Source organism: Chiloscyllium punctatum, unplaced genomic scaffold (genome assembly GCF_047496795.1).
Source record: "Chiloscyllium punctatum isolate Juve2018m unplaced genomic scaffold, sChiPun1.3 scaffold_239, whole genome shotgun sequence".
In the NCBI taxonomy this organism is placed as follows: domain Eukaryota; kingdom Metazoa; phylum Chordata; class Chondrichthyes; order Orectolobiformes; family Hemiscylliidae; genus Chiloscyllium; species Chiloscyllium punctatum.
Genome location: NW_027309973.1, coordinates 139,866 through 384,404, shown reverse-complemented (window position 1 = coordinate 384,404; position 244,539 = coordinate 139,866). Strand labels below are relative to the sequence as shown.

The following is a 244,539-nucleotide window of genomic DNA, read 5'->3' as shown; positions in this document are numbered from 1 at the left end:
TCACACAAGCATTCTCTCACACACTCATTCTCTCTCTCACACACTCATTCTCTCACACTCTCGCATTCGCGCTCTCTCTCTCCCATACTCATTCTCTCTCTCACGCTGCCATTCTCTCTCACAGACACATTCTCTTTCACACTCATTCTCTCTCTCACAGGCACGCATTCTCTCTCACGCACTTATTCTCTCTCTCATACACGCATTATCTCTCTCTCTCACACACACATTTTCTCTCTCACTCACGCATTCGCTCTCTCTCTCTCCCACACTCATTCTCTCTCTCACACACTCATTCTCTCTCTCACTCACGCATTCGCTCTCTCTCTCTCATACTCATTCTCTCTCTCACGCACACATTCTCTCTCAAACACTCATTCTCTCTCTCACACACGCATTCTCTCTCTCAAACACTCAGTCTCTCTCTCACGCACCCATTCTCTCTCTTGCACACTCATTCTCTCTCTCACACACTCATTCTCTCTCTCACTCATGCATTCGCTCTCTCTCTCCCACACTCATTCTCTCTCTCACACGTGCATTCTCTCTCTCTCTCACAGACGCATTCTCTCTCACACTCATTCTCTCTCTCTCGCACACGCATTCTTTCTCACACACGCATTCTCTCTCTTGCAAACTCGTTCTCTCTCACATACGTGCACTCTCTCTCTCGCACACACGCATTCTCTCTCTCACATGCGTGCATTCTCTCTCTCGCACATACGCTTCTCTCTCTCACATACGTGCATTCTCTCATGCACACTCATTCCCTCTCGCATACATGCATTTTCTCTCTCGCACACATGCATTCTCGCTCTCTCTTGTACACGCATTCTCTCTCACGCACACACGCATTCTCTCTCTCGCACACACACATTCTCTCTCACACATACGTGCATTCTCTCTCTTTCTCGCACACACGCATTCTCTCTCTCGCACACACGCATTCTCTCTCTCACATACGTGCATTCTCTCTCTCTCGCACACACGCATTCTCTCTCTTGCACACACGCATTCTCTCTCTCACATACGTGCATTCTCTCTCTCGCACACACGCATTCTCTCTCTCGCACACACGCATTCTCTCTCTCACATACGTGCATTCTCTCTCTCTCACACACACGCATTCTCTCTCTCACATACGCGCATTCTCTCTCTCTCGCACACACGCATTCTCTCTCTCGCACACACGCATTCTCTCTCTCACATACGTGCATTTTCTCTCTCTCGCACACACGCATTCTCTCTCTCGCACACATGCATTCTCTCTCTCACATACGTGCATTCTCTCTCTTGCACACATGCGTCTCTCTCTCACATACGTGCATTCTCTCTCTCGCACACACGCATTCTCTCTCTCACATACGTGCATTTTCTCTCTCTCGCACACACGCATTCTCTCTCTCGCACACACGCATTCTCTCTCTCACATACGTGCATTCTCTCTCTCGCACACACGCTTCTCTCTCTCACATACGTGCATTCTCTCATGCACACTCATTCTCTCTCGCATACATGCATTTTCTCTCTCGCCCACATTCATTCCCGCTCTCTCTTGTACACGCATTCTCTCTCACGCACACACTCATTCTCTCTCTCTCACACACACACACATTCTTTCTCTCGCACACGCATTCTTTCTCACACATGCATTCTCTCTCTCACACACACATTTTCTCTCTCGCACATGCATTCTCTCTCTCACACACGCACGCATTCTCTCTCACACACACATTTTCTCTCTCACACACACTCATTCTCTCTCTCACACACACACATTCTTTCTCTCGCACACGCATTCTTTCTCACACATGCACTCTCTCTCACACACACATTTTCTCTCTCACACATGCATTCTCTCTCTCACACACACATTTTCTCTCTCGCACATGCATTCTCTCTCTCACACATGCACGCATTCTCTCTCACACACACATTTTCTCTCTCACACACACTCATTCTCTCTCTCACACACTCATTCTCTCTCTCACGCGTGCATTCTCTCTCTCTCTCACAGACGCATTCTCTCTCACACTCATTCTCTCTCTCACACACGCATTCTCGCTCTCTCTCGCACATGCATTCTTTCTCACACACGCATTCTCTCTCTTGCAAACTCGTTCTCTCTCACACATGCATTCTCTCTCTCACACATTTTCTCTCTCACACGCATGCATTCTCTCTCTCACACACACGCATTCTCTCTCACACACACATTCTCTCTCTCTCACACACGCATTCTCTCTCTCACACACACGCATTGTCTCTCACACACACATTCTCTCTCTCTCACACACGCATTCTCTCACTCTCACACACGCATTCTCTCTCTCACACACACGCATTGTCTCTCACACACACATTCTCTCTCTCTCACACACGCATTCTCTCACTCTCACACACGCATTCTCTCTCTCACACACACGCATTCACTCTCTCTCTCACACACATTTTCTCTCTCGCACACACGCATTCTCTCTCTCACACACATTTTCTCTCTCACACACACGCATTTTCTCTCTCGCACACATGCATTCTCTCACACACATGCATTCTCTCTCACACATTCTCTCTCTCGCACACACGCATTCTCTCTCACACACACATTTTCTCTCTCACACACATTTTCTCTCTCACACACGCATTCTCTCACACACGCATTCTCACTCACACACATTCTCTCTCTCGCACACACGCATTCTCTCTCTCTGTGTCCCCCACTCTCTCTCTCCCCCACTCTCTCTGTGTCCCTCTCTCTCTCTGTGTCCCTCTCTCTCTCTCTCTCTGTGAGTCCCTCTCTTTCTCTGTGTCTCTCTCTCTCTCTCTCTCTCTCTCTCTCTCTGTCCCTCTCTCTGTATCCCTCACTCTCTATTTCTCTGTCTGTCCCTCGGTCTCTCTGTCACACTCTCTCCCTGTGTCCCACTCTCTCTACCTGTGTCCCATTCTCTCTCCCTGTGTCCCTCACTCTCTCTCTGTGTCCCTCTCTATCTTTCTCTCTCTGTCACTCTCTCTGTGTTCCTCTCTCTCTCTCTATGTATCCCTCTCTTTCTCTCAATCTCTCTCTGTTCCTGTCCCTCTCTCTCTGTCTCTGTCCCACTCTCACTGTCCCACTCTCACTGTGGCACTCTCACTGTCCCTCTCTCACTGTCCCACTCTCACTGTCCGTCTCTCATTGTCTCTCTCTCTCTGTGTACCTCACTCTATCTCTGTCCCTCACTCTATCTCTGTCCCTCTCTCTCTGCGTCCCTCACTCTATCTCTGTCCCTCACTCTATCTCTGTCCCTCTCTCTCTGCGTCCCTCACTCTATGTCTGTCCCTCTCTCTCTGCGTCCCTCACTATCTCTGTCCCTCTCTCTCTGCGTCCCTCTCTCTCTCCCCCACTCTCTCTCTCCCTGTCCCTCTCTCTCTCCCTGTCCCTCACTCACTCTCCCTCTTTCTCACTCTCTCCCTGTCCATCTCTCTCTCTCGCTGTCCCTCTCTTGCTCTCCCTGTCTCTCTCTCTCTCCCTGTCCCTCTCTCTCTCTCACTGTCTCTCTCTCTCTCTCTCTCCCTATCTCACTCTCTCTCTCTCCCTGTCCCTCTCTATCCCTGTCCCTCTCTCTAACCCTGTCCCTCTCTCTCTCTCTCTGAGTCTCTCTCTCTCTCTCTCTCAGATAGCCCGGAGTGAGTTACAGCCTGGAAGCTAATCGCGGAGTTCACAGTGGTTTATATCCAGAATAACAGATCGCCTGGAGTGAGTTGCAGTCTGGAATCTAATCGCAGAGTTCAGAGTGGTTTATATACAGAATAACAGATCGCCCAGAGTGAGTTACAGCCTGGAATCTAATCGCGGAGTTCAGAGTGGTTTATATACAGAATAACAGATCGCCCGGAGTGAGTTACAGATTGCATTCAAATCGAGGGGTTCTGGGTGGTTTAAATACAGAATAACAGGTAGCCCGGGGAGAGTTACAGCCTGGAATCTAATTGAGGGGTTCAGGGTGGTTTATATACAGAATAACAGATAGCCCAGGGTTAGTTACAGCCTGGAATCTAATTGAGAGGTTCAGATTGGTTTGTATTCAGAAGAACAGATAGCCCAGGGTGAGTTACAGCCTGGAATCTAATTGAGGGGTTCAGAGTGGTTTATATACAGAATAACAGATAGCCCAGGCTGAGTTACAGCCTGGAACCGAATTGAGGGGTTTAGAGTGGTTTATATACAGAATAACAGATAGCCCGGGGTGAGTTACAGCCTGGAATCTAATCAAGGGGTTCAGGCTGGTTTATGTGACAGAATAATAGATAACCAGAAGTCAGTTAAAGCCTGGAATGTAATCGAGGGGTTCGGGGTGGTTTATATACAGAAAACAGAAACCCTGGTGTGAGTTAAGGCATGGAATCTAATTGAGGGGTTCAGGCTTATTTATATACATAATATATATTCAGAATATATATTTCATATTCAGAATAACAGATGGCTCGGAGTGAGTTACAGCCTGGAATCGAATCGCGGGCTTCAGGGTGGTTTATATACAGAATAACAGATAGCCCAGGGTGAGTTACAGCCTGGAATCTAATCGCAGGGTTCAGGGTAGTTTATATACAGAATAACAGACAGCCTGGAGTGAGTTACAGCTTGGAATCTAATTGAGGGGTTCAGAGTGGTTTACATACAGAATAACAGATAGCCCAGGGTGAGTTACAGCCTGGAATCTAATCAAGGTGTTCAGGGTAGTTTTTATACAGAATAACAGATAGCCTGGAGTGAGTTACAGCTTGTAATCGAATCGATGTGTTCAGGGTGGGTTCCATACAGAATAACAGATAGCCTGGAGTGAGTTACAGCTTGGAATTGAATTGAGGTGTTCAGGTTGGGTTATATACAGAATAACAGCTAGCCCAGGGTGAGTTACAGCCTGGAATCTAATCGTAGGGTTCAGGGTAGTATATATACAGAATAACAGATATCCTGGAGTGAGTTACAGCTTGGAATTGATTTGAGGTGTTCAGGTTGGGTTGCATACAAAATAACAGATAGACTGCAATGAGTTGCAGCTTGGAATCGAATCGAGGTGTTCAGGGTGGGTTATATACAGAATAACAGATAGACTGGAGTGGGTTGCAGCTTGGAATCAAATCGAGGTGTTTAGGGTGGGTTATATACAGAATAACAGATAGACTGGAGTGAGTTTCAAATTGCATTCAAATTGAGGGTATTGGGCGATTTATCGACAGAGCAACGGGATACGAGAGGAGAGAAAGCAGAGGAGAAATTACCCACCATGGACCAACTCAACAATGAGCTGAGCCAGACAGGATTCAACTGCTTTATGTGGAGGTTTCCATGTGTTCTGAAAGATGGGAGAGAAACAGGCAGATACCCACAGTTTCTATGATGTTGCAGTCAAATATCTGAAAGACAGGGAATCCCTAAGCAGAGACGCAGAGTTAAACTCAGTTTAAACTCTCTCCATCACACACACACACACCCACACATAGAAACTGTATATAATGTGGAGAAATGTCCATGTGCAGCACAGATTTCCAAACTAACTCAGTGACAGACGAAAACCCCGGTCTCTGCCCAGTCCCCACTTCCAGACCCAGGGAGGTTTTGTCCCTGACCCAGGGCATGTTTCTGACTGGATACTATTACATTGCAACATGAAGGTACTGAGTGTAACAGTTTGCTACATCCTATCATGTCATCTATTTTGCTGTCAGTGTTTTGTGAATTATATTGAAAACATTGGCATGTTCAAGAGATTATTCTGGAAGGTGATTTGCAGTAAGAATAGAAAAAGCTGAATGTTTCTGTGTAAAATGATGAGAAATTCTGAAGCAGTATTGTTCAAATGAAACAGATGATCATGTACGTAAACATCAGTAAGTTAACATGATGGTAGTGCCAGCAGATTGGAGGACCAGTGATACATTGATTATTATTGAGATTAGATTGTGTTGGGAACATGAACTTAACATGACAGGAAGTGGAATCAAATCAATGGGTTCAGGGTGGTTAATATACAGAATACCAGATAGCCCAGAGTGAGTTACAGCATGGAATCGAATTGAGGGGTTCAGGGTGGTTTATATACAGAATACCAGATAGCCCAGAGTGAGTTACAGCCTGGAATCTCATTGAGGGGTTCAGGGTGGTTTATATACAGAATAACAGATAGCCTGGAGTGAGTTACAGTCTGGATTCAAATCGAGGTGTTCAGGGTGGGCTATATACAAAATAACAGATAGCCCCAGAATGAGTTACAGCCTGGAATCTAATAGCAGAGTTCAGAGTGGTTTATATACAGAATAACAGATAGCCTGGAGTGAGTTACAGCCTGGAATCTAATCGAGGGGTTCTGGGTGGTTTACACACAGAATAACGGGTATCATGTAGTGAGTCACAAAATTCGCGGAGTCATACACTCCTAGGGATGTACAGTATGGAAACAGACCCTTTGGTCCAACCCGTCTATGCCGACCAGATATCCTAACGTACTCTAGTCTCTTTTTCAAGCACTTGGCCCATCTCCCTCCAAAACTTTCCCATTCACATACCCATCGAGCTGAATTATAAATGTTGCAATTGTACTACCCTCCACCACTTCCTCTGACAGTTCATTCCATTCATGGACCACCCTCTGAGTGAACAAGTTGCCCCTTAGGTCTCTTCCATATCTTTCCCCTCTCACACTAAACCTCTGCCCTCTAGTTCTGGACTCCCCTAAAGCAAGGAAAAGACTTTGTCAATTTCTCCTATCCATGCCCGTCTTGATTTTATAAACCTCGATAAAGTCACCCCTCAGCCTCTGATGCTCCAGGGAAAACAGCCTCAGCTTATTCAGCCTCTCCCCGTGGCTCAAATCCTTTGGTTTATGTTACAGAATAACAGATATCCCGGAGTGAGTTACAGCCTGGAATCTAATTGAGGGGTTCAGAGCGGTTTATATACAGAATAACAGATATCCCGGAGTGAGTTACAGCCTGGAATCAAATTGACGGGTTCAGGGTGGTTTACATACGGAAAAACAAATATCCCGAAGTGGGTTACAGCCGGGAATCTAATTGAAGGGTTCAGGGTGGATAACATACAGAATAACAGATATCCCGGAGTGGGTTTCACCCTGGAATCTAATTGAGGGGTTCAGAGTGGTTTATATACAGAATAACAGATAGCCCAGAGTGTGTAACTGCCTGGAATCTAATTGAGGGGTTCAGTGTGGTTTATATACAGAATAACAGATTCCCCGGAGTGAGTTACAGCCTGGAATCTAATTGAGGGGTTCAGAGTGGTTTATATACAGAATAACAGATAACCCAGAGTGAGTTACAGCCTGTAATCTAATTGAGGGGTTCTGAATCGTTAATATACAGAATAACTGATAGCCCACAGTGAGTAACTGCCTGGAATCTATTGAGGAGTTCAGAGTGGTTTATGCACAGAATAACAGATAGCCCACAGTGAGTAACTGCCTGGAATCTATTGAGGAGTTCAGAGTGGTTTATATACAGAATAACAGATAGCCCAGTGTGAGTTACAGCCTGGAATCTAATTGAGGGTTTCAGAGTGGATTATATACAGAATAACAGATAGTCCAGATGAGTTACAGCCTGGAATCTAACCAAGGGGTTCAGTGTGGTTTATGGACAGAATAAAAAGATAGCCCGGAGTGGTTTACAGCCTTGAATCTAGTCAATGGGTTCCCAATTTGAACCCACAGAAGGTCAGTGTGGGATTGGAGAAACCCTTCAATTTGGGATAACGCCTCTCCAGGCATTATTCTGATCCAATGCTCCAAATCTACAATTCAGTGGCTGAGCTCTTTCAGGTTTTGTATATTATGTTTCTCTCATATATTAGGAGCTTGGAAAGTAAGGCAGACCTTACTGGAATGTCACATTGTCTCTCCGCATTCACTGTAAAAAGGTTCTGGGATTTACATTTTAACCACCTTCAAAGAGCTGTCTCCATTTTTTATTTCTGCTGGCATCAATGAATGGAAATGGCTTTTGACACATTGCCCCCTCTCCCTTGCTGAAGGTATTCCTGACACAAATCAGTCAGGCAGACATTTTAGATTTGTCCACAGCCACCATTTTATATCAGCAAAATGATCACATTGAGTTTATAAATAAGGAAAAGCAAGAGAGACTGGCAACATCAATACAGTTTGAAAATATATATAACATTGAACATGCACACAGAATCACAGACACACATAATCACACACACAGGGATACAGACACCTTCCAGAAGCTGTCTCCATTTCCTATCTTGCAACAGAATTCATGTTATGATGATGCATTCATGCAGGACAGTAAACAGCTTTTGAGACTTTCCCCATTGTGACAGAAATTCAGCCCCAATCTGAAACTTGGAGATATGTAACAGGTCAGAAATGAACCAGCAGATTTCTGTGTTCCTGCCCCCAATGTAACATTTGACCATTTAGTTTATCTTGTCTTCGGTCTAACATCCAACAAGGATCACTACACAGATCCAATAACAGATCCCCAGGAGTGATTTCCAGACTGGAATCTAATTGAGGGGTTTCGGGTTTACATACAGCATATGAGGTACCCAGGAGTGAGGGACAGACTGGAATCTAATCGAGGGATTCGGGGTGGTTTATATACAGAATAACAGAAAGGCCGGAAAGAGTTACAGCCTGGAATCTAATTGCTGATTTCGGGGTGGATTATGTACAAAATAACAGGTAACCCGGAGTGATTTATATCCTGGAATCTAATTGAGCGGTTCAGGGTGGTTTATATACAGAATAACAGGTATCCCAGAGTGAATTACAGCCTGGAATCTAATTGAGGGGTTTATGGTTTATTATATACAGAATAACAGGTAGCCCGGGGTGAGTTACAGCCTGGAACCTAATTGAGGGGTTCAGGGTGGTTTATATACAGAATATCAGACAGCCCAGAGTGAGTTACAGCCTGGAATCTAATTGAGGGGTTCAGAGTGGTTTATATACAGAATAACAGATATCCCGGAGTGAGTTAAAGCCTGGAATGTAATCGAGGGGTTCAGAGTCGTTAATATACAAAACACAGATACCCTGGAGTGAGTTAAGGCATGGAATCTAATTGAGGGGTTCAGGCTTTTTTATATACAGATTAACAGATAGCCCTGACTGAGCTAATGCCCGGAACCTAATCGAGGAGTTCAGAGTGATTTATATACAGAATAACAGATGCCACACAATGAGATACAGACAGGAATCCAATCGAGGGGTTCAGGGTGGGTTACATACAGAATAACAGATAGTCTGGAGTGAGTTACAGCCTGGATTCAAATCGAGGTGTTCAGGGTGGGTTATATACAAAATATCAGATAGCCCAGCGTGAGTTACAGCCAGGAATCTAATCGCGGGGTTCAGGGGGTTAAAATACAAAATAACAGATAGCCTGGAGTGAGATACAGATTTGAATCAAATCGAGGCGTTCAGGGTGGGTTACATACAGAATAACAGATAGCCCAGCGTGAGTTACAGCCAGGAATCTAATCGCGGGGTTCAGGGGGTTAAAATACAGAATAACAGATAGCCTGGAGTGAGTTACAGATTGGAATCAAATCGAGGTGTTCATGTTGGGTTACATACAGAATAACAGATAACAAGTAGTGAGTCACAAAATTCGCGGAGTCATACAGTCTTAGAGATGTACAGTATGGAAACAGACCCTTTGGTCCAACCCGTCTATGCCGACCAGATATCCTAACCTACTCTAGTATCTTTTTCAAGCACTTGGCCCATCTCCCTCCAAAACGTTCCCATTCACATACCCATCGAGCTGAATTTTAAATGTTGCAATTGTACTACCCTCCACCACTTCCTCTGACAGTTCAATACATTCATGTACCACCCTCTGAGTGAACAAGTTGCCCCATCGGTCTCTTCCATATCTTTCCCCTCTCACACTAAACCTCTGCCCTCTAGTTCTGAGCTCCCCTACAGCGAGGAAAAGACTTTGTCTATTTTTCCTATCCATGCCGGTCATGATTTTATAAACCTCGATAAAGTCACCCCTCAGCCTCTGATGCTCCAAGGAAAACAGCCTCAGCCTATTCAGCCTCTCCCCGTGGCTCAAATCCTCTGGTTTATGTCACAGAATAACAGATATCCCGGAGTGAGTTCCAGCCTGGAATCGAATTGAGGGGTTCAGAGTGCTTTATATACAGAATAACAGATATCCCGGATGAGTTACAGCCTGGAATCTAATTGAGGGGTTCAGAGTGGTTCATATACAGAATAACAGATAACCTGGAGTGAGTTACAGTCTGGATCCAATTGAGGCCTTCAGAGTGGTTAATATACAGAATAACAGATAGTCCAGAGCGAGTTACAGCCTGCAATCTCATTGAGGGGTTCAGAGTGGTTTATATACAGAATAACACATAGCCCAGACTGAGCTACGGCCTGGAATCTAATAGAGGGGTTTAGAGTGGTTTATATACAGAATAACAGATAGCCCAGGGTGAGTTCCAGCCTGAAATCTAATTGAGGGGTTCAGAGTGGTTAATATACAAAATACCAGAAATCCCAGGGTGAGTTACAGCCTGGAATCTAATTGAGGGGTTCAGAGTGGTTTATATACAGAATAACAGATATCCCGGAGTGAGTTACAGTCTGGAATCTAATTGAGGGGTCCAGGGTGGTTTATACACAGAATAACAAATATCCCGAAGTGGGGTACAGTCTGGAATCTAATTGAGGGGTTCAGAGTGGTTTATATACAGAATAACAGATCGTCCAGAGTGAGTTACAGCCTGGAATCTAATTGAGGGGTTCAGGCTGGTTTATGTTACAGAATAACCGATATCCTGGAGTCAGTTAAAGCCTGGAAAGTAATCGAGCGGTTCGGGGTGTGTTATGTACAGAAAACAGATACCCTGGAGTGAGTTGAGGCACACTACCACACAAGCTCAGGAATTGGAATCAAATCCAGAGCTCTGGCTCAGAGACAGGGATAGTACCCAATACAACTACCATACTCAGAATTTGGGTCATATTTTAGTGCCCATTTTCAGTTCGGTGTGGATGATTATAATCAGGTTGCCATTACTGAATTACAAAAAATCACTTTGTATTATTAAACAAATGCAAGATATTTGTCTCAACTGTAGGATATTGAGTCCATATGCTATGCTATCGAAATTAACTATGACCATCTTTAATTGCTATTATCTGAAGTCTGCAATATTAAGGAAAGAAATCCTGCAGCCACACTCTGCCCAATGAAGGGTCTCAAATAGATATTTATTACTGAACACCAGAGACGAAGGAAGAGCTTAATTTCTGGTCCCAAAACACCGATCACTCTTACCCACCTCTAACGTGCGACTGCCCTCTTCCTAAAACCATGAAGTGACACCAGGCCGCTGATTACTGTCCAGCCTCTCCTCCCCACTGACTGTGTCTGCAATCTGTCCCTCCTCCCCCTAACCACACAAGGCAAACCAAGCTCAGGGTCTTTGTGAAACTCAAGGCCGGAGTGTGCAGGCCGTCTGGAGAGGGATGGGCATTTTAAAATTGAAGGGGAGGGGGAGGTGACAGTAATATCACACACTGGGCTGAGGGGTGGCTGATGGAGTTTAGTTTGGATTAATGCGATGCATTGGATTTGGTAAATCAAACAACAGCAGGACCTATACAATTAAAAGCAGGGCCTTTGGCAATGTTGTAGAACAGAAACCTAGGCCGTCAGATTTAATTCTTTAAAATTTGCACCTCATATAGATAGCGTGGTTAAGAAGGTGTTTAACACACTTGTCTTCATTGATCAGACCTTTGAGTATCGGAATGGGGATGTCATGTTGTGGTTGTACAGGTTATTGGTGAGACCTCTTCTGGAATACTGTGTCCAGTCTGGTCATCCTGCCCGCTCATTCCATAGGCACACCACCCTCTGGGTGAAAAAGCTGCCCTTTAGGTCACTTTTAAATGTTTCCCCTCTCACCTTAAGCTGATGTCCGCTAGTTTTGGTCTCCCCGTACCCTAAGAAAATACCTTGACTATTCACTTTGATATTACTGACGTTGATATTATTAAGCTGGAGAGGATTCAGAAGAGATTAACCTGGATGTTGCTGGGAAAGGAGGGATTGAGCTATAAGGAGAGGCTGGATCGGCTGGGACTTTTTTCACTGAAGAATATGAGATTAAGCAGTAACTTGACAGAGGTTTTTAAAATAATGGGGGGTACAGAGAAGCTGAAGGGAGGGCTGATGTCTTTTCCCTAGAGTTGGGGATTCAAAACTGAGGGATATTTTAAGTTGTGAGGAAAAATGATTCACAAATGTCACGAGAGGTAATTATTTTAGACCAAATCTGGCTTGTGTGTGGAATGAACTTCCAGAGGAAGTGGTGAAAGCAAGGACAGTTACAACATTTTAAGGACATTTAGATCAGTCCATGGATAAGACATCAGTTTGGATGGTGCCGTGAGTAGCTGTCCTCTCCCTCCCCTTCTCTGAATGAATCCCTGTTGGTTTTCACCCTCTGCCAATGCCTGTGCAGTGGCGTGTGGAGGCCAGCAGAGGGTGGCATTGTATCACTTTAAGCACCACAGAGACTGCCAGACCTGCCCCACACTGAGACACACAGATACACACAGCAATTGTTAGGACACAACATTGAGCTCATCTGGTAATATAAACTAAACATAAAGAAATGCTCAATTGGCCTTGTAAATTGTTAAACTATGAGTGACAGAGGACTCCCAAATTCCACTGTTTAAATAAAAACATCAATTTATTTTTTTAACTCTGAAACTGAATATTTTACATCAACTATTCACAACTCTACCCCTTTCCTGAACTGCTTATTATCCTACTCCAACCCTACAGTAATGTACTGTTTCAAAAAGACACTTATTAAAATTACACAAACGTAATTTCAAACCCACACAGCAGCTGTTGTTTCATCTGACCTCACACCAAGATCCTTTTTTCCCAAATTTCCTGGGAAGACTGGCTCATGTTACAGGATGCTATCGAAGTGTCTACATTTCAGCATTCTGCAACCTGGGAACACATCCTTCCATGACACTGTCTCTCAGTTTCCCCCTCTCTGTCTATTTCCTAAACCCCTCCCATGTCATGATATTTAAACTGATTCCCCCGCCATCTCTCTCTGGAAGTGACGTTCACACCCACAGCACCCCCTTGTCATGGCAACAATGGAGATATGGAGCTGTAAATGGATGGGAGCTGCACATCCTGTCACTTCCAGCCCGGGCTGCTAGTTTCCCCACACAGGGCAGGGATCGAACACAGTGTTACTGAGCAATGCACTGGGGTGGTGTACAGAGCTCTACATGCTGGGAGGGTAACTGCCCCTGGGTTACAGATCAATGTACTGGGGTGGGGTACACAGTCCTACATGCTGGGAGGGTAACTGCTCCTGGGTTACAGATTAATTCACGGGTGATCACTGCACATCCTGCTGAGTTGGTCAGACTATCTGTGGTTTATAGATAATGCAATGATGTGGTCAGTGCAGCTCCCCACGCTGGATGGATATGTGGCCTTTGCTCAGTACATCATGTTGGTGGGGTGGATAGTGGGGGAAGGTCATGGACAGGTCAAGGAATTCCTCAGAACGTCCTGTCCCCAACATTCTATAACTGACATTCCCCGGAACGTTCTGTCCCTGACATTGTTTGTGAACGGCCGGACGTCAGTGAATTGAACAAACGATAAGATCCCGAGGGAAGAGATCCCGTTCCAGGGAGAAGGAGACACTGTTCCGAAGGCCCCTCAGGCAGTTAAAGGGGTGAATACGTTTTCCCTGCGTTTACATTTCTCCTCGACACAGGATCGACCACAATTTAGACCAAAATACAGGAATTCCCAAACTCCGTTTGTCTTCAGGAAACTGGGAGAGAATCCTTCAGGACAGCAACGTTCCCACCCTCCGTATTAGGAACTGGGAAGGAGTGACCTGTGTCTGCTCTCGAGCGATCGAGAGTGTGGGAATGTTCTAGAAACCATCTGTCCTGATGGATGTGTCTCTGTGTGTTTGGGGAGGGAGGGTTTCTTGTGGTTTATGTCACATTTTTGTCAGTAATTCCGACCTTCCCATTTGTTATTCCAGCTCCAATTATTTTAATAAATCCCTGAATACAGGGACACATTTGAAAATCTCACTGGGTCCCCGATCAAACGGGTCCCTTTGCCTCCAGGCTGATGGATAATGGGTTTGTTTTCCTTCCTCACAGTTAACGTAGTGACCATCTACGTCCTGCTTTATAAAGATTGTGGATTGTCTCCATGTGTCAGACGTTACCTGGGGGCCATGGCAGCGGCGGATCTCCTGGTCATTATCCTCGACCTGATCCTGAGACACATTCCCATTGTTTATTGGGAACAGTTTTATTTCCTGGAGTACTCCGTCCCTGTGTGTAATATCCACGCCGTCCTGCTTTATGCAGCCACTGACTGCTCTGTCTGGTTCACCGTCACTTTCACCTTTGATCGGTTTGTGGCCATTTGTTGCCAGAAGCTGAAAAGTAAATATTGCAGTGAGAAAACGGCGGCTGTGGTTCTGGGAGCAGTGACTGTGCTGAGCTGTTTAAAGAACATTTCCTGGTATTTTATGCTCGAGGCTCGGTATCGGCTGGGGAACGACCCCTGGTTTTGTGATGTAACACGCGCTGTTCTATCCTCCAGTGTCTGGGTCACAATCGAGTCCCTCCACCACATTCTAACCCCGTGTGTCCCATTTCTCCTGATTCTGCTGCTCAATGTTCTCACCGTCAGACACATTTTAGTGACCAGCAGAGCCCGCAGGAGACTCCGCGCTCACACCAATGGGGACGCTCAGTCTGACACTGAAATGAGAAACCGAAAAAAATCCATCATTTTACTGTTTGTGATCTCGGCCAATTTCATCCTGTTATGGTCAATGTTAATGCTGTATTTTATATGGAACCGGATGTGGTGGATTGGGTATTACTCTGTGTATCTCCATCCCTTTGTGCTGGAATTGGGCTTCATGCTGCAGCTCCTCAGTTGCTGCACAAACACCGCGATTTATGCCGTGACCCAGACTAAGTTCAGGCAGCAGCTGAAGGATGTGCTGAAATATCCCTTCACCCAAATCCATCCATCTACCAAATTCCCTCATTAATCACACCATCCGGGATTTTCTCATTTCAGTTCAGTGTTTCAGCGATGGAGCAGCCTGTCGCTATGGTAACAGACTGAGGGTAGAGCTGGTTTGTCCATCCTTATCCCACAGGGGGGTTACAGGGAAACATTTCAATGTTTCTCACAACTCAGGGGCCAGTGAGAAAAGGCACCATCCCACTGACTGTATCCATCACTTCCATTTATAAACAATAAAAATGTTGATTAAAGCGTGCCGAGCAGCAGAGTGACTGATGTTGTTGTGTGTCTTTGTGTTGGAGAAGCTGGGCTGGAGAGAGACAGACTCAGCCCCAAGTCCTGGTCCTCAGGGAAGGGGAGGACACCGCGCCCTGAGCTCAGGAGCTGGATTTAACTCCATCTGTCCCCCCCCCCCCCACTCCAACCTGGACTCCCCATTTCCTGTCGTGAGTGGGACAGGATTTCAGTTGTTTCATGGGGACTACCCCCTCCCCAATATCTGGATCAGAGGGAGACAGACGCGTCAGGGAGACAGATTGCATCAGAGAGGGAGGGGGGCAGGAGCAAAAGAGATTTAGTCAGAGAGAAACAGAGGGAGGTGGGGAGAAAGAGAGACTGAGGTAGGGGGATCGAGAGTGAGAGAAGTGGAGAGAGAGTGAAGGAGCGGGGTGAGACAGAGAGAGCGAGAGTCAAGGGAGAGCTAGGTTGAAGAAGAGAGAGAGAAATAGGGGAGGACATAATGAGAGAGGGGTCAGAGAGTGGGGGACAGAGAGAGAGGGACAGAGAGAGAGGGGGAACAGAGAGAGGGGCTGAGAGTGGGGGACAGAGAGAGGGGGACAGAGACTGGGGGACGGAGAGAGTGGGGGACAGTGAGTGGGCGATGGAGAGACTGGGGGAAAGAGGTGGGTCAGACTGGGGGATAGAGAGAGTGGGGACGGGGGGCGGACGGGGGTCAGAGAGGGAGGTGACAAAGAGAGGAGTGAGTGAGTGGGGGACACAGAGAGAGGGGAAAGAGAGATGAGGACAGAGAGAGGGGACAGAGAGAGGAGGACAGAGAGAGGGGGACAAAGAGAGGAGGACAGAGAGAAAGGGGGGACAAAGAGAACGGGAAAGAGAGGGGGACAGAGAGAGGCAACAGAGAGAGGGGGACAGAGAGAGGCGGATAGAGAGAGGGGGACAGAGAGAGGGGGACAGGGAGGGGGGACAGAGAGCAGGGGGGATAGCGAGAGGGAGACAGAGAATGGGGAACAGAGAGAGGGGGACAGAGAGTGGGCAACAGAGAGTGGGGAATGGAGAGAGTGGGGGACTGGGGGACGGGGGACAGAAAGAGGGACAGAGTGAGAGAGGGATATAGAGGGGGGGACAGAGAGACTGGGGAGACAGAAAGAGGGGGGTACATAGAGAGGGCGGGGAACGAGAAGGCGGGACGGGTGTGGGGAACAGAGAGGGAGGTCAGAGAGGGGGGGACAGAGAGGAGAGGGGCGGAGAGGGGAGGGCCAGAGCTGGGAGGGACAGAGATGGGGGCAGAGAGAGGGGGAAACAGAGAGAGTGGGGACAGGGAGAAGGGGGACAGAGAGTGAAGGGGACAGAGAAACCGGGGTACAGAGAGAGGGGGCCACATAGAGGGGGGCAGAGAGAGGGGTAAAGAGAGACGGGGAGAGAGGGGGCGGACTGAGAGTGGGGGGACAGAGAGAAGGGGGACAGAGAGAAGGGGGACAGAAAGAGAGGGGGACCGAGAGAGGGGGACAGATAGCGGGAGATACAGAGAGGGGGAGGACAGAGATAGAGAGGGGGACTGAGAGTGGGACAGAGAGGGGGGAACAGAGAGAGGGCTGGGACCGAGAAGGGGGGGACAGAGAGGGGGGCTGAGAGAGGGGGACAGAGAGAAGGGAGGATAGAGAGAGGGGGACAGAGAGAGAGGAGGACAGTGAAAGAGGGAGGACAGCGAGAGGTGGTACAGAGAGAGGGGGACAGAGAGAGGGGGAACAGAGGGGGGTACAGGGAGAAGGGGAGACAGAGAGGGGAGCAGAGAGAGTGGGGACAGAAAGAGAGGGGAGACAGAGCGACGGGGGTGCAGTAGAGGGGGGACAGGGGAACGGAGAGAGGTGGGACAGAGAGAGGGGAAAATAGAGAAGGGGACAGAGGCCGCGGACTGAGAGCGGAGGGACAGAGAGAAGGAGGGGCAGAGAGAGAGGGGACCGAGAGAGGGGGACAGAGAGGGGGCGGTCAGAGTGAGAGAGGGAGTCAGAGAGAGAGGGGGACAGGGAGAGAGGGGGGGGCAAGAGAGTGGGGACAAGAGAGTGGGTGGAGAGAGAGGGTTGAGTGATAGGGGAGAGAGAGGAGGTAGTGAGAGGGGGAAGAGAGAGAGGGGGACAGAGAAAGGGGTACAGAGAGAGGGTGGACAGAGAGATGGGGACAGAGGGAGAGGGAGGGACAGAGTGAGAGGGTGACAGAGAGATTGGGGACAGAGTGAAGGGTGACAGAGCGGGGGGACAGAGAGAGAGTGGGGACAGAGAGAGGGGGGATATTGAGAGAGGGGGACAGGGAGATGGGGGCGAAGAGAGAGGGGGACAGAAAGAGGGGGGCAGAGATAGCGGGGGAAAGAAATAGTAGGTAAGAGAGACGGGGACAGAGGGGACGGACAGAGAGAGTGGGGACAGAGTGAGGTGGGACAGAGAGAGGGGGGACAGAGAGGGAGGGAACAGAGAGAGAGGGGGACAAGAGAGTGGGGGGAGCGAGGTAGGGGGCAGATGGGGAGAGAGAGGGGTGTATTGAGAGGGGTCAGACAGTGGGAGACAGAGAGAGGGGGACAGAGAGAGGGGGGACAGAGAGAGTGGGACACAGAGAGGGGGAACAGAGAGAGGGGGACAGAGGGTGGGGGACAGAGTGTGGGTCACAGAGAGAGGGGGACAGAGAGATGGGTCAGAGAGGGGGGGACAGAGAGAGGGGGACAAAGAGACGGGGAACAGAGAGAGGGGCCAGAGAGTGGGGGACAGAGAGAGGGGGACAGAGAGTGAGGGCAGAGAGAGGGGGGACATAGAGTGGGGGACAGAGAGAGGGGGACAGAGAGTGGGGGATGGAGAGAGTGGGGGACAGAGGGGGGACGAGGGAGAGAGTGGGGGACAGAGGGGGCAACGGGTAGACAGAGAGGGAGGTGACAGAGAGAGGAGGGAGTGAGAGGGGGACACAGAGACGGTGGGACAGAGAGAGCGTGGGGACAGAGAGGGGGACAGAGAGAAAGGTGGACAGAGATAGAGGGACAGAGAGAGGGGGTACAGAGAGAGGGGGACAGAGAGAGGTGGACAGAGATAGGGGGACAGAGAGAGAGGGGGTACAGAGAGAGGGGGACAAAGAGCGGGGGACAGAGAGAGAGGGGACAGAGAGAACGGGTGAGAGAGGGGAGACAGAGAGCAGGGGGATAGAGAGAGGGAGACAGAGAGTGGGGGACAGAGAGTAGGGGATGAAGAGAGTGGGGGACAGAGGGGGCACGGGGTACAGAGAGAGTTGTGATAGAGAGAGGACGGAGGGAGAGGGGGACACAGAGACAGGGGGACAGAGAGAGGTGGGACAGAGAAAGGGGCACAGAGAGGGAGACAGAGAGAGAGGGGGACAGAGAGAGAGGGATAGAGGGGGGGGACAGAGAGAGTGAGGGGACAGAGAGAGGGGGTACATAGAGAGGGCTGCGACCGAGAAAGCGGGAAGGGGTATCCAGAGAGGGGGGTCAGAGAGAGGGGTGACAGAGAGAGTGTGACAGAGAGGGGAGAGACGGAGATGGGGGACAGATATAGGGGCAGAGGGAGGGGGAACAGAGAGAATGGGGACAGGGAGAAGGGGGGCAGAGAGAGAGGGGTGGACGGAGAGATAGGGACAGAGGGAGAGGAGGATACAGAGTGAGAGGGTTGGACAGAGAGAATGGGAACAGAGAGGAGTGTGACAGAGGGAGGGGGGACAGAGAGGGGGGACAGAGAAGGGAGGGATGGAGAGGGGCACAGAGAGAAGGCGAACAGAGAGAGGGGGACAGAGAGAGAGGAGGACAGAGACAGAGGGGACGGAGGGGGGAGCAGAGAGAGAGGTGACGGAGGGGGGAGCAGAGAGAGAGGGGACGGAGGGGGGAGCAGAGAGAGAGGGACATAGAAGGGGGACAGAGAGGGGGGATAGAGAGAGGGGGGACAGAGAGAGGGGGCAGAGAAGGGAGAGACGGAGAGGGGGACAGAGAGAGGTGGGTCAGAGAGGGGAGGGATGGAGAGGGGGACAGAGAGAGAGGGTGAACAGAGAGAGAATTCAAAAGTTCAGAAAGTTCTCCCTCAGTACCTCAGATGGTGCTAAATCAGCACCTCAGACAGTGCCTCCTCAACACCTCAGAAAGTGCTCCCTCAATTCGTCAGAAAGTGCTCCCTCAGTACGTCTGAAACTGCTCCCTCAATACCTCAGAAATTACTCGCTCAATACCTCAGAAAGTGCCCCATCAATACATCAGCTCGTGCACACTCAGTACCTCATACAGTGCTTCCTCAATAGCTCAGATAGTGCTTCCTCAACACCTCAAATAGTGCTCCCTCAGTACCTCAGAACGCGCTCCCTCAGTACCTCAAATAGTGGGCTCCCTCAGTACTCACATGGTGCTTCCTCGTTACCTCAGATAGTACTCCCTCAATACCTCAGAAAGTGCTCCCTCAATACCTCAGATAGTGCACGCTCAGTACCTCAGACAGTGCTTCCTCAGTACCTCAGACAGTGGTCCCTCAATACCTCAGAAATTACTCGCTCAATACCTCAGAAAGTGCCCCATCAATACATCAATACCAAGGGGACATAAATTTAAGGTGAAGGGTAGAAGGTATAGGGGAGATGTCAGGGGTGGGTTCTTTACCCAGAGAGTGGTGGGGGCATGGAATGCGCTCCCCGTGGGAGTGGTAGAGTCAGAATCATTGGCGACCTTTAAGCAGCATTTGGATAGGTACATGGATGGCTGCTTAATCTAGGTTAGAGGTTCGGCACAACATCGTGGGCCGAAGGGCCCATTCTGTGCTGTATTGTTCAATGTTCTATGTTATATGTAGGAGGGAGGGTGGGTCTCTATATTTTGCCTCCACAGTGCTTCCTCAATACCGCAGAAACTACTCGCTCAATTCCTCAGATAATGCACACTCAGGACCACAGAAAGTGCTCTCTCAAACCTCAGAAAGTGCTCCCTCAGTACCTCAGGTAGTGCTTCCTTAATACCTCAGAAAGTGCTCCCTCAGTACCTCAGAGAGTTCTTCCTCAGTACATCAGATAGTGCTTCCTCAAATCCTCAGAAATTGCTCCATCAATACCTCAATAGTGCTTCCTCAATACCTCAGAAAGTGCACCCTTAATATCTCAGAAAGTGCTCCATCAGTAGCTCAGAAAGTGCTCCCTCAGTACCTCAGAATGTGCCCCCTCATTACCTCAGATAGTGCTTCTGTGAAGGGAGGGGGAGAAAGAGACAGAGAGAAAGTTCACTTTTCAATCCAGTGATTTCTGCGCGAAAGTTCCTTCAGAACAGACCGTTTTGAGGAAGAGTCACTTGAAATGGGAATTGTTCCTCTCTCTCTTCACCGTTGCTACCTGCTGAATTGTGCTGAATTTCCCCACCATCTGTTTACTTGAGAACTTGATCTTATTCAAGTGTCACTGAGTAATTCAGTCTGTGTTCAATGCCCTGAGGCTGCTACTGTTGCAAGTTGACAAACAGGTTTAAGGCTGTGGTAAAATCAATGACTGCAGATGCTGGAAACCAGATTCTGGATTAGTGGTGCTGGAAGAGCACAGCAGGTGTGCAGGTTTAAGGCTGTGTAAGGTATTGTATTCGGAGTGCTTGATACATGGGAGAACAGATACAGAACAAAGGCACACTGAAATGTTAGGTCTGAGCTGTTCCTTCTGAACTAACACCACAAAATTACATTGATCAGGATCTTTGTGAAGTGCCTTTGTCAAGTGACCCTTCCTCAAAACGGTCTGTTCTGAAGGAACTTTCCTGCAGAAATCACTGGATTAAAAGGTAAACTTTCTCTCTGTCTCTTTCTCCCTCTCCCCTCAGAGATGCTGCCGGACATGCTTAGCTTCTTCAGCAATCTCTGTATTGATGTTTCAGGTGTCCAGCGCGTCCGTACATATTGATTTTAGTGTTGAATTCTCAAGCTTGCTCTGTTCAAGGGATTGAATCCCTCTGCTACAAGTGGGGTTCAGCTACCACAGCTAACAGGTTCATGATGCCAACATTGTTGGTTCAATCTCTATCATGTCTGAAATTACCATGAAGTCCCCAGCTTCTCATCCTCGCCCCTTACCTGAGGTGTGTGAACCACCAGGCCTCTCCCTCTGACAAGACAGCAGCTCTCGGGTCCTCCTAGTCTATATTATCTTCCCAACGTTAAAAAGGCACTCCAGTAAGAGAGCTCTTCACATGGTTCAGGTCAAACTCCTGGAGTTCCCTCCCTAACATCACTGTGGGACACCCAAGGACTGCAGCAGGAGAGTACACCCCACCCCGACCTTCCAGGCAACTATTAGAGGGTGTGGGAATTACAAGCAAGCCACATTTGAAAATAGGTTTTATAACAGGGTCACGGTGGATGGTCACTAACTCTGTTTCTTTACCTCTGTTGAAATCAGAGTAATGAAGAAGCTAAGGGTTGGTTGAAAAGGACAATGATAGCCTTTCATAGGTTGGTGTTTATTAGAGTTTGTATCGACAGTATGAATGTTTGAGCACTTATTCAAGGGCATGCAGGTAGCTGCCAGAGGAAGTGATGGGGGCTGGGATAATTGCGACATTTCAAAGGCATCACGATGAGTATGTGAATAGGAAGGGTTTAGAGGGATATCAGCCAAGTGCTAGCAAATGGAATGAAATAAGATGAGAATATCTGGTTGGTATGGACGAGTTGGACAGGAGGGACTGGTTCCATGCTCTGCATCTCTGTGACTCTGTGCCTCTGAATCATCTATTGCAGAGAGTTTCAGACAGGCCTTAGTTCGTGTTTGTCTCTCATGCTTCCTCAGAATCTGCAAACCCTATGTCTCTATATTTCCCAAGAAATAAAGAGGGTCAGTACCGAGGGAGTGCTGCACTGGCAGAGGGTCAGGACTGAGGGAGTGCCGCACTGTCAGTGGGTCAGCACTGAGGGAGTGCTGCACTGTCAGAGGATCAGTACTGAGGGAGTGCTGCACTGTCAGAGGGTCAGCACTGAGGGAGCGCTGCACTGTCCGAGGGTCATTATTGAGGGAGTGCTGCACTGTTAGAGGGACATTACTGAGGGAGTTCTGCACTGTCAGAGGGTCATTACTGAGGGAGTGCTGCATTGTCAGAGGGTCAGTACTGAGAGAGTGCTGCAATGTCAGAGTGTCAGTACTGAGGGAGTGCCACACTGTCAGAGGGTCAGCACTGAGGGAGTGCTGCACTGTCAGAGGATCAGTACTGAGGGAGTGCTGCACTGTCAGAGGGTCAGCACTGAGGGAGCGCTGCACTGTCCGAGGGTCATTATTGAGGGAGTGCTGCACTGTTAGAGGGTCATCACTGAGGGAGTTCTGCACTGTCAGAGGGTCATTACTGAGGGAGTGCTGCATTGTCAGAGGGTCAGTACTGAGAGAGTGCTGCAATGTCAGAGTGTCAGTACTGAGGGAGTGCCACACTGTCAGAGGGTCAGTACTGAGGGAGTGCTGCAATGTCAGAGTGTCAGTACTGAGGGAGTGCCACTCTGTCAGAGGGTCATTACAGAGGTAGTGCTGCACCGTCCGAGGGTCACGACTGAGGGAGCGCTGCACTATCCGAGGGTCATTACTGAGGGAGTGTTGCACTGTCAGAGTGTCATTACTGAGGGAGTGCCACACTGTCAGAGGGTCAGTACTGAGGGAGTGCTGCACTGTCAGAGTGTCAGTCCTGAGGGAGTGCCACACTGTCAGAGTGTCAGTCCTGAGGGAGTGCCACACTGTCAGAGGGTCATTACAGAGGGAGGGCCGCACTGTCAGAGGGTCATTACAGAGGGAGTGCTGCACTGTTTGAGGGTCAGTACTGAGGGTTCACCACACTGTCAGAGTGTCAGTACTGAGGGAGGGCCACACTGTCAGAGGGTCAGTACTGAGGGAGTGCTGCACTGTCAGAGGATCAAATTGAGGGAGTGCCACACTGTCAGAGGGTCAGTACTAAGGGAGTACCACACTGTCAGAGGGTCAGTACTGAGGGTGTGCCACACTGTCAGAGTGTCAGTACTGAGGGAGTGCCACACTGTCAGAGTGTCAGGACTGAGGGAATGATTCACTGTCAGAGGGTCAGTACTGAGGGAATGCAACACTGTGAGAGGGTCACTACTGAGGGTGTGCCTCACTGTCAGATGGTCAGTACTGAGGGAGTGCTGTACCGACAGAGGGTCAGTACTGAGGGAGTGCTCCACTGTCAGAGGGGTCAGTACTGAGGGAGTGCCACACTGTCAGAGGGTCAGTACTGAGGGAGTGCCACACTGTCAGAGGGGCATTACTGAGGGAGTGCTGCGCAGTCAGAGGGTCAGTACTGAGGGAGTGCTGCACTGTCAGAGGGGTCAGTACTGAGGGAGTGCCACACTGTCAGAGGGGCATTACTGAGGGAGTGCTGCACCGTCACAGGGTCAGTAACGAGGGAGTGTCACACTGTCAGACGGTCAGCACTGAGGGAATGCCACACTGTCAGAGTTTCAGTACTGAGGGAGTGCTTCACTGTCAGAGGGTCAGTACTGAGGGAGTGCCACACTGTCAGATGGTCAGTACTGAGGGAGTGCCACACTGACAGAGGGTCAGTACTGAGGGAGTGCCGCACTGTCAGAATGTCAGGACTGAGGGAGTGCTTTACTGTCAGAGTGTCAGTACTGAGGGAGTGATGCACTGTCAGAGGGTCTGTAATGAGGGAGTGCTGCAATGTCAGAGGGTCAGTACAGAGTAAGTGCTGCACTGTCAGAGTGTCAGTACTGAGGGAGTGCCACACTGTCAGAGGGTCAGTATTGAGGGAGTGCTGCACTGTCAGAGGGTCAGCACTGAGGGAGCGCTGCACTGTCAGATGGTCAGTACTGAGGGAGTGCTGTACCGACAGAGGGTCAGTACTGAGGGAGTGCTCCACTGTCAGAGGGTCTGTAATGAGGGAGTGCTGCAATGTCAGAGGGTCAGTACAGAGTAAGTGCTGCACTGTCAGAGTGTCAGGACTGAGGGAATGATTCACTGTCAGAGGGTCAGTACTGAGGGAATGCAACACTGTGAGAGGGTCACTACTGAGGGTGTGCCTCACTGTCAGATGGTCAGTACTGAGGGAGTGCTGTACCGACAGAGGGTCAGTACTGAGGGAGTGCTCCACTGTCAGAGGGGTCAGTACTGAGGGAGTGCCACACTGTCAGAGGGTCAGTACTGAGGGAGTGCCACACTGTCAGAGGGGCATTACTGAGGGAGTGCTGCGCAGTCAGAGGGTCAGTACTGAGGGAGTGCTGCACTGTCAGAGGGGTCAGTACTGAGGGAGTGCCACACTGTCAGAGGGGCATTACTGAGGGAGTGCTGCACCGTCAGAGGGTCAGTAACGAGGGAGTGTCACACTGTCAGACGGTCAGCACTGAGGGAATGCCACACTGTCAGAGTTTCAGTACTGAGGGAGTGCTTCACTGTCAGAGGGTCAGTACTGAGGGAGTGCCACACTGTCAGATGGTCAGTACTGAGGGAGTGCCACACTGACAGAGGGTCAGTACTGAGGGAGTGCCGCACTGTCAGAGTGTCAGGACTGAGGGAGTGCTTTACTGTCAGAGTGTCAGTACTGAGGGAGTGATGCACTGTCAGAGGGTCAGCACTGAGGGAGCGCTGCACTGTCCGAGGGTCATTATTGAGGGAGTGCTGCACTGTTAGAGGGTCATCACTGAGGGAGTTCTGCACTGTCAGAGGGTCATTACTGAGGGAGTGCTGCATTGTCAGAGGGTCAGTACTGAGAGAGTGCTGCAATGTCAGAGTGTCAGTACTGAGGGAGTGCTTCACTGTCAGAGGGTCAGTACTGAGGGAGTGCCACACTGTCAGATGGTCAGTACTGAGGGAGTGCCACACTGACAGAGGGTCAGTACTGAGGGAGTGCCGCACTGTCAGAGTGTCAGGACTGAGGGAGTGCTTTACTGTCAGAGTGTCAGTACTGAGGGAGTGATGCACTGTCAGAGGGTCTGTAATGAGGGAGTGCTGCAATGTCAGAGGGTCAGTACAGAGTAAGTGCTGCACTGTCAGAGTGTCAGTACTGAGGGAGTGCCACACTGTCAGAGGGTCAGTATTGAGGGAGTGCTGCACTGTCAGAGGGTCAGCACTGAGGGAGCGCTGCACTGTCAGATGGTCAGTACTGAGGGAGTGCTGTACCGACAGAGGGTCAGTACTGAGGGAGTGCTCCACTGTCAGAGGGTCTGTAATGAGGGAGTGCTGCAATGTCAGAGGGTCAGTACAGAGTAAGTGCTGCACTGTCAGAGTGTCAGGACTGAGGGAATGATTCACTGTCAGAGGGTCAGTACTGAGGGAATGCAACACTGTGAGAGGGTCACTACTGAGGGTGTGCCTCACTGTCAGATGGTCAGTACTGAGGGAGTGCTGTACCGACAGAGGGTCAGTACTGAGGGAGTGCTCCACTGTCAGAGGGGTCAGTACTGAGGGAGTGCCACACTGTCAGAGGGTCAGTACTGAGGGAGTGCCACACTGTCAGAGGGGCATTACTGAGGGAGTGCTGCGCAGTCAGAGGGTCAGTACTGAGGGAGTGCTGCACTGTCAGAGGGGTCAGTACTGAGGGAGTGCCACACTGTCAGAGGGGCATTACTGAGGGAGTGCTGCACCGTCAGAGGGTCAGTAACGAGGGAGTGTCACACTGTCAGACGGTCAGCACTGAGGGAATGCCACACTGTCAGAGTTTCAGTACTGAGGGAGTGCTTCACTGTCAGAGGGTCAGTACTGAGGGAGTGCCACACTGTCAGATGGTCAGTACTGAGGGAGTGCCACACTGACAGAGGGTCAGTACTGAGGGAGTGCCGCACTGTCAGAGTGTCAGGACTGAGGGAGTGCTTTACTGTCAGAGTGTCAGTACTGAGGGAGTGATGCACTGTCAGAGGGTCTGTAATGAGGGAGTGCTGCAATGTCAGAGGGTCAGTACAGAGTAAGTGCTGCACTGTCAGAGTGTCAGTACTGAGGGAGTGCCACACTGTCAGAGGGTCAGTATTGAGGGAGTGCTGCACTGTCAGAGAGTCAGTGCAGAGGGAGTGCTGCACTGTCAGAGGGGTCAGTACTGAGGGAGAGCTGCACTGTCAGAGGGTCAGTGCAGAGGGAGTGCTGCACTGTCAGAGGGGTAAGTACAGAGGGAGTGCTGCACTGTCAGAGGGGTCAGTATTGAGGGAGTGCTGCACTGTCAGAGGGTCAGTGCAGAGGGAGTGCTGCACTGTCAGAGGGGTCAGTACTGAGGGAGTGCTGCACTGTCAGAGGGTCAGTGCAGCGGAAGTGCTGCACTGTCAGAGGGGTCAGTACTGAGGGAGTGCTGCACTGTCAGAGGGTCAGTACTGAGCGAGTGCTGCACTGTCAGAGGGTCAGTACTGATGGAGAGCCGCACTGTCAGAGGGTCTGTACTGAGGGAGTGCTGCGCTGTCAGTTGGTCAGTACTGCGGGAGTGCTGCACTGTCAGAATGTCAGTACTGAGGGATTGCTGCACAGTCAGAGGGTCAGTACTGATGGAGTGCCACACTGTCAGAGGGGTCAGCACTGCGGGAGTGCTGCACTGTCAGAATGTCAGTACTGAGGGAGTGCTGCACTGTCAGAGGGTCAGTACTGAGGGAGCGCTGCACTGTCAGAGGGTCAGTACTGAGGGAGTGCTGCACTGTCAGAGGGGTCAGTACTGAGGGAGTGCCACACTGTCAGAGGGTCAGTACTGAGATAGTGTTGCTCTGTCAGAGGGGTCATTACTGAGCGAGTGCCACACTGTCAGAGCATCAGTACTAAGGGATTGTCACACTGTCAGAGGGTCAGTACTGAGGGAGCGCTACACTTCCAAACAGTTAGTGCTGAGAGAGTGCTACAGTGGAAAAGGGTCAGTAGAGAGAGAGTGCTGCACTCTCAGCGGTTCAGTACTGAGGGAGAGTCACACTGTCAGGGGGTCAACACTGAGGGAGTGTCACACTGTCGGAGGTTCAGTGCTGAGGGAGTGCTGCATTGCCAGAGGGTCAGTACTGAGGGAGTGCCACACTGTCAGAGGGGTCAGCGCTGAGGGAGTGCTGCAATGTCAGAGTATCAGCACTGGGGGAGTGTCACAGTGTCAGATGGTCAGTACAGACGGAGTGCTACACTCCCAAAGGGTCAGTACAGAGGGAGTGCAACACTGTCAGAGGGTCAGTGCTGAGGGAGTGCAACACTGTCAGAGGGTCAGTACTGAGGGAGTGCTGCACTGTCAGAGGGTCAGCACTGAGGGAGTGCTGCACTGTCAGAGGGTCAGTACTGAGGGAGTGCTGCAATGTCAGAGGGTCAGCACTGAGGATGTGCCGCAATGTTAGAGGGTCAGTACTGAGGGGGTGCTGCACTGTAAGAGGGGTCAGTGCTGAGAGAGTGCTGGACTGTCAGAGGGTCAGTACTGACTGAGTGTGGCACTGTCAGAGGGTCAGTACTGAGAGAGTGCTACAATAAAAAAGGATAAGTACTGAAGGAATGCTGCACTGCTCAACGGTCTATCCTGAGGTAGTGCTGCAATGTAACAGGGTCAGCACTGAGGGAGTGCCACACTGTCAGAGGGTCAGTACTGAGATAGTGTTGCTCTTTCAGAGGGGTCATTACTGTGTGAGTGCCACACTGTCGGAGCATCAGTACTAAGGGATTGTCAAACTGTCAGAGGGTCAGTACTGAGGGAGCGCTACACTTCCAAACAGTCAGTGCTGAGTGAGTGCAACACTGCAAAAGGGTCAGTACAGAGAGAGTGCTGCACTGTCAGGGGGTCAACACTGAGGGAATGCCACACTGTCAGAGGTTCAGTGCTGAGGGAGTGCTGCACTGCCAGAGTGTCAGTACTGAGGGAGTGCCACACTATCAGAGGGGTCAGCGCTCAGGGAGTGCTGCACTGTCAGATGGTCAGTACAGACGGAGTGCTGCACTGCCAGAGTGTCAGTACTGAGGGAGTGCCACACTATCAGAGGGGTCAGCGCTCAGGGAGTGCTGCACTGTCAGATGGTCAGTACAGACGGAGTGCTGCAATGTCAGAGGGTCAATACTTAGGGAGTGTCACACTATCAGAGGGTCAGCACTGAGGGAGTGTCCCACTGTCAGTGGGTCAGTGCTGAGGGAGTGCTATCGTGCCAAAGGGTCAGTACAGAGGGAGTGCAACACTGTTAGAGGGTCAGCACTGAGGGAGTGCTGCAATGTCAGAGGGTCAGCACTGAGGGAGTGCTGCATTGTCAGAGGGTCAGTACTGAGCGAGTGCTACACTGCCAGAAGGCCAGTAATGAGGGAGTGCTACACTGCTGGAGGTTCAGTAATGAGGGAGTGCTACACTGTCAGAGGGTCAGTACTGAGGGAGTGCTGCACTGTCAGAGGGTCAGTACTGAGGGCGTGCTGCACTGTCCGAGGTTTAGAACAGACGGAGTGCTGCAATGTCCGAGGGTCAGTACTTAGGAAGTTTCACACTATCAGAGGGTCAGCACTGAGGGAGTGTCACACTGTCAGTGGGTCAGTGCTGAGGGAGTGCTACACTGCCAAAGGGTCAGTACAGAGGGAGTGCAACACTGTCAGAGGATCAGTGCTGAGGGAGTGCTGCACTGTCAGAGGGTCAGTACTGAGGGAGTGCTGCACTGTTAGAGTGTCAGCACTGCGGGAGTGCCTCAGTGTCAGAGTGACAGTATTGAGGGAGTGCTGCACTGTCAGAGGGTCAGTACTGAGGGAGTGCTGCAATGTCCGAGGGTCAGTACTTAGGAAGTTTCACACTATCAGAGGGTCAGCACTGAGGGAGTGTCACACTGTCAGTGGGTCAGTGCTGAGGGAGTGCTACACTGCCAAAGGGTCAGTACTGAGGGAGTGCTGCACTGTTAGAGTGTCAGCACTGTGGGAGTGCCTCAGTGTCAGAGGGTCAGTACTGAGGGCGTGCTGCACTGTCCGAGGGTCAGAACAGACGGAGTGCTGCAATGTCCGAGGGTCAGTACTTAGGAAGTTTCACACTATTGAGGGAGTGCTGCACTGTCAGAGTGATAGTATTGAGGGAGTGCCACACTGTGAGAGAGTCAGTACTGAGGCAGTGCTGCACTGTGAGAGTGTCAGTACTGATGGAGTGCTTCCCTGTCAGAGGGTCAGTGCTTCGGGATTGTCACACTGCCAGAGGGTGAATACTGAGCGACTGCTGCACTGTCATAGGGTCAGCACTGAGGGAGTGCTGCAATGTCAGAGGGTCAGTACTGAGGGAATGCTACACTGATAGAGGGTGAGTAATGAGGGAGTGCTACACTGCTGGAGATTCAGTAATGAGGTAGTGCTACACTGTCAGAGGGTCAGTATTGAGGGAGTGCTGCACTGTCAGAGGGGTCATTACTGAGCGAGTGCCACACTGTCAGAGCATCAGTACTAAGGGATTGTCACACTGTCAGAGGGTCAGTACTGAGGGAGCGCTACACTTCCAAACAGTTAGTGCTGAGTGAGTGCTACAGTGGAAAAGGGTCAGTAGAGAGAGAGTGCTGCACTGTCAGCGGTTCAGTACTGAGGGAGTGTCACATTGTCAGGGGGTCAACACTGAGGGAGTGTAACACTGTCGGAGGTTCAGTGCTGAGGGAGTGCTGCATTGCAAAGTGTCAGTACTGAGGGAGTGCCACACTGTCAGAGGGGTCAGCGCTGAGGGAGTGCTGCAATGTCAGAGGGTTAGTACTGAGGGAGTGCTACACTGCCAGAGGGCCAGTAATGAGTGAGTGCAACACTGTCAGAGGGTCAGTGCTGAGGGAGTGCTGCACTATCAGAGGGTCAGTACTGAGGGAGTGCTGCACTGTTAGAGTGTCAGCACTGTGGGAGTGCCTCAGTGTCAGAGGGTCAGTGCTGAGGGAGTGCTGCACTGTCAGAGGGTCAGTACTGAGGGAGTGCTGCACTGTCAGAGGGTCAGCACTGAGGGAGTGCTGCAATGTCAGAGGGTTAGTACTGAGGGAGTGCTACACTGCCAGAGGGCCAGTAATGAGGGAGTGCAACACTGTCAGAGGGTCAGTGCTGAGGGAGTGCTGCACTGTCAGGGGGTCAGTACTGAGGGAGTGCTGCAATGTCAGAGGGTCAGCACTGAGGGAGTGCTGCAATGTCAGAGGGTTAGTACTGAGGGAGTGCTACACTGCCAGAGGGCCAGTAATGAGGGAGTGCAACACTGTCAGAGGGTCAGTGCTGAGGGATTGTTGCACTGTCAGAGGGTCAGTACTGAGGGAGTGCTGCAATGTCAGAGGGTCAGCACTGAGGGAGTGCTGCAATGTCAGAGGGTTAGTACTGAGGGAGTGCTACACTGTCAGAGGGCCAGTAATGAGGGAGTGCAACACTGTCAGAGGGTCAGTGCTGAGGGAGTGCTGCACTGTCAGAGGGTCAGTACTGAGGGAGTGCTGCACTGTTAGAGTGTCAGCACTGTGGGAGTGCCTCAGTGTCAGAGTGACAGTATTGAGGGAGTGCTGCACTGTCAGAGGGTCAGTACTGAGGGAGTCCTGCACTGTCAGAGTGACAGTATTGAGGAAGTGCTGCACTGTCAGAGTGATAGTTTTGAGGGAGTGACACACTGTGTGAGAGTCAGTACTGAGGCAGTGCTGCACTGTGAGAGTGTCAGTACTGATGGAGTGCTGCCCTGTCAGAGGGTCAGTGCTTCGGGATTGTCACACTGCCAGAGGGTCAATACTGAGCGAGTGCTGCACTGTGAGAGGGTCAGCACTGAGGGAGTGCTGCAATGTCAGAGGGTCAGTACTGAGGGAGTGCTGCAATGTCAGAGGGTCAGTACTGAGGGAGTGCTACACTGCCAGAGGGTCAGTAATGAGGGAGTGCTACACTGCTGGAGATTCAGTAATCAGGGAGTGCTACACTGTCAGAGGGTCAGTATTGAGGGAGTGCTGCACAGTCAGAGGGTCAGTACTAAGAGAGTGTTGCAATGTCAGAGGGTCAGCACTGAGGGAGTGCTGCAATGTCAGAGGGTCAGTACTGAGGGAGTGCTACACTGCCAGAGGGCCAGTAATGAGGGAGTGCTACACTGCTGGAGATTCAGTAATGAGGGATTGCTGCACTGTCTGAGGGTCAGTACTGAGAGAGTGCTGCAATATAAAAGGGTAAGTTCTGAAGGAATGCTGCACTGCTAAACGGTCTGTACTGAGGGAGTGCTGCAATGTCACAGGGTCAGCACTGTGGGAGTGCCACACTGTCAGAGGGTCAGTACTGAGATAGTGTTGCTCTGTCAGAGGGGTCATTACTGAGCGAGTGCCAAACTGTCAGAGTATCAGCACTGAGGGAGTGTCACACTGTGAGAGGGTCAGCACTGAGGGAGTGCTGCACTGTCGGAGGGTCACATTGAGGGAGTGCTGCACTGTCAGAGGTTCAGTACTGAGGGAGTGCTGCAATGTCACAGGGTCAGTACTGAAGGAGTGCCACACTGTCAGAGTGACAGTATTGAGGGAGTGTTGCACTGTGAGAGAGTCAGTACTGAGGGAATGCTGCACTGTCAGAAGGTCAGTACTGAGGGAGTGTTGTAATGTCAGAGGGTCAGCACTGAGGGAGTGCTGCAATGTCAGAGGGTTAGTACTGAGGGAGTGCTACACTGCCAGAGGGCCAGTAATGAGGGAGTGCAACACTGTCAGAGGGTCAGTGCTGAGGGAGTGCTGCACTGTCAGAGGGTCAGTACTGAGGGAGTGCTGCACTGTTAGAGTGTCAGCACTGTGGGAGTGCCTCAGTGTCAGAGTGACAGTATTGAGGGAGTGCTGCACTGTCAGAGGGTCAGTACTGAGGGAGTCCTGCACTGTCAGAGTGACAGTATTGAGGAAGTGCTGCACTGTCAGAGTGATAGTTTTGAGGGAGTGACACACTGTGAGAGAGTCAGTACAGAGGCAGTGCTGCACTGTGAGAGTGTCAGTACTGATGGAGTGCTGCCCTGTCAGAGGGTCAGTGCTTCGGGATTGTCACACTGCCAGAGGGTCAATACTGAGCGAGTGCTGCACTGTGAGAGGGTCAGCACTGAGGGAGTGCTGCTATGTCAGAGGGTCAGTACTGAGGGAGTGCTGCAATGTCAGAGGGTCAGTACTGAGGGAGTGCTACACTGCCAGAGGGACAGTAATGTGGGAGTGCTACACTGCTGGAGATTCAGTAATCAGGGAGTGCTACACTGTCAGAGGGTTAGTATTGAGGGAGTGCTGCACAGTCAGAGGGTCAGTACTGAGAGAGTGTTGCAATGTCAGAGGGTCAGCACTGAGGGAGTGCTGCAATGTCAGAGGGTCAGTACTGAGGGAGTGCTACACTGCCAGAGGGCCAGTAATGAGGGAGTGCTACACTGCTGGAGATTCAGTAATGAGGGATTGCTGCACTGTCTGAGGGTCAGTACTGAGAGAGTGCTGCAATATAAAAGGGTAAGTACTGAAGGAATGCTGCACTGCTAAACGGTCTGTACTGAGGGAGTGCTGCAATGTCACAGTGTCAGCACTGTGGGAGTGCCACACTGTCAGAGGGTCAGTACTGAGATAGTGTTGCTCTGTCAGAGGGGTCATTACTGAGCGAGTGCCAAACTGTCAGAGTATCAGCACTGAGGGAGTGTCACACTGTGAGAGGGTCAGCACTGAGGGAGTGCTGCACTGTCGGAGGGTCACATTGAGGGAGTGCTGCACTGTCAGAGGTTCAGTACTGAGGGAGTGCTGCAATGTCAGAGGGTCAGTACTGAGGGAGTGTTGTAATGTCAGAGAGTCAGTACTGAGGGAGTCCCACACTGTCAGAGGAGTCAGTACTGAGGGAGTGGCACACTGTCAGAGGGTCAGTACTGAGGGAGCGCTGCAATGTCAGAGGGTCAGTACTTAGGGAGTGCAGCACTGTCAGAGGGTCATTACTGAGGGAGTGCTGGACTGTCAGGGTGTCACTTCTGAGGGAGTGCTGCCCTGTCAGGCGGTCAGTCTGAGGGAGGGATGCACTGTCAAAGGGTCATTACTGAGGAGTGCTGCACTGTCAAATGGTCAATACTGAGGGAGGGCTGCACTGTCAGGGGGTCACTACTGAAGGAGTGCTGCGCTGTCAGGGGGTCAGTACTGAGGGAGTGCTGCACTGTCAGAGGGTCATTACTGAGGGAGGCTGCACTGTCAGGGGGTCAGTACTGAAGGAGTGCTGCGCTGTCAGGGGCTCACTACTAAAGGAGTGCTGGTCTGTCAGGGGGTCAGTCTGAGGGAGTGCTGCGCTGTCAGGGGGTCAGTCTGAGGGAGTGCTGCACTGTCAGGGGGTCAGTAATGAAGGATTCCTGCAATGTCAGAAGGTCCATATGGGTGCAGCGTTGTACTGTCAGAGGGTCATTACTGAGGGAGCGCTACACTGTCAGCGCATCAGTCTGGGGGATACCTGCATTGTAAGAAGGTCAGTACTGAGTGAGTGCCACACTATCAGATGGGCTGAAAGACCTAGATTCTTCTCCGATGTCTTGTGGTCTAAGAGGAATATCCGAAATTGTTCAGTATATTTCTGCCTCTGCATCCTACATACCCTGCTCAGCAATGATTCCCACGTCCAGATTCCAGAGACTATGTTCAAACAGACCATATTTAATTGGATATTGAACCTGAAGAGGTACCACCCTCTTTTCCCAGGGATCGAGTTTTTGTTTTATGCCTCAGCTTCCGTGTGCTCATCCCAAATGAATCCCACTGCTCCACACTCAGCACAATCGTGTGTTCCTTATTTATGAGCTTCCCAATGCTAATCCACATCCAGAATGACATCCCACACTCCTCTCAATCGTATCGCAGGCTAATTGCCTGGGAGAGAGGAATGCTAAGAGGGGAAATAAAACTCTGAATGTACCTTACAGTGACATTAAGGGTGAATTGCTAATGAGAGAAACACAGTGAGATTTTGTGCATGGACCCAGAGGCTAACGTGAATGAATGCATTTTGTCAGTGCTCATTGGGACAGGGTTGATATGAAATCGTGGAGATGCTCTGTGATACAATTAAATGAATGAGCATATAGAGAGAGAGATGGTTTTGAGTGGTCTGGCCTTCTTCCAACCCAATAAATCTCCAAAGACAGTGGAAATGTATCTCACTTTACCGAATGAGGTGATGGAGGAAGTAGCAGGTACACTTGCAAACATTTTCAAATCCCGTCTGGCCACCGGAGAGGTGTCGTCGGACTGACCATGTGGTACTGTTATTCAAGAAGGAGCATGGGATATACCAGGCAGCTACAGGCCAGTCAGGCTAATATCGTGGGTGGGACGTCTGTTGGAAGCAATTTTGGGAGAGAGAATTAATCAGCATTTAAAGAGACTGGAGTTCATGAAGAACAGTCAGAATGGTTGTGTTAAGGAGGGGTCAGGTCTGACCAATGGGATTGCACTTTTTAAGGAGGTGGTCAGGTGTGTAAATAAGGGCAATACTTTCCTGTCATCTGCTTGGAGGTCAGTAAGGCTTTTATCAGGATCCATACTGGAAACTGATAGTGAACATACAAACTCAAGATCCAAGGAATTTGGCGCAGAATGCTGAGTGGCAGGAAGCAGACAGTGATGGCCCAGTTAGAAATCTCTGTCAGTTCATGTCTCACTATTGGGGTCTTACTGATGTGGTTGATAGAAAAGATTTAGATTTGAATGGTGGAGGGTTAATCATTGGGTTCATGAATGATATGAAGATTGGTTGGATGATAAATACTGAGGATGATAGCCTTAGATTACAGAAGGATGGAGATGGCCTTGTCAGATGGACCGATCAGTGGCAACGGGTGAGGTGCCTGAGGCTGGAGGGTGATTAATGATGGGCCATTATTGAAGTAAGGCTACAAGGAACAGCCATTGAACTATGGAGCTGTGAGCCTGATGGCAGTGGTGGGTAAGCTGTTGGAGGGCATTCTGAGAGACAATTCACATGCATTTGGAAAAGCAAGGATTGATTAGGGATGGTCAGCTTGGCTTTGTTTATGGAAATGATGTGTCCAACTTGATAGAGCTTTTGAAGGGATGACCAAGGAGACAGATGAGAAGGTTTCACATGGGAGACTGCTTAGTAACAGGTTAGATGACATGGCATCCAAGGAGAGAGGACAGCACAGTGTCTCAGTGGATTGATTCTAACTCCCGGTGACTGTCTGTGTGGAGTTTTCACATTCTCTCTGTATCTGTGCGGGTTCCCTCCAGGTGATTCCGTTTCATCCCACCGCCCAAAGATGCCATGGGAAATGCAGCATTACAGGGATAGAGTAGAGGATGTGAGTCTGGGTGGGATGCTGTTCAGACAGTCAGTGTGGAGCCATTGGACCGAATGGCTTGCTTCTATACTGTAGGAATTCTAAAATTAATCCAGAGAGACAAGTAATGTTCTGGGGACCTGGGCTCCAATCTTGGACAGGGGTGGATGTGGGTCCTTCCAGTCTGAAGGGGTTTAAACACAATCTGAGGGGGGAGCTGGGCTGCACCCTGAAATGTTGAGGATGTGAATGTTTTGTGGAGCTACTGTCTAAGGGGCTTTGGGGGTTAAATACAATAAAGTAACGCTTTCTTCGGTATTGAGGGAGAACATTCTGAGGTATTGAGGGAGAACTATCTGAGCTATTGAGGGAGCAATTTCTTAGGTATTTAGGGAGTACTATCTGAGGTACTGGGGGAGCACTATCTGAGGTATAGAGGGTGAACTATCTGCAATATTGAGGGAGAACTATCTGAGGTATTGAGAAAGCACTTTCTGAGGTATTGAGGGAGAATTATCTGAGGTATTGAGCGAGCACAATCTGAGGTACTGAGGGAGCGCTTTCTGAGGTACTGAGGGAGAACTATCTGGGGTATTAGAGACCACTATCTGAGGTACTGGGGGAGCACTATCCGACGTATTGAGGGAGAGCTATCTGGGGTATTCAGGGAGAACTATCTGAGGTACTGAGGGAGCACTATCTGAGGTATTGAGGGAGAACTATCTGGGGTATTAGGGACCACTATCTGAGGTACTGGGGGAGCACTATCTGACGTATTGAGGGAGAACTATCTGGGGTATTCAAGGAGAACTATCTGAGGTATTGAGGGAGCACTTTCTGAGGTATTGAGGGAGCAATATCTGAGGTACTGAGGGAAATATATCTGAGGTATTGAGGGAGCACTTCCTGAAGTATTGAGGGAGAACTATCTGAGGTAATGAGGGAGCACTATCTGAGGTAATGAGGGAGCACTGTCTGAGGTACTGAGCGAGCACTATCTGAGGCATTGAGGGAGCACTATCTGACGTATTGAGGTAAGACTATCTGGGTTATTCAGGGAGCACTATCTGAGGTACTGAGGGAGCACTATCTCGTGGTACAGAATGCAGAGGATAGAAAGGTACAGATGTAATTCCCTGATCATTTCCTCAGGGTCCCCGAGACACTCTGGTGTTGTAATTTGAAATGGAAGCCACTCCCCATTTCAGAAGATTCAGATCATTTTAAACAATCCGTGAAAGATAACAGCAGCATGTGTCTGAAACATGGTTTGGGGGAAAACGTTCCTCAATCTATTGTTACTTGTTGCTTGGAGACGTTTTAGAAAAGCAGGCACCCAAACAGACTAACGCTGTCGATGCAAGAGGTGGTGTACAGGAAGATCCAACAAGTCCATCTGTAGCTGCTGTTTGTCTCCCTGGAGCAGTCATCATGTCAGATCAGGGTTCAGTCCTCAGAGAAATCATTTCTCCAGCAATACCTCAACCATGCCTTTACAGCCGTGTGTGTATGTGTGTGTGAGAGAGAGAGAGAGACAGAGAGAGAGAGAGAGAGAGACAGACTGCCCGTGTTTGTGTGTGTGAAAGAGTGGATGCATGTGCATCTCTGTGTGTCTGTATATGTGTGTGCGAGAGAGAAAGTGCATGTTCATGTGAGAGTGTGTGTGTGTATGTGTGTGTGTTTGAGGGAGTGTGTGTGTGTGTGTTTGAGGGAGTGTGCGTGTGTGTGTGTGTGTGTGTGCAATCTTATGAATATAAAATCCAGCTGCTGTTTCAGGTGAATTGGTCCTCGTGTCTCCAAAGACACAAAGGCTGCAAGAGTGAATTAACTGGGGGAAAGAGAGTGCTGTTCATTCCAGTGGGGATTCATCCAGTAAACCTTCCCCACACACTAACATCCCTCTGGCAATGCAGTGACTAGTCCTGCACACAGTGCCCCAGGTACAAACCAATGTAATGTCACCGTAGTCTTACCAGAGCATGGGACAGCTCCTCATTACAGAGTGGGGTCTGGTGGGGATTTAATCAGAGGGTCACCATGGCCCAACTGAGGGGAGAGGTTGGGAAGGAGAGTCCTTCAGGGTAACCCCAGCTGGTGTGGGAATTGAACACACGCTATTGGTTTTACTCTGCATTATAAACCAACTGTCCAGCTAACTGAGCTATCTGACTTCACTCCAGGGGCATGTCCTGTATAACCCAATCATTGCCAGCCTGCACCTCAATTAGAGCCAGGAGCAAGGCCATTCGGCCCCCACCCTTACCCAGAAGGGAGAGCACGGGAAGCTGATGAAGGAAACAAGCCCCTCCCATGTGGCCTTCTGAAGTGGAGCAAGAGGACAGGGTAGACCTGGCCTGCTGTTTACTTCCCCGAGACTGTCCTGCTCCACCTTACAGTGAGAGACTGAGGGGAATCTCGAGGAGATTTCACTTCTCACTGAGAGGCTGCAACTCCAATCCAAATCAGGCTGGTTCCCTCCGAGACTCACGGAAGGGTGCAACACTCTACAGATCAGGGCCTTGTGGAGTCATAACCTCCAGTGTGGGGGCCAAGAGCTGGGAGATAGTGTTAAGGACATAAGACCATCCGAAATAGGAACAGGAGGATACCATTCAGACCCTCGAGCCTGCTCTACTATTCAATAGGATCGTGGATCGTGAATGATTTAGCATTTGATTTGGGAGCTGAAACCCGGAGAGTACAGAGACAGAGAATCAAATTATTCTGCTATACGGAATCATCAGACAGGAGCTGGAACCAGAGAGAGTGAACACACACACACAGACACACACACACACACATTGTGGGATTCAGGCTGTCTGTGGGAATTTTACCACAAGGTGTGAGCTGTACACTGAGGAAAGACAAAGGCGCAAAATGCTAGAGAGGGGACAGCTGCACAGTCTAATCCCACCGATCTCACTGCTTCCCACTCCCATGAGAGCTCTAATGTATATTTCTATGTTCCCAGCTGTCTCTCCCACATTTTTCCTTCAATCCCTATCTCACAACATCCTTCATATCTCTGCCCTGTTGACATTTCCCTGCAGATTCCCTTCCTACAACACTCTGCCCCTTTGACACCCCATCATGTTTTTCAGGAATGCTTAATCATTCAATCTTCCACAAAACCAACACCTTGCTCATCTCTCTCTGCATCTTTCTCTCAGCTCTATGGGATCTTGCTATTCTTGTCTGTAAATCATTCTCGTTGCATCACAGCAGCCCCCCTCACCACTCCATTCTCTCAGCTCTATCTCTCTGCTGCTGCAACTCCTTTCTCTCTCTCTGTCCTATATCTCTCCCTGGGTTTTCTCTCTTGCTGTCTATCTGACCTTCACTCCCTGTCTTTGCCTCCCCTTTTTCCCCTTGTATCTTTCTGACATTGTATGTCTCTTCCTGGCGTTTTCCTCTTTCTCTCTCACTTTCTGTCCCTCCCTCTGCCTGCCCGTCTTTCTCTTGTTCTCTCCCTCCCTCTCACTGTCTGTCTACCCAGCTCTCTATCTCTCTTGTAGTTTCTCTCCCTCTGTCTCCCTAGACCCCTGTCCCAGTGACTGGGGAAGGGACATTGGGAAGAGTTGGTCTCTGTGGCGCTGGATGCTGTATAGTTAATGCGGGGGGACCAAACTTTTCCTGGTCTCTCCCGAATGTTACCCCGACTATGGGGAGGGGGTTAGTGTAAGGGACATAAAAGTACTTTTCTCATTGAGTCTGAAATGAAGAAAAAGAGAAGGGGAGGGTGACAAAAAGAGAAAGAGAGACATGGAGAGAGTGGGGATGGAGAAAGTGGGGAAAGAGAGAGAGATGGGCAGTGAGAAACAGGGAGAGGAAGAAGGAAACATATGGAGGGAGAAGGACAGTGTGTGTGGCTGGGGAATGGTTGCAGAGTGGGATCTTTCTGTGCATGACAGCAGTCAGTCAAAAGGTCTGCACCATGTCCTCCAGCCCAGGAGCTGTGGGTCTACATGGGAAGGGGGAGATTGGGAGACAAGGGGGGAGTGGGACACCCAGAGATGGTGGACTGTTTGATGGGGTTTTGGAGATGGTAGAGAAAGGAGGGGCTGCTGTGAGAGACAGAGAGATTGAGGGAGGGATAGCATGAGACGCAAAGTCTGAGACAGGATGGAGAAGAGGTGTTCAAAGTTTGTGAGAAGATTTGTAGCTCGGGTGCTCATTGTTGTGGTTCTGTTCGCCGAGCTGGGAATTTGTGTTGCAGACGTTTCGTCCCCTGTCTCGGTGACATCCTCATTGCTTGGGAGCCTCCTGTGTAGCGCTTCTGTGTTGGTTCCTCCGGCATTTGTAGTGGTTTGTCTCTACCGCTTCCGGTTGTTAGTTCCAGCTGTCCGCTGCAATGGCTGGTGTATTGAGTCCAGGTTGGTGTGTTTAACAAACACATCGGCCTGGACCCAACATATCAGCCACTGCAGCAGACAGCTGGAACTAACAACCGGAAGCGGTAGAGACAGGCCACTATAAATGCCGGAGGAAACATCACAGAAGCGCTTCACAGGAGGATCCCAAGCACTGAGGATATCACCGAGACAAGGGACGAAACGTCTGTAACACAATTCCCAGCACGGCGAACAGAACCACAACACGGAGAAGGGGTCTCCACAAAAAGGATAGTCAGTGAGGCCATTCAGGGGACAATCCTGAGGATCCTGAACAGGACGAGGATCATTTAATGGGGGAGGGGGGGAATGGGCAGAAAGGACTCCATCTGTGATACAAACCTTTTATAATTCTGGGACTGGGATCTTGCTGTGCATTAAAACAGCCACAGGCCAGTCAGCCAACCCAGACTCATTTACCTGTGTGAGAAAGTGAGGACTGCAGATGCTGGAAAGTCAGAGTTACAAAGTGTGGAGCTGGGGAAGCACAGCGGGTCAGCCAGGAGAGTCGATGGTTCAGGCCTGACCTGCTGGGCTTTTCCAGCTCCACACTATTCCACTCATTTCCCTCTGCCCCAGGGAGTGGGGCTCACAGCAATGTTGGGGGGGGGGGCAGCAAAATATTTCAGGGGGGCACAGTTGGGAAGGTAGGTATTTGGGAGGGAAGATATTTGGGAAAGGGGATAAATTTAAGAGGACAGTGAAAATGAAGGGCATAGTATTTTTGAGGGGGGACAAAATTGGGTGAGATCTTTCAGGGCTGAAATAGCGAAAAACAAAGGGAGGGTGAGAAAAAGAGAGAGAGATGGAGAGTGGGGGTGGGGAAGGGGGATGGGAGAAAGATGGGCAGAGAGAGACAGGGAGAGGGAGAGAGTGAGAGAAAGAGTGTGTATGTGAGAGAGAGACAGACAGAAGGATAGAGAGAGAGGGGACAGAGAGAGGGAGAGAAGGGGAAGTCAGACTAAGACTGAGGAGTTAAACATGGACAGACTGAAGGGGTGACACTCGTTATTCCAGTTGGTTCCAACTCTCTCTCTCAATGGATTTTCACATTCCCTCTCTCCCATGCCCCTGGGTTTTGCTTCAGCCTGTCTCTCTCTCTCTCTCCCTCTCTCACTGGTTCTGCCTCTGGGTCTGCAAAACTGTTTTCTCTCGCCCTCTCTCTCTCTGGATGGTCAGATGGTCTCTGTCTCTTGCCATGCTGGTCTCCTCAGAAGGCCTCCACAGATTCAGGCAATCAGTCTGCAGATAAACTCTGTTTTTGTTCATTTCTGGATGGTTTTCAGGAACTTTCTATCGTTTTGGCCAATTAGGAGAATCCGTTAATAGTTTGAAGCATTGCCAACCATTTGGATGGTTTGTTGCTGTTAGTTCCAATTGGGAAGAGCCCAAGCCAGTGAAAGGAGGGTCTCTGGGGATGGGGAGGCAGCCTCAGGTTACATTGACAATCTGGAAGGACAGTGTATGAGCTCCAAGCAGCTGCATGGGTCCTGTACACCTACAACACGGAACAACACACATCAGGCCCTAGTAGGGGGTGAGAGGAGCTGAATTCTTGGATACCAGGCTATGGGAATGTCATGGTATGACCGGTTCCTTCCCATTTAGGTAAGTATGGTCCCTGTCAATGTTCCCTCTATCTCCACAGTAAGTGGGAGGTAATCATGGTAGCCCATCCAAATACCTTTTTTATACAACTCCGATAATTTGGACTTCATCCCACCTTTGGTCACTTGGGTTAAGTGGAATCCCTCATACCAAGCCCAGGTGTCCCACCGAGAGTGTCCTTACAGCTGTTATTAACCCAGCCCTTGGTGAGCTGCTGTCACTGACAGTGAGAGACGTTGGTGTGGGGGTTCTCCTGGAACAAATATTGAAACTGTTTGTCACGAACCCGGGATGGGACTTTCCAATGTCTGGCCTGCCTGAGCTCCTCCCTCAGCTGTTCCATCATCGCGTTACTGCACAGGGTGTGGTTTTACTGCTCACCATAATCTCTGATTGGGCCGTGGATGATCTGATTAATCGTGTTGGCGTGACCCTCCAGTCTGGTCACTAAGTGATGGTTAGCCTAATTCTCCACGAGTTGTCCCATGGTCTCCTCTGGGTTTTCTGTATTAAGTCTTTCTCAGGCTCATTAGAGAGTTGTTGGGTCAGGATCCTGATTTATTCTCCAAATTAGCCAAGTCAGCGTTCTGACCTGTAACACTCCTGCCCTGGGAGTGGACTCGTATACTGGGCTAAATCATTAAGGAGTTCCCTTCTCTTTTGTCTGTTAATTACTTTTCTGGGTTTTGTGTTTTCCCTCAAATTTCCCTGTCCATTGTCCCAATATCCTGTGGGTCAGTTGGGAACATGATTATTTTAATGGGGAAGGACACCACTCTGATTACTGTATCCCTTACACATTCATAATGATTATTATCAGTTTGTGATAAATGTTCGTGAACAAGGAATTCCCTGTGAGTTTAATGCCTAGTCCATTGTGAGAGCCTGGTATGTGTGGGACAAGCTGGGGGAGGAGCCTTCCCTCCTGGTCACAGCCCGTTTTTAATTTTGTTTCTGCGGAATTCTCCCTGGTGGGCTTCCTGGGATATTACTGTCCGAAAATGACCCCTAGTTCAGGCAGGGTGCTTGGTATCCTACTACCATTCTCGGGGAAACCCTACCAATCGCTTCTGACCCCTGAGCTCCTGTAACACAATGTGGAAATCCCTAAAGTCTATTTTGTATTCAGTGATTAATGAGCAGAGAGCCCAAGCCTCATTACGGGTGCGATTGAGGGGTCGAATCCCAGGTGTCCCTCCTCCTTTCTGAGACATGGGAGACAAAGGGTCGGGCCCAGTTTCTCATCGCTAAGAGAGGTGCAGGTCATATCCCCAAAAATCCAGACAAATTGGACCCAGAGTCTCCAGGTGAAGCTGACAGGGGGAGGGGAGGGGCATTCCCCTGGTTGTTGTTCTGCAGTTATGTAGCGCCTCTCAGGATATGCCTTATCCTGCCCTCGAGCAGTGAGCATCGCTGCCTTCATCTCATCATGGATGCCCCTCCCTAGCTGTTGGCCCTCAGGGAGGGCTGAATGGCCTGCTGGACTAAGGCACATGGCGATTCATTTGGTTTGCTCCTCAGCGTCCACTCTGTGTATGACAGACTGTCAGTCAGTATCTGTGACAGAGAGGGGATCTTTTTGGTGCTGCCCACCAGCTGGGTGCCTGGAATGGCTGTTGTGTCCGGAGTGAGACCAGAAGCTGCTTTACACTGGGTAACCACAGGATTCATGGAATCTGAGTTCGGCTGTGGGTCAGGGCTGGGGGCAAAAGGTGCAGTTACCTGGGAGACAGGCAGTGGGAGACCCCATCTGTGAGCGGGTGTGGATGTGTCAGTGTGGGGCCTGTCATTATCTCCCTGGGGAGGTAGAACCCCAAAGGCACACATTATCCCATTCTGGGAGGGGTCCTAGTTCCCTAGCGATTGTATTTGTTCCTGGCACCCCCTACTAGTGTGTCTCAGAGAGTCTGCGAGAGTCACAGTCTGTCTTTGAGAGTGTCACAGTGTGCCACAGAGAGAGTCAGTGTCACAGTGTGTTTAAGAGAGTGTCAGAGAGAGTCACAGTGTGTCTAAGAGAGAGTCTCAGCGTGTCTCAGAGAGAGTCACAGTGTGTCTCAGAGAGTCAGAGAGAGTCAGAACATGTCACAGTCTGTCTCATAGAGTGTCACAGTGTGTCACAGTCTGGCAGAAAAGGTTACATGTATTTCAGAGTGTGTCAGGGGGAGTCAGAGAGTGTCACAGTGAGTCCTACTGTGTCTCACAGAGTGTCAGAGTTGGTCAGTGTTTGTCTCTGAGAGGGTCACAGTCTGTGAGAGAGTGTTATAGTGGGTCTCAGAGAGTGACAGAATGACTCAGAAAGTGTCACAGTCGGTCTCAGAGAGAGTCAGAGAGTGTCACAGTCGGTCTCAGAGAGGGTCAGAGAATGTCACAGTGTGTCAGAGTCTGTCAGAGCGTGTCACAGTGTGCTGCAGAGTATGTCAGAGAGTTTCACAGTCTGTGAGAGAGTGTCACAGTGTGTTTCAGAGAGTGTCTCAGTCTGCCTCAGAGAGTGTCAGAGAGAGTCAGAGAGTGTCACAGTGTGTTTCAGAGAGAGTCAGAGAGTGTCACAGTGTGTTTAAGAGAGTGTCAGAGAGAGTCACAGTGTGTCTAAGAGAGAGTCTCTGCGTGTCTCAGAGAGTCAGAGAGACGGAACGTGTCACAGTCTGTCTCTGACAGTGTCACAGTGTGTCACAGTCTGTCAGAAAAGGTTACAGTATATTTTGGAGTGAGTCAGAGAGGGTCAGAAGTGTTACAGTCTGTCTGAGAGTGTTACAGTGTGCCTAAGAGAGTGCCAGAGAGAGTCAGAGAGTGTCACAGTGTGTCATAATGTGCCTCACAGAGTGTCAGAGTGAGTCAATGAGTGTCACAGTGTGTCTCAGAAAGAGTCAGAGAGTCAGAGCAGATCAGAGAGTGTCACAGTGTGTCTCAAAGAGTGTTACAGTGTGTCTAAGAGAGTGTCAGAGAGAGTCAGAGAGTGTCACAGTCTGTCAGAGAGTGTCACAGTGTGCCTCAGAGAGAGTCACAGTGTGTCTCAGAGAGAGAGACAGAGAGTGTCACAGTGTGTCTCAAATAGTGTTACAGTGTGTCTAAGAGATTGTCAGAGAGAGACAGAGAGTGTCACAGTATGCCACAGCGTGTCACAGTCTATCAGAGACTGTCAGAGTGTGCCTCAGAAAGAGACACAGTGTGTCTCAGAGAGAGTCAGAAAGTGTCAGAGCGGGTCAGACAGTGTCACAGTGTGTCTCAGCGAGTCAGAGAGAGACGGAAAGTGTCACAGTGTGTCTCAGAGAGTGTCGCAGTGTCGCAGAAAATGTCACCGTGTGTCAGAGAGTGTCACAGTAGGTCAGAGAGTGTCATCGTGTGCTTCAGAAATTGTCAAAGTCTGTCAGAGTCTGTCAGAGAGTGTCACAGTGTTTCTCAGAGAGTGTCAGAGAGCATCACAGTGTATCTCAATGTGTCAGAGAGAGTCACATTGTGTCTCAGAGAGTGTCAGAGTGAGTCAGTGAGTGTCACAGTGTGTCTCAGAGAGAGTCAGAGATTATCACAGTCTATCTCAGAGAGTGTCTCAGTGAGTCTCAGAAAGTCTGAGAGAGACGGAAAGTGTCACAGTGTGTCTCAGAGAGTGTCGCAGTGTCTCAGAAAATGTCACCGTGTGTCAGAGAGTGTCACAGTAGGTCAGAGAGTGTCATTGTGTTTCTCAGAGAGTGTCAGAGAGCATCACAGTGTATCTCAGTGTGTCAGAGAGAGTCACATTGCGTCTCAGAGAGAGTCAGAGAGTGACACAGTGTGTCTCAGAGAGTGTGAGAGAGAGTCAAAAAATGTTACAGTGTGTCTCAGAGAGTGACCGAGTGTTTCAGAGTCAGAAAGAGACAGCAAGTCTCACAGTGTGTCTCAGAGAGTGTCACAGTGTCTCAGAAAATGTCACCGTGTGTCAGAGAGTGTCACAGTAGGTCAGAGAGTGTCATCATGTGTCTCAGAAATTGTCACAGTCTGTCAGAGTCTGTCAGAGAGTGTCACAGTGTTTCTCAGAGAGTGTCAGAGAGCATCACAGTGTACCTCAGAGAGAATCAGAGAGTGTCACAGTGTGTCTCAAAGAGTGTCGCAGTGTCGCAGAAAATGTCACCGTGTGTCAGAGAGTGTCACAGTAGGTCAGTGAGTGTCATTGTATGTCTCAGAAATTGTCACAGTCTGTCAGAGTCTGTCAGAGAGTGTCACAGTGTTTCTCAGAGAGTGTCAGAGAGCATCACAGTGTACCTCAGAGAGAATCAGAGAGTGTCACAGTGTGTCTCAAAGAGTGTCGCAGTGTCGCAGAAAATGTCACTGTGTGTCAGAGAGTGTCACAGTAGGTAAGTGAGTGTCATTGTGTTTCTCAGAGAATGTCACAGTCTGTCAGAGTCTGTCAGAGAGCATTACCGTGTTTCTCAGAGAGTGTGAGAGAGCGTCACAGGGTATCTCAGAGTGTCAGAGAGTCACAGTATGTCTCAGAGAGAGTCAGTGAGTGTCACAGTGTGTCTCAAAGAGTGTGAGAGAGGGACAGAGAGTGTCACAGTGTTTTCCAGTGTATCAGAGAGAGTCACAGAGGGTCAGAGTGCATCTCAGAGAGTCAGAGAGAGTCAGAAAGTGTCACAGTCTGTCAGAGAGTGTCACAGTGTGTCTCAGAGAGTGTCAGAGATGGTCAGAGTTTGTCTCAGAGAGGTTCACAGTCTGTGAGAGAGTGTCAGAGCTTGTCTCAGAGAGTGTCAGAGTGAGTCAGAGAGTGTCGTAGTGTGTCATACAGTGCCTCATAGGGTGTCACAGAGAGTCAGACTGTATCACAGTGTGTCTCAGAGAGTCAGAGTGTGTCACGGTGTGTCTCAGAGAGTGTCAGAGAGAGTCGAAGTGTGTCACAGTGTGTCTCTGAGAATGTCAGATAGGATCATAGAATGTCACAGTGTGTCACAGAGAGTCAGAGAGAGTCAGAAAGTGTCACAGTCTGTCTCAGAGAGTGTCACAGTGTGTCACATTCTGTCAGAGAAGGTTATAGTATATTTCAGAGAGAGTCAGAGTGAGTCAGAAAGTGTCACAGTCTGTCTTTGAGAGTGTCTCAGTGTGTCACAGTCTGTCAGAGAGTATCACAGTGTGCCTTAGAGAGAGTCAGAGAGAGTCAGGGAATGTCACAGTGTGGTTAAGAGAGTGTCAGAGAGGGTCACAGTGTGTCTAAGAGAGTGTCACAGTGTGTCTCAGAGAGTCAGAAAGAGTCAGAAAGTGTCACAGTATTTCTCAGAGAGTTTCACTGTGAGACACAATCTGTCAGACAATCTTGCAGTGTATTGCAGAGTGTGTCAGAGAGAGTCAGAAAGTGTCACAGTGTGTCATACTGTGTCTCAGAGAGTGTCAGAGAGTGTCAGCATTTGGCTCAGAGAGGGTCACAGTCTGTCAGAGAATGTTACATTGTATTTCAGAGTGTGTCAGAGAGAGACTGTAAGTGTCACAGTGCATCATACTGTGTCTGAGAGAGTGTCATATAAAGTCAGACGGTTTCACAGTGTGTCTCAGAGAGTGTCAGAGTGAGTCAGAGAGTGTCAGAGTCAGTGAGTGTCACAGTGTGTCCCATAAAAGTCAGGGTGTGTCACAGTGTGTCTCAGAGAGTGTCAGAGAGAGCGAGAAAGTGTCACAAACTTGCTAAGAGATGTCACAGTGTGTCTCCAAGAGTCAGAAAGTGTCACAGTGTGCCTAAGAAAGTGTCAGAGAGTGTCACAGTCTGTCACAGTCTGTCAGAGTGTCACAGTGTGTCTCAGAGAGTGTCAGATAAGATCAGAGAGTATCACAGTGTGTCTCAGAGAGTGTCTCAGTGTATCAGTCTGTCAGAGTGTGTTCATTGTATCTCAGAGAGTGTCAGACAGTATCACAGTGTGTGTCAGAGTTTCAGAGAGAGTCAGAATGTGTCACTATCTGTCAGAGAGTGTCACAGTGTGTCACAGTCTGTCAGAGAGTGTCACAGTGTGTCTCAGAGAGTGTCAGATAAGATCAGAGAGTGTCACAGTGCATCTCAGAGAGTGTCTCAGTGTGTCAGTCTGTCAGAGTGTGTTCATTGTATCTCAGAGAGTGTCAGACAGTATCACAGTGTGTGTCAGAGTTTCAGAGAGAGTCTGAATGTGTCGCTATCTGTCAGAGAGTGTCACAGTGTGTCACAGTCTGTCAGAGAGTGTCACAGTGCTTTTCAGAGAGTGTCAGTGAGTGTCACAGTGTGTCTCAGAGTGTGTTGGATAGGATCAGAGAGTGTCCCAGTGCATGTCAAATTGTCAGAGAGGATCCCGCTGTGTCGCAGAGTGTGTCAGAGTGTGTCACAGTCTCTCAGAGATTGTCACAGTGTGTTTCAAAGAATGTCAGAGAGTGTCACAGTGTGTCTTATAGAGTGTCAGAGTGTGTCACAGTTCATCTCAAAGTCTCAGAGAGGGTCCCAGTGGGTCTCAGAGAGTGTCACAGTTTGTCACAGTTTCTCAGAGAGTGTCACAGTGTATTTCAGATAGAGTCAGACTGTATCCCAGTGTGTCTCCGAGAGTGTCAGATAGGATTAGAGAGCATCACAGTGTGTCTCAAATTGTCAGAGAGTGTCAGAGAATGTCGCAGTGTGTCACAGTCTGTCAGAGAGTGTCACAGTGTGTCTCAGAGAGTGTCAGATAAGATCAGAGAGTGTCACAGTGTGTCTCAGTGAGTGTCACAGTGTGTCTCAGAGAGTCAGAGAGAGTCCGATAGTGTTTCAGTGAGTCAGAGTCTGTCAGAGAGTGTCACAGTGTGCCTCAGAGAGAGTCAGAGAGTGTCCCAGTGTGTCTCAGAGAGTGTCACAGTGTGACTCAGAGAGTCAGAGAAAGAGTCAGAAAGTGTCACAATCTGTCTTGAGAGTGTCTCAGTGTGACACGGTCTGTCAGAGAGTGTCACAATGTGTCTCAGAGAGTGTCAGATAGGATCAGAGAGTGTCACAGTCTGTTTGAGAAAGTGCCAGAGTGTCACACTGTGTCTCAGCGTATGTCAGAGTGTGTCAGAGAGTTTAAGAGAGATTCAGAGAGTGTCACAGTGTGTCTCAGCGTGTGTCAGAGAGTGCCACAGAGAGTTTCAGAGAGAGTCAGAGCGTGTCACAGTGTGTCTCAGAGATTCAGGGAGAGTCAGAAAGTGTCATAGTCTGTCAGCGAGTGTCACAGTGTTTTTCAGAGAGAGTCAGAGAGTGTCACAGTGTGTCTAAGAGAGTGTCAGATAGGATCAGAGAGTGTCACAGTGCGTCTCAGAGAGCGTTAGGAGGAACAGTGCGTGTCACAGTGTGCCTAAGGAAGTGTCAGAGAGTGTCACAGTGTGTCACAGTCTGTCACAGAGTGTCACAGTGTGTCTCAGAGAGTGTCCGATAGGATCAGAGATTTTCACAGTGTGTGTCAGAGTCAGAAAATGTCACAGTCTGTCTCTGAGAGTGTCACAATGTGTCACAGTCTGTCAGAGAGTGTCACAATGTGTCACAGTCTGTCAGAGAGTGTCACATTCTGTCAGAGAGTGTCACAGTGTGTCTCAGAGAGTCAGACAGAACCAGAAAGTGTCACAGTCTGTCTCAGAGAGTGTCACAGTGTGCCAGAGACTGTGACAGAGTGTCAGGCAGTGCCACAGTGTGTCTCAGAGAAAGTGAGAGAGAGTCAGAAAGTGTCACAGACTGTCTCAGAATGTGTCACAGTGTGTCTCAGAGAGTCAAAGGAGTCAGAAAGTGTCACTGTGTGCCTCAGAGAGTGTCACAGTGTGTCTCAGAATGTGTCAGAGAGTGTCCCAGTGTGACTCAGCGAGTGTCACAGTGTGTCTCAGAGAGTCAGAGAGAGTTAGAATGTGTCACAGTTTGTCTCAGAGGGTGTCACAGTGTGTCACAGTCTGTCAGAGAGTGTCACACTGTGCCTCAAAGAGTGTCAGAGAGAGTCAGAAAATGTCACAGTCTGTCTTTGAGAGTGCCTCAGTGTGTCACAGTCGTTCAGAGAGTGTCATAGTGTGCCTTAGAGAGTGTCACAGAGAGTCAGAGAATGTCGATATGTGTTTAAGAGAGAGTCAGAGAGGGTCACAGTGTACCTAATAGAGTGTCACAGTGTGTCTCAGAGAGCCAGAGAGAGTCAGAAAGTGTCACAGTATTTCTCACAGAGTGTCACTGTGAGATACACTGTAAGATTTTCTGACAGATTGTATTGCAGAGTGTCTCAGAGAGAGTCAGAAAGTGTCACCGTGTGTCTCAGAGATTCAGAGAGTCAGAAAGTGTCACGGTCTGTCTCAGAGAGTGTCACAGTGTGTAAGAGAGTGTCATAGTGTGTCTGAGAGATTATCAGAAAGTGTCACAGTGTGTCACCGACTGTAAGAGCGTGTCACAGTGTGTCTCAGAGATTCAGAGGGAGTCAGAGAGTGTCACAGTCTGTCTTTGAGAGTGTCACAGTGTGCGACAGTCTGTCAGAGATTGTCACAGTGTGTCTCAAAGTGTCAGAGAGAGTCAGAGAGTGTCACAGTGCCTCTCCGTGATTGTCAGATAGGATCAGAGAGTGACACAGACGTCTCAAAGTGCCAGAGAGTGTCACAGTGTGTCACAGTCTGTCAGAGAGTGTCACAGTGTGTCTCAGAGAGTGTTAGATAAGATCAGAGAGTGTCACAGTCTGTCTGAGAGTGTCACAGTGTGTCTCAGAGAGTGTTAGATAAGATCAGAGAGTGTCACAGTCTGTCTGAGAGTGTCACAGTGTCTCACAGTCTGTCAGAGAGTGTCACAGTGCTTTTCAGAGAGTGTCAGAGAGTGTCACAGCGTGTCTCAAATTGTCAGAGAGGGTCCCAGTGTGTCGCAGACAGTGTCAGAGTGTGTCACAGTCTGTCAGAGAGGGTCCCAGTATGTCGCAGACAGTGTCAGAGTGTGTCACAGTCTGTCAGAGAGGGTCCCAGTATGTCGCAGACAGTGTCAGAGTGTGTCACAGTCTGTCAGAGAGTGTCACAGTGTGTTTCAAAGAATGTCAGAGAGTGTCACAGTTTGTCTTAGTGTCAGAGAGAGTCAGAAAGTGTCACAGTCTGTCTTTGAGACTGTCTCAGTGTGTCACAGTCTTTCAGAGAGTGTCACAGAGTGTCACAGTGTGTCTCAGAGTGGCAGAGAGAGTCAGAAAGTGTCAGTTTTTCTCAGATAGCGTCACTCTGAGACACAATCTGTCAGAGAATCTTACAGTGTATTGCAGGGTGTCTCAGAGAGAGTCAGAAAGTGTCACAGTGTGTCATACTGTGTCTCAGAGAGTGTCAGCATTTGTTTCAGAGATGGTCACAGTCTGTGAGAGAGTGTTACAGTGTGTCTCAGAGTGCCAGCATTTGGCTCAGAGAGTGTCATAGTCTGTGAGAGAGTGTCACAGTGTGTCTCAGAGATGTCAAAATGAGTCCAAGAGTGTCACAGTATGTCATACTGTGCCTCAGAGAGTGTCAGTTAGAGTCAGACTGTATCACAGTGTGTCTCAGAGATGTCAGAGTGAGTCAGAGAGTGTCACAGTATGTCATACTGTGCCTCAGAGAGTGGATGATAGAGCAGACTGTATCACAGTGTGTCTCAGAGAAAGTCAGAAAGTGTATCAGTGTGTGTCAGAGCAGGTCAGAGAGTGTCACAGTGAGTCTCAGGGAATCAGAGAGAGACAGAAAGTGACACAGTATGTCTCAGAGAGAGTCACAGTGTCTAAGAAAATGTCACCGTATTTCAGCGCGTGACACAGTGTGCCTCAGAGAGTGACAGAGTCAGAGAGTTTCACTGTGTGTCTCAGAGAGTGACAGAGAATGTCACAGTTTGTCACAACCTGTCACAGTGTCACAGTGTGTCGTGCTGTGCCTCAGAGGGTATCAGAGAGAGTCCGAGAGTGTCACAGTCTATCAGAGAGTGTCACACTGTGCCTCAAAGAGTGTCAGAGAGAGTCAGAAAATGTCACAGTCTGTCTTTGAGAGTGCCTCAGTGTGTCACAGTAATTCAGAGAGTGTCATAGAGTGCCTTAGAGAGTGTCAGAGACAGTCAGAGAATGTCAATATGTGTTTAAGAGAGTGTCAGAGAGGGTCACAGTGTATCTAATAGAGTGTCACGGTGTGTCTCAGAGAGTCAGAGAGAGTCAGAAACTGTCACAGTATTTCTCACAGAGTGTCACTGTGAGATACAATCTGTCAGAGAATTTTACAGTGTATTGCAGAGTGTCTCAGAGAGAGTCAGAAAGTGTCACAGTGTGTCTCAGAGATTCAGAGAGTCAGAAAGTGTCACAGTCTGTCTCAGAGAGTGTCACAGTGTGTCAGTGTGTCAGAGAGTGTCTCAGAGAATATCAGAAAGTGTGGCAGTGTGTCACCGACTGTAAGAGCGTGTCACATTGTGTCTCAGAGATTCAGAGGGAGTCAGAAAGTGTCACAGTCAGTCTTTGAGAGTGTCACGGTGTGTCACAGTCTGTCACAGAGTGTCACAGTGTGCCTCAGCGAGTGTCCGATAGGATCAGAGAGTGTCACAGTGTGTCTAAGAGAGTGTCAGATAGGATCAGAGAGTGTCACAGTGCGTCTCAGAGAGCGTTAGGAGGAACAGTGCGTGTCACAGTGTGCCTAAGGAAGTGTCAGAGAGTGTCACAGTGTGTCACAGTCTGTCACAGAGTTTCACAGTGTGTCTCGGAGAGTGTCCAATAGGATCAGAGATTTTCACAGTGTGTGTCAGAATCAGAGTCAGAAAATGTCACAGTCTGTCTCTGAGAGTGTCACAATGTGTCACAGTCTGTCAGAGAGTGTCGCAGTGTGTCTCAGAGAGAGTAAGAGAGTGTCACAGTGTGTCACAGTCTGTCAGAGAGTGTCACAGTGTGTCTCAGAGAGTGTCACGCAGTGTCACAGTGTGTCTCAGAGATTCAAAGAGAGTCAGAAAGTGTTACAGTCTGTCTCAGAGAGTCGCACAGTGTGTCAGCAAGTGTCATAGTGTGTCTCAGAGAATATCAGAAAGTGTCACAGTGTGTCACCGACTGTAAGAGCATGTCACAGTGTGTCTCAGAGATTCAGAGGGAGTCAGAAAGTGTCACAGTATGTCTCAGAGAGTGTCACAGTGTGTCTCAGAGAGGATCAGATAGGATCAGAGAGTGTCACAGTGCGTCATAAAGTGTCACAGTCTGTCAGAGAGTGTGCCAGTGTGTCTCAGAGCATGTCAGATAAGATCAGACAGTGTCACAGTGTGTCTCAGAGAGTGTCTCAGTGTGTCTAAGAGAGTCTCAGAGAGACTCAGAGTGTCACAGTCTGTCAGAGAGTATCACATTGTGTCTCAGAGAATGTCACAGTGTACACAGTCTGTCAGAGAGTGTCACAGTGCTTTTCAGAGAGTGTCAGAATGTCACATTGTGTCTCAGAGTGAGGCGGGTAGGATCAGAGAGCGTTTCAGTGTGTCACAGATTGTAAGAGAGTGTCACAGTGTGCCTCAGAGACAGTCAGAGAGTGTCACAGTGTGCCTCAGAGAGAGTCAGAGTGTGTCACAGTCTGTCTCAGAGAGTGTCACAGTGTGCACAGTCTGTCAGAGAAGGCTACAGTATATTTCAGAGCGAGTCAGAGAGAGTCAGAAAGTGTCACAGTCTGTCTTTGAGAGTGTCTCAGTGTGTCACAGTCTGTCAGAGACTGTCACAGTGTGCGTCAGAGAGTGTCAGAGAGAGTGAGAAAGTGTCACAAACTCTCTAAGAGATGTCACAGTGTGTCCCCGATAGTCAGAAAGTGCCACAGTGTGTCTAAGAAAGTGTCAGAGAGTGTCACAGTGTGTCACAGTCTGTCAGAGTGTCACAGAGTGTTTCAGACAGAGTCAGCGAGTGTCACAGTGTGTCTCAGAGAGTGTCACAGTGCCATTCAGAGAGAGTCAGAGAGTGTCACAGTGTGTCTCAGAGAGTGTCAGAAAGGATCTGAGAGTGTCACAGTGCGTCTCAAGGTGTCACAGTGTGTCACAGTCTGTTAGAGAGTGTCCAGCATGTCTCAGAGAGTCTCAGAGAGTGTCACAGTTTGTCACATTTTCTCAGAGACTGTCACAGTGTGTTTCAGAGAGAGTCAGAGAGTGTCACAGTGTGTCTAAGAGAGTGTTAGAGAGAGTCAGAGCGTGTTTCAGTGTGTCACACTCTGTCAGAGAGTGTCTAGTGCGCCTCAGGGAGAGTCAGAGAGTGTCACAGTGTGTCATACTGTGTCTCAGAGAGTGGCAGAGAATGTCAGCATTTGGCTCAGAGATGGCTACTGTCTGAGAGAGTGTCACAGTGTGTCTCAGAGATGTCAGAGTGAGTCAGAGAGTGTCAAAGTACATCATACTGTGCCTCAGAGAGTGACAGATAGAGTCAGACTGTATCCCAGTGTGTCTCCGAAAGCGTCAGATAGGATCAGAGAGTGTCACAGTGCGTCTCAAAGTGCCAGAGAGTGTCAGATAGCGTCACAGTGTGTCACAGTCTGTCAGAGAGTGTCACAGTGTGTGTCAGAGAGTGTCACAGTGTGTCACAGTCTGTCTGAGAGTGTCACAGTGCTTTTCAGAGAGTGTCAGATAAGATCAGAGTGTCACAGTGCTTCTCAAAGAGTGTCTCAGAGTGTCACAGTCTGTCAGAGAGTGTCACATTGTGTCTCAGAGTGACAGAAAGTATTACAGCATGTGTCAGAGATTCTGAGAGAATCTGAAAGTGTCACTATCTGTGAGAGAGTGTCACAGTGTGTCACAGTCTGTCAGAGAGTGTCACAGTGTGTCTTAGAGAGTGTCGGATAGGATCAGAGAGTGTTACAGTGCGTCTGAAATTGTCAGAGAGGGTCCCAGTGTGTCTCAGAGACTCTCAGAGAGTGTCACAGTGTGTCTCAGACAGTGCCAGATAGGACCAGAGAGTGTCACAGTGCGTCTCAAAGTGTCAGTGAGAGGCAGAGAGTGTCAAAGTGTGTCTCAGAGTGTGTTGGATAGGATCAGAGAGTGTCTCAGTGCGTGTCAAATTGTCAGAAAGGGTCCCGCTGTGTCACAGAGTGTGTCAGAGTGTGTCACAGTCTGTCAGAGATTGTCACAGTGTGTTTCAAAGATTGTCAGAGAGTGTCACAGTGTGTGTAAGACTCTGTCAGAGAGTGTCACAGTGTGTGTCAGAGTGTGTCACAGTGTGTCACAGTCTATCAGAGAGTGTCACAGAGCATCTCAAGTTGTCAGAGAGGGTCCCAGTGTGTCGCAGATAGTGTCAGAGTGTGTCACAGTCTGTCAGCGATTGTCACAGTGTGTTTCAAAGAATGTCAGAGAGTGTCACAGTGTGTGTCAGAGTGTGTGTCAGAGTGTGTCAGAGTGTGTCACAGTCTGTCAGAGAGTGTCACAGTGTGTTTCAAAGAATGTCAGAGAGTGTCACAGTGTGTATCAGAGAGTGTCACAGTGCGTGTCAAATTGTCAGAGAGGGTCCCAGCGTGTCACAGAGTGTGTCGGAGTGTGTCAGTCAGTCAGAGAGTATCACAGTTTGTCTCAAAGAATGTCAGAGAGTGTCACAGTATGTCTTATAGAGTGTCAGAGAGTGTCACAGTGTGACTTATAGAGTGTCAGAGTGTGTCACAGTGTGTCACTTTCTGTCAGAGAGTGTCACAGTGCATCTCAAAATCTCAGAGAGTGTCACAGCGTGTCTCAGAGAGTGTCAGAGAGTGTCACAGTTTGTCACAGTTTCTCAGAGACTGTCACAGTGTGTTTCACCCTCTCTCTCTCAGCCTGTCTCTCTCTCACCCCCCTCTCTTTCTCACCCGCTCACTCTTCCTCTCCGATCTCTCTCACACCCTCTCTCTCTCTCACCCCTCTCTCTCTCACCCTTCTCTCTTTCTAACACTCTCTCTCACACCTCTCTCTCACCCCTTCTCTCACACAGTCTGTCAGAGAGTGTCACAGTGTGTCTCAGATAGGATAAGAGAGTGTCACAGTGCATCTCAAATTGTCAGAGCGAGTCAGAGAGTGTCCCAGTGTGTCTCAGAGAGTGTCAGAGTGTGTCGCAGTGTGTCACAGTCTGAGAGGGCGTGTCTCAGTGTGTTTGAGAGAGTGTCACAGTGCTTTCGGAGAGAGTCACAGAGTGTCACAGTGTGTCTCAGAGAGTGTCACAGTGTGTTTCAGAGAGTGTCACAGTTTGTCACAGTCTGTCAGAAATGGTTACATGTATTTCAGAGTGTGTCAGAGGGAGTCAGAGAGTGTCACAGTGAGTCCTACTGTGTCTCAGAGAGTGTCTGAGTGGGTCAGTGTTTGTCTCTGTGAGGATCACAGTCTGTGAGAGAGTGTTATAGTGTGTCTCAGAGAGTGACAGAATGACTCAGAAAGTGTCACAGAGTGTCTCAGAGAGAGTCAGAGAGTGTCACAGTCTGTCTTTGAGAGTGTCACAGTGTGCCACAGAGGGTGTCAGAGATAGAGAGTGTCTAAGAGAGAGTCACAGTGTGTCTCAGAGAGAGTCACAGTGTGTCTCAGAGAGTCAGAACGTGTCACAGTCTGTCTCATAGAGAGTCACAGTGTGTCACAGTCTGTCAGAAAAGGTTACATGTATTTCATAGTGTCTCAGAGATCATCACAGTGAGTCCTACTGTGTCTCAGAGAGTGTCAGAGTTGGTCAGTGTTTGTCTCTGAGAGGATCGCAGTCTGTGAGAGAGTGTTATAGTGTGTCTCAGAGAGTGACAGAATGACTCAGAAAGTGTCACAGAGTGTCTCAGAGAAAGTCAGAGAGTGTCACAGTTTGTCACAGTCTGTCAGAGAAGGTTACAGTATATTTCGGAGTGAGTCAGAGAGAGTCCGAGAGTGTCACAGTTTGTCACAATCTGTCAGAGAGGGTCACAGATGTCGTGCTGTGCCTCAGAGAGTGTCAGGGAAAGTCAGAGAGTGTCACAGTCGGTCTCAGAGAGGGTCAGAGAGTGTCAGAGAGTTTCACAGTCTGTGAGAGAGTGTCAGAGTGTGTTTCAGAGAGTGTCTCGGTCTGCCTCAGAGAGTGTCAGAGAGTGTCACAGTATGTCTATGAGGGTGTCACAGTGTATCTCAGAGAGTCAGAGAGAGTCGAAACGTGTCACAGTCTGTGTCTGAGAGTGTCACAGTGTGTTTCAGAGAGAGTCAGAGAGTGTCACAGTGTGTTTAAGAGAGTGTCAGAGAGAGTCACAGTGTGTCTAAGGGAGAGTCTCTGCGTGTCTCAGAGAGTCAGAGAGAGTCGGAACGTGTCACAGTCTGTCTCTGAGAGTGTCACAGTGTGTCACAGTCTGTCAGAAAAGGTTACAGTATATTTCGGAGTGAGTCAGAGAGGGTCAGAAGTGTTACAGTCTGTCTGATAGTGTCACAGTGTGCCTAAGAGAGTGCCAGAGAGAGTCAGAGAGTGTCGCAGTATGTCATACTGTGCCTCACTGAGTCTCAGAGTGAGTCAACGTGTGTCACAGTGCGTCTCAGAAAGAGTCAGAGAGTCAGAGCAGATCAGAGAGTGTCACAATGTGTCTCAGGGAGTCAGAGAGAGAATGAAAGTGTGACAGTCTGTCTCAGAGAGTGTCAGAGTGGGTCAGAGAGTGTCACAGTCGTTCAGAGAGTGTCATAGTGTGTCACAGAAATTGTCACAGTCTGTCACAGCGTGACAAGTGTGTCTCAGAGAGTGAAAGAGAGAGTCAGAGAGTGTCACAGTGTGTCTGAGAGAGTGTCAGAGAAAGTCAGAGAATGTCACTGTTTGTCACACCCTGTCAGTGAGTGTCACAGTGTGTCGTGCTGTGCCTCAGAGAGTATCAGAGAGTGTCACATTCTGTCTCAGAGAGTGTCAGAGAGAATCAGCATGTGTCTCAGAGAGTCCGAGTGTCACAGTGTGTCACAGTCTGTCAGAGAGTGTCACAGTATGTCTCAGAGAGTGTCAGAGAGTGTCACAGTGTGTCTCAGAGAGTCAGAGAATGTCCCAGCGTGTCTCAGCGAGTGTAAGAGTGTGTCGCAGTGTGTCACAGTCTGACAGAGCATGTCACAGTGTGTTTGAGAGAGTGTCAGAGAGTGTCAAATTGTCAGAGCGAGTCAGAGAGTGTCCCACTGTGTCTCAGCGAGTGTCAGAGTGTGTCGCAGTGTGTCACAGTCTGCCAGAGCGTGTCGCAGTGTGTTTGAGAGAGTGTCAGACAGTGTCACAGTGTGTGTCAGAGAGTGTCACAGTGCCTTTCATAGAGAGTCAGAGAGTGTCACAGTGTGTCTTTGAGAGTGTCACAGTGTGTCACAGCCTGTCAGAGAGTGTCAAAGTGTATTTCAGAGAGTGTCAGAGAGTGTCACGCAGTGTCACAGTGTGTCTCAGAGATCGTCAGATAGGATCAGAAAGTGTCTCAGTGCATCTCAAAGTGTCAGAGAGAGTCAGACATTGTGACAGTGTGTCTCAGAGAGTGTCAGTTGGATCAGAGAGTGTCACAGTGCGTCATAAAGGGTCACAGTCTATCAGAGAGTGTGCCAGTGTGCCTCAGAGCATGTCAGCTAAGATCAGACAGTGTCACAGTGCGTCTCAGAGAGTGTCTCAGTGTGTCTAAGAGAGTCTCAGAGAGACTCAAGGTGTCAGATTCTGTCAGAGAGTATCACATTGTGTCTCAGAGAATGTCACAGTGTACACAGTCTGTCAGACAGTGCCACAGTGCTTTTCAGAGAGTGTCAGAGTGTCACATTGTGTCTCAGAGTGAGGCGGGTAGGATCAGAGAGCATTTCAGTGTGTCACAGATTGTAAGAGAGTGTCACAGTGTGCCTCAGAGACAGTCAGAGAGTGTCACATTGTGTGTAAGAGTCTCAGAGAGAGTCAGAGTGTGTCACAGTCTGTCAGAGAGTGTCACAGTGTGTCTCAGAGTGTCAGAAAGAGTCAGAGAGTGTTTCAATGTGTTACAGTGTGTCAGAGAATGTCACAGTGTGCCTCAGAGAGAGTCAGAGAGTGTCACAGTGTGTCTAAGAGAGGATGATAGTGTGTCTCGGAGAGTCAGAGAGAGTCAGAACGTGTCACAGTTTGTCTCAGAGTGTCAGAGAGTGTCACAGTGTGCCTCAGAGAGTGTCACAGTGTGTCTCAGCGTGTGTCAGAGAGTGTCACAGTGTGCCTCAGAGAGTGTCAGAAAGGGTCACAGTGTGTCTCAGAAATTCAGAGTGAGTCAGAATGTGTCACAATCTGTCAGCGAGTGCCACAGTGTGTTTCAGAGAGAGTCAGAGAGTGTCCCAGTGTGTCTCAGAGAGTGTCACAGTGTGTCACAGTCTGGCAGAGAGTGTCACAATTTATCTCAGAGAGTGTCGCAGTGTGTTTGAGAGAGTGTCAGAGAGTGTCATAGTGTATCTCAGAGAGTCGGAGAGTGTCACAGTGCGTTTGAGAGAGTGTCAGAGAGTGTCACATTGTGTCTCAGAGAGAGTCAGAGAGTGTCATAGTGTGTATGAGAGAGTGTCAGAGGGTGTCACAGTGTGCCTCAGCGTGTGTCAGAGAGGGTCACAGTGTGTCTCAGAAATTCAGGTAGAGTCAGAATGTGTCACAATCTGTCAGCGAGTGCCACAGTGTGTTTCAGAGAGAGTCAGAAAGTGTCCCAGTGTGTCTCAGAGAGTGCCAGATAGGATCAAAGAGTGTCACAGTGCAGCTCAAAGTATCAGACAGAGTCAGAGAGTGTCACAGTGTGTCTCAGAGAGGATGACAGTGTGTCTCGGAGAGTCAGAGAGAGTCAGAACATGTCACAGCTTGACTCAGAGAGTGTCAGAGAGTGTCACAGTGTGTCTCAGCGTGTGTCAGAGTGAGTCAGCGAGTGTCACAGTATGTCGTACTGTACCTCAGAGAGAGCCAGAGAGAGTCAGACTGTATCACAGAGTGTCTCAGAGAGTGTCAGAGATTGTCACAGTGTGTAACAGAGAGAGTTAGAGAATGTCAGTGAGTCTCACAGTCTGTCTCAGAGAGTGTCAGAACGGGTCAGAGAGTGTCAGTGTGTCTCAGAGAGAGTCAGAGAGAGACGGAAAGTGTCACAGTGTCTCTCAGAGAGTGTCACAGTTTGTCACAGTCTGTCAGAGAATGTCACAGTGTGTCTCTGTGAGTGTCACAGTGTGTCTCAGAGAGTCAGAAAGTGACACAGTCTGTCTTTGAGGGTGTCACAGTCTGTCACAGTCTGTCAGAGAGTGTCACTGTGTGTCTCAGAGAGTCTCAGAGAGTGTCACAGTGTGTTTCAGAGAGTGTCACAGTGTGTTTCAGAGAGAGTCAGAGAGTGTCACAATGCGTCTCAAATAGTCACAGAGTCAGAGACTGTCCCAGTGTCTCAGCGACTGTCAGAGAGTGTCACAGTGTGTCACAGTCCCTCAGAGAGTGTCAGAAAGTGTCACAGAGAGTGACGCAGTGTGTTTGAGAGAATGTCAGAGAGTGTCATACTGTATCTCAGAGAGTCAGAGAGTATCACAGTGCGTTTGAGAGAGTGTCATAGTGTGTCGCAGAGCGTGTCACGGTGTGTCTGAGAGTGTCAGAGAGAGCCAGAGAGTGTCACAGTGTGTCTAAGAGTTTTGGAGAGTCAGAGAGTGTCAGATTGTGCCTCAGTGAGTGTCACAGTGTGTCTCAGAGAGTCAGAGAGAGAGAGACAGAAAGGGTCACAATCTGTCTTGAGAGTGTCTCAGTGTGACACAGTCTGTCAGAGAGTGTCACAGTGTGTCTAAGAGTTTTGGAGAGTCAGAGAGTGTCAGATTGTGCCTCAGTGAGTGTCACAGTGTGTCTCAGAGAGTCAGAGAGAGAGAGACAGAAAGGGTCACAATCTGTCTTGAGAGTGTCTCAGTGTGACACAGTCTGTCAGAGAGTGTCACAGTGTGTCTGAGAGTTTCAGAGAGAGTCAGAGAGTGTCAGATTGTGCCTCAGTGAGTGTCACATTGTGTCTCAGAGAGTCAGAGAGAGAGAGACAGAAAGGGTCACAATCTGTCTTGAGAGTGTCTCAGTGTGACACAGTCTGTCAGAGAGTGTCACAGTGTGTCTGAGAGTTTCAGAGAGAGTCAGAGAGTGTCAGATTGTGCCTCAGTGAGTGTCACATTGTGTCTCAGAGAGTCAGAGAGAGAGAGACAGAAAGGGTCACAATCTGTCTTGAGAGTGTCTCAGTGTGACACAGTCTGTCAGAGAGTGTCACAGTGTGTCTGAGAGTTTCAGAGAGAGTCAGAGAGTGTCAGATTGTGCCTCAGTGAGTGTCACATTGTGTCTCAGAGAGTCAGAGAGAGAGAGACAGAAAGGGTCACAATCTGTCTTGAGAGTGTCTCAGTGTGACACAGTCTGTCAGAGAGTGTCACAGTGCATCTAAGAGAGTGTCACAGTGCATCTAAGAGAGGATGACAGTGTGTTTCAGATAGTCAGAGAGAGTCAGAAAGTGTCACAGTTTGCCTCAGAGAGTGTCAAATAGGATCAGAGAGTGTCACAGTGTGTTTGAGAAAGTGCCAGAGTGTCACAGTGTGAGTCAGCGTGTGTCAGAGAGTGTCACAGAGAGTTTCAGAGAGAGTCAGATGGTGTCACAGTGTGTCTCAGAGATTCAGGGAGAGTCAGAAAGTGTCACAGTCTGTCAGCGAGTGTCACATTGTGTTTCAGAGAGAGTCAGAGAGTGTCACAGTGTGTCTCAGAGAGTGTAAGATAGGATCAGAGAGTGTCAAATTGTGTCTCAAAGTGTTAGAGAAAGTCAGAGAGTGTCACGGTGTGTCTGAGAGTGTCACAGTGAGTCAGAGAGTGTCTCAGTGTGTCTGAGAGTTTCGGAGAGAGTCAGAGAGTGTCAGATTGTGTCTCAGTGAGTGTCACAGTGTGTCTCACAGAGTCAGAGAGAGAGAGACAGAAAGGGTCACAATCTGTCTTGAGAGTGTCTCAGTGTGACACGGTCTGTCAGAGTGTGTCACAGTGTGTCTCAGAGAGTGTCACAGTGCATCTAAGAGAGGATGAGAGTGTGTTTCAGAGAGTCAGAGAGAGTCAGAAAGTGTCACAGTTTGTCTCAGAGAGTGTCACATTGTGACAGTCTGTCAGAGAATGTTACATTGTATTTCAGAGTGTGTCAGAACGTGTCACAGTGTGTCATACTGTGTCTCAGAGAGTGCCAGAGAGTGTCAGCATTTGGCTCAGAGAGAGTCACAGTCTATGAGAGAGTGTCACAGTGTGTCTCAGAGAGTGTCACAGTGTCGCGGAAAATGTCACCGTGTGTCAGAGAGTGTCACAGTAGGTCAGTGAGTGTCATCGTGTGTCTCATAAATTGTCACAGTCTGTCACAGTCTGTCAGAGAGTGTCACAGTGTTTCTCAGAGAGAGTCAGAAAGTGACACAGTGTGTCTCAGAGAGTGTGAGAGAGAGTCAAAAATTGTCACAGAGAGAGACAAAGAGGGTCTCAGTGTCTCTCAGAGAGTGTCACAGTGTGTCTTAGAGAGTGTCACAGTGTCACAGAGAATTTCACCATGTGTCAGAGAGTGTTTTTGTGTGTCAGGGAGTGTCACAGTGTGTCACAGTCGGTCAGAGAGTGCCACATTGTGTTTCAGAAAGTGACCGAGAGAGTCACAGAGTGTCACAGTGCATCTCAAAGAGTGTCAGAGAGAGGCACAGAGTGTCACAGTGTGTCTCAGAGTGTCACAGTGTCACAGAGAATTTCACCATGTGTCAGAGTGTGTCAGAGCCAGTCAGAGAGTGTTACAGTGTGTCAGGGAGTCACAGTCTGTCCCTGTCTGTCAGAGAGTGCCACATTGTATTTTGGAGAGTGTCAGAGAGAGAGTCACAGTGTATCACAGTGTGTCTCAGAGTGTCAGAGAGAGACAGAGAGTGTCACAGTGTGTCCCAGAGAGTCAGAGAGAGTCAGAGAGTGTCACATTGTGTTTCAGAGAGTGTCACAATGTCTCAGAGAATGTCATAGTGTGTCCGGGAGTGTCACAGTCAGTCAGTGTCACAATGTGTCAGAGAGTGTCGAAGTGTGTCTCAGGGAATCAGAGAGAGATGGAACGTGTCACAGTGTCACAGAGAGCATCACAGTATCTCAGAATATGTCACCATGTGTCAGAGAGTGTCACAGTGTGTCTCAGAGAGTGTCAGGGAGAGTCAGAGCGTGTCACCGTGTGTCTAAGAGAGTGTCAGAGAGTGTCACAGTGTATTACAGTCTGTCAGAGTTTCACAGTGTGTTTCAGAGAGAGTTAGAGAGTGTGACAGTGTGTCTAAGAGAGTGTCAGAGAGTGTCACAGTGTGTCTAAGAGAGTGTCATAGTGTGTCACAGTGTGTCACAGAGAGTCTCACACTGTGTATCAGAGAGCGTCAGAGTGTGTCATTGTGTGTCACAGTCTGTCAGAGAGTGCCACAGTGTGTCATAGTCTGTTAGAGAGAATTATAGGGTGACTCAGAGATAGTCAGAGAGTGTCACAGTGTGTCTTAAAGAGTGTCACAGCGAATTTCACCATGTGTCAGAGTGTGTCACAGTCAGTCAGAGAGTGTTATAGTGTGTCAGGGAGTGCCACAGTCTGTCACAGTCTGTCAGAGAATGTCATATTGTGTTTCGGGGAGTGTCAGAGAGAGTCAGAGAGTGTCGCAATGTGTATCAGAGAGTGTCAGATAGAATCAGAGAGTGTCATAGTGTGTCTATGAGAGTGTCACAGTGTGTCACAGTCTGGCAGAGAGTGTCACAATTTGTCTCAGAGAGTGTCGCAGTGTGTTTGAGAGAGTGTCAGAGAGTGTCATAGTGTATCTCAGAGAGTCGGAGAGTGTCACAGTGCGTTTGAGAGAGTGTCAGAGAGTGTCACATTGTGTCTCAGAGAGAGTCAGAGAGTGTCATAGTGTGTATGAGAGAGTGTCAGAGGGTGTCACAGTGTGCCTCAGCGTGTGTCAGAGAGGGTCACAGTGTGTCTCAGAAATTCAGGTAGAGTCAGAATGTGTCACAATCTGTCAGCGAGTGCCACAGTGTGTTTCAGAGAGAGTCAGAAAGTGTCCCAGTGTGTCTCAGAGAGTGCCAGATAGGATCAAAGAGTGTCACAGTGCAGCTCAAAGTATCAGACAGAGTCAGAGAGTGTCACAGTGTGTCTCAGAGAGGATGACAGTGTGTCTCGGAGAGTCAGAGAGAGTCAGAACATGTCACAGCTTGACTCAGAGAGTGTCAGAGAGTGTCACAGTGTGTCTCAGCGTGTGTCAGAGTGAGTCAGCGAGTGTCACAGTATGTCGTACTGTACCTCAGAGAGAGCCAGAGAGAGTCAGACTGTATCACAGAGTGTCTCAGAGAGTGTCAGAGATTGTCACAGTGTGTAACAGAGAGAGTTAGAGAATGTCAGTGAGTCTCACAGTCTGTCTCAGAGAGTGTCAGAACGGGTCAGAGAGTGTCAGTGTGTCTCAGAGAGAGTCAGAGAGAGACGGAAAGTGTCACAGTGTCTCTCAGAGAGTGTCACAGTTTGTCACAGTCTGTCAGAGAATGTCACAGTGTGTCTCTGTGAGTGTCACAGTGTGTCTCAGAGAGTCAGAAAGTGACACAGTCTGTCTTTGAGGGTGTCACAGTCTGTCACAGTCTGTCAGAGAGTGTCACTGTGTGTCTCAGAGAGTGTCACAGTGTGTTTCAGAGAGTGTCAGAGAGTGTCACAATGCGTCTCAAATAGTCACAGAGTCAGAGACTGTCCCAGTGTCTCAGCGACTGTCAGAGAGTGTCACAGTGTGTCACAGTCCCTCAGAGAGTGTCAGAAAGTGTCACAGAGAGTGACGCAGTGTGTTTGAGAGAATGTCAGAGAGTGTCATACTGTATCTCAGAGAGTCAGAGAGTATCACAGTGCGTTTGAGAGAGTGTCATAGTGTGTCACAGAGCGTGTCACGGTGTGTCTGAGAGTGTCAGAGAGAGCCAGAGAGTGTCACAGTGTGTCTAAGAGTTTTGGAGAGTCAGAGAGTGTCAGATTGTGCCTCAGTGAGTGTCACAGTGTGTCTCAGAGAGTCAGAGAGAGAGAGACAGAAAGGGTCACAATCTGTCTTGAGAGTGTCTCAGTGTGACACAGTCTGTCAGAGAGTGTCACAGTCTGTGAGAGAGTGCCACAGTGTGTTTCAGAGAGTGTCTCAGTCTGCCTCAGAGAGTGTCAGGGAGAGTCAGAGAGTGTCACAGTCGGTCTCAGAGAGGGTCAGAGAATGTCACAGTGTGTCACAGTCTGTCAGAGAGTGTCACAGTGTGCCGCAGAGAGTGTCAGAGAGAGTCACAGTGTGTTTAAGAGAGACTCACAGCGTGTCTCAGAGTCAGAGAGAGTCGGAACGTGTCACAGTCTGTCTCTGAGAGTGTCACAGTGTGTCACAGTCTGTCAGAGAAGGTTACAGTATATTTCAGAGTGAGTCAGAGAGGTTCAGAAGTGTTACAGTCTGTCAGAGAGTGTCACAGTGTGCCTCAGAGACTGCCAGAGAGAGTCAGAGAGTGTCACAGTATGTCATACTGTGCCTCACAGAGTGTCAGAGTGAGTCGACGAGTGTCAAAGTGCGTCTCAGAAAGAGTCAGAGAGTCAGAGCAGATCAGAGAGTGTCACAGTGTGTCTCAAAGAGTGTTACAGTGTGTCTAAGAGAGTGTCAGAGAGAGTCAGAGAGTGTCACAGTCTGTCACAGTCTGTCAGAGAGTGTCACAGTGTACCTCAGAGAGGGTCACAGTGTGTCTCAGAGAGAGAGACAGAGAGTGTCACAGTGTGTCTCAAATAGTGTTACAGTGTGTCTAAGAGAGTGTCAGAGAGAGTCAGAGAGTGTCACAGTCTGTCACAGTCTGTCAGAGAGTGTCACAGTGTGTCTCAGAGAGAGTCAGAGCGGGTCAGAGCGATTCAGAGAGTCTCACAGTATGTCTCAGGGAGTCAGAGAGAGACAGAAAGTGTCACAGTGTGTCTCAAGGAGTGTCACAGTGTCTCAGAAAATGTCACCCCAGTGTCAGAGAGTGTCACCGTCCGTGAGAGAGTGTTATTGTGTGTCACAGAAAGTGTCACAGTCTGTCAGAGTCTGTCAGAGAGCATTACCGTGTTTCTCAGAGAGTGTGAGTGCGCGTCACAGGGTATCACAGAGAGAGTCAGAGAGTGTCACAGTGTGTCTCAGAGAGAGTCAGAGAGTGTCACAGTGTGTCTCAGAGAGAGTCAGAGAGTGTCACAGTGTGTCTCAAAGAGTGTGAGAGCGGGTCAAAAATGTCACAGTGTGTCTCAGAGAGTGTCAGAGAGTGTCACAGTGTGTCTCAGAGAGAGTCAGTGAGTGTCACAGTGTGTCTCAAAGAGTGTGAGAGCGGGTCAAAAATGTCACAGTGTGTCTCAGAGAGTGTCAGAGAGGGACAGAGAGTGTCACAGAGTTTTCCAGAGTATCAGAGAGAGTCACAGAGTGTCACAGTGTGTCTCAGAGAGTCAGAGAGTGTCACAGTGTGTCTACAAAAGTATAAGAGACAGTCATAGAGTGTCACAGTCTGTGAGAGAGTGTCACAGTTTGTCTCAGAGAGTGTCAGAGTGAGTCAGAGAGTGTCGTAATGTGTTATACTGTGCCTCATAGAGTGTCACAGAGAGTCAGACTGTATCACAGTGTATCTCAGGGAGTCAGAGTGTGTCACAGTCTGTCTCAGAGAGTGGCACCGGGGGTCATGCTCTGTCAGAGAAGGCTACAGTATATTTTAGAGTGAGTCAGAGGGAGTCAGAAAGTATCACAGTCTGTCTTTGAGAGTGACACAGTGTGTCACAGTCTGTCAGAGAGTGTCACAGTGTGTCACAGATAGGATCAGAGAGTGTCACAGTGCATCTCAAATTGTCAGAGAGAGTCAGAGAGTGTCCCAGTGTGTCTCAGCGAGTGTCAGAGTGTGTCGCAGTGTGTCACAGTCTGAGAGGGCGTGTCACAGTGTATTTGAGAGAGTGTCACAGTGTGTCTCAAAGTGTCAGAGAGTGTCACAGTGTGTCACAGCCAGTCAGAGAGTGTCACGGTGTGTCTCAGCGAGTGTCAGAGAGAGTCGAAGTGTGTCACAGTGTGTCTCTGGGAATGTCAGATAGGATCAGAGAGTGTCACAGTGTGTCACAGAGAGTCAGAGAGAGTCAGAAAATGTCACAGTCTGTCTCAGAGAGTGTCACAGTGTGTCTCAAAGAGTATCACAGTGTGTCTCAGAGAGTCAGAGGAAGTCAGAAAGTGTCACAGTTTGCCTCAGAGAGAGTCAGAGAGTGTCACAGTGTGTCACAGAGAGTGTCTTTGAGAATCAGAGAGTGCACAGTCTGTCTTAGAGAGTGTCAGTGTGTCAGAGAGTGTCACAGTGTGCCTCAGAGAGTGTCACAGTGTGTCTCAGAGAGAGTCAGAGAGTATCACAGTGTGTCTCAGAGAGTCAGAAAGTATCACAGTCTGTCTTTGAGAGTGTCTAAGTGTGTCACAGTCTATCAGAGAGTATCACAGTGTTCCTTAGAGAGAGTCAGAGAATGTCACAATGTGTTTAAGAGAGTGTCAGAGAGGGTCACAGTGTGTCTAAGAGAGTGACACAGTGTGTCTCAGAGACTCAGAAAGAGTCCGAAAGTGTCACAGTATTTCTCAGAGAGTGTCACTGTGAGACACAATCTGTCAGAGAATCTTAAAGTGTATTGCAGAGTTTCTCAGAGAGAGTCAGAAAGTGTCACAGTGTGTCATACTGTGTCTCAGAGAGTGTCAGAGAGTGTCAGCATTTGGTTCAAAGTGTGTCACAGTCTGTGAGAGAATGTCACAGTGTGTCTCAGAGAGTGTCAGATAGGATCAGAGAGTGTTGCAGTGCGTCTCAGAAAGTGTTAGATAAGAACAGTACGTGTCAGTGTGTCTAAGAGAGTGTCACAGTGTGTTACAGGCTGTCAGAGAGTGTCACAGTGCACCTCAGAGAGTGTCCGATAGGATCAGAGATTTTCACAATGTGTGTCAGAGACACAGGGAGAGTCAGAAAGTGTCACAGTCTGTCTCTGAGAGTGTCACAGTGTGTCACAGTGTGTTAGAGAGTGTAACAGTTAGTTTCAGAGAGAGTCAGAGAGTGTCACAGTCTGTCACAGAATGTCACACTGTGTCTCAGAGAGTGTCAGGCAGTGCCACAGTGGGTCTCAGAGATTCAGAGAGTCAGAAATTGTCACAGTCTGTCCCAGAGAGTGTCACACTCTGTCACAGTGTGTCAGAGAGTGTCATAGTGTGTCTCAGAGAGTGTCACACTCTGTCACAGTGTGTCACCGTCTGTAAGAGCATGGCACAGTGTGCCTCAGAGAGTGTCACAGTGTGTCTAAGATAGTATCAGAGAGAGTCAGAGAGTGTCACAGTGTGCCTCAGAGAATGTCACAGTGTGTCTCAGAGAGTGTCACAGTGTCTCAGAAAATGTCACCCAGAGTCAGAGAGTGTCACCATCCATCAGAGAGTGTCATTGTGAGACACAGAAAGTGTTACAGTCTGTCACAGTCTGTCAGAGAGTGTTAAAGTGTTTCTCAGAGAGTGTGGGAGAGTGCCACAGACTATCTCAGAGTGTCAGAGAGTTTCACAGTGTGTCTGAGAGAGTGTGACAGAGAGAGTCATAAATGTCACAGTGTGTCTCAGAGCGTGTCAGAGTGGGACAGAGAGTGTCACAGAGTTTTCCAGAGTATCAGAGAGAGTCACAGAGTGTCACAGTGTGTCTCAGAGAGTCAGAGAGTGTCACAGTGTGTCACAGTCTGTCACAGAGTGTCACAGTGTGTCTCAGAGAGTCACAGAGTGTCACAGTGTGTCTCAGAGAGTCAGAGAGTGTCACAGTGTGTCACAGTCTGTCACAGAGTGTCACAGTGTGTCTCAGAGAGTCAGAGAGTGTCACAGTGTGTCACAGTCTGTCACAGAGTGTCACTGTGTGTCTCAGAGAGTCAGAGAGTGTCACAGTGTTTCTCAGAGAATGTCAAAACGTGTCACAGTATGTCTCAGAGAGTCAGAAAGTGTCACAGTCTGTCTCAGAGAGTGTCAGAGCGTGTCACAGTGAGTCACAGTCTGTCAGAGTGTGTCACAGTGTGTTTCAGAGAGAGTCAGAGCGTGTCGCAGTTTGACTAAGTAAATGTCAGAGAGAGTCGGAGTGTGTCACAGTCTCTCAGAGAGTGTCACAGTGTGTCTTAGAGAGTGTCAGAGTGAGTCAGAGAGTGTCTTAGTGTGTCATACTGTGCCTCATAGAGTGTCAGAGAGAGTCAGACTGTATCACAGTGTATCTCAGAGTGTGTCAAAGTCTGTCTCAGGGAGTGTCATAGTGGGTCACAGTCTGTCAGGGAAGGTTACAGTATATTTCAGAGTGAGTCAGAGGGAGTCAGAAAGTGTCACAGCCTGTTTTTGAGAGTGACACAGTGTGTCACAGTCTGTCAGAGAGTGTTACAGTGTGTCTCAGAGAGTGTCAGATAGGATCAGAGAGTGTCACAGTGTGTCTCAAATTGTCAAAGGGAGTCAGAGAGTGTCCCAGTGTGTCTCAGCGAGTGTCAGAGTGTGTCACAGTCTGTCAGAGTGTGTCACAGTGTGTTTCAGAGAGAGTCAGAGAGTGTCACAGTATGTCTCAGAGAGTGTCAGATAGGCTCAGAGAGTGTCCCAGTGCGTCTCAAAGTGTCAGAGAGAGTCAGAGAGAGTCACAGTGTGTCTCAGAGAGTGTCAGATAGAATCAGAGACTGTCACAGTGTGTCTCAGTGAGTGTCACAGCCTGTCTCAGAAAGTGTCATAATGTGTCTCAGAGAGTGTCACAGTGTGTCTCAGAGGGAGTCAGAGAGTGTCACAGTGTGTCTCAGAGAGAGTCAGAGAGTGTCACAGTGTGTCTCAGAGAGTGTCAGATAGGATCAGAGACTGTCACAGTGTGTCTCAGAGAGTGTCATAGTCTGTCTCAGAGAGTGTCACAGTGTGTCAGAGTGTGTCACAGTCTGTCTCAGAGAGTGTCACAGTGTGTCTCAGAGAGCATCAGAGAGTGTCACAGTGTGTCTCAGAGAGTCAGAGAAGGTTACAGTACATTTCAGCGAGAGTCAGAGAGAGTTAGAACATGTCACAGTCTGTCTTTGAGAGTGCCTCAGTGTGTCACAGTCTGTCAGAGAGTGTCACAGGGTGTTTCAGAGAGTGTCACAGTGTGTCACAGTCTGTCTCAGAGAGAGTTAGAACGTGTCACAGCCTGTCTCAGAGAGTGTCACAGTGTTTAGATTACATTACAGATTAGATTACATTACAATGTGGAAACAGGCCCTTCGGCCCAACAAGCCCACACCGACCCGCCGAAGCGCAACCCACCCATACCCCTACATTTACCCCTTAGCTAACACTACGGGCAATTTAGCATGGCCAATTCACCTAACCTGCACATCTTTGGACTGTGGGAGGAAAGCAGAGCACCCGGAGGTAACCCACGCAGACACGGGGAGAATGTGCAAACTCCACACAGTCAGTCGCCTGAGGCGGGAATTGAACCCTGGTCTCAGGCGCTGTGAGGCAGCAGTGCTAACCACTGTGCCACCGTGCCGACCACAGTGAGTCACGGTCTGTCAGAGAAGGCTACAGTATATTTCAGAGTGAGTCAGAGAGAGTCAGAAAGTGTCACAGTCTGTCTTTGAGAGTGTCTCAGTGTGTCACAGTCTGTCAGAGAGAGTCACAGTGTGTCACAGAGAGTGTCAGAGAGAGTCAGAAAGTGTCACAGTCTGTCAGAGAGTGTCACAGTGTAACACAGAGAGTGTCAGAGAGTGTCACAGTGTGACACAGAGAGTGTCACAGTGTGTCACAGAAATTCTCACAGTCTGTCAGAGCGTGACACAGTGTGTCTCAGAGAGTGTCACAGTGTGTCTCAGAGAGTGTCAGAGAGAGTCACAGTGTGTCACAGTCTGTCAGAGAGTGTCACAGTGTGACACAGAGAGTGTCAGAGAGTGTCACAGTATGTCACAGAAATTCTCACAGTCTGTCAGAGAGTGACACAGTGTGTCTCAGAGAGTGTCACAGTGTGTCTCAGAGAGTCAGACAGAATCAAAAAGTGTCACAGTCTGTCTCAGAGAGTGTCACAGTGTGTCTCAGAGAGTCAGACAAAATCAGAAAGTGTCTCAGTCGGTCTCAGAGAGTGTCACAGTGTGCCAGAGAGTGTGACAGAGTGTCAGGCAGTGCCACAGTGTGTCTCAGAGAGTCAAAGTGGAGTCAGAAAGTGTCACTGTGTGCCTCAGAGAGTCCGAGAGTGTCACAGTGTGTCTTAGAGAGTGTCAGATAGAATCAGAGAGTGTCACAGTGTGTCTATGAGGGTGTCAGAGAGTGTCACAGTCTGTCAGAGAGTGTCACAGTGTGTCTCAGTGAGTGTCACAGCGTGTCTCAGAGAGTCAGAGAGAGTCAGAAAGTGTCACAGTCTGTCTCAGAGAGTGTCACAGTGTGTCACAGTCTGTCAGAGAAGGCTACAGTCTATTTCAGAGTGAGTCAGATAGAGTCAGAAAGTGTCACAGTCTGTCTTTGAGAGTGTCTCAGTGTGTCACAGTCTGTCAGAGAGTGTCACAAAGAGTCACATTGAGTCTAAGAGAGTTTCACTGTGTGTCCCAGAGTGTCAGAGAGAGTCAGAAAGTGTCATGGTTTTTCTCAGAGATTGTCACAGTGTGACACAATCTGTCAGAGAATCTTACAGTGTATTGCAGAGTGTCTCAGAGAGAGTCAGAAAGTGTCACAGTGTGTGATACTGTGTCTCAGAGAGTGTCAGCATTTGGCTCAGAGACAGTCACAGTCTGTGAGAGAGTGTTACAGTGTGTCTCAGAGAGTGTCAGAGAGTGTCACAGTGTGTCATACTGTGTCTCAGAGAGTGTCAGAGTGTCAGCATTTGGCTCAGAGATGGTCACAGTCTGTGAGAGAGTGTCACAGTGTGTCTCAGAAATGTCAGAGTGAGTCAGAGAGTGTCACAGTATGTCAAACTGTGCCTCAGAGAGTGTCATAGAGAGTCAAACTGTATTCCATTATGTCTGCGAGAGCATCAGATAAAATCAGAGAGTGTCACAGTCCATCTCAGAGAGTGTCACAGTGTGTCACAGTCTGTCAGAGAGTGTCACAGTGCTTCTCAGAGAGTGTCAGAGAGTGTCACAGTGTGTCTGAAATTGTCAGAGAGGGTCCCAGTGTGTCGCAGACAGTGTCAGAGTGTGTCACAGTGTGTCACAGTCTGTCAGAGAGTGTCACAGTGTGTCTCAAATTGTCAGAGAGGGTCCCAGTGTGTCTCAGACAGTGTCACAGTGTGTCACAGTGTGTCACAATCTCTCAGAGAGTGTCACAGTGTCTTTCAGAGAGAGTCAGAAAGTGTCACAGTCTTTCAGAGAGTGTCTCAGTGTGCCTCAGAGAGTCCCAGAGAGTCAGAAAGTGTCACAGTCTGTCTTTGAGAGTGTCTCAGTGTGTCACAATCTTTCAGAGAGTGTCACAGAGTGTCACAGTGTGCCTCAGAGAGTGTCAGAGAGAGTCAGAAAATGTCAGTGTGTCTTTGAGAGTGTCTCAGTGTGTCACAGTCTTTCAGAAAGTGTCACAGAGGGTCACAGTGAGTCTAAAAGAGTTTCAAAGTGTGTCTCAGAGTGTTAGAGAGAGTCAGAAAGTGTCACAGTTTTTCTCCGAGAGTGTCACTGTGGGACACAATCTGTTAGAGAATCTTACAGTGTATTGCAGAGTGTCTTAGAGAGAGTCAGAAAGTGTCACAGTGTGTCATACTGTGTCTCAGAGAGTGTCAGAGAGTGTCAGCATTTGCTCAGAGCATGTCACAGTCAGTGAGACAGAGTCACAGTGTGTCTCAGAGAGTGTCAGAGTGAGTCAGATAGTGTCACAGTATGTCATACTGTGCCTCAGAGAGTGTCAGATAGAGTCAGAGTGTATCACAGTGTGTCTCAGAGAAAGTCAGAAAGTGTCACAGTGTGTCTCAGAGAGTGTCAGAGCGGGTCAGAGAGTGTCACAGTCGTTCAGAGAGTGTCATAGTGTGTCACAGAAATTGTCACAGTTTGTCAAGCGTGACACAGTGTTTCTCAGAGAGTGACAGAGAGCGTCAGAGTGTGTCACAGTGTGATGTGCTGTGCCTCAGAGGGTACCAGAGAGAGTCAGAGCATGTCACAGTCTGTCTTAGAGAGTGTCAGAGAGAGTCAGCGTGTGTCTCAGAGAGTCAGAAAGTGTCACAATGTGTCACAGTCTGTCACAGAGTGTCACAGTGTGTCTCAGAGAGTGACAGAGAGCATCACAGTGTGTCTCAGAGAGTGACAGAGAGCAGCACAGTGTGTCTCAGAGAGTGTCAGGTAGGATCAGAGGGTGTCAGACTGGATAAGAGAGTGTCACAGTGTGTCTCAGAGAGTGTCAGGTAGGATCACAGTGTGTCTCAGAAAGTGTCAGGTAGGATCAGAGAGTGTTACAATGCATCTCAAAGTATCAGACAGGATAAGAGAGTGTCACAGTGTGTCTAAGAGAGTTCAGAGAGTGTCACAGTGTGTCTCAGAGATTGTCAGGTAGGATAAGAGAGTGTCACAGTGTGTCTAAGAGAGTTCAGAGAGTGTCACAGTGAGTCACAGTCTTTGAGAGAGTGTCACAGTGTATTTCAGAGAGAGTCAGAGTGTCACAATGTGTCTATGAGATTGTTAGAGAGTGTCACAGTCTGTCAGAGAATGTCACAATTTGTCTCAGTGAGTTTCACCGTGTGTCTCAGAGAGTCAGAGAGAGTCATAAGGTGTCACAGTCTGTCTCAGAGAGTATCACAGTGTGTCACAGTCTGTCAGAAAGTGTTATAGTGTGTCTCAGTGAGTTTCACTGTGTGTCTCAGAGCGACAGAGAGAGTCAGAAAACGTCACAGTCTGTCTCAGAGAGTGTCACAGTGTGTCAGAGGGTGGCACAGTGTGCCTCAGAGAGTGTCAGAGAGTGTCACAGTGTGTCAGAGAGTGTCTCAGAGAATCAGAGAGTGGTCAGCGTGTGTCTCAGAGAGTCAGAAAGTGTCACAATGTGTCACAGTCTGTCACAGAGTGTCACAGTGTGTCTCAGAGAGTGTCAGGTAGGATCAGAGAGTGTCACAATGCATCTCAAAGTATCAGACAGGATAAGAGAGTGTCACAGTGTGTCTAAGAGAGTTCAGAGAGTGTCACAGTGAGTCACAGTCTTTCAGAGAGTGTCACAGTGTATTTCAGAGAGAGTCAGCGTGTGTCTCAGAGAGTCAGAAAGTGTCACAATGTGTCACAGTCTGTCACAGAGTGTCACAGTGTGTCTCAGAGAGTGTCAGGTGGGATCAGAGAGTGTCACAATGAATCTCAAAGTGTCAGACAGGATAAGAGAGTGTCACAGTGTGTCTAAGAGAGTTCAGAGAGTGTCACAGTGAGTCACAGTCTTTCAGAGAGTGTCAAAGTGTATTTCAGAGAGAGTCAGAGACTGTCACAGTGTGTCAGAGAATGTCACATTGTGTCTCAGTGAGTTTCACCGTGTGTCTCAGAGTCAGAGAGAGTCATAAGGTGTCACAGTCTGTCTCAGAGAATATCACAGTGTGTCTCAGAGAGTATCACAGTGTGTCACAGTCTGTCAGAGAGTGTCATAGTGTGTCTCAGTGAGTTTCACCGTGTGTCTCAGAGCGACAGAGAGAGTCAGAAAATGTCACAGTCTGTCTCAGAGAGTGTCACAGTGTGTCAGAGCGTGGCACAGTGTGCCTCAGAGAGTGTCACAGTGTGTCACAGTCTGCCAGAGACGTTTACAGTATATGTAAGAGTGAGTCAGAGAGAGTCAGAAAGCGTCACAGTCTGTCTCAGAGAGTGTCTCAGTGTGTCACATTCTGTCAGAGAGCGTCACAGTGTGTGTCAGAGAGTGTCAGAGAGAGTGGGAAAGTGTCACAAACTCTCTAAGAGATGTCACAGTGTGTCTCCGAGAGTCAGAAAGTGTCACAGTGTGTCTATGAAAGTGTCAGAGAGTGTCACAGTGTGTCACAGACTGTCAGAGTGTCACAGTGTGTCTCAGAGATAGTCCGATAGGATCAGAGAGCTTCACAGTGTGTGTCAGAGAGACAGGGAGTGTCAAAAAGTGTCACAGTCTGTCTCTGAGAGTGTCACAGTGTGTCGCAGTCTGTCAGAGAGTGTCACAGTGTGTTTCAGAGAGAGTCAGCGAGTGTCACAGTGTGTGTCAGAGAGTGGCACAGTGCCATTCAGAGGGAGTCAGAGAGTGTCACAGTGTGTCTCAGAGAGTGTCACAGTGTGTCTCAGAGAGTGTCAGATAGGATCAGAGAGTGTCACAGTGCGTCTCAAGGTGCCACAGTGTGTCACAGTCTGTTAGAGAGTGTGACAGTGTGTCTCAAGTGTGTCTCAGTGTGTCTAAGAGAGTGTCAGAGACTCTCACACTCTCACAGTCTGTCAGAGAATGTCACATTGTGTCTCAGAGAGTGTCGCAGTGTGTCACAGTCCGTCAGAGAGTGTCACAGTGTCTTTCAGAGAGTGTCAGAGAGTGTCACAGTCTGTCAGCGAGTATCACAGTGTTTCTCAAAGAGTGTCAGAGAGAGTCAGAAAATGTCACAGTCTGTCTTTGAGAGTGTCACAGTGTGTCACAGTCTGTCAGAGAGTGTCACAGTGCTTTTCAGAGAGTGTCAGTGAGTGTCACAGTGTGTCTCAGAGAGTGTTGGATAGGATCAGAGAGTGTCCCAGTGCATGTCAAATTGTCAGAGAGGGTCCCAGTGTGTCGCAGAGTGTGTCAGAGTGTGTCACAGTCTGTCAGAGATTGTCACAGTGTGTTTCAAAGAATGTCAGAGAGTGTCACAGTGTGTCTTATGGAGTGTCAGAGTGTGTCACAGTTCATCTCAAAATCTCAGAGAGTGTCCCAGCATGTCTCAGAGAGTCTCAGAAAGTGTTACAGTGTGTCACAGACTTTCAGAGAGTGTAAGTGTGTTTCAGAGAGTGTCAGAAAGCATCACAGTGTGTCTCAGAGCGTGTCATAGTGCATCTCAAAGTGTCAGTGAGAGTCAGAGAGTGTCACAGTGCGTCTAAGAGAGTGTCAGAGAGAGTCAGAGAGTGTTACAGTGTGTCTAAGAGAGTGTCAGAGGGTGTCATAGTGTGTTTCAGTGTGTCACAGTCTGACAGAGAAGTTTACAGTATATTTTAGAGTGAGTCAGAGAGAGTGTGTCACAGTCTGTCTTTGAGACTGTCTCAGTGTGTCACAGTCGGTCATAGAGTGTCATAGTGTGTCTCAGAGAGTGTCACAGTGTGTCTCAGAGAGTGTCACAGTGTGTCTCAGAGAGTGTCAGATAGGATCAGAGAGTGTCACAGTGCGTCTCAAGGTGCCACAGTGTGTCACAGTCTGTTAGAGAGTGTGACAGTGTGTCTCAGAGTGTGTCTCAGTGTGTCTAAGAGAGTGTCAGAGACTCTCACACTCTCACAGTCTGTCAGAGAGTGTCACATTGTGTCTCAGAGAGTGTCACAGTCTGTCAGAGAGTGTCACAGTGCTTTTCAGAGAGTGTTAGAGAGTGTCATAGTGTGTCTCAGAGAGTGTTGGATAGGATCAGAGAGTGTCCCAGTGCATGTCAAATTGTCAGAGAATGTCCCGCTGTGTCACAGAGTTTATCAGAGTGTGTCACAGTCTGTCAGAGATTGTCACAGTGTGTGTCACTTTCTGTCAGAGTGTCACAGTGCATCTCAAAATCTCAGAGTGTCCCAGCATGTCTCAGAGAGTCTCAGAGAGTGTTACAGTGTGTCACAGACTTTCAGAGAGTGTAACAGTGTGTTTCAGAGAGAGTCAGAGAGTGTCACAGTGTGTCTCAGAGAGTGTCAGATTGGAGTAGAGAGTACCACAGTGTGTCTCAGAGCGTGTCATAGTGCATCTCAAAGTGTCAGCGAGAGTCAGAGAGTGTCACAGTGCGTCTAAGAGAGTGTCAGAGAGAGTCAGAGTGTGTCACAGTGTGTCTAAGAGAGTGTCAGAGAGAGTCACAGTGTGTTTCAGTGTGTCACAGTCTGACAGAGAAGTTTACAGTATATTTTAGAGTGAGTCAGAGAGAGTGTGTCACAGTCTGTCTTTGAGACTGTCTCAGTGTGTCACAGTCGGTCATAGAGTGTCATAGTGTGCCTCAGAGAGTGTCAGAGAGAGTCAGAGAGTGTCACAGTGCGTCTAAGAGAGTGTCAGAGAGAGTCAGAGTGTGTCACAGTGTGTCTAAGAGAGTGTCAGAGAGAGTCACAGTGTGTTTCAGTGTGTCACAGTCTGACAGAGAAGTTTACAGTATATTTTAGAGTGCGTCAGAGAAAGTGTGTCACTGTCTGTCTTTGAGACTGTCTCAGTGTGTCACACTCGGTCATAGAGTGTCACAGTGTGCCTCAGAGAGTGTCAGAGAGAGTCAAAAAGTGTCACAAACCGTCTAAGAAAGTATCACAGTGTGTCTCAGAGAGTCAGAGAGAGTCCAAAAGTGTCGCAGTGTGTCTACAAAAGTGTCAGAGAGTGTCACAGTGTGTCACAGTCTGTCAGAGAGTGTCACAGTGTGCCTCAGAGAGTGTGCGATAGGATCAGAGAGTTTCACAAGAGAGACAGGGAGTGTCAGAAAGTGCCACAGTCTGTCTCTGAGAGTGTCACAGTGTGTCACAGTCTGTCAGAGAGTGTAACAGTGTGTCACAGTCTGTCAGAGAGGGTAGCATTGTGTTTTAGAGAAAGTCAGCGAGTGTCACAGTGTGTCTCAGAGACTGTCACAGTGTGTTTCAGAGAGAGTCAGAGAGTGTTACAGTCTGTTTCAGAGAGTGTCACAGTGTGTTTCAGAGAGAGTCAGCAAGTGTCACAGTGAGTCTCAGAGATTGTCAGATAAGATCAGAGAGTGTCATAGTTCGTCTCAGTGAGTGTAACAGAGTCTTAGAGAGAGTCAGAGTGTCACAGTCTGTCACAGAGTATCACATTGTGTCTCAGAGCGTGGCACAATGTGTCACAGTCTGTCAGAGAGTGTCACAGTGTGTTTCAGAGAGTCTCAGAGAGTGTCATAGTGTGTCACAGTCTGTCAGACAGTGTCACAGTGTGTTTCAGAGAGTGTCAAAGAGTGTCATAGTGTGTCTCAGAGAGAGTCAGAGAGTGTCACAGTGTGTCTCAGAGAGTGTCAGAGAGAGTCATAGAGTGTCACAGTGTGCCTCAGAGAGTGTCAGAGAGAGTCAAAAAGTGTCACAAACTGTCTAAGAAAGTATCACAGTGTGTCTCAGAGAGTCAGAGAGAGTCCAAAAGTGTCGCAGTGTGTCTACAAAAGTGTCAGAGAGTGTCACAGTGTGTCACAGTCTGTCAGAGAGTGTCACAGTGTGTCTCAGAGAGTGTCAGATTGGATTAGAGAGTACCACAGTGTGTCTCAGAGCGTGTCATAGTGCATCTCAAAGTGTCAGCGAGAGTCAGAGAGTGTCACAGTGCGTCTAAGAGAGTGTCAGAGAGAGTCACAGTGTGTTTCAGTGTGTCACAGTCTGACAGAGAAGTTTAAAGTATATTTTAGAGTGAGTCAGAGAGAGTGTGTCACAGTCTGTCTTTGAGACTGTCTCAGTGTGTCACAGTCGGTCATAGAGTGTCATAGTGTGCCTCAGAGAGTGTCATAGAGAGTCAGAGAGTGTCACAGTGCGTCTCAGTGAGTGTAACAGAGTCTTAGAGAGAGTCAGAGTGTCACAGTCTCTCACAGAGTATCACATTGTGTCTCAGAGCGTGTCACAGTGTGTCACAGTCTGTCAGAGAGTGTCACAGTGTGTTTCAGAGAGAGTCTGTCTCAGAGAGTGTCACAGTGTGTCACAGTCTGTCAGAGAGTGTCACAGTGCTTTTCAGAGTGTGTCAGAGAGTGTCACAGTGTGTCTCAGAGTGTGTTGGATAGGATCAGAGAGTGTCCTAGTGCGTGTCAAATTGTCAGAGAGAGTCCCGCTGTGTCGCAGAGTGTGTCAGAATGTGTGACAGTCTGTCAGAGAGTGTCACAGTGTGTATCAAAGAAGGTCAGAGAGTGTCACAGTGTGTCTTATACAGTGTCAGAGTGTGTCTCAGTGTGTCACTTTCTGTCAGAGAGTGTCACAGTGCATCTCAAAATCTCCGAGAGTGTCCAGCATGTCTCAGAGAGTCTCAGAGAGTGTCACAGTTTGTCACATTTTCTCAGAGACTGTCACAGTGTGTTTCAGAGAGAGCCAGAGAGTGTCACAGTGTGTCTAAGAGAGTGTCAGAGAGAGTCAGAGCGTGTTTCAGTGTGTCACAGTCTGTCAGAGAGTGTCTAGTGCGCCTCAGGGAGAGTCAGAGAGTGTCACAGTGTGTCATACTGTGTCTCAGAGAGTGGCAGAGAGTGTCAGCATTTGGCTCAGAGATGGCTACTGTCTGAGAGAGTGTCACAGTGTGTCTCAGAGATGTCAGAGTGAGTCAGAGAGTGTCAAAGTACGTCATATTGTGCCTCAGAGAGTGACAGATAGAGTCAGACTGTATCCCAGTGTGTCTCCGAAAGCGTCAGATAGGATCAGAGAGTGTCACAGTGCATCTCAAAGTGCCAGAGAGTGTCAGATAGCGTCACAGTGTGTCACAGTCTGTCAGCGAGTGTCACAGTGTGTGTAAGAGAGTGTCACAGTGTGTCACAGTCTGTCTGAGAGTGTCACAGTGCTTTTCAGAGAGTGTCAGATAAGATCAGAGAGTGTCACAGTGCTTCTCAAAGAGTGTCTCAGAGTGTCACAGTCTGTCAGAGAGTGTCACATTGTGTCTCAGAGAGTGACAGACAGTTTCACAGCATGTGTCAGAGATTCTGAGAGAATCTGAAAGTGTTACTATCTGTGAGAGAGTCACAGTGTGTCACAGTCTGTCAGAGAGTGTCACAGTGCTTTTCAGAGAGTTTTAGAGAGTGTCACAGTGTGTCTCAGAGAGTGTCGGATAGGATCAGAGAGTGTCCCAGTGCGTCTGAAACTGTCAGAGAGGGTCCCAGTGTGTCTTAGAGAGTGTCAGAGTGTATCACAGTCTGTCAGAGAGTGTCACAGTGCTTCTCAAATTGTCAGAGAGGGTCCCAGTGTGTCTCTGAGACTCTCACAGAATTTCACAGTGTGTCTCAGACAGTGTCAGTTAGGACCAGAGAGTGTCACAGTGCGTCTCAAAGTGTCAGTGAGAGGCAGAGAGTGTCAAAGTGTGTCTCAGAGTGTGTTGGATAGGATCAGAGAGTATCCCAGTGCGTGTCAAATTGTCAGAGAGGGTCCCGCTGTGTCACACAGTATGTCAGAGTGTGTCACAGTCTGTCAGAGATTGTCACAGTGTGTTTCAGAGATTTTCAGAGAGTGTCACAGTGTGTTTCAAAGATTGTCAGAGAGTGTCACAGTGTGTGTCAGAGATTTTCAGAGAGTGTCACAGTGTGTTTCAAAGATTGTCAGAGAGTGTCACAGTGTGTTTCAAAGATTGTCAGAGAGTGTCACAGTGTGTGTCAGACTCTGTCAGAGAGTGTCACAGTGTGTGTCAGAGTGTGTCACAGTGTGTCACAGTCTATCAGAGAGTGTCACAGAGCATCTCAAGTTGTCAGAGAGGGTCCCAGTGTGTCGCAGATAGTGTCAGAGTGTGTCACAGTCTGTCAGCGATTGTCACAGTGTGTTTCAAAGAATGTCAGAGAGTGTCACAGTGTGTGTCAGAGAGTGTCACAGTGCGTGTCAAATTGTCAGAGAGGGTCCCGCTGTGTCACACAGTATGTCAGAGTGTGTCACAGTCTGTCAGAGATTGTCACAGTGTGTTTCAGAGATTTTCAGAGAGTGTCACAGTGTGTTTCAAAGATTGTCAGAGAGTGTCACAGTGTGTGTCAGAGATTTTCAGAGAGTGTCACAGTGTGTTTCAAAGATTGTCAGAGAGTGTCACAGTGTGTTTCAAAGATTGTCAGAGAGTGTCACAGTGTGTGTCAGACTCTGTCAGAGAGTGTCACAGTGTGTGTCAGAGTGTGTCACAGTGTGTCACAGTCTATCAGAGAGTGTCACAGAGCATCTCAAGTTGTCAGAGAGGGTCCCAGTGTGTCGCAGATAGTGTCAGAGTGTGTCACAGTCTGTCAGCGATTGTCACAGTGTGTTTCAAAGAATGTCAGAGAGTGTCACAGTGTGTGTCAGAGAGTGTCACAGTGCGTGTCAAATTGTCAGAGAGGGTCCCAGCGTGTCACAGAGTGTGTCGGAGTGTGTCACAGTCAGTCAGAGAGCATGACAGTTTGTTTCAAAGAATGTCAGAGAGTGTCACAGTATGTCTTATAGAGTGTCAGAGTGTGTCACAGTGTGTCACTTTCTGTCAGAGAGTGTCACAGTGCATCTCAAAATCTCAGAGAGTGTCACAGCGTGTCTCAGAGAGTCTCAGAGAGTGTTACAGTTTGACACAGTTTCTCAGAGACTGTCACAGTGTGTTTCACCCTCTCTCTCTCAGCCTGTCTCTCTCTCACCCCCCTCTCTTTCTCACCCGCTCACTCTTCCACTCCGATCTCTCTCACACCCTCTCTCTCTCTCACCCCTCTCTCTCTCACCCTTCTCTCTTTCTAACACTCTCTCTCACACCTCTCTCTCACCCCTTCTCTCACACAGTCTGTCAGAGAGTGTCACAGTGTGTCTCAGATAGGATAAGAGAGTGTCACAGTGCATCTCAAATTGTCAGAGGGAGTCAGAGAGTGTCCCAGTGTGTCTCAGCGAGTGTCAGAGTGTGTCGCAGTGTGTCACAGTCTGAGAGGGCGTGTCTCAGTGTGTTTGAGAGAGTGTCACAGTGCCTTTCGGAGAGAGCCACAGAGTGTCACAGTGTGTCTCAGAGAGTCAGAGAGTGTCACAGTGTGTCTCAGAGAGTCAGAGAGTATCACAGTGTGTTTCAGATAGGATAAGAGAGTGTCACAGTGCATCTCAAATTGTCAGAGGGAGTCAGAGAGTGTCCCAGTCTGTCTCAGCGAGTGTCACAGTGTGTCACAGTGTGTCACAGTCTGAGAGGGCATGTCACAGTGTGTTTGAGAGAGTGTCAGAGAGTGTCACAGAGTGCCTCAGCATGTGTCAGAGAGTGTCACAGTGTATTTTAGAGAGTGTCACAGTGCCTTTCGGAGAGAGTCAGAGAGTGTCACAGCCTGTCAGAGAGTGTCACGGTGTGTCTCAGCGAGTGTCAGAGAGAGTCGAAGTGTGTCACAGTGTGTCTCTGAGAATGTCAGATAGGATCAGAGAGTGTCACAGTGTGTCACAGAGAGTCAGAGAGAGTCAGAAAGTGTCACAGTCTGTCTTTGAGAGTGTCTCAGTGTGTCACAGTCTGTCAGAGAGTATCACAGTGTGTTTCAGAGAGTGTCAGAGAATGTCACAGTGTATTTAAGAGAGTGTCAGAGAGGGTCACAGTGTGTCTAAGAGAGTGTCACAGTGTGTCTCAGAGAGTCAGAAAGAGTCAAAAAGTGTCACAGGATTTCTCAGAGAGTGTCACTGTGAGACACAATCTGTCAGACAATCTTACAGTGTATTGCACAGTGTCTCAGAGAGAGTCAGAAAGTGTCACAGTGTGTCATTCTGTGTCTCAGAGAGTGTCAGAGAGTGTCAACATTTGGCTCAGAGAGTGTCATAGTCTGTGAGAGAATGTCACAGTGTGTCTCAGAGAGTGTCAGTGTGAGTCAGAGAGTGTTGCAGTGCGTCTCAGAGAGTGTTAGATAAGAACAGTGCGTGTCAGTGTGTCTAAGAGAGTGTCAGAGAGTGTCACAGTGTGTAACAGTCTGTCAGAGAGTGTCACAGTGTGCCTCAGAGAGTGCCTCAGCATGTGTCAGAGAGTGTCACAGTGTGTTTTAGAGAGTGTCACAGAGTGTCACAGTGTGTTCCAGAGAGTGTCACAGTCTCTCAGAGAGTGTTTCAGTGTATCACAGTCTGTATGAGAGTTTCACAGTGTGTCTCAACATGTCTCAGTGAGTGTTACAGTGTGTTTCAGAGAGTGTCACAGTGCCTTTCAGTGAGAGTCAGAGAGTGTCACAGTGTGTTACAGTCTGTCAGAGAGTGTCACAGTGTGCCTCAGAGAGTGTCCGATAGGATCAGAGATTTTCACAGTGTGTGTCAGAGACACAGGGAGAGTCAGAAAGTGTCACAGTCTGTCTCTGAGAGTGTCACAGTGTGTCACAGTCGGTCAGAGAGTGCAACAGTTAGTTTCAGAGAGAGTCAGAGAGTGTCACAGCATGCCACAGTCTGTCACAGAATGTCACACTGTGTCTCAGAGAGTGTCAGGCTGTGCCAAAGTGTGTCTCAGAGATTCAGAGAGTCAGAAATTGTCACAGTCTGTCCCAGAGAGTGTCACACTCTGTCACAGTGTGTCAGAGAGTGTCATAGTGTGTCTCAGAGTGTCAGAAAGTGTCACAGTGTCTCACCGTCTGTAAGAGCAGGGCACAGTGTGCCTCAGAGAGTGTCACAGTGTGTCTCAGAGATTCAGAGAGTCAGAAATTGTCACAGTCTGTCTCAGAGAGTGTCACACTCTGTCACAGTGTGTCAGAGAGTGTCATAGTGTGTCTCAGAGTGTCAGAAAGTGTCACAGTGTCTCACCGTCTGTAAGAGCAGGGCACAGTGTGCCTCAGAGAGTGTCACAGTGTGTCTCAGAGATTCAGAGAGTCAGAAATTGTCACAGTCTGTCTCAGAGAGTGTCACACTCTGTCACAGTGTGTCAGAGAGTGTCATAGTGTGTCTCAGAGTGTCAGAAAGTGTCACAGTGTCTCACCGTCTGTAAGAGCAGGGCACAGTGTGCCTCAGAGAGTGTCACAGTGTGTCTCAGAGATTCAGAGAGTCAGAAATTGTCACAGTCTGTCTCAGAGAGTGTCACACTCTGTCACAGTGTGTCAGAGAGTGTCATAGTGTGTCTCAGAGTGTCAGAAAGTGTCACAGTGTCTCACCGTCTGTAAGAGCAGGGCACAGTGTGCCTCAGAGAGTGTCACAGTGTGTCTCAGAGATTCAGAGAGTCAGAAATTGTCACAGTCTGTCTCAGAGAGTGTCACACTCTGTCACAGTGTGTCAGAGAGTGTCATAGTGTGTCTCAGAGAGTGTCAGAAAGTGTCACAGTGTCTCACCGTCTGTAAGAGCGTGGCACAGTGTGCCTCAGAGAATGTCACAGTGTGTCTCAGAGAGTGTCACAGTGTCTCAGAAAATGTCACCCAGAGTCAGAGAGTGTCACCATCCATCAGAGAGTGTCATTGTGAGACACAGAAAGTGTTACAGTCTGTCACAGTCTGTCAGAGAGTGTTAAAGTGTTTCTCAGAGAGTGTGGGAGAGTGCCACAGACTATCTCAGAGTGTCAGAGAGTTTCACAGTGTGTCTGAGAGAGTGTGACAGAGAGAGTCATAAATGTCACAGTGTGTCTCAGAGCGTGTCAGAGAGGGACAGAGAGTGTCACAAAGTTTTCCAGAGTATCAGAGAGAGTCACAGAGTGTCACAATGTGTCTCAGAGAGTCAGAGAGTGTCACAGTGTGTCACAGTCTGTCACAGAGTGTCACAGTGTGTCTCAGAGAGTGTCCAATAGGATCAGAGATTTCCACAGCGTGTGTCAGAGTCAGAGTCAGAAAATGCCACAGTCTGTCTCTGAGAGTGTCACAATGTGTCACAGTCTGTCAGAGAGTGTAACAGGGTGTTTCAGAGAGAGTACGAGAGTGTCACAGTGTGTCACAGTCTGTCAGAGAGTGTCACAGAGAGTTTCAGATAGTGTCAGAGAGTGTCATATTGTGTCACAGAAATTGTCTCAGTCTGTCAGAGCGTGACACAGTGTGTCTCAGAGAGTGACCAGAGAGAGTCAGAGAGTGTCACAGTGTGTCTGAGAGATTGTCAGAGAATGTCACTGTTTGTCACAACCTGTCAGAGAGTGTCACAGCGTGTCGTGCTGTGCCTCAGAGAGTATCAGAGAGTGTCACATTCTGTCTCAGAGAGTGTCAGAGAGAATCAGCATGTGTCTCAGAGAGTCAGTGATTGTCGCAGTGTGTCACAGTGCCCCACTGTGTCTCAGCGAGTGTCAGAGTGTGTCCGATAGGATCAGAGATTTTCACAGCGTGTGTCAGAGTCAGAGGCAGAAAATGTCACAGTCTGTCTCTGAGAGTGTCACAATGTGTCACAGTCTGTCAGAGAGTGTCGCAGTGTGTTTCAGAGAGAGTAAGAGAGTGTCACTGTGTGTCACAGTCTGTCAGAGAGTGTCACACTGTGTCTCAGAGAGTGTCACGCAGTGTCACAGTGTGTCTCAGAGATTCAGAGAGAGTCAGAAAGTGTTACAGTCTGTCTCAGAGAGTCGCACAGTGTGTCAGAAAGCGTCATAGTGTGTCTCAGAGAATATCAGAAAGTGTCACAGTGTGTCACCGACTGTAAGAGCGTGTCACAGTGTGTCTCAGAGATTTAGAGGGAGTCAGAAAGTGTCACAGTCTGTCTTTGAGAGTGTCACAGCGTGTCACAGCCTGTCAGAGAGTGTCACAGTGTATTTCAGAGAGAGTCAGAGAGAGTCGAAGTGTGTCACAGTGTGTCTCAAAGTGTCAGAGAGTGTCACAGTGTGTCACAGCCTTCTCAGAGAGTGTCACGGTGTGTCTCAGAGAGTGTCAGAGAGAGTCGAAGTGTGTCACAGTGTGTCTCTGAGAATGTCAGATAGGATCAGAGAGTGTCACAGTGTGTCTATGAGGGTATCAAAGTGTGTCACAGAGAGGCAGAGAGAGTCAGAACGTGTCACAGACTGTCTCAGAGAGTGTCACAGTGTGTCACAATCTGTCAGAGAAGGTTACAGTATATTTCAGAGAGAGTTAGAGAGAGTCAGAGAGTGTCAAGTCTGTCTCAGAGGGTGTCACATTGTGTCAGAGAGTGTCACAGTGTGTCTCTGAGAGTTTCACAGTGTGTCTCAGAGAGTCAGAGTGAGTCTGAAAGTGTCACAGTATGCCGCAGAGAGAGTCAGAGAGAGTTATAACGTGTCACAGTCAGTCTCAGAGAGTGTCACGGTGTGTCACAGTCTGTCTGAGAGTGTCACATTGTGCGTCAGAGAGTATCAGAGAGTGTCACAGTGTGTCACAGTCTGTCAGAGAGTGTCACAGTGCTTTTCAGAGAGTGTCAGAGAGTGTCATAGTGTGTCTCAGAGAGTGTTCGATAGGATCAGAGAGTGTCCCAGTGCATGTCAAATTGTCAGAGAGGGTCCCGCTGTGTCACAGAGTGTGTCAGAGTGTGTCACAGTGTGTTTCAAAGAATGTCAGAGAGTGTCACAGTGTGTCTTATAGAGTGTCAGAGTGTGTCACAGTTCATCTCAAAGTCTCAGAGAGGGTCCCAGTGTGTCTCAGAGAGTGTCACAGTTTGTCACAGTTTCTCAGAGAGTGTCACAGTGTATTTCAGATAGAGTCAGACTGTATCCCAGTGTGTCTCCGAGAGTGTCAGATAGGATTAGAGAGCATCACAGTGTGTCTCAAATTGTCAGAGAGTGTCAGAGAATGTCGCAGTGTGTCATAGTCTGTCAGAGAGTGTCACAGTGTGTCTCAGAGAGTGTCAGATAAGATCAGAGAGTGTCACAGTGTGTCTCAGAGAGTGTCTCAGTGCGTCACAGTCTGTCAGAGAGTGTCACAGTGTGTCACAGTCTGTCAGAGAGTGTCACAGTGCTTTTCAGAGAGTTTCAGACACTGGCACAGTGCATCTCAAATTGTCAGAGAGGGTCCTGGTGTGCCGCAGATAGTGTCAGAGTGTGTCACAGTGTGTTTCAATGAATGTCAGTGAGTGTCACAGTGTGTGTCAGAGTGAATGTCAGAGTGTGTCACAGTGTGTCACAGTCTGTCAGAGAGGGTCACAGTGCATCTAAAAGTGTCATATAGGGTCCCAGTGTGTCTCAGAGAGTCTCAGAGTGTGTCACAATGTATCACAGTCTCTCAGAGAGTGTCGCAGTGGGTTTCAGACAGAGTCACAGAGTCTCACAGTGTGTCTCAGAGAGTGTCACAGTATGTCATACTGTGCCTCAGTGTGTCTCAGAGAGAGTGAGAGAGTGGCACAGTGTGTCTCAGAGAGAGGCACAGTGTGTCCCATTCTCTTAGAGAGTGTAACAGTGTGTTTCAGAGACAGTCAGAGAGTGTCACAGTGCGCCTCAGAGAGTCAGAGAGTGTCACAGTGTGTCTCAGAGAGTGTCATAGTTTGTCTCAGAGAGTCAGAGAGAGTCAGATAGTGTTTCAGTGAGTCAGAGTCTGTCAGAGAGTGTCACAGTGTGCCTCAGAGAGTCAGAGAGTGTCACAGTGAGTGTCACAGTGTGTCTCAGAGAGTCAGGGCGAGTCAGAAAGTGTCACAGTGTGTCTAAGAAAGGATGACAGTGTGTCTCAGAGAGTCAGAGAGAGTCAGAACTTGTCACAGTTTGTCTCAGAGTGTGTCACATTGTGACAATCTGTCAGAGAATGTTACATTGTATTTCAGAGTGTGTCAGAGAGAGTCAGAAAGTGTCACAGTGTGTCATACTGTGTCTCAGAGAGTGTCAGAGAGTGTCGGCATTTGGCTCAGAGAGGGTCACAGTCAGTGAGAGAGTGTCACAGTGTGTCTCAGAGAGTGTCAGAGTGAGTCAGAGAGTGTCACAATATGTCATACTGTGCCTCAGAGAGTGCCATATGGAGTCAGACTGTATCACAGTGTGTCTCAGAGAGTGTCAGAGATTTTCACAGTGTGTCTCAGAGTGTCAGAGTTAGTCAGTGAGTGTCACAGTGTGTCTCAGAGAGTCAGAGAGAGACGGAAAGTGTCACATTGTGTCTCATTGAGTGTTGCAGTGTCGCAGAAAGTGTCACCGTGTGTCAGAGAGTGTCACAGTAGGTCAGAGAGTGTCATCGTGTGTCTCAGAAATTGTCACAGTCTGTCAGAGAGTGTCACAGTGTTTCTCAGAGAGTGTCAGAGAGCATCGCAGTGTATCTCAGTGTGTCAGAGAGAGTCACATTGTGTCTCAGAGAGAGTCAGAGAGTGACACAGTGTGTCTCAGAGCGTGTGAGAGAGAGTCAAAAAATGTTACAGTGTGTTTCAGAGAGTGACCGAGTGTCTCAGAGTCAGAAAGAGACAGCAAGTCTCACAGTGTGTCTCAGAGAGTGTCTCAGTGTCTCAGAAGATGTCACCATCTGTCAGAGAGTGTCACAGTGTGTCAGAGAGTGTCTCAGTGTGTCCCAGAGAGTGTCGCAGTCTGTCAGAGTGTGTCACAGTGTGTCTCAGAGAGGGACAGAGAGTGTCATAGTGTGTTCCAGTGTGGCAGATAGAGACACAGAGTGTCACTATGTGTCACAGTCTGTCTCAGAGAGAGTCAGAGAGTGTCACAGTGTGTCTCAGACAGTGTCAGAGAGTGTCACAGTGTGTCTAAGAAAGGATGAGAGTGTGTCTCAGAGAGTGAGAGAGAGTCAGAGAGTGTCACAGTGTTTCTCAGAGAGTACAGAGAGCATCACAGTGTATCTCAGTGTGTCAGAGAGAGTCACATTGTGTCTCAGAGAGAGTCAGAGAGTGACACAGTGTGTCTCAGAGAGTGTGAGAGAGAGTCAAAAAATGTTACAGTGTGTTTCAGAGCGTGACCGAGTGTCTCAGAGTCAGAAAGAGACAGCAAGTCTCAGTGTGTCTCAGAGCGGGACAGAGAGTGCCATAGTGTGTTCCAGTGTGGCAGATAGAGTCACAGAGTGTCACTATGTGTCACAGTCTGTCTCAGAGAGAGTCAGAGAGTGTCACAGTGTGTCTCAGACAGTGTCAGAGAGAGTCAGAGAGTGTCACAGTGTGTCATACTGTGTCTCAGAGAGGGTCAGAGAGTGTCAGCATTTGGCTCAGAGAGGGACCCAGTCTGTCAGAGAATGTTACATTGTATTTCAGAGTGTGTCAGAGAGACACAGTAAGTGTCACAGTGCATCATACTGTGTCTCAGAGAGTGTCAGAGAGTGTCAGAGTCATTGAGTGTCACAGTGTGTCTCAGAGAGAGTCAGGGAGTGTCACAGTGTGTTTCAGAGAATGTCAGAGATTGTCACAGTGTGTCTCAGAGAGAGTCAGGGAGTGTCACAGTGTGTTTCAGAGAATGTCAGAGAGTGTCACAGTGTGTCTCACAGAGTGTCACAGTCTCTCAGAGAGTGCTTCAGTGTATCACAGTCTGTCAGAGAGTGTCACAGTGCGCCTCAGAGAGAGTCAGAGTGTGTCACCGTGTGTCTCAGTGAGTGTCGCAGTGTGTCTCAGAGAGTCAGAGAAAGAGTCAGAAAGTGTCACAATCTGTCTTGAGAGTGTCTCAGTGTGACACGGTCTGTCAGAGAGTGTCACAGTGTGTCTCAGAGAGTCAGAGAGAGTCAGAAAGTGTCACAGTTTATCTCAGAGAGTGCAATATTGTGATAGTCTGTTAGAGAATGTTACATTGTATTTCAGAGTGTGTCAGAGAGAGTCAGAAAGTGTCACAGTGTGTCATACTGTGTCTCAGAGAGTGTCAGAGAGTGTCAGCATTTGGCTCAGAGAGAGTCACAGTCAGTGAGAGAGTGCCACAGTGTGTCTCAGAGTGTGTCAGAGTGAGTCAGAAATGTGTCACAGTATGTCATACTGTGCCTCAGAGAGTGCCATAGAGAGTCAGACTATATCACAGTGTGTCTCAGAGCGTGTCAGAGAGTGTCACAGTGTGTCTCAGAGAGTGTCAGAGTGAGTCAGTGAGTGTCACAGTGTGTCTCAGAGAGAGTCAGAGATTATCACAGTCTATCTCAGAGAGTGTCTCAGTGTGTCTCAGAGGGTCAGAGAGAGACGGAAAGTGTCACAGTGTGTCTCAGAGTGTGTCGCAATGTCGTAGAAAATGTCACCGTATGTCAGAGAGTGTCACAGTAGGTCAGAGAGTGTCATCGTGTGTCTCATAAATTGTCACAGTCTGTCAGAGTCTGTCAGAGAGTGTCACAGTGTTTCTCAGAGAGTGTCAGAGAGCATAACAGTGTATCTCAGTGTGTCAGAGAGAGTGACATTGTGTCTCAGAGAGAGTCAGAGAGTGACACAGTGTGTCTCAGAGAGTGTGAGAGAGAGTCAAAAAATGTTACAGTGTGTCCCTGAGAGTGACAGAGTGTCTCAGAGTCAGAATGAGACAGCAAGTGTCACAGTGTGTCTCAGAGAGTGTCACAGTTTTTCAGAAAATGTCACCATCTTTCAGAGAGTGTCAGAGAGTGTCACATTGTGTCCCAGAGAGTCAGAGAGTGTCATAGAGTGTCTCAGAGAGTGTCACAGTGTGTGTGAGATTTTCAGAGAGAGTCAGAGAGTGTCACATTGTGTCTCAGTGAGTGTCGCAGTGTGTCTCAGAGGGTCAGAGAGAGAGACAGAAAGTGTCACAATCTGTCTTTGAGAGTGTCTTAGTGTGACACAGTCTGTCAGAGAGTGTCACAGTGTGTCTAAGAGATTCAGGGAGAGTCAGAAAGTGTCACAGTCTGTCAGAGAGTGTCACAGTGTGTCTCAGATAGGATCAGAGAGTATCAACGTGCGTCTCAAAGTATCAGAGAAAGTCAGAGAGCGTCACGGTGTGTCTGAGAGTGTCAGAGAGAGTCAGAGAGTGTCACAGTGTGTCTGAGAGTTTCAGAGAGAGTCAGAGAGAGGCAGAGAGTCAGAGAGTGTCAGATTGTGTCTCAGTGAGTGTCACAGTGTGTCTCAGAGAGTCAGAGAGAGAGACAGAAAGGGTCACAATCTGTCTTGAGAGTGTCTCAGTGTGTCACAGTCTGTCAGAGAGTGACAAAATGTGCCTCAGAGAGTGCCACAGTGCGTCTAAGAGAGGATGATTTTGTGTTTCAGAGAGTCAGAAAGTGTCACAGTTTGTCACAGAGAGTGTCACATTGTGACAGTCTGTCAGACAATGTTACATTGTATTTCAGAGTGTGTCAGAGAGAGTCAGCATTTGTCTCAGAGAGGGTCACAGTCTGTGAGAGAGTGTCACAGTGTGTCTCAGAAAGTGTCAGCGTGAGTCTGAGAATGTCACAGTATGTCATACTGTACCTCAGCGAGAGCCAGAGAGAGTCAGACTGTATCACAGTGTGTCTCAGAGAGTGTCAGAGATTGTCACAGTGTGTAACAGAGAGAGTTAGAGAATGTCAGTGAGTCTCACAGTCTGTCTCAGAGAGTGTCAGAACGGGTCAGAGTGTCACAGTGTTTCTCAGAGAGAGTCAGAGAGAGACAGAAAGTGTCACAGTGTCGTTCAGAGAGTGTCAAATTTTGTCACAGTCTGTCAGAGTGTGTCACAGTGTGTTTCTGTGAGTGTCACAGTGTGTCTCAGAGAGTCAGAAAGTGTCACAGTCTGTCTTTGAGGGTGTCACAGTCTGTCAGAGAGTGTCACATTGTGTCTCAGAGAGTGTCGCAGTATGTTTGAGAGAGTGTCAGAGAGTGTCATAATGTGTCTCAGAGAGTGTCGCAGTGTGTTTGAGAGAGTGTCAGAGAGTGTCACAGTGTGTTTGAGACAGTGTCAGAAAGTGTCACACTGTGTCTCAGCGTGTGTCAGAGAGTGTCGCAGTGTGATTCAGAGAGTATCAGAGAGTGTCACAGCCTATCATGAGAGTGTCACGGTGTGTTTCAGAGAGTGTCACAGCGTGTCTCAGAGTGTCAGAGAGAGTCAGAGAGTGTTTCACTGTGTTACAGTCTGTCAGAGAATATCACAGTGTGCCTCAGAGAGAGTTAGAGAGTGTCACAGTGTGTCTAAGAGAGTGTCACAGTGTGTCTCAGAGAGTGTCGCAGTGTGTTTGAGAGAGTGTCAGAGAGTGTCACAATGTGTCACAGAGAGTGTCACAGTGTGTGTGAGAGTTTCAGAGAGAGTCAGAGAGTGTCACAGTGTGTCTCTGTGAGTGTCACAGTGTGTCTCAGAGAGTCAGAAAGTGACACAGTCTGTCTTTGAGGGTGTCACAGTCTGTCACAGTCTGTCAGAGAGTGTCACTGTGTGTCTCAAGGAGTGTCACAGTGTGTTTGAGAGAATGTCAGAGAGTGTCACATTGTGTCTCAGAGAGTGTCAGAGAGTGTCATAGTGTGTCTCAGAGAGTGTCACAGTGTGTTTGAGAGAGTGTCAGAAAGTGTCACAGTGTGTCTCAGCATGTGTCAGAGAGTGTCGCAGTGTGATTCAGAGAGTATCAGAGAGTGTCACAGCCTATCATGAGAGTGTCACAGTGTGTCTCAGAGAATCAGAGAGAGTCAGAGAGTGTTTCACTGTGTTACAGTGTGTCAGAGAATGTCACAGTGTGCCTCAGAGAGAGTCAGAGACTGTCACAGTGTGTCTAAGAGAGGATGACAGTGTGTCTCGGAGAGTCAGAGAGAGTCAGAACGTGTCACAGTTTGTCTCAGAGAGTGTCAGATAGGATCAGAGAGTGTCACAGTGTGTTTGAGAAAGTGGTGTCTCGAATGTATGTGGGGAGTTCCTGGACTAGGGGGGATAGGACAGTGTCAAGGTAGGTAGAGATGAGTTCAGTGGGGCAGGAGCATGCTGAGACAATGGGTCGGCCAGGGTGGTCAGGCTTGTGGATCTTGCGAAGGAGGTAGAACCGGGCAGTGCGGGGTTCCCGGACTATGAGGTTGGAAGCTGTGGGTGGGAGATCTTCTGAGGTGATGAGGTTCTGTATGGTCTGGGAGATGATGGTTTGGTGATGGGGGGTGGGGTCATGGTCGAGGGAGCAGTAGGAAGAGGTGTCCTCGAGTTGGTGTTTGGCTTCAGCGGTGTAGAGGTCAGTGCGCCAGACTACCACTGCGCCCCCTTTATCCGCTGGCTTGACGGTGAGGTTGGGATTGGAGCAGAGGGATTGGAGGGCTGCGCGTTGTGAGGGTGAGAGGTTGGAGTGGGGGAGGGGGGACGACAGGTTGAGGCGGTTAATGTCCCGGCGGCAGTTGGAAATGAAGAGGTCGAGGGCAGGTTATAGGCCAGTGCGGGGTGTCCAGTGGATACAGTGTTTTGGAGGTGGGCGAAGGGGTCCTCGGAAGGTGGGCGGGAGTCCTGATTCTGAAAGTAAGCTCGGAGGCGGAGGCGACGGAAGAATTGTTCGATGTCATGTCGTGTATTAAATTCATTGATGCGTGGACGGAGGGGGATGAAGGTGAGTCCTTTGCTGAGGACTGATCGTTCGTCCTCAGTGAGTGGGAGGTCTGGAGGGATGGTGAAAACTCGGCAGAGCCGGGGGCTGGGATCTGGTGTGGGTGTGGAGCTGGGAGTGGGGTCGGAGCCAGTACCTGCTCCCGCGAGGAGGTTGAGCAATTCATCAACTTCACCAACACATTCCACCCTGACCTTAAATTTACCTGGACTATCTCTGACACCTCGCTCCCCTTCCTGGACCTCTCCATCTCCATTAATGACGACCGACTTGACACGGACATTTTTTACAAACCCACTGACTCCCATAGCTACCTGGATTACACCTCTTCCCACCCTATCTCTTGCAAAAATGCCATCCCGTATTCCCAATTTCTCCGCCTCCGCCGTATCTGCTCCCAGGAGGACCAGTTCCACCATAGGACACACCAGATGGCCTCCTTCTTTAGAGACCGCAATTTCCCTTCCCATGTGGTTAAAGATGCCCTCCAACGCATCTCATCCACATTCCGCACCTCCGCCCTCAGACCCCACCCCTCCAACCGTAAAAAGGACAGAACGCCCCTGGTGCTCACCTTCCACCCTACAAACCTTCGCATCAACCAAATCATCCACCGACATTTCCGCCACCTCCAAACAGACCCCACCACCAGGGATATATTTCCCTCCCCACCCCTTTCCGCCTTCCGCAAAGACCGTTCCCTTCGTGACTACCTGGTCAGGTCCACACCCCCCTACGACCCACCCTCCCATTCTGGCACTTTCCCCTGCCACCGCAGGAACTGTAAAACCTGTGCCCACACCTCCTCCCTCACCTCTATCCAAGGCCTTAAAGGAGCCTTCCACATCCATCAAAGTTTCACCTGCACATCCACCAATATCATTTATTGTATCCGTTGCTCCCGATGTGGTCTCCTCTACATTGGGGAGACTGGACGCCTCCTAGCAGAGCGCTTTAGGGAACATCTCCGAGACACCCGCACCAATCAACCAAACCGCCCCGTGGCCCAACATTTCAACTCCCCCTCCCACTCTGCCGAGGACATGGAGGTCCTGGGCCTCCTTCACCGCCGCTCCCTCACCACCAGACGCCTGGAGGAAGAACGCCTCATCTTCCCCCTCGGAACACTTCAACCCCCGGGCATCAATGTGGACTTCAACAGCTTCCTCATTTCCCCTTCCCCCACCTCATCCTAGTTTCAAACTTTCAGCTCAGTTACTGCCTCCTTGACTTGTCCGACCTGCGTATCTTCTTTTCCACCTATCCACTCCACCCTCTCCTCCTTGACCTATCACCTTCATCTCCTCCCCCACTCACCCATTGTACTCTATGCTACTCTCTCCCCACCCCCACCCTCCTCTAGCTTATCTCTCCATGCTGCAGGCTCACTGCCTTTATTCTTGATGAAGGGCTTTTGCCCGAAACGTTGATTTCGCTGCTCGTTGGATGCTGCCTGAACTGCTATGATACTCTCTGACAGACTGTGACACACTGTGACATTCTGACTTTCTCTGACACTCTCTGAGGTACACTGTGACACTCTTTGACAGACTGTGATAAACTGTGACACTCTCTGACTTTCTCTGACACTCTCTTAGACACACTGTGACACTCTCTGACCCTTTCTCTCACTCTCTGAGACAGACTTTAACACTCTCTCACAGACGGTGACCCTCTTGGAGACAAATGCTGACTGTCTCTGACACTCTCTGAGACACTGTGACAATGTCTGACTCTCTCTGACCCACTCGGAAATACACTGTAGCCTTCTCTTACAGATTGTGACACACGGAGACACTCTCTGAGACACACTGTGACACTCTCTGACTCATTCTGTCACTCTCTGTGACACACTCTGACCCTCTCTGCGACAGACTGTAGCACTCTCTCACAGACTGTGACATTCTCTGAGACAAATGCTGACCCTGTCTGACACTCTCTGAGACACAGTATGACTCACTGTGACACTCTCAGACTCTCTCTGACACAATTGGAAATACACTATAACCTTCTCTGACAGACTGTGACACACTGTGACACTCTCTGAGACACACTGTGACACTTTCTGACTCTCACTGACTCTGACTCTCTGAAACACACTGTGACACTCTCTGAGACACACTGTGACACTCTCTGAGACTCAGAGTTACACTCTCTGACTCTCTCTGACACTCTCTGAGACACACTATGACACTCTCTGACAGACTATGACACATTGTGACATTCTCTGACTTTAACTGACAATCTCTGAGGAACACTGTGACACACTCTGACAGACTGTGACACACTCTGACCCGCTCTGAGACAGACTGTGACACTCGCTGATGCTCTGTGACACTCTCTTAGACATGCCGTGACACTCTGTGACTCTTTCTGACACACTGAGACACACTGTGACACTCTCTGACAGACTTTTACACACTGTGAGACTCTCTGACTCTATCTGACTCATTCTGAGACACACTGTGACACTTGTTGACACAATGTGATGCTCTCCGAGACACACTGTGGACTCTCTGACACTCTCTAAGACAGACTGTGACACTCTCTGACTCTCTCTGACAATCTCTGAAACACACTATGACACACTATGAAACTCTCTGACACACTATGACACACTCCAACACACTGTGACACTCTCAGACACACGGTGACATTCTCTGAGACACTGTGACACTCTTGGAGACATACTGCGACACTTTTGACTCTCTCTGAGACACACAGTAACACCCTCTGACAGACTGTGACCCTCTTTGAGACAAATGCTGACGCTCTCTGACAATGTCTGATACACTCTGAAATAAACTGTAACCTTCTCGGACAAACTGTGACACTTTCTAGCACTCTCTGACCCTCTGAGACACACTATGAAACACTCTGACCCTCGCTGACCCTCTCTGAGACACAGTGTAACAGTCTCCGACTCTCTCTGACACTCTCTGAGACACACTGTGACACTCTCTGACCCTCTCTGTCACGCTCTGAGACACAGTGTAATACTCTCAGACTCTCTCTCTGACACTCTCTGAAGCACAATGTGACTCTGAGACACACGGTGATAGTCTCTGACTGGTTCTTAGACACACTGTGACACACTATGACGCTCTCTTAGACATGCTGTGACACTCTCTGACAGACTGTGACAATTTCTGAGACACACGATGACACTCTCTGACCTACTGAGACACTCTCTGACACACGGTGACATTCTCTGAGACACTGTGACACTCTCTGCGACACACTGTGACACTTTCTGTCTCTCTCTGACACTCTCTGAGACAGACTGTGACACTCTCTGACATGAGGCACAATGTGACACTCTCTGACTTTTTCTGTCAATCTCTGAGACATACTGTGAGACTCTCTCATGGACTGTGACACTCTCTGAGACAAACACTGACACTCTGACACTCTCTGAGACACAGTAGGACACACTTTGACACTTTCTGACTCTCTCTGACTCACTCTGAAATACACTGCAACCTTCTCTGACAGACTGTGACATACTGTGACACTCTCGGAGACACACTGCGACACTTTCTGACTCTCTCTGACGCTCTGAGACAAACTGTGACATTTTTTGACAGTCTATGACACACTGTGACATTCGCTGACTTTCTCTGACACTCTCTGAGGCACACTGTGACAATCCCTGACAGACTGTGACACACTGTAAAACTCTCTGACCCTCTCTGCGACACACTATAACACTCTATGACACTCTCTGACAGACTGTGAAACACTGTGACACATTCTGACCATCTCTGAGACACACGGTGACACTCTGTGACTCTCTCTGACGCTCTCTGAGACACACTGTGATACTCACTGACTCTCTCTGACACTCTCTGAGACATACTGTGAAACTCTCTGACAGACTATGACAATCTCTGTGACACTTTCTGTCTCTCTCTGACTCTGAGACACACTGTGACACTCTCTGCCTCTCTCTGAGACACTCGGTCACTCTCTCAGACACACTGTGACACACTATGACATCTTTTGACTCTCTCTCACACTGTCTGAGACACATTGTAACACTCTCAGACAATCTCTGAGACACACTGTGACACTCTCTGAGGCACACTGTGACACTCTCTGACAGATTGTGACAAACTGTCACACTCTCTGACTCTCTCCGACACTCTCTTAGACAAACTGTGAGATGCTCGGTCTCTCTCTGACATTCTCTGAAACTCAGTGTGACAGTTGCTGACTCTCTCTGACTCTCCCTGACACCCTATGAGACACACTGTGACACTTTCTGACTCTTTCTGTCACTCCCTGAGACACACTGTAACACTCTCTTACAGACTGCAACTCTCTCTGGGACAAAAGCTGACCCACTCTGACAGTCTCTGAGACACAGTACGACTCAATGTGACACTCACTGACTTTCTCTGACACACTTTGAAATACACTGTAACCTTCTCTGACAGACTGTGACACTCCCTGAGACACACTGTGACACTTTCTGACTCACTCTGCCACTATGAGGCACAACCTAACGCTCTCAGAGACACACTGTGAAACTCACTGCCCTCTCTGACTCTGTCTGAGACACACTATGAGACTCTCTGACTCTCTCTGACACTCTGAGACACACTGTGTCACTCTGTGACTCTCTCTGACACTCTGAGACACACTATAATACTGTTTGACTTGCTTCGACACTCTCTGAGACACACTGTGACACCCTCTGAGACACACTGTGACACTCTCTGACACACGGTGATGTTCTCTGAGACACTGTGACACTCTCTGAGACACACTGTGACACTCTCTGAGACACACTGTGACACTCTCCGACACACGGTGATGTTCTCTGAGACACTGTGACACTCTCTGAGACACACTGTGACACTCTCTGAGACACACTGTGACACTCTCTGACACACGGTGATGTTCTCTGAGACACTGTGACACTCTCTGAGACACACTGTGACACTCTCTGAGACACACTGTGACACTCTCCGACACACGGTGATGTTCTCTGAGACACTGTGACACTCTCTGAGACACTGTGACACTCTCTGAGACACACTGTGACACTCTCTGAGACACACTGTGACACTCTCCGACACACGGTGATGTTCTCTGAGACACTGTGACACTCTCTGAGACACACTGTGACACTCTCTGAGACACACTGTGACACTCTCTGACACACGGTGATGTTCTCTGAGACACTGTGACACTCTCTGAGACACTGTGACACTCTCTGAGACACACTGTGACACTCTCCGACACACGGTGATGTTCTCTGAGACACTGTGACACTCTCTGAGACACACTGTGACACTCTCTGAGACACACTGTGACACTCTCCGACACACGGTGATGTTCTCTGAGGCACTGTGACACTCTCTGAGACACTGTGACACTCTCTGAGACACACTGTGACACTCTCCGACACACGGTGATGTTCTCTGAGACACTGTGACACTCTCTGAGACACTGTGACACTCTCTGAGACACACTGTGACACTCTCTGAGACACACTGTGACACTCTCCGACACACGGTGATGTTCTCTGAGGCACTGTGACACTCTCTGAGACGCACTGAGACACATTCTGTCTCTCTCGCTGACCCTCAGAGACACACTGTGACACTCTCTGAGACACACTGTGACACTCCCTGCCTCTCTCTGAGACACTCAGTCACTCTCTGAGACACAGTGTGACACACTGTCACATTTTCTGACTCTCTCTCACACTCTCTGAGATGCACTGTAACTCTCTCTGACAGATTGTGACACACTGTGACACTTTCTGACTCTCTCTGACACTCTCATACATAGTGAGACACTCTCTGACTCTCTCTAACACTCTCTGAGATATAGTATGACACACTATGACATTCTCAGACTCTCTCTGACACACTCTGAAACACATGTGACACACTACAACACTCTCTGACACACGGTGACATTTTCAGAGACACTATGTCACTCTCTGTCCCTCTCTGACACTCTCTGAGTCACACTATGACACTCTCTGAATCTCTCTGTCATTCTCTGAGACGCACTGCAACACTCTGTGACAAACGGTGACCCTCTCTTAGACAAATGCTGACCCTCTCTGCCACTCTCTGAGACACACTGTAACACTCTCTGACAGACTGTGACATTCTCTGAGACAAGCACTGACACTCTCTGAGACTCTCTGAGACACTCTGAAATACACTGTAACCTTCTCTGAAAGACTGTGACACACTGTGAAACTCTCTGAGACACACTGTAACACTTTCTGACTCTCTCTGATTCGCTGAAATACACTGTGTCACTCTCTGAGACACACTGTAACACTCTCTGACTCTCTCTGAGACATACTATGACACCCTTTGACAGGTTGTGACACACTGTGACACACTCTGACCCGCTTTGAGATAGACTGACACTCTCTGACACTCTCTGATGCACTCTGTAACAAAATGTGACACTCTCTGACAGACTGTGACAAACTGTGACACTCTCTGTCTTTCTCTGACACTCTCTGAGGCAGACTGTGACACTCTTTGACAGGCTGTGACACACTGTGACACTCTCTGACCCTCTATGAGACCGACTGTGACACTCTCTGACACTCTCTGAAACACACTGTGACACTCTCTGACAGACTGTGACACACTGTGACACTCTCTGAGACACACGGTGACACTCTCTGACTCTATCTGACACTCTCTGAGACACACTGACTCTCTCTGACAGACTGTGACACACTGAGACACTCTCTGAAATTCTCCGAGACACACTGTGACACTCTCTGGCAGACTGTGACACTATCTGACTCTCACTGACACTGTCTGAGACACACTGTGACACTCTCTGACTCTCTCTGACACTCTCTGACTGACTGTAAGACACTATGACAATCTCTGATACACTGTGGCTTTCTCTGAAACACACTGTGGTTCTCTCTGACACTCTCTGAAACATACGGTGACACTCTCGGACAGGCTGTGACACACTGTGACACGTTTTGACTCTCTCTGACACTCTCTGACTATCTCTGACATTCTCTGAAACGTACCGTGTCACTCTCTGACAGGCTGTGACACACTGTGACACGTTTTGACTCTCTCTGACACTCTCTGAAACACACTGTGCCACTCTCCAACTCTCTCTGTCACTCTCTGAGAAACACTGTGACATTCTCTGACAGACTGTGACACACTGTGATACTGTTTGACTCTGTATGAAGCACTCTCTGACTCTCTCTGAGACACACTATGACACTCTGACACACTGTGACACTCTCTGACTCTCTCTGAGACACACTATGACACCCGCTGACACACTGTGACACTCTCTGACTCTCTCTCTCTGACACACTGTGACAATCCCTGACACACAGTGACACCCACTGAGACGCTGTGGCACTCTCTGACACACTGTGACACTCTCTGAATCTATCTGACACACTATGACAATCTCTGACACACTGTGACACTCTCTAAAACACTGTGACACTTTCTGACACTCTCAGAGACATACTGTATCCCTCTCTAAGGCACTGTGATAATCTCTGACGGTCTCTGAGACATACTGCGACACTCTCTAACAGACTGTGACACACTGTGACACTCCCTGACTCTCTCTGACACTCCCTGAGACACACTGTGACACTCTCTGGGACACACTGCTACACTGTCTGACCCTCTTTGACACTCTCTGGGACACACTGTGACACTCTCTGACACACGGTGAAGTTCTCCGAGACACTGTGACACTCTCTGAGACGCACTGTGACACATTCTTATCTCTCTGTCTGACCCTCAGAAACACACTGTGACACTCTCTGAGACACACTGTGACACTCCCTGCCTCTCTCTCTGAGACACTCGATCACTTTCTGAGACAGAGTGTGAAACACTATGGCATCTTCTGACTCTCTCTCACACTCTCTGAGACACACTGTGACTCTCTCTGACAGATTGTGACACACTGTGACACTCTCTGACTCACTCTGAGACACACTGTGACACTTTCTGACACACTGTGACATTCTCTGAGACACTGTGACACTCTCTGAGACACACTGTAACACTCTCTGACTCTCTCTGACACACTCTGAGACCTACTATGACACTCTTTGACATGTTGTGACACACTGTGACACATTCTGACCTGCATTGAGATAGACTGTGACACTCTCTGACACTCTCTGATGCACTCTGTAACACACTGTGACACTCTCTGACAGACTGTGACAAACTGTGACACTCTCTGTCTTTCTCTGACACTCTCTGAGGCAGACTGTGACACTCTCTGAAACACACTGTGACATTCTCTGACAGACTGTGACACTGTGACACTCTCTAAGACATACTATGACTCTCTTTGAATAACTGTGACACACTGTGACACACTCTGACCCTCTCTGAGACGACTGCGACACTCTGACACTTTCTGAAACAGACTGTGACACTGTGACTCTCTCTGAGACACATAGTGACACTATCTGACTCTATCTGAGACAGACTGTGACACTCTCTGACTCTCTCTGACCCTCTCTGAGGAACAACACAACACACTGTGACACTCTCTGACAGATTGTGACAAACTGTGACACTTTCTGACACTCTCTGATGCACGCTGTAACACTACCTAACAGACTGGTACACACTGTGACACTCTCTGACTCGCTCTGACACTCTCAGAGACATACTATGCCACTCTCTGACTCTCTCTGACACTCTCTGAGATACACTGACTCTCGCTGACAGACTGTGACACACTGAGACACTCCCTGAAAATCTCCGAGACACACTGTGACACTCTCTGGCAGACTGTGACACTATCTGACTCTCACTGACACTCTCTGAGACACACTGGGATACTCTCTGACTCTCTCTGACACTCTCTGACCGACTGTGAGACACTGTGACAATCTCTGATGCACTGTGACACTCTCTGAAACACACTGTGGCTCTCTCTGACTGACTGAGACACACTGTGACAAGTTTTGACTGTCTCTGACTCTCTCTGACACTCTCTGAAACGTACGGTGACACTCTCGGACAGGCTGTGACACACTGTGACACGTTTTGACTCTCTCTGACACTCTCTGAAACACACTGTGCCACTCTCCAACTCTCTCTGTCACTCTCTGAGAAACACTGTGACATTCTCTGACAGACTGTGACACACTGTGATACTGTTTGACTCTGTATGAAGCACTCTCTGACTCTCTCTGAGACACACTATGACACTCTGACACACTGTGACACTCTCTGACTCTCTCTGAGACACACTATGACACCCGCTGACACACTGTGACACTCTCTGACTCTCTCTCTCTGACACACTGTGACAATCCCTGACACACAGTGACACCCACTGAGACGCTGTGGCACTCTCTGACACACTGTGACACTCTCTGAATCTATCTGACACACTATGACAATCTCTGACACACTGTGACACTCTCTAAGACACTGTGACACTTTCTGACACTCTCAGAGACATCCTGTATCCCTCTCTAAGACACTGTGATAATCTCTGACGGTCTCTGAGACATACTGCGACACTCTCTAACAGACTGTGACACACTGTGACACTCCCTGACTCTCTCTGACACTCCCTGAGACACACTGTGACACTCTCTGGGACACACTGTTACACTCTCTGACCCTCTTTGACACTCTCTATAGCACACTGTGACACTCTCTGGGACACACTGTGGCTCTCTCTGACACACGATGAAGTTCTCTGAGATGCTCTGACACTCTCTGATACACACTGTGACACATTCTGTCTCTCTGTCTGACCCTCAGAAACACACTGTGACACTCTCTGACACACGGTGACGTTCTCTGAGACACTGTGACACTCTCTGAGACACACTGTGACACTCTCTGAAACACACTGTGGCACTCTCTGACTCTCTCTGACACTCTCTGAGACATACTGTGACACTCTCTAACAGACTGTGACACACTGTGACACTCCCTGACTCTCTCTGACACTCCCTAAGACACTCTCTGAGACACACTGTTACACTGTCTGACCCTCTTTGACACTCTCTGTAACGAACTGTGACACTCTCTGACTCTCTCTGACAATCTCTGAGTCCCACTGTGACACTCTCTGGCATTGTCTGGGACATACTGTGCCTCTCTCTGATATACTTTGACACTCTCTGACTGTCTTTGAGACACGCTGTGCCTCTCCCTGATACACTGTGACACTCTCTGAGACACAATGGGACACACTGAGACCCTCTCTAAGACACACCCTGAGACACACTATGACACTCTGACTCACTGTGACTCTCTCTGAGACACATTGTCACACCCTCTGACTCTTTGAACACACTGTGACTATAATAGAAAACTCCATTTACTGTGAAATTAATTATCCATTTACTGTAAAGTTTAAAGAGAATGCTTTGTTTAAATCAATGCTGTGTTGAGCTTTGTAAACGATGCTTTGATGATGGGTTGCAGTTAGCTTATCTCTGTTTGATTTCTGTAAGCATTCAACTCGACCTTGCGATAGTCGAACTCAGCGAAAGCTGAATAACTGTTATGTCTAGCACCAGGGGATGAGAGGATAACAACTTGAGTTTCCCCAGTCTCTGCCCTTGAGAGTGTGGTAAGGAACTCTATAAGGCAGGTGTCTGTGTAAATGTTTGGGTACTTATTGCATTGAGGCATCTGACTTAGTGTAATGGGTCAATCTTGCAAAATTTTTAATAAAGACCTTTGCTTTGCTCTTGCTAATTATTGAGACAAGTCGATTTAATTTCCATGACAGTAAACTTGGGGGCTCGTCCTGGGACTCCGCGACTGGATGAGATTCTGAAGCTTCCCAGGAAGCGCAGGTGCCAGCGCCTTGAAGGTCTCTCACTTCATCTCGAGCGCTGAATTGGCCCTTTTGAGTGAGAGGACTGGGAATCTGTGGATTGCCCTAGCGCCGGGGTTTCAAATCAATTAAGGTTGGGTAATAGTCGTGGTTTAAGTAATCCTACATAGAGAGTCATTCTTAGAGAATAAATACAGCAGGAAAAGGGTTCAGTGAACTCTCACGTGGTATTAGAGTAAAACTCCAGGGGAAGGGGATTGCTGTCTGAAGAGTGTTTAGGAGACAGCGAGGTTAAGGCTGGTTTTAGACTTGGAACCACCACTGGCTGAGTTGGACTCGCCGAAGGCGTACCAGGTACGTGGTTTCTTGGTTTACGAAAACCAAGGCCTTGAGGCGGACGTGCTCAATGTGAGAGGGGACCTCCGGAGGGAAAAGAAAGTATAAAGGGAAAAGATAACTGTACCACGAGAGCGAGAGACAGAGAGAGAGAGAGAGAGAGAGAGAGAGAGCTGAACACTTTTGATGTTACACTAAAAATGGGTTCTGGCAAGAGCGAACAAAGGGGGAGTCCACACAAAATTTGGAATGGCCAACCAAAAATACAATACATGCTAAATAAGTACGGCCCAGAATGTGTAAAGCAATTAGAATTGTGGATTAAGGAATGTGGTTTTCCGAAGGGAGGAAGTTTTAGTAAAAAACAGCTGGAAATATGAAGGTTGAGATAGGAGGAGAGAGAGAAGGAGAAAAGGAACGGAAAGATCGAAGCTATGAATTGGAGTGCTTCTTGTATGTGGAAGGCTGAGGCTGATATCAGAGAAAGGAGTTCTCAAGTAAAGGATCGATCAAATACACGTACAGCCACCAGTGCCCATGTGGGAAACAACCTAACGAAGCTGTACAGGGTCTTAAATGTGTTTCAGACCCTGACCTTGATGACTGCCCTCCGAGACCTGCAGCCCCCCTACGGGATCTGCCTGGTGAAAGTTCCACGTCAGCGACCACCACCTCAGGGCCTGCTGGATCACCAATAGCACACCATACCCACAACAGACCGAAGCAAGAAGGCCAAAAGAAGGACGACCACTCCAAGATGGAAAGGCATCCAAGGCCTGTCCGTGATCACCCCCTGATGGATGATGAGTCCGTGAGCGTACTGGTGTACGATCATCTAACCAGGTCGTTCTGCAAGCCCCAATGGTTGAAGTTGCAGGTCCAGAAGGGCGCCCAGTGTTGGCCCACCAGCCATGGACCATGAAGGATCTGGAAAGTGCCTTTGGGCAGTTGCCTGACCCACGCGAGGTTGGAGCTAATAAGAAGTGACAAAGTTCTGTACTGAGTTCCGTCCCACGTCACAAGAGATGAGATGTCTCCTGGGATGAAAACTAGGTGCCAATGTCACCAAACACAAGGATACCTGGCCAGCTGCAAACGTCCATGCCAGAGCAGCCAACCCACAAGTGGAAGAGAAGGGAGACTTTAATGCTTTTGTTACAGTGCTGGGAACCGCCTGTAGGGAGGCATTCCCAGTGTGAATGGACATGACCAAAACAGCAATGTGAAAACAATGGGAATGTGAGAGAGTGTCCCAGTACCTCACTGAAGTCCATAACACCCATAGTGCACTGAGACGGCATGAGGACATAACGACGGCAGAAATCACACTGTATGAGGCACACCTGAGGAACAGCTTCATCAATGGAAAGAAGGCAGAAATAGTGAAAAAGGTAAAAGACCTGGGACACGGGAAAGCTGAATGTGATAGAACAACATGCAATACATGCTGAAATATTGCTTACCCAAGAGAAGGATAATCAGAAACTAAAGATGGAACAGCAAACACATAAAGCTCAGCTTACTCTGATGTAAATGGTCACCCAGCTGTTGGAGGGAGGTGCTGCAGGAAGAGAGAGAGGCAGAGGAGGAGGTCACGGAAGAGGAAGACGTCACAAAAGAGGCACTGATAGAGGGAGATCTGGTGGGTGATTTGTTTGCAGAGCAATGGACCACTGGGTGAGACGGTGCCCCACACAGAAAGCCTCACTCGGCCCTCGAGGTGGGACATGAGGGTGACTAACAGGGGAAGGCTGAGGTGGAGGTGGGCAGCCCACAAGGTACAGGGAAGACTCTTTCCTTTATGCTTGGCAACGAAGACTCGCTTTTGCTAATCTCTTCTACTAACCTTTCACACACTGAGACATATCACACCTCAATGTTCAGCACTGAGATTGCAAAGTGTGGATGGTATGTCCTATATCACAATGATGTGTATAAGTCGATGCCCACCTCTATATTATATGTGAAAGTACATCAGTTCCCTTTTTGGTAGACACAGGGCCACATACTCAATCCTTACATTAGGCCCGTTTAGACAATCGACACAAATAAAGATTAGTGAAAGGTTCCTGAACACAATGGGTGCATCAGGAGTCATGGTGCGGGAGAGATTTTCTGCACCTCTACTAAAAGGGAAACATTCCAATTCTCCTTCTTGTTATCGGAATTTTGTCCTTTAAATTTGATGGGCCGGGATCTCATACGGAGACTGGGATTGGATTTGATCAGTACTCCGACGGGCTTGTAGATAATTCAAAGAAACGATTTACCCAGTGGAGGCTGGAAAATATGACCTACGACCCCTGATGTATGTCTATGAGTGGCTATTAATCCAGAGAGAGATAAGTTCAGTCAGCAATTCCCTCGCCCTGGAAGCAAGTAATTATATTAATCCTATTTAACACCAATTTTCTTGCTGGAGACATGCTGCACTGCACAGCACACATACATCACGTTGGCCCTGACGAACCATATGAGAAGGATTGGTTCAGGAGATTGGTGAAACCAGATCAGTTGTTATTGTGGGAATTTTATTGGAACTTATCTAAAGTATCTGTGACGGCAAGTCGACCCTATCTTGTTGATGTGGAAGGTTCTGGTCTCACGTGTCACTGGCGAAGGTGTCTAGTGACAGGTGGTAGGATTTAGGAGCATGGGTGCTAAAGGCACAAAGAATGAAAGGTTGGGTCTTCAGGGATGATGTGGGTATCTAGTTAAATGCAGATATGCGGACATATAAGAATAAATTAAACTGGCAAAATCAGGCAGATAGGACAGTCCAGGTAAGGCCCGCTAGCCCTGAGAAGCCTAGGGAGATAGCCTGGCATTTCCCTAAGATTGAAGTCTCAAACCCAAGATTAAAAATGGTCCCTACTGAGTTGTGGACAAAGGGCAAACATGATATGGGACTCATATGGGACTGTGAGCCCATAAGGATAACCCCAAAGTCTGAGTATCGTCCTTGTAGAGCACAATACCTGTTAAAACCCGAAGGCAAAGAAGGAATTACTCCAGTCTTTGAATCCCTCCTAAAAGCTGGAGTGATAATCCTTTGTGTAAACTCACCGGTGAGGACCCCCATTTATCCGTTCAAAAAGACAAACAGTCCCGGTGAACCGGAGGAATGGAGATTTGTTCAAGACCTGCTGTCAATGACGCTGTTGTTCCACATGCCCCAAACATTCACAATCCCTATACTATATTGGCTCAAATTCCACCGGACAGGAAATGGTTCCCTGTTGTGGATTTAACAAATGCCTCCTTTAGTGTACCGGTGCACCCAGATAGTCAATTCTGGTTCGCTTTTTCATTCAAAGGGAAATCATATACCTTCACGCGAGGTTACTGTGAGTCTCCCACCATATATAATGGGGCTCTACACAGGAGTCTGGAGACTCTTGTTCCAACCCCTGGGTCAGTGCTGCTGCAGGATGTAGATGATTGCTTGACTGCGACACCAACAAAGGAACAATGTGAGAAGTAGACCCTTCCGTTGCTCTGCCATCTAACGCGGGAAGGGCACAAAGGCAGTCTCACAAAGCTACAATTTATGCAACAACAGGTGAAGTTCTTAGGTCACCTAATATCTGAACAAGGGAAGGCTATTGGTCAAGACAGAGGTCAAGCAATCCAGCAAATTCCAAAGCCTCATACGAAGAGACAATTGCTCTCCTTTTTGGGTATATGCTCCTACTGTAGGATGTTTATCGCACATTACACAACCCTTGAGGCTCCCTAAGTGACATAGCCCATGGAAAAGGGTTGCAGAACCGGAGTCCATTACAGTGGACCCCAGAGGCCGAGAGTGCCTTTGCTGAATTAAAAAGGGTCTCTCCAAACTACACCTACACTGGGATTCTGAACCCAAACCAGCCTTTTGTACAAACTGTAGATGATTAGCGTGGCTGCATGACATCTGTGCTGTTCCAGGATCATTGGGGAAGATTGAGGCCGGGAGCATATTTTTCAGCTAAACTTGACCCTGTAGCAGCAGGATTGTCTCAATGCCTGTGAGCTGTGGCCGCAGCTGAAAAGGCTGTTGGAGCATCCAGGGATATAGTCGGCTGTGGTGAATTAACCCTTCTGGTCCCACATGCAGGATCCTGACTGCTTTCCGAGCAAACGACCGCACACATTTCAGCAGCACGTTGGCTCCGATACAATACTGTGTTATTGGAGACGCCTAACATTATAATAAAGCGATGTAACGCCCTTAACCCTGCTAGCCTTCTCCCCACAGAAGGAGACAGACCCACATGATTCTGTTGCTGTAACTAATGAAATTTGCAGCCCTAGATCAGATTTGCAGGATTGACCATGTCAGAATTCAGATATGGAGATTTTTGTGGATGGGTCAGCATTCAGGAGCAAGGGGACAGGCCAGAATTGTGTTGGGTATGATGCAGTGACTATGTACGAGGTAGCCAAAGTGGGATCACTCCCTTCTCATCTGTCAGTGCCAGCAGCGGAGCTGATTGCCTTGGCTGAGGCCTGTAAGTTGCCTGAGGGAAGGACAGTGAATATTTACACCGATAGCAGATATGCCTTTAGGGTTGTACATGATTTTGGAACCCTGTGGAAACACAGGGGATTCTTGGCCTCCACCGGAAAGCCCATCACACACTGCGACCTGATTTCCGACCTCCTGGAAGCAGTCCTGTTGCCTAAATCAATCGCTGTGTATAAGTGTGAAGCTCACACAAATAATAATGATCTTATTTCCCAAGGCAATGCGAGGGCAGACTCAGCAGCAAGAACGGCAGCCCAGCAGCTGCCAACTGAGCAGATTGACATGTGTATGGCGAAGAGGTGGCTTGGACCATTTCAAGTGCTCCTCACAACACAGACAGCAGTTAAGATCGCAGAAAACCAAGTGGATACACACCAGCCATTATAGGCGTGTAGCTGGGCCCGAGGAGATATCGGACAGCACCAGAACCAATTAAGTGCAAGTAGTGATTAGAAGCCTCATACGGTTATGGAGCTGCCGCAGCTCACACATGGGCTGTGTACAGGGCACACCAGAGCAAGGGAAGATACCACCACAAAGCTGTGTTTCGGGTAGGTGGTATCTGAGGAAAGGCCTGGTGTTTCCTAAACTTTTTTTGATGTATAACTATTACGGCTCTGTATTTCTTTGTAGTTGTTGCTGTAGTTGGGCTTGATGTCATAAAATGACAAAAAGGGGGAAAATGAAATAGGAAATTATCCATTTACTGTGAAATTAATTATCCATTTGCTGCGAAATTTAAAGAGAATGCTTTTCTTTAATTCAATGCTGTACTGATCTTTGTAAACGATGCTTTGATGAAGGGTTGCAGTCAGCTTAACTCTGTGTGAATTCTGTAAACATTCTACTTGACCTTGCGATAGTCGAACTCAGTGAAGGCTGAAGAACCATTATGTCTGAAAGACCAGGGAGTTGCCCTTGAGAGTGTGATAAGGAACACTATATGGCAAGCATCTGTACAATGTTTCAGTGCTCTTTGTATTAAGGCATCTGGCGTAGCGTAGTGAGTCAATCCTGCAGGATTCAAAATAAAGACCTTTCTTTGCTCCTGCTAATAGTTGAGTAGATTTAATTTCCACGACAATGACCCTTGATTGTGTTTTAGTTGAGAAAATCTACAGCACCATCTTCATTGATCTGCTCTGATACTAGCTTAATAAACTGACCTTTCTTGTCGATACATGTGTTTTCCATTTGCGTCTCTATTCTAGTTGTTTTGTGTAAATCCAATGTTTCTGAGGAACAGATTATTCTCCCCAAATGGTGGACTCTAGAAGTCTCCTCAATATTTTAATTATATTATATTGGTTGTTCTTTATTACAGGGTTTGTCTCTTCTTTTATGAAAAGAGATGATAATTGAAAACTCTTCAGTCCTCTGACAACATTTCCATATCTATGGAGCATTAAATAGTTAAGATCAATCACTTTGCTGTTGTGTCTATTCCTCAGAAACACTCAGACATCCCATCCAGACTGATCAAATGTATTAATTTACCATGGTATAAAACAAATTGGTTTGAATGGGGTTAAGTGAACCTGCTCGTTCAGTGATTGTAGTTAATGTCATTCTCCATGCATCAAATTATTTCACTAAAAGGTTTACTTCCTATGAATAAGGGGGTCTTACAATATTATCACATAGTATCCGTAGGAACTTCACTTGCAGCACTACCCAGGATCAACAGTTCAAGAATGAGGGAGAGAAGAGATCAGAGTCTGAGAACAATGCACTGGAGTGTTCCAACAATGGACCAGAATATGGGAACAATAGACTGGAATGTTCCAAAACTGACCAGGGGTTTACATTTGGGTCTTCACAATCTTCCTCAAGATTGGGTGGACCTTAAGTGTGCTTTGGCTGATTCAAGCTGATTTCTATCCTCTCCTCACTATTATTCCTGGTAAGTCTTTCTATCTGACTATGAATTCATCAATCTTTGTTGAACTAACTTACTGTCCTCATAATTTAAATACTGAGAAATAGGAAGCTGTTGCCATGACTTCTGTCCACAAACTCCATTCCTAACCAAGCAATTTTAAAGCCAATATCTGAAGTGGAATCAAACTGCGTATAACTCCAACATGTACTTCGGCTCTAAGCTGATATCTATTTCCATATTCTCTCCAGCATCAATCCTGTTCACTATCAACTCCGCAATATCTCAGGTCTACCATTTTGTCTCAGTCTACCTGCTGAATAAACCATCATCTGCACCTTTGTTATATCCAGATTCAACTGTTCCTATTCTCTTCCTGCCACAAATAATTATACCAGAAATGGTTCTGTTCGTCGAGTTGGGAATTTGTGTTACAGACGTTTCGTCCCCTGTCTAGGTGACATCCTCAGTGCTTGGGAGCCTCCTGTGAAACACTTCTGTGATCTTTCCTCCGGCATTTGTAGTGGTTTGAATTTGCTGCTTCCGGTTGTCAGATCCAGCTGTCCGTTGCAGTGGCCGGTAAATTGGGTCCAGGTCGATGTGCTTAGTGATTGAATCTGTGGATGAGTGCCATGCCTCTAGGAATTCCTTGTCTGTTCTCTTTTTGGCTTGTCCTATAACAGTAGTTATACTGACAACCGCAAGCGGCAGATTCAAACCACTACAAATGCCGGAGGAAACATCACAGAAGCGCATCATAGGAGGCTCCCAAGCACTGAGGATGTCACCTAGACAGGGGACGAAACGTCTGCAACACAAATTCACAGCTCGGCGAACAGAACCACAACAACGATCATCCGAGCTACAAATCTTCTCACAAACTTTGACCAGAAATGTTGTGTGTTCTCCCTGAAAGGTGCTGACTTCAGGAGAGTCAGTGGGATTGTGATAATATCACTACACTTGCAATCAGAGCCCCAGGCTATTACTGTGGATAGTCAGAGCCTTTTTTCCCAGGATACTCATCTCAATAACAAGGGGACATAGTTTTAAGGTAAGAAGGGAAAATTTAAAGGAGATGTGAGACAGCTTTTTTACACCGATGGTGATAAGTACCTGAAATGTGCTTCTGAAAGGTAATGGTGGAGGTGGATACAATAGCAATTTCTTGAATAGGTAGGGAATCAAGGGATATGGACCATGAAAAGATAAATGGTTTTTCATTTGGAAAGGCATCAAGTGTGAGCACAGTCTTGGTGGGCTGAAGGGCCTGTTCCTGTGCTGTACTGTTCGTTATTCATTACTCTCTGTTTCCTCTATAGTTTAGATTAGATGAGATTAGTTACAGTGTGGAAACAGGCCCTTCGGCCCAACAAGTCCACACCGACCCATTCCCCTACATTTACCCCTTCACCTGTTTGAGGTTTGGGAGTTCTTTAAAGACGAGCAACAACTGCCAATTTCCGAGCACCGTCCGACAACTCATCCGCTTTATCCTCAATTACAATGTCTTCACCTTTGACAACAGGTTCTTCATCCAGACACATGGTTCAACCACGGGGACCAAATTTGCACCCCAATATGCCAACATCTTTAGGCACATGTCTGAACAAGATTTCTTCTCTACGCAGGACCTCCAACCAACACTATACACCAGGTACATCAACGACATTTTCTTCCTCTGGACCCATGGCGAGGAGTCACTGATAAAACTACACAGTGATATCAACAAATTTCATCCCATCATCACACTCACAATGGACTACTCTCTACTGTCTCATTTTGGACACATGTATCTCCATCAAGGATGGGCACCTTACTCTACTGCAAACCCGCAGATAACCTCACAATGCTACACTTCTCCAGCTTCCACCCAAAACATATTAAAACAGCCAGACCCTATGGACAAACCCTACACATACACAGAATCTGGTCAGATGAGGAGGAGTTGTTTAAAAGAGTTAAATCATCTCCTTGGTACACTGTGCAGTACGTTCTAAGTGTTGAATACAAGATTCTCTGCAACTCTTTAGAGGGGCTGAATGGTTTATTCCTGTGCCTCAGTAATAGCCATGAGGAATTCTGTCAGAGACGTGTTGTGTGACATTACATGGGAGCTATGAGCTCCAGTTGGCCATTCGGTCTCTGATACACCATTCAGACAGATCAGAGCTCATCTGACTGTGGCTGAACTCCCTGTCCATCTCTGTTCCCAATAAACATGGGCTTCCTCGACCATCAAGGAGCTACTGAGCTCAGCCTTGAATATCTTCACTGCTCCATGCAGATGAGAATGCCACAGTTATCACATCCCTCAGGACAAAGGAGCATCCTCACCTCAATCTGAAATGGGAGCACCCTTACATTTAAAGCGATTGTCCTTGGACCAAATCACCTCCTATTTGTGACATGATGCACAACAAATCAGAACAGATGTAGACCATTCAACCACAACAAACCTGACCCACATAAGCACTGGCTGTCTAGTTGATCAAATATCTATCAAATTCAGCCTTCACTGCTCTCTGGGCAACACATTATCAGATCCATCCTTATCTTAGTCTGAAATGGAAGAGGCCACATTTTCAAACATTCTCCAGTTCCCCTAGTTCGACACACCCACACGTGGGGATCCATCCTCTCAGCATCCAGCCTGTGAAGTCCTCTCAGGGTCAGTTATGTCTCAATATGATCATGCCTATTTCTGCTGAACTTCAAAGGGTATACATCCAAACAGCGCAACATTTCCACGTGGGATGAACTGGTCATCCCAGGAATCAACTGAGTGAGCTATGTCCATACACCTTCTCGTGTAATTAAATTCATTCTGAGGTAAAGAGATTTTAAAAAGCCCGATACAGTCCTCCAGCTGTGATCTCAGTAAAACTGGGAACAGCTGCAGCAACGCTTCCTTCATGGGTGACTCCATTGTAAGAAACATTAAAATTGAGACAAGAGCCGGAAGACACTTGATTTCTTAAGTCTTAAAGAAGGCAACTTTGTTTGGTTAAGATTCGGAGATGCCGGTGTTGGACTGGGGTGTACCAAGTTAAAAATCACACAATACCACGTTATAGTCTAACAGGTTTAATTGGAAGCTCACTAGCTTTCGGAGCGACGCTCCTTCATCAGGTGATAGTGGAGGGCTCGATCGTAACACAGAATTTATAGCAAAAATTTACAGTGTGATCTAACTGAAATTATACATTTAAAAATTGATTGTCTGTTCAGCCTAACATCTGTTAGAATACAGTGATAGTTTCACTTCTGTCATGTGTAAATCACAAAACCCTTTTGTTTAAAGTTGCATTCTCGGGTTAGCTGTTAACAATGGTGATAGCTAGACAATATGCTGAAGGTGTTAGCCCCCTGTGTTCTCTGTCTATGACCTGATGTTTAGATTGATTCTAATCTAAAAAGTGAGATAACAGAGTTTTCCATAAATTCATACATTTTTGAGCTCAGAGTTCTACATGAATGTATGCAGCTTTTGAACAAACTACATGTAGTATATGTGTGCATGTGGGTCTTTGTGTGTGTGTCTGTCTGGGGTGGGGGTTGTGAGTGTGAGAAAGTGTGTGTGTGTGTGTGTGTAGTGAGTGCAGAGCGTCTTAAGTCTGTGAGGGGGTGCATGTTTGGGAGTATGTGTGTCTATAAGGGTGTGTGTGGGTGTCTGTGTGTGCGTCTGTGTGTACGTGTGTCCGTGTGCATGTGAGGGTGTGTGTGTAGGAATATCTGTGTGTGGGTGTAGTGCACTGGTGATCACCTGTAATGTGACATGAACCACAGGTCCCGGTTGAGGCCCTCCCTATGGGTATTGAACTTAGCTATCAGCCTCTGCTCGGCCACTTTCCTCTGCTGCCTGTCCCGAAGTCCACCTTGGAGGATGGTCACCCGAAGGTCAGAGGCTGAATGTCCTGGACCGCTGAAGTGTTCCCGAACTGGGAGGGAACCCTCCTGTCTGTTGATTGTTGTGTGGTCCCCATTCTTCCGTGACCAAAATTTGATTAATTTTAAAGTAGCAATGGTTTTTTTCTGTGGGAAATCATGTCACACGAACTTGACTGATTTTTTTGAAGAAGTAACAAAGAGGATTGATGAGGGCAGAGCGGTGAACGGGATCCGTATGGACTTCTGTAAGGTGCTTGACAAGGTTCCCCATGGAATACTGGTTAGCAAGGTTACATCATATGGAATACAGGGAGAATTAGCCATTTGAATTGACTCAAAGGCAAGAGGTAGTGGTGTAAGGTTGCTTTTCAGACTGGAGGCCTATGCCCAGTGGTGTGCTCCAAGGATCGGTGCTGAGTCCACTGCTTTTCATCATTTATATACATGATTTGGATGCAAACATAGGAGGTATAGTTAGTAAGTTTGCAGGTGGCAACAAAATTGGGGGTGCAGTGGACAGTGAAGAAAGTTTCCTCAGAGTACAATGGGATCTTGATCAAATGGGCCAATGGGCCGAGCAGTGGCTGTTGGAGTTTAGTTTAGATAAATACGAGGTACTGCATTTTGGAAAAGCAAGTCAGAGCACGTCATTTCCAATTAAAGGTAAGGGTGTGTTGCTGAACAAAGAGACATTGGAGTGCAAGTTCATAGTTCTTTGTAAGTAGAGTTGCAGGCAGATAGGATAATGAAGAAGACATTTGGCATGCTTTCCTTCATTGGTCAGATGATTGAGTATCGGAATGAGGAGGTCATGTTGTGGCTGTACAGGACATTGGTTAGGCCACGTGCAATTCTGGTCTCCTTCCAAACGAAGAATGTTGTGAACCTTGAAAGGGTTCAGAAAATATTTACAAAAATATTGCCAGGGTGGAGGATTTGAGCTATAGGGAGAGGCTGAAATAGTCTGGGGCTGTTTTCCCTGGAGTGTTGGAGACTGCTCAAGTTTCATAAAATCACGAGGGGCATGGATCGGACGAAGTCTTTTCCCTGGGGTGAGAGAGTCCCAAATTGGAGGGCATAGGCTTAGAGTAAGAGGGAAAGATATAAAATGGACCAAAGGAGACAACTTTTTCACATAGAGGATGGTGTGTGTATGGAATGAGCTACCAGAGGAAGTAGTGGAGATTGGTACAATTACAGCATTTAAAAGGCATCTGGACGGGTATATGAATAGTAAAGTTTAGAGGGATACAGGCCAGGTGTTGGCAATAGAGACTAGATTAGGTTAGGATATCTGGTTGGCATGAATGAGGTGGACCGAAGGGCTTGTTTCCATACTGTACATCTCTATGACTAAGTGTAGTATATCAGAGCATTTAGGGCTCCCTTAGTGACAACAAGGGTGTGTTTGCACTGTGGTGATATTTACACTCTAAATCTACACATCTGTACATGACAAACACCTCAACGTACAGAGACCAGGAGGGCAATCTGTCAAGACTTGAATTCTCTAATCAGAGACTGTGAGAACGAGAACATTTCTGGGTGGCATGGTAGATGGATGTAGCTTCACAAATCAAAATACGTGTATCCTTCAGTTCCTTTGTTAAAAAAACTTCCTCATTTAAACTGACTAACAGTTCCAGTATCCACTGTCGTTTGTGGAAGAGAGTTCCAAACCTCTCCCACCCTTTGTGTGTAGATGTGCATCCGAACATTCCTCCTGAACGCTCTGGCTCTCATTCTCAGACTGTGCCTCCTCGGTAGAGAATTGCCAGCCAATGGAAATCATTTATCTTTTTCTGTTAATGTCTTGGAGGATTTCACTCAGATCAGCCCTTAACCTTCAAGATCCTTGTGAACACAGGCTTCGTTTGTATATCAAAAAACAGAAATTGTTCAGCAGGTCTGGCAAGCATCTGTGAGAGAGTAAGTAGAGTAAATGTTTCATGTCCGGAGACCCTTCTTCAGAACTAAGTTACATGATTTCTCTTCATACCTTCAGAATATACGAAACCAGAACAGAGGAGAGAATACTTAAGTCAGGACATTCTGCAGCAGCAGTGACTTTGAGAGTCTCCGTCAATGGAAAATTGTACCATGAACGCTGCTCACTGGATTGTTATCACTGTTCTGGGGTCTGGATATGGCTGACCAGTCAATGAGATGGTGACGTTGTTGTTCAAAAGGTAAAACCAGAGAGCAGATCAGCAGCAGATTAAAGTAAGTCCAAAATGTCTTTATGCCACACCAAGAACACCAATAATAACAAGGATGGTGTAGGACACCTTCTCCACCTGCTGAGTTGGTCAATGCATGTTTCCATGTGAGGTGATCTGTCCCTTCAGGCAGCTGACAAGCTCCTTGTTTGAAACTCTGGGCTGATGTATTCCCAGAGATGCTGCCTTATACTGTCTGAAAGCTCCTTTGGGAGATTGACACGACAGCATTGCTCAGCTTTGTGTCAAAACTCTGACAATGAACAAACTCATTACAATAACAAGTTTAATCCCAATTATGAAGGAGCGTTGTTGTTTAGTATATCATAATGAAATAGCAAAAAACAGAACCTGGAATCTCCCAGCAATAATGCTGCCCACACAAATACCGCGAGCCCCATCACGAGATCACAAATAATTTCAACCAATGCTGCATCGAGCCAGTTTATTCCATGTGTGAAAATATATCTCAGAGCTGTTATTCTGTTCTCTAGAGTAGGAGCTGCCCTCTTCAAACAAGAGCATTTCACTCACTGATTGAAATGTGATTCTTCATACACACTGAATGTGTGCCTTACTGCCGAGGTCAGCATTTATTCCTCATCCCTAATGGCCCAGGTTCCAGGGGTACATGAAGGGCTTTCCTGGAGGAAGGGGATTGAGTGAACAAGATGGGCTTCCAACAATGGAGGTATCACTGATGTCACTCTTATTGTCATTCTCCATCCTTCCCAAAGGGCAACTAGGGATGAGTAATAAACACTGGCCCAGCCAGTGATGCCCACATCCCATTAATGGATACGAATAAAGTGATAATAACACTGGGAGTTCGATCTACCTTATAGGCCCGTGTCTGTATTCATCAGGATCATACCCATGTGTGGGGATAGGTGCCTTTTCCAAACTACAATCATAACCACCACTATCCCGAGATATTTCATGGGGAGTGTAGTTAGGATCACAGCTGGATGTGAGAGGAGCCGAATTCATGGATGACAGGCTATGGGCATGTGATGGCATGGCCTGTTCCCTCACATTTACTTAAGGGTGGTCCCTGTCAATGTCCCCTCTATCTCCACATTATCTGGGAGGACGATATGATAAGCCATCTAAATACATTTTTAAAAATATAATTCCGTTAATTGGGACATCATCCTAACTCCGTCACTTGGGATAATTGGAGCCCCTATCACTGAGAGTGCCCTTGCAGTTGCCATTAAACCAGACCTTGGTGAGCTGCTGTAATTGGGGTGGATGGTGGCTCAGTGGTCAGCATTGCTGCCTCACAGCACCAGGGACATGGGTTCATTTCCAGTCTTGGGCGACTGTCTGTGTGGGGTTTGCACATTCTCCCCGTGTCTGCATGGGTTTCCACCCACAGGCCAAGGATATGCAGGTTCGGTGAATTGGCCATGCTAAATTGTTCATAGTGTTAGGTGCTTTGTCAGGGGTAAATATAGGGTAGGGAAATGGGTCTGGGTGGGTTCCTTTTCAGAGGGCCAGTATGGGCTTGTTGGGCTGAAGAGCCTGTTTCCATATTATAGGGAATGTAATTTAAACTGACAGTGAGAGATATTGGGGTGGGTCTTCTCCTGGAACAAATGTTTACACTATTTGTCACAAATTTGCTGTGGTGCTTTCCCTTGGCTGGCCTGTCTGAACTCCTCCCTCATCCTGTTCCTGCAGATACTGCACAGGGTGTCCCAGCAATAATGACTGTGGGCAACAAAACTGCATTCTGTGGAGTATCTACAGCTCAGAGACCCAGAGATGGAGAGCAGGAGGAAGTCTGTGATTTTGCTCCTCACCATGTCTTGGAGCTTCATCCTCCTGTTGTTCATCTATGTTTTAAGTTTCTTACATTATGTTATTCAAGGAGTCCATCCTGAAGATGACTCACTTTTCCTGCATAACTTCACAAAACTTGGTTATATGCTGCAGACCCTAAGTTGGTGCACAAACAAGTTTATTTTTGCAGCAACATTATCTCGGTTCAGAGTGAAGATCACTAACACAGCAGAGGAACGACTTACACAAATTCCTTGCATAATGAATATATAAAACTCCTTAGTGAAGCCACAGGAGGGTCCTGTTGTTCCCGACATGAAACAATTTTTCAAATTCATTCATGGGATGTTGGCATCACTGCCAGGCCCAGTATTTATTACCCATCCCTAGTTGCCCCTTGAGAAGTTGGTGGTGAACTGCCTTCTTGAACCGCTATTGTCCATGTAGTTCAACCCATAACGTTGTTAGGGAAGGAATTCTAGGAATTTGACACAGGGATATATTTCCTCTTCAAGATGGTGAGAAGCTTGCAAGGCAATTTACACTAGGTGGTGTTCCCATGTATTTGTTGCCATTGTCCTAAATGGAAATGGCTGTGGGTTTGTAAGGTGCTGTCTGAGAATCTTTGGTGAATATCTGCACTGCATTTGTAGGTGGTACACACTGCTGCTACTGAGTATCTTTGGTGGAGGGAGTGGATATTTGTGGGTGGGGTGCCAATCAAGCAGGTTGCTTTGTCCTGGATGGTGTCAAATTTCTTGAGTGTTTATTGGAGCTGCATTCATACAGGAAAGTGGAGCATATTCCATCACATCCTACAGAGAATCTTTATCCCAGTGTAGAGGCAGGTTTGAGCTGGGAACCAGCAGATTCCCCATCTTAGCATAATCCAAAGGAATTGTCCAGGAAAGTGAAATTTCCTACTGGGTAAGTCCTATCAGCTTGGAACCCTCTAAGTGTCCATCAAAAATCAAATTCTTCAATGGGTACTGAGCCAGTTAAACAGACGAGTTAATCTGTCAATATTCCATGTCAACCAACCCTATACTAATGTCCCAAATAGCGACCTATGAGCTGTTGTGAAGTGAGAAATCGTGGCAGGTGATTACATAATATTATTAGAACCCACTCACCAAAGAAATGGCTGGCCTCGATTTTTCAGCATCAAGCTTTCAGTTTCTTTGGGCTGCTTATCCATTGCAGTCTCATCAGAAATTTCCTGCCATTGGTTACGATGCAGAGGTCGAACGTCTCTGTTAATTAAACCAAACACCCAGAGAGTCTTGGTTCACTCTGTAATCTGTTAAAGTAAAAGGGACAGAGAACTCTAAAATTCCAATACATTAAGAAAATTATAATCATTTTCTTAGCTCTAATACTAAACACTAAACAACAACTGTTCACAAATCCAAGTCGTCTTCTTTTACCTACTTAGTATCTGACTCCAACACCACAAAAGTACACTGTTCCAATTATTAAACTCGACACTTATTAAGCATTGCTTTAACTTAATCTCAAGACCAAACAGGTTCCTCTGAATTCAATCCTCTGGCTGCTGATCTCGCTGGGCAATCTTGTTTCGTTTTTTTCACTGTTTGAAGGTTTTACATGAAAAGGTACTTTGGTTAAAATTGTTTTCTAATTTCTTTGAGAGGAAGATGCGAGATGGCCATTTCGCTCTCGGGCTCGGCAGCAGTTGCTCGCTATTCGATGGCAGTTGCTCTGCCTCATACTTTCAAAATACCGGGTTTATATAACACCCACGACTAAATAAACTCTTAGAATCAGTATCAAGGTGTCAAAACAATCAAACCAAATGCCAGTGGTTGCTGGTATCCTGGGCACAACTTAAACTAATTGGGTAAATTGGAATTGTGGTCAAAACAGCAGCCAAACCTCAAGAACATATATCTATTTTGGAACAGCTCATCTCTCAGATGGCAGGTGAGGCTGTGCTTAAATTCAAAAAGCACTTTCTATCTTGCAGCCAACATACACTCTATTGGCTTTGGAACAATGTGGATTCGTTGGTTACAGTTCCAGATACAGACCGTACATCCATCTGTACTGTCACCAAAAAACCAGTTTCACCGAAACTGCAGTCACCCCTCCCCCAGACTGATCCCTACTCAACACTGCAATATCCCCCTCACTGACTGATCCCTACCCGACACTGCAATCACCCCCTCCCTGAATGATCCCAACCCAACACTGCAATCACCCCCTCCCTGAATGATCCCAACCCAACACTGCAATCTCCCCCTCCCTGACTGATCCCTACCCAACACTGCACTATCCCCCTCCCTGACTGATCCCTCCCCAACACTGCAATCTCCCCCTCCCTGACTGATCCCAACACAACACTGCAATCCCCCCTCCCTGACTGATCCCAACACAACACTGCAATCTCCCCTCCCTGAATGATCCCTACACAACACTGCACTCACCCCCTCCCTGACTGATCCCTACCCAACACTGCAAGCTCCCCCTCCCTGACTGATCCCTACCCAACACTGCCATTCTCCCCTCCCTGACTGATCCCTACCCAACACTGCAATCACCCCCTCCCTGACTGATCCCTACCCAACACTGCAATCACCCCCTCCCTGACTGATCCCTACCCAACACTGCAATCACCCCCTCCCTGACTGATCCCTACCCAACAATGCAATCACCCCTCCCTGACTGATCCCTACACAACACTGCAATCACCCCCTCCCTGACTGATCCCTACACAACACTGCAATCTCCCCCTCCCTGACTGATCCCTACACAACACTGCATTCTCCCCCAACCTGACTGATCCCTAAACACTGCAATCTCCTCCTCCCTGACTGATCCCTACCCAACACTGCAATCACCCCCTCCCTGACTGATCCCAACCCAACCCTGCAGTCTCCCCCTCCCTGACTGATCCCTACCCAACACTGCAATCTCCCCCTCACTGACTGATCCCTCCCCAACACTGAAATCACCCCCTCCCTGACTGATCCCTACCCAACACTGCAATCTCCCCCTCCCTGACTGATCCCTACCCAACACTGCAATCTCCCCCTCCCTGACTGATCCCTACCCAACACTGCAATCACCACCTCCCTGACAGATCCCTACCCAACACTGCAATCACCCCTTCCCTTACTGATCCCTACCCAACACTGCAATCTCCCCCTCCCTGACTGATCCCTACCCAACACTGCACTCACCCCCTCCCTGACTGATCCCTACCCAACACTGCAATCTCCCCCTGCCAAGGTAAAAAGAATACCTAGAGAGAAAATAGGACCCTTCAAGGACCAAAGTGGACATGTGTGTGCAGAATCACAGGAGTTATTTCTCCTCTGTGTTGACTGTGGAGAAGGACATGAAGGCCTGGGAACTTGGGAAAGTTAGTGATGATCTCTTGGGGTCAGACCATATCACAGGAGAGGATGTGTTGAATGCATTAGAATGTATGAAGGTGGATAAATCTCCTGGACCTGACCAAACATATCCAACAGCACCTCAAGAGATGAGGGAAGTACTTGTGGGGTCCCTGCTGATCTTTTTGCCTCACTGTTAGCCACTGGCCCTCTGAAGATTATTTCACTCAAACCCATTTCCCTACTTTATTACTCTACATTTACCCCTGAGTAATGCAACTTACTTACACATCCATTAACATTCTTGGCAATTGAGAATGGCCAATTTACATGACCTGCACATCTTTGGATTGTGGGAGGAAACCGGTGCACCCAGAGGAATTCCACGCAAACATGGGGAGAATGTACAAACTCAGTTGGTGTGGCATGGTGGCTCAGTGGTTGACACTGAAGTCTCACAGCGCCAGGTACCCAGGTTCGACCCCAGCCTCGGGTGACTGTGTGGCGTTTGCACATTCTCCCTGTGTCTGCGTGGGTTTCCTTTGGGTGCTCTGGTTTCCTCTCCATTCCAAAAATGTGCAGGTCAGATGAATTGGCCAGGCTAAATTTCCCACAGTGCTCGGTGCATTTGTCAAGTGTAAACATTGGTGGGGAGAATGATTCTGGGGGGGTTACTCTTCAGCAGGTCGGTGTGGCTTGTTGGGCCAAGTGGACTGTTTCCATACTGTAGGCAATCTAACCCTAACAGGATCTAACCCACACAGACCATCCTGTGAGGTTGGAATTGAACCCAGATCGACAGTGCTATAAGGCAGCAGTGCTAACCACTGATCCATTGTGCCACTGAGTTGGTCAGTGCTAGGCCCATTGCTGTTTGTTATCTATATCAATGATTTGGACGAGGATGTTTAAGGCATGATTAGTAAGTTTTTAGATTACACTAAAATAAGTGAGGAAGGTTCTCAACAATTGCAACAGGGACTTGATCAGCTGGGGAATTGGGCTGAGAAATGGCAAATGGAGTTTAATACAGACAAGGGCGAGATCTTGCATTTTGGAAAGTCACATCAAGACAGGGGTTTCATGGTGAACGGTAGGGCATGAACGAGTGTCGTGGAAAAGAGGGACCTTGGATACCAAGAGCACGGCTCTCTGAACTCAGGGAGACAGGGCAGTGAAGAAGGCTTTTGGCACACTGGGCCCTTCACCAGTCAGGGCATGGAATATCGAAGTTGAGAAGGTCTGTTGTCGTTGTGCAGGATTTTGGTGAGGCCGCACTTGGAGTATTGTGTTCAGTTTTACCCACCTTGCTATAGGAAGGATGTTATTAAACTGGAAAGAGTGCTGAAGAAACTTACACGGATGTTGCCAGAACTCAACTAGACAGATATAGAGAGAGGTTGAACAAGCAAGGAAATTTTCTTTAGTGTGTAGGATACTGAAGGGTGTCCTTATAGAGGTATATAAGATCATGGGAGGCATGGATAGGGTGAATGCACTCAGTTTTTATCCAAGACTTGGGAAATCAAGGATGAAAGGGCATCAGTTTAAGGTGAAAGGGGAAGATTAAAAGGGAACCTGAGGGACAACACTTTTACCCAGAGGGTGGTACACATACGGAATGAACTACCAGTGCATGTGGTCGAGGAGGATACATTTAAGAACACTTAAAATGCACTTGGACAAATACATGGAGAGGAAAGTATTGGAAGGATATGGGCCAAGTGCAGGGAAACGGGGTTAGTGTGGATGGACCAGTTTGGGCCAAAGAGCCTGTCTCCATGCTGTAGAATTCTATGAACATACCTAAGTGTCCCATCATCCAGAAGCGGCCAAAGCAACATGAACACGAGCTGGTACAAATGTGAAACAGTCCTGTAGAATTTGGCAGGAAGCCAGCCTGGCCTTGCAGTGAAGGATTCCTGGTACAGGAGTTGTGGTGAGATGCCCATAGAGAAGCTGGGGAAGGAAGCTGTAAAGCTCACTCCATTGCCGATAGCCTAGAGGACCCCCGGCTGGGATAAGACATCTGGGATCCGGTCACCCCAGGGAAACCTACAGGCTGTGACAGAGCTAGGTCTCTGACACATTGAGCAGGACAGAACGTTGCAGGAAAATCTCACCCACATGGGACTACTCCAGTTCCAATTGGGAAGAGCCCAATCCAGTGAAAGGAGGATCTCTGGGGTTGGGGAGGCAGCCTCAGGTTACATTGACAATCTGGAAGGACAGTGTAGGGAGTTCCAAGCAGCTGCATGGATCCTGTACACCTGCAACATGGAACAACACACATCAGGCCCTAGTAGGGGGTGTCAGGAGCAAATACAATCCCTAGGGAACTAGGACTCCTTCCAGAATGGGATAATGTGTGCCTTTGGGGTTCTACCTCCCCAGGGAGATACTGACAGGCTCCACACTGACACATCCACTCCCACTCACAGATGGGGACTCCCACTGCCTGTCTCCCAGGTAACTGCACCTTTTGCCCCCAGCCCTGACCCACAGCCGAACTCAGATTCCATGAATCATGTGATTACCCAGTGTAAAGCAGCTTATGGTCTCACTCCGTACACAACAGCCATTCCAGGCACCCAGCTGGTGGGCAGCACCAAAAAGGTCCCGTCTCTGTCACAGATACTGACTGACAGTCTGTCATACACAGAGTGGACGCTGAGGAGCAAACCAAATGAATCGCCATGTGCCTTAGTCCAGCAGGCCATTCAGCCCTCCCTGAGGGCCAACAGCTAGGGAGGGGTATCCATGATGAGATGAAGACAGTGATCCTCACTGCTCGAGGGCAGGATAAGGCATAACCTGCAGAGGCGCTACATAACTGCAGAACAACAACCAGGGGAATGCTCCCCCCTCCCCCCTGTCAACTTCACCCAGAGACTCTAGTTCCAATTTGTCTGGATTTTTGGGGATATGACCTGCACCTCTCTTAGCGATGAGAAACTGGGCCCGACCCTTTGTCTCCCATGTCTCAGAAAGGAGGAGGGACACCTGGGATTCGACCCAAAATCGTGCCCGTAATGAGGCTTGGGTTCTCTGCTAATTAATTGCTGAATATGAAATAGACTTTAGGGATTTCCACATTGTGTTACAGGAGCTCAGGGATCAGAAGCGATTGTTAGGGTTTCCCCGAGAATGGGTGCATGGTAGTAGGAGACCAAGATCCCTGGCTGGACTAGGGGTCATTTTCGGACAGTAATATCCCAGGAAGTCCACCAGGGAGGATTCCTCAGAAACAAAATTAAAAACGGGCTGTGACCAGGAGGGAAGGCTCCTCCTCCAGCTTGTCCCACACATACGAGGCTCTCGCAATGGACTGGGCATTAAACTCACAGGGAATTCCTTGTTCACGAACATTTATCACAACCTGACACTAATCATAATGAATGTATCAGGGATACAGTAATCACAGTGGTGTCCTTCCCCATTAAAATAATCATGTTCCCAACTGACCACATGATAATGGGACAAAGGACAGGGAAAATTGAGGGAAAACACAGAACGCAGAAAAGTAATTAACAGACAAAAGAAAAGGGAACTCCTTAATGATTTAGCCACAGTATACGAGTCCATCCCCAGGGCAGGAGTGTTACAGGTCAGTACACCTGACTTGGCTAATTTGGAGAATAAACTCAGGATCCTGACCCAACAACTCTCTAATGAGCCTGAGAAAGACTGAATACAGAAAACCCAGAGGAGACCATGGGACAATTCGTGGAAAATCAGGCTAACCATCACTTAGTGACCAAACTGGAGGGTCAGGCCAACACGATTAACCAGATCATCCACGGCCCAATCAGAGATTATGGTGAGCAGTAAAACCACACCCTGTGCAGTAACGGGATGTTGGAACAGCTGAGAGAGGAGCTCAGGCAGGCCAGCCAAGGGAAAGTCCCATCCCGGGTTAGTGACAAACAGCATCAATATTTGTTCCAGGAGAACCCCCACACCAACGTCTCTCACTGTCAGTGACAGCAGCTCACCAAGGGCTGGGTTAATAACAGCTGTAAGGACACTCTCGGTGGGACACCTGGGCTTGGTATGAGAGATTCTATTTAACCCAATTGACCAAAGGTAGGATGAAGTCCAAATTATCGGAGTTGTATAAAAAAGATATTTGGATGGGCTATCATGATTACCTCCCACTTACTGTAGAGATAGAGGGAACATTGACAGGGACCATACTTACGTAAATGGGAAGGAACAGGTCATACCATGACATTCCCATAGCCTGTTATCCAAGCATTCGGCTCCTCTCACATTGGCTGTGGTCCTAACCGCACTCACCTTGATATATCTCGGGATACCGGTGGTTAGGATTGCAGGCTGTAACAGATGGGTACGATCATGGTGAATAATGCTTGGATACACCCCCAGGGACTGGAAGGTAGATGGAACTCCCCGGGTGATCACCTTAGTTTCATTCATTTGCAGTGTTTGAGTGTTCCTGGCTGGGCCCAGTATTGATTGCCTGTCTGAAGTTGCCATTACGACAGATTGGCCATATTAAATTGCCCATTTTGTCAAGGGATATTCGGGCTAGCTGGAATAGCCATAGGAAATGCAGGGTTTCAGGGATATTTTGGGGGGAGTGGGTCTGAGTTGGATTCGCTTCAGAGGGTCATTGTGGACTCAATGGGCCGAACGGTCTGATTCTGTTCTCTCAAGATTTTATGATATCACTTATCAGCTCTAAGACTTAGGGTGTAGGTTTGCTCGGTGATAGATTTGATATCCAGACGTTTCGTTACCTGGCTGGGTAGCATCATCAGTGGCAACCTCCAAGTGAAGCGATAAGACCATCGGTTTGGAAAACGTACATAATGGCTTTTGCACAGACAGCTGGCTACTCTGACAACAAGCATAACCAGCTTTTAAAATTAGGTTTGTAATTTATTGCATAAGCTTCTTTTCTTTCCTTTCAAGTGGATGAGTTGGGGGAGATGTCACAAACTCCTGGTTAAAACACAGAGAGACAGCCAAGGTGTATTGGCCAAGGAAATCTCCCAAATCACAAAACCCGCACACCAGGCACAGCGCAAACACTGCATAATGTAAAAGGTAACAGTTATTCTGGACAGACGTATCTACCAAACAAATGAGGGCCCAGACAGGAAGGCACCGGCTCCTGCTACACAAAGAAACTAACAGCAACAAGCCATCCCAATGATTGGCAATGCTTCAAACTATTAACAGATTCTCCTAATTGGCCGGAACGATAGAAAGTTCCGGAAAACCATCTAGAAATGAACAAAAACAGGGTTTATCTGCAGACTGATTGCCTGAATCTCTGAAGACCTTCTGAGGAGACCAGCATGGCAAGAGACAGAGACCATCTGACCATCCAGAGAGAGAGAGGGCAAGAGAAAACAGTTTCACAGACCCAGAGGCAGAACCAGAGAGAGAGGGAGAGAGAGAGAGACAGGCTGAAGCAAACCCCAGGGGCATGGGAGAGAGGGAATGTGAAAATCAATTGAGAGAGAGAGTTGGAACCAACTGGAATAACAAGTGTCACCCCTTCAGTCTGTCCATGGTTTAACTCCTTAGTCTTAGTCTGACTTCCCCTTCTCTCCCTCTCTCTGTCCCCTCTCTCTCTGTCCTTCTGTCTGTCTCTCTCTCTCTCTCACATACACACTCTTTCTCTCACTCTCTCCCTCTCCTTGTCTCTCTCTGCCTATCTTTCTCCGATCCCCTTCTCCATCCCCACTCTCTCCATCTCTATATCTCTTTTTCTCACTCTCCCTTTCTGTTTTTCGCTATTTCAGATCTAAAAGATCTCATCCAATTTTGTACCCCCTCAAAAATACTATGCCCCTCATTTTCACTGTCCTCCCAAATTTATCCCCTTTCCCAAATGCCTTCCCTCCCAAATAATTGCCTCACCAACTGTGCCCCCCCCCCTCAAATATTTTGCTGTCCCCCCAACATTGCTGTGAGCCCCACTCCCTGGGGCAGAGGGGGTTGAGTGGAAAAGTGCGGAGCTGGAAAAGCCAAGCAGGTCAGGCCAGAACCATCGACTCTCCTGGCTGACCCGCTGGGCTTCCCCAGCTCCTCACTTTGTAACTCTGACTTTCCAGCATCTGCAGTCCTCACTTTCTCACACAGGTAAATGAGTTTGGGTTGACTGACTGGCCTGTGGCTGTTTTAATGCACAGCAAGATCCCAGTCCCAGAATTATAGAAGGCTTGTATCACAGATGGAGTCCTTTCTGCCCATTCCCCCCTCCCCCATTAAATGATCTTGGTCCTGTTCAGGATCCTCAGGATTGTCCCCTGAATGGCCTCACTGACTATCCTTTCTGTGGAAACCTCTTCTCCGTGTTATGGTTCTGTTCACCGAGTTGGGAATTTGTGTTACAGACGTTTCGTCCCCTGTCTAGGTGACATCCTCAGTGTTTGGGAGCCTCCTGTGAAGCGCTTCTGTGATGTTTCCTCTGACATGTATAGTGGCCTGTCTCTGCTGCTTCCGGTTGTCAGTTCCAGCTGTCCGCTGCAGTAGCCGGTATATTGGGTCCAGGTCGATGTGACAGGGGACGAAACGTCTGTAACACAAATTCCTAGCTCGGCGAACAGAACCACAACAACGAGCACCCGAGCTACAAATCTTCTCCCAAACTTTGAACACCTCTTCTCCATCCTGTCTCAGACTTTGTGTCTCATGCTGTCCCTCCCTCAATCTCTCTCTCTCTCACAGCAGCCCCTCCTTTCTCCACCAACCCCAAAACCCCATCAAACAGTCCCCCATCTCTGGCTGTCCCACTCCCCCCTTGTCTCCCAATCTCCCCCTTCCCATGTAGACCCACAGCTCCTGGGCTGGAGGACATGGTGCAGAGACTAACACACCTTTTGACTGACTGCTGTCATGCACAGAAAGATCCCACTCTGCAACCATTCCCCAGCCACACACACTGCCCTTCTCCCTCCATATGTGTCCTTCTTCCTCTCCCTGTTTCTCACTCCCCATCTCTCTCTCTCCTCAATTTCTCCATCACCACTCTCTCCATCTCTCTCTTTCTCTTTTTGTCACCCTTCCCTTCTCTTTTTCTTCATTTCAGACTCAATGAGAAAAGTCCTTTTATGTCCCTTACACTAACCCCCTCCCCACAGTCGAGGTAACATTCGGGAGAGACCAGGAAAAGGTTGATCCCCTGCATTAACTGTACAGCATCCAGCGACACAGAGACCAACTCTTCCCAATGTCCCTTTCCCAGTTACTGGGACAGGGGTCTAGGGAGACAGAGGGAGAGAAACGACAAGAGAGAAAGAGAGATGGGTAGACAGACAGTGAGAGGGAGGGAGAGAACACGAGAAAGACAGGCAGGCAGAGGGTGGGAGAGAAAGTGAGAAGAACTGAAAAAGAGCAGGAGAGAGGCAGAGAGAGAAAAGGAGAGAGAGATAGTAAAACCCTAGGAAGAGAAATACAATGTCAGACAGATTTAAGGGGGAAAAGGGGAGGCAAAGACAGGGAGTGAAGTTCAAATAGACAGCAAGAGAGAAATCTCAGGGAGAGATATAGGACAGAGAGAGAGAGAGAGAGAGAGGGGGGGGAGTTGCAGCAGCAGCATAGAGCTGAGAGAGTTGAGGGGTGGGGGTGGGGGGGGGGGCTGCTGTGATGCAATGAGAATGATTTAGAGACAAGAAAGGCAAGATCCCCCAGAGCTGAGAGAAAGATGCAGAGAGAGATGAGCAAGGTGTTGGTTTTGGGGAAGATTGAATGATTAAACATTCCTGAAAAACATGATGGGGTGACAATGGGGCAGAGTGTTGGAGGAAGGGAATCTGCAGGGAAATGTCAACAGGGCAGAGATATGAAGGATGTTGTGAGATAGGGAGTGAAGGAAAAATGTGGGAGAGACAGCTGGGTACACAGAAATATACATAAGAGCTCTCATGGGAGTGGGAAGCAGTGAGATCGGTGGGATCAGACTTTGCAGCTGCCCCCTCTCTAGGATTTTGCACCTTTGTGTCTCCTTTGTGTCACAGACACACACAGACACACACACAGACACACACAGACACACACACAGACACACACACACACACACACACACACACACTCTCACAGACACTCACTCTCCCAAACACACACTCTCAAACATATACACACACATTCCTCTCTCTCACACACACACATTCCTCTCACACACATACATACAAACACACACTCTCTTTCAAACACACACTCTGACTCCTCAAACACACACACACATTCCTCTCTCACACACACACACGCACACAAACACACACTCAGACAGACACATACATAAACACATAATCCCTCTCTCACACACACAGACACACAGAGATACACACACATGCACTCTCTCTCTCACACACAGACAGACACTCGCTCTCTGTCTCTCTCTCACACACAGAGATACACACACACAACCACGATTACTGTACAAACATGGAGGAAGGTTCGATGGAGAGATTACTTCTCCTAGGACTAAACCCTGATCTCGCATGATGACTGCTGTAGGGAGACAGACAGCAACTGCAAATGACTTGTTGGATCTTCCTGTGCACCACGTCTTGCATCGACAGCGTTGGTCTGTTTGGGTGCCTGCTTTTCTAGAGAGTCTCCAAGCGACAAGTGACCATACATTGACAACAGTTTTCCTCCAATCCATGTTTAAGACACATGGTGATGTTATCTTTCAATGTTTGTTCAAAAAGATCTGAATCTTCTAAAATGGACGTGGCCTCCATCCCAAATTGCGACACCAGTGTGCCTTGCGGACCCTGAGGGAATGATCAGGGAAGTGTATCTGTACCTTCCTACATTCTGCACCTTGTACCACCAGACAGTGCTCCCTCATACCTCAGAAAGCACCACTCTATTGTGTATACCCACAATGCCCCTCATACAGTACCTCCACAAAATATTCACACCCTTAACACCTCAGAACACAGCCCAGCCCAACTCTCAGACTGCATTTATCCACAAACCCCTTCAGATTGTAAGGACCGACATCCACCGCAGTCCAAGATTGGAGCCCTGATCCTCAGAACATTATTGGGTCTCTTGATTAATCATTGAATTCCTACAGTGTAAAATCAGGCCATTCGGCCCATCAGGTCCACATCGGCCGTCTGAAAAGCATCCCACCTACACTCACACTCTCTATTCTATCCCTGTAATGTTGCATTTCCCATGGCCACCCCACCTAACCAGCACATATTTGGATTGTGGGTAGAAACCGGAACACCCAGAGGAAACCCACAGATTCAGGGAGAATGTGTAAACTCCACACAGACAGTGGCTGGGAGCTAGAATCAAAGTTGCATCCTTGGTGCTGTGAGGAAGCAGTGCTAACCACTGCGGCACCGTGCTGTTCTCTCTCCCTGGATGTCATGTCATCTAACCTTTTACTAACCAGTCTCCCATGTGAAACTTTCTCATCTATCTTCTCAGTCAACCCTTCAAAACCTCTATCAAGTTGGATAAACCATTTCCACAAGCCATGCTGACCATCCCTAATCAATTCTTACTTTTCCAAATCCATGTAAATTGTCACTCAGAATGCCCTCCAACAGCTTACCCCCCACTGCCATCAGGCTCACAGCTCCATAGTTCAATGGCTGTTCCTTGCAGCCTTACTTCAATAATGGCCCATCATTAATCACCCTCCAGACTTCAGGCACCTCACCCGTTGCCACTGATCGGTCCATCTGACAAGGCCATCTCCATCCTTCTGTAATCTAAGGCTATCCTCCTCAGTATTTATCACCCAACCAATCTTCATATCATTCATGAACCCAATGATTAACCCTCCACCATTCAAATCTAAACCTTTTCTATCAACCACATCAGTAAGACCCCAACAGTGAGACATGAACAGACAGAGATTTCTAATTGGGCCATCACTGTCTGCTTCCTGCCACTCAGCATTCTGCGCCAAATTCCTTGGATCTTGAGTTTTTATGTTCACTATCAGTTTCCAGTATGGATCCTGATAAAAAGCCTTACTGACCTCCAAGCAGGCGACAGGAAAGTGTTGCCCCTTTTTACACACCTGGTCACCTCCTTAAAAAATGCAATCCCATTGGTAAGACCTGACCTCCACTTAACACAACCATTCTGACTGGTCTTCATGATCTCCAGTCTCTTTAAATGCTGATTAATTCTATCTCCCAAAATTGCTTCCAACAGACGTCCCACCCACGGTATTAGCCTGACTGGCCTGTAGCTGCCTGGTATATCCCATGCTCCTTCTTGAATAACAGTACCACATGGTCAGTCCGACGACACCTCTCTTGTGGCCAGAGGGGATTTGAAAATGTTTGCAAGTGTACCTGCTACTTCCTCCATCACCTCATTCGGTAAACTGAGATACATTTCCACCGTCTTTGGAGATTTATTGGGTTGTAAGAAGACCAGACCACTCAGAACCATCTCTCTCTATATATATGCTCATTCATTTAATTGTATCACAGAGCATCTTCACGATTTCATACCAACCCTGTCCCAATGAGCATTGACAAAATGAATCCATTCACTGTAGACTCTGGGTCCATGCACAAATTCTCACTGTGTTTCTGTCATTATCAATTCACCCTTAATGTCACTGTAAGGTCCATTCAGAATTCTATTTCCCCTCTTAGCATTCCTTTCTCCCAGGCAATTAGCCTGTGATAAAATTTGGAGGAGTGTGGGATGTCAGTCTGGATGTGGATTAGCATTGGGAAACTCAGAAATAAGGAACACACGACTGTGATGAGTGTGGGACAGTGGGATTCATTTGGGATGAGCACACAGAAGCTGAGGAATAAACCTCAGCCCTGCAGCATGAAAATATCCCTTTGAGCTGGCAGGTCAGTCACACGAAACAGAAACCCCAACACTGGGAAAAGAGGGTGGTAACCAAATGAAGACGGTCTGTTTGAACACAGTCTCTGGAATCTGAACGTGGGAATCATTGCTGAGCAGGGTATGTAGGAAGCAGAGGCAGAAATATACTGAACAATTTCAGATATTCCTCTTAGGCCACAAGCTATGGGAGCAGAAATTAGGCCATTCAGCCCATCTGATAGTGTGGCACTCAATCAGTCCTGACTCTCTTACAATGCAGGTATCCCCCAGACTGATGCGCTGACAGTGTAGCACTCCCTCAGTAATGATCCTCTGTCAGTGCAGCGCTCCCTCAGTCATGATCCTCTGTCAGTGCAGCACTCCCTCAGTACTGACCTTCTCACAGTGCAGCACTGCCCCCAGATTGACCCTCTGACATTGCAGCTATTCCCCATTACTGACCCCCTGATAGCGCAGCACTCCTGCAGTAGTATCCTCTGACAGTGCAGCACTCCCTCAGTACTGACCCTCTGACAGTGCAGCACTCCCTCAGTACTGACCCTCTGACAGTGCAGCACTCCCTTGGTATTGGCCCTCTGACAGTGAGACTCCCCTCAGTACTGTTCCTATGACACTGCGGCACTCCCTCTGTACTGACCCTCTGTACTGACAGTGAAGCATTGCACGTACACTGACCCTCCCACAGTGTGGCGCACCTTCATACTGACTTTAAGACAGGCGCATCCTCTGATCATTCAATACTCCCTCAGAACTGACCCTCTGACACTGCAACAGCCCCTTGGCCCCTGACGGTGCTGCAATCCCTCAGTACTGACACTCTGACAGTGCTGCAATCCCTCAGCACTGGTCCTTTGACACTGCAGCACACCCTCAGAAATGAAATTCTGACACAATAGCATTCCCTCAGCACTGACATTTCTACAGTGCAGCACTCCCTCGGTACTGACCCTCCGATAACGTGGCATTTTATCAGTACTGACCCTCCGACAGAGCAGAACTCCCTCAGTACTGACATTCTGATAGTGCGGCACTGCCTCAGTCCTGCACTTCTGATAGTCCAGCACTCCCTCAGTCCTGACCCTCTGTAACAACACTCCCACAGAACTGACACACTGACTGTGTAGCGCTCCCTCAGTAATGACCCTTTGAGTGTGCATCACTCTCTCAGTACTGACCCTCTGGCAATGCAGCAATCACTCAGTACTGACTGTCCGACACATAGTGTGGTGCTCCCTCAGTACTGACCCCCTCACAGCGCGGTGATCCCTCAGTACTGACCCCCTCACAGCGCGGTGATCCCTCAGTACTGACCCCCTCACAGCGCGGTGATCCCTCAGTACTGACCCCCTCACAGCGTGGTGATCCCTCAGTACTGACCCCCTCACATCGCTGTGGTCCCTCAGTACTGACCCATTGACAGTGTAGCACTCCCTCAGTACTAACCCTCTGGCTCGGTCCTGCACCTCTGACAGTCCAGCAGTGCCTCAATACTGACCATCTGACAGTGTAGCACTCTCTCTGTACAGACCATCTGACAGTGTAGCACTCTCTCTGTACTGACCCTCTGACAGTGTGGCACTCCCTCTGTGCTGACCCTCTGACAGTGTGGCACTCCCTCTGTACTGACCCTCTGACAGTGTGGCACTCTCTCTGTACTGACCTCTGACAGTGTGGCACTCCCTCTGTGCTGACCCTCTGACAGTGTGGCACTCCCTCTGTGCTGACCCTCTGACAGTGTAGCACTCTCTCTGTACTGACCCTCTGACAGTGTGGCACTCCCTCTGTGCTGACCCTCTGACAGTGTAGCACTCTCTCTGTACTGACCCTCTGACAGTGTGGCACTCCCTCTGTGCTGACCCTCTGACAGTGTGGCACTCCCTCTGTACTGACCCTCTGACAGTGTAGCACTCTCTCTGTACTGACCCTCTGACAGTGTAGCACTCTCTCTGTACTGACCCTCTGACAGTGTGGCACTCCCTCTGTACTGACCCTCTGACAGTGTGGCACTCTCTCTGTACTGACCCTCTGACAGTGTGGCACTCTCTCTGTACTGACCCTCTGACAGTGTGGCACTCCCTCTGTGCTGACCCTCTGACAGTGTGGCACTCCCTCTGTGCTGACCCTCTGACAGTATGGTGCTCCCTCTGTACTGACCCTGTGACAGTGTGGCACTCCCTCTGTGCTGACCCTCTGACAGTATGGTGCTCCCTCTGTGCTGACCCTCTGACAGTGTGGCACTCCCTCTGTGCTGACCCTCTGACAGTATGGTGCTCCCTCTGTGCTGACCCTCTGACAGTGTGGCACTCCCTCTGTGCTGACCCTCTGACAGTATGGCGCTCCCTCTGTGCTGACCCTCTGACAGTATGGTGCTCCCTCAGTACTGACCCTCTGTCATTTTCAACTGACCCTGAGCTTCTTCATTACGCTGATTTGAACAGAGGTAAAGAAACAGAGTTAGTGACCATCCACCGTCACCCTGTTATAAAACTTATTTTCAAATGTGGCTTGTATGTGATTCCCACCCCCTCTAATAGTTGCCTGGAAGGTGGGGGTGGGGTGTACTCTCCTGCTGCAGTCCTTGGGTGTCCCACAGTGATGTTAGGGAGGGAGCTCCAGGAGTTTGACCTGAACCATGTAAAGAGCTCTCTTACTGGAGTGTCCTTTTTAAAGTTGGGAAGTTATTATAGACCAGGAGGACCCGAGAGCTGCTGTCTTGTCAGAGAGAGAGGACTGGTGGGTCACACACCTCAGGTGAGAGGAGAGGTTGAGAAGCTGGGGTCTTCATGGTCATTTCAGACATGATAGAGATTGAACCAACAATATTGGCATCACGAACCTGTTAGCTATGGTAACTGACCCCCCTTTGTAGCTGAGGGATTCAATCCCTTTAATAGAGTAAGCTTGAGAATTCAACACTAAAATCAATATGTACGGACGCACTAGAGACCTGAAACATCAATACAGAGATTGCTGAAGAAGCTAAACATGTCCGGCAGCATCGCTGAAGGGAGAGGGAGAAAGAGACAGAGAGAGAGTTCACCTTTCAATCCAGTGATTTCTGCGGGAAAGTTCCTTCAGAACAGACAGTTTTGAGGAAGAGTCACTTGGAATGCGAATTGTTCCTCTCTCTCTTCACCGTTGCTACCTGCTGAATTGTGCTGAATTTCCCCACCATCTGTTTACTTGAGAACTTCACCTGATCCAAGTGTCACTGAGTAATTCAGTCTCTGTTCAATGCCCTGAGGCTGCTTCTGCTGAAAGTTGACAAACAGGTTTAAGGCTGTGTAAGGTATTGTATTCGGAGGGCGGGCTACATGGGAGAACAGATACAGAACAAAGGCACACGGAAATGATAGGTCTGAGCTGTTCCTTCTGAACTAACATCACAAAGTTACATTGATCAGGATCTTTGTGAAGTGCCTTTGTCAAGTGACCCTTCCTCAAAACGGTCTGTTCTGAAGGAACTTTCCCGCAGAAATCACTGGATTAAAAGGTGATCGCTCTGTCTCTTTCTCCCTCTCCCCTCAGAGATGCTGCCGGACATGCTGAGCTTCTTCAGCAATCTCTGTATTGATGTTTCAGGTCTCCAGCGCGTCCGTACAGATTGATTTTAGTGTTGAATTCTCAAGCTTGCTCTGTTCAAGGGATTGAATCCCTCTGCTACAAAGGGCGGTCAGTTACCACAGCTAACAGGTTCGTGATGCCAACATTGTTAGTTCAATCTCTAACATGTCTGAAATTACCATGAAGGCCCCAGCTTCTCAACCTCTCCCCTCACCTGAGGTGTGTGACCCACCAGTCCTCTCTCTCTGACAAGACAGCAGCTCTCGGGTCCTCCTGGTCTATATTATCTTCCCAACGTTAAAAAGGCACTCCAGTAAGAGAGCTCTTTACATGGTTCAGGTCAAACTCCTGGAGTTCCCTCCCTAACATCACTGTGGGACACCCAAGGACTGCAGCAGGAGAGTACACCCCACCCCCACCTTCCAGGCAACTATTAGAGGGGGTGGGAATCACACACAAGCCACATTTGGAAATAAGTTTTATAACAGGGTGACGGTGGATGGTCACTAACTCTGTTTCTTTACCTCTGTTGAAATCAGCGTAATGAAGAAGCTAAGGGTCGGTTGAAAATGACAATGATATCCTTTCGTAGGTTGGTGTTTATTAGAGTTTGTATCGACAGTATGAATGTTTGAGCACTTATTCAAGGGCATGCAGGTAGCTGCCAGAGGAAGTGATGGGGGCTGGGATAATTGCGACATTTAAAAGGTATCAGGATGAGTATGTGAATAGGAAGGGTTTAGAGGGATATCAGCCAAGTGCTAGCAAATGGAATGAAATGAGATGAGAATATCTCGTTGGTATGGACAACTTGGACAGGAGCGTCCATTTCCAAGCTGTGCATCTCTGTGACTCTGTGCCTCTGAATAGTCTATTGCAGAGAGTTTCAGACAGGGTTTGGTTTGTGTGTCTCTCTCATGCTTCCTCAGAATCTGCAAACCCTATGTCTCCAAATTTCCACAAGACTCTGTGAAAAAGAAAAAAAGTAGGTCAGTGCTGAGGGAGTGCTGCACTGTCGGAAGGTCAACACTGAGGGAGTGCTGCACTGAGAGAGGGTCAGTACTGAGGGAGTGCTGCACTGTCAGACGGTCAGTACTGAGGGAGTGCTGCACTGTCAGATGGTCAGTACTGAGGGAGTGCTGCACTGTCAGAGGGTCAGTACTGAGGGAGTGCTGCACTGTCGGAGGGTCAGTACTGAGGGAGTGCTGCACTGTCAGAGGGTCAGTACTGAGGGAGTGCTGCACTGTCAGAGGGTTAGTACTGAGTGAGTGCATCACTATCAGAGGATCAGTATGGAGGGAGTGCAGCATTATCAGAGGATCAGTATGGAGGGGGTGCAGCATTGACAGAGGATCAGTATGGAGGGAGTGTAGCATTGTCAGAGGATCAGTGTGGAGGGAGTGCAGCATTGTCAGAGGATCAGTGTGGAGGGAGTGCAGAATTGTCAGAGGGTCAGTGCGGAGGGAGTGCAGCATTGTCAGAGGATCAGTATGGAGGGAGTGCAGCATTGTCAGAGGATCAGTGTGGAGGGGGTGCAGCATTGTCAGAGGATCAGTGTGGAGGGAGTGCAGCATTGTCAGAGGGTCAGTGTTGGGGGAGTGCTGCATTGTCAGTGAGTCAGATGGAGGGATTGCTGTGCAGTGAGAGGGTCAGTAATGATGAAGTGCGCACTCTCTGACGGTTAGTTCTAATGGATGGCCATGCTGTCAGAGTGTCGCACTGTGAGAGGGTTACTACTGAGGGAGCACTGCACTGTGAAAGGGTTAGAAATGAGGGAGCACCGCAGTCTGAAGGGATTAGTACTGAGGGACCACCGCGATGTGAGGGTGTCAGTACTGAGGGATCATCGCACTCTGAGGGGATTAGTACTGAGGGATCACCGTGCTGTGAGGGGGTCAGTACTGAGGGAGCACCGCACTCTGAGGGGATTAGTACTGAGGGATCACCGCGCTGTGAGGGGGTCAGTACTGAGGGAGCACCACACTCTGAGGGGATTAGTACTGAGCGATCACCGTGCTGTGAGGGGGTCAGTACTGAGGGACCACCACACTCTGAGGGGATTAGTACTGAGGGATCACCGCGCTGTTAGGGGGTCAGTACTGAGGGAGCACTACACTCTGAGGGGATTAGTACTGAGCGATCACCGCGCTGTGAGGGGGTCAGTACTGAGGGAGCACCACACTCTGAGGGTATTAGTACAGAGGGACCACAGCGCTGTGAGGGGGTCAGTACTGAGGGAGCACCACACTCTGAGGGGATTACTTCTGAGGGATCACCGCGCTGTGAGGGGATCAGTACTGAGGAAGCACCACACTCTGAGGGGATTAGTACTGAGCGATCACCGCGCTGTGAGGGGGGTCAGTACTGAGGGAGCACCACACTCTGAGGGGATTACTTCTGAAGGATCACCGCGATGTGAGGGGGTCAGTACTGAGGGATCACCGCGCTATGAGGGGGTCAGTACTGAGCGATCACCGCGCTGTGAGGGGGTTCGTACTGAGGAAGCACCACACTCTGAGGGTATTAGTACTGAGGGATCACCGCGCTGTGAGGGGATCAGTACTGAGGAAGCACCACACTCTGAGGGGATTAGTACTGAGGGATCACCGCGCTGTGAGGGGGTCAGTACTGAGGGAGCACCACACTCTGAGGGGATTAGTTCTGAGGGATCACCGCGCTGTGAGGGGATCAGTACTGAGGAAGCACCACACTCTGAGGGTATTAGTACTGAGGGATCACCGCGCTGTGAGGGGATCAGTACTGAGGAAGCACCACACTCTGAGGGGATTAGTACTGAGGGATCACCGCGCTGTGAGGGGGTCAGTACTGAGGGAGCACCACACTCTGAGGGGATTAGTTCTGAGGGATCACCGTGCTGTGAGGGGATCAGTACTGAGGGATCACCGCGATGTGAGGGGGTCAGTACTGAGGGATCACTGCACTGTGAGGGGTTCAGTACTGAGGGAGCTCCACACTATGTGTCGGACAGTCAGTACTGAGTGATTGCTGCATTGCCAGAGGGTCAGTACTGAGAGAGTGATGCACACTCAAAGGGTCATTACTGAGGGAGCCCTACACGGTCAGGGTGTAAGTTCTGAGTGAGTCTTGTTACAGAGGGTCAGTACTGAGGGAGAGCTGCACTGCCAAAGGGTCAGTACTGAGGGAGGGCTGCACTGCCAATGGGTCAATACTGAGGGGGTGCTGGACTATCAGAAGTGCAGGACTGAGGCAGTGCTGCACTGTCAGAGTGTCAGTACTGAGGGAGTTCTGCTCTGTCGGAGAGTCAGTACTGAGAAAATGCCACGTTATCGGAGGGTCAGTACCGAAGGAGTGCTGCACTGGAAGCGCATCTGTATTGAGGGAGGGCTACATTGTCGGATGGTCAGTACTGAGGGAATGCCACACTGTATGAGTATCAGTACAGAGGGAATGCTGCACTGTAGAAATGTCAGTGCAAAGAGAGTGCTGCAGAGTCAGTGTCAGTACTGAGGGAATGCTGTTGTGTCAGAGCGTCATTTCTGAGGGTGTGCTGCAGTGTCAAAGGAGCAGTGCTGAGGGAGTGCTGCACTGTCAGAGGGTCAGCACTGAGGGAGTGCTGCACTGTCAGAGGGTCAGTACTGAGGGAGTGCTGCACTGTCAGAGGGTCAGTACTGATGGAGTGCTGCACTGTCAGAGGGTCAGTACTGAGGGAGTGCTGCACTGTCAGAGGGACAGTACTGAGGGATTGCAGCGCCGTCAGGGGCGCAGGGCCAAGGAGCTGTTGCAGTGTCAGAGGGTCAGTTCTGAGGGAGTACTGCAGTGTCATAGGAAGCGTACTGAGGGAGTGCTGCACTGTCAGAGGGTCAGTACTGAGGGAGTGCTGCACTGTCAGAGGGTCTGTACTGAGGGAGTGCTGCACTGTCAGAAGGTCAGTACTAAGGGAGGGCTGCACTGTCAGAGGGTCAGTACTAAGGGAGGGCTGCACTGTCAGAGGGTCTGTACTGAGGGAGTGCTGCACTGTCAGAGGGTCAGTACTGAGGGAGTGCTGCACTGTGAGAGGGTCAGCACTGAGGGAGTGCTGCACTGTGAGAGGGTCAGCACTGAGGGAGTGCTGCACTGTCAGAGGGTCAGTTTGAGGGAGGGCTGCACTGTCAGAGAGTCAGTACTGAGAAAATGCCACGTTATCGGAGGGTCAGTACCGAGGGAGTGCTGCACTGGGAGCGCATCTATATTGAGGGAGGGCTACATTGTCGGATGGTCAGTACTGAGGGAATGCCACACTGTATGAGTATCAGTACAGAGGGAATGCTGCACTGTAGAAATGTCAGTGCAAAGAGAGTGCTGCAGAGTCAGAGTGTCAGTACTGAGGGAATGCTGTTGTGTCAGAGCGTCATTTCTGAGGGTGTGCTGCAGTGTCAAAGGAGCAGTGCTGAGGGAGTGCTGCACTGTCAGAGGGTCAGTACTGAGGGAGGGCTGCACTGTCAGAGGGTCAGTACTGAGGAAATGCTGCACTGTCAGAGGGTCATTACTGAGGGAGTGCCACACTGTCAGAGGGTCAGTACTGAGGGACTGCTGCACTGTTAGAGGGTCAGTTTGAGGGAGGGCTGCACTGTCAGAGAGTCAGCACTGCGGGAGAGCCGTACTGTCGGAGGGTCAGTACTGTGGAAATGCTGCACTGTCAGAGGGTCATTCCTGAGGGAGTGCTGCGCTATCAGGGGGTCAGTAATGGGGGATTGCCGCAATGTCAGAGGGTCAATCTGGGGGCAGTGCTGCACTGTGAGAATGTCAGTACTGAGGGAGTGCTGCACTGTCAGAGAGTCAGTACTGAGTGAGTGCTGCACTGTCAGAGGATCATTACTGAGGCAGTGCTGCACTGTCAGCGCATCAGTTTGGGGGATACCTGCATTGTGAGAGAGTCAGCACTGAGTGAGTTCCACACTATCAGATGGGCTGAATGGCCTAATTTCTGCTCCCATAGCTTGTGGCCTAAGAGGAATATCTGAAATTGTTCAGTACATTTCTGCATCTGCTTCCTACATACCCTGCTCAGCAATGATTCCCACGTCCAGATTCCAGAGACTGTGTTCAAACAGACCGTCTTCATTTGGTTACCACCCTCTTTTCCCAGTGTTGGAGTTTTCGTTTCGTGTGACTGACCTGCCAGCTCAAAGGGATATTTTCATGCTGCAGGACTGAGGTTTATTCCTCAGCTTCCATGTGCTTATCCCAAATGAATCCCACTGCCCCACACTCAGCACAGTCGGGTATTCCTTATTTCTGAGCTTCCCACTGCAAATCCACACTCCTCCAAATCGTATCGCAGGCTAATTGCCTGGGAGAGAGGAGTGCGAAGAGAGGAAATAAATATCTGAAAGGACTTTACAGTGACATTAAGGGTGAATTGATAATGACAGAAAGAGTAGGTTGTGGAACACAGTGAGAATTTGTGCATGGACCCAGAGGCTACAGTGAATGGATTCATTTTGTCAATGCTCATTGGGACAGTGTTGATATGAAATTGTGAAGATGCTCTGTGATACAATTAAATGAATTAGCATATATATAGAGAGAGATGGTTCTGAGTGGTGTGGCCTTCGTACAACCCAATAAATCTCCAAAGACGGTGGAAATGTATCTCAGTTTACCGAATGAGATTATGGAGGAAGGAGCAGGTACACTTGCAAACATTTTCAAATCCCCTCTGGCCACAGGAGAGGTGTCGTCGGACTGACCATGTGGTACTGTTATTCAAGAAGGAGCATGGGATATACCAGGCAGCTACAGGCCAGTCAGGCTAATATCGTGGGTGGGACGTCTGTTGGAAGCAATTTTGGGAGATAGAATTAATCAGCATTTAAAGAGACTGGAGTTCATGAAGACCAGTCAGAATTGTTATGTTAAGGAGAGGTCAGGTCTGACCAATGGGATTGCACTTTTTAAGGATGTGACCCCGTGTGTAAACAAGGGCAATATTTTCCTGTCGCCTGCTTGGAGGTCAGTAAGGCTTTTATCAGGATCCATACTGGAAACTGATAGTGAACATAAAAACTCAAGATCCAAGGAATTTGGCGCAGAATGCTGAGTGGCAGGAAGTAGACAGTGATGGCCCAATTAGAAATCTCTGTCTATTCATGTCTCACTGTTGGGGTCTTACTGATGTGGTTGATAGAAAAGATTTAGGTTTGAATGGTGGATGGTTAATCATTGGGTTCATGAATGATATGAAGATTGGTTGCGTGATAAATACTGAGGAGGATAGCCTTAGATTACAGAACGATGGAGATGACCTTGTCAGATGGACCGATCAGTAACAACGGGTGAGGTGCCTGAAGACTGGAGGGTGATTAATGATGGGCCATTATTGAAGTAAGGCTGCAAGGAACAGCCATTGAACTATGGAGCTGTGAGCCTGATGGCAGTGGGGGGTAAGCTGTTGGAGGGCATTCTGAGTGAAAATTTACATGCATTTCGAAAAGCAAGGATTGATTAGGGATGGTCAGCATGGCTTGTGGAAATGGTTTGGGATGGAGGCCACGTCCATTTTAGAAGATTCAGATCTTTTTAAACAATCAGTGAAAAATCACATCACCATGTGTCTTAAACATGGATTGGAGAAAAACTGTTGTCAATGTATGGTCACTTGATGCTTGGAGACTCTCTAGAAAAGCAGGCACCCAAACAAACCAATGCTGTCGATGCAAGATGCGGTGCACAGGAAGATCCAACAAGTCATTTACAGTTGCTGTCTGTCTCCCTAGAGCAGTCATCATGCGAGATCAGGGTTCAGTCCTAGGAAAGTGATCTCTCCATTGAACCTTCCTCCACGTTTGTACCCTCCACGTTTGTACAGTAACCGTGGTTTTGTGTGTTTATCTCTGTGAGAGAGAGACACAGAAAGCGAGTGTCTGTCCGTGTGTGTGAGAGTCCATGTGTGTGTATCTCTGTGTGTCTGTGTGTGTGAGAGAGGGATTATGTGTTTTTGTACGTGTCTGTCTGAGTGTGTGTTTGTGAGAGAGTGTGTGTGTATGTGTTTGAGGGAGTGAGAGTGTGTGTATGTTTGAGAGAGTGAGTGTCTGTGAGAGAGAGAGAGAGTGTGTGTGTGTGTGTGTGTGTGTAAACTAGCCAATCTATCAGGTGCCCATGAATATAAAATCCAGCTGCTGGTTCAGGTGAATTGGTCCTTGTGTCTCCAAAGACACAAAACCTGTCAGGGTGGCTTAACTGGGGGAGAGTGCTGTTCATTCCAGTGGGGATTCATCCAGTAAACCTTCCCCACACACTAACATCCCTCTGGTAATGCAGTGACTAGTCCTGCACACAGAGCTCCAGGTACAAACCAATGTAATGTCACCATAGTCTTACCAGAGCATGGGACAGCTCCTCATTACAGAGCGGGGTCTGGTGGGGATTTAATCAGAGGGTCACTATGGCCCAGCTGAGGGGAGAGGTTGGGAAGGAGAGTCCTTCAGAGTAACTTTAGCTAGTGTGGTAAGCTAACTGTCCAGCCAACTCAGGTAACCAACCTCACTCCACGGGCATGTCCTGTATAACCCAATCATAGCCAGCCTGCACCGCAAGAAGAGCCAGGAGCAAGGCCATTCGGCCCCCACCCTAACCCAGAAGGGAGAGCACGGGAAGCTGATGAAGGAACCAAGCCCCTCCCATGTGGCCTTCTGAAATGGAGCTGGAGGACAGGGCAGACCTGGCCTGCTGTTTGCTTCCCCGAGACTGTCCTGCTCCACCTTACAGTGAGAGACTGAGGGGAATCTCGAGGAGATTTCACTTCTCACTGAGAGGCTGCAACTCCAATCCAAATCAGACTGGTTCCCTCCGAGACTCACGGAAGAGTGCAGCACTCTACAGATCAGGGTCTCGTGGAGTCATAACCTCCAGGGTGGGGACCAAGAGCTGGGAGGTAGTGTTAAGGACATAAGACCATCTGAAATAGGAACAGGAGGAGACCATTCTGCCCCTCGAGCCTGCTCTACTATTCAATAGAATCGTGAATGATTTAGTATTGATTTGGGAGCTGAAACCTGGACAGTACAGAGACAGAGAATCAAATTATTCTGCAATACGGAATTATCAGACGAGAGCACACACACACACACACACACACACACATACACACACACACACACACACACACACACACAAATTGTGGGATTCAGGCCGTCTGTGGGAACGGGGAGAGACAAAGGAGCATAATGCTGGAGAGGGATCTGATCCCACAGATTTCACTCCTTCCCTCTCTCTCTGCAGCTCTCATGTCTGTTTTTGTTTTTCCCAGTTCTCTCTCCCACATCTTTCCTTCAATCCCTATCTCTCACCATCCTTCACATCTCTGTCCTGTTTACATTTCCCAGTAGATTCCCTTCCCCCTTTGTCACCTCACCTGGTTTTTCAGGAATGCTTAATCATTCAGTCTTTCACAAAACTCATCTCTCTCTGCATCTGTCTCTCAGCTCTGTGGGATCTTGCTATTCCTGTCTGTACATCACTCTAGCAACATCATAGCCCCCACTACCACCCCACTCTCTCAGCTCTATCTCTCTGCTGTTGTTACTCCTCTCTCTCTCTGTCCTATATCTCTCCCTGGGATTTCTGTCTTGCTGTCTGCCTGAACTCTCCCTGTCTTTCTCATCCCATTTTCTCCTTGTATCTGTCTGACATTGTATTTCTCTTCCTGGAGTTTCACTCTCTCTCTCTCTCTGTCTGTCTCTGTCTGCTCTCTCTCAGTTCTTCTCACTTCCTCTACCCCCCTCTGCCTGCCTGTCTTTCTCTTGTTCTCTCCCTCCCTCTCACTGTCTGTCCATCCATCTCTCTTTCTCTCGTGTAGTTGCTCTCCCTCTTTCTCCCTGGACCCCTCTGCTCTGTCCTAGCGACTGGGGGAAGGGGCATTGGGAAGAGCTTGCCTCAGTGCCTGGTCTCTCCTAGGTTTTACCCCCACTGTAGGGGAGGGGGTGAGTGGAAGGAACATGAAGTACTTTTCTGAGTGTGTCTGAAATAGAGAAAAAGAGAAAGAGAAAGGGAGAGTGATAAAAAGAGAGAGAGACATGGAGAGAGTGGAGATGGAGAAAGTGGAGAGAGAGAAATGGGCAGTAAGAGTCAAGGAGGTGGAGTGAGAAAAGGACAGAGTGAGAGAGACAGGGAGAGAGAGAGAGAGTGAGAAGGGCATATATTTAGGGAGATGGACAGTGTGTGTACTTGGCGATGGTTTCAGAGTGGGATCTTGTTGTGCATTACTGCAGTCAGTCAAAAGGTGAGTTAGTCTCTGCACTATGTCCTCCAGCCCAGGGACTGTGAGTCTGCATGGGAAGGGGGAGAGTGGGAGACAAGGAGAGAGTGGGACAGCCAGAGACAGGGGGAGGGTTTGATGGAGTTTTGGGGTTGGTGGAGAAAGGAGGGGCTGTTGTCAGAGAGAGATGGAGGGAGGGATAACATGTGATGCAAAATCTGAGACAGGGTTGTGAAGAGGTCTCCACAGGAAGGATAGTCAATGAGGCCATTCAGGGGCCAATCCTGAGGATCCTGAACCGGTCCAGGATCATTTAATGGGTGAGGGGGGATGATGGGCAGAAAGGACTCCATCTGTGATGCAAACCTTCTGTAATTCTCGGACTGGGATCATGCTGTACATTAAAATCCTCTCAGGCGAGTCAGTCAACCCAGATTCGCTTACTGGTGTGAGAAAGTGAGGACTGCAGATGCTGGAAAGTCAGAGTTACAAAGTGTGGAGCTGGGGAATCACAGCAGGTCAGCCAGGAGAGTCGATGGTTCAGGCCTGACCTGCTGGGCTTTTCCAGCTCCACACTTTTCCACTCAAATCCCTCTGCCTCAGGGAGTGGGGCTCACAGCAATGTTGGGGGGGCAGCGAAATATTTGAGGGGGGCACAGTTGGTAAGGTAGGTATTTGGGAGGGAAGGTATTTGGGGAAGGGAATAAATTTGGGAGGAGAGTTAAAATGAGGGGCAAATGTTTTTAGTGGGGTCAAAATTGGGTGAGCACTTTCAGGTCTGAAATAAAGAAAAAGAGAAAGGGAGGATGAGAAAAAGAGAGAGAGGTAGAGAGAGTGGGGATGGAGAAGGGGGATGAGAGAAAGATGGGGCAGAGACAGACAGTGAGGGGGACGGTGTGAGAGAAATCAGATTGAGAGAAAGAGACAGACAGGGAGAGAGAAGGACAAAGAGAGAAGGGGAAGTCAGACTGAGACAAACAGGCGTTAAAGCATGGACAGACTGAAGGGGTGACACTCAGTATTCCAGTTGGTTCCAGCTCTCTCTCTCTCAATGGTTTTTCACACTCCCTCTCTCCCATGCTCCTGGGGTTTCCTTCAGCTTGTCTCTCTCTCCCTCTCTCTCTCCCTCTCTCTGGATGGTGAGCTGGTCTCTGTCCCTTGCCATGTTGGTCACCTCAGAAAGCCTCCAGAAAATTCAAGAGATCAGTCTGCAGGTGATCCCTGGTTTTGTTCATTTCTGGATGGTTTCCCAGAACTTTCGATACTTCTGGCCAATTCGGAGAATCAGTTAATAGTTTGAAGCGTTGCTAATCATTTGGATGGCTTGTTCCTGTCAGTTTCTTTGTGTAGCAGGACCCGGTACCTTCCTGTCTGGGCCCTCCTTTGTTTGGTGGTGACGTTATTAGGGACGTGTCTGCCCAGGGGAACTGTTGCCTTTTACATTATGCTGATGGGATAACCATCTGGCTGCTGTCTGGCTTTTGTGATTTGGGAGTATAACTTGTCCAATATACCCAGCATCTCTTAGCTGTCTATCTGTGTTTTAGCAAGGAGGCAGCAACATTTCACCCATTCCCCCTCCCCCACCCAGTCTTTTGAATAGAAAGAAGCTTATACAATGAATTACAAACCTAATTTTAAAAGCTGGTTATGTTTGTTGTCAGAGTAGCCTGCTGTTTGAGCGAAAACCATTTTGCACATTGGTCAAACCGATTGTCATATGGCTGATAAGTGATATCATAGAATCCCTACAGAGCAGAAACAGGCCCTTCAGCCCATCGAGACCACAATGACCCTCTGAAGAGAATCCAACTCAGATCTATCCCCTGATGATATCTCTGAAACCCTGCATTTCCCATGGCTATTCCAGCTAACCTGAATATCCCTCGGCACTACCGGCAATCTGTCAAAAATGCCCACCATTGAACAGTGGGAGAAAACCCATACAGATGTAGGGAGAATGTACAAACTCCACACAGACAGTCGCTCAGGAGTGGAATCAAACCCAGGTCTCTGGCGCTGTGAGGTAACAGTGCTAACCACTGAGTGACTGTGGCTCTCCAAACTGTTTCAACAAAACACATTCCGTTCTGAGAATCCATACAGAATAGTGATGCAGAGCCAACATCCAGTGAGCAGAATAAATGCAAGTGAATGAGACCTCCTGGCTCAAACTCCAGGAATTCCCTTCCTAAGGACATTGTGGGTCTATCACCTGCAACAGTTCAATGTGCAGCTCACCACCAAAACCAGCTCCCGAGCAGCTACGGACAGGCAATCAATACTGGGCCCAGACAGGAACACTCAAACACTGCAAATGAATGAAACTAAGGTGATCACCCGGGGAGTTCCATCTACCCTCCAGTCCCTGGGGGTGTATCCGGGCATTATTCACCATGATCGTACCCATCTGTTACAGCCTGCAATCCTAACCACCGGTATCCCGAGATATATCAAGGTGAGTGCGGTTAGGACCACAGCTTGATGTGAGAGGAGCCGAATTCGTTCATGACAGGCGATGGGAATGCCATGGTATGGCCTGATCCTTCACATTTACGTAAGTGTGGTCCTTGTCAATGTCCCCTCTATCTCCACAGCATGTGGGAGGGAATCATGATAACCCATCCAAATACCTTCTTTAATGTAATTCCAATACTTTCGACTTCAAAGATCCCCATCCTAACATTGTCACTTGGGATAACTGGAATCCCTCGCACCAAGCCCAGTGCCCCACCGAAAGTGTCCTTACAGCTGTCATTAACCCAGCCCTTGGTGAGCTGCTGTAACTGACAGTAAGACATGTTAGTGTGGGTGTTCTCCTGGAACAAATATTTCCGCTGTTTGTCACTAATCCGGGATGGGACTTCTCTCGAGCAGTGAGGACCGCTGCCTTCATTTCATAATGGATGCCCCCCCCTCACTGTTGTCCCTCAGGGAGGGCTGAATGGCCTGGTGGACAAAGTCACATGGTGATTAATTTAATTTGTTTGTCAGCATCCAGTCCGTATATGACAGACTGTCGGCCTATCTCATCCAAAAATGTATCTGGGTTTGTGACAGGATCAAAGAGAGTGGCCTTTTTGGTGCTGCCCACCAGCTGGGTGGCTGGAACGGCTGTTGTGTAATGAGTGAGACCATAATCTGCTTTACACTGGGAAACCACAGGATTCATGGAATCTGGGTCCGTCTGTGGGTCAGGGCTGGGGGCAAAAGGTGCAGTTACCTGGGAGACAGGCAGTGGGAGTCCCCATCTGTGAGAGGGTGTGGATGTGTCAGTGTGGAGCCTGTCATTATCTCCCTGGGGAGGTAGAACCCCAAAGGCACACATTATCCCATTCTGGGAGGGGTCCTAGTTCCCTAGGGATTGTATTTGCTCCTGACACCCCCTACTAGGGCCTGATGTGTGTTGTTCCATGTTGCAGGTGTACAGGATCCATGCAGCTGTTTGGAACTCATACACTGTCATTCCAGATTGTCAATGTAACCTGAGGCTGCCTCCCCATCCCCAGAGACCCTCCTTTCACTGGATTGGGCTCTTCCCAATTGGAACTGGAGTAGTCCCATTTGGGTGAGATTTTCCGACAACGTTCTGTCCTGCTCATTGTATCGGAGACCTAGCTCTGTCACAGCCTGTAGTTTTCCCTGGGGTGACCGGATCCCAGCTGCCTTATCCCAGCTGGGGGTCCTCCAGGCTATCGGCAATGGAGTGAGCTTTCCAGCTTCCTTCCCCAGTTCTCTATGGGCATCTCACCATAGCTCCTGTACCAGGAATCCTTCGCTGCAAGGCCAGGCTGGCTTCCTGCCAAATTCTGCAGGACTGTTCCACATTTGTCCCTGCTCATGTTCCTATTGCTTTGGTCGCTTCTATATTATGGGACACCTGGGTATACTCATAGAGTCATAGAGTTCTACAGCATGGAGACAGGCTCTTTGGCCCAAACTGGTCCATCCACACTAACCCCGTTTCCCTGCACTTGGCCCATATCCTTCCAATACGTTCCTCTCCATGTATTTGTCCAAGTGCATTTTAAATGTTATTAAATGTATCCTCCTTGACCACTTGCACTGGTAGTTCATTCCGTATGTGTAACACCCTCTGGGTAAAAGCATTGTCCCTCAGGTTCCCTTTAATCATTCAACTTTCACCTTAAACTGATGCCCTTTCGTCCTTGATTCCCCAAGCCTTGGATAAAGACTGAGTGCATTCACCCTATCCATGTCTCCCATGATCTTATACACCTCTATAAGGATACCCCTCAGTCTCCTACACACGAAAGAAAATGTCCTTTCTTGTCCAACCTCTCTCTATATCTGTCTAGTTGAGTTCTGGCAACATCCTTCTGTACTCTTCCCAGTTTAATAACATCCGTCCTATAGCAAGGTGGGTAAAACTGAACACAATACTCCAAGTGCGGCCTCACTAACATCCTGCACAACTACAACAGAACTTCCTAACTTCGATATTCCATGCCCTGACTGGTGAAGGGCTCATTGTGCCAAAACCCTTCTTCACTGCCCTGTCTCCCTGAGTTCAGAGAGCCGTGCTCCTGGAATCCAAGGTCCCTCTGTTCCACTACACTCCTTCAGGCCCTACCATTCACCATGAAACCCCTCTCTTGATGTGACTTTCCAAAATGCTAGATCTCGCCCTTGTCTGTATTAAACTCCATTTGCCGTTTCTCAGCCCAATTCCCCAGCTGATCAAGGCCCTGTTGCAATTGCTGAGAACCTTCCTCACTTATTTTAGTGTAATCTGCAAACTTTCTAATCATCCCTTAAACACCCGCATCCAAATTATTGATATAGATAACAAACAGCAATGGGCCGAGCACTGACCAGCTCAGCGGCACAATGGCCCAGTGGTTAGCACTGCTGCCTTATAGCACTGTCGATCTGGGTTCAATTCCAACCTCACAGGATGGTCTGTGTGGGTTAGATCCTGTTAGGGTTAGATTTCCTACAGTATGGAATCAGGCCATTTGGCCCAACAAACCACACCGACCTGCTGAAGAGTAACCCACCCAGATCCATTCTCCCAACCCAACATTTACCCTTAACGAATGCACCTAGCATTATGGGCAATTTAGCCTGGTCAATTCATCTGACCTGCACATTTTTGGAATAGGGAGGAAACCAGAGCACCCAAAGGAAACCCGCGCAGACACAGGGAGAATGTGCAAACTCCACACAGTCACCCGAGGCTGTGGTCAAACCCGGGTCCCTGGCGCTGTGAGGCAGCAGTGCCAACCGCTGAGCCACCATGCCACCCCAACTGAGTTTGTACGTTCTCCCGATGTCTGCGTGGGTTTTGTCTGGGTGCACCGGTTTCCTCCTACAATCCAAAGATGTGCAGGTCAAGTAAATTGGCCATGCTCAATTGCCGAAAATGTTCATGGATATGTAAGTAAGTTGCATTACTCAGGGGTAAATGTAGAGTAATAAAGTAGGGGAATGGGTTTAGGTGGAATAATCATCAGAGGACCAGTAGACTTGTTGGGCCGAAGGGCCTGTTTCCACAGAGGAGGGATTCTATGATTCTATGACCGCTGACGCACACCATTAGTCACAGGCCTGCAGTCAGACTGTTACCCTCTGCTTCCTACCATCAAGCCAATTGTGTACTCAGTTTGCCAACGCCCCCTGGATTCCATGCGATCTAACCTTCCAGACCAAGGTACCATGTGGAACCTTATCAAAGGCCTTCCTGAAATCTGTAGAGTCTACATGTACCGGCCTGCCCTCGTCAAACTTCCTGATCACTTCAATGAAGAACGCTGACAAATTTGTGAGGCATGGTCTCCCATGCACAAGGCTTTGCTGACTACTCCCAATCAAATGTATTTCCAAATGCATGTCTATCTAATCTCTCAGCATCTTCTCAAGTAACTTACTTACCACGGATGTTAGGTTTACTGATCTATAGTTCCCAGGTTTATCTTTGCAGCCATTCTTGAATAAGGGCGCAACATATGCTGTCCTCCAGTCTTCCGGGACCTCACCCGTGGCTAAAGGTGAGGCAAAAAGATCAGCAGGGACACCACAAGTACTTCCCTCGCCTCTTGAGGTGCTGTTGGATATGTTTGGTCAGGTCCAGGAGATTTATCCACCTTCATACATTCTAATGCATTCAACACATCCTCTCCTGTGATATGGTCTGACCCCAAGAGATCATCACTAACTTTCCCAAGTTCCCAGGCCTTCATGTCCTTCTCCACAGTCAACACAGAGGGGAAATAACTCCTGCGATTCTGCAACACATGTCCACTTTGGTCCTTGAAGGGTCCTATTTTCTCTCTAGTTATTATTTTTTTCCTTGGGAGGGGGAGCTTGCAGTGTTGTGTAGGGATCAGTCAGGGAGGGAGAGATTGCAGTGTTGGGTAGGGATCAGTCAGGGAGGGGGTGAGTGCAGTGTTGGGTAGGGATCAGTCAGGGAGGGGGTGATTGCAGAGTTGGGTTGGGATCAGTCAGGGAGGGGGGAGATTGCAGTATTGGGTAGGGATCAGTCAGGGAGGGGGTGATTGCAGAGTTGGGTTGGGATCAGTCAGGGAGGGGGGAGATTGCAGTATTGGGTAGGGATCAGTCAGGGAGGGGGTGATTGCTGTGTTGGGTAGGGATCAGTCAGGGAGGGGATTAGTGTAGTGTTGTGTAGGGATAGAGGGAAATCAGGAGGGCAAAAAGGGGACATGAGATTGCTTTGGCAAAGAGATTTAAGGCGAATCCAAAATGTTTTTATAAATCCATAAAGGACAAAAGGGTCACTGGGGAGAGAATAAGGCCCCTCAAAGATCATGGCAGCCTGCACGTGGAGCTGCAGGAGATGGGGGAGAAACTGAACAAACATTTCCTGCAGAGAAGGACCAGGAATATATCGAATAGAATGATGGTTTGGGAAATAGCATTGGGAAATAGATGGTGTCATCTTGCAAAATGTCTATATTACAGAGGAGAAGGTGCTGGATGTCTTGAAATGGTTAAAGGTGGATAAATCCCCAGGACCTTATCAGGTGTACTCTCGATCTCTGTGGGAAGCTAGAGAAGTGATTGCTGGGCCTCTTACTGAGATATTTGTATCATCGATATTCACAGGTGAGGTGCCAGTAGACTGGAGGTTGGGCTAACATGGTGCCACTGTTTAAGAAAGGCGGTAAGGACAAGTCAGGGAACTACAGACTGGTTCACCTGACATCAGTCGTGGACACGTTGAGAGACGGATACATGAGGGACAGGAATTACATGTGTTTACAAAGGCAATGTCAAATTGGGGATAGTCAGCATTGCTTTGTACGTGGGAAGTCATGGCTCAAGATATTGAGTTTTTTGAAGAAGTAACAAAAGGATTGATGAGGGCAGCGCGGTGGATGTGAGTGGTATAGACTTCAGTAAGGTATTCAAAATGTTTCCACATGGGAGAGTGGAGAGCAAGGATAGATCTCATGGAATACAGGGAAAACCAGCCATTTGGATACAGAACTGGCACGAAGGTAGAAGACAGAGGGTGGTTGTGGAGGGTGGTTTTTTCAGACTGGAGACCTGTGACCAGTGGAGTGCCACAAGGATCAGTGCTGTGTCCACTACTTTCCATTGATTGTATAAATGATTTCAATGTGAACACAGCAGATATAGTTAGTAAGTTTGCAGATGACACCAAAATTGGAGGTGTAGTGGACAGTGAAGAATGTTACTTCACATTACAATGGGATAGTGAACTGATGGGCCAATGGGCTGAGGGGTGGGAGATGGAGTTTAATTTAGATAAATGGGAGGGGCTGCATTTTGGGAAAGCAACTCTTCGCAGGACTGATACACTTCATGTTAAGGTCCCAGGGAGTGTTTCTGAACAAAGAGACCTTGGAGTGCAGGTTCATTGTTCCTTGAAAGGAGAATTGTAGGTTGATAGGATAGTGAAGAAGGTGTTTGTTATGCTTGTGTTTCATAATCAGTGCATTGGGTAGAGGAGTTGGGAGGTCATGTTGTGGCTGTACAGGACATTGGATAAGCCAGTTTTGGAATATTGCGTGCAATTCTTGTCTCCTCCCTATCGGAATGATGTTGTGTAAATTGAAAGGGTTCAGAAAAGATTTGCAAAGACGCTGACAGGATTGCAGGATTTGAGCAAAAGGGAGAGGTTCAATGGGCTGGGGATGTTTTCCCTGGAATGTCTGAGGCAGAGGGATAACCCATATGGAGGTTTATAAAGCCATGAGAGGCATGGTTAGGTTTAACAGACAAGGTCTTTTCCCTGGGGTGGGGTAGTCCAGAACTGGAGGGCCTAGGTTCAGGATGAGAGGGGAAAGATATAAAAGGAGCGTAAAGGACGTTTTGATGTGGAGGGTGTTGCGTGTATGGAATGACCTGCCAGATGAAGTGGTGGAGACTGGTACAATTACTGCATTTAAAAGGCATCTGGATGGGTATACGAACAGGAAGGGTTGAGAGGGATTTGGGCCAAGTGCTGGCAATGTGATGAGATTATGTTAGGATGTGGGTGGCGTGGATGAGTTGGACACCGAAGGCCCTGTTTCTGTGCCGGACATCTCTCTGACTCTAAATGTTTTGTACTGTCCATTTCCAGCCAAACACTTCACTGTTTCCCCTGTTTACCTTGGTCAGTTCTCCTCTCAAACACATGTCAATGGCTTTGGTTGTGATTGTAGGGTGTGCTTTATGGTCACTTTAAAAATCCATCATCTCGCTGAATTCCACGACACTACAATTTCCCAGAGGATATCTCAGTGTGACATTACTCCTTCCCTCAGCGTCATCACCCAATGGTCGATCTGAGATAGTCACCTCCCTGGCCGTTTCCACAATGTGTTATTCAAAGAAACACTGACACAAACATTCAAAGAGGAGTTCGGAGAACATCACTTTTGCCGATGTGACTGTCCCAGATTACACAAAGACTGAAGTCTCCCAGAATTATCACAGTGCCTTTGCATTACACAGGAATACATTGGAATGTGTAACAGGGTTGAGCAATGAAATGCTGTTAGGCAGCCTCTAAAATGTTCTCCTGCTTGTGTTTTTGACACACGTTACCCAGAATCTGCATTCAGACTGATTCAGCTTCATCATCTGAGGCCAAATGCTTTCTCTGTAATGACTTTGTTACCCATTACTGTCAGGGTTACCCATCCTGCTCTCCCTGAGATCCCTCAAGGAGGTGAACAATAAAATATTCATGTTCCACCTTTTGTTCACCCTGTCACCACTAAATCTCATTTATCTCTGTGCCACAGTCCATCCACCTTATTGCAGAGACTTTGTCCATTCCAAAAAAGAACATTACGACTGGCTCTTTCCACAATTTCTTGTCACAGTCCAATTCACTGATGTACAGTTTCAGTTAAACTCTGTCTCTTCCTGTTCCTTTCTGCTTGTCTTCAGCTACATTGCCATTTCTCTTTGGATTTGGAAAGCTCCTTTCACCTGAACCCTGGCCCTGCATCCTCTCTGTCAGTTTAAAGTCCTGCCCATGAGCTTACCGACATGGTTGACTAGGACACTGCTCCCAGCAGTGTTGTGTTTAATTCACTCACGGGATGTCGCTGTCTCTGGATGGCCAGCACCGCATGCCCACCCCGAGCTGCCCTTGAGCTGAGTGCCTTGCTGGATGATTACAGAGAGCTGTTTAGAGTCAACCCCATCGCTCTGGGTCTGGATCATGTGTAGGCCAGACCCGCTGTCTACAATAGATTTCCTTCCTAAAAGGATATTAAGCAGTTAGATGGGTTATACTGGACACCGGCATTAACATCTGGATGAACAGTCGGGTGAGAATAGCACGAGGCCATCAGCTGTCCCACTCGTAGCTCACCTGTCACTGAGTACTGATCCCCGTGCACCATGAATCCCAACCCTTTCATCATGACCATTGTGTGATCCTGATACCTTCCTGCACTCTGGTGATATCACTCAGTCTCTCTCCATGTGGTATCCCTCACTGTGTGGGTCTAATTGCTGTCTCTGTCAGTGTCTCTCACACTTGCAGCTTCTCTAGATCCTGAGCTAATGGAATTCCCCATTCCAGAGAGACGCAGCAGCACAGGCCAGGGATGGAGACTGGGATTTTCCAGATCTCTGTGGGATTCTGTGTAACCCTCACTGCATCAGTCTAATTTCCCATTCTGTCTGTTTCTCTGTCTCCTGTAGGTCATCAGGATGTTCTTGTCTCAGCCGAATTCCTAACTCCTGTCTCGGCCATAACCACATCAAAGACGCTTAGTCAGTCAGAGAGACATGGAGAGGGAGATCTGGAGCCTTCAGTAAATCCTGCAGCCGGTAAGATCACTCACAGTAAACAGCACAGGGAGGGGTTTGTGACCTTCTGTATTTAGACCTGGAAGACAGGACATAGACACAGAGCTGGGTAAGGTACAGCTACATTCTAGGCTTCATTCACATCATCTTGTGAGGGACCTGCTTTCACCTCTGCTGGACTGGTCCTCCCTGAGACATATCTCTCTGACTTTCTGTCTCTTTTTCTCTATCCCTTCTCTCACCCACCCACTCTCATTCTCTCTCTCACCCCCTCTCACCCTCTCTCTCCAAATCTCTTCCCCTCACTCATTCTGTCTCTCTCACCCTCTCACTCACTCTTGCTCCAACCCCCTCACTCACTCTCCACCTCATCCCTGTCTCTCACCGAACTCTCTCTCTCTCCCTCGCGTGCCTCTCCCTCACATCCCTCTCTCTCTGGCTCACCCTGTATCTCTCCCTAGCTCGCTCTCCCCCTTTTTCTATCTTACTCTCTTTCTCTTTCTCTCTCTTGTCCCCTCTTCATGCTCTCTCTCGATCTCTCAGTCTGTCTCTCATTTTCGTCCCCTCGCTCACTCACACTTGCACCTCTCTCTCTCTCCCTCGCGTGCCTCTCCCTCATGTCCCTCTCTCACTGGCTCGCCCTGTATCTCTCCCTATTTCGCTCTCCCCTCTTTCTATCTTACTCTCTTTCTCTTTCTCTCTCTCAATCCCTTATCGTTCTCGCTCTCTCGATCTCCCAGACTCTCTCTCGCATTCTGTCCACTCACTCACTCTCTCTTTTTCTCGCTCGCCCCATCTCTCGCCCGTCTCTCTTGCTCACACCTCGCTCTCTCCCTCTTTCTCCCTTCACTCTCTCTCCCTTCTCCATCACTTTCTCCCCCTCTCTCTGCCCACTCTCTCTCTGCCCTCTCTCCCCATTTTCTCCCCTTTCTCTCCCCGCCTTACCCATTCTCTCACCCCTCTCTCACACCTCTCTCTCACCCCTCTCTCACCCCTCTCTCACCCCCTCTGTGACACCCTCTGTCACACCCTCTCTCGACCCCCTTTCTCGACCTCCCTCTCTCGACCCCTTCTCTCGTCCCCCCTCTCTTTCCTCTCTCTCTCCCCACCTCACCCCTCTCTCTCACCCCTCTCTCCCTCTCTCTCCCCCACTTTCTCGATCCACTCTCTCGACCCCCTCACTTGACCCCTTCACTCGAGCCCCTCTCTCGACCCCGCGCTCTCAACCCTTCTCTCTCTACCCACCTTTCTCCACCCCCTCTCTCCCCACTCTCTCTCTCACCCCTCCCCATCTCTCCCCCTCTCAAACCCCTCACTCTACCCCTCTCTCAACTCCCTCTCTCGACACCCTCTCTCGACTCCCTCTCACTCTCCCAACCCCTCTATCCCCCCTCCACCCCCTTTCCCCCTCCTCCCTCTCTCCCCCTCTCTCAACCCCCTCACTCTACCCCCTCTCTCGACTCCCTCTCTCTCATCCCTCTCTCCCCATCTCTCCCCCTCCCCCCTCTCTCAACCCCCTCACTCGACCCCCTCACTCGATCCCCTCACTCCACCCCCTCTCTCGACTCCCCCTCTCTCGACTCCACCTCTCTCGACTCCCTCTCTCATCCCTCTCTCCCCTTCTCTCTTCCACCTCTCAGAAAGCACTCTCTCTCCGCACTCACCCACTTTCTGTTCCCCTCTCTCCATACTCCCCCTCCCCTTCCTCACCCTCCCCCTCTCACTAATCCTGTCTCTCCCTCTCTCACCCCCGTCGCTCTCCCCGTCTCTCTCCTCCCCTCTCTCCCCCTTTCTCTCCCCCTCCCTCTTTCCCCCTCTCTCCCTCTCACTTGACATCCCTCTCTCTTGATACCCCTCTCTCGACCTCCCCTCTTTCAAACCCCCTCACTTTACACCATCTCTCGACACCCTCTCACGACCCGCCTCTTTCGACCCCACCTCACGACCCCTTCACTCGAACCGCCTCACTTGAAACCCCTCTCTCTCCCCTGCCCTCCACCTCTCTCTCACATGATCCCCTCTCTCCCCCTCTCTTTCCCCCTCTCTTAATCCCCTCTCTCCACCTCTTTCCCCCTCTCTCAAACCCCCTCCCTTGACCCCACTCTCAGTTCCCTCACTCGACCCCCCTCACTCTACCCCACTCACTCGAGCCCTTCACTCGAACCCCTCACTCAACCGCGTCTCACTTGCCCCCCCCCACTCGACCCACTCTCTCGATATCCCATTGTCTATACACTCTCTCTCCCGCGTCTCTCCCGCCTCTCTCCCCACTCTCCCCTCTCTCCCATTCTCTCCCTCCTCTACCCTACTCTCTCCCCCAATCTACCCTACTCTGCCCCTCTCTCTCCCCATTCTCTCCCCCTCTGTCCCCCTCCCCCTCTCTCACTCCTCTCTCCCCCTCTCTCCCCGTCTCTCTCCTCCTCTCGCTCCTCCTCTTTCTCCTCCTCTCTCTCCCCCTCTTGAACCCTCTCATTCAAACCCACTCAATCTAACCCCCTCACTGGACCCTCTCACTTGACCCCCCGCTCTCCCTCTCTCTCTTCCCGCTCTCTTTCCCTCACCCCCTTTCTTTCCCCCTCTCTCCCCACACCGTCTCCCCCTTCCTCACCCTCTCCTGTCACTCCCCCGTCTCCCCCCTCTCTCCCCTCTATCTCTCCCCCTCTCTCTCTCCCACTCTATCTCCCCCTCTCTCATTCCCCCTCTCTCTCTCCCCCTCTCTCTCCCCCTCTCTCTCTCCCCTCTCTCTCTCCCCTCTCTCTCCCACTCTCTCTGCCCCCCTCTCTTTCCCCCTCTCTTTCTCCCCCTCTCGCCTCTCTCTCTCCCTCACTCTCTCCCCTCTCTGTCTCCCCCTTACTCTCTCCCCCCTCTCCCCCCTCTCTCTCCCCTCACTCTCTTTCCCCCCTCACTCTCTACCCCTCTTTCTCGCCCCGTTCTCTGCCCCCTCCCACTCTATCTCCCCCCTCCCCCTCTTTCTCCCAGTCTGTCTCCCCCTCTCTCCCCACTCTCTCCCTCTCTCTCTCTCTCAGCCCCCCTCACTCTCCCCCTCACTCTCCCCCAAACTTTCCACCTCTCTCTCCCCCTCTTTCTCCCCCGCTCTCTGCCCCCTCTCTCCTGCACACTCTCCCCCTCTCTCCCCACTCTCTTTCACCCCTCTGTCTCCCCCCTCCCTCTCTCTCCACCTCTCTCTTCCCTCACTCCCCTTCTCTCTTGCCTCCTCTCCCTCCTCCCTTTCGCCTCTCTCTCTGACCCTCTCTCTGCCCCTCCCTCTCACCTCACTCTGTCACCTCACTTTCCTTCCCTCTCTCACTCCCTCCCTCTCTCCCTTCCTCCCTCTCTCACCCTGTCATTCACTATCATTCCTCTCCCCCACTCACTGCCCCCTCTCTCTCCCCTTTCTCAAACACACACTCCCCCGTCTCTTTACTTCTCTCCCTCTACCCTCTCTCGCTCTTCTCTCTCCCCTTCAATCTCCCCATCGCTCTCCCCCTCTGTCCCCCTCTCTACCCTTTTCTCCCTCTCTCCTTCTCTCACCGCCTCTTTCCCCATCTCTCTATACTGTCTCTCTCACCCCGTCTCTCTACCCCTCACTCTCTCTCCCCTCTCTTTCTCTTCACTAACTCTCTCCCACACCCTGTCACCTAACTGTCTCCCCCCTCTCTGTCTCACTCCCTCCGTGCCTAACCCTCTCCCTCCCCACTCTCTCCCTCCCACTCTCACCAGCCACACTCTCCCCCACTCTCTCTCCACAATCTCTATCCCCCCACTTTCTCCCCCTACTTTCTCCCCCTACTTTCTCTCCCCACTTTCTCTCCCCACTCTCTCTCCCCATTCTCTTTCCCCACTCTCTCCCCACTCTCTCCCCACTCTCCCCATCTCTCTCCCCATCTCTCTCCCCGTCTCTCTCCCCGTCTATCTCCCCCTCTATCTCCCCATCTCACTCCCCACCTCTCTCCCCACCCCTCTCTCCCCTTCCCTCTCTCCCCATCCCTCTCTCCCCATCCCTCTCTCCCCATCCCTCTCTACCCCTCACTCTCTTCCCCTCACTCTCTTCCTCTCTTTCTCATCCAGTTCTCTGCCCCCTCTCCCACTCTATCTCCCCCATCTCCCCCTATTTCTCCCAGTCTTTCTCCCCCCCTTTCTCCCCACTCTCTCCCCCTCTCTCTCTCACCCCCTCACTCTCCCCTTCTCTCTCATCCCCTCACTCTCCCCTGCTCTCTCATCTCCGCTCTCTCACACCCCTCACTCTCCCCCTCACTCTCCCCATTTCTCTTCCCCCTCTTTCTCGCCCGCTCTCTGCCCGCCTCTCCCCCTCTCACTCTCTACTGCCTCTCTATCTCCCCATCTCTCTCTTCCCCCTCCCCTCTCCCCTCTCTCTCCCCCTCCCTTGCCCCCTCTCTGTCGCCTGTCTCTCTCCCCCTCTCTCTTTGACTCTCTTTCCCCTCTCCCTTGCGCCTTCTCCCTTGCCTCATCTCCATCCCTTTTTTCACCCTTCCTCTCTCGCCCCTCTCTCTGCACCTCTCTCTGTCTTCTCTCTCTCCCCTCACTCTGTCACCTCACTCTGCCCCCCTTTCTCACTCCCTCCCTCTCTTCCTCCCTCTCTCTCTCACCCTGTCACTCACGATCCTCTATTTCCTCCACTCACTCCCCTCTCTCTCCCCCTCTCTCACACCCACACTCCCCCTCTCCATTTCCTTCCCTCCACCCCCTCTCTTTCTCCCCTCTCTCCCCCTCTCTCTTCACCCTCTCTCCTCCTCTCTCTCCCCCCTCTCCCCTCTCCCTATCTCTCTTCCCCAGTATCTATCTCGCTCTACCACCTCTCTCTTCCCCCTCTCTCTACGACTCTCTCTCTCACTCCCCGCTCTCTCCTTACCCCTCTCTCGCCCCCTCTCTCACCATCTTTCCCCTCCTCTCTCCCACTCTCTCTCCCTACCGTCTCTTTCTCAACCCCTCTCTCTACACCTCTCTCTCTCTCACCCCCTCTCTACCTCTCACTCTCTCACTCCCCTCGCTCACACCCACACTCACCCTCTACACTTCCCTCCTTCCACCCCCTCTCTTTCTCCCCCTCTCTCCCCTTCTCTCCCCTTCTCTCTCCCCCTCACTCTCCCCCCTCCCCTCTCCCCATCTCTATTCCCCTGTCTCTATCTCGGTCTACCTCCTCTCTCTTCCCCCTCTCTCCATGACTCGTTCTCGCTCCACCCTCTCTCCACATCCCTCTCTCGCCCTCTCTCTCCCCCTCTCTCCCTCTCTCTCTACCGTCTCTCTCAACCCCTCTCTGCACCTTTCTCTCACCCCCCTCTCTACGCTATCTCTCTCTCTCTCCCCTCTCTCTTCACTAACTCCCTCCCCCACTCTGTCACCTAATTTGCTCCCTCTTTCTCCCTCCCTCCCTAACACTCTCCCTCCCCCACTCTCTCCCCCCACTCTCCCCCCACTCTCTCCCCACTCTGTCCCCCCACTCTGTCTCCCTACTCTGTCTCCCCACTCTCCCCACACTCTCTCTCTCCCCCAGTCTCACCCCCACTTTCCCCCCCACTCTCTCTGCCCCCACTCTCTCTGCACTCACTCTCTCTCACCCTCTCTCTCCCCCTCTCCCCTCCTCTCTGTCCCCAAACTCTCTCTCCTTCTTTCTGTCCCCCTTTCTCACCCCTTCTCTCCCCTTTCTCTCCACCCTCTAGCCTCCTCTCTCTCGCCTCTCTCTCTCACCCTCTCTCTCCTCCCACATTCTCCCCCTCTCTCCCCTCTCTCTGCCACCTCTCCCCACTCTCAACCCCCTTCTCTCCCCCCTCTACCCAACTCTCTCCCCCTCCCCCTCTCTATCCCCACACTCTCCCCTCTTTCTCCCCTCTCTCTCCCTCCTCTCTCTCCCCCCTCACCTCCTCTCTCCCTCTCTCCCCCTCTCTACCCAATCTCTCTTGCCCCCCCTCTCTAGCCCCCCTTTCTTGCCCCCTCTGATCTCCGTCTCCCCTCTATCTTGCCCCACTCTAACTCCCCTCTCCCGCCCCCTCCTTCGCTCACCCCCTCTCTCTACCCCCTCTCTCCCCATCTCTCTCTCTTCACTACATCTCTCCCCTTATCTGTCACATCTTCTCCCTCCCTCTCTCACACCCCCCTCTCTCTCCCTTCCTCCCTCTCACTCTCCCCCACTCACTCACCTCTCTCCCCCACTCTCTCTCCCCTCTCTCGCTCTCTCCCCCTCTCTCTCCCCCTCTCTCGACCCCTCTCTTGCCCTCTCTTGCCTCATCTCTGTTGCCCATCACTCTCATCCCCTACCTCTCGCCTCCTCTCCCTCACCCTCTCTCTCCACATCACTCTCCATCCATCTCTCTCCCCCTCTCTCCCCCTTCTCTCACCCCCTCCCCTCTCTCTCTCCCCATCCCACGCCCACTACCTTCCCCTCTGTCTCCGCCAATTCTCTCCCCTCCTCTCGCCCCCTCTCTCCCCCTCTCTCCCCCTCCCCGTCTCTCTTCCGTCTCTCTCTCCCCACCTCTCTCTCCCTGCCTTTCTCCCCAACTCTCTTCCCGTCTCTTCCCGACTCTCTCCCCATCTCTCTCCCCATAATTTCTTCCCTCGCCCCCTTTCTAGCTCCATACTCTCTTGCCACTCTCTCCCCACTCACTCTCCTCTCTTTCCCTTCCTCTCTCTCCCCACTCACTCTCCTCTCTCTCTCCCCCGTCTCTCTCCCCTCTCTCCCCATCTCTCCCCCCTCTCTCCCCCTCTCTCTCCCCCTCTCCACCCCTCTCTCCCCCCTCCCCCATCTTTCACCCCCTCTCTCCCTTTTTTCTTCCCTCTCTCCCCCCTCTCTCCCCGCTCTCTACTCCCTCTCCCCCTCTTCCCCTCGCTCCCCCTCTCTTTCCCTCCCCCTCTCCCTCTCTCTTCCCGCTCTTTCTCCCCCGCCCTCACCCCCATTCTGTCCTCCTCTGTCTCCCTCTCTCTCTCTCCCACTCTTCCCCCCACTCTCCTGTCTCTCTCCCCCTCTCCTGTCTCTCTACCATCTCTCTCTCCCACCTCTCTCTCCCCCTCTCTCCCACCCTCTCTCTCCCCTCCTCTCTGCCCCCTCTCTCCACCCCACTCTCTCCACCCCACTGTCTCCACCCTCTCTCCCCCTCTCCCCCTCTCTCTCTCCCCTCACTATCTATCCCCGCTCCCTCACCCCCACTTTCTCACCCCGCTCTCTCACCCCACTTTATCAACCCCCTTCTCTCCCTCTCTCTACCTCTGTTTATCATGCCCTCACTCTCCCCTCACTCTCCCCCCTCACTATCCCCCTCACTCTCCCCCCTCACTCTCCCCCTCTTTATCCCTCCGCTCTCTGCCCCCTCTCTCTACTCCCTCTCTCTCTATTGCCTCTCTCTCTCTACCCCCTCTCTCCCCACGATTCTCTATCTCCACCCACTCTCCCCACACCCCCTCTCTCCCCCTCCCTCTCTCTCTCCCTTGCCTCCTCTCCCTCCCCTCTTTCACCCTCCCTCTCTAGCCCCTCTCTCTCTACCCCTCACGCTGCCCTCTCTCTCTTTTCACTCTGTCACCTTACTCTCCCTCCCTCTCTCACTCCCTCCCACTCTCCCTCCTTCCGTCTCTCACCCTATCACTCACTATCGTCTCTGTCCCCCACTCTCCCCTCTCTCTTCCCCCACTCTCCCCCCTCTCTCTCCCCGTTCTCTCCACAGCCCTCTCTCACCCCTCTCTCTATCCCGCTCACCCCCTCTCTGTACCCCTCAATCTCTCTCCCCCCTCTCTGTTCACTAACTCTCTCCCCACTCTGTCACCTAAATCTCTCATCTCCATCTCTCACTTCCTCCCTCTCTCCCCGTCTCACTCTCTCCTCTCTCCAACACTGTCTTTTCCCACTCTCTCCCACACTCTCTTCCCCCACTCTCATCCCCAGCTTTCTCCCCTCTCTCTCTTTCCCCTTTCTCTCCTCCTCCGTCTCTCACCCACTCACTGTCCCCCTCTCTCCCTCCCACTCTCTCCCCACTCTATCCCCCAATCACACTCACCATTTTTCTCTCCCCCTTTCTCTCCCCCCTTTTTCTGTCCCCTCTCTCCCCCAACCCCCACATTTCCCCCGACCCCTCTCTCTCACCCCCTCTCTCTCACCCCTTTCTCTCACCCCCTCGCTCTCACCCTCTCTCTCCCCTTCTCTCTCACCCCTCTCCCTCGCCCCACTCTCGCGTGCTCTCTCTCTCTCAACCCCACTCTCTCCCCCCTCTCACTCCCTCTCTTACACCCTCTCTCTCACACCCTCTGTCTCACCCATCTCCCTCCCCACTCTCTCTCCCGTTACACCAACCTCTCTCTCTCCCACTCTCCCAAACACTCTCTCCCCCTCTCTACCCCCTCTCCCCCTCTCTCTCGCCTCTCTCTCTTGTCCCCCTCTTTCACACCCTCTGTCTCGCCTACTCTGTCCTCCGTCTCACCCTCTCTCTCACCGTTTTCTATCTCTCCCCTTTCCCTCCCCTCTCTTTCTCACCTCCTCTCTCTACCCCTTTCTCTCCATCTCTCTCGCTTCACTAGCTCCCTCCCCTTACTCTGTCACCTCACTCTCCCTCCGTCTCTCACTCCCTCCCTTTCTCCCTCCCTCCCTCTCACTCTCCCCTCTCTCACCCCCTCTCACTCCCCTGTCTCACCCCCACTCACTCCCCTCTCTCTCACTCGCTCCCCTCTCTCTCTCCCCCTCTCTCCCCCTCTCTCTCCCCCTCTCTCTAAACGCCTCCATCACTCCCTCTTTATACCCTCTCTCTCCACCCCGCTCACTCCCTCTCTCTACACCTCAATCTCTTTCTCCCCTCTCACTCTTCACTAACTCTCTCCCCCACTCTGTCACCTAAATCTCTCCCCTCTCTTACCCTCCCTCTCTCACTCCCTCCCTCTCTCCCCCTCTTACTCTCCCCTCTCTCCCCGCTGTCTTTCCCCAATCTCTCCCCAATATCTTCCCCCACTCTCACTGCCATCTCACTCCCCTCTCTCCCGCTCCCTCTTTCTCTCTCCCCCTCTTTTCCCCCTCTCTCCACCCTCTTTCTCCCCCTCCCTCTCTCACCCTCTCACTCTCCCTCTCTCTCTCTCAATTGCTCCCACTCTCTCCCCCAATCTCACTCCCCCACTTTCTATTCCTTATCTCTGCCACTTTCTGTCCCCTTTCTCAGCCCCATCTCTCTCCCCACACCCCACTTTTCCCTCCCTCTCTGTCACCCACTATTTCTTTCCCCCCTCTCTGCCCCGTCTCACTCTGTCCCCCCTCGCTCTGTCCCCCTGCCCTCTGCTCCCCTCCTCTCTGTCCCCCTTCCTCTCTCTTCCCCCCTCTATCTGTCCCCCTCTCTCTCCCCTTCTCTCTGTCCCCCTGTCTCTCTGTCTCCCTCTCTTTGGCCCCCTCTTTCTGTCTCCCTCTGTCCCCCCAGTCTGCCTCTCTCTGATCCTCTCTCTCTGACCCCCCTCTTTGCCACCTCACTCTTATTCCCCACCCCCCTCTGTCCCCCTCTCTCTGTCCCGAATCTTTGACTCCCCCTCTCTCTGTCACTCTCTCCCTGTACCCTCGTCCCCCTCTCTCTTCCCCCCTTCTGTCCCCCCCTCTCTCTCCTGCCCCTCTCTCTCTCCCCCTCTCTGTCCACCCGCTCTCTGTCCCCCCCTCTCTGCCCCCCTCTCTGTCCCCTCTCTCTCCTGCCCCTATCTCTGTCCCCCCTCTCTGTCCCCCCTCTCTCTGTCCCCCCTCTCCCTGTCCCCCTCTCTCTGTCCCCTCTCTCTCTGTCCCCCTCTCTCTCCGTCCCCCACTCTCTGTCCCCCTCTCTCTGTTCCCGCTCTCTGTGCCCCTCGCTCTGTCCCCCCTCTCTCTGCCCCCCTCTCTGCACCTCTCTCTGTCCCACCCTCCCTGTCCCCTGACTCTCAGTCTCCCCCTCACTCTGTCCCCCCCTCGCTCTGTCACCTCCTCGCTCTGTCGCCCCCTTGGTCTGTCCCTCTTCTCTCTGCCCCCCTCCTCTCTGTCCCACAATTCCTCTCTGTTCCCCCCTCTCTGTGTCCTCCCTCTTCCTCAACCCCTATGACCCACTGTCTCTGTCCCCGTCTTTCTGTCCCCATCTCTGTCCCTTTATCTCTGTCCCCCTCTTTCTGACCTCCCTCTCTCTGTCCACAGTCTCTCTGTCACCCACTCTCTATCCCTGTCTCTCTCTGTCCCCCCTCTCTTTACCACTCTCCCTACCCCCCTCTGACCTCCACACACTGTCACCCCCACTCTGTGCCCCGCTCTCTGTCCCCCCTCTGTCCCACCTTTCTATTCCCCTCTTTCTGCCCCCCACTCTGTCCGCACTCTCTCTCTCCGCCCTCTTTCTCCGCCCTCTCTCTCTGTCCCCATATCTCTGTCCCCATCTCTCTGTCACCCTCTCTCTGTCCCGCCTGTCCCGCTTCTTTCTGTTCCTCTCTTTCTGCCCCCATCTCTGTCCGCCCTCTCTCTCTCTGTCCGCGCTCTCTCTCTGTCCCCCTCTCACTGTACCCCTCTCTCTGCCCGCCTCTCTCTTTCCCCCTCTCGGTGTCCCCCCTTGCTCTGTGCCCCCCTCTCTGCACCCCTTGCCCACTTCTCTCTGTCCCCCTTCTCTCTGTCCCCCTTCTCTCTGCGCACCCCCTATCTCTGCCCGCCTTTCGGTGTCCCCCCACTCTGTGTCCTCCCTTGCTCTGTGCCCCCCTCACTGCACACCTTGCCCACTTCTCTCTGTCCCCATCTCTCTGTCCCCCTTCTCACTGTCCCCCATCTCTCTGTCCCCTGTCTCTCTGTCCCCGTCTCTCTGTCCCCATCTCTGTCTCCCTCTCTGACCCCCTCTCTGTACACACCCTCTGTCCCCCACTCTGTCACCCCATCCCTTCTCTTTCTGTTCCCGTCTCTCTATCCCCCTCTCTCTGTTCCCCCCCTCTCTGACCCCTCTCTTTCCTCCTCTCCGTGTCCCACTCTCTTTGTCCCCTCTCTCTATCCCCCTGTCTTTGTCCCCCTCTCTCTGTCACCCCTCTCTCTGCCCCTCTCTCTGCGTCTCCCTCTCTGTCCCCTCTCTTTGTTCCCGCTCTATCTGTACCCCACTCTCTGTCCCTCCTCTGTCTGCCCCCTCTGTCCCCTTCTCTCTGCCCCAGTCATCCTCTTTCTGTCCCCCTCTCACTCTGTTCCCTCTGTCTCTGTCCCCCCTCTCTTTCTGTCCCCCTCTCTCTCTGTCCCCCCTCTCTCTCTCTGTCCCCCCTCTCTCTGTCCCCCCTCTCTCTCTGTCCCCCCTCTCTCTGTCCCCCCTCTCTCTCTGTCCCCCCTCTCTCTGTCCCCCCTCTCTCTCTCTGTCCCCCCTCTCTCTGTCCCTCCTCTCTCCCTGTCGCCCCTCTCTCTCTGTCCCCCCTCTCTCTGACCCCCCTCTCTCTCTGTCCCCCCTCTCTCTCTGTCCCCCCTCTCTGTCCCCAGCCTCTGTTACCCCCTCCTCTTTCTGTTCCCCGCTTTCTGTCCCCCTCTCTGCCCGCCCTCTCTTTGTCCGCGCTCTTTCTCTATCCCTCTCTCTCTTTACCCCTCTCTCAGCCCCCTCTCTGGGTCCCGACTCTCTCTGTCCGCCCTCTCTCACTGTGCCCCCTCTCTGACCCCCTCTCTCTTTCCTCCTTTCCGTGTCCCACTTTCCTTATCCCCTCTCTCTATCTCCCTGTCTCTGTCCCCCTCTCTCTGTCACCCCTCTCTCTGTCCCTCTCTCTGTCCCTTTCTCTCTGTTCCCGCTCTCTCTGTACCCCACTCTCTGTCACCCCTCTGTCTCTCCCCCCTCTGTCCCCTGCTCTCTGCCCCGTCCCCCTCTTTCTGTCCCCCCTCTCTCTGACCCCTCTCTCTCTGACCCCCTTTCTCTGTCCCCACTCTCTCCGCTCCCCACTCTCTGTCCCTGTCTCTCTGGTCCCCCTTCTGTCCACCTTTCAATTTCCCCCCTCTCTCTGCCCCCTATCTCTGCCCCCCCCCCGCCCCCCCCCTCTCTCTGCCCCCCTCCCACAGTCCACCTGTCTGTACCCCCTCTCTCTGTACCCCCTCTCTCTGTCTCCCCTCTCTCTGCCCCCCTCCCACAGTCCACATCTCTGTACCCTCTCTCTCGATCCCCCTCTCTCTGTCCCCACGGTTCTCTGTTCCCCTCGGTCTGTCCCCCCTCTCTCTGTCCCCTTCTCTCTGTTCCCTTCTCTCTGTCCACTTCTTTCTGTCACCTTCTCTCTGTCCCCTGCTCTCTGTCCCCTGCTCTCTGTCCCTACTCTCTCTGTCCCTCACTCTTTGTCCCTGTCTCCCTCTGCCCCCCTCTCTCTTACCTCACTCTCTCTGTCCACCTCTCTCTCTGTCCACCTCACTCTCTGTCCACCCCTCACTCTGACCCACCTCTCTCTGTCCCCACTCTCTCTGTCCACCTCTCTCTCTGTCCACCTCACTCTCCGTCCACCTCTCTCTCTGTCCCCCCTCTCTCTGTCCACCCCTCATTCTGTCCACCTCTCTCTGCACCCCCTCTCTGCCCCCTCTCTCTTCCCCCTCTCTCTGCCTCCCTCTCTCTGGCCCCCCTCTCTCTGCCCCTCTCTCTATGACCCTCTCTCTCCCCCCTCCCTGAAACCCTCTCTCTGCCCCCCGATGACCTCCGCTCTTTGTCTCTCATCTCTCTTTTCCCCCCTCTCTCTGTCCCACTCTCTCTGTCCCCCTCTTTCTGTCCCCCCTCTCTCTGACCCCTCTCTCTCTGACCCCCTTTCTCTGTCCCCACTCTCTCCGCTCCCCACTCTCTGTCCCTGTCTCTCTGGTTCCCCTTCTGTCCACCTTTCAATTTCCCCCCTCTCTCTGCCCCCTATCTCTGCCCCCCCCGCCCCCCCCTCTCTCTGCCCCCCTCCCACAGTCCACCTGTCTGTACCCCCTCTCTCTGTACCCCCTCTCTCTGTCTCCCCTCTCTCTGCCCCCCTCCCACAGTCCACATCTCTGTACCCTCTCTCTCGATCCCCCTCTCTCTGTCCCCACGGTTCTCTGTTCCCCTCGGTCTGTCCCCCCTCTCTCTGTCCCCTTCTCTCTGTTCCCTTCTCTCTGTCCACTTCTTTCTGTCACCTTCTCTCTGTCCCCTGCTCTCTGTCCCCTGCTCTCTGTCCCTACTCTCTCTGTCCCTCACTCTTTGTCCCTGTCTCCCTCTGCCCCCCTCTCTCTTACCTCACTCTCTCTGTCCACCTCTCTCTCTGTCCACCTCACTCTCTGTCCACCCCTCACTCTGACCCACCTCTCTCTGTCCCCACTCTCTCTGTCCACCTCTCTCTCTGTCCACCTCACTCTCCGTCCACCTCTCTCTCTGTCCCCCCTCTCTCTGTCCACCCCTCATTCTGTCCACCTCTCTCTGCACCCCCTCTCTGCCCCCTCTCTCTTCCCCCTCTCTCTGCCTCCCTCTCTCTGGCCCCCTCTCTCTGCCCCTCTCTCTATGACCCTCTCTCTCCCCCCTCCCTGAAACCCTCTCTCTGCCCCCCGATGACCTCCGCTCTTTGTCTCTCATCTCTCTTTTCCCCCCTCTCTCTGTCCCACTCTCTCTGTCCCCCTCTTTCTGTCCCCCCTCTCTCTGTCCCCCCTCTCTCTGTCCCCCCTCTCTCTGTCCCCCCTCTCTCTGTTCGCCCTCTCTCTGTCCCCCGTCTCTCTGTCCCCGTCACTCTGACCCCCGTCTCTCTGTCTTCCCACTCTCTGTCCCCACTGTCCCTGTCTCTGCGCTCTCTATCTCCCCTCTCTCTATCCATCTCTCTCTGTCCGCTCTCTCCCTGTCCCCCTCTGTCTCCCACTCTCTGTCCCCCCTCTCTGCCCCCCGTCCTCATGTCTCTCAGTCCCCCTAAGTCTGTCCCCTCTCTCTCTGTCATCCCTCTCTGTTCCACCCGATCTCTGCCCCATCGCTCTGTCCACCCATCCTGTCCCACTGGCTCTCTGTCGCCTCTCTCTGTCCCCCTCTGTTCCCCTCTCTCTGTCCCTCTCTCACTGTCCCCCTTTCTCTCTGACCCCCCGCCCCATCTATCTGTCTCCCCCTCCCTGTCTCTGTCCTCCCCTCCCTGTCCCCTGACTTTCTGTCACCCCCCTCTCTGCCCCGTATCTCTCGCACCCCCCTCTGCACCCTCACTCTGTCCCCCCCTCTCGATCCCTCTCTCTCTGTCCCCACGCTTCTCTGTTCCCCTCGGTCTGTCCCCCCTCTCTCTGTCCCCTTCTCCCTGTTCCCTTCTCTCTCTCCCCTTCTCTCTGTCCCCTTCTCTCTGTTCCCTTCTCTCTGTCCCCTGCTCTCTGTCCTCTGCTCTCTGTCCCCACTCTCTCTGTCCACCTCTCTCTCTGTCCACCTCTCTCTGTCCCCACTCTCTCTGTCCCCCTCTCACTGTCCCCACTCTCTCTGTCCCCACTCTCTCTGTCCCCACTCTCTCTGTCCCCCTCTCACTGTACCCCTCTCTCTGTCCCTTCTCTCTCTGTCACCACTCTCTCTGCCCCCCTCTCTCTGTACCTGTCTCACTCTGTCCCCCCTTTCTCTGACCCCCCTCTCTTTGTCCACTTCTCACTCTGTCCACCTCTCTCTGTACCCCCTCTCTGCCCCCTCTCTCTGCTCACCCTCTATCTGCCCGCCCTCTCTCTGCCCCCTCTCTCTGCCACCCCCTCTCTGCCTCCCTCTCTCTGCACCCCTCTCTCTGCCCCCCTCCCTCTGCCCTCCCTCTCTTTGCCCCCTCTCTCTGCCCCCCTCTCTCTTTCCCCCCTCTCTCTGCCCCTCTCTCTGTGACCCTCTCTCTGCCCCCTCCCTGAAACACTCCATCATCCCCCCATGACCTCCTCTCTTTGTCACTCATCTCTCTGTTCCCCCCTTTCTGCCGCCTTCTCTCTTCCCCGCTCCTCTGTCCCCCCTCTCTCTGTCCCCCTCTTTCTGTCCCCCTGTCTCTGCCCCCCCTCTCTCTGTCCGCCCTCTCTCTGTCCCCCGTCTCTCTGTCCCCAAATCTCTGACCCCCGTCTCTCTGTCTTCCCACTCTCTGTCCCCACTGTCTCTGTTCCTACGCTCTCTTTCTCCCCTCTCTCTATCCCCCTCTCTCTGTCCGCTCTCTCCCTGTCCCCCTCTGTCTCCCATTCTCTCTGTCCCCACTTCTCTGTCTCCCCTCTCTGCCCCCCGTCCTCATGTCTCTCTGTCCCCCTAAGTCTGTCCCCTCTCTCTCTGTCATCCCTCTCTGTCCCACCCGATCTCTGCCCCCTCCCTCTGTCCACCCATCCTCTCCCACTGTCTCTCTGTCGCCTCTCTCTGTCCCCCTCTGTTCCCCTCTCTCTGTCCCTCTCTCACTGTCCCCCTTCTCTCAGACCCCCCGCCCCATCTATCTGTCCCCCCCTCCCTGTCCCCCTGTCTCTGTCCTCCCCTCCCTGACCCCTGACTCTTTGTCACCCCCCCTCTCTGCCCCCTATCTCTCGCCCCTCCCGCCCTCTCGCTCTGTCCACCCTCCCTGTCCCCCTGTCTTTCTGTCCCCTCTCGCTCGATCACCCCTCTCTGTCCCCACTCTCTCTGTCCCCCCTTTCTCTGTCCCCCCCTTTCTGTCCCCCGTCTCTGTCCCCCTTCCCCCTGTCCCCACTCTCTCTGTCCCCCCTCTCTCTGTCCCCCCCTTTCTGTCCCCCGTCTCTGTCCCCCTGTCCCCACTCTCTCTGTCCCCCCTCTCCCTGTCCCCACTCTCTCTGTCCCCACTCTCTCTGTCGCCCATCTCTCTGTCCCCACTCTCTGACCCCCCTCTCTCTGTCCCCCTCCTTCTGTCCCCCTCTCTGTCCCCCTTCTCTCTCTCTACCCCCTCTCTCTGTGCTCACTCTCTCTGTCCACTCTCTCTCTGTCCCCCTCTCTCAGTCCATCTCTCACTGCCCCACTCTCTGTTTGGCCCTGTCCCTCTGTCCCTGTATCTCTGTATCATGTCACTCTGTCCCCCCTCTCTCTGTCCCCCCTCTCTCTGTCCCCCCTCACTCTGCCCCCCTCTTTCTGTCCACCTTTTTCTGTCCCACTAAGTATGTCCCCCTACTCTCTGTCACTCTCTCTCTGTCCTCCCAAATCTCTCTGCCACCTCTCTCTGATCACTCTCCACGTCCCACTGTTTCTCTGTCCTCCCCTCTCTCTGTCCCCCTCTCTCTCTGTCCCCCTCTCTCTCTATCCCCCACTCTCTCTGTTCCCATCTCTCTGCCCCCATCTCTCTGTTCTCCTCTCGCTGTGCCCCCTCTCTCTGTCTCCTATCTCTCTGTCCCCAATCTCTCTGCCACCCCTCTCTTTCCCCCCTCTCTGTCCCCCCGTCCCACTTCACTGTCCCCCTCTCTCTCCCCCTCTCTCTGTTCTCCTCTCTCCGCCCCCTCTCTCTCTCCCCCTCTCTCTCACCCCCTCTCTCATTCCCTCCCTCTCTCTCTCCCCTCTCTCTGTACCCCTCTCTCTGTCCCCACTCTGTCTGTCCCACTCTCTCTGTCCCTCCTCTCTCTGTTGCTCTCTGTCCCTTTCTCTCTGTACCCCTCTCTCTGTCCCCACTCTGTCTGTCCCACTCTCTCTGTTTCTCCTCTCCATGTTGCTCTCTGTCCCTTTCTGTCTGTCCCGCCTCTCTGTCCCCCACTCTCTCTTACCACACCTCTCTGTCCCCTTCTCTCTGTCCCCCTCTCTCTGTCCCCCGCTCTCTATCCGCCTCTCTCTGACCGTCTCTCTCTGACCCCTCACTCTGTCCCGCCTACTCTGTCTCCCTCTCGCTGTCCCCCCTCGCTGTCTCCCACTCTCTGACCCCCTCTCTCTGACGCCCTCACTCTGACCCCCATCTCTCTGTCCCTCATCTCTGCTCCTCCTCTGTCTCTGACCCCCTTTCATTCTCCCCCCATCCCCCCTCTCTCTGTCCCACTCTCTTTGTCCCCCTCTCTCTGTCCCCCAGTTTCTGACCATTCCTCCCACTGTCCGCCCGTCCACCCCTCTGTGTCCACCCCTCACTCTGCCCCCCTCTCTCTGTCCCCCTCTCTCTACCCCCCCTCTCTGTCTCCCCTCTTTATGTTGCCCCTCTCTTTGTCCGTCTCTCTATTCCTACTCTCTCCTCCTCTCTCTGTCCCTGCTCTCTCTGTCCCCCTCTCTCTGTTCCCCGGTCTCTGACCCCGCTCTCTGTCCCCCCTCTCTGTCGCCCCTCTTTCTGTCGCCCCTCTCTCTGTCCCTCTCTCTGACCCTCTCTCTCTGTCCCTTCTCTCTGTCCCCCTCTCTGTTCCCCGTCTCTCTGTCCCCCTCTCTATTTCCTCCTCTCTATTTCTCCTTCCCTATTTCCCCCTCTCTCTTTCCCTCTCTCTGCCCCCCTCTCTCTGCCCCCCTCCTCTCTGTCACCCTGCTCTCTATCCCCCGCTCTCTGTCCCCCGCTCTCCGTCCCAACTCTCTGTACCCCCCGTCCCTCTCTCTCCTTCCCCTCTTCTCTGCCCCCCTCCTCTGACCCCCTCTCTGCCCCCCTCTCTATTTCACCCTCTCTATTTCCCCTCTCTCTGCCCCCTCTCTCTCCCCCTCTCACTCTGTCCGCCTCTATCTGTCCAGCTCATCTCAGTCCCCCTCCTCTCTGTCCCCGCTCTCTGTCCCCCCCTCTGTCCCCTCCTCATGGCCCCCTCCTCTGACCCCGTCTCTGTCCCCCTCTCTATTTCCCCCTCTCTATTTCCCCCTCTCTCTGCTCCCCTTTCTCTGCCCCCTCACTCTGTTCCCCTCTATCTGTCCAGCTCATCTCTGTCCCCCTCCTCTCTGTCCGCCCTCCACCCTTCTCTGTCCACCCCTCACTCTGCCTCCCTCTCTCTGTCCCCCTCTCTCTGTCTCCCCTCTTTATGTTGCCCCTCTCTTTGTCCGTCTCTCTATTCCTGCTCTCTCTCTCCTCCTCTCTCTCTCCCTCCTCTCTCTGTTCCCCTCTCTCTGTCCCCCACACTCTGTCCCCCGCTCTCTGCCCCCGCTCTCTGTCCCCCTTCTCTGTCGCCCCTCTTTCTGTCGCCCCTCTCTCTGTCCCTCTCTCTGTCCCTCCTCTCTCTGTCCCCCTCTCTCTGTCCCTCGCTCTCTGTCCCCCCTCTCTGTCCACCCTCCCTGTCCCCATGTCTTTCTGTCCCCTCTCGCTCGATCACCCTTGTCCGTCCCCCCTCACTCTGTCCACTCTCTCTCAATCCACCTCTCTCTGTCCCCACGGTTCTCTGTTCCCCTAGGTCTGTCCCCCCTCTCTCTGTCCCCTTCTCTCTGTTCCCTTCTCTCTGTCCACTTCTTTCTGTCCCCTTCTCCCTGTCCGCTGCTCTTTGTCCGCTGCTCTCTGTCCCCACTCTCTCTCTGTCCCTCACTCTTTGTCCCTGTCTCCCTCTGCCCCCCTCTCTCTGTCCCCACTCTCTTTGTCCCCACTCTCTCTGTCCACCTCTCTCTCTGTCCACCTCACTCGCCGTCCACCTCTCTCTCTGTCCCCACTCTCTCTGCCCTTCTCTCTCTGTCCCTGTCTCACTCTGTCCCCCCTCTCTCTGACCCACCTCTCTCTGTCCACCTCTCATTCTGTCCACCTCTCTCTGCACCCCCTCTCTGCCCCCACTCTCTGCCCACCCTGCCTCTGTCCGCCCTCTCTCTTGCCCCTCTCTCTGCCACCCCTCTGTCTGCCTACCTCTCTCTGCCCCCTCTCTCTGCCCCCCTCTCTCTGCCCCCCCTCTCTCTGCCCGCCTCTCTCTGCCCCCCTCTCTCTGTTCCCCCCTCTCTCTGTCCCCCCTCTCTCTGTCCCCCTCTTTCTGCCCCCCTCTCTCTGTCCCCCCTCTCTCTTTCCCCCTCTCTCTGTCCCCCTGTCTCTGTCACCCCTCTCTCTGTCCGCCCTCTCTCTGTCCTCCGTCTCTCTGCCCCCGTCTCTCTGACCCCCGTCTCTCTGTCTTCCCACTCTCTGTCCCCACTCTCCCTGTCTCTGCGCTCTCTATCTCCCCTCTCTCTATCCCCCTCTCTCTGTCCGCTCTCTCCCTGTCCCCCTCTGTCCCCCACTCTCTCTGTCCCCACCTCTCTGTCTCCCCTCTCTGTCCCACCCGATCTCTGCGCCCTCCCTCTGTCCACCCATCCTGTCCCACTGTCTCTCTGTCGCCTCTCTCTGTCCCCCTCTGTTCCCCTCTCTCTGTCCCTCTCTCACTGTCCCCCTCTCTCTCGGACCCCCCGCCCCCTCTATCTGTCCACCCCTCCCTGTCCCCCTGTCTCTGTCCTCCTCTCCCTGTCCCCTGATTCTCTGTCACCCCCCTCTCTGCCCCCCATCTCTGCCCACCCCCCTTTGTCCCCTCGCTCTGTCCACCCTCCCTGTCCCCCTGTCTCTCTGTCCCCTCTCGCTCGATCACCCCTGTCCGTCCCCCCTCACTCTGTCTCCCCTCTCTCGATCCCCCATTCTCTATCCGCACGGTTCTCTGTTCCCCTAGGTCTGTCCCCTCTCTCTCTGTCCCCTGCTCTCTGTCCCCTGCTCTCTGTCCCCACTCTCTCTGTCACTCACTCTTTGTCCCTGTCTGCCTCTGCCCCCCTCTCTCTGTCCCCACTCTCTCTGTCCACCTCTCTCTCTGTCCACCTCACTCTCTGCCCCCTCTCTCTGTCCCCACTCTCTCTGTCCCCACTCTCTCTGTCCCCCTCTCTCTGTCCACCTCACTCTCTGCCCCCATCTCTCTGTCCCGACTCTCTCTGTCCCCCCTCTCTCTGTCCCTTCTCTCTCTGCCCCCCTCTCTCTGTCCCTGTCTCACTCTTTCCCCCCTCTCTCTGACTCCCCTCTCTCTGTCCACCTCTCACTCTGTCCACCTCTCTCTGCCCCCTCTCTCTGCCAACCCTCTCTCTGCCTCCCTCTCTCTGCCCCCCTCTCTCTGCCCCCCTCTCTCTGCCCCCCCCCTCTCTGCCCTCCCTCTCTCTGCCCCCTCTCTCTGTCCCACTCTCTCTGCCCCTCTCTCCATGGCCCTCTCACTGCCCCCTCCCTGAAACCCTATCTCTGCCCCTATGACCCCCTCTCTTTGTCACTCAACTCTGTGTTCCCCGCTCTCTCTGTTCCCCCCCCTCTCTGTCCCCCCTCTCTCTATCCCCCTCTTTCTGTCCCCCTGTCTCTGTCCCCCTCTCTCTGTCCACCCTCTCTCTGTCCACCCTCTCTGTCCCCCCTCTCTCTGTCCCCCATCTCTGTGCCCCCCCTCTCTGTACCCCCTCTCTCTGTCCCGCTCCATCTGTCCCCCTCTGTGTCCCCCTTCTCTCTCTCTACCCCCTCTCTCTGTGCTCACTCTCTCTGTCCCCTCTCTCTCTGTCCCTCTCTCTCTGTGCCATGTCACTCTGTCCCCCCTCTCTCTGTCCCCCCTCTCTCTCTCCGCCCTCTCTCTGCCCCGCTCTCTCTGTCCACGTTTTTCTGTCCCACTAAGTGTGTCCCCCTTCTCTCTGTCACCCTCTCTTTGTCCTCCCAACTCTCTCTGCCGCTTCTCTCTGTTCACTCTCCCTGTCCCTCTGTTTCTCTGTCCTCCCTCTCTCTTCTGTCCCCCTCTCTCAGTCCCCCTCTCTCTCTATCCCCCACTCTCTCTGTTCCCATCTCTCTGCCCCCATCTCTCTGTTCTCCTCTCGCTGTGCCCCCTCTCTCTGTCCCCTATCTCACTGTCCCGAATCTCTCTGCCACCCCTCTCTTTCCCCTCTCTCTATCCCCCATCCCCCTTCACTGACCCCCCCTCTCTCCCCCCTCTCTCTGTTCCCCTCTCTCTGCCCCCTCTCTCTCTCCCCCTCTCTCTAACCCCCTCTCTCGTTCCCCCTCTCTCTCTCTCCCCTCTCTCTACCCCCTCTCTCTCTCCCCCCTCTCTGTTCCCCTCTCTCTGTCCCAACTCTGTCTTTCCCCTCTCTCTGTCCCTCCTCTCTCTGTTGCTCTCTGTCCCTTTCCCTCTGTCCCCCCTCTCTGACCCCCACTCTCTCTGTCTCCTTCTCTCTGTCCCCTTCTCTCTGTCCCCCTCTCTCTGTTCCCCGCTCTCTATCCCCCTCTCTCTGACCCCCTCTCTCTGACCCTTCTCCCTCTGTCCCTCTCACTCTGTCACCCCTCGCTCTGTCCCACCTTGCTCCCTGCCCCGTCTCTCTCTGCCCCGTCTCTCTCTGCCCCCTCTCTCTGCCCCCCTGTCTCTGTCACCCCTCGCTCTGTCCCACCTTGCTCCCTGCCCCGTCTCTCTCTGCCCTGTCTCTCTCTGCCCTCTCTCTCTGCCCCCCTGTCTCTGTCACCCCTCGCTCTGTCCCACCTTGCTCCCTGCCCCGTCTCTCTCTGCCCCGTCTCTCTCTGCCCCCTTCTCTCTGTCCCCCCTCTCTCTGTCCCCCTCTCTCTGTCCCCCTCTCTCCGTCCCAACTCTCTGTACCCCCCGTCCCTCTCTCTCTGCCCCGTCTCTCTCTGCCCCGTCTCTCTGCCCCCCTCTCTCTGCCCCCCTCTCTGTCTCTCTATCTCTGTCCCAACTCTCTGTACCCCCCGTCCCTCTCTCTCTGCCACCTCTTTCTCTGTCCCTCTTCTCTCTGTCCCCCTCTCTCTGTCCCCCTCTCTCTGTCCCCCTTCTCTCTGTTCCCCCTCTCTCTATCCCCCCTCTCTCTGTCCCTCTCTCTCTGCCCCCTCTCTCTGCCCCCATCCGTCTCTTTTCCCCCCTCTCTGTCAGCCCTCTCTCTATCCCCCCTCTCTCTCTGTCCCTCTCTCTCTGTCCCCCCATCTCTCTTTCCCCCAACTTTCTGTCCCCCAACTCTGTCCCCAACTCTCTGCTCCCCCTCTCTCTGTCCCCCTCTCTCTGTTCCCACTGTATGTCCCAATTCTCTCTGCCCCCACTCTCTGTTCCTCTCTCTCTGTCCCTCTCTCTCTGTCCCCCTCTCTCCGCCCTCCCTTCTCTGTCCCCTTCTCTCTGTCCACCCCTCGCTCCGTCCCCCTCTCACGCACCCCGCTATCTGTCACCCGTCTCTCTGTCCCCCACTCTCTGCCCCCTCTCTCTATTGACCCTCTCTCTGTCGCCCACTCTCTGTACCCTCTTTGTTCCCCTATCTCTATTCCTCCATCTGTCCCCCCCCCAATCCCGCCTCTCTCTGTACCCCATCTCTGTTTCCCCTCTCTGTTCCCCCCTCTCTGTCCCCACTCTCAATGTCTACCCTCTCTCTGTCCCCAACTCTCTGTCCCCCCAACTCTCTGTACACCTCTCTTCCTGCCTCTCTGCCCCCCTCTCTATACACCTTTCTCTGTCCCGCCTCTCACTTACCCCCCTCTCTCTGCACCCCCGGCCCCCTCTCACGTTACCCCCTCTCTCTGTCGCCCCTCTCTCTGTCGTCCCTCTCTCTGTCACCCTCTCATTTTCCACCCTCTCCCTGCCCCCCCTCTCTGCACCCCCCTTCTCTGACCCCACTCTCTCTGCCCCCCCTGTCTTTGACCCCCCTCTCTCTGTCCCCCCTCTCTATGTCCCCCGTCTCTCTGTCCCCTTCTCTCTGTCCCCCCTCTCTGACCCCCCTCTCTCTGACCCCCCTCTCTGACCCCACTCTCTGACCCCCCTCTCTCTGACCCCCCTCTCTGACCCCACTCTCTCTGCCCCCCCTGTCTCTGACTCCCCTCTCTGACCCCTCTCTATGTCCCCCGTCTCTCTGTCCCCCTCTCTCTCTGTCCCCTTCTCTCTGTCCCCCCTCTCTCTGTCCCCCTCTCTCTGTCCCCCTCTCTCCGTCTCCCTCTCTCTGTACCCCCGTCCCCCTCTTCTCTGTCCCCCCTCTGTCCTCTCCCTCTCTGTCCCCCCTCTCTCTGTCCCCCCACTCTCTCTGCTACCCTCTCTCTCTGACCCCTCTCTCTCTATCCCCCCTCTCTCTGTCCCCCCTCTCTGTACCCCCCTCTCTGCCCCCCATCTCCCATCTGTCTGACCCTCCCTCTGTACACCCCTCTTTGTCCCCCTCTTCTCTGTCCCCCCTCTGTCCCCTCCCTCTCTGTCTCCCCTCTCTGTCCCCCTTCTCTCTGTCCCCCCGTCTGCCCCGCTCTCTCTGTCTGCCCTCTGTCTGTTCCCGCGCTCTCTGCCCCCTCTCTCTGCCCCCTCTCTCTGCCCCTCTCTCTCTGCCCCCCTCTCTCTCTGTCCCAATCTCTCTGTCCCCTTCTCTCTGACCCCCCTCTCTCTATCCCCCCATGTCTCTGTCCCCTCGTCTCTGTCCCCCCTCGCTCTGTCCCACCTTGGTCTCTGCCTCCTCGCTCTCTGCCCTGTCTCTCTCTGCCCCTCTCTCTGCACACCCCTCTCTCTGCCCCCTCTCTCTGTCCCACTATCTCTGTCCCAACTCTGTGTCCCTCTCTCTCTGTCCCTCTCTCTCTCTGCCCCCTTTTCTCTGTCCCTCTCCTGTCTGTCCCCCTCTCTCTCTCCACCCCTCGCTCTGTATCCATTCCAAGTCCCCCGCTATCTGTCCCCCGTCTCTCTGTGACCCGTCTCTCTGCCCCCCTCTCTGTACCCCCTCTCAGTCCCCCTTTCTCTGTCACCCATCTCTCTGTCCCCCACTCTCTGTACCTCCTCTTTGTTCCCCTCTGTCCCCCACTGTCCCGCCTCTCACCGTCACCCCTCTCTATGTCCATATTTCTCTGTACCCCATCTCTGTCCCCCCTCTCTTTTCCCCTCTCTGTTCCTCCCCTCTGTCCCCCCTCTCAATGTCTCTCCGTCTCTGTCCACAATTCTCTGTCCCCCCACTCTCTGTACACCTCTCTGTCCCGCCTATTTGTTCCCCCCCTCACTGTACCCCTTTCTCTGTCCCCCCCTCACTGTCCCCCTCACTCCGCCCCCCGGCCCCCTCTCTCTGTCCCTCTCTCTCTGTTCCCCTTCTCTCTGTCCCCCTCTCTCTGTCCCCCTTCTCTCTGTTCCCCCTCTCTCTATCCCCCTATCTCTGTCCCCCTCTCTCTATCCCCCTCTCTCTGTTCCCCCTCTCTCCATCCGCCCTCTCTCTGTCCCGCTCTCTCTGCCCCCCCGTCCGTCTCTCTCTGACCCCCCATCTCTCTGTCAGCCCTCTTTCTCTATCCCCCCTCTCTCTGTTCCTCTCTCTCTGTGCCCCCGTCCCTCTCTCTCTGTCCCCCAACTCTCTGTCCCCCAACTCTCTGTCCACCAACTCTGCACCCCCTCTCTCTGTTCCCGCGCTGTCTGTCCCATAGAACATAGAACATAGAAGAATACAGCGCAGTACAGGACCTTTGGCTCTCAATGTTGCGCCGATCAAAGCCCACCTAACCTACACTAGCCCACTATCCTCCATATGCCTATCCAATGCCCGTTTAAATGCCCATAAAGAGGGAGAGTCCACCACTGCTACTGGCAGGGCATTCCATAAACTTACGACTCGCTGAGTAAAGAATCTACCCCTAACATCTGTCCTATACCTATCACCCCTTAATTTAAAGCTATGCCCCCTTGTCATAGCTGACTCCATACGAGGAAAAAGGTTCTCATGGTCAACCCTATCTAAATCCCTAATCATCTTGTCCCCCTCTCCCTGGCCACCCTCTCCCTGGCCACCCTCTCTCTGACCCCACTCTCTCTGACCCCACTCTCTCTGTCCCCCGCTCTCTGATCCCCGCTCTCTGACCCCCCTCTCTCTGACCCATCTCTCTGTCCCTACTTCTTTGGGCCCCACCTCTCTGTCCCCCCTCTCTATTCCCCCCTCTCTGTTCCCCCCTCTGTCCCCCTCTTCTCTGTACCCCTCTGTCCCCCCTCGTTCTGTCCCCCTCTCTCTATCCTCCTCTCTCTGTCCACCTCTTTCTGAACCCCCTCTCTGTCCGCCCCCGCTCTGTCCCCCCCCCGCTATGTCCCCCCTCTCTCTGTCCCCCTTCTCTCTGTCCCCCTCGCTTTGTTCCCCACTCGCTCTGTGCCCCCCTCGCTCTGTCCCCCCTCTCTTTGTGCCCCCCTCGCTCTGTCCCCCTTCTCTCTGTCCCCCCCTCTCTCTGTGTCCCTCTCTCTGTCCCCCTCTCTCTGTCCCCCTTCTCTCTGTCCCCCTCCCTCTCTGCCCCCTCTCTCTGTGTCCCTCTCTCTGTCCCCCCTTTCTCTGTCCCACTTCTCTCTGTCCCCCCCTCGCTCTGTACCCTCTCTCTGTCCCCCCTCTCTCTGTCGCCCTTCTCTCTGTCCCCCTCCCTCTCTGTCCCCCCACTCTCTGTCCCCCTTCTCTCTGTCCCCCTTCTTTCTGTCTCCCTCCCTCTCTGTCCCCCCTCTCTCTGTCCGCCTCACTCGTTCTCCCCTCTCTCTTGCCCTTCCCTCTCTGGTCCTCCTCTCTCTCGCCCTCCTCCTCTCTCGCACTCCCCTCTCTTACACTCCCGTCTTACACTCTCCCTCTCTCTCGTGCTCCCCTCCCTACCGCCCCTTTCTCGTCTTCCCTTCTCTCAACCTCTCCCCTCTCTCTCTCGCCCCTCCCTCTCCACCTCTCTCGCAATCCACACCCTCCCTCACCTCTCTCCCACTCCCCTCCCTCTCCCCCCTCTCGCCCTCCCCCTCTCTTGCCTTCCCCCTCACTCGTGCTGCCTCATCTTTCTCAACCTCTCCTTTCCTCTCGCCCTCCCCTCCCTCCGTCCCCTCTCTCACCCACTCCCTTCCTCTTGCCCTCCCTTCCCACCCTTCGCTCGCCCTCCCCTGCCTCCATCCCCCTCTCGCTCTCCACCCTCTCCCTCCCCTCACTCGCCCTCCTCTCTCGCCCTCTCCCGTCCTCTCACCCTCGCTTCACTCCCCTCTCGCACCCTCTCCCTCACTCTCGCCTCCCCTCCCTCTCCCCCTCTCTCGCCCTCCTCCCGTCTTGTACTCCCCTCTCTCACTCTCACCCTTCTCTCGCCCTCCCCTCCCTCCCTACTCTCTCTTGCTCCCTCTCTCCCTCCCCGCTGTCTCGCCCTCCCCTCTCTCGCCCTCTCCTTCCCTCTCGCCCTCACGTCCTTCACTCCCCTCTCTCGCCATCCCCCCTCTCTCACACTCCCCCTCTCACCCTCACCCTTCGCTTGCCCTCCCCTCCCTCCCCTCTATCGCCCTCCCCTCTCTCGCCCTCTCCATCCCTCTCACCTTCACCTCGCTCCCCCTCTCTTGCACCCCTCCTCTCCCACCATCCCCCCTCTCTCGCACCTACCTCTCTCACCCTCCCCCTTTCTTGCCCTCCCCCATTCTCGCCCTTCTCCCTGTCTCGCCCTCCCCTCCCTTCCCTCTCCTCTCTCGGTCTCCCCTCTCTCGCCCTACCGTCTATCACACTCCCCTCTCTCGCCCTCCTCTCTCTCACCCTCCTCCTCTCTCATGCTCCCCTCTCTCGCCCTCCCCTCCTTCCCTCCCTTGTCTCGTCCTCCCCTCTCTCAACCTCTCCCCTCTCTCGCCCTTGCCACTCTCGCTCCCCTCTCTCGCCCTTCCCACTCTCGCTCCCCTCTCTCGTCCTCTCCCTTCCACTCTCCGCTCTCTCGCCCTCTCCCTCCCTCTCTGTCTCCCTCCCCTCCCTCCCTCCTCTCCCTCCCTCTCTCTCTCCCTCCCCTCCCTCCCTCCTCTCCCTCCCTCTCTCTCTCCCTCCCCTCCCTCCCTCCCCTCTCTCACCCTCCAGTATCTCACCCTATCTCTCCCTTGCCCCCTCTCTCTCTCCCCGCACTCCTTCACTCTCGCTCCGCTCTCTCACTCTTGACCCCCTCAATCAGTGTCTCTCTCTGTCCCCACCTCCCTCTGTTTGTCTCTGACTGAATCTCTCTCCCTCCCTCTCTCTCAGTCACAATATTTTTTCCTGGTCCTTCCCTCTTCCTCTGACCAAGAGACTGGGGGGTGGGGGGGGGGGGGTGCTTGGTCGTGAGGCTGCCTGTGGTGGGGGGTGGGAGATATGGGAGGTAGGAGAGGGGGATAATGGGGTATCGATGGAACTGCTGGAGGGAGGCAGAGACGGCAGGACAGAGAGAGTGAGGGTGAAGGGAAAGGGAAGAGTGGAGGCAGGTGGAGAAACCGGGTTTGGGTGTGTGTGTGTGAGAGGGGGGGAGAGAGGGAGTAGAGGAGGGGTGGTGAGAGAGGGAAGATGAGGGGTGGTGAGAAAGAGGAAGAGATTTGAGTCGAAAGTGGGGGGAAGATGAAATGGGGAGTCCAGGTTGGAGTGGGGGTACAGAGGGAGTTAAACCCAGCTCCTGAGCTCAGGGCGCGGTGCCCTCCCCTTCCCTGAGGACCAGGACTTGGGGCTGAGTCTGTCTCTCTCCAGCTCAGCTTCTCCAACACAAAGACACACAACAACATCGGTCATTCTGCTGCTCGGCACGCTTTAATCAACATTGTTATTGGTTACAAATGGAAGTGATGGATACAGTCAGTGGGATGGTGCCTTTTCTCACTGGCCCCTGAGTTGTGAGAAACATTGAAATGTTTCCCTGTAACCCCCCTGTGGGATAAGGATGGACAAACCAGCGCTACCCTCAGTCTGTTACCATAGCGACAGGCTGCTCCATCGCTGAAACACTGAACTGAAATGAGAAAATCCCGGATGGATTGATTAATGAGGGAATTTGATGGATGGATGGATTTGGGTGAAGGGATATTTCAGCACATTCTTCAGCTGCTGCCTGAACTTAGTCTGGGTCACGGCATAAATCGCGGTGTTTGTGCAGCAACTGAGGAGCTGCAGCATGAAGCCCAATTCCTGCACAAAGGGATCGAGATACACAGACCGATACCCAATCCACAACATCCGGTTCCATATAGAATACAGCATTAACATTGACCATAACAGGATGAAATTGGCCGAGATCACAAACAGTAAAATGATGGATTTTTTTCGGTTTCTCATCTCAGTGTCAGACTGAGCGTCCCCATTGGTGTGAGCGCGGAGTCTCCTGCGGGCTCTGCTGGTCACTAAAATGTGTCTGACGGTGAGAACATTGAGCAGCAGAATCAGGAGAAATGGGACACACGGGGTTAGAATGTGGTGGAGGAACTCGATTGTGACCCAGACACTGGAGGATTGAACAGCGACTGTTACATCACAAAACCAGGGGACGTTCATCAGCCAATACCGAGCCTCGAGCATAAAATACCAGGAAATGTTCTTTAAACAGCTCAGCACAGTCACTGCTCCCAGAACCACAGCCGCCGTTTTCTCACTGCAATATTTACTTTTCAGCTTCTGGCAACAAATGGCCACAAACCGATCAAAGGTGAAAGTGACGGTGAACCAGACAGAGCAGTCAGTGGCTGCATAAAGCAGGACGGCGTGGATATTACACACGGGGACGGAGTCCCTCAGGAAATAAAACTGTTCCCAATAAACAATGGGAATGTGTCTCAGGATCAGGTCGAGGATAATGACCAGGAGATCCGCCGCTGCCATGGCCCCCAGGTAACGTCTGACACATGGAGACAATCCACAATCTTTATAAAGCAGGACGTAGATGGTCACTACGTTAACTGTGAGGAAGGAAAACAAACCCATTATCCATCAGCCTGGAGGCAAAGGGACCCGTTTGATCGGGGACCCAGTGAGATTTTCAAATGTGTCCCTGTATTCAGGGATTTATTAAAATAATTGGAGCTGGAATAACAAATGGGAAGGTCGGAATTACTGACAAAAATGTGACATAAACCACAAGAAACCCTCCCTCCCCAAACACACAGAGACACATCCATCAGGACAGATGGTTTCTAGAACATTCCCACACACTCGATCCCTCGAGAGCAGACACAGGTCACTCCTTCCCAGTTCCTAATACAGAGGGTGGAAACGTTGCTGTCCTGAGGGATTCTCTCCCAGTTTCCTGAAGACAAACGGAGTTTGGGAATTTCTGTATTTTGGTCTAAATTGTGGTCGATCCTGTGTCGTGGAGAAATGTAAACGCAGGGAAAACGTATTCACCCCTTTAACTGCCCGAGGGGCCTTCGGAACAGTGTCTCCTTCTCCCTGGAACGGGATCTCTTCCCTCGGGATCTTATCGTTTGTTCAATTCACTGACGTCCGGCCGTTCACAAACAATGTCAGGGACAGAACGTTCCGGGGAATGTCAGTTATAGAATGTTGGGGACAGAACGTTCCGGGGAATGTCAGTTATAGAATGTTGGGGACAGAACGTTCCGGGGAATGTCAGTTATAGAATGTTGGGGACAGAACGTTCTGAGGAATTCCTTGACCTGTCCATGACCTTACCCCCATCCACCCCACCAACATGATGTACTGAGCAAAGGCCACATATCCATCCAGCGTGGGGAGCTGCAATGACCACATCATTGCATTATCTATAAACCGCAGATAGTCTGACCAACACCGCAGGATGTGCAGTGATCACCCGTGAATTAATCTGTAAACCAGGAGCAGTTACCCTCCCAGCATGTAGGACTGTGTACCCTACCCCAGTGCATTGCTCAGTAACACTGTGTTCGATCCCTGCCCTGTGTGGGGAAACTAGCAGCCCGCGCTGGAAGTGACAGGATGTGCAGCTCCCATCCATTTACAGCTCCATATCTCCATTGTTGCCATGACAAGGGGGTGCTGTGGGTGTGAACATCACTTCCAGAGAGAGATGGCGGGGGAATCAGTTTAAATATCATGACATGGGTGGGGTTTAGGAAATAGACAGAGAGGGGGAAACTGAGAGACAGTGTCATGGAAGGATGTGTTCCCAGGTTGCAGAATGCTGAAATGTAGACACTTCGATAGCATCCTGTAACATGAGCCAGTCTTCCCAGGAAATTTGGGAAAAAAGGATCTTGGTGTGAGGTCAGATGAAACAACAGCTGCTGTGTGGGTTTGAAATTACGTTTGTGTAATTTTAATAAGTGTCTTTTTGAAACAGTACATTACTGTAGGGTTGGAGTAGGATAATAAGCAGTTCAGGAAAGGGGTAGAGTTGTGAATAGTTGATGTAAAATATTCAGTTTCAGAGTTAAAAAAATAAATTGATGTTTTTATTTAAACAGTGGAATTTGGGAGTCCTCTGTCACTCATAGTTTAACAGTTTACAAGGCCAATTGAGCATTTCTTTATGTTTAGTTTATATTACCAGATGAGCTCAATGTTGTGTCCTAACAAATGCTGTGTGTATCTGTGTGTCTCAGTGTGGGGCAGGTCTGGCAGTCTCTGTGGTGCTTAAAGTGATACAATGCCACCCTCTGCTGGCCTCCACACGCCACTGCACAGGCATTGACAGAGGGTGAAAACCAACAGGGATTCATTCAGAGAAGGGGAGGGAGAGGGCAGCTACTCACGGCACCATCCAAACTGATGTCTTATCCATGGACTGATCTAAATGTCCTTAAAATGTTGTAACTGTCCTTGCTTTCACCACTTCCTCTGGAAGTTCATTCCACACACAAGCCAGATTTGGTCTAAAATGACATTTGTGACATTTGTGAATCATTTTTCCTCACAACTTAAAATATCCCTCAGTTTTGAATCCCCAACTCTAGGGAAAAGACATCAGCCCTCCCTTCAGCTTCTCTGTACCCCCCATTATTTTATAAACCTCTGTCAAGTTACTGCTTAATCTCATATTCTTCAGTGAAAAAAGTCCCAGCCGATCCAGCCTCTCCTTATAGCTCAATCCCTCCTTTCCCAGCAACATCCAGGTTAATCTCTTCTGAATCCTCTCCAGCTTAATAATATCAACGTCAGTAATATCAAAGTGAATAGTCAAGGTATTTTCTTAGGGTACGGGGAGACCAAAACTAGCGGACATCAGCTTAAGGTGAGAGGGGAAACATTTAAAAGTGACCTAAGGGGCAGCTTTTTCACCCAGAGGGTGGTGTGCCTATGGAGTGAGCGGGCAGGATGACCAGACTGGACACAGTATTCCAGAAGAGGTCTCACCAATATCCTGTACAACCACAACATGACGTCCCAATTCTGATACTCAAAGGTCTGTCCAATGAAGACAAGTGTGCTAAACACCTTCTTAACCACACTATCGATATGAGATGCAAATTTTAAAGAATTAAATCTGACGGCCTAGGTTTCTGTTCTACAACACTGCCAAAGGCTCTACTTTTAATTGTATAGGTCCTGCTGTTGTTTGATTTACCAAATCCAATGCGTCGCATTAATCCAAACTAAACTCCATCTGCCACCCCTCAGCCCAGTGTGTGATATTACTGCCACCTCCCCCTCCTCCTTCAATTTTAAAATGCCCATCCCCCTCTCCAGAATGCCTGCACAATCCAGCCTTGAGTTTCACAAAGACCCTGAGCTTGGTTTGCCTTGTGTGGTTAGGGGGAGGAGGAACAGATTGCAGACACAGTCAGTGGGGAGGAGAGGCTGGACAGTAATCAGCGGCCTGGTGTCACTTCATTGTTTTAGGAAGAGGGCAGTCGCACGTTAGAGGTGGGTAAGAGTGATCGGTGTTTTGGGACCAGAAATTAAGGTCTTCGTTCATCTCTGGTGTTCAGTAATAAATATCTATTTGAGACCCTTCATTGGGCAGAGTGTGGCTGCAGGATTTCTTTCCTTAATATTGCAGACTTCAGATAATAGCAATTAAAGATGGTCATAGTTAATTTCGATAGCATAGCATATAGACTCAATATCCTACAGTTGAGACAAATATCTTGCATTTGTTTAATAATACAAAGTGTTTTTTGTAATTCAGTAATGGCAACCTGATTATAATCATCCACACCGAACTGAAAATGGGCTCTAAAATATGACCCAAAATCTGATTATGGTAGTTGTATTGGGTAGTGTCCCTCTATCTGAGCCAGAGCTCTGGATTTGATTCCAATTCCTGAACTTGTGTGGTAGTGTGCCTAGCTCTGGACTAGAAGGCCTGGATTCGAGTCCTGCCTGTTGCAGAGGTATGTCCCAGCATGTCAGGACAGTCTGATGAACAAACCCACAGGAGAATAATGTTACAGCTTTGTGGGTATTGTCGAGTGATGCTAGGGGGAGGAGGCAGTAATATCACACACTGGGCTGAGGGGTGGCAGATGGAGTTTAGTTTGAATTAATGCGAGGCATTGGATTTGGTAAATCAAACAAGAACATGACCTAAACAATTAAAAGCTGGGCCTTTGGCAGTGCTGTAGTACAGAAAACCTAGGCCGTCAGGTTTAATTTATTAAAATTTGCATCTCATATAGATAGTGGGGTTAAGAAAGTGTTTAACACACTCTGCTCCACCAGGATAGGGGGTTCCAAAACAAGAGGGCATAGGTTGAAGGTGAGGAGGATTGATTTAGAAGGGACATGAAGATAAATGTTTCACACAGAGAGTGGTGTGTGTACAGAAAGTGCTGTCAGAGGAAGTGCTGAAGGCGGTTACAATCGCACATTTAAAAAGTATCTGAGAGGAGGGATATTGACCAAATGCTGGCAAATGGGACTGGATCAGATTTGATATCTGATCGGAGTGAACAGATTGGACTAACGGGTCTGTTTCCGTTCTGCATGACTCTCTGAGTCTTAAAGAGGAATGACAAAAAATTCTGAAAGGACCTTTCAAGTCATAATTCTCTTCGCTGGAAGTTTATCGTGCCTTGATGTTCATGTTGATTGAAAGCTGCGTTAGGTAAATATTTGACAGAGAAGTGAGTCATGCATAATGGGATGGAGACAGGAAACTGAGGCTGAGACCACAACCTGATCAGCCACAATTTTAGTGCCTGGTGGAGAAGGCTTAATGTAACTAATGACCCACTCCTGCTCCTCAGTCCCATGTTCCTGTGTTCCATTCAGCCCCTCAAACCTGCTAGACAGGAGCAGTTGGAGGCTACTTACTCCTATAACCTGGTGCACAGAAACAGAAGAGACCATTCGGCCCTTCAAGACTGTCCCACACGGTTTGAGGTGATTTGGGAAATGTAATTGGAAAACCCAGGCTGGGTATGAAAGAGGCCCCTCATCTCTCTTCACAGAGCTTCCCCTCTCTGCAACTTGTGCTCCATTTGTTGGTCATGTTGTAGACCCAACTTCACTCCCCATACGTCACCCAGGGATGGCTCACAGAATCCTCTGGTCTCCCTGTCTGCAACAGAACATTCATGAAAATAACACCCACTAACTTTCCAATAACAGAATGGGAGAACATCAGAAACAGGGGCAGGTCATTTACTCCCCAAACCTGCCTTGCCCTTCACTAAGATCGTGACTGATCTGCTCTCGGTCTGAAATCCTCTTCAATACCCAATTCTTCATCGCCCTCAACTCTCTGACAGGTCAATATCCATCTACCTCCTCTTCAAATACTTTCAGTCATCTTGCTGCCTAACATTCTTGAGAAGAGAAACCCTGACATTCAATACCATTTGTTTGAAGAAAACACGTGTTGTTCCTATACCATGGCCTATTGATATGAACAAAAGAGGTTGACTCAAGGGTTCAGATAAAAATGACTGGCCCCCATATCAAGGCAGTGATTAACTTCTGTTGACATCAAGGATCTTAACAAAACTGGACTTAGTGGGAATCAGAGTAACCTCTCCAGTGTTTGGAGTCAAACATGGCACAAAGGAAGATGGTCATCATCTCAGTCCTGGGTCACCTCTGTGCGAGATCCTCAGGATAGCTTCCCCTTCACAAACATCTTCAGCTGCTTCATCAATGTCTCCCCGCCCCCACCCTCCTCACCATAAGATCACAATTGGGGATGGTCGGTGAAGATTACACAATGTTCAGAACATTTTATCCCCCGTCAGTTCCTGAACTGGTTTGTGTCCATGTGCAACAAGACCCAGACTCCATTGAGGCCTGTGCTGTTAAAGTGTCCATAACATTCATGTAACAGCACTTCCTGACACTGCACATTGCCACAGTAAAACAAGAGTTCATTCACCACCTCACGCTGGTTTCACAGGAATATGAGGAAGCCATTTAGTCCATTGAAACTTTTGGAGAAGAACAAGGACAGCCGATTCAGTGCCTCCAGCCTATCACTCAGGAAGAGAAGGAGTCCAGTGTGATGGTCCACACCAGAGCCCCTCGAAAATATTTGAAGGCAGTAGCCTAGACTCTAATGTTTTCTTATTTTAAAGGAAATATAAAGTGTCTGTCGCAGATGCAATGTGACTGGTCAAAATACTCGGTGTGAAGAAAACACCATTTATTTAAACACGGAAGATAAAATAAAACCAAAGAAAGAGGAATTTAGAAGAACGTAATTGTATTGGGCAACTAAACAGAATAATCGATCTAGGAGCTATTACTAATAAACTAGTCAAACATAAGAAATTCCCATAAACACAGCCTTTAGCAAAAAGGAAAATTCAGGAATTGAAAACAGCATCAAGAGAAAATTCAGATAGAGTAGCAGCCAGGAGACATTCCCTGAGGCTTCCAACTCTTTGGAGACCACTATAGTTTTTGATGTTACTGAGAAACCAAAACCCAGAGATCCTAATCTGTGAGAGCTGGCCACACCCATTCAGGCTGCATTAAATTAAACCTACGGCCTCCCTAGCTGTTTACTCAAGTGGTCTTAACTATCCAGCTTGGTAACGATCGTTCAATCTCTCTCTTAAAAGAAACCAGGATAAAAATAACCTCTTTAAGCTGCAACATTGTCACACTTGTCAGCACATCTAGCTGTTAAACAGGAACCAGGGTAACCAGTCAGGCCCTTGGCCCTATCCAATCGGACGAGGAAGAAGTCAGTCAGTCCCTTGAGTCACTTATACAGGAACAGTAGGAGGCCATTCCCACCTCAATGCACTTACACGGGCGCAGAATGACGGAATTGATGCTGATTCCTGATCAATGTCTCAACATCGATTCTCCTGCTTCTCGGATGCTGCCTGACCTGCTGTGCTTTTCCAGCAATCAACGCTCTACTCTGATCTCCAGCATCGGCAGTCTTAAGGGTCTCCTAATTGATGCTCTAACATGATGAACAAGTGGGGCAGAGGCTGCACAGACAGATTGCTCCACGTTGTTCCTCTTGGCTCTGTTGCTTATGATGCACATGTGGGACTTTAACATGATTTTCTAGAGGTGGGCAGGGAAGCCATATGTCTTGTGTGAAGTCTCAAGAAGGCATCTTCCATCTCCACAAAGACGGCCTGGTGTTCTTTATGCAGGGTGGAAGCTGGTGGGAATGGCTACCTGTTTCAGATGTGGCTGCTGTTGGGGATTGTGAGCAACCTGATGTTCAGTACAGGGTTCACACGCCGACTGCTCAATAACGTGGGGAGAGTTAATTTAGGCAAATAAACTATTAGGATAGTCACGATAGACTGATGAATGGACTCTCTAAGTTCAAATAATGCTGATCTTGTTCATGTTGATCTTGTCTAGTGCATGTCATGTGCAGTGTAACCTGTATGCCTTACTCTGTCCAAGTCTATTTCCACCCTATGATCTGTCTGACCATGTTTACTGTTATCTATCTCCACTGCTCATAAATAAAGTGTTTCCCTGTACTGAGGTACACGTGACAATAAACCAAACCAATCAATCCTGGGTAAAGTATGGAATTTCTCACCCTATCAATGTCTCTTTTGGAAATAAGTGATCGCTGCCACTCCTCGTGTTTCAGCGTCACCATTTCTTCGTCTCTCACAGCTCCACAGATTAAACACTCAGCTTATTCACTCTATCCTCATGTTACCATCACCCGTGTCTGTGGTAAGGAGATCATTCCTTACAAAGGAGATCAAATCTGTACAGAGTGCCTCAAATGCTCTCTCAGCAAGGCTCTACAACAGCAGGAAGATGGCTTTACTTATGTACTCGAATCATCTTACGATGAAGGACAGCATACCATTGACTGCATTACTTACACAGGGTTTGATTCGGAGCAGTCAGGATAGAATTGTTAGTGGGAGATCATGCTTCCCAAATTTCTTAGAGTGCTTTGCTGAAGTGATCAAGAATGTTGATGAGGGCAGAGCGGTTAACGTAGTCTCTATGGATTTCAGTAAGGCCTTTGAGAAGGTTCCACATGGCAGGCTGCTCTGGAAGGTTCCATCACGTAGAATGCTGGGGGAACTGGCCAATTGGATACACAGTTGGGTTGTTGATAGGAAGCAGAGGGATGAATGGAAGGATACTTGTCAGACTGGAGGTTGGGTCCAGAGCTGTTTGTTATCTATGATTTGGTTGAGAATCTATAAGGTATGATCAGTAAGTTTGCAGATGACACTAAAATAAGTGGCAGCATGATCAGTGAGGAAGTTTATCAGAAATTGCAGCAGGATCTTAATCAGGTGGGCAACTGGGCTGAGAAATGGCAAATGGAATTTAATATAGATGTGTGAGGTCTTGCAGTTTGGAATCTCAAATCAAGGCAGGAGCTTCATGGTGAATGGGCGGGCCTTAAGGGGTGTCATGGGCAGAGAGATCTTGGAATTCAGGTGCACGGTTCTCTGAGAGTGGAGTCACAGGTAGACAGGGCAGTGAAGAAGGTTTTTGGCACATTGTCCTTCATCAGGCAGGATATTGAGGATAGAAGTTGGGAATTTGGCACATTGGCCTTCATCAGGCAGGATATTGAGGATAGAAGTTGGGAATTTATGTTGCAGTTACACAGGACTTTGGTAAGGCTGCACTTGGAGTATTGTGTTCAGCTTTGTCACCTTGTTATGGGGAGGATGTTATTAAATTAGAAAGAGTGCAAAAGAAATTTACAAGGACATTGCCAGGACCCAAATGGTCTGAGTTATAGGGAGAGGTTGGACAAGCTAGGACCTTTTCTTTAGAGTGTAGGAGACTAAGGAAGTCCTTATAGAGCTATATAAAATCACGAGGGGTACGGATAGGGTTAATGCTCTCAGTCTTTTTCAAAGTTTAGAGAATCGAGGACGAGACGGGACCAGTTTAAGGTTAAAGGGGAAGGAATAAAAGGGAACCTGAGGGACCACTTATTTACATAAATGGCTGGTACGTGGATGAGCTGTCAGCAGATGTGGTTGAGGGGGGTACATTAACAACATTTCAAAAGCATTTGGATAAATATGTGGATAGGAAAGGACGAGGAGGATATGGGCCAACTGCAGGGAAATGGGGTTAGTGTGAATGGACATTTACAAGGTGGAGTCGAACCCCCTCTGTTAATTAAAACCAAACACCCAGAAAAGCTCGCCTCACATCGTAATCTGTTAACATACGAGTGATACAGATCTCCTACATTCCACTATTTAAACAAAAAATAGCAAGTTAGTTTCTTAACTTTAATAGTGAACACTAAACAAAAACTATTCGCAAATACAAGCCCCTCTTTTCTTTGCTACTTACTATCTGACTCTAACTCTGTAAAAATATGCTGTTCCAACAACCCACATATTAAACGTTACAATCTCAAAACCACACAGTCTCTATCTTCCCCGCTGTGTTCACTCTTTCAGCTGCTGATGTCACGTGGTCATATTTTTAAAAAATGCAAGTATGTTTTACATGAACATGTGTCTTTGATATAGAGTGTTTGAGATGGTCAGTAAGCACTCCTGCTCTACAGCAGTTACTCTGCTGTTGGATGGCAGTGGCTCTCCCTCTAGTGTTCAAAATGCTGGATTTATAAACGCCCCATGATATAATAATTCTCATAATTTGATTGATTTCCAGGTGTACGAACAATAATATTCAAATTCTATTGGCTTCAGATATTCTGAGCATTATTTAAAGTCTTTGATTGCTTTTGAACTGCTGTCAAAACAGCAACCAAAAACTCAGGCTTCCATTTCCCAGCTAATTGTTACATTTGGAACAGTCTGACCTTTAGCTGGCATCTGTGGCTGTACTTTCGATTCAGCAAAATCCGTCCTATCTTAAAGTGAACAGACATTGATCAGATTCCAGGCAGTAACACACCCCGGCTATCTGTTATTCTGTATACTAACATTCTTGAACCCTCGATTAGATTCCAGGCCGTAACTCATTCTGGGCTATCCGTTATTCTGTATATAACCCACCCTGAACCTCTCGATTAGATTGCAGGCTGTAACTCACTCTGGGCTCTCTGTTATTCTGTATATAACCCACCCTGAACCACTCGATTACATTCCAGGCTGTAACTCAGTCCGGGGTATCTGTTATTCTGCAGATAAACCACCCTGAACCACTCAATTAGATTCCAGGCTGAAACACACCCCAGAATATCTGTTATTCTGGATATAAACCACCCTGAAACCCGCGATTAGATAGCAGGCTGTAAATCACACCGGGATGTCTGCTGTTCTGTATGTGCGAGATAGGTGGCTATCCAGCCCCATCTACGGCACTTTTCATTTCCCTTCCCAGGAACAAAGACACGGAGGAGTCAGTCCAAAACTTTTCATTCAACTTTGCAAAGTCGGGTGCTGTTCCCAAAGGTACACACACACACGCATAGTAATCTCCACGCATTATATACATGTATATGTGGGCTGGGTTTACTACTGCTGCCTTGACCAACGAGTGCTCGGATTCCGCACTGTTTTCCTTTTTTGGGTTCTGGTGCCTGCGATTCTTTTATCATTCACTTGGCCAATCAGTGTTTGAGCTTCCCATTCTTCCCTTATATGGATGATGTTGTACAACTGTGGTTAAGGGCGGCCTCTCAACTATCGAGGAAAGCTGTTACAACTGTTTCATTCATATAAACGTGGGGGAGGTCCGGCAACAGTTTCGAGTGTCTGCTTGTGTTTACTATGAGGTAGAAAAGACCAAAAGGCAGCTAACCGTTTAAAAATTACACTACCCCCTACAAATCCCCCGTGTCTTTTCTTACGGCCTGTAATTTTTCAACCGTAAGTTTCTTCTCCAGGGCATTTAATAACTCCCGAGCTTGTTCATCAAACTGCCCTTCTCTAATACTACCCCCGCCCAAGAGGGATTCACGTTGTTCCATCTCGAGATTTATTTGTTCAACCTGCCCATAGGGAACATCTTTCTTATTAAGGGCGGTTTCGATCAGTCGTTGAGTTAATCCCCGGACACAGGGAATAACGCAACACCCAAGGGCAGTGAGTACCCCTGCCACCACTATACATGAGACAAGAAAGGGAACGACCACCCCCGTCCATTTACCGAACCAAGCTTCCAACCAGTCCGTGAGGCCAGAGTCGATGCCCGAGTTTTCGGCCAGTTCGTCCGCCAATGTGGTGAGTCCATCCAGGGCGCGGGTGATGGACCCATCAGGGGCTGTGTTGTTGGGGATGAAAGTGCAGCACTGAGTGCCTATCATGACACAAACACCCCCCTTCTCTGCCAACATCATGTCTAAGGCCAACCTATTTTCCCACGCCATCCTACTAGTGGCGTCCAGTTGTTCTGCTATTCCTTTCACTGCATCCCGGGTATAATTAATGAACCTCTGCTGATTGTAGTAAATATAATTAATCCAATCCACATTCTTATTGATGGTCACCCACCAGAACAGTGACGACTCAAAACCCGCCGCTATCTGGTTCCTCGCCTTGTATTCGTCAGGAACACCCCTGGGGACCCCTATGGCATCTAAATATATGTTATCATCGAAAGAGGTCTCCAAAGCTCTCTCAGTTCTTCCACTAGAACGGGGTCGCTCTTGTTTTTCGAATGCCAGGGTGAATGGGATGGCCAATTGAACGATCGCACAAGTGCCCGTCCATTTTCGGGGCAGGGTCGGTCGCAGAACCCTCCCACCACAGTACCACCAGAGGTCTGCCCTAGGCACATGAATGTGGGAGTAATTCCCACCCCCGGTAGTTTCATTGACCAGCCGGATTGATCCGCTGCACTTGTCAAATGTCCCCACATCGTCGTCCCACTGTAGTCCCGTCCGAGAGACGCAGGCCTGGTGCGTACCCGTTACCCCTGAGAATGATGGCGGGCGGGGCGCCCCCTCAGACCTGACGGGGGGAAACTTCAAACTCAAGGGTCGACAAGTGGGGTCGTTCCAGGCCTCTCGGTCCTGGTACAGCCTTATCATGCAGTCCATGGCTCGTGGGTATTTCTCCCATCCCAGCGGGAATGGGACCACCTGAGGGTTAGGGCGGGCACTCGTGCATGCGTAGCAATCACTCTTTTTCATGCTCCTCACAGTATATTTGACCTATTCCATCCAGGCATTCGCCTCCCCGTATCCCGTTTCTATTTCAAAGGTCTTTTCCAAATCCGTCGTCTCAATTATTCTAATCTTTTCCTGCTTATCAGTGGTGGATTAGCCCCCAGACTCAGCTTCAATGACCGTGATATACGTGCAGCACAGCTGCATCCCCCCCCATCCTGCCTGGCCCCCAACTCTAATACCCAGTATTGTTCTATTAAGTCTCGCCTCGTTCTTTTCCAAGTTCTTTATGGTCAGATAAAGCGGATTGCACTGATTCTGCCCACAATCCCGTCCAGGGGTGATGGGATCACGGACAACTGACACCATAGCCTGGACCCCGGGGGCTGGAAGCCTACTTAGGCCTTCCCTACCATACAATTGTAATACTAACGTCTGACCCTGGAACCCCCTTTCTCTCTCTAGATTCTGCTTAGTTTGATTCAGTTGACTTTTAGTCCTACAGGGCACCAACTCACAAAGGTCTAAGCTAAATGTCTGTGTTGATTGGTTGGCAAGCACGGAGATGGTGAACCACTGACGGTCCTCTATTTGTTTCATCCGGAGGCCAAATTGGGTAACACGCACACAAAGACCCAGCCCAAGGACAATGGCATAGCAAGTTAACAATACGATTGACCGCATTTTGTCGCGACACCCGTAGCCTGAGGGCACAGTTCCTTTAGACTCGCCAAAGTCCGATTAGTTCGTTCTCAGAGTCTCTGTTCCTTAGATGCCTTTGTCAGAGAGGTTCGTTCGTCCTCCGTCGGTTGTGGCACTGGTCCCTTGACTCGAGTGTAATGTGTCTAGCCCTTTTCGGCCGTACGGAGAGCCGTTTCGGTCGTCAAAAGTACCAGGAAGGGACCGTCCCAAGTTGGTTCGAGGGTACGTTGCTTCCAGCTTTTAATCAGGACCCACTGACCCGGCTTGACGGTGCGCACCGCAAACTCGAGGGGCGGCGTCTGTGCCAAAAGTCCCTGTTGGCGTAAACGAGATAGAGCAGACCCCAGAGCCACCACATATTTTTGCACAAACATATCCCGAGACTCAAATACAGGAGGTTCCCCCTTCGGCCCATGGAACGGGAGGCCAAATAACATTTCGAAAGGGGAGACGCCCAAATCCCGCCTTGGCTGGGTGCGAATTTGTAACAGGGCAAGGGGTAGGCATTTGGTCCAAGGCAGGCCGATTTCACTAGTGAGCTTGGTTAGCTGCTTTTTGATGGTCTGGTTCATTCTTTCGACCTTGCCCGAGGAGGAGGGATGCCAGGGGGTGTGCAAATCCCAGTCAATCCCCATTGCTTGCACTACATTCTGGAGGACGGTCGAGGTGAAGTGGCTCCCCTGGTCAGAGTCAATAGCGTGGGGTAGCCCAAATCGTGGGATGATTTGCGCGAGTAGAATCTTGCTAACCTGAGTTGCCGTTGCCGTGGTAGTGAGGAAAGCTTCCACCCATCCTGTCAGGTGATCTACCACTACTAATAGATACTTCAGGCGACCTATGGGGGGGAGCTCAGTGTAATCTACCTGAACATACACAAACGGCCTACAGGCCGGACTCCTACCCCCTTGTCTTGCATGCTGCCGCAGCCCCCTTTTGTTAATCTTTCGACATGTTATACAATCTCCTGTGACCTGCTTGGCTACCGTGTACAGACCAGGGTGAGCATATCGGCGCAGGAAGGCATCACACAGTGCCTGGGCGCCCCAGTGACCCCCTTGGTGTAAACGGGCAATAATGTCCCGCGTCAACGGTCGATTTAGTAGCTGGCGGCCATCGGGTAAGGTCCACTTGCCTTCCCTATCCTTTGTACCCCCCAGAGACGCGAGAAGAGTTTCTTCTTTGTCAGTAAACGTGGGCACTTCGGTAATTTCGGATATCTGTGGAATCCTTACCAGGCAGTTTATTACTTCCTTCCCCATCCCAGCCAATTTTGCCTGTTCATCTGCCAATTGATTCCCCAGGGTCTCTATTTTATCGTCTTTCTGGTGTCCTTTCACATGTACTACAGCAATCTCTTGTGGCAGCAACAAATCCTCCAAGATCATGGCTACTAGTTCCTCGTGGACCAACTCCTTTCCACTACTATTTATCATTCCCCTTTCTTTTCAGATCTTCCCAAAGGTGTGTACTACCCCAAAGGCATACTTAGAGTCAGTGTAGATTGTCCCGGCTATTCCCTTTAAATTCCTCAGAGCCCGGTGCAAGGCGTACAATTCGCACGTTTGTGCCGACCAGGCATTCGGTAGCCGTCCACTTTCCACTAATTCCCAACCAGTCTCACTAATGACTGCATAACCGTTGTGTCTCTTCCCATCTATCACTCGAGAGGACCCGTCAATGTACCACCGCCTACCTGCATGTAAGGGGGTATCCCTCAGATCTTCCCTCACTTTACTCTGGTACTCTATTATGTCTGAACAACAGTGTTCCAGTTCCTCCTCCCCTTCCCCTTTCCAAAGAAAGTCCGCCGGGTTCTGGCAGCCCCCGACTTCTATTCGGAGGTCTTCTCGGTCTAACAATATGGCTTCATATTTCAGAATTCTCGAGTCAGTCAGCCACCTCCCGGCCTTCTGATTCAGGATAGTTCGAACCTGGTGGGGAGTAGTGACTGTCAAGGGGGCCCCGAAAGTCAACTTCCTGCTTTCCTCTACCAGCTTTGCCGTGGCTGCCACCGCTTGGACACACTCCGGCCACCCTCGGGAGACTGGATCCAGACGGGCTTCCTTTCCCCCCCCCCCCCCCCCCCAATCCTGGGTCAATACTCCAAGAGCGGTTCCCTTTCTGGAGTTCACAAAGAGACGAAATGTCTTAGTAAAATCCGGCAAGCTTAAAACAGGTGCGGCCATCAATTTTCCTTTTAGGATTTCAATTAACTTTTTCTCCTCCTCCTCCCATTTTATTCTGTTGGGTGCCTCCTCAATGAGTTTTAGGTACAAGTCTTTAGTAAGGGGGGCATAGTCGTTTATCCATAACCGACAATAGCCTAAGAGTCCCAAGAACTTCCGCAACTCCCTCTTGGTCGTTGGGAGGCCTAGTTTGATTATTGCCCGCACTCTTTCCGGACTTATTCGTTTCTGTCCCTGGCTTATCAAGTGTCCCAGGTACTTAACCTCTTTCTCGACATATTGGAGCTTCTTCTGACTCACTCTTAACCCCTTCTCAGCTAGGTAATTTAACAGGGCATTAGTCCCAAGTAGGACGTCCTCCTCCGCCGGTCCGGATAAAAGGAGATCGTCCACGTATTGTATAAGCTTAAGGGCCGGGGACAAGGTTAGTCCCTCCAATAATTGTTCCAGAATCTGCCCGAACAGAGTCGGGGACTTAGTGAATCCTTGGGGGAGTACGGTCCACCTGTACTGTTGTTTTCTGCCAGTATCAGGATCCTCCCATTCAAAAGCAAAAAGATCCCTACTGTCCTTGTCCAGGGGACACGCCCAGAAGGCATCCTTTAAGTCTATAACACTAAACCAGCCGTGGTCCGGGGGGATTCGCCCCAGAATAGTGTATGGGTTCGGTACCACAGGGTGCCGTACTTGGACAATTTTATTTACTTCCCTTAGGTCTTGGACCATTCGGTAGCTCCCATCCGACTTCCGGACCGGCAGGATGGTAGAATTGTATCGTGACATACAGGGCTCTACCAATCCATCTTTTATTAGGTCTTCCATAACTGTCTTCAGGCCCTGCCTCCCTTCCCAAGAGATGGTGTATTGGCGCACTCTGACGTCGGGGCTCTGGGGCTTTAATTTTACCTCCACAGGTCGAATTGCGAGTCCTCCCCGGTTCCCTTTGGCGACCCAAACCCTAGGGTCTATCTCTGTCAATCGGGACTCACTAAGGTATGACATGGTAACGGCTAATTCTTCCTCTTCTCCCACTTCTATTCGCAATCCGAAACGGACTATCAAATCCCGTCCCAACAACCCATAGGGAAGATGGGGGAGGTGAAGGAGTTCCACCTGGAGCTCCTCCTCCTCCAGCCGCAAGGGTTGTGGTTCGAATATTTTCGCATTAAAAACCCCACCCATAACTCCTGAAATGTTTAATGTTTTAGCTTGGAAGCCAACCCCCCTCGGATGGAGGGGAATTGAGGACCTGCCAGCGCCTGTGTCAACTAAGAAGGTAACATCTTGTCTAAATGGGCCCACCCGTAAATTTACCAGGGGTTCTTGGTAGGCCCGTGTTCCGATCCTCCCCTGACTTCCCTAATCCATTTGTTCACACTCCATTTCATACATCCCTTCTCTTTCCCTTTTAAACTCGGGACGATCCCTTTTGAAGTGTCCCAGTTTCCCGCAATGGTAACATCCGGCCTTCTGAGGGCGCTCAATTCCATAAGATCCTCCTCTCTCACTTCTGCCCCGTCTCGCTTCTCTCCCTCTCCAACTTTTCTTCGACGTTCCTCTTTCCACCCCATAATCTCCCTCCCCCATTCCTCTGAACGTGCACCTTCTGTGCTTCCCGTAATAATTCTGCAACATCCTTTTCAGCCCAATCCTCCACTTTCTGTAATTTCTTCTGAATGTCAGGCCATGACTTAGTCACAAAGTGCACCTTAAGCATGCTCTTGCCTATTTCCCCATCGGGGTCTAAACCTGAATACTTTCGCATGGACTCCCGCAAACGGTCTAAAAACTCACTCGGGGATTCATCCTTTTTCTGTCCAACTTCAAATGCTTTTGCTAAATTCCGCTGTTTGGGCCCGCAGGTTTGGATCCCCCTGATTATAAGGCTTCTGAGGTCTGTCATATTGGCCCGTCCCCCCGCGTCGTTATGATCCCACCGGGGGTCCTCTAAGGGGTACTTCTGCTCTCCACGCTGAGGGCCGTCCTGATGCTCCCTATCCCAAATGGCCATTGCACTATTCCGGATCATAACAATTTCATCGTAATTAAATAGTATTCTCATCATGGCCTGCAGTTCAGCCCATGTGTATATACTGGGCCCCAGAAATTGGTCCAGTTGTATTCCCACACTGACGGGGTCGTCCAGTAGACGGGGTCGTTCATTACGGAGTTGCCGGATATCCCCAGAATTTAAAGGTTGTACTACGAACCCGGTCCGTTCGTTCCCAAACGGCACCTCTCCTAAGGGGTTCAGCTGTTCAATATTGTCACTCCTCCCAGCTCTCAATCCCTCTTCTCGACCTCTCCGCATCTCGAGTCGGACTGATTTCCTAGTGCCTGGGGTGAGTTCTGTGCCCCCTCCTGTGCCCCCCCCAGCAGTCCCTTCCTCACTGGTCGTAGCCTGCTGGGACTCGGAATTATCCGTCGCAGGAGGGAGGTCCGCGCTGGACGCCTGGTCGTGCGCGGGTGGTATATACGGGGGCGGGGAAGACGGTGACAAACCGTCGGTGAGGATGTCCCAAGACTTCTGGGGCTTCCTCGGGTCTGTTTGGGGAATCAGAGGATAGAGACGCGTGGGACTCTCGCCGTCGCCCGCCAACCAGGCGGCGGCATATTTGCTCTCCTCTGGGTCAAACGGTTGTTTTCTGTTAACATATACATTTAGGATTTGACACACCCAGTCTTCATCAGACCCATACTCGGGCCAAACTACCGAGGGGGCGCGGATAGGTTCTTTGGTCCATATAAAACAACAATATTTTATCATGGTCTCTTTCTTTAAGTCCTTCGTTCTACTACTGTCCGTCCATAGACTTAACTTCCGACCTAATGGACTATCGGGGGGTATTTCTTTCCCATTTTCAGTCTTCCCTAACTTTTCCTTAGAAGTCTGATTTCCCATGGTTTATCTTCGGTCCTGGTCTTAAACGCCCAAAGCGTTTTCACAGATGACCGTGAAAACCACAATTTCCCGTGGTCTATCTTCAGTCCTGGTCTTAAACGCCCAAAGCGTTTTCACAGATGACCGTCAAAACCACGCGGCCAACAAGGAAGAACAAAAGAATCTCTTACCTTGATCCGTGCACGGAGTTGTCTGGCCTTTTTAAATGTGTGTACCCCCGTGTATAGTCACTAACCGGTCGTCCCAGCACTCGTCCGTGTGTTCCTTTTCCAGGATTCAAAATTATTTTTAAATGAGCCGGTTCACATCCTCTCTTGGCCGACGGCCGACGGACCAAGCTGATCAGTGAGAAGTATAAATATATACTAGACGCGTCTTTGTTGTAATCAGGCTTGATCCGTGAGCCGAAGAGACTGCCCCCCCCCCCCCCCCCCGCAATAATTATTTCATCCCGGAGGAGTCCCCAATTGTGCGAGATAAGTGGCTATCCAGCCCCATCTACAGCACTTTTTATTTCCCTTCCCAGGAACAAAGACATGGAGGAGTCTGTCCAAAACTTTTTCATTCAACTTTGCAAAGTCGGGTGCTGTTCCCAAAGGTACACACACACAAGCATAGTAATCTCCACGCATTATATACATGTATATGTGGGCTGGGTCTACTACTGCTGCCTTGACCAACGAGTGCTAGGATTCCCCACTGTTTTCCTTATTTGGGTTCTGGTGCCTGCGATTATTTTGTTATTCACTTGGCCAATCAGTGTTTGAGCTTCCCGTTCTTCCCTTATATGGATGATGTTGTACAACTGTGGTTAAGGGCGGTCTCTCAACTATCGAGGAAAGCTGTTACAACTGTTTCATTCATATAAACGTTGGGGAGGTCCGGCAACAGTTTCGAGTGTCTGCTTGTGTTTACTATGAGGTAGAAAAGACTAAAAGGCAGCTAACCGTTTAAAAATTACACTACCCCCTACAATCCCTTGTCCAATCACCTTCAAACATTCGTGAATATCTACTCCAATTTCTCTTTTATTACTTTAAACCACTCTGTATTCACACTTTTCTCATTGTACGTCCTCAAATTCATTATCACCCACTTCACTGGATTGAATTCCTTTCAGCACATTTTCTTGACAATTGTTTCCAATCTCCCTGCAGTCTATGGCTTTCTTCCTCATGGTTAACGACATGACTAATTGTTACCTGATTTGTAAACTGCTAAATGATGGCCACGACAAATAAGTATAAATCATTGACCTATACGAGAAAACAATCGAACTCATAGAAGCCATGGTTCATAAGATTGCAGAGGTCAGCAGAATTGGAGACTATAAAGAAGGTGATCTAAGATTCCAGAAGGATCTTAATCCATTCCGTCTTTGGGCTGAAAAATGTCACATGAAGTTCAATCTGGATAAATGGAAGGTATTGCATTTTGCTACATCAAATAAGAGTAGGGCTTATACAATTAATGATCGGGCGTCGCATCGTGCTATGGAACACACAGGCCAGGAATGCAAGTACATAATTAATTTTAGTTTGCTTCATATATAGACAGAATGGTTAAAAAATGTCATCTCGCCTTCGTTGCGCAGTCCTTTGAGCGGAGGGGTTGGTACGTTATGTTGAAGTTGAATAGGACATTGGGTGATGCGTCTTCTGGAATACTGTGTCCAGTTCTTGCCGCCCAGTAAAAGCAAGGAAATTATTCAGCTGGAGTAGGTTTAGAACAGGTATACCTGCGTATGGCTAGTGGGGAAGGTTTGTGTTATAACGAAAGGTTGGATAGGCTGAGAATATTTTCTCTCTATGCACTGGAGGTTGAAAGGCGACGTGATAGAAATGTAAAATTTATTGAGAGTTCGGCTCGAGTTAACTGTAACTGTCTTTTCTCCAAGGAGGGGGGACTTCAATACGAGAGGGAAAATGTTTAAATTGAAAAGAGGGATTTAAAATTAGACATGAGAGGCTTTTTTAACAGAGGATGGTTTATGTGTGCAATTCACTTCCTGAGGCAGTGATGAATGAAAGTACATTTGTAATATTTACAGGATATTTGGACCGATAAATGAATTGGAAAGTATCAGTGGGATTAACAAAAGCTATTCATTCATGCCTAGTACATAATTTATTGCACAGAGGGAAGATCAGAATCAACCACGATATTATGGATCTGGAGTCACATACCAGCCAGACACAGACGACAAGCAACATGAATTCGACTGGGACAACACTACCATTATAGGGCAAGCCAAACAGAGAACAGCCAGGGAATTCCTAGAGGCATGGCACTCATCCACAGACTCTATCAACAAACACATTGACCTGGACCCAATATACCGGCCACTACAGCGGTCAGCTCGAACTGACAACCGGAAGCAGCAGAGACAGGCCACTACAAATGCCGGAGGAAACAGCACAGAAGCGCTTCACAGGAGGCTCCCAAGCACTGAGGATCTCACCTAGACAGGGGACGAAACGTTTGCAAGACAAATTCCCAGGTCGGCGAACAAAACCACAACAACGAGCACCCGAGCTACAAATCTTCTCCCAAACTTTGAGTTTCCTTCCCTATGAGGCATTAGTGAATCAGATCTACAACAACTGATTCAACATCATCATTAGACTCCAGGAATTATTGAAATAAAATTCCAGCATCTGCCTTGCCAGGGTTTGAACCCGTGTCCACAGAATTATATCTGTACATTCATATTAACAATGTAGTAATAATATCACAAAGGCATTGTTAACCCTCAGCAGTTGCAAGAGCCATCAGATGCGACTCGTCTAGTTTGGCATTATGTTCAGTATGACCTGGTAGGACAGAAAGGCCTGTTTTCATGCTGTGTGAGTCTATGACTTTGACGCTATGAAACTGGCAGCTGGTTGGGATTAACAGCAGCATTGACAGTTTAATTGATCTCCTTCTGGGATATGTAAGCTTGTTGGTTACTGTGGAGGTTCTTCTGCTCATTGAGCCCTTCCCACACACGGGACTGTTGAATAGCCTGTCCCCAGTTTGACTGAGTAGTTGAGATTCCACTTCAGCAGGTAATTGAATCCGGCATTGCGCTGGTTTCTCTGTGATATCGTTGTCTTTGTATCTACCCAGGATGAACGATTGGTTCAAATCATGTCCATGCAGACGCAAGTACCGTTGTCCATGTTGTGAATGTGTTTTTATTCTTCCTGATATATCCACAGGGTGTGGATGTCGCTGGTCAGGATAGCATTTGTTGTTCTTCCTGATTCGCTGCTGCCTCTCTGCACAAAAGATATGGATTCGATCCCAGTGTCGTGTGACTGTGTTCAGTTTGCACATTCTCTTCTTGCTTGTGTGAGTTTCCTCCCACAGTCTGAAGGTGTGTAGGTTACTGGGATCAGCCATGGGAAATGAAGGGACTGAACAGGTATGGAGTGTGGGTCTGAAAAGGATGTGCTTCAGAGGGATAGTGTCCCACACGGTCGTCATTCTCGGATTAAGGGTCAGCTATTTGCTTCAGGTCCTGGAGACACAAGTAGGCAGGATTGGGTAAAGATGGTAGCATCCCCTATATAAGTGACATGCATGAATGGGATTGCAAGAAATTAAAGTCATGTTCTCTGTTCCTGAGGTCAGGCTTCCATTCCAGGTTTTATTCATCAAACTTTAACATTACCAGTTCCGTGTGTGAGTCCCCAGGGATGAGTAGTTTATTATATAACCACAACACCACCTTCTCCTGGTTGCAGTATTTATTGGGAACAAGAAGCTGATTCTGAGCTGATGCGAACAAAAGCAGATGCCAATGTCAAAACCACTGATCCAAACAGGAAAATGAAATTTCGAACCTTGCCACCCTAAAGTTAAAGTCTCCACACTCTTTGGATGCGCCAATCGGCTGTCTCAGCAACATGTGCTGTTTATAGTCATAATATTATAAATGGGGGCAAGTATTCCCTTCCGCCCCGCTTTTGAGCAGGAGCTGTCCCAACCTCGGAAATACATGCGCCTCTCTCCTGTCATTCCATCCCAGTTTCCAATTGGATCTTCGTGCATGCTTCATACAGTTTCTCTGATTCCGGTTCTGGAACTAGGATTATGTGTGATTTCATGCAGCAATTGGTCCTGCCTTCTGTGGGCAAAGTGATGAAGTAGCCGAAGTTCATATATAATGATATTGAAGCATACGTTTCAACAATATTCTGCAATCTCCCAAGAGTTTGGAGAGTTTCATTAATCCCATTCTCCTGTACGCTCATTCATGGAATCTCCACAGTCTCTGGGGACGCTAAAGTTAAAGATTCGGTTCATTCTGCTTTCCCACATGCCTGTCGCTATGTCCTGATATTGTACATTCTTCCTGACATTTCCTCTGCTACCATACAGGTTGCAGTTTGCAAGCGTGCTATGTGGAATGCTGTAACCGTTTAGTAGTTCGAATTTTATGTTGCGATTGCAGCGACCTCGGCTAGAATCCACATCATGGCAGTCAGTTCTCTCAAAGTTTTACTTTTGGTGAAACACGGTCAGAAATTAATCGTTTTTACAAGATAATATTCTCCGAGGTGTTGATCGGTTTTCCATCGAATTTTGTTCTCTGATATTTCTACGTTTCATGTATCAGGATTTTAACCCAAAAGTTCTCGAAGATGTCTCTCCCTCGCACTCTCCCTAACTCTCTTTTCCGTCTCGCGTCCCATTTGACTGAGGCATTGCACAATCTAACATACACTTTCACGTTGATCCCATCCAGTCTGTGCCGTTGCATTCACTGTTGCCCCAATCTCTTCATTGGCACCTTCAAATCATTCGATCCGTTTGGATACCTTGGCTGTGACATCAATTCGCTTTTAGCAGCTTTTACTGACATGGACAAGAGATTATTGGAGTGTGAGGCTCAATAAAAGGGCATAAGGAATAATTGGGGAAAAGAGACTCTATTGGAAAAGATCCCCCGTGAGGGATTTCTGCGATAGCCTAGTGGTATTATCGCTGGATTGTTAACACATCAAAGCCAGGTAATATTCTGGGGAGAAGGGTTGGATTCTCACCACGCCACGAAAATGATAGTTTGTGAATGCAATAAATACCTAGAATTAAGAATACGTTGTATGAAAAACCCATGTGTTTCACTGACGTCCTTGAGGGAAGGAAACTACCGTCCTTATCTGGTCTGGCGTCCTCGTGACTCCAAACCGGAAGGCAATAAATGCTGCAGCGCCACCCCCGATGCTGTTACAGAATAGAAATATGTTCATTCGGCTCTTTGCTAGAATTGTCCAGGGATGAGTCGCACTGGGAGAGTTGCAGGAGAGATTCACTCGGATAGTGTCGTAACTGAAATTGTGCATTGAAAAATACCTTGATTGTTTGCTAAGTCTCCGATCTGTTAGAATGACCATGTGAGCTTCACTTCTTTCATATGTAAAGTGCAAAGCTTTTTTATTTTAAAGTTTCATTCTCAGGTGATGTTTAACAACTGGTGTCTGCCCCCCTGTGCTGCTGTCTGTTCCATAATATTTAGACTGATTCTAATTTATAAAAATGAGTTACCAGAGACTTACATGGAGTCATGCAGTTTTTGAGCAACGTACAATGTAACTCTGTAAGTACAAATTCACCCCACAGACGTGTGTGTGTGTGTGTGTGTGTGTGTGTGCGCGCGCGCACGCGTGCGCACTCGTGTAGGAGGGTCTTTGTTTGTAGATAGGGCAATAGGATCACCTGTACTGTGACATGAACCCAATGACCATGGGTACCGAATTTAGTTATCAGTTTCTGTGGGGGCACTTTTAGCTGCTGCCTGTTCCAAAGCCCGCCTTGTAGGGTTGTCACCCGAAGATCCGAGTTCGAATGTCCTGGATCACTGAAGTGCTCTCCAACTGGGAAGGTGACACCTGTCTGTTGATTGATGTGCAGCGCCGATTCCGTTGTTGTAGCCTCTGCTCAGCTTCACCAATGTACCATGTCTTAAGGCATTCTTGCCTGTAGAGTGTTGGTTTTTGTTTAGATGAGCGTCAGTCTAAACATTATGGCATGGACGCAGCACACAGGGACTAGCACCTTCAACATATTATCTGTGCTGACACTAATTGGTAAAGCCCACCTGAGAATGTAACTGTGAAAAGAAAGTTTTTCGATTTACATAAGAAAGAAATGAACCTAACATAGTCATTCTAACAAATGGAAGACTTAACAAGCAATCAAGGTATTTTTCCAATGTATAATTTCAGTGACATTACACTGTAACCGTTCGCTATACATTCTGTACCTTACCACTGTGTACTCCACAACCACCTGATGAAGGAGCAGCTCTCCAAACGCTATTGCTTCCATTAAACTTGTTGGACTATGACCTGGTGTTGTGCGATTTTTAACTTTGTATTAGAATGCGGATCTCACAATTAAAATAGAGACGAAGAAGCATTTATTCTCTCAGACAGTTCCGTATCAGTGGACTTTCTTGGAGCAGAAGGCTGTTGAGGAAGTGTCATTAGGTGTAATGAGGCTGAGATCGGTAGATCTTCAAACAGCAAAGACATCAAGCATTATGGCAAAAGGCAAGAAAGTGCAGTTCAAGGTTAACAGATCAGATATGAAACCATTCAATAGTGGAACAGACTTGATGGTCTGAATGGTGAGTATTTGTTCCTAAAATTGTTGGCCTTAATATGAAGCTGCAAAACAGACCTGAGTAAAACGTGCCAAATTTTAAAAAAGCGTGGTCCCCCGGAGCACTGAACCGAGGTGAAATGTACAAAGAGCAGCACACAAAGGGCAGACAATATTGGGTAATTGATCCGAAGTGATCAGTATACCAAGTTAAACAGGAAAACCGATATTCAGTATCTACATTGAACCTGGCTCCACGAGGCATGTAGTTAACTTTCACAAACCACTATTCCCCTTCCGTTTTCCTGACGCCCCCTCCGTTCTTGTTTTAAACTGATTGAACGTCAGGCAATTGCCAATGACATTGCTGATTTGGAACTGTAGCATATAGAACATAGAACATGAGAGTGCAGTACAGGCCCTTCGGCCATCGATGTTGCGCAGCCATGTCATACTAATCTGAAGCCCATCCCATTACAAAATTCCATGTACGTCCATATGCCTCTCCAATGACGACTTAAATGCACTTAATCTTGGCGAATCGACCACCGTTACAGGCAAAGCATTTCATGTCCTAACTACTCTCTGAGTAAAGAAACTACCTCTGACATCTGTCTTATACCTTTCTCCCCTCACTTTAAAGTTGTGACCCTCGTGTTTGCCGTCCCCAAACTTGGAAAAAAACTCTCCCTGTCCACCCTATCTAAACCTCTGATTATCTTGTATGTCTCTATTAAGTCACCTCTCAGTCATCTCTCCAACGAGGACAGCCTCAAGGCCCTCAGTCTTCCCTCATAATACATTCCTTCCATACCAGGCAACAGGCTAGAAAATCCCCTCTGCACTCTTTCCAAAGCGACAACATCCTTCTTATAATGCGGAACCAGAACTGTTGACAATACTTCAAATGTGGCCGTACCAGATCTTTGTACAGCTGCAGCATAACCTTCTGATTCCAGAACTCAATCCCTCTATTAGTAAAGGCCAAAACACTGTTTTCCTTTTTAACAACCCTGTCAATCTGAGTGGCAACTTTCAGGGATCTGTGTACATGGACACCGAGATCTCTCTGCTCATCTGCACTCCCAAGAATCTTACCATTAGCCCAGTACTTTGCATTCCGATTACTCCGTCCAAAGTGTATCACCTCACACTTGTCCACATTAAACTCAATTTGCCACCTCTCAGCCCAGCTCTGCATCCTATCTATGTCTCTCTGCAACCTACTACATCCTTCGTCACGATCCACAACTCCACCAACCATAGTGTTGCCCGCAAATTTACTAACCCAACCTTCTAAGCCCTCATCCAGGTCATTTATAAAAATGACGAATAGCCCTGGACCCAACATCGACCCTTGCGGAATGCCGCTAGTAACTGGACACCAAGATGAACATGTTGCATCAACTACAACACTCTGTTTTCTTTGAGTGAGCCAATTACTGATTCAAACTGCTATGTCTCCCACAATCCCATTGCTCCACATTTTGTATAATAGCCTACTGTGGGAATCTTATCGAACACCTTGCTGAAATCCATATACAGAACATCAACCTGCTTACTCTCATCTACCTGTTTGGTCACTTTGTCAAAAAACTCATAAGATTCGTTAGGCACGACCTTTACAAAACCATGCTGACTGTCCCTGACCAGATTATTCTTTTCTAGATGATTATAAATCCTATCTCTTATAATCTTTTCCAACGCTTTACCAACAACTGAAGTGAGACTCACTGGTCTGTAATTACCAGGGTTGTCTCTAAAACCCTTCTTGAACAAGGGAACCACATTTGCAATCCACCAGTCCTATTCCTGTAGATAATGATGATTTCTGGATCAATGGCACTGGCTCGGCAATCTCTTGCTTTGCTTCCCAGAGGATTCTAGGATAGATCCCATCTGGCCCAGAGGACTTGTCAATTTTTACACTCTACAGTATTTCTAATACCTCTTCCCTGTGAACCTCAATCTCTTCGAGTCGAGATGCAAGTATCTCTGTATCTTCCTCGCCAACATTTTCATTTTATATAGTGAACACTGTGGAAAAATATTTATTTAGTGTTTCCCATGTCTCCTCTGACTCCACACACAACTTTCCACTATTATTCTTGATTGGCCCTAATATAACTCTCGTCATTCTTTTCTTCCTGACATACCAATGGAAAGCCTTCGGGTTAACCCTGATCCTATCCGCCAACAACTTCTCATGTCTCCTCCTGGCTCTCATGTCTCCTCCTGGCTCTTCTGAGCTCTCTTATTAGGTCATGCAGGGAAACGATTCCTTCTGATGCACAACATCATTCTGCTTCAAAATATCAGGCAGTATTTCATGTTGATTACTGTAAACGTTAACCTTTAACAAGTCATGACAGTGAAATCACTGAATCCTCATCACTATACTACCAGGGAAGATTTCTGTTAAAATCACCCTGGACACCAAGAAATTCGCCATTCTATTCTCCCATCCTTCTGTGCGTGATCTCCTCGGCCCTATTCCGGTCTTGTTGGTTGGTTTACAATACTGAGGCTATCCAATCATCTTTGCATTTCAGTTTCTAAAGGATGAGACCTTCTCTCTGAGCTGGCAATGTGCTTGCTCAGTGGTGATAAAACTGTCCTTGTAAACTAGAAAAGTGCTTGAAATAGGCGATTCCTGTTTTTCATTCCAAGAACTTGAGGCAACCCGTTTGGCAGGACAGGAAATAGCGGGCGTGAGCAGTGATCAAGTTTGGCAGCAAGAACGAGGTGAGGCAGTATAAACTACAGAGTAATGGGGAAACAATGGGCAAAGAACACTGGGACGGGAGGGGCTGAATGCTTCCTTTCTTTGCTGTAACCAGACATTGGTGTTGATCTCTGAAGCGGGACAACATCAGACCAGTCGATGAAATCTTACTTTCTCCTTGTTTTCTCCCGAGGCCTGTGTCATACTTGGGGGAATGTGTCTGCGTGCTTCAGTCTATGGGTAAAAATGGGGTTCAGTTCCCATCTCAATCTTTAATCCCACTTATTGCGTTTTACGAGATTAAAACGTACCAGAGAAATTAGTATTCAGGTGAAACGTCAGAGCTTACAAGGTTACAGACCAAGTGCTGGGAAATGAGATGAAGGGACCCATTTCTGTGCTGTAAACACTCGATAATTCAATCGTTTTTGAGGGGAAACATATCTGCAGTGACATAATTCCAAAAACTGAGTTATGAAGAAACGGTGCAACTGCTTCTGCCCTCATCCCTGGTGGTCTAGTGGTTAGTATTCAGCGCTTTAACTGAGTGCCCTGGGTTTCATGACCGTTCAGGAAATCAGGACTTCTTGTTCCTGATGCAGAGAGCGCAGCTCGACCAGGAATCTGTTCCATGCCTTAGATCAGTCAATACCCCAGCTCATCAAAGAAGGGAAAAGTGCCTTCCCTCTCTCTGCATAGTCAGACAGTTAATCCTTCATTCTCCTCTGATTCCACTTTCCAAAGAATTTCAAAATAATGTCAAAACTGAGTCTCAGCTATTTCTTTTCTGTGCTTTTCATCCATCGGAGCTGCAGCGACTAAGTGCTTTGGTTTCTGAAAACGAAACGTACCCATGAGCAATGTATTGGGATATTCCAGGATTGCCTTCTCTGACAACAGTGGGACATGACTGGTGTTGTCTATGATATGGAAGTGCCAGTGTTTGAGTTGAGTAGACAAAGTTAAAAATTACACAATATCAGGGCAGAGTCCAGCAGGTTTATTTGGAAGCACTAGCTTTAGGAGAGCCGCTCCTTCATCAAGTGGGTGTTTTTCTGCAGAAACTTGGTGTGTGTGTCAATATGCGCGAAGTTTTGGAAGATCATTTGGACTTTAACCGATCCGTTCGTGGTGTCGACGGTACCCATGACTTGGAGGTGTTGGTGTTGGACTGGGGTGGATACATTTAATAATCACACAAAGCCATTTTAGATTCCAACAGTTGACAAACACCTGATGACGAAGCAGTGCATGGAACACTGGTGCTTCCAAATAACTCTGTTCGATACAATCTGGTGCTGTGTGATTTTTACTCTGATAGCTCTTGGTAACGTTTAACTGATCGAAGACAGTGAAAGAACTTTCATTCGTGGAGATGAAAATTTCAAATATTATCCACAACAGCATAACAAAAGTGATTAGGTTGGATTTGTGATGAATCTCCACAATGCGCTTGTGCAAAGTAAAAGTCGAACTTACAACTGCCTGATCCGGAGCCAGCTCTTCGAATGGTTGCACCAATGGCCAGATGCACAGCCGAGATTTTACACGCTGCAGAGCTCTGGTGTTAACAAGGACATGAGCAATAACAGTAACAGTCACAAGGTGAACAAAGAACAAAGATAATCACCATCATGATTCACTTCAATTTGGCCTCAAAACAACGAGCATTCACAATCTGATCAGCCAATCAATGAGGTCACTGCCGATCTTAGAAATTGCAACTGACTTTGATGCGTTTTCACCATAATTTGAGGTAAACTCCAGCCTAATCATAACATCGCATATTCCCATTAATTTTTATATTTAGATATCGTTAATGACCTGTCCGAATTTGCAGGAAATGAGTGAAAACGTCCTTCCGATGATGTAATCCAGCGCAGAGTCGGCCAGAAATGAAAAGACAAAGACATGAAGCATCACTCCCATTTCTCTCTGTACCAATGCGTTTTCCTGAGTTGAATATTTGCAGGACTTGTCTTTACTATCTAAAGAATTAATTATTTTCCCGGGAAAGATTCTTCATAAATCAATTAACATATGAGGTGTCGAACCATATTTTACTTTAGATTAAAATAGTTGAATATCCTTTCCCCCAGCCTAATATCCCAATGCTCCCTCCTCTTCCATGTAAATACAAGCTTCTCCAGGTGATGTTGGAGCTCCCAACATGACGTTACAATGCTCCTTGCTGCTCCATGTCAATAGAAGCTGCTTTACTTGAAGTTGGACCTCCCAGTTTGATGTCCCAATGCTCCCTGTTCCATGTCATTACCAGTGGTGCAGTTGAGTTTAGACCTACCACTCTGATGTCCCAATGCTCCCAGCTGTTACATGTCACTAAAAGCTGGTCCTTGTGTGGTTGGAGCTCCCAGTCTGATGTCCCAATGCTCCTTGCTCCATGTTAGTAGAAGTGGTGCAGCTCAGGCTAGACCTACCACTCTGATGTCCCAATGCTACCAGCTGCTATATGTCATTAAACGTTGATCCTTGTGAGGTTGGAGCTCCCAGTCTGATGTCCCAATGTTCCCTCCTCCATATCAATAGAAGCAGTCCAGTTGAGGTTGGATGTATCACTCTGATGTCCCAATGCTTCCTGCTGCTACATGTCATTAAAAGCTGCTCCAGGTGAGAGTGGAACTCCCAGACGGATCTCGCAAAGCTCCTTGCTCCATGTCAACTGAAGCTGCTCCAAATATGGTTAGATCTTGCATTCGGATGTTCCAATGCTCCCTGCTGCTCCATGTCAACTGAAGCTGCTCCAGGAGTGGTTGGAACTCCCAGACTGATGTCACAACGCTCTCTGGTCCACGTCAAAAGACGCTGCTCCAAATGAAGTGGGAGATCCCATCCCTGGCAGCTCACATACTTCTATACCATCATAGAAATACTGCCCACTGAACATCCCCACCACTGGACCAATGGTGGAATAACCACATCATGAGAACCGAATATTATTTTTAGTCACCACCAAATCATTATTTCCAAAAGTCATTCTTTCTTAAACCTTATTTCGCATGTGCATACTGCAGTCCATCCGAAGTAAGATAATGGTGCTAATTGATGTATGCTTGATAAAAATTACATCCTATTTTTCATGTTGATTAACTGCGAGTTAACAAGAACAATGTTTGTATTCAAAACACACTTTTATTCCAGGTGAGAGAATGTAGTTTGCATTATTTAAAATGAACTTGTTCACTGCGTAAAATGATCAAAAAGATTTCAATTTCAAAACAACATTGGTAACGTTGTCATCCATCTTGAAATGTGGTGTCTTCTTCTTTCAACCAGACGGGTATTATATCAAAAAGTCTATTACTGATATGCGTATAGACACTTTAAATCGCAAGGATTGTGAAGGTTTGTAACTCAGGTTGAGGTTTAAGGTGTAGGTTTGCTCGCTGAGCTGTAGGTATGATATCCAGACGTTTCATTACCTGGCTAGGTAACACCATCAGTGGCGACCTCCATGTGAAGGGAAGCTGTTGTCTCTTGCTTTCTATTTATATCTTTCTCCTGGATGGGGTTCCTGCGGTTTGTGGTGATGTCATTTCCGGTTTGTTTTCTGCGGGGTTGATAGATGGCATGTAGATCTATGTGCTTGTTTATGGCGTTGTGGTTGGAGTGCCAGGCCTTTGGCAATTTTCTGGCATGTCTTTGCTTAGACTGTCCCAGGATCAAGGTGTTTCCCAAGTCGAATCGGACTACCAAGAATCCATAAACCAGGAGGCCCCCCTCAGACCCATAGTCTCATGACCCGGAACACCAACTTACATACGGGCCAAAGGACTACACGCAAGACTGAATGCCTCATAGAAGAGTCACAGCACTCCATCCACTCCACCCAGGAGTTCCGAAAAATCATCAAAAACATCAAAATAGAGGAAGAAGAAGCAACGATCTCATTCGACATAACAGCACTGTTCACCTTCATCAACATCGACCTGGCAAAGGAAACATTTACCACACTTTTAGAAGAGACCATCACAGACGCACCAACAACCATCAATCACATTACCAACGAAAACATCATGAAGCTAATGGACCTGTGCCGCACCACCCACTTCACTTTCAACAACATATCTACAAACAAACCAACAGCACACCCATGAGATCTCCACTATCAGGATTCATAGCAGAGGCGGTTATGCAAAGTCTAGAACAAACAGCCCTACCAACAATCAAACCAAAAATCTGGGTCCGCTACGTAGATGACACCTTTGTCATCACAAAACAAAAGAAGATAGAAGAGACATTTGACATCATCAGCAACACCTTCACAGGCATAAAGTTCACCAAGGAGGAAGAAACCGACAACAAACTCGCATTCCTGAACGTCACAGTAGAAAGAAAGGACAACGGAGAACTACAAACCTATGTATACAGAAAACCAACAAACACTGACCAAATACTTAACTACACCAGCAACCATCCCAACACACACAAACGAAGCTGTATCAGAACACTATTCCAACGAGCCACCACACACTGCAGCACAGACGAACTTCGGAAAACAGAGGAAAACCACCTTTACAATGTATTCGAGAAGAACAGATACTCAAAAATACAGTTCGCAGATTCCTCAAGAACAAACCACGACAAGCAGACCAAACACAGCCAGAACCCCTAACCACCTTACCATACATCGAAGAAGTTTCAGAAATTACAGCCAGACTATTCAGACCCCTCGGAATCCTAGTAGTACACAAACCCACCAACACTCTCAAACAAAAACCAACTTAAAAGACCCAGTACAACCCAAGGACAAAACCAACGTCATCTACAAAGTTCCATGCAATGACTGCCACCAACACTATGTAAGACAAACAGGAAGAAAGTTAGCCACCAGGATATACGAACACCAGCTAGCCACAAAAAGCCACAACCTTCTCTCCTTCGTAGCCCTACACACGGATTAAAAATACCACTATTTCGACTGGGACAACACATATATCCTGGAACAGGCTAAGCAAAGACATGCCAGAGAATTCCTAGAGGCCTGGCACGTCAACCACAATGCCATAAACAAACACTTAGATCGAGATGCCATCTATCAACCCCTCAGAAAACGAACAGGAAATGACATCACCACAAACCCCAGGAACCCCATCGAGGAGAAAAATATAAATAGAAAGCAGGAGACAATAGCTTTGCTTCAATTGGAGGTCGCCACTGATGATGATGTTACTTAGCCAAGTAATGAAACGTCTGGATATCAAAGTTACAGCTTAGTGAGCAACCCTACACCCTATATTTTAAATCATTTTTCATGTTTATGTTGCATGAATCTTACGGTTATTGATCCACACTTTAGTTTCACTCCCTATAGGTAACATGCTGATTTCTCCAGTTGTTCATAGTTCAATGTGAAGCATCCAGTGTGTGCATAACGAGAAGGAGCTTGCTTCCCACATCTTGTGTTTATCTGTGCCTTATGTCCAGCATTCATCAATGGCGAGAGCAAGGGGCGAGGGCGAGACCAATGTGTAAGTCTCTCCGTGCGCATGCACGGCACCCACAGCGGCAATTCTCCACTGTGCATTTACACCCAGTTCTCTGTGCCCCTAAACCCACACCCTGCCCCTTTGAAATATCTCCATTATTTTGTGCTGTCTCGCTGTTCTCTTCTCACCAGGATGAATAACTTCTACTCAACCTCCTCCAGATTTCATCTGACAAAACATTCATTAAGGATCCCTTTGCATAAACATGCACTTCGCAGCTCTCGGTATTTGATTTTCCTGGATGTCTTTCATACGAAAAAACGTTCACAGCAGCTTGTAATGAAAAAAAAAAATCGCGTTTCGTTTCATTATCCCAAAGCAACCTCCATTTCAATGCAGTTTCGTCAAACGGCACAAACTATTCCTTGCGATTTTGTAATAGCGACAAAGCATATAAACTGACCGTTGGAGCTCCAGTTTTAATGCAACAGCTGAAAACAGCACCATTGAAAGCCGTGAATGACAGCGACGAGAGTGGGATTCGAACCCACGCGTGCAGAGCACAATGGATTAGCAGTCCATCGCCTTAACCTCTCGGCCACCTCGTCACAGACGCTGGAAAAGCTATGACCCTATGAATAATTGAATTTCGTAAATTATGCAGAGCAGCAGATGTTTCTCCCTGGTGTTGGTGAAATGAGAAACAACACAGTCCAAGACGATGGTCTGACCCCTGGGTTGTGGGGCAAGTGCACTCCCACTGTCACACTGTGCACACATTTTTCTGAACAAAAATGAGGAAATGACTATGTAACAAGGTCAGTTGAATTCTGTGAAATTTGAAGTCAACGGAATGAAGAACCCGAGACAGCAGGAGGTGTTCTTTCAATAAAGAGTTGGACAGAGCTCTTAAGGATAGTGGAATCAAGGGTTATGGGGATAAGGCAGGAACAGGATACAGATTGAGGATGTTCAGCCATGATCATAATGAATGGTGGTGCTGGCTCGAAGGGCAGAATGGCCTACTCCTGCACCTGCTGTCTATTGTCTATTCAACTGCCTGTCAGGAATTGTTTTCCAGACTGGAGGAGAGTGCATAGTGCTCAATATCATTATTCCGAAGACCTAACTTCCGCTCAGATGTTTTTGACACGCACTTGTGAACAGAACAGACAATTTCAAAATCCAAAATATGGCTAAACTGACAATTGAACTCAACAATGCAAAAACCTTGATGTGTATCATTTTCCTGGGCCGTGTGACACCAAGTCACTGTATGATCACAGGAACACAGTGAGCAAGTGTCAGAAGGAAAATGAGTGCAGTGCCAGAGCGCATACTGGGAGCAGCAGGTGACACACGGGGAAGTGCATTTCCCACCACAGGAACACTTCCCAAATAGCGGACTGTGGTGGAAGAATTCAGAGGGAGTTTGCACTATGAAATTTGCTGCCAGAGACACAATGAAGAACTGTCATTGAGTCTGTTCAAGATGAAGATTTTAAGATTTCTACAGATGCAAAACAAAATAAAAAGCTCATGAGTTAATGAAGGCAAAAGATGAAATTGTACATTTCATCAATCTACCCATCTTTACAATGAGTACCTCACCACTTTCCTCACTCGGGGACAGAACCACTGGTGAAGATGATCATATAATCCCCGTTTACTAGCCATGGAATCAGAGAAACTCGGTTTCCCAAACGTTAAAGTAAAACCAGGAATGTGGAGGTAAGCATTAATGTGTTGCTCCTGTGCTGAAGGTGACCAGTGCACGGTATCTCTGTTCCAGTATAGTGGGCTGTGCTGTGCCGAAGTTTTAATTTTGAGCCTCACATGGAGCAGCTTTAATTTGTCCTCGTGTTGAGGGGTACGGACAGAAGGTGATATTGAGCAAAGCCAAGTTTATGGGAAAATACCCGTGTTTGTGGATTGAGAAACTACCTCTTCTGGATAATGACTCCTTGATCAACAAAGATACTGCAAGTATCTAAAACGTGAAGAAACATATGTGGAGAGAGAGCCGAAGGTGATTTTTCACCAGATGGATAACGTTTCCAATGTGCACTGCTTTAAATTCTGGGAAAATAGATGTTGAACTGATTTCATGTTACACAGTTTGTTACAAACTCACAAAGGTTGTTGCAATAATAAAAAAAGAAATCACATAGGACCGTTTGAATATTGTATTGAACTGAATTTTGGTGTGAGCATATTTTATCTTAACTGGCGTGCTGCAGAGAAGTACAGAGGGATAACAATACAAAAGGACCCATTCTCCTTGGTGGATTTCTTGGGTGGAGTTAAGAATGTACGAAATGTACATAACATCATGTGAATGTGGTCAAATCTTTAAAGTAGGTGTTGCATCTCCAAGTGACGATTCAATTCCTAGTCATTAGGATATAACTTCTGTATGCAGTTATTTTAGGACATCAGCTCCATTTACCGAGTTTCACCTTGAATAATACGCCACACCTTACCAATCCATGAACTTGTTATACTCAGTCTTATTCAGTTGTACGTGTTCATGAAATATCTTTGTGTCTCAAGTCAACAAATTCGAAATTGTTACGCAACCATACTGACTTTCACTCAATGGTAAATTCTCTCCTTGTTCGTTTGTTCATGTACCTTTTAAACCACTCTGAAGTCAGCTTCTACGTTTTACTTCTGTAAAGTCGTTCACGATTTAAATAACTCTATTGAATGGAAGAAACTCTCATCCAAACTTTTCTTAATCATTCCCTAATGGTTTTCAAGCTCAAAGGACAGTTATTGCTTCACTCGAAAGAGGGACTTTCCCCGATTTACTCATTCAAACCTCGTGTTCTGTGAAAATCTCATTTGTTGACATCAAACTTGCGTGTTTTTGCTCCAGCATTTCCAAATCTCGTGTATAAACTCCGTCATTCTTTCTATCATCCCGATGAAACCGTTTGTGTCTTTTCTGATATTCTTATGTCTTAGTAAACAACGTCACTTGGCTTTCTAATATCTTGCTATCCAGGAAACAGCGTCTGTGCCCTTTCTCACTTCTTTACATGCTTTTGGTGGAGAATGAGGATAAGGATTACACACAATGCTTCCACTGAGTGTGACCTAAAGATTTTACAGTTACACTATGAACTCTTTGCTTTTTCAATACGACGTCTCTATTTATAAACTCCAATAAGGTTAATTACTATCTATCCAGTTCATGAACATCGTCTCCATGGAGACGAAAATTATCTATCACTTCCTTTATTCTTCCACGGAATGTCTGAAAGGTTTGTAAGGCCAACATCTCCATATCCCCGTGTCCGGAGTCAGTCTCAGCTATTTCTAAAGGTGACTGAAGTTCAAATACTTCATAGTGTGTCTCCCGTCATTCCAGTGCAGACTGGTTCTGGACAGTAAATGCCATCACCAAAGGCCACCGTGGACCTGAAATCAACAGTTTTCATATAGTAATAGTCGTACCTATTGGGTATCGTATGTCCATGTTCTTATTCAATTTGTTCATCATTTCTTCGGTCCCTATACTGAATTCTACTGAATGATTAATTTGTGAATGGAGACATTCCCTTCACCACTCATTCGAAGCTCCATGGAACATTAAAAGATTTTACTCATACGCATCCAGACGACAGTCCTGCCATTATTGGGATGAATCAGTGAACATTCCCCATGTATCCTGGAAGGCAAGGATTTCCTTTTCCATTTTAGGAGATCATTACAGCACTGAATCCCATGTGTGCGTTCATTATAACCGAAACAGTTGCAGCAAGACTTTAAAACTAAGATTTTGCTAAGATCTACTTGCATTGGTTGTCCCAAAAATTACATTCCATATTATGGTATGTTTGTGAATGAAAGCACTTTCTGATTCTTGAGCAATTATATTTCAGTTTTGTCAAAAATTATCATTCGCCGTTCTCTCTTTGCCTTTCATTTTCCCGTTTTATATCCCGTATTTTATCTGATTATCTTAAGTTTTCAATAATTTCAATCAATCTCGCTCCTGATTACCAATCCGAGAGAATGCCACAATTTTGTCAATTTAAATGCAGTGCAGCTGTCGGGCGCGGTGACCAAGTGGAAAGGCATTGGTCACGTGAACCAAATAAAAGGAGCCGGCTGGTGGATCTGGCCATTCCATCGTAGTCATATTTAAAACATTTAATATAATCTTTAGCCAAATCATATTTGGCAGAAAACAAGAAAACAAAAACGAAAAAATGGCTGATGTTGAAAATCAAACAAAAACAGACGTTGCTGGAATATTTCAGGATGTCTGGCAGCATCTGTGGAGAGATGGACCCAATGGATGTGAAACGTTAACTGTGATTCATCTGCACAGATGCTGCCAGCCCACCTGTGATTTTACAGCAATTTCTGTTTTTGTTTCAGATTGGCAGATTTTGTCGCAGTCCATGAGAACAGTGCTCATTAGAATCAAACAGAGAGCGTGGACCTGGTAGTGTGAAATGAGACAGTAATAATGAATGAGTGGAGAGTATTGTACTGGAAAAGGACAGCAGGTCAGGCAACATCCGAGGAGCAGGAGAATGGACGATTTAGGTATAAGCCATTCATCAGGAATTAGACTTGTGAGTCGGGCAGAGGAACAAAGCTGAAGCCAGGTGCCAACTCGCAGGCACCTCCTCCTACAGACCACGATCACAAACTCTCCTCCCCTCACCAAACCATCATCTCCCAGACCATCCACAATCTTATCACCTTTGGGCACCTCCCAGCCACAACCTTCAACCTCATTGTCCGGGAACTGCGCACTCCACAATTCTACCTCCTTCCTAAGATTCAAAAACCTGACTGCCCCAGTCGACCTATTGTCTTATCCTGCACCTGTACCATCCGAATCATCTCTTTCTACCTCGACATAATCCTCTCTCCCCAGTTCAGGAAATGCCCACTTACATTCGTGACACCCCTATGCATTTCACCTCCTTCAGGAATTTCATTTCCCTGGCCCTCAACACGCGATATTCACCATGGTCATCCAGTCCCTGTACAAATCCATCTGCAATGACAGAAGTCTGCAAGCCTTCCATTTCTTAATCTCACACCATCCCAACAGGTCCCCTTCCACCAACATCCTCACCCACTTGACTGAACTGGTCCTCACAATCAACAACTTCACTTTCCAAATCTCCCACTTCCTCCATCGACACTGGTAGTCATGGGCACCCACATAGGACCTAGCTATGTCTGCGTGTTTGTCAGATAAGCGGAACTGTCCATCTTTCACAGTTACACAGGCACCATCCTACACCTATTCCTACGTTACATTGATGAATGTATTGGCGCCACTTGGTGGTGCAACGAAGAGGTTCAATAGCTCACCAGCTTTACCAAAACCTTCCACACCAACCTCAAATTTATCCGGATCATCTTGGCAACTTCCTTCGCCTTCCTCGACCTCTCCATCACCGTCTCTGGCGACTGACTAATTAAAGACATATACTGCAAGCCCACCGACTCCCAAAGGTATCTAGACTACATCTCCTCCAACTCTATCTCGTGTAAAAACGACATTCCTTATTCCCAATTCCTCCGCTTACACCACATCTGTTCCGCCGGATGACCAATTGCACCTCAGAAAGACCCAGTTGGTCTCCTTCCTCCATGGTCACAAATTGCCTTTCCACGTTAGTTGACAATGCCCTCCAGTGCATCACCTCCACTTCACGCACCACCACCCTTGAGCCCCATGCCTGTCAACGCAACAAGAAAAGAACTTCCTGGTGCTCACCTTCCACCCCACCAACCTCCGCATAAAACGCATCATATTCTGCCACTGATGCCACCTCCAAACAGACGCCACCACCCGAGATATATTTCGCTACCCAGCTCTGCCAGCACTCCAGAAAGACCACTCCCTCCACGACCCCCTCTTGAGGAAGACACTTCCCCCCACCAGCACATAACCTTCTCCTGGCACCTTTGACTGCCACCAAAGTGAGGGTGAAACTAGCACCCACACAACTCTCATCTCCAACCAACTCCCGAAGGGACCGTTCCACATCCGTTGGAAATTCACCTGTACAAATACCAATGTCATCTACTGCATCCGTTGCACCCAGTGTGTTCTCCTCTACATCAGGGAGACAGGATACCTTCTTGCAGATCATTTCAGAGAACATCTCTGGGACACCCGCACCCACCAACTTCAGCGTCCCGTGGCTGAACACTTCAACTCCCCCTCCTCCCCAATCAAAGGCTCGCAGGTACTGGACCTCCGCCACGGATAAACCGTTACCCACCCAACGCCTGGAGGAGGAATGCCACACATTCCAGCTTGGGACCCTTAGACCACGCGGGATAAATGTGAATTCGAACAGTTTCCTCATTTCCCCCAAGCATAAGCCTTCAACTCGCCACCGCACACTCGACCCATTCCATCACTGCCACTTCTGACCTCTTATATTGTCCGTTCTATTCATCCATCTCTTGCTTTCCAGCTATTTCCCCTCAACCACACACCATTTCCATTTATCTCTCAGCCCCGACTCACAAGCTTTATTCCTGATGAAGGGCTTAAGCCTGAAACTTGAATTCTCCTGCTCCTCGGATGCTTCCTGATATGCTGTGCTTTTCCAGCATCACACTACCAACTCTGATCTCCAGCATCTGCAGCCCTAACTTTATCCTTGGAATTATCAATGACCTTGGAATGAGGATATCCTTCGATATCAGTGATCACACTGTAACTGATTTTTCCATTTATTTTGGGTGAGGGCAGGCTGGATCTGGGATGAGCACTTAACACCTAAACAACGGGACTGGTATCAGATAGCGAAGTTAGGGCGGGCTGAAATGAAGTGGAAAATTCTGCCAGAAAATGGGTCAGTACAACTGCCCCACATCACCCAGATTGTAAAAGACTCGCACAAGGAGAAAATCAACTTCAGTGTAGGCACAATGACAGGTAAAGTGGAAAGGAGACAATACAACACACTGAGGTGCAGTGGAATTATTTATGTGAAAGGTTTCGATATATAAGCGACACCTTTACATATGGACAGCCCTCACATTGGAAAAAGGAATTTCCTGCAGTGTAACGGCGTCTTTTGCCTGTGACATCACAATGCTGAGAGACACTGACATAGTTTCTTCTGTAGCAGCATGGCCGAGTAAAAGCATGATCGTCCCATTAACCAGAACTCAATACTTCAAAGCTCTCCACTGCGCTATCCAACTTATTTGCTGCTCCTTTAGTCAGATCTCAATCGCTTCACTGTGTATCTTCTTCTGCTTCCAGCTTCACGGAAACACTTGAAACGTGAACAAATCCACTTTCCACTTTCACCAATCTTTTGCAACTCCCGAGATGGCACAGGTACGAGTGACCGATTGGCCTTCTCGAGCGCTCTCACTCTGGTATGATCTGAATAATAAAGTGGACTGTGTCTGATCGGCAGAATGTCCCCACCGAGACGGTGCTGTGTATGCCATCCTCGGGGACTGAGCTGTCTCTAATGGCAGAGTATTCAGCCATTTCCCTCCACTTGCAGGCATTATGAGGGGATGTAAAACGGATATGCTCTGAAGCTTCCTCTTACGGGCACAGCCAGGTGCAAGAGGGCCGCTGGAACCTAGCAACTTTGATTGCGACCTTTTTCCAAATGTCATTTATTTGAGAGAGAGAGAAAGGTGCTGAGCTGGAGGGAAAGACAGAAATGGGCTGTGGACTCTCTTCCCTCAGTAAAATTCAAATCAGTGCATTTTTGTGCTGCCCATTTGATGTTCAGAATCAATCTTCACAGAACAATCCAGCAGAAAGGCTTTTGTTTCAGAGGCGTCGGTTTCTTTGCTGCAATCGGGCATCAGTTAACATCTGAGTCCCAACTGTCCCAGATGAAGTGACTCCGAATGAAACCCTCACTCACTGAGAACCATCCCCACAACCAGGAGCTGCGGGGCTGCAGACAGTCCAAAGCAGAAGGGAGGATTAAAAGCGAGCCATTATTTCACCCTCAGCCACTCTGTCAGAGCCAGACAGAGGGACGGCAGAGACGTGTGACGTCATTCACGTGCCGACAGAAGCCGTTCAGCCCATCGAGTCCACGGCAAATCTCTATCGCTTGCTTCTCTCTGAGGTTATTCATCATCAGTGATGCTTGTTCTAATAATAGGGAACTGTGTCTGTCTGGAAATGCTGTCTCCAACATACTGAACCACATGTCATTCACGGCTGTTCATTTCACCGGAGAACCCTGCTGTGTGACACAGCGTGGGGAAGAACTGCAAGGCGTCAGGGGCACGGTCCACAGCACAACTGATTTCCCTCAACTTCGCCAGTGTATTCCCAGCTCAGGCAAGTGACTTTGCAAATCAGGTCATAACAGACCGACGGAGAACAGCAAAAAAATCTTTCATAACTTCAAACGTGTGTTTCCTTAAATGTATAAATGTGGCGGGTCTATCTATTTCAGATACCATTCAGTATAAGGACGCAAAAGGCACATCAATATGTAATACGAAGAACGGAGCACTGTTATAGCAAAATACTGGCAGTGGCAGTACACACACTGAAAGCTGGAATTGTAATCGAGCAGAGGATGCTTTTCATTCATTAATTTCTGGATTATGCGCCCACCACGATCCCTCTGGGCCGCTCTGTTATCGCTGACCACAGCAGTTTCACGCAGTCTTCAGGTTTTTGTAGCATGTCCCTTCGAGGATGACGTCAAAAGATCTTCACTGTTATTGTCTGATACGTTGTTTCACAGATGTGTCCCGGCTGCGTCAATATAACTACTGTGTAACTTCGCCAATGCTGCTGTTTTAATTGTAATTTCAATCAGGATCACAAAATGTGCCACACTGCAGACAGAGTCCTTGCAGCCCACCTTCGCTCTGCTGGCTCCACGCAATGAGGAAATGACTGTGTTTTGATTGATTGATTGTCACATGTACCTAAGTACAGTGGAAAGCGTTGTTTGCGAAAGGTAAAGGCGGATCAGAGTAATCAAGGACATGCAGATCACAGCGTGAGAAAAGCAAAATTTGACCAGACTCGGGAATTCAGGTTACTATGTATAATACGTGCGCTCAGCAAAATCCAAATTGGCAAGATCAGCATTACTTCAAGTTAGACAATTCATTTCTCAGAGCAGCACCGGCCGAGAAGAAACGGTTTTTGAACTTGCTTGTGTATGGTTTCAAGCTTTGGAATCTTAATCTGAACTCGATCTCATCGAAATCATATCTTCTCAGTCAAAAATGAAGTAGTGTGCAAAATTCCAAGGCTCATCTGCAAGGTGAACCCGAGACCTCTCACACGTATGTCACCTGACTGAGGCAATATCACACCCGAGACAAACAAGCGAGAACGGCGCCAGACGTGGTAATCATAAACCAGGTGATTTTTTTTTGCTATTTCTGCTGTTTCAGAGTGAAAGAAGCACCGAGTTTTCATAACAGCTCCTTTCCATTCTGACTCGCTTCTCCCAGGAGGCTGTGCTAGCTGCTTTCCCGGAACAGGGCGGTCTTCATTGAGAACTGGACGAACTCAGCTGCCATTGTCACGTAGTGTTGGTGGAGAACAGCTTGAACGCGGTCTTCAGCTCCCTCATTAAACACGGGTTTGTACAGCGGAGTAGGGGTCAGCTGGGAGTGGGAAGTATAGAAATTCTGGAAAGGTGTAGAAAAGTGAGATCGTGCATGCACAAGAAATCATCTTCTTTTGGGAACCCTTGTCCAAATAATGCGATCTGAGACAGATAGAAAATGCAGAACTGTGAGCAAAGAGTGAATCTCTCCCCATTATTCAGGAACAGTGTCTGTGCTTCTCGAAGTCACGGGGAGGCTTCTGCTGTCTGAATTAGCATGGGATATTAATGCACCAAATCCTGTCGCTCACGCAGCTGATGTGATTTCCACGTTGCCTTCAGTTCAGATCATAGATTTCACAGCTCACATCATCCCAGAGTGACAGGAAAGAGAAGGACGCGATTTAGATCATCATCTTAACACAACCTGGGGATAAATTGGATGTGGGAGAGCGGACAGCCTCGACTGATTCCAGCATATACAATCCCACTGTTCACAAGATCTGACCACATGGAAAGAAATGACACAGTGACAAGATGTATTGAATCCGATTCCAAGCAAAACAGAAGCCGATGGAATGAAAAGAGCCATGAGAGCGGGAATGTAACATTATCTGTGAGGAAGTTGTTTTCCAGAGTCGAGGAGAGTGCACAGTCCTGTTTCCAGGGGTCAATATTTGGATAAGTAGACTGAATCAGCATCGGAATTAGTGGTGCTGGAAGAGCACAGCAGTTCAGGCAGCATCCAAGTAGCTTCGAAATCGACGTTTCGGGCAAAAGCCCTTCATTCCTTTATTCCTGATGAAGGACTTTTGCCCAAAATGTCGATTTCGAAGCTACTTGGATGTTGCCTGAACTGCTGTGTTCTTCCAGCACCACTAATCCAGAATCTGGTTTCCAGCATCTGCAGTCATTGTTTTTACCTCGTTGAATCAGCATCGGCTATTCTTGTACTGCATCTTTTGTACAATGTTGCAAAAGTACGGGCCTTTTGTATAGAGGGGACAACTTCAAAATCCTCAATGATGCAAAACACACAAATGAGGTGAACAACAAAGCAACCGCAGAAACTCGTGTTACGTCATGGGGTAAACACCCGGCTCAACTTTTGCTCAAATTCGCTCTCTGTCAAATTCCTGAGCCTGAGATTCGAATGGTCTATGTTAATAAAAACTGTTCGCATCTCACAGCTTCAGTATTTAATAGGCCCCTACATGTATGTCTGACAACAGTAATTGATCCCTCACTGTGTTACTCAGCACACGTAGAGAAGAAATAAATATAAGAACAACAGTCATGTATCTGACTGGGATTTGACCCGATGCTGCTGCAGCCAATCGATTCAGCTGTAACTGAAATTACTTCCACCTTTCCTGTGACGGTAATAAGATTGCACAGCTTAGTGGTGAGTTTTCATGCTTTGAATTGGACCCAGCATCCTTTCTCAGGATGAAATTTACTGGGATATAAAGGCATGGTGAAAGACACGGTAGAGTTTACTGGAATATAAAGACGTTAGGAAGGACACGGTCAGTGTTCACTTGATACAAAGTCGATAAAAAAGACAGACATGACGGTTTCTTTGAGATAACACCACTAGAAAAGGAAAGAGCAGATTTAATGGGAAGGTGGGACAGATAAAGAACCATGCGGGAGAAATCAGGAAAGACTTCGTTGTGTCTGAAGGGAGGTGATCCAGCTAAAGTGACGTTGGTAAGAGTAAATCTGAGGGAACTTCCTTCGTTTAAGTGAGTGGAAACTAAAGGGTGGAGTTTCAAAACCAACGGGGAATGATGAAGATGGTTGGAGCAGATTTTTCTTTTTTATTCTGAGAATTATTGAAATCGGAGATGAATTTTCAGAAATAAATACATTTTAGGAGCTGATTTCATTATAGTTCAAAGGTCGCGTGCAGACACACAAGGAGTGAATTTAACAACGATAGAGATTCTGGGCTGCCTGGATGGCGAGGCAAAAGGGACATACTCTTGAAGTGGATAACATTCATCGGAAAGAAATTGCATAATACCTGCATTTGAAAATGCTACGTATAAGAAGAGCTGCTGGCGTTGATAGGTGTTGCAGTTTATTCTACATGAAATATTATATATTGTAAATACACTGAGCTGTTTGGTTTATTTCTGCATTGAATGGAAGTCTGTTAGCTCAGTCCACTGACTAACTAGTTATGTGAAAAGTGAGACCAACAGCATGGGAGTAATTCTCTCACTGTCTCAGGTTTGCATAAGGATCATCATCTACTCTGCTCTCCTGATCTGTAATACTATGGTGCCTCTAGTGAGTAAGATTTGGCCTGTAGATGGAAAACATCATTATCATTGCCATTTGTTGCCTTGAACATTTGGTCACAATCACTCGAAAGGAGAGTGAGTCCATTTAATACTCACTTATCTCCGCTTAAAGACCCCGGTGACAAGAGTCGACCTTATTTAAGTTTGCACCCTCTGCTCCTCCCAACAGCAAACCTACTTGTTATGCCTTTGTCAGAGTTACTGACAACATTCAAACTCCCCAAAGAGATAAATCTAATACTTTCGATTGGATAATGAACTGCGTGTTTGCAGGAAATGGAATGATATGAAATGAGTTAATTGGACTTTCCCAGAATGTAATCCAGTGCAGGCTGAGCGATTTGAGAAAAGTCATTAAGCTAAAATTTCACCTCTGTTTCCCTATCCACAGATGGATATTCAACTGGGGAATATCTGTAGCTTTGCAGATAATAATTGACAGAAATGTGAAACTGGAGTTTTCAAATAAATGCTACTTTACTCAATATTGATTTCAACTGCGTATGATGCCCTAATAATCCCTTGTCAATGTCAGTAACAGCATCTTTAGATAAGCATTCAACTCACAACCGTTGCATTTTACGCACCTTTAAGTAGCAGGCGCTAAACAATTGCGTGACTGAAGCTGCAGACAAGCAAGCTGGTCACATGTCCTAGGAACTTTAACTCAACTGCCCTACTTTTGCTGTGGTTCTGAAATTAATGCTAACGCAGACAAGGTGAAACTGACATGGACCTGTGATTATTGAAGCATCAGGCTCAGGAAGGGGACACATAAAAATATGCAAAATAGACTTCATTGAAAAATGGGTTTCCGTTGGTTCCTGCGTTGTTTACAGACAATGTTACATTGCCGCTGTCGCCAGACCTTTCCTTCGATCGGCTTCAATTCGAATCGATAAAACTTCGCAACTTCCTTCTAAAAGTTCATACTGGTCACATGAAACACACTGCATTTAGCAATAATCTCCACCATTCCGACATCCATGAACACGTTTCACTGTTTCCATGAATACCGAGGATGTAGGAGTGTGACGCAAGAATACATTCAATTCCAGTTTAAATTGTAAAGTCGGAAGAATGCACAGGAAGACTCAGAATGTCAGAAATTCATGTACGTCTTCGTGTCCAGAAGTGCAGCAAATCAGAGGGGTAATCTGTCCCTGAATCCCCACGTTTGCTTGCTCTATGTGTTCAGTGAGAAACCTGTGTGAAGGAGCATGCAGTCTGACAGAGCGCCTGGGTGAATCCTAGATTGTCTGATCGAAAGCTGCAATAGGAGCTCTCCATTCTGGCTGTGAGAGCGGTTGGGTAAATGGGAGGACCTTGATACTCTGTGGGTGTAGATTCACATTTCAATATGTTATTGTTGAAAACCCTCTGTCAGAAACAGCACTGACAGAGAGGAACAGGAGGACGCTATTCCAAACACCGGTCCTACCCCACCATTTGACATTGTCATGACTAACCAAATACATCAATATCTTTCCCCGGTCTATCCACAACAGCCTGTCGCCCAAAGGGAGAAAGACATTTAAGCAATCGATAATGCCTGTGAAACTATTGGACTGGAATATGCGTTTAGAGACAGTGGGTTTCTGCACGAATTTTGTAGGTTTCGTGGGTTAGCAGTTGATTCTGGTCTGATCATGCTTCAATTGATATGATTCCGTTGAAACTCACCAACAAGGAGGTCAGGAAATTTCTGTGGTAAACAGCAATTTCAAGAACCCCAGACGACGGGAATTAACGATGAATCAAAAGAATAATAATTGATTCAGCTGATATCTGAACGCCGATTCTGGTGAAACCCAAAACAACAAACTTTGTATAGCAATGTTAACAATGCTGTAGAAATCTAACGCGCTTTTCATTGCACCACCGAGCCGCGCTAGCCATAATTTTACTGTACCCAAAGTTGTGGTTGTCGTGGAGAAAATGTAATAAATCTCCAGGAGATGCGGAGAGTTCTTCAAGGAGTAGATCTTTTATGAGCAGACAAAAAGCCGTGCCACACAGAAAGCAAATTCTTGAACGACCCCGAAACTCAGGATCCGTGGCTCTTTATAGCCTTTTTAAAATTATATTTTTGTTAGCTTACCAGGATGCCCAACTGTGTTAGTCAGAATTATTTCACTCCAGGTATACAATAAACCATTATCGCTCTACTTCTGCCAATAGGGTTTTTCTATTGTCACGATTATGTATTTTACTGCCACATCTGCTGCAGTGATCTTCCAGCCCAGACTAACTTGTCATGATTAGATTTTTAGCTACCCCATCTACCACAATGTTTTCCTGTCCCAAGCTGATTAGATATTTAATGTCTTTTTTTCTGCTACAAAGGTTTCAAGCAGGCTGACGCAACTATCAATTAAATATTTAAAGTCAAGTCCTAAATATTTATTGTGACGACTTGTCCCAACCTGCAATGATGATATTTAGCTGGCAAGGTTGACGTTACTAATTGCTATGATCTCAGCCTGTCACAGTATCCGTTCAGCCCCAGTTTGACTCTGCTAATTGGTGGAGGAGCATTCCACTATGCTTATCCCATCCAGCCACAGTGACCTTTTGACTCGTGTAGCATTCCACAGACCCCTTGTAACAGATCGACAGTAGTATCCATGCTTTTACCCTTCCCATGCTTTCATGCTCCGTACTTTCCGTACGGTGTTCGGACATTTGATCAGATAGCTGTTCGTCTTCGTCCCACTTTCCAGTATCTGGTCCTTATCCATGTGTGCTCTAGCTTCTCAAGTATTCGGCTAAGTACTCCTGAAGTGTTTTGATGACTCATAGCTTTACCACTCGTTCAAATAGTGAGTTCTAATGATACAACACTCTCAGAATGAAAATGTTCTTCTTATATCTCCTCTGATTATCCTCCCCCTTGCGTTTAACATAGATCTATGTTTGTAAACACTTCCCATAACAAATTTATTCCTATAACATGTATCTATCCCCTTAATGTACACCTCCATCTCTTCCTCACTCACTCTTCTCCGCTCTCAGATAAAGAGCCTGAGCTAAGCTAATTTATCTTCGCCATGACGAGATTGTCGTGCGAGAAAAGTACAGCAGGTCAGGCAGCATCCGAGGAGCAGGAGAACCGACGCTTCTGGCATAAGCCTTTCAACAGGAATGAGACGTGTTGGGGGGGCGGAGAGATAAATGGGCGGAAGTTGGGGTTGGGGGGAAGGTAGCTGGGAAAGTGATAATTGGATGGAGGCGGGGGAGAAAGTGATAACTCAGAGGGGGAAAAGATTAATAGGTCCGGAGGGTGGTGCTGAGTTGGATGCTTCGGACTGTGATAATGTGGGGGAAGGGGAATTGAAGATGATTTATCCCGTATTGTTACAGGGTCCCAAGGCAGAATATGAGGCGTTCCTCTTCCAGGCAGCGGGTGGTAACGGTTTGGCGATTGTCCTGTTCTGCAAACCACATTTCAGGGGAGATGTGAAATACCAAAGCCTAAAAAAAGGACAAAACTTATAGAATCAGAGTTGATGGAATTAGACACAATGCAGACCGAAACCATTTGGCCAATTGAGTCTGCTCTGTGCCGCCGAAGAGATTCACACTCCCCTGCCGATCTTTCTAAACCCGCATCATTGATCCAGCTACAAAGAAAGAAATATTTTCAAAAGCTCAGCGGGTCAGGCAGCATCGGTGGAGAGAAATCAGAGTTAACATTGCAAATCAAAAACTGTTCCAAGGAATGTTGACCCCAAATGGTCATTCTGTTTTCCCTGAGCTGCAATTCCCACTTTTGACTTTGACTTTGTCTTTGATTATACAGTCCATTCAGGTTTTGTTTGCCATCTACCTGACGTGCACACCTTTGGACAGTGAGAAAGAATCGGAGCAATCAGAGGAAACCCACACGGAAGAGAGAGAAAAGGAGCGTGCAAATTCCACACAGTCAGTCACATCAGTCTGGAATCGAATGCGGGTTTCTGGCCTCTTAGCCCTCCCAATCTGTAAGCGCCCATCCCGGATGCGAATTGAACCCAATCTCACGCGGTGACAGGCAGTGGTATTACCCTGGAGTTCTATGCAAAAAGAAGCCTATGTATCAGTACTGGAAATCAATAATCGATTAACTATCCGAACTCTTTTTTTAAATCACTTGACCGACTGCCTTGTATGTCTTGTCATCAAAAATTCACATCTAAATACTTCGGAAAGTTATGAGGATTTCTGCCTCTCCAACCTTTGCATGCACTGAGTTCCTTTCAACCACTCGCCGTTTCAAAACGTTTGTCTGCGCATTCACTCAAATCTTCCCTCCTCTGTTCTTAAATCTATTACCCCGTGAGTGATCTCTCCATTATAAGGAAACCTTTATTTCAGTCCACGCCATCCGTATCCCTGATTATTTTTTATATCTCAATCATGTCTTCTCTCGATCTCTTCTGCTCTCAGTCTATCCAGTCTATCAATCTCTCTTCATAACAGGAGCTCTTCTACCCAGACAACGTCCTGGCAAATCATCCCTGCATCATTTCCAGTGCTAATATGATTGCAGAACTGCACGAAATAGTCTACATAGAGCCGATTGAGCAAGTGAAATAAATGATGTGGAAGTCTCCAGAAAAAGGTCTTTTTGGAAAAAAAGTTTCTTTTCCTCAGAGCTGCCCTGTGTTCTTTTCCTGAGTCTGAAGTTCCAATAATATCTGATCCATGTCATTAAAAACTGTTACTTGACCATTGATCTCAAAACCACAGTATCGAAATGGATTGACTGGTCTGAAGGTTGTACTGGTATGATTGTGGCACGTTCATCCAGCAACAGCGAGCGCAGCAGCACAGACTGAACAGGGTTCAATGTGAAAATGATTGTAAGGGAAATAGGAGGGGGAGCTTAAAGGAGGTCAGTGATTGTGGGAGGGAGAGAAGTCTCCAAGAATGGGTGAGTCTGAATTCTGATATTTACCTCACAGAGATGTATGAGAGAAGGGATTGATGAAAAATCATTAATGTTAGAGAAAGTTTTCATGTAAAATCAATTAATTCATTTCTGTGTTTCGTTGGCATGTACCACAAGGAGTTAAAAAGGGGAGAAGGTTACATGCCGTAACTCGGATTCTAACGAGGTTACTGGGGCCACAACGCAAAACACTGAACATTATACGATCACTGGGCCATGCAGAGATGCGTGTTTGAAAAGAGCAGTAACGACAGAAACATAGGACATGTTAGGAAGAATGGAGAGACACAACAGGACTATATGGCGAGCAATAATAGACATGTTGGAACTCAGAATTGGCTGTATATTCAAATTGGATGTTTCAAGAGGCTGAGGAAGATCCATCGAGTACTGCATGTTGAAGACTGAAGGTGATAGATTTTTACAAAACATCAAATTCTCAAGGGATACTGCAGGATATTGTTGAAATGTATGTTTCATCAGCAATGTGGTTTCACAATTGTTGCCTCACGAGCTTCCCCACAGAAGGAAGTACCCATTTCTGCAGTGGATCACATAATCCCAATTCCTCCACCCAGAATCAATGGGCTGCAAAGATCAAACTGGAAATTGGGATGGAAATGAACACGTGAAGCTATCTATCACACCAGTAATGCGATCGGTGAGCACATTGTCCTTCTATGATGGTACAGAATGGCATGAAATTCCGAGACTGGGAGTTCTCCTGGTCAAAGTCGGGGAGGAAGGGCATATTTGTCTCCGGTTATGAGATTATTAAGATACAACAATAGCATTAACCCGCATTGCAGATTGGCTCAGCGGAAGCGTGCTGCAGTCTTAAGCGAGAGGTCGATGTATTGTAAACATTCAGTGCAATTTTCCAAACAATGCACTGTTGTGTTATTTTGACAGTTAGAACAGTTTTTTTTTTGATCACATCATCCTCTTGCTCCCAACAAACACTCCAGTACAGCGTACATCAGTTTCATTCCGACACAGCCACATGTCATATTCTCACTCCCTCTGAGATGATTGGAATTTCCAATGTCATTCTCTGAGATGGAGCAACGTAGCATTGAGATGGTAGTGTAGTGAACAAAGAAGAATAAAGAACACATAACATTTGTCGCCCAGGAACAGGCCCTTTGGACCTCCAAGCCTGAGCTGAACCAAATCAACTGTCTAAACCTATCACCCAATTCCTCAGCATCTGTTTCCGTCTGCTCCCCACTTACGCATCTCTCAAGGCGCACCATGAATGAAACGACCGTGCCTGCCTCTACTACCTCTGCTGGCAGGCACCGACCACCCTCTGTGCAAAATATTTTCTACACCTATCCTCCTTAAACGTTTCACCTCTCAACTTGAAGGCGTGACCTCTCATTATTGAATAACTCACCTGGGGAAAAAAGCATATCTCTATTCACCCGGTCTGTACCCTGCAAGATTTTGTAGACCTCAATCAGGACCCCTCAATCTCGTTTTTTTCTACTGAAAACAATCATAAACTTCTTAATTTCTCTTCACAGCAAGCATCTTCCATACCAGCAACATCCTCGTTAACCTTCTCTGCACCCTCTCTGAAACGTCCACTTCCTTTTGGTAACTTTACCAGAACTGTGCGCAGTATTCTAAACGTGGCCGAACCAAAATCTTGTACAATTTTAGCATTACCTGCCAGCTCTTAGACTCAAAGCCCGGCCCTATGACGACAAGCATGCCATATGCTTTCTTGACCGCTCTATCCACCTGTGCCGCCATCGTCATGGTACAAAGGACCTGAACTCCCAGATCAACAAATTTCTCCAAGGCTGTCCCGTTTACAGTGTAGTTGGTTCTAGAATTAGGCTTCCCAAAATGCATCACTTCACATTTGCCTCGATTGAACTCCATCTGCCACTTCTCCGCTCAACTCTCCTGTCTATCTATATTCTTCATTCTTTGACTGATCCCTATGCTTTCTGCTACTCACCAATCCTCGAGTCAAATGCAAATGTAGCGGCGATATCGTGGGCGAGCAACCCTTGGAGACTGGAACATGGCAGCTGCTGGTATTTACATCGATGAATAAAATCTGGAGTATTAACCCCGATCAGAGGAACAGAGGCAAAAAAAATTGATTTCCGAATACTCATTCATTCTTGTCCCTTTGAAAGGGGAATTTGCCGTCCTTAACGAGACGTGCCAACATATGACTCCAGACTGACAAAAGTGCGGTTCACCCATAGAATCACTCTGACTCAGTTCAAGGTGAATTAAGAATGAACAACAAATAATGTTCAGATCATGATGGCCACACTCCGTGGGAGAATAAAGAAGAATAGAAAAATGGATGACGTGGAAAATTGGGAGTCATCTCTGTTTGGACTCAAATTCAACTGATTATCCAAGCTAAATAGACACATGGATACCCACACCGCCAAGAAGTCAGCTCCATAGGGCGACATCCGGAAAGGATTCAATTACCCGCTGAAGTGTAAACCTATGTGCCCAGGCACAATGTGGATAGGTCATTCACCACTCCCATATGTGAGAAGGGATCACTCAGGAGGCCAACTGGCAGAGTCACCATCAGGTTTACAAATGACATCAGGGGCCCGATTGTGCTGTTATTGCAGGTGTTCATCACATCCAGCAATGAAGCATGTTTGAACGCCTGTTTTCAGGGGAGTTCCACTGTTTCCTGATGTAGATCAACGATTCAGACTTAGTTGTAGGAGTCATGATTTAGAAGTTTGCAAAGGATGCAACAATTGGTCGTGTATTTGACTATGATGAATAATGTCAGGGCCTGCAGAGATGTATCAATCAGGTGGAAAATAAAAGCGGCGAATGGAATTGAATCCAGACCAGTAAGTGTAATGAATTTGGGGAGTTGTAACAATAACAGTGAGGATTCTGAATGGTGAACGGAACAAACAGGAACAAAGAGATCTAGGAGTGGATATTTACAGATCACTGAAGATTTTTGGACAGGGAGCTCAGTTGGTCGAGAGTATCTTTGGATATTTTCTGTTGTTGATCTCAGACGGTGGATGATATTCGATCTTTAGCAACCACCAGTTTAGGAAACAACTAAAAGAATGAGCACAAGTCTGGTCAATGCAATCATCAACATTTTAAAAGATGTAAGATAAATGATGGAGGGCTGAAGTATACAACTTTGGCCATCAAGACCGCTTCATCACTCAGTGAATTTACCACTGATACATCTCCAAGTCATGCCTTTATGTGCCTTGGAGGGTAACTTGCAAATAGTAGCGCTTCAGTGCATCTTCAGCCTTGTCCTTCTCGTCGGTACAGTTTTTGAGCTTTGAATGTTCTGGAAACACAGCCTAGATGACTTACTCTACCGCATCTTGTAGGTGGTGCACTCTACTGCAATTTTGCCTTAGCGGTGAGGGTAATAAACATTCAGGTATTGAACGTGGTACAGTTAAGTGACTGCGTTGTCGTGGAGGATGTCCAGTTCCTTCAGTAGTATTGAAGCTGCACACATCCAGGCAAATGGAGTGAGTTCTGTTACACATCTAATGTGTGCCTTAAAGATGATGCAGGCTTCACGGAGACATGAGTTGTGTTAATAATCAAACGAAGTCGACTGACGGACATTTTTTTGTCGTCAACTTCTTTATATGGGCGGTCAGGTTCCATTTCCCCTAAATATTAGCTCTGAGGGCGATTGCACGGAGGACGTCAGTTACAACGAAACCATCGAATGTCATTAGAATATAATTAGATTCTCATTTGTCAAAGTTATTATTATTGTATTTGTGTGGACTAATCCGATTCCAATCGCAATTTCATTTCAAATTCCAGTTCCCGTGCTGTAAGGGACAGCAGAGATTTACGAGAATGTTGTCAACTTTGGATAAAATGGAGCTTCGGGGAATGATTGGTCAGGCTGGGATTATTCTCCTTGAAACAAAGTCGTGGGATTTTGGGTAGATACAGGCAGGTGCCGTGCACCAGAGGACATAATCTCAGAATGAGATAGCGCTCAGTTAATTGAGAAATGAAGAGTAATTTCCATGCTCAGAGAATATGTGGCTTTTTTTTGGCAACCGAAGTAGAGGCTAAGTTGTTGGTTATTTTCAAATTGTGTCAGGTACTTAATCAGAAAGATGATGAAGTTTGTCGAGGTAAGTGAGCAGAATGGAGTTGAAGATTATCAGATCAACCATGAGTTCGTTGTATGGTGGGACAGACTCGATGGGATGAATGGCATACGTCCACTTTGTTTAACATTTGGTCTAACGCCAAATTTTATTCATAAATTGAGAATTGTGAGTGGATGCGATGAAATGACAGAAAAGATTTCTCAAACAGATCAGGAACGAAGCTCATAAGGTCATGAAGAAGAAATGTGCAGTGACCTGGGAACAACAAATGACACTCTGCACAGCACAGGTGGCGGTTTACAGACGCTATGATTGCTGAAGAAAATTGGTCGACCTTGTACAGTTAGCGAGTCAGTCATCACGCTGCATGTGAAAGAATGAAAGGTTCGTTTCATTGGAGCAGTTTGCTGCGGTTCCAATTCCGAGTGTCTTTTTGAAATACTGATCAAATCATTGTGTGGACTGTTAGTTTAAAATAATCATGAATAATCCCATTGGATAAACTTGTGCTCCCGATCACTTGTTAGTTATTTCTCTATCAGTCATTTAAATTAATGGAAGGACAAGATGGAATGAGGGACATAAAGAAAAAAATGTGTACCTTCTCATTACACCAATTTAATTTACAACTGATTAGAACATCTGCTCTCATTTTTTATTTCAATTTTAATGTGGTGATTATCATTCGTGAATTTCCCGTGCAGTGAAGGGCAAGAACAAAATTCTCGATCCAGTGTAAACCAGAGGTGTGAGATGCAAAATAAAAATGCAGTAGTGTTATGTGGAAAGAGCAACCAAAATGTGACTCAACCCGTGAATGTGGAGCACCGTAGTATAATAACCCATAATCTCCGGGTCTCCTCAGCACGTTTTGGAAAGGGGTGACATGTGACCTCATCAAGGTTACATGTGGTGAAATCCGTGGATGAGAAATGTCTAGAGCTAAATTGATTCCACATCATATTGTTTCTGCTTTCACCAGAATTACAATAACAGCAAAATTCAAGAAATAGCCATGCTCGTCGGAATGAACATCTGTCATTGATTCATTCTGAATCAGAACTCTGTCAGAATGAAACAGCAAACAAGAATTTCCCGTCATATTCACACCCACATCTTGCCTTGACTCATAATTTCTTCAGTCACGTTCTCTCTCACGTGAAGAAGTAGCCATGGAGAGGGATATAAAGACGAGGTTGCGGTTCAATAGCCATTCTCATATGGATTAACTGAATTGGGTTAAATCGCAAGAAACGCTGTTTTGATCGTTTCATTTTATTAATTAAACTGAAAGTCACACTGTTCATTGTAATAATTGGAAGTGAATAAGATTTATCTCATTGGAACGATTAATGATATATGCAAATTTGTTCTGATTTATTTCAGCTGAAAGAAAATACTGCTTAGAAAAAGAGACGATTAAAGTCCAAAAGAAAAACCAACAGTTCTGTTGCTCGTGCTTTGGCAGAGTTCAATGATCACTAAATGGACCAAACATCATGGTGATCACATCTTTTAGCCACGTGATTAAAGCAGGAAGTCGATCTCCAAGTAACGGTTCACTTACCGCTCATTATGTAATATCTTTCCTTTACAATAAAAAAATCCACTGAGTTCCATTTGCAATGCTTCAGATGGCATAGTATGCCAAATCTTTCCAAATCCAGGGTATTTGAAACAAAATCTTATTCAGCTGTGCATGTTCACGTAATTTCTAGACTTTTAAAGTCAACCAACTGAGACATTGTTTCCCCGCGGCTTCCAACCGACTACACCCCACCCCTACAACTTTACCTCGCCACAGGCTATTTCTATACTTGTGAAATTTATTCCTTGTATGTCACCAAATGTGCCTTTCCAAATATTTTGAATAACAGATTCTTGGAGTGTCAGCGATTCTGCTCTCATCATTTCTTTGTCCCTCAAAGGTTTTGAAGGTTTGACATTTAAATATTTACTCACTTGAACACAAAAAACACGAGTCACAAAAATACCAGTCACAACTAAAAACAGTCACAAAAAGCATTGGCTCGTTACAATAAGACCCTTATGAAAAATGTTCTACTCAACAGTAATTCGACGACTGTGAACATCTTCATATCGTCCTTGCAAAGAACACTCTTATTATTCCTAAACTTTTATTATCCTAATTTATTTCGACATTTGTATCAGAACTAGGAAGAAAACGAGAAGCAATTCACGAGTATTTGCAGGAGTGAAAGTCAAAATAAATTAATTTTACAGTGTCACCATTCAGTATTTTCTCTGACTAAGCAGATAAAGATGTTTAAAGTGCGAGCTCAAAATGTTTTCACCTACAGTTGTACTAAGTCAAAATTAAGTTACTTTATTGTGCGACACTCCAACTGGAACCCTGATTGGAAAGCGGCTCCGTATGTTGATGTTCGAATCCTCGGTCATTTGTAATAAAGCATGGTTATTGGTTTTAGTGAAATATTTCCTGTGCAATTACTGAAGTCAGATGTAAGAAATCAAGTGCATGTATTGGGTGGAATTGTTCACCAAATATTTACTGTGGTTCTTGTTCTCAGGAACAATAAGATACTTCCTCAGGTTTTTCTCCTGAGCAGTAATTAGATGACCAGGAAGACTTTGTGTGACTGTATGCGCCGTGTCTGTGAGCATTTTTTTAAAAATTACATTGAGATATTTTACTAATAACGGAAGGGATTAATAATCGTGTGTTAAAAGTCTTAACTAATGTCATATTTTCTTTATAAAATTACGAGGATTCCTTTGTGCAACAATGATTTGGAGATGCCGGAGTTGGACCGGGGTGGACAAAGTTCAAAATCACACGACACCAGGTTATAGTCCAACAGGTTTGTTTGGAATCACTAGTTTTCAAGTTGCTGCCTCTGTATCGGGTGATCTGATGCACAGACAGCGCCAGGTAAACCAATGCTTCCAAATAAACCTGCTGGACTATAACCAGGTGTTGTGTGATTTTTTTAACTTCGTGAAACAAACTGAAAAACCACATGTGATAAGTGAGATATATGCAAAATCGATTTTCAAAGCATTTCATCTTTACAATCAATTTGACTCGGCCATTGGAAAAATAAGGTAAAAACAATGACTGCAGATGCTGAAAATCAAATACTGGATTAGTGGTGCTGGAAGAGCACAGCAGTTCAGGCAGCATCCAACGAGCAGCGAAATCGACGTTTCGGGAATAAAGGCAAGGAGCCTGAAGCATGGAGAGATAAGCTAGAGGAGGGTGGGGGTGGGGAGAAAGTAGCAAAGAGTACAATGGGTGAGTGGGGGAGGAGATGAAGGTGATAGGTCAAAGAGAAGAGGATGGAGTGGATAGGTGGAAAAGAAGATAGGCAGGTCGGACAAGTCAAGGAGACAGTAAGTGAGCTGGAAGTTTGAAACTAGAATGAGGTGGGGGAAGGGGAAATGAGGAAGCTGTTGAAGTCCACATTGATGCCCTGGGGCTGAAGTGTTCCGAGGCGGAAGATGAGGCGTTCCTCCTCCAGGCGTCTGGTGGTGAGGGAGCGGCGGTGAAGGAGGCCCAGGACCTCCATGTCCTCGGCAGAGTGGGAGGGGGAGTTGAAATGTTGGGCCACGGGGCGGTTTGGTTGATTGGTGCGGGTGTCTCGGAGATGTTCCCTAAAGCGCTCTGCTGGGAGGAAAAATAAACCGAACTCTCAGGCAGTTCATCAATTGAACATTAAGTAGAAATTAAACTTAATAAAAGACATAGCAATAATGAGATGAATTACAACATTGTATTGTATAATAAAGGTAATCTGAAGAACTGAAGGGTAATAGCAAGTGGCATTTGCTTCATTTTACTGAAGAAAAATCGAACTTTTTTTTCATCTTGCTTGGACTAGAAAATAAGGATAAGTACATGTGAGGTGTTCAAATATACAATACTGATGTGCTAAATGCTTATTGAATCTCTTCTGCAGAATTAAGTTCACAGAATAAACAATGTTTGGGCATTCATGATCTGATTGGCATTAAAATCCTGTTGTCCACCATATGCATAATAATTGGATGTAGCAAGGTATTTTGATTTTAAAATCAAATGAATTTCATTTCTTAGATATATTAAATTTGGAAAACTACTAAGTCCTCAAACTTAAAATTTAGAGACAATGCAATGTGATACATCCTTTTATTAATAACCTGCAGATAAAAGATTGCAGATTGTGAGATTATTAGAATGAATCACAGACAGAAGCAGATCCAAAACTGGATTTAAAAACAATGCAAACTCCGCTTAGTTATATTCTAATCACCATTCTAAGCTGCTCTGATGCATCTCTGTTCAAGATGAACTCACACCTCCAACAGTAATTATTGGTGAAATGGCATTAGATATCTCATAATTTATCAGGTTGTGATTACTTTGATTCTCCTAGGAGAGAGACACTAGTAGAGCTCCACAAGTTCCTTTCGTTATCTTCCCACCAAGGAAGGGTGGGATTATAATCGATTGGGATTACTCAAATGCAAACGAACCAGTGTTCATTCCGATAACTGGGCTGGTAATTAATTAGACTGTTTCTGTGTAATCGACTGAGAATGAAATGGCAATTCACAATAATGATGGAACTTATCACATATGCTCTTACTTAAAAATTAAGATTATGATAATTGAGAGAAAGATAAATAGACACATCATGCACTTATTGTAAATTCATAAAAAAATACTTTAAACATATACAGCAGTTGTATTTTTTTATGAATTTACAATAAGTGCATGATGTGTCTATTTATCTTTCTCTCAATTATCATAATCTTAATTTTTAAGTAAGAGCATATGTGATAAATTCCATCATTATTGTGAATTGCCATTTCATTCTCAGTCGATTACACAGAAACAGTCTAATTAATTACCAGCCCAGTTATCGGAATGAACACTGGTTCGTTTGCATTTGAGTAATCCCAATCGATTATAATCCCACCCTTCCTTGGTGGGAAGATAACGAAAGGAACTTGTGGAGCTCTACTAGTGTCTCTCTCCTAGGAGAATCAAAGTAATCACAACCTGATCAATTATGAGATATCTAATGGCATTTCACCAATAATTACTGTTTATTTCGACACATTGCTCATTCAAATAGCAATGTGAGATTTCTCATTAATATTCAGTTCACTGACAGTATAATAATAATTTTGTTATTGCTAATATCTGACCATTGCCTATCCAAATGGAGTATGAAGTTGGAATTATGGCTCAGTACATCAACTGGTGGAAATAAATTGCAGTGTTCACTCCCCCAATTATTGTGAATATCAATGTGTATTTTAATTTGGTTTGATTATATTGTTCTTCAACGCCAAGATTTATTGTATTTCTGTTCACAGTAAGATTTAAATATTTTAAAGCTAAAATAAATTTCAAATTTGTGACATTTTGTGTAAACAAGAAAAAAGGATTTTACAGCTGTTTGCTCTTTCCTTTATCAATCAGAGTGAATATGGAATCGTTGGAAGTTATACGTTTGTGGAAGGAGGGGAAGTTCTCTGCAGCTGAATAGTCACTGTGAATAACATTTTCTTCAGATTGCGTCCTACTGCTAAATGTTCTAATGATCTTTCTATTATAAGAAAAAAAACACTTTAAACATATACAGCAGTTGTGTTTTTTTTCTTATAATAGAAAGATCATTAGAACATTTAGCAGTAGGACGCAATCTGAAGAAAATGTTATTCACAGTGACTATTCAGCTGCAGAGAACTTCCCCTCCTTCCACAAACGTATAACTTCCAACGATTCCATATTCACTCTGATTGATAAAGGAAAGAGCAAACAGCTGTAAAATCCTTTTTTCTTGTTTACACAAAATGTCACAAATTTGAAATTTATTTTAGCTTTAAAATATTTAAATCTTACTGTGAACAGAAATACAATAAATCTTGGCGTTGAAGAACAATATAATCAAACCAAATTAAAATACACATTGATATTCACAATAATTGGGGGAGTGAACACTGCAATTTATTTCCACCAGTTGATGTACTGAGCCATAATTCCAACTTCATACTCCATTTGGATAGGCAATGGTCAGATATTAGCAATAACAAAATTATTATTATACTGTCAGTGAACTGAATATTAATGAGAAATCTCACATTGCTATTTGAATGAGCAATGTGTCGAAATAAACAGTAATTATTGGTGAAATGCCATTAGATATCTCATAATTGATCAGGTTGTGATTACGTTTCTTGTAGAAATGAGTAGCATTCAAATATTTCCAATGAGCATTGGGTGGAAAAGCAATGCTTTTTGGTGTAGACCTGAACGGTTTTTTTTAATTGCAGTATCGGCACTAAGAAATAATGGATTAAACTGATGTGCGAATCTCACCTTACTGAATATTTCCAAGCTTTCTAACATGTTTCTAGTTCAATCTTCAGTATAAAAAGGGTAATTTTGGCTCAGCACATCTGTAACTGTAAACATTTCAATACATCACCAAAGTTATTAATCTGACAATTCAGAACAAATATAAAAAAATACCTCTGTAAATGTCATTGACTATATCTTTTGATTATAGTTAAGTTCATTCTCTACTTACTTTATTCGTATTTCTGACACCAGTGATTAATATTGATTAGATTAAATGTCATATGAGTGAGACATTAGTTTTCTCTCAATGATCTGTGCAGCACAGGAATAGGTCATTTGGCCCATAACGTTGTGCTGAACATAATGCAAAAGACACTCACCGCTTCGGCCTACCCTTGGTCCATATCCTTCCAAATTATCTAAATGAACAGTAAAGAGCCTTAACGCATCTGCCTCTCCCACCATCGCTGGAAGTTCATTCCAGACACCTACCCCCACTCCCGTGTAAAAAAACAAATTGCCCCTTGAACTGTCTCCCCTAACCTTAAACGCAAGTCACATAGTTTTGACGTTTCAACTCTGGGAAAAACATTCAGAGTGTCAAACCTATCTATGTATCTCATGATTGCATAGACTTACATAAAGTCTTCCCCCAGCCTCTGCCACTCCACAAAAAGGTAGAATGAGTTTTTCTCGCCTCTCCAAATCCAGACAGCATCCGGGTAACTGCTCTCTGTACCTTCTCCAAAGCCTCCATACCCGTCTTGTAATGTGGCAAACAGATATGAATACAATCGTTTAAGTATGCCTTAACCAAAGTCTTATAACATGACTTTGGTTACAACATGACTTCCTGACTCTTGTAACCAGTTCCCTGACCAATAAAGACAAGCATGCCATTTGCCTTCCTTACCACCCTATCTACTTGCATGGTCATTTTCAGGGAGCCATGGTCTTGAACGCCAAGATCACTTTGAACAACAAAACTGTTCAGGGTCCTGCCATTATACACTTTTCCTTAGTATTAGATCTCCCAAAGTGAAACACCTCACACTTATATGGATTAAACTTCACCTTGAATTTCTCTGCCCATATCTGCAATTTATCTTTTATCCTGCAGTATTCCTTGACAACCTTCTACATTATCCACAACTCCACTGAACTTTGTAATGCCTGCAAACCTATTAACTCACTCAATTCGATTTTAATCCATGTCACTTATATCCATTTTTATCACAAACAGAAAAGTTTCAGTACAGATCCCTTTGGAAAAAAAGACAGAAAATGAAAGAAATGCAGAATTCTTGAATCAGAACAATGCTGATGAATAATCTCTGAAGGTCTATTTTTGTTTTTAAATTAACCCAATATTTTAATTCTCAGTTTTCTGATCTTAATGAATACCGAGTAAAAAAAAAGCTTTGAAAATATTGAATCATTTTAAGTGTTGAGTTCTAACATTAATTGTTAGTTTATTGTCATTTCAATTACCACACCATAATGTATTTTAATCTTCGTAATGAGCATCAGGCGATTCACATTTCAGTTTAATCCATTATTTCTGATTGCAAGTATCATAATGAAATATTAACTTTCTTTTCAGGTCAACAGACCTGCAATCCACCAATGGTTTCTCATCCAAAATTCATAATAACTATCTCGTTTTCTTTCATTTGAATTCTCATATTAATGGAAGGAATATTAATCAGCCTTATCAATTAAGAAGTGGCTAACTATTTTTCACATAAATATTTCAGTTCTTTCCAACATATTGCACAATTACATTGCAATAAGGGTTTTCTCATCATTCTTAAATTTGCTATCAGCCATTTTAAAACTAATTATTGCAATTAACAAACCGGTAATCATTGTTGAAATCTAATATCTCCAACTTTAGATGAGGAATTACGGCTCAGTACATCAACTGATGCAAAACGTATTGCACTCTACAATCTCTTAATCTTACCAAAAATAGTTTGAAGTGTGGAAGCTTAGTTGGATTGAACTGACTGTGAGCAAAAATGCATTCTGAAGATGGGTCACTGGACCCAAAGCATTAACTCTGATTTCTCTTCACAAATGCTGCCAGATCTGCTGAACTATT

At 48.5% G+C, this 244,539-nt stretch overlaps 1 long non-coding RNA gene and 1 other non-coding gene across 3 annotated transcripts; both read right to left on the bottom strand.

The window, feature by feature from the left end:
- Positions 1-14,393: 14,393 nt before the first annotated feature.
- LOC140472053 (uncharacterized) lies at positions 14,394-134,913 on the bottom strand. 2 transcript variants are annotated; one of them, XR_011957354.1, is made up of 3 exons: positions 134,839-134,913; positions 118,746-118,912; positions 14,394-14,500 (listed from the first exon to the last, which is right to left on the bottom strand). It is a non-coding gene; the product is annotated as an uncharacterized lncRNA (long non-coding RNA). The 2 variants fall into 2 exon arrangements; XR_011957355.1 differs by lacking the exon at positions 14,394-14,500 and adding an exon at positions 113,295-115,524.
- An 80,791-nt stretch (positions 134,914-215,704) lies between these two features.
- Positions 215,705-215,786, bottom strand: trnas-gcu (transfer RNA serine (anticodon GCU)). The gene has a single exon. It is a non-coding gene; the product is annotated as a tRNA-Ser (tRNA).
- Between the last annotated feature and the right edge of the window lie 28,753 nt (positions 215,787-244,539).